At 41.6% G+C, this 288,358-nt stretch overlaps 5 protein-coding genes and 2 long non-coding RNA genes across 40 annotated transcripts in view; 3 read left to right on the top strand and 4 right to left on the bottom strand.

Moving 5' to 3' along the window:
* The window catches only part of LOC310836256 (uncharacterized protein), a 39,460-nt gene extending 33,690 nt beyond the window's left edge, over positions 1–5,770 (bottom strand). For 8 of the 15 annotated variants that reach the window (XR_014559962.1, XR_014559963.1, XR_014559964.1 and 5 more), the window contains exons 1-2: positions 1,172–1,776; positions 407–577 (exon numbers count right to left, since the gene is read on the bottom strand). Coding sequence is in view for 7 of the 15 variants with exons in the window: in XM_083721253.1 (XP_083577379.1) it covers positions 407–577; positions 1,172–1,262 (262 nt within the window). In the remaining 8 variants the exon portion in view is untranslated. Of the gene's footprint in view, positions 578–1,171; positions 1,777–5,376 lie in introns of those variants that run through there. The other 7 variants (XR_014559959.1, XM_083721252.1, XR_014559957.1 and 4 more) reach the window with 5 other exon arrangements.
* Positions 5,771–5,847: 77 nt separating this feature from the next.
* On the top strand, positions 5,848–18,169 carry ZBTB43 (zinc finger and BTB domain containing 43). 4 transcript variants are annotated; one of them, XR_014559952.1, is made up of 3 exons: positions 5,848–6,013; positions 11,310–16,810; positions 16,998–18,169. XR_014559952.1 is itself a non-coding variant. In XM_083721213.1 (2 exons), exon 2 carries the CDS (start codon positions 11,322–11,324, stop codon positions 12,711–12,713), a length of 1,392 nt encoding a protein of 463 aa, XP_083577339.1. In that variant the 5' UTR covers positions 5,859–6,013; positions 11,310–11,321; the 3' UTR covers positions 12,714–18,169. The 4 variants fall into 4 exon arrangements, 2 of the variants coding, with proteins under 2 accessions (XP_083577339.1, XP_083577338.1); XR_014559953.1 differs by lacking the exon at positions 5,848–6,013 and adding an exon at positions 6,195–6,904; XM_083721213.1 differs by having other exon boundaries at positions 5,859–6,013; positions 11,310–18,169.
* Positions 18,170–23,145: 4,976 nt separating this feature from the next.
* Positions 23,146–43,648, top strand: ZBTB34 (zinc finger and BTB domain containing 34). Of its 2 annotated transcripts, XM_083721207.1 has the most exons (3): positions 23,156–23,431; positions 23,911–24,096; positions 33,968–43,648. In XM_083721207.1, exons 2-3 carry the CDS (start codon positions 24,041–24,043, stop codon positions 35,466–35,468), a joined length of 1,557 nt encoding a protein of 518 aa, XP_083577333.1. In that variant the 5' UTR covers positions 23,156–23,431; positions 23,911–24,040; the 3' UTR covers positions 35,469–43,648. The 2 variants fall into 2 exon arrangements, with proteins under 2 accessions (XP_083577334.1, XP_083577333.1); XM_083721208.1 differs by lacking the exon at positions 23,911–24,096 and having other exon boundaries at positions 23,146–23,431.
* Positions 43,649–58,867: 15,219 nt separating this feature from the next.
* Positions 58,868–288,132, top strand: RALGPS1 (Ral GEF with PH domain and SH3 binding motif 1). 14 transcript variants are annotated; one of them, XM_083721190.1, is made up of 21 exons: positions 58,868–59,386; positions 98,237–98,322; positions 106,107–106,230; positions 110,774–110,881; positions 112,235–112,285; positions 129,040–129,123; positions 132,587–132,676; positions 135,697–135,789; positions 157,841–157,967; positions 222,016–222,153; positions 224,225–224,318; positions 242,613–242,680; positions 265,225–265,351; positions 266,217–266,368; positions 267,832–267,883; positions 273,995–274,075; positions 277,635–277,740; positions 279,648–279,740; positions 280,301–280,406; positions 282,106–282,197; positions 283,840–288,132. In XM_083721190.1, exons 3-21 carry the CDS (start codon positions 106,174–106,176, stop codon positions 283,867–283,869), a joined length of 1,749 nt encoding a protein of 582 aa, XP_083577316.1. In that variant the 5' UTR covers positions 58,868–59,386; positions 98,237–98,322; positions 106,107–106,173; the 3' UTR covers positions 283,870–288,132. The 14 variants fall into 14 exon arrangements, with proteins under 14 accessions (XP_083577316.1, XP_083577309.1, XP_083577313.1 ...); XM_083721191.1 differs by having other exon boundaries at positions 58,942–59,386; positions 106,110–106,230; XM_083721182.1 differs by having other exon boundaries at positions 58,943–59,522.
* LOC310836271 lies at positions 83,303–90,179 on the bottom strand. The gene is made up of 2 exons (XR_014559983.1): positions 90,017–90,179; positions 83,303–85,781 (listed from the first exon to the last, which is right to left on the bottom strand). It is a non-coding gene; the product is annotated as an uncharacterized lncRNA (long non-coding RNA).
* On the bottom strand, positions 166,138–195,410 carry ANGPTL2 (angiopoietin like 2). Of its 2 annotated transcripts, XR_014559951.1 has the most exons (6): positions 194,838–195,410; positions 183,424–184,268; positions 170,476–170,669; positions 168,841–169,111; positions 167,034–167,808; positions 166,138–166,990 (listed from the first exon to the last, which is right to left on the bottom strand). XR_014559951.1 is itself a non-coding variant. In XM_083721210.1 (5 exons), the coding sequence occupies exons 2-5, from the start codon at positions 184,220–184,222 to the stop codon at positions 167,609–167,611; spliced, it is 1,464 nt and encodes a 487-aa protein (XP_083577336.1). In that variant the 5' UTR covers positions 184,223–184,268; positions 194,838–195,410; the 3' UTR covers positions 166,138–167,608. The 2 variants fall into 2 exon arrangements, 1 of the variants encoding a protein (XP_083577336.1); XM_083721210.1 differs by having other exon boundaries at positions 166,138–167,808.
* LOC310836269 lies at positions 215,354–227,216 on the bottom strand. Of its 2 annotated transcripts, none has more exons than XR_014559980.1 (4): positions 226,708–227,216; positions 224,819–225,020; positions 222,841–223,096; positions 215,354–215,483 (listed from the first exon to the last, which is right to left on the bottom strand). It is a non-coding gene; the product is annotated as an uncharacterized lncRNA (long non-coding RNA). The 2 variants fall into 2 exon arrangements; XR_014559981.1 differs by lacking the exon at positions 226,708–227,216 and adding an exon at positions 226,336–226,384.
* Positions 288,133–288,358: the final 226 nt, after the last annotated feature.

Genomic DNA, 288,358 nt, shown 5'->3' with positions numbered 1-288,358 from the left:
GCCCTTTTCAGGGTTCACTGTATTCCTAATAAGCATACCCAATTGTCTCAATTTGAATTACTATATGGACGTCCACCCCCGTTTGAGCTTCTCCTGTGTACTCAACTCTTGGGGGACACTACGACCCAAGACCAAATTTAATCTCTCTTATGTGTCTTCTCATCTCTTAACAGGTGGTCCCTCCAGCGGATGGCGTGCAGCATGACTGAGCCAATCCACCCCTTTAAGCCCGGTGACTCTGTATGGATAAAAGAGCGGAACGCAACGGCCATAGATCCTAAATGGCAAGGCCCTTACGTAGTCCTGGTTGTTTCCCCAATTGCAATTAAGGTAGCCGGGTTGACCCCCTGGATCCATCACACGCGAGTAAAACGAGCCCATGGAGAGTGGACTTGCGAACTCTTACCCAATTCTCTGAAGCTCAGATTCCGGAGAGGTCCTGATCCTGATCCCAATGGGAGTTGATCAGGACACAGCCCATCGCCAGCCCAGAGGCCTGCTACCATCACACCGGAAGCTGATAGTTCTACGCATGCCTGAAGATCTGGATGGGAGGTTCCGAAGATATACAACCTACCTGTGTAGATAAGTTACCAGATAACGTTCTGAGCAAATTAGTCACAGTAGTCTCAAGCCGTAACGTGCGTGAGAAAGGGCACTTGACTGAGCCGGTGGCCATTGTGTCCCCCGTAGTTACTGAAGAACGACCATTTGGCCAGCCAGAGTGTTATGGGATTGGGTGTTACATGTGTGGTTGTATGCACTTGGGCAAATCGTTCGGTTCTAGGATAAGCCCATTTGCTCTGATTGGGGTGCAGATTGCAATGTATTGTGCTGCACCATTTGCTTTGCATATGTGAACCAAATAAACTCTGCTTAAAACCTGAATTGGCGTTTGCCTCCCTGTCTCCAGTCCATGCTCCAGAATATCCAAGTCACTTGCGGTCCAACACACTGAATCCAATGTTTACTTCCAGATACATGGCTATAGAAATTGCAACTCTTAAGACTGCTGCTTGTCGTCTCTGGCTTAAAACATAACTAGAGAGAGATCAAATCTTAACCCTGCTGACTTTAAATCTGCTACTGCAATGGGCAGCCTGTGGAAACTGCACTGAGTTCATTTTTAAAATAAAATGTGGCGTAAATGTACTGGTCCTGGGGGGGTTACCGTGAGGCGTGGTCAAAGTCCGGTCCTGGGCGGAGGGTCTGGAGCCTGTCCACCAAGGGGGAAGCGGGGTCCAAATCAAGACGCCGGGCATGGTTGGGAACTCCGGAGAAACAGGTCTGGGTGCTGGCAGAATCAGGTCTCCAACGTCGTTGCTTCCGCAACCTGGGACTGGGCTGACAGGCCTTTATCTCCTCTGAGGCCAGGGGCGGTCCCGGTCCACAGTTGACCCGCCTCTCCTGGCCTTAAGGCATGCACTCCTCCTGAGAGAACCCAGTTCCCTCCGCCTCTCTGCCCTGAGCCTCTGCAGCTCAGGAGAGGCTGGAGGGTTACTGGACCCAGGGGCAGCTTCACCTTCCCCTGACAGGGCTGGGAGAGGCGCACCTGCAGGCAATGGGTCCTCAATCACCTCCAGAGCCAGAGTGGATGCATCTGGTGTCTGCTCCTGAGGATCCGGCACAGGTGCAGGCCCTTCAGATTCAAGCCCCTGCCCCAGCTCAGCCAGCCCTGGAGGCAGGGACTCCTGTGCAGGCTGGTACTCCTCAGATCCAGCTTCTGAATCAGATTCCCAGACCATCACAGTAAATAAACTAAAAATGTTTCACTTTTTTAACCTTTTTATCTGTCCTAGTTCACGTATTTTAGGATGAAGGGAGGAAGAAGAACAGACAACGAGTGGCTGGAATGCGATCAGAGTGAAGAGAAATTCCAGCTGTTGAAAGTAAGGATCACTGGAACTCATAAGCATGTGTAAAGTGCCTTCCATTCAGCACTTATTATTATTATTTTTAATTGAATTTATATACCGCCCTATACTTGGAGGTCTCAGGGTGGTTCACAAAACAAGAGCAACATAAAACACCTCCTCCTAACAACTAAGGGAAACTGTAAAGGGATGCTATCTGCAATATACAAAATACTGCTCCAAAATCCCACAACCCACCTAGATGCAATCAAAAAACATTGGGAGAATGACATAGGCTATGAGATTAATCCCACTCAATGGACCAGAGTGTGGTCTAAACCCCGCTTTAAATCCATATCAGTGAAAAGAAAATCCCTCTGAAAATCACCTACAGGTGGTACCTAACATCAAGAAAACTAGCACTAATATGCCCAGGAACCCCACCAAAATGCTGGAGAGGGTGCACCTCCACAGGCACATACCTCCACATGTGGTGGGAATGCCCCAAAATCCAACTATTCTGGACAACAGCCATACGAGAAATATGTAAAATAACTAAGCAAGTATTAGACATCACCCCAGAATTGGCCCTACTAAACATCTTCAAAGACAACAATACCCATTTATACCACAAAGAACTCATAACCCACCTACTTTCAGCAACCAGAAACACCATAACCAGACACTGAAGAGACCTGTCAGGAGTAAGCATGGACCAATAGTACCAAATAGTATGGGAAACAGCCCTACTAGAAAAATTAACCAATAAACTGAAACTGACACGGAGACAAACAGAAGACGCCTTTACCCCGGCATGGCTCCCCTTTATCACATACACAGCCCAACAAGACAATGACAATAATCCACCAACAGCATACAAATCAATATGGCTAACCTGATCCAAAACACCCACCCGCCCAACTCACACACAAAAACAAAGATCACCACAGCCAGTCACAAACAAACAACCACACCCTAGGCCAACCCCAACCTCTCTCACCACCAAAGGAACACAAGTGAACAGCACAAGCAACGCTGACACCAAACCCTACATACATTAAGCAAAATAGAAACATCGCCACCCGATCCCGATCCCACCCATCTTCCCCCCTCCACCGCTTTTCTTCCTAATGTCTCATCAAATGAAACTAATTTGTAAAAATGTTACATGGAAAAAATACGAGAGACATTACACATACTTCTGTAAAACAAGAAAATCTTTAATAATAAAAAAATAAACATTTTCCAATCTTGAAAAAAAAGAAAAAGAAAAACAACCCAATAACAATCTCCCCCCCCCCCAAAAAAAAAGAACCACATATTAAAAGGGCGTAGGATGTCAATCAGATCAACCAAAGACCTGGTTAAAAAGGGACACTTTTGCCTGGCACCTAAAGGTGTGTAATGAAGCAGCCAGATGAACTTCCCTGGGAGAGCATTCCACAGATGGGGAGCCACTGCAGAGAAGGCCTGTTCTCGTGTTGCCACCCTCCGGACCTCACAAGGAAGAGGCGCACAAAGAAGGGCCTCAGAATATAATCTTGGTATCACTGGCGGAGGAACGGAGGGAGCGCAGCGCCCCCAGCACCATCGGAGAGGGCGGTAACATCAGCATGCCATGCCCCCAGGACGCATGCCACGCCCCCCACGGGTGACATACCACTCCCCCAGGACACATGCCATGCCCCCCGGGACACACGCCAGCCACGCCCTTGCCTGCTCTCCGCTGGAGCATTCAGCTTCGCCACTACTTGGTATCTGAGTAGGTTCATATAGAAAGCAGCAGTCCTTAAGGTATTACCAGTGCTTTTTTTCTTTAAAAATGTTTAGGAGTACTCTAATTTTCTTACTGATATTGAAATACTGCCCCTCAGTGAGGCCAAACTTAGATTCACAAAATGTTTAGGTATGCGTAACCCTGCATCCCCCCAGAAAAAAGTCCTGGGTATTGCGGTATTATTATTATGATTTCTTTAAAGGTCCAAAGCAGCACTATGAATTGGGCCTGGAAACTAAATTTTTTTTAATGTATTTTTTATTAAAGATTTCTTGGTTTACAAAATTATGTGCAATGTCTCTTTTTTCAAGTTACATTTTCTACAATCAGTTTCATTTGCTGAGACATTAGTGTTACAATAGGAAGAAAAGGGGGGAAGAGGTGGAGGGGGCCATGGTAGGTGGGGGTGGGGTCGGGTGGCGATATTTCTATTTTACTTAATGTATGTGTGGGGTTTTGTGTCAGCGTCGCTTGTGCAAAGTTCTCTTTGCTATTCGCTTGTCTTCTTTTGGTGGTGTGAGATTCAGGTTGGCCTAGGGTGTGGTTGTTTGCTTGTGATTGGCTATGGTGAATTTTGTTTTCGTGTGTGAGTGGGGTGGGTGGGTGTTTTTGGATCAGGTTAACCATATTGATCTGTATGCTATTGGTAGATTCTTGTCGTTGTCTTGTTGGGCTGTGTATGTGATAAAGGGGAGCCATACCGGGGTGAAGGCGTCTTCTTCTATTTGCCCATGTCACTTTCAGTTTAGGCCCGGAAACTAATTGCATTGCAGCTGGACCAGGAACGGTGTTTTATGCTCAAACCATCTTGCCCCAGTGAGCAACCTGCCCTCTGAATTCTGCACTAGCTGGTTTCAGAACTGTCTTCAAAGGCAGTCCTACATATAATCTAACCTAGATGGGACGCGGGTGGCGCTGTGGTCTAAGCCACTGAGCCTTGGGCTTACTGATCAGAAGGTCAACGGTTCGAATCCCTGCGACAGGGTGAGCTCTCCTTGCTCGGTCCCTGCTCCTGCCAACCTAGCAGTTCAAAAGCACGTCCAAGTGCAAGTAGATAAATAGGTACCGCTCCGGTGGGAAGGTAAACCGCATTTCCGTACGCTGCTCTGGTTCGCCAGAAGCGGCTTAGTCATGCTGGCCACATGACCCGGAAGTTGTCTGTGAACAAATACCGGCTCCCTTGGCCTATAGAGGACGATGAGCGTGCAACCCGAGTCGTCTGCAACTGGACCTAACGGTCAGGGGTACCTTTACCTTAACCTTTAATCTAACCTAGAGGTTACCAGAGCATAGACCACAGTAGTTAGGGGCGTAGCTGGGCCACCAGTCAAAGCTGATGGAAGGCACTCCTGAGCCTCAAATGACAGGAAAGATTCCAGGAGGACCCCCAAACTAAACTTCAGAGGAAGTGTAACCCCATCAAGAGCAGGATACCTTGATGGGCAGGCCTATCTGGTCTACATATGAAGTCCATAGCTATCAACTTTCAGATTTGAAAATAAGGGACCAGCAGCCTCACCTGTCCCGGGGACAGTCTACGGGATATCTAACAATCCGGGATAGCAGCGGGAAACGGTGCTGAAATAAGGGAATTTCCCGCCAAAAAAAGGGAAGGTTGACAGCTATGATGTAGTCTTCTTGAGAAGCTGAGACAAAGGGCCGGAATACAGCTCTTTCTAACTTTTATTTCATGCGATTTATTTGTGTGCGCGGGGGGAGGGGGCAGAAATTAAACTGGCAAGTTACTTAACTTTTATTTTTTCGCTTTCCATTTAGACAACGTCGGACCGCCTTGCAAAATATCGGACCTGACGAAATCGCATCGCTGATAGGGAACTTGCGCGGTCCTCCTCATCCCGCCCCGCCTCATTGCCAGAAGCTGCTGGACTACAACTCCCGTCACCCCCCACCGCTGCCCATACTGGCTGGGGCAATGGGAGTTGTAGTCCAGCAACACCTGCAAGGCTGCAGCTACACCCCTTCGCCCCCCCCGCCCCCCCCGAAGTTTGACTGAGCTCCTTGGAGGAAAGGCGGGATAAACATGCCGAATGACTTAAGGAGCCACATAGCCCCTTTCTTGCTTTCCCTTGGAATGGCCCGACTCTGTGGTCGAACACTCTCTACCTCCTCCCACCTCTATGGTTACCGGCGGGGCGGGGGGGGGAGATAACCCTTTTCCGCCACGTGACCTGGAAGCGGATGTACGATAGAGGAAGAGAAAGAAAGCAGGCACTCACGCTTCCGGGTCTGGTTTGCTTGCTGCTGGAGGAGAGGATGCGGAGCTGCGAGAGCAGCGAGAGCAGGAGAAGCGCGGATATCTCGTCCACCATGTGAAAGAGGAGCGCCCGACGCCCCACTCCGAGGCTCCTTCCCCCCTGGTCAGGTGAGGGGTTCTCCTGTCCATCAGGCTAGTGTTTATTTTTGTGGGGGTGAGGATTCCTGAGAAGTGTAGGTAACGATGCTGTGGAAATAACACTAATTTTGGGGGGGAGTGCGGGGGGGAAGAGATGTCATGAGCATCTCTTTTTTTAATGGAGCCCTCTTGTTCAGAGGTAGTCTACCTCTGAAAAGCAATGTTGCTCTGGTGGGGTGCGAAGCAGTGGTGCAGAGTTTTCTCCTTGATGTCATTTTTATTAGTATTATCATTTCTGTGGTGCGTGCGTGTGTTTAGTCTGGCTAACGACAAAGGGGTGTATCTATTAGCCCCCAGAGTTTAATGGATGCTCCCTGCCCAGAAGCAGTCTATCTCGAATGCCACAGTTCAGCAGCAGAACATGTGCCTGTGCATGTGGTAGAGCTCAGGTTCAGTATTTGTTTTGCCTAGGTAAGGTGATGGTAAGAACCTCCTGCCTGCCTGAGAACCTTGGACAGCTGCTTCCACATCAGAATAGACAATACTTTAGCTTACACAGAAGACTAAGAATTTGACTTGTATCATGTTACGCATTTAGGAGGTGGGGCAACAGGGAAGAGTGTTCACCATCATGTCCTCCTTCATTTCCTTCATTTGCAAGAGGTGTGTAATAATTATTTTTAGTGTTCATGCACTTTGAATCAAGAGACTCATCCTTGAGACAGCAAAACTAGCTTCTGCAGAGGAGCTGCTTAAACAGTGTTGCATGCTATCTGATAAATTAACCTTTATCATGTAGCAATGAACTTTTTATCATGTGGTATGCAAGGCTGCTTAAGCAGTTCCCAGCTAAGTTATTCTGAGTAATCATGTATGCATGAGATATCTCAGTTAAAAGGTGGACCTTAATGACCCTCTAAGGTAGGTCAGTATTATCTCCATATTGCAAACAGGGGTTTGACTGAACTTGGGAGAACAGTGAAATATTTATAGCTGTCTGGCTTTTGGTAAGATTTGAACTGGAAAGCTTCAAGTTCACAGCTCAGTCTCTTACTCACTCTGCTGCTTTGTGTCAGCAGCAGATGGGAAGTTGTAGTTGAAAACATCTGAAGGAAACAAGGTTGGCAAAGGCTGCTTTATATTAATTGGGGAGGTGATGAGAACTACATTTCCCTTCCCGGAGGAGGAGGAGAGCAAAGATGTGGATCCATGGTCCCATTTGATGTGTACGTTTGGGATGCAAGTGCTGGGTTGTTTGGATTGCTAGTTTTTTATCCCCTTGCCTTCCTTACTCTTACATACACATCATGTCTTCCTGGAATTCATCCCTTTTACTTTTCAAGAAATCATACAGTTTCAATTTGTTTGCCCAGATTTCTCAACTAGTCTGTAGCATTGTTATGTGGCCTGCAATTCTTTCCAATGAAATGTTTCCAGTAAAACTCCTTTTTTTTTGCTGAAAGTATCATTTTACTAGTTCTTTTAAAAAATCACAGATCTCTCCCATAAGAAAAGCCCTGCCAGATCCCAAAAGGTCAAGCTAATTCACTGTTCTTCAACCATGGGTCCCCAGATGAGGTTGGACTACAACTCCCATCATCCCCAGCTATTTTAGCCAATGGGAATTGTAGGATGATGGGAGTTGTTGTCCAACATATGGGGACCCGAAGCTGAAAAGCATTGGCTGTAATCCACCATCTTGCTTCCTGCAGTGGCCAGCCAGATACTTTCTGGAAGCCCTTAACCAGAGCATAAGATCAACAGCTCTACCCCAGCCTCTGTTCTTTAGAGACATACTGGCTTTGAATACGGAGTTGCTAAATAGTCATCCAGGCTTAGAGGGATTGATAGACATCTGCTTTCCCATGCTTTCGGCTAATCCCTTTTTAAAGCCATTACATGTGGTGACCAACAGCATGTCTTGTGACAGTGGGAAGAGTTCTGCTGTTAGTTGTCTTTTAATTTTACCAAAGCAAAACTCTAGAATTTGAGTTATTTATCTTGTTTTACTGTGCTGCCTTTTCTCTTGGCACTTTTATTTAATTTATTTATTTTTATTTATTTTTGCTTTAGAAAAGTCGTAAGCACTTTCTCACGATTTAGCAAGTTGCTGTTGCTATGGCAACAGGTGTTTTCTCAACAGAGCCAAGTTCCTTTCTACCTCAGAAATGCTCTTAATGCATTCAGAGCTGCTTAGAGTTTGTCTGCCTGTGAAATTAGAGTAGTCATTACTTGCTCTACCTCTGTTCCTTAAATCCCCTGTTTCTTATACATGTCTGCAATCTGAGACCTAGGTGTAGCATCACCATAAACGATGCCTTCTGTTGTGTGGCTGATGCTTATAGCAGTGAGTAATTTTAAAAATAGACCACATGGAAAAGAAATAGAGGAATGAAGCCTGATTACTTCTGATTACTAGTGGTTTTACTATTTATACCTGGGTTACCTGTTCGTGCTGTCTTCGAATTATGTTGGATAATGTTAGGAAAGTTTTTAATGTTTGAAGTTTTATTCTGTTTAATACTCTGTTGGGAGCTGCCCAGAGTGGCTGGGGAAACCCAGCCAGATGGGTGGACTATAAATAATAATTAATAATAATGTTGTTATTATTATTATTATTATTATTATTATTATCAAGCACCAACAATGTTATAAAATAAATAAAAAAAGAATAGTTTTGTAGTTTCTCTTTTTTATTTATACTATATCTGTATACTATTTTATCTTGTATTAATAACGGATTGTTAGTTTAACTTCATAATAAAGTTCCATTTTGTGATATAAGCCAATGTGATATTGACAGATAAAGCAGGGACAGGGAGCTGAAGCCAAACCCAGCTTCCAAAGGCTTCTCTGCACAGGTCCTGAACCTAAGCCCTGTTTCCTTTTATATAATTTATTGCTTCAGTGGGACAAATCTATTTCAGAACTCATTGGCTTGGATTCTTTTTTCCTTGCAAGTTTTTGTACTTGATTCTGATTTAACACTTGGCAGATTTCTCTTGAGCTTGATAGACCTCAATTTAAAACTTATGCACCCAAAATCAAAAAGGTGCTAAACTGATATACCGTTGTTGTTGTTGTTGTTGTTTTCCTTTTTTTAGTGCTTACTCCTAAGATGTGAATTTTAGGTGCCATGACAAGTAATTGTCTTGCAGCATCATGCTGCCAGCACCTGCCTTTTCTGTTTAGAAAATCCTAGAGGAAGTGCTGGCTGGCTGGAAACCTGAACAGGAACACTCATGGGAAGGGGCAGAAGATACTCTTAAGCATTTCGTTGCAATGCCCATTTGTTACTTAACACTGATTTACAAAAACTACTAGGCTTATAAAACATGAACAGCATATTCATGTTCTCATAGAAACAGAGCTGGAAGGGATCTCAGAGGTCATCCAGTGCAACCCTCCTTCTTATGTGGAAAATCCCATTACACATCACTAATTAAAAAAAAAAGGCTACCATGCAGTCCGTTAGAAGATGGAGGCAGATCCCAGGCAGTCTGTTAGATTGCCAAGTAGCTTATAAAGTCAGGACATTTTTACTAACATTTAGTCAAAGTCCCCTTCCTTGTTATTTGAACCTGTTGGGTCCCTATCCTCTAGAGCAACAGCAAACAAACCTGCTCTGTCAACTGTGTCTGGAGACACTTGCAGTGACATATCAGGTGTCAAATGGGAGAAGCTGCTCCAACTGCTCTTTGCTTCAGACAGCTACAGGGCTAGGGGACAAAGGTGTCCCTCACTCCTTCTCTTGCTAACAAGAACAAATAAGATAAGCTGTTTATAGTGTCATTCTTGGAAATGTGACAATAATTGACCAGTCGGTTGACTAGCAGGCTTTACCCTAATCCAACAATAGTGAGCAGGGTGCCTCTCCATTTTTTCTGGGCTATAGCACCCGACAGTGACAGGCAGCAAGGCCTATTGAAAGGAAAGATGGGCGCAGTAGTCTGTAACATTTGAAAGGCAATACACTGGGTACCCCTGTATTACTCTTGTCCTGTGTGCCACTCTGACAGCACAGGGCCACTGCAGGGCTTAGATCTTAGATTCTCAAAATCAGAGAAGATCTTTACTTGTTCTAAGATGTTAAACCAACCTTTAATCCTTATCTTAATTAGCCTCAGCTACTTGTATTCTGTGCAGATCCCATGCATTATACTGACTTTCTTAAAGTAAAGGTTGGAGGGTTTAATATGGATGGAAACAAGAATTGATATCTGCTTTTTTCTGCTATATATACTTAGAATGTTTCTAGTACCAGATTGTACAGCACCTGTAATTTGAGAGAGATGCAGATCAGGGCTGAGAAAACCCCAGCTCCCTACTTCCCCTTGGAGTGCCAATAAAATGTGATGTAGACATTTAGAAATAGTGGCTTTTCTTCCCTTGTCCTAACTCCAAGCTGTCACCCGAGATCAGCCTTTCAAAGCCCAGTGCCCTCAAGATATTTTGGACTACAACTTCTGTCACCTCTGACCTTTGGCTATGCCTAGCTATTGGAAGCAGATTGTAGTTCAAAACATCTGGAGGGGCAGTAGGTTGGCAAAGTCTGCCCTAGACCCTTCTGAACATTTGTGTTGCTATTGCTACCACTAAAGCTTCCATTTTATAGTCCTTTCATGGGTGCATTCTTGCGAGAATCTTTGGTGCATATTTATTTATTTATTTGGGTTTCTAGCCTGCCCCATCCCAAAGTACTCAGAGCTCATAATATTTAAGTGGATCTACCCTCTCCTAATGTTTGACTGCTAAAAGACAGTTGGAATGAAAATATTTTATGTGTACAAAAGCTTGCAGTACAGTGGTACTTCTGGTTATGAACTTAATTCGTTCCGGAGGTCCGTTCTTAAATTGAAACCATTCTTATCCTGAGGCGCACTTTCGCTAATGGCGCCTCCCACTGCACAACTTCCGCTCGCATCCTGGGGCAAAGTTTGCAACCGGGAGCAACTACTACTTCCAGTTTAGCAGAGCTTGTAACCAAAAGCATGCGTAACCAGAAGCGTTCGTAAACCAGAGGTCCCACTGTACTGAAAAGTGGAGATGGAGAAAGTCTGCTTCAAGTTTGCAAGTAGCTGCAAACTTGCAAATAGCCATTCATCTGTGGCACGTCGCAATTGGATCCAAATTTTGAAAACTCATAGAGAAAGTTGGTTCTTTCAGGTTTTCAGAATGGCGGAAATGGACATGAAAGGCTTGTAAAAAAGTGTGTGTGCACGCGCGCACGCACATACGCACGTGCTAATACATTTGGGGGGATTTATTTATTTGCAAAGTTGGGTCCACTTTCATAGTCTTGAAAACCAATGTTCATCTTTTGCAGCACACTGATGAAATGGAGCCTGGAACAAATTCTTTCAGAGTGGAGTTCCCTGACTTCTGTAGCACCGTTTTGCAGAAGCTGAACCAGCAACGCCAGCAAGGGCAGCTCTGTGATGTTTCTATTGTTGTTCAGGGACATTTGTTCCGAGCCCACAAAGCTGTCTTGGCAGCCAGCTCTCCTTACTTCTGCGACCAAGTGCTCTTGAAAAACAGTCGACGGATTGTTCTGCCTGACGTCATGAACCCCAGAGTGTTTGAGAACATCCTTCTGTCAACTTACACTGGGCGCCTGGTGATGCCTGCGCCAGAGATTGTCAGCTACCTCACAGCGGCAAGTTTTCTTCAGATGTGGCACGTGGTAGACAAATGCACTGAGGTGCTGGAAGGAAACCCTTCCGTTCTTTGTCAAAAGTTGAATCGTGCCAGTGACCACCAGTCCCCCAGCAGCAGTAACTACAATGGCCTGGTGGAGAGCTTTGAGATAGGGTCTGTGGGGCAGGCAGACTTCCACAAGGTGCAGGATGGTGAAAATGAAGAGGAAAGCTCGAAAGATGAACTGTTGTCTCAACTCACAGAACATGAGTATCTCCCCAGCAATTCTTCAACGGAACATGACCGTCTGAGCACAGGGATGACAAGCCAGGATGGAGAGGAAGGAGCAAGCGACAGTGCTGAGTATCAATACGCCAGGCCCCTTTACAGCAAACCGAGCATCATGTCTCACAAGCGGTGGATCCATGTGAAGACAGAGAGGTTTGTGCAGGACTGCGAAGGGGTGGAGGTGCATGGCCCTTACGATGAGCAGCAGGTGTCTGAATCCATGAATCCCATTCAGGTGAGCCACTCTGTCCCGACGTCTGGCCCCGAAGACCTTCGCGTCAATGAAAAAAAGATGGAGACAGAGTTTGGTGAGCAAGCCAATGAAAGCAATTACGATGAGCAAGTGGACTTCTACGGCTCTTCCATGGAAGAGTTTTCTGGGGAAAGGGCCGATGGGACACTCAGCCTTCAGAGGCAGGACGCTGGGGTTGCTGCAGGTTATGGAGATAGCATGGACGTTCCCTCGGGGATCAAGGAAGAAAATGCCCTGTCTGGGTTCTCCACAGCCGACAAACTTTACCCCTGCCAGTGTGGCAAAAGCTTTACCCACAAAAGCCAGAGGGACCGCCACATGGGCATGCACCTCGGCCTGCGGCCTTACGGTTGTGGCGTGTGTGGTAAGAAGTTCAAAATGAAGCACCACCTTGTTGGCCACATGAAAATTCACACGGGCATCAAGCCTTATGAGTGCAACATTTGCGGGAAAAGGTTCATGTGGAGGGACAGTTTTCATCGGCATGTAACATCTTGTACAAAGACATACCAAGCCTGTAAGGTGGAGCAGAACACTACTGAGATGAATTGAAAACAGGTGCCAGGCAGTGGGGTGGGGAGAGTGTATAGGAAGGGAAAAGGCAGAGAGAACCAGATTACCTAACTGCATCATAGAGTAACACAGAATGTATATGTTGCACAGAGTGTGCCATGTACTACGCTGCTGAGATTCTGGATGGTTGTTTTTTTTTATATAAAAAAAAATCCTATAGCACAAGTGGGATCACCTGTGGAGGCAAGCAGGGAATTCTGCCCAGGCTACAAGTAAGGAGGCAAGTTTGAGTGGCGGTACTTTAGTGTAATTATAATTATTGCTATTTATTATTCTTTGTGTTTTGGTAGCACTTGAGGAGAGGGGTTCCCTCTCATCTCATTAGTGTTCTCTGCTCTCAGTGAGTCTGCATATAATAGATAGCTGCACATCCTGAGCGCCTGGGTTGGATGACTGTAGTCCCATGTTCAGAAGTCCTTGTGATTTTGTTCAGCCAAATAGATATATGAGCAGTTACCTTTTTTGAACCAAAGGGGCAATTATAGATACTTTAACACAAGTTGCTAGACAACTTTCAGGGGCCGACAGCTTTAACAAGCGGCTGCTTTTTTAATAAGTCAAGCTTTGAGTTCCATTGACTGGCTCTGTTTATCTTGGCAGAGTGATTCTGCGTCATGCTTATTTTTTAATTCTTTTGTAAAGCAGTTGGCTATTTTGTGATGGACACTTTATATAGAGACAGATTAAACTATAACCTCATCTCTCTCCAACTCCTCAACCCCTCTCCCTCTTGTGCCTCATATAGCTAGCCAGTCTGCACTTTTGGCTGCCACAATAGTGAGTATCATGTTTGCTCCCCAGTTGGAGATTAAAATGCTCTTTTTCTGGCACTTGAGATTCCAGGCAGACATCTGTCCAGTTTTCATTTTTTTTCTGTTTTGGGGTATTTGCTTTGGGAAGTGTTGGTTAGGTACCAGGACTTCAGAGAACAAACTCCAATGTACTGAATTCTGTGTCACGGTTTGCAATGAACACTTTTGGTACTGATCTCCTCACTTAACTCAGGTGGGGAGCCATGAGGGACTGAGACTGGGGAAACAGCTCTAAAGGAACTTACTGTGCATCACTCTCTAAGGAAGCTGCTTGATGATTAAGAATCAAAGAATGGCTACTGCTGGATGCTCCCCAATGGTGCTGTGCAGACATCTCCAAACCTGGAAGCAGCTTGTGGATTTCTGAACATGATTCTTATCCTCTGTGAAGGAAGAATTTTTAAACACTGGATACCTTTTTTTGTAACCACAAGTAGTTTTAATTTTTTTAAACTAGAACTGCTGTTATATTCCTTCCTTCTCACTCCTTTTGTCACCCCAACTACAGGGTGAATGCACAAGATGGAAGAAACTTGGAACGGTCAAAGCATTTGTGCTGCTGTTTGATAGTAATTGGTGTGCAGAAATCCCCCATATTTGCTGTGGACAGAGGTTGTCATATATGTTGATTGGCAAATGAGGTGTTTCCTTAACAGAATACTCTGACGGTGCCAAGGAGGCTTGCTAGTGCCAAGGCATGTCATTCCGCCCCCACACACACCCCCCAAACTTCAGCCTGAATAGAAAAAGAGGTGGGGAGATTGGTGGACCTTGTGCATATTCACATAGGCAAACATTTCTGGGGTTATTACCCTCTTCCCTTAACTACAGAGTTTAAACAAATTTTTCATGTGATAAGCTGGGCCTGGAATATGAGTGTCTGGCACAAATATGGGTTTGGTTGTTTGGTAAGGTTGTAGTGCTGCAACTTCTCCTTTGGTGGAACTATTTAATGGCTTTTACTTACAAAAAAACATGTTAAAAGCTTTTCTAAATCAACACAAGATCAATTTTTTATATAACTTCCCCCCTCAGTCATCGGCAATCCATTTATGATATTGTTGTTGTTGGCACATGCAACAAGAAATAATCTGCTGTTTTCCCTGCTTAGATGAGCTCAGCAGCACACCAGGGTGGAAATGGCTGTCACTAACTTGAACCCTACCAAACAAGTTAGCCCAACAGGGATCTTCTTGCTAACACTGTAACCTGCTAAATGTATAGAAGCACTTTGTATTTAAAAACAAAACAAAAACCATTTATAATTTTTTTTTAGAACTTCCAAGATAGATATATATATATTCCCTCTGGTTTGTTTTCTTATTCATGTTGTCCGTTCAATTTTTTCCTTGTCTTCAATCTTGAAATTTTATATTGATAAGAAGCTTTTGGTTTATATGAGCACAGGGTCTGGGGTTTGTGTAAGAAGAACTGATCCTAAGGGTCTGCTTTTAGTTTTGTCTTCTTTTTTTAAAAAAAAAAATCCTTATTGCCTTAGAATCTCCAGGAAGCCATTTTATTTGCAGGTGTGAGGAAACTTGGACTGCCCAGTTGCTGCTGAACTACAGTTCCCATCATCCCTGACCATTGGCCATGGTTGCTGGCTGATTGGAGTTGTAGCTCAAATATTCCCTGCTCCTGTTCTTTGGGCTCTGTTAGGGAAAAGAGGGCCTGTACTTCTTATGGCTCCCCACAGCATTTCTCAGCTTTCCTTGCGCTGTGACCTCACTCAAACGTTTCCTCTGTGCTGCCAATCTAGCCATAGCAAATGGAAGGAAGGCTCAACCTGCCCCATTCTGACTGCCAACATTTTCTACCTGCCCTGCTATTGTGCTCTTAACTGCTTCTTGATGTGACACATTTAAGCAGGCAAAGCTTTTCCTGCAATGGAGAACTGGGAGTGGGGGAACCTCACCTGTTTAAATGTTGCATGTTAATCAGCTACAAGAGTCACTGGAGCAGAGGTCTGACAACCCTACTCCAAACCAGAGTTCCTTCAGGCCTGCCACAAAAGCTGTTTTGCTTAATCCACTGGGGAGTTCTTCTGTACAGGCACCATAGATGGGAAGCAAATGGTTCTCCTTTTGCTTCATAAGGACTTGTGCATATAGACTTCTTGGCTGGATTATCTCCCTCTATTAGCTTGATGCCTTCTCTGGACAGGACATACAGAGGTCAATTGAGTTTAGGAACAGTTTTTGAATAACCTATGACTACAGAGCTTTGAAATGTAGGTAAGATGGTAAGGGGTTTCCTACTGGAGTGTAAGATATAAAAGAACCTTTCACTGTCCCAGTTCTCATGTCATGGTAACCCAATGGCACCTGCTTCGCTTCTCCCCTTGGCTTAGTGGTATGTCAACCTGTCTAGATTTGCTCCAACCAAGACTGTGATTGGTAAACCAACAACAAACCTTAGTTTCACTTTGTGGTTTGTTTTGGAGCAAAACAAATCACATTCCGCTGTTCAGTCATATTGTTAAGCCCAGAGATTGTGGTTTCTTGCTCTTGACTTGTGCTAATGGAGGAGGAGTAAATCAGGAGCTATAGGTTAATTATGGTTCACCATGATGTGTGAATACTGCCATTTTCACTTTCAGTGTTAAATACATGGGGGGGGGGGGATATTCTCTCCAGGAACTTGGACTGCAATCCTGGGCCAGTTCAGAAAATGGGCGTGATGGTGTTAAGTTCCTGGTGGCGGCAGTTCCAAACTGACTGGCTTACACATAGTTGACTGGTCATTATTCTTTGGCCCTTTCTATTGGGTTGTATGGGAAATTCCACCACAAGTAGCTACTGGGAAAGGTTAGGCCCAAAGCTTGGAATTTGTACCCCTCCCAACAGTTCTGTTCATGGGCCCATAATTTTGTGCATAAGAGAGATGAAAGAGCAATATAATTTACCACCATGCTATGCTAAGTTCCCTTTATTAATAAGGGGAATGCTAACTAATGATGCCTTGCCAACAAATCTGTAAAAAATTTATGCTACTACCATCCTTGTCATATTTGGGGTGCTTTATGTGACTTACATTCAAAAATGAAACACGACTTTGAAATTGTATAGAATGCTTTGGTATCAGGGACATGCTTCACTTTTAGAGTAACCTTCCTCAACCTGGTGCTCTCAAAATGTATTGGACTAAAACTCTAGTCAGCGCCAGACAACATGGAAGCGCACCAGGGTAAGGATGGGAAATGGGGAGAAAAAGCCCTTGGATACATTTGAAGTAAAGCCCCATCTGCACTATAGATTTAAAACAGCATCATACCACTTTAAACAGTTATGGCTTCCTCCAAAGAATCCTGGGAACTGTAGTTGATTGCAGGTCTGAGAGTTATTAGAAGACCCCTTATTCCCTTCATAAAACTACATTTCCTGGAATTCTATGGGAAGAGGTATTGATTGTTAACCTAGAATTCTTTAGGGGAAGCCAGGACTGTTTAAAGTGGTATGATACTGGTTTTGCTTTATAGTGCAGATGGGAGTTGAGTCTTGAAAAGGGCAACTAGGATAGTATATCACTTTATTTCATTATAGCTTTTGGTGGTCCGAAAGCACACAGTGCAAGTAGATAAATAGGTACCACTCCGGCTGGAAGGCAAACGGCGTTTCCCTGCACTGCTCTGGTTTCGCCAGAAGCGGCTTAGTCATGCTGGCCACATGACCTGGAAAAACTGTCTGTGGACAAACGTCGACTCCCTCGACCGAGATGAGCGCCGCAACCCCAGAGTCCTCTGCGACTGAACTTAACTGTCAGGGGTCTCTTTACCTTTACTATATTCATGCTGATTTGTGAAGCTAAAACTGCTGGGTTTGGGAACTCTGTTTTTCCTGATCCTTAAAGGATTTTAAGAGGTATTAACCACAGACCCTGAGTGCTTAACGGGTGATTTGTCAACACTTTGCTAACACAGCATGCTTCACAAGTTGAAAAGAGTGTAGATTTACTGTAAAGACTGCTTCTGGCATTCCCCACCCCTTCAAAGTGGCAAATCTTATGTGTTGAATGTTTTAGGGCAGATGCTATTTCTAAATATAAGAGTCTATTTTAAAAAAAATATTTGTTTTTATCTGGTAGTGGAATGTTCATACATTCTGTAAGCGTACACATTTTAATTCAAATATTTCTATTTAATTTGGATAGTTAAAATCATTAGGACTAGCAGCTGGAGTCCTGAAGGCAAAGAGCTGAAAAATGAATTGCATATTAATATTTCTTTTTAAAGCAAGGTCATTGTCATACTTCTTTGCTTGAAAGCTGCTCCCTGCATCAGCCACTGCTGCTTTTCATCAACTTTCCCTTCTGGGCTCCACTATATTTCTTAAATAAATGTAACTGTTCATATGCGAGTGAGGTGAACCTTTCTTGTTCCTCTAAAAAAATTCCCCCTCAAAAGCATTGTCACTTGTAATATTACAGTTCATATCCTGTTGATCTTCTGTGAGTTGTTACACCTATATTGCAAAGGATGGATAATTTGATATCTCTTTTAATATTGCTGTCCTAATAATGTACAGCATGGTTTTATGTGACATTACTGTTTCATTGTTTTCTTCTTATAGAAGAGTCTGTTGGTCTTTTGTATAACATGTTTTAATAAATGTTCTCTGTCTTTTCCCCCCCTGGATTTTTACATTTATTTATCAAAAATGTCATAGCACTTGATAATACACATTATAGGTCTTGAAAACTTTATTGTGGCTTAATGGTCTTGCTGCAGGATGGAAGTCTGTGAAAGCTTATGCTAGACTTGTAAATACGCCAACAAATGTTACTATCCTGCCACCACCTCCCTCCAGAAAAATACCAACCCTGATTTCCATGTTGGATGAAACTAAGAACTGCATTGCAAAATTAGGAGAAGTGCGAATTTGAAAGGTGACCTGCATTTTCGATTGCTTGTTTCAAAAAAATGCAAGTTAGGTAGGTCTGTCTTTAAGGGAATTAAATTTCACCCTGATTTCTGCTCTTAGATTACTAAAATTTTCTTTTCAAGCTGCACTGGCTCCCGGTGAAGTACAGGGTCAGATTTAAGGTGCTGCTTTTGACCTTTAAAGCCCTTCACGGCCTAGGACCCTTGTACCTACGGGACCGCCTCTCCTGGTATGCCCCACGGAGAGCCTCAAGGTCCATAAATAACAACACCCTAGTGGTCCCAGGCCCTAAAGAAGTTAGATTGGCTTCAACCAGAGCCAGGGCCTTTTCAACTCTGGCTCCGGCCTGGTGGAACGCTCTGCCTCATGAGACCAGGGCCCTGCACGATCTGATTTCTTTCCGCAGGGCCTGTAAGACAGAGTTGTTCCGCCTGGCCTTTGGCTTGGAGCCAATTTGATTCCCTCCCCCTCTCTCTCTTTTTTCCCCCTTTCTTTTCCTTCTCCTGCGATGAGGTTACATTTTAATATTTTAATGTTCCATTATTTTAATGTATTTTATTTTTGTTTTTAAGTTGTAACCATTCATCTTGTTTTTATTATTGCTTGTAAGCCGCTCTGAGCCCGGCCTTGGCTGGGGAGGGCGGGGTATAAATAAAAAATTATTATTATTATTATTATAATAAAAAAAAATAAGTTGACCAGTTGGACTGGCAGAGGAAGAATGGATCACTTGGTCCCCTCTCCATCAAACTCCGTTGTATTTCCATGCCAATCATGGAAGAGGGGACTTTACTTCCTCTGGCTAACACAGGAACCAAATGGGCTGGCAGAGGAGGAATGGGCCAATGCACCCTTCATTCACCAGCCTGGATACTCGCCTACATGGAATTCCTCTTCACCTATGGCTATCAAGTGAGCTCTTAAGTAAAAAACCTGTCTCAAAGTGGAAAGAAAGTTACAACTTGTAAGATGCTTTGTGTGTTTGTTATAACAAGCTAACATGACTACCACTCTGAAACACCTTTGATTAGAAGTGACTTTAAAATGGAAATTGAAGCCTGGGCTTGTGCTAAATTCTGTATCAGAATGGGTGCTTTGTTGTATTTTTGTGTTACGTACAGAGCCTGGTGAGAAAAGCAGGAAAAGCGAAGCAATAGATGAGCTTTTGTCTGCTTACGCACTATGCATTTAAAGCACAAACCTACATAAAAACACACACCTGGGAAGTGTAGTTTGAGGCTGCTGAAAATTGTAGATCTTTGAGGGGTAAACTAGTTTCCAGGATTCTTGGGGAGGGTGCTGTTATGACATTTGCTTACGTTCAGCATTGCGCTATGGTGAATTTTCCATCAGTGCAAGGTTTCTCCTTGTGCAATTGAATGTTACCTCCGTTTTTGCCCCCTGCATGCCCACTAAATCTGCTCTGGGGGTTCACCAAACACACTGGAACAATTTGGGAGATGGTGCAGGGCACAAGGTGGCAAAAGTGTTGGGAGAAAGGTGGCAGATAACTGGTTTCTGATATGCACAAAAATAATGTGATACCATTGTTGTGAACAACATGAAGACTAGCCTCAAGGAAAGATGTCCAGTTCCACTCATCAATGTTCAAATGAATACAGGGAAAAATACAAGGATAAGTAACTTAACACTGTAGTCACAACAAACGGAATTTAATTTCCCCATTTTGTCAGGGTATTCATATTTGGAAGTTTCTTTCCAAAACATTAAAAAGATATATCCAGTCTCAACAAATTTGCCCTCTACAGCTGTCATAACTGACATTCCGTGCTCTGGACCAAGAAGAATGTTTGCTTTCCAAACAAAGTGGGTGAACTTCAACTTAAATCAGGTCACTTTGCTAAATCCACAGTAAATTCAATATTCATGCATAAGAACCTTGCTCTACACAGTTTTGAAATAGTGAACATGTTGATTCAGTGCCCTTTCCAAGTTTCTTCACAGAGGGGATATTGTGTGCTGTATATATATATGATCTGTTGTGCATGAATAGTTCAAGTCTAGCATGTAGAAAACCTGTAGGAAAAGCTAGAATAGGGATTCAATACACATTTAAACATTTAAAACAAAAGAAACCCCCTCTCTTAGTACCATGTCAACGTTTTGACCTAGCTGTTGATATAACCAAATCCTGAAGTAAAATTGAGATTAGGCTGTTCATGGTAGGATTAATTGTACTATAATCATGTGGCATTATATTGCTTGCTGAATATGGCCATAAATATTTTTCAAATCACAGAAGCATCCTATAAGGTCTATTGAGATGAGGTCTTAGTTAACATCACCTAACCTTTTGGTTTGCCTTTCTGGCCTTTGCTGATTTGCTCAGCTGGTGTGATGTGTTTAGAAACATTACTTTTCTTCTTACTGAAAATATCTACATGATTAATTCGAAGCTGTGTGAAATCTTTGCTTTACGCTTCATAATCAGGCTTGCTAGTGATGTACCTGAGACACTTTGGAAATTCTACCACGTTGAACAGTTGTGAAAGTTATTTATACTGTATAGTTCACATTTCCTAAAGGAGAGGAATTTCTGGAGCATAACACAACTTTTTTACCCTACATGCCAGTTTTAATAGGAAAGCAGAATTACTTTATTACCTTATTCCAACAAATACTAAAAAGCTCACACCATAGAAACCCACAGTGTAAACACCCACATAAATACTGATTTTTAAGTACACACCAAGCCAGAATGAATTGTGATCTTACTAACCTCCATGTCCCTGGAGATACCAGTCACTGAGAGTTCATGATTATAAGAATCTAATGCTCAGCTTTAATCAGTTTATAAACTTTGGACCCCCAAAATGGAAATCATTTAAATTAGCTTATTTTTGCAGAACAGGAAGACAAATACAGATTAGAAATGTTAAATCTGCAACACATGCTTGTTGTGGAAAACCCCAAGAAGTGTGATTTTTAAAAAACTTTGTACAGGAGGCTAGGTTCTGCACACCCTCCTTCTTCCAGACAAGCAGTATTCACTATCAGTTAAATGACATATTCCAGCCAGGCAAAAATATTTGGAATGCAAAGCAGAGCTAGTTACAGATAGGTAGCCGTGTTGGTCTGCCATAGTCAAAACAAAAAAAATTCCTTCCAGTAGCACCTTAAAGACCAACTAAGTTAGTTCTTGGTATGAGCTTTCGTGTGCATGCACACTTCTTCAGATACCTGAAAGCTCATACCAAGAACTAACTTAGTTGGTCTTTAAGGTGCTACTGGAAGGAATTTTTTTTTTTGTTAAAGCAGAGCTAGTGAGGGATATGACCTGGAGAGAGAGGATGAGGACTGTGACATTTCAAACCAGTGTCCACATTTTTCAGGTTTTCCCCTGTGTGCAGACTAACACCTTGTGATTATTCTCTTATATATGCACCCCCTACTGGGTCAATAGGCTACATGGCAGTATAAGCTCACACAGTGCTCTCCTATGATCATGTCCCACCCACAAGGTTGGTAGTGGCTCCACACATTAGTAATATATTTACAGGAGGGCCATCTCAACCACCAAGGCTTGTTTACTACATTAAAAAATACTTAAAACACATTCTGATTTAATCATTTTGATTTGAGTTTGTGGGGAGCTACTTTCAGTTTTCTTCATTTTTATAGTTCCATCTTTTTATATAATAGCAATGTGTGTGAACGAAGCCCTGTTTTATTGAGTGCAACATTATCGAAGGAAAAAGCACAGCATCTTAAATGCCACTTTATGATCATTTCAAACTTTACACATTATAACAAAGCAAAAGTCCATTTTCACTGATCCTCCTCCTGAGGGAAGCTTGAAGATAAGGGGGGGAGCACAGTGAAGTAAGGATCAATTTCGCCACAAAAACTTCAGGAGTGTAGAAATTCTGCATTACAAGGCAAATATTAATAATGTCATCCACTACTCTCAAGAAAGGCTGTTATTCCACCAAATAGAATACTCCCATACTCAATGTCAAGTTATTAAAAAAATAGAAGGTTGATGCTTTATTCAGTAGTTAACATTGAGAAAAAGCATTTCACATTATGTTTATATCTTCAACTGATGCAGCCAAGATCCTTCAGGTTATCTAAAAACGCTCATTGGAAAATGCAGATTGGTTTAAGTGCCAATGAGTTGCAGTCTGCAAATTTGGTTGGAGGCCTTCGCAAATGTTTGGTGACAATTGCAAACGACAGCCAGGCAAATAGGAATGATACAGTAGCCCACCGCTCTTGTACAGGTATAAAGTAACATTTGTAAATAAGGGATTAAAAAGATAATAGCCAAAAGGGTACGGACAGCAGGCGTGTTTTTAAGCAGCGCGTTCAGGTAGTTTATTCTCTCAGTTTTTCCAAGTCCAACACAGGTGCCAACTTGGACAAAGAGCTCCATTTAGAAGCCTTGTTAATAATATAGGGTTGTGTCCAATGTTAATCTTACTCGGAGTAGACCAATTGAAAATAATTAATTAAATGAAATAAAATAACATAACATAATGGAGATAAAGCTTTTTGTCCCCCTCAGTCCTGTTCGGCGCCCTTCCCCCCCCCCCCCAAAGGAAATAAAAAGACAGGGCAGGAACCTCTCCAGGTACAGCGGGTGTCAGAACAGCCAGCGGGGGGCGCGGAAAGATGAGAGCGCATGCGTGCCCTTCTATCGCCCCCCCCCCCCCAGCCCGTTGTTGTGAGGCGCCGGAGAAAAAGCGGTTGCCGAGAAGCGGGCGTGGCCGTCGGGAGGGTGGGCGTGGCTGCGCAGGTCCGCCCCCGGCCCCACATGCCTCCTTGTCTGCCTCCCAACCGCTCCTCCCATTGCCTGTGGCGCTCCGGTAGCGGAAGTGCCTCTCCTTGAGAGTGGAGGATTCGCTTCCGGGCGCTGCTGGCCGAGGGAACTGAGGGGGGAGCAGCGTCGGCGGCGTCGGCCGGGGGGAAGGTGGCACTCGGGCCAGGACCGAGCTCCCTCCGGCGGACCCGCCATGTGAGGAGACTCCCGACGCCCCCTCAGGTGAGAAATGCGGGGGAGGGGAGGAGTGCTGGGGTTTACGGTTCTTCCAGCTCCCATATTGGGCACGCCGAAGGCATCAAAGGACGGTGTTCGCAGCAGCAGCACCCCTCCGCCCCCGTTAGGGTGTGGGGCTGCGAAGGTGTAAGACTCCTGTATAGCTGCTTCCCTATTGGATGCAAAACGATGTGGGGATTAATGGATTATTTATTTATTTATTTATTTTTATACCGCTCTTCACCTGAGGATCACAGGGTGGTTTAAAATATAAAAAGAAAAATGCATAACAAATTAACAATCAAAAACAATGACGGCCCTTTTGTAGGGGGTCGATTGAATCCAGGTTAGTTCTTTTGGGCGTGGGGCTTTGTTCGTTACTCTTGCAAACATATCCTGCTTTTCTTCTTTGTGTCTTAGCCTTAAACTGCGTAAAATTGGAAATCTCTTGTAATTTGATGCACACACATTTCTTTTCTGCACAGGCAACGTGCTTGGGTTTTCTCCCTCCCAAGTACAACAACAACCCCGTGAAGCAGACTAACTTGAGTGTGGTGTGTGTGTGACCGACCCCAAGGTACCCAGTAATCTTCATAACTGACTGCTAGTTTATTCATGGGTGTACTTGACATCAGATCTGACACTGAACCCCAGCACCACATTGACCATGGGTAGGCAAACTAAGGCCCAGGGTCTGGATGCGACCCAATCGCCTTCTCAATCTGGCCCCCAGACGGTCCGGGAATCAGCATGTTTTTACATGAGTAGAATGTGTCCTTTTATTTAAAATGCATCTGTGGGTTCTTTGTGGGGCCTGCCTGGTGTTTTTACATGAGTAGAACGTGTGCGTTTATTTAAAAATGCATCTCTGGGTTATTTGTGGGGCATAGGAATTCGTTCATAGTTTTTTCCAAAATATAGTCTGGCCCCCAACAAGGTCTGAGGGACAGTGGACCAGTCCCCTGCTGAAAAAGTTTGCTGACCCCTGACATTGACTCTGCAGGTTGGGCACTGGTTGTCTGTTGAGTATTTTGAGTTTCCTTCAAGAAGAAGCAACAGTGTTCTATAAGTGATAGATGAAACGGTAGATGTAGGGAGTCTTTGGCACTCTGGTTGCTGTGGAACTACAACTCCTCCCAGCCCTAGCTAGGATTGCTAGTGGCCATGGGATGCTGGGAGTTGTAGTTCTAGAGGGCCAAAGGTTCGCCACACCTGATTTATGAAGTACCATCAATGTTCATATGGATCCTTATATAAAAGTGTAGTTCCCTCTCCCAAGAGGCTTACAATCGAAATCTTGACAGGACGGGAAGGCAGTTGAGTGGTGCCAAGGTAGCAAGGGACATATGTGAGCTGATACAGTTATGCATTAATATATTTTGTTCCAGTTTAGTCTGGGGAATTGTGATTTAGTTGAAAGATTCATGGAAGAGTGGGCTTTGGGAAGGAGTCTGAAGAAATAGGGGAAGGTGGCATCATATAGGTGATCTGGATAGTGCTTGCCTGTCTGCAGTCTTTGCCACCTGGCCTGGAGGCTGTTGATGCTCCACATTATTCCAAATTATTTATAACTTGAGTGGTAGTGACTGACCCAAGGTGAGCTTCATGGCCAAGAGGGGATTTGAACCCTTGTTTCTCAGGTACAATACTGACAACTGCACTACACTTGTATCATGGCTCCTCAGTAGCACAGGAAAGGTGCATGTGACTCCCCTCCTTAGATGTGCTCCAGTGCAGGTGATGGAAATCCCAGGCAGGTGTCAGTCCCTCCCAGGTTACCTAATTGGTTTCACCTCCCACTTTTTCTACAGATTCTTCCTCAATACCAGTTTCTCTGAGCGTTTTTCAACTGAATCAGACAGCGGGTGGAAAGTGGCACACAAATCATTGGGGGGGAAAGTTCCTTCTCCCCACACCCATTTGAGTATCTATGACCTGGTATTTGAAAACAATTAGTGCTGAATCTTTACTAATTAAAATCTGCCTCAGAATGTGAATACCATCATTTGATGGAGAGGAATAGATTCTGTATGCCCTATAATTCTGTTATGTTTGAGTAGAGGTGAAGTATAGTAATGATTATCTCATCAACAAGTTCTGTGGGCATCATTCTCTAGATGTTGCACTGGGTTAATAACTTTAAAAGTGACCATATTAACTCCTCTCTATCCCTAGAACATAGTCAACATTCCAAATTAGCTGTGCCTTTGTGTATAAGTACCTGTGCCTAAGGTGTGGTTCGTTGTTCTTGAGTTTCCAAGCCTGTGGGTGAAGTGTACATTTGCAACTACTAAACTCAACTCTTCTGTTAGTAGAGCTTCCTCCCCAATAAGACTGGAGGTGGGGCAGGGGTGGGGTTTTTTTTGCAAACGCATGGTAAATGTAAATCCCTGGACAGGCCCAGCCCAAGAAATGAGCAAGTGAGTTTGAAAGGCAGCTGGCAGCAGTGCAATTGTGCTCTCGTTGTCACTGACCTCACATGTGCCTACCAATATCTCTCTTGTGCTAAATCCACACCTGCATCATGTTCTACCTTTCTGCAAAAACATTTAGCTTTTCATTTTGTGTACTTGGTACAATTTTGGGAAGTGGGAGTGGGGGATGTTGGGTTAAAAACCAAAACCCTGTTATAAATAACACATATTTGTATTTACTTCTGTTGGTTATTTTCACAAAGTGTCCCAAGATTGCATTCCTTGTTTTATCGTAAGCTAGCATATATGGTTTATAGCAGTGGTGTCCAGATTTGATGATGTGGAGGGTCGTGAGGCCTGACCAAGGTTTGAAGTTGTTGAGCTTTTTGGGATGGAAGATTTACCCCAGGAAATGAACTGCCACGTGAGCAATGGACTTCGGACAGCCTCTCACTGTACTTTCTTATGCAGCATACATTGGACATGTCTGGTTTATAGTGTTACTTTTAACTATATATTTATAGTCCATTAGTTCATAAATTATATATAAAAATTATATATTTAACTAGCCAACCTGCACAAACCTATTGGTGATATGTGGCATACTGATAACATGTAAAAATATGGGATGAGGACATTTTTTCAATTTTCCAATGCATCACTGTTTGTGGTTCTCTGGAGGTGAATCTTCCTTGCAAGGCATGACAAAGCAAGTGACTGTTTGTGAGTTTGATTTATCATCTCTATGTGCTGACCTCATTGGGCCTCTCCGGTTTATAGACTTTTTTTTTTAGAAGTCGTGTTTATTGATTTGTAAAATGTGAACATAGTTAAATAAAACGAGAGTCCGTACGTTCAAGGCTGCTTTATCTTCTCTGTATATTTATTTGCTCTTATTGCTCACTGCAAGACCAAAATGCACAGCTCGGAGGCCCCCTTCTGCTCCAAAACCACACGACTTTTTGTGGAGGTATGATAAACATACCTGTCCAATGTATGCTGCGTAAGAAAGTACAGTGAGAGGCTGCCTTTTTCTAAATCCAATGGTTCATGTAGAAGAAACTAGACCAACACAGGATAAACAGGAGGCAAGTAGAAAAGGTGCCATCAAAGCACCTTAAACAACAATTTCACATGCAATGGCATAGTTGAGAAGCAGAGCAGGCACTTTCCCTTAACCACAGAGCTGGTCATCTTTCTGAGTGAGGTTCTCAGTACATGTGACTGCACAGAGGAATAACTATAGAGAGAGACTGATTTATCAATGACCCCTTTTTGAGATGGATGGTTTTTTGCCTGTGTGTGTGCCCGGCTTTTTGCGTGGCTTACAAGGATGGCTATCTGCATAGTGGAGAGGAAGGACTTGTGCCACTCTTCCACCATGCAGTTCAGAAGCTGTTGCTTGCAAAAAAATGCAAACCTCTAATATGTATGTTCTTGGGAGATAAAGACTGCTCCTACTTTAAAGTTAGAAACATTTAGCTTTGCACTTGGGTTTCTATAAATGCTTTGTATTTAGAAGATTCCAGAATCAATCTCTGCCTTCACAGGTAGTCTGGGTAGCAGTGCTGGGGAAAGCTTCTGCCTGAATCTTGGAGGAGTTACTCTATCTGTAGTAAATAGTATGGATTAACGGTTAGTGGTTTTTTTCTGCATAAGGTAGCACTATATAGTCAACCAGTCCAGGAACAAGAAATCAAAATATAGTTTTCATACTTCCTTCTTTACCCAAAGAAACTGGCTCTTTCTGCTTGTAATTAGGCAGCCCTCATCTTAGGTCAGTCTTGCCCAACCTTGTAGCTTCTAGACATTTTGGACTAAAGCTTCCATCAGCCCCAGCCACAAGGTCAGTGGTTAGGAGTGATGGAAGTTTTAGTCGAGCAGCATATGGAGGGGGCACCAGGTTGTGGAAGTTTGCTTTAAGTATGATTAATTATGATAAATCTAAAGTTTTAGTTTTTACTCAGAGATGATGCAAACATTGCTGGCAATGGACAACCAATCGAACAGGTTAAATTTTACAAATATCTGAGAATAGCATTTCAAGCTACCAGCTCTTGGAAAACACAAGTGTTGTATGCGACTGTAGATACACAACAGAGCTATAATTCACTCATCTCTTTCTTTTATGTCAAGGTAGGCCAGCATGCCCCCTTATCAATTCAAGTGCTCAGTTTTAAGATATTATCACAAATGCTGTATGGAGTGAAATTGCTGTGGATAAATTTATGTTTAATTGGTTCTGTTTAAGAAAATATTGGAAAGCTATTTGTACAATTTTTCTACATTAGCCTTATTCCCCAGTGTCATTTTCTGTCAAAGATGTTTGTTGGTACTTTTTTAAAAATAATAGGTTAAGTTGTGGCCCCTAGAAGGTAGGACAGGGTGATATATCAATATAGCATCCAAAACCAGTTTAATGATATTGGTTGCATAATTTTTGACCTGGCAATATATCGCAAATTGTGACATGTGTGCGCTAAGCAAAAATCACAATACGGAAAAAACTGGAGTGAGACAATGCATCTACATAGCTCCATCCTTATTTCAGACATTGTGATATATCAGTATATTGTGATGTTTAACTGGTGATATATTGCAGTGTTGAAAATCAGATATCGCCCAGCCCTAGAAGGTAGGGTATGGACCATCAAATTATCTCTTTCTTGATGGGATCCTTGCAAAAAAAGGGGGGGGGGTAAACCGGGTGTGCATCAGTCCAGTTGAGCGAGTTTTGCTCCCAGGCAAGGTGGAGCTCATGAGTTCTGGCAAAATTGATCTGGGATGAGATCCTAAGTATGCACTCATGTGCTGTGTATCTTAAGATAATTTGGTGGATGGCCTTGGATATGCTGTGTCTCAAGTACTTGCTGTTCATCATACAAAGAGTATACATGCAACTCTGACATTTAGTACAGAATTGTGATCACTTTGATGGGTAGGTTTCTAGTTCTCTTGATGGTGAGGATTTGTGCAGAAACTGGCTTTGAGTTGGTCATAATTAAGTATAACAGAGTGTGGGGCAGACAGATCTGATGTTCAGGGCACAGTTCATGGAGAACTTCTGTGGCAAAAGCATTACTGAAATGAAAGGGAGCTGTACAACAGCACACCGCACTACTTGATTTATTTTAATACTGTACATATTTATGGTACTTTGTAAATGTGTCAAGGTCCATGTAATAGAGTTCTTGTTCCTTGCATGGATATATACCTGTCCCATATAGCTGTCACTTCTGTAAATTAACTCATCAAGAAAAGAACAGATTCCCACCCCCCACAAAAAGGTTGCATATTGATTTTATTCATACAGAATGAGCAAACAGGCATAACTTATTCTAACCGCACAATTTGCATTTTCAAGGCCCAAATCAGGATTTGGTTCTTTTATAGCCATTTCAGCATAACAGTTCAGCAATTTTGCTATTACAGGAAATGCAAATATATATTTAATTCATCTGTTGTGAAACTATTGTTATACCTTTGGGATCATGTACAGTGGATACGAACCTCTGGATATGAACTTACTTCGTTCTGGGAGTCCGTTCTTACCCCCGAAACATTTGCATCCAGAGGCGTGCTGTTCTGCGCAGGTGCTGGTGGTGGAAAACTTTCCTTTACTTCCGGGTTTGCCACATGTGTCGCCCAAAACATTCCCAAAGGGGGCGGTTCTCTGAGTGTTGTGGAATATATATGATTAGTTTTTGTGTGCAGTGTAGACCATATACAGAACTGTGCTTTTTAATATATATAAAAAAGAAGTAAATAATAATGTTTTCTCTGTTTGGAAAAAAAACTAAATCACAAGAAGGAAGGAATTGTATTGGGGAAAGGAGAATTGTGCTGCTTTGTTCTTTCCCGAGAAGGCCTCATTTGGGTGGAAATAATTGAATTTTTGATTGAACAATTGAATAAATAATTGAATTTTCCCATTTAATAAAAACTGAATATTGAAATCTACTTCTTAACAGTAAAGTTGGCTTGACTATATTTTCTGTGCAGCTCAGATACTGAACTGTGGAGGGAAAGACTTCTGAAGTTTGGTCAAATTGAAAAGATGGCAGCATTTTACTTCATCTGTCCTCTATTTGCCATTTTCTGTAGATTTTAAATTATTTCAAAATAAAAAAGGCTTTTGTGTCTTCCGATATCTGAGAACAGATGAAGTAGGAAACATTAATGTGATTAATTTGGTAGATATCTCTAATGCTTAATACTGTATACTTCTGATTTTTTTTTTTTTGTATTGAAACTTGACTGTTAATACAGCAACTTATATTAGATAATTCCTTTTATATCTCCTTTATTTTAAAAGACAGTTTATTTATCTCATTGTTATATTTCTCTACTACCTCTCATGCAAGGTGATCACAGTAGCATATGTGGCCTTCCTATATAAGCTCCTATCGAGGTACCAGCCTAACCCAAAAATGGAATTATATCAGGTGCTTGCAGATAATATTCTGTGCTGGCTGTAATATACCAACAACTAATGACCAGCAAAGCCAAATGCAGTCCACCAGCTAAATATAACATCCCATCATAATCTCCATAAAACACGTGTTTTTGCATGCTTGAGATAGCCATAATATAGAGACTATCCAGCATCTGCCAAACAATAATATGGACCTGGTGGGCTATGCCTGGTTGTGTAAGTTGCAAGTCAGTGCCCTCTGCTTTTGGTAAAGGTGTTGTCATCACTCACTCCAGTACCAAACTCTGATGATCCCATGCCTATTGGTTTGGAAGCAAAATGGAGCCTGAAATACCGTATTTTTCGCTTTATAGGACGCACTGTTTCCCCTTCAAAAATGAAGGGGAAATGTGTGTGCATCCTATGCAGCGAAGACGCCATAGACCCGCGACCCTCTCCCGGCTGGAGAGGTGACGCGCGGCTATGGCAGGAGCCTCTATAGCCGCGCGTCACCTCTCCAGCCAGGAGAGCGCGGGGGGGGGGCTAAAGAAGCACCCCGCGACCATCTCCGCGGCTATGGCAGGAGCCTCTATAGCTGTGCGTCACCTCTCCAGCCAGGAGAGCGCGGGGGGGGCTAAAGAAGCACCCCGCGACCATCTCCCGGCTGCAGAGGTGACGCGCGACTATGGCAGGAGCCTCTATAGCCGCGAGTCACCTCTCCCGGCTGGAGAGGTGACGCGCGGCAATGGCAGGAGCCTCTATAGTCGTGTGTCACCTCAGGCAGGGAGAGCGCGGGGGGCTAAAGAAGCACCCCGCGACCCTCTCCCGGCTGGAGAGGTGACGCGCGGCTATGGCAGCAACCTCTCCGCTGCGCCTTTCCGCTGCTCCCTGACCTGCTCTTTGGGGCTGGTGGTGGGCTTTCCCCCACCAGCCCCAAAGAGCAGGTCGAAAGAAACCGGAAGCCTGGAGAGGGTTCGTTGCGCACCGACCCCTCTCGCTCTCCAGGCTTCCAAGGTAGCCGCCTGAACCCACCTTAAACGGCACCTTGTTTTAGAGCGGGAAAACAAGAGGGAAAATTCTCCCCCTCTCTGCGCAGCACCTCCTGCCGCTTCGCTGAAGGGGCGCTGGGCAGAGAGGGGGAGATTTTTTTCCCCTTGTTCTCCCCCCTCTAAAACAAGGTGCGTCCTATTGTCTGGTGCGTCCTATGGTGCGAAAAATACGGTATTTTCACCTAGGAGGAAAGGCTGTAGCTTTGGGGACTTTTTAGTTTAGAAAAAAATATGAGTAAGAGGTGAAATGATAGAAGTTTATAAAACTATTAATGGTACAGAAAAAGTGGATAGAAAAGTTTTTTCTCCCTCATAACACTAGAACTTGTGGACAAGCAGTGAAGCTGAATGTTAGAAGATTCAAGACAGATAAAAGAAAGCAATTCATGTAGCTCCTAGGTAAACTGGAACTTGCTCCCATAGGAGGCAGTGATGACCACCAGCATGGATAGCTTTAAAAGAGAATTGGACACGTTCATGGAGGAAAGGGTTATCAATGGCTACTCTGCCTCCACAATTGGAGGCAGAAATGCTTCTGAATATCAGATGCTGGAAACCACAGGAAGGGAGAACACTCTTGTGTTTGCGTCCTGCTTGCAGGTTTCCCACAGGCGTCTAGTCCCATGAGAACAGGAAGCTGGACTACATGGGCCATTGGTCTGATGCAGCAGGCTCTTCTTATGTTCTTATTGAGTCATAAATAAAAAGAGAGGTGTATTTAAAAAGAGAAGGGGGTGCAAGGGCTTATGTTCAATGACTTACAGACCTGTGGAATATTGGGAAGGAGAGAACACAAGAGCTAAGAGCATGCATAGACAAACTAAGATCCAAGGGCCAGATCCAGCCAATCACCTTCTAAATCCGGCCCGTGGACAGTCCGGGAATCAGTGTGTTTTTACATGAGTAGAACGTGTAATTTTATTTAAGATGCATCTCTGAGTTATTTGTGGGGCCTGCCTGGTGTTTTTACATGAGTAGAATGTGTGCTTTTATTTAAAATGCATCTCTGGGTTATTTGTGGGGCCTGCCTGGTGTTTTTACATGAGTAGAATGTGTGCTTTTATTTAAAATGCATCTCTGGGTTATTTGTGGGGCATAGGGATTCGTTCATTCCCCCACCCCCAACAAAATATAGTCCGGCCCCCCACAAGGTCTGAGGGACAGTTTGAAAAAGTTTGCTGACCCCTGGCTAAGGGGGTATGACTGGCCTGCTTGAATTGCTAACAATGTATAGTGTACTAGAAGATCATTTATGGTTAGGGATGTGTGCTGTGAGGTTAAAAAACATCTATTTGTTCTTTGAGGTGGTTTCCAGAACACCACTTCTTTTCCATTTGTTATACAGCAATAAGGTGCTTGGGATCAAGGCTGGCAGCCAGCACAGTGTGTAGAAAAAGTTTCAGGGTGGTAGGAAATAAAGGTTTCCTCTCCCTACCCCTCCCACATGAGACCTGAACAGTTTTACATGGCTCCACACATGTTCCTACAAAGCATTAGGCAAATGACCATTTAACAGTTCAATAAATTAACTAGAAAATCTTTACCATAACCATAAGGAAAAGAATGTTTTTATGGCTGCTAACGTGCATTAACGAGGGACACGGGTGGCACTGTGCGTTAAACCACAGAGCCTAAGACTTGCCGATCAGAAGGTCGGCGGTTCGAATCCCCATGAATGGGTGAGCTCCCGTTGCTTGGCCCCTGCACCTGCCCACCTAGCAGTTCGAAAGCACGTCAAAGTGCAGGTAGATAAATATGTACTGCTCCAGCGGGAAGGTAAACGGCGTTTCCGTGCGCTACTCTGGTTCGCCAGAAGCGGCTTAGTCATGCTGGCCACATGACCCGGAAGCTGTACGCCGGCTCCCTCGGCCAATAAAGCGAGATGAGCGCCACAACTCCAGAGTCGGTCACGACTGGACCTAATGGTCAGGGCTCTCTTTACCTTTACCTTTAATGTGCATTAATAGCTTGCAATAAAGCAAATAACTTTAGTTTGGCAAAGTTATTGTTTTTCTTTCACCTAGCAGGTTTTGAAAGGAAAACACTTGAGATAGGCTATCTCTAAACCACAAAAGGAAGGAACCTCAGTGTATTGCAAGATCATCTGTAACCCTTGGCATCTGTAATGTTGCATGACATACACGTTTGCTTCAGCAGTACTTGGGATCAACAGTGCTGCTTAAAGCATTTGTTCAGATTGTGTTTCCTTTCCTTTCCTTGCCTGTCCAGCTCTGCACTCAGTGTACTCTTTCAAGGCTTGATTCCCAATCAACTAGGAGGTGAGAGTCCTTAAGATTTCTGATACGAACAAGTGTTAGTAGCTTTGGGTCACTGAAACTGCTAATTGCAAAATTATGTAGAGAAAACGTTCACTAGCAAACTACCTACTCGCAAACTTGTCAGTTTAGTACTACTACATGTAACACTACACAAGTCACATCCCACGTTACTTTGAATTTAACATTTCAGATGTATGTAAAAAGGAAAGTCTTATTGCTGCATGTAAAAACTATTGTTTGCTACTGCTTGTATTTTCAGTCTCAACAATGTATAGATTGTATGCAGTGTAAGTTACTGTGCATGTCAATGGACTGCTTTCAATCTTCAAAGCACCAGGCATTTTTAAGTACTGATTTATAAGTACTTCTTTTTGTGGCTTTTGCAGGTTACACCATACACCAGAAGACATGGACAGCAGCAGTTTAATCCAGTTTGACGTTCCGGAGTACAGCAGCACCGTACTGAGCCAATTGAATGAGCTCCGCCTGCAGGGAAAACTTTGTGATATCATTGTGCATATTCAGGGTCAGCCGTTTAGAGCTCACAAAGCTGTCCTAGCTGCCAGTTCTCCATATTTCCGTGACCATTCTGCATTAAGTACCATGAGCGGCCTCTCAATATCAGTTATTAAAAATCCCAGTGTCTTTGAACAGTTGCTTTCTTTTTGTTACACTGGAAGGATGTCTTTGCAACTGAAGGATGTTGTTAGCTTTCTAACTGCAGCTAGTTTTCTGCAGATGCAGTGTGTCATTGATAAGTGCACACAGATACTTGAAAGTATCCATTCAAAGATCAGTGTCGGTGAAGTTGACTCTGTCACTGTTGGTGCTGAAGATGCTCCAGAAAACCACAACGGTGTTAAAGATGACAGTTATTTTGCCAATCCAGTGGAAATCTCTCCTCCCTATTGTTCTCAGGTGCGGCAGTCTACTTCAGGCAGTGATTTAAGAATGGAAACAACTTCCAACAAATCTTTCCGTAACCGTCTACAAGAAGAAGGGCACTCAGACCGTGGTAGTAGCGGGAGCATTTCAGAATATGAGATTCAGATTGAAGGTGATAATGACCAAGGGGACTTGGTAGTCAGAGAGAGCCAGGCTGCTGAGGTGAAAGTTAAAATGGAAAAATCTGACCGGCCAAGTTGCTCAGATAGCTCTTCTCTTGGTGATGATGGATACCACACTGAAATGGTGGACGGCGAGCAAGTAGTGGCTGTTAACATTGGCTCCTACAGTTCTGTATTGCACAATGCCTACTCTCTATATTCCCATGGCTCATCCCAATCTGCTAATGCACCTGACACCTTTGGAAGCCTAAGAAACTCAAGCTCTTCAAGATCCATGCTAGGTTCTCTTAGAGGCCGCGGCCGTCAAAAACGGATCTCTACTAGCTACTTGCATAGTGATGTTTCAGCACAAGGAGCTGATGGAGAATCTGCAGCGAATCACCCAGGTTATGAAAACAGTCCACGGGAAAGGAATTCAAGAGGTCACTGGTATGCATACAGTGAAAGATTAATCTGTATATACTGTGGGAAGTCTTTCAACCAGAAAGGGAGTCTTGATAGGCACATGAGGCTGCACATGGGAATTACCCCCTTTGTGTGCAAATATTGTGGGAAGAAGTACACGCGCAAGGACCAACTCGAATACCATATCCGTGGCCACACAGATGACAAACCTTTCCGCTGTGAAGTCTGTGGAAAATGTTTCCCTTTCCAGGGAACTTTAAACCAGCACCTGCGAAAGAATCATCCTGGTGTAGCAGAAGTAAGAAGCAGAGTTGAGTCTCCAGAAAGAACAGAAGCCTATATCGAACAGAGAGATGATGATGCTTCAGCCTCTGAAACGCTGGATTATAGCATGGATATACAGACATCTGATTAAAATTTACTGCGTCCCTCAGTGCAACTCAAACAAAGCACATTGATCAACGCATTTCCTTCTCGTTTCTTTGATAAGTTTTGTAACAGGTATAACAGCATTGTCATTTTCCTGATTTTGCAAGTCTTCTGGTCCCTGTTCCTGGACAGAAGGCTACTGACTTTTTTCTTTTCTTTTCTTTTCTTTTTTTTTTTTGGAAGGAAGTAGGGTTAGCTTTACTCCTAAAAATGTTTATAAAGAGCATAATATTTTGCAAACAATACATGAAGAAGGAGGGAGGCTGGGGCTTCAACAGTGAAAGATAATAAAAACAAGCAGATTCGGCCGAATAGTATAGCCTCTCCTTTTGTGCTTTGTGCAGCCTAATCCTATGTAGGTATACTTGGATGCAAGCCCTACTGAATTCAGTAGGACTTGCTTCCAGTAGTGTGCTAGGATGGCAGCCTTAACAAACATGTTATGTAGGAGCATAAGGTATACCTCCCAGAGTCCCATCTATGTGTCATACTAAATTGTGGGTTTGGGTGGGTGTTTATTTGTTGTTGTTTGAATAACTATTTTGATAGCTTTGAATTTTATATAATATATATTATTATATATAAGCATATATACGATGTTCACTTTTTCTCTTTTGGTTGGGGTGAATGTAGAAGTATCTTAAATGGAAAGGAAAAAAACCTCTCTATAAAAGGCTTTCAACTTTTAATCTTCTCTTTAGGGTTTTTTCCTGCTTTTTCATGAAGCTTTGCTTTTTCCCCCCCATGTTCATATATTGTGTCCAAAAGTGAGCAATGCTTTGAAATAACTTTGCTCAATAGCATGCATAAACCAAATGCCATAATTGTATTAACTTTACAGTGGGGATTGTTTGGGTTTTTTGTCTAGAATATAAACTAGACAACCTGTGGTGCTGCCCCTTTTTTATATAGAAATGTGTTGTTATACTAGCCAACCCAAAAGTAGCATTGTGGTTTTAAATGTTTTTGCTATCCTCAGAATCTACCTTCATTTCGTACTGTAGAAAGCATACCAGGTAAATCAGTCTTACTTTAATCACTCTGATTATATATAGTTGGTTTAAAGAAGGCTAAGCAGGATGTTGCAGTCATTTCTGCAATATTTCTGTACAGTGTTCTAGTGAATCACTTCCACAGAGCTGTTTTCAGGTGCGCCATAACTTCCGATTTACCATTTTCAAGTGAAATTAAAGCACTTGTATTTTTACTTTTTGTAACAATGCCATGCGGGATTTATGAGCAATATATCTTATTGTGTTAGAGAAGTTCTTTTGGCTTCTCCATAATTTCAACAGCTGCTCAGTATTTTATTTTTCATAAAGAGCCAATGACAAACACATTTACACATCCTTTTAGAAATTATTATTTTTTTCTCCTTCAGACGTTCAGTATCTTTCTAAAGTGGTGCTAACTTTTTTCTATTACATCCATAATAGATATAAAAAAATGTGAAACCTTACTATAGTGGAATCACAGATTTTTCCAGTTATTTATCTGCCTGAAAACACCTCACAAAAGTGTGAGCTGGCAAATAATTGCTGTATGAAAACTCTTATCAAGTAAATAGAATACAGATGTTTGTGAATAATATTTTTAGTACGTATATACTTGGATATATTTATGCTTGGCAGAATGAGAAACTTCTTGGTAGATATATTCATCAGGATAGAAAGCTGTTAGTGACAGAAGCTGCATGACGAGACCCCTCCCCCCCCCGCCCTCCACCTACCTGTCTCCTCTCCTGGTTCTGCTTCAGTTTCTGCCTTATATTCCCTAAGCTAATGCTGCTATAGCTTTAAGGTTTCCTGGCAGAGCAGTACAGAGGCATTAAAATTATGCTGGAACAAGCCTGGGCAGTGAGGCACAGTGAGATGCTTACTTGGCTGGTAGCCATCAAAAAGGATCCTTCTGCAGGTACTGTATATGGAATTATAGGAACCCGTTTTCTCTTTATTAGAGTTTTAAATCTTCACCCACTTGTAGGAGCATTCTGTTCCCTCTTAAAACAAATTGGATGTTTGCTTCTTTCCCCACTGAGTGAAATAGGGAGCGCTGCACAAAAATGTGTTGACACCTCTCCCAGATAGGATATTCAGAATGTGTGGATTTCTTGCTGCCTTCAAGATTTTGTGTGTTTGTAATTTAATGTGTTGACTTCTGAATCTGAGCCTCTGTTCTTAAGTCTTGTATGATTCCCTAAATTTCTCACAACTGTGAATTTTAATCATATAAAAGTGTATGGGTTTTCTTAATAGGAGGTCATAATCCTTCAAAATTCTCATTCTTCAGGAGCTACTTCTATTTTTCACTTATATTCTGTGATTTAAAACACTGAGAAAATAGTTGTGGTTATACTATGGGTGGCTGATAGATACAGTGTTTGGAGCTTTTGAAGATCTGTACAAAGTGTTCCATAAAAAATACTTTAGCTGGAGAGCAAGTGATTTATACAATTTGTAACCAGCACCCCATATCAGCTTTCATTTTCCAAATCACTTAAGAATAATAAAGCTTGGATGCTTGCAGTGGTTTTGAGGGCTTACAGCTTTGTTTGAGATTTTAAAAGAATAGACTTCTGTAGTATTTTTAGAATGGACTTTTCTTTACTGTTTATCAAAGCCAGTAATAAGGATTAATGTTAACAGTAAATCAGGTTTGTTCTCTAGACGCAGTTTTAGTTAGACAAAATGATCATCCTTTTCCTACTATAGCTGCCTAAGAGATTCTTTCCCAGGGAAACACTAACTTCCCTCCTTTTCCCTTTCTACTATTAGTATAAACAAGGGCTGGAGCCCCAGAAAAGCCAATTTCAGTGCACATTCCATATGTGCACACAGGCCTTTCCTGCTTTCTGACTTCCCACTACAGCCCCCACCCCACCCCCATCCACTTCTGAGGATCAGGAGGCTAGAGCGGTGTAAAATGAAATGGGAGGGATACAGCTGGGCAGGTAGAATGGAATTGGTGACAGACCCATCCCAAGCATGCAGAGAAATGCTTTTCACAGGCCTCTGGATTTCCAGCCTGCTTCAGGGAGGGTACATGTCTGTCCATTCATTCTTATAACACATTAAGATACAAATCAGTTTTATTCTACCTTTTGATATGCTTGCTTTTGAGACCATCAAAGAAAAGTCTGGACATGCAGAGTTAAAAATGTAACCCTTTACAGTGATGCTGTGGTGCCTTTTAAGCCACTTGGGTTTACGCCATAGTAGTATTAGTCAAGAAAAGAGGGGAAAGGCAGTTAACTTTGTATTTCCCTCACTTTTGTCTCTGTGTCAATCTTAAAAGTTGTTTTAAATATAGTTTTTGAATCTGTAAACATGGTTGAACTGGTTTGAGTTTACCAAAGAGTGACTTAACATAATTTTGGATATTTTTGATTGTACAGCTTTCAGGTTCAAATGTTGTGGTGGAACTGTTAAAAACCTAGGAGTTATCAATCTCCTGACTTTCAAGAGATTTTTGAGTTCCATATACTCATTCATGTTGATGGCCAAATTCACATAATGCTAAATAATGGTTTAGTGCTGTGCGCATGAGCCGCAGCAAGTCCAAACAAAGCCTTGGGCACCTATACTTCTCCCTCTGATTTCCATGCAGCTGAAAAGACTTATGCAGCATTTAGCTTCACTTTCACAGAATCACTGGTGGTGATTTAAAATAAGCTCTGGTCAGTTTCTAAAGAAGGCAACTTCAAACCATAGAAAGTAGGGACTGCACTGCCCATTTTGCACAAAGCTCTAAGCCACTGTTCAGTGTAGCATAGGAACAAGGCCGGTATGTTTTTCCTCTTTCTGCTGCCTATCGGGGTTCAAAATTATCAAGCCATAATATAGTACTGTAAAGATCAAGAGCTTCACTGGACATGTAGGCAGCTCTAGAGATCTAATCTGGAGTAGTTAACTTGCGTATCTTCCATTTGTTTCCCTGAATTTGAAATGTGCCTACAGGCCAGTTCACAGAAGACACAAGCCACCTTGAACACCCATTTGGTGAAAAGGTGGGATATAAATCTAGCACACAAATACAGTGGTACCTCGGGTTAAGAACTTAATTCATTCCGGAGGTCCATTCTTAACCTGAAACTGTTCTTAACCTGACACACCACTTTAGCTAATGGGGCCTTCTGCTGCCACCGCGCCACCGCCACACAATTTCTGTTCTCATCCTGAAGCAAAGTTCTTAACCCGAGGTACTATTTCTGGGTTAGCAGAGTCTGTAACCTGAAGCGTCTGTAGCCCGAGGTACCACTGTAAATGGTGTTCTCATACACTCTGTAGGTGCATTTGTGTAAACAATGCAATATTCATACAAGGCAATTATAGGAAGTGCAGAACTGCAGACATGTGCAGTTTTCTATTTTAGTGGTAGTCCCATGTCCCATTTTCACCCCACCCCACTTGCAGCATCTATCCTAAGTGGATGCATCATCACATTATGCATTCCCCTCCACATCATCAATGGGTGAAGATACAGCACAACATTACACACTGTGTGTACACATTTCTGAAGGAATTTGACATAGGAATACTGTTTTAGCATTCTACCCACACTCGGCAGTACCTCCGGAGATTGTAGCAGCTGGCAAAATGCTGTTTGATTGGAGGAGTTGCTGGCTTCCTGTAGCCTCCCAGTTCCCTGTCTCAGTTGTCTACATTAATGCACAGTGTCTGTAAAATGGCTGGGGGTTGCCTGTGTGTAGGGCAGAAAGTTTTGTGTTGAAGCAGCTTTTGTCTTCCTTGGATTTTGCCCTAGATGTGCTGCAACACACAAAAGACTAGCAGACAAAGCTTCAAGTCAGGCAGCAGCATCTAAATCGTGCCTTGTCACATTATGGTTCCATGGTAATGGGGTGCCATCTTTTTATCCTTTGAAATTCATATCTTATGTCCACCAGGATGAAAGGCATGCAGTGAATTATTTTAGGTGAATTCTGAAAATACTGTGCGGTACTGATTGCTGTACAGTTTTGATTAGTGTGCAGCTGTTAGTGTATTTCATTTAAAATGAACACAAAAGCCAAGAAAACCAGTAAGATTAAATATTGGCTTGAAAATATGTGAAATCATGCAGGCTGGTTCATAATTGAGTCTCTCAAACTACCTTTTTAGCTACATAGACAATGTGAAGAATAATAAAAACAGTGACAGTGTCATTTTTTTCTCCTCTAGATGTTTTAACCTATTTACAAACTGTGAAAAACAGAAATAAATTTTATACTTTTTGCTAATATTTGTGGTTTTAAGCAGCTGTTATTTTTTTCTTAACTGGTTTATCTTCCGTATAATTTCTATTGAAGTTGTAAATAAGACTCAGAAAATAGCTTTGTAAATACGTGAGATTTTTTTTTTTTAAGCAACGCAGCGCCTCACAGTTGGTTCTGTATTCAAGTGTGAATGCTTTTAATGGCAGAAAGGATACTGTCTTTCACTGTTGGCAGAATTTACTGTTTAAGTTGAAATCAGGGATGCTCATCTTAAGGGGAGACATGTGGAATTTCAGTAGCCTCTAGCCAGCCCTTTATGCTTTGCAGCATAATAAGTTACCAGATTTGTCCATGTCTTGCTTATTTAGAGTTGTTGCAGACCTGACCTCTTTTTAGCCACAGTTCAGAGGTCAGGAGCAAAATCTCACCACACCACACCACCTTGATCCTGGCCAAGAGCAATGTTTGAATTGATGTTAATTATGAATAAGACTATAACCAGGTTTCCATCTGGTTCTTAACCTGGCTAGTTCAGCATGGTTAAAGCTAGTCAAGGCTCTTAATCATAGTTAAGTGGGAGGGGATAATGTGCACTCCTCTCAAGAGCAAAATCCAGCAGTCCACACATACACACAATTTCTTTTAACCATGGATAAATGTTCTTTTTACATATGCATCACCCCACAATGGCACAGACACCATGCATGTAGGAAAGAGCCAATTACCTACATGCAGGGTTGAGATTAAAGTGCACATAAACCACCTCTGGGATTGAGCACTCCTAGCCTAAATTGGATTATTTACAAGTCTCTTTTAAGGTTCCCAGAATAACTAAATATATTCTGAAAGTCTTTCATTTATTTCTGGTCAGAATTAAGTTGTTTTGATGTAACTGTTATGGGTTAACATAAGATTAGCACGAATTTTTAAACAAGGGCTGGGAGAAGAGGGTGTGACAGAGCTTTATCTTGACTGAAATCTATCTTATTTGAAATGTATGTTTTTAGTTTACTGTGACTTCTGTTTTATTTTTGTCATCTGAAAGGGTTTCATGTTGAAGCCACTGAAAAGGGACTCAAATATGCAACACCTAATCTATTTTCTAAGGGAATTTTACCCTTGAATGGTGCTTTTAGACTGGTCAGGGTTATTTATTAAATTTTTATATATTTTAAAGTATTTGGGAATTGTGTAAATCCTTTATATATATAATATATAGTATATATATATATATGAATGAGTCTATTTAGTTCCATGAATTGTAAGCAACAGTAATACTCAGCAACTGAACCCAAAGTTCAGTGAAGTCATTCAGAATGTTCAGAGTTTGGCAGTCATGCATCTCTTTTTTCAGTTAAATACCCTTAAAGGACTTAAAACTATACATCCTGTTGCGCTCTCAGACATCCTTAAAATGGTGCATTAAATCAGTTATGCAAGCTTACATAATAAATGCTAAATGGAAATTGGGTCTGAGAGAGTTGTTCTGTGTCCCTACTTGGAGATATGGAGCAAAGTGTCAGTAACATGGCTGTGGTTATAACCTTTATAAATATCTGCTTTTAAGACACAGGACACAGCTGTCCTACTGTCAGCATGCTGCAGTGGTTTTCAAAATTTTCAAAGGTTTACTCAGAGTAGATCCATTGGAATGAATGGGCCCCAGTTAACCCAAATGACTAACATTGAATACAACCCTGTGCTCTGGAGAACCCTTGCATTCCCTAGAAGTTTGGGGCTCTTCCGTGGGAAAATGCTTGCCATTCCTAATACTGCAGCCAGCAGGGGAGTACTGCTTGCACGCTACGCTGAAGTTTCAGTTCATGCAGGACATAAGGCCCAACATGCAGCTTGGAGAGCACTTAGATTGAACATGAGAATACATCCCAGAAGAGCTTTGCAGCCACCAAGCATGGTCCCCCCCTTCGCCACCTTTACCCTAGAAGCCTCAGGTACACACAACAGAAGCAGGTACAAAACAGTGGCTCAGTGGGGTGGACAGATATTTAACATAAAGGTGTAGGGTGCCTCTGAACAAATACTAAGCCAGTGGTGAGGAACTGCTAGCCAGTGGGTCTAATTCAGCCCACAAGGCCAATTATCCACCTGATGTCATAAGCTAAGAAATTTAATTTTGGTACCAGAACTAAGCTCCAGTGCTTGCAAATCAAAATCCACTCCTGCTTCCTTCCCCTCACCAGATTTGTTTCAGTAGCTGTGAGAGCTCTTTGGTGCTGTCAAAGAGCTAGGAATAAGAAACCCTTGCTGGTCTACTGCAAGCCACCCAGTAGGTTCTGATCTGCCTTCCATTGTTCCAGAACATGCCTCAGAATCCAGCAGTCCCCTAACAGATCAGTCCAATGCAGGAAATAATCCCTGAAGAGTCAAAAGAGTGAAAACCACTGGGCATACTGGGAGATTAGTCTTTGGACTTTGCTGAAGGCCTGTTTACACATCTTTCAATTTAGAGGAGAAACTCATGGCTGATTTGCATCATCTAACTACACTTGTTTTATCAGAAAATTGTACTATTAAGTAAACATCTACCATTTATAGATTGATTTTGTTTTTCCTCATAAATATTTGAACACTTTGAATGACTAACCTCAATGTCAATACCTTGCAATATTAAACCGGTAACCTCACAAACTCCACACTTCATCACCATATGAAGTAAATGAAGCTAGCTAAAGCGGATGCTGTTAAAAGCAACTAACTTGCCATTAAGGATTATTTTATAGCATGAAATATTTTAGAATATTTATTCAAATGATTATTTTAATCTTGTACTCGGTTTTTTGTTTTGTTTCTAGATTTTGTGACATGAATATTTCAGTGCTGCTTTGTTTTGTTCTGATGGATTTCTTGTTTCTTGCTTGTAAATTGCCTTTTTTATGGTATAAATAAAGTCAATGGGAATTGCTGTTTATAAATTAAAATGCTTCTGAAGCACACATTCTGTCTTTGAATTGTTTTTTTTAAAAAAAAAATTGGAAGACTATCAATGGGGTTTTATCTTCTCCTTGTGACTGGCTAAAATCATTATGAATCCAGACCAAATTTGGGTTTTCCTTGCCCAAATGATGTCACTACTGTCCAAAACTGCCTCCTTTTGTCCATATTTCCCTTGTAAAACAAACTTCATAACTCTATGAGGTAGGTCAGCATTAGAATTTTACAGATAATACTAATTACAGGTGCTTAATTACTCACGTATCAGCACGTATTAGTGCTATACTTGGAACTTTTCCATTCCGTAATATTGTGCCGTTTTTGTTCCAACACAGGTGGAGACTTGCCAGAACTTGTTAAAATGTGAAAAAAGACCTGATCTGTTTTGGGTTCTTTCTAGTGTAGCCTAGCAGTGTGCAGTATGAGGTTTAAGTGCACTAAATCACAGTCTTTGATTTTTCAGGAGACTAACCCCTACGTACATTTGTATCAATAAAGTCTTAATCACCCTGCCCCCCTTAAAGCCTGTGTATGTGGTGTTCCTTTGGGAAACCCCAGCTAGGGCAAACCCTTTACAAATCTCTCCAACATTGCCATTTTTGTGTAATGATCCTGTGTGTACCTTCACCTACTATGCTAGGGGAGGAGAACCTGTGGCCCTCCATATGCTGTTGAGCTTCAGCTCTCATCAGCACATATTAGTGTTACACTTGGAACTTTACATTCCCAAATATTATGTTCTTTCTTTGTATAAATACAAACAAAATAAATCCTTACACTCTTCTCCACAGACTGGCTTCTGAGAGGGGGACAAGCAACTTGCCTGGCCTGGGCCTCCAGGGCTTGTTGCTCATCATCTATTTTTTTTCTTGTTTAGGCAAAGTAATGGATGCTTCCCCCTCACACTCTAGGCAGCATTGGATTGTCCTCCATAGTGGCAGTAGCAGTATAATGAGAACTGCCACCCCAGAGGCTTTAATTTTCAGCCCTTACGGTGGTGGCATTGGCTAAGGAGGATTCCTAAAGATAGTCAACGTACAGGATGCCCATTATCACCTTTGTTTCTGAATTTCTGTTTAAAAACCCTAGCCTGTATTATTAAACATGATGAGATTCATAAAGCAGTCCATTACTCAGCTGAATATAAATTAGTTTTATTTTCAAAAGATATTACTCTTACTTATGAAACCTCATACTAATATTCCAACACTGATGCAAACAATAAATACTTTTGGTCAAATTTCTGGATAGTCTATTAATTTGACAAAGTCAGAATTGGTCCCTATAATAGGGTTGCCATATTCTAAAAGGCAAAAAAAGAGGACACATTTGCCACCTTCTAGGTCAGTATTGTCTACACTGACTGGCTGCAGCTGTCCAGGGTTTCAGACAGGAGCCCTTTTCCCACCCCACCTGGAGATGGGGGCCTGCATTCAGAGCAGATACTGTGTCACTGAGCTATGGCCCTAAAACAGAAGATGGGATGCGCAGGGAGAGGTTTAAAGAGATTGACAGACCCTGGATGAGGCTTTCACAGGCAGAGGCTGGGCAGTGTAGGGTAGAGGGTGGAACACTGTATTTGGAGGGAGGGGGGAAAGGGACGCAGCCGGTGGTGGAGGGGGATGGGGGAAGACCTCGGTGGGAGGAGGGAAAGCAGAGAATGGAAGAGGGATGCCTCCAGAAGGAGAGAGGGAAGGGAAGGAAGAGAGAGGAGTGCTGGGGGCTCCTACCAGACAGGAGGCAGAAGGCAAAGGACTGAAAAAGCTACGCAATGGCGAGAGGGGGCAGGGGGAATGAAACAGCAGAGAAAAGGAGAGGGGGGAGCGAACAGAAATCGCCAGGGGAAAAACGTCAGGAAGCGCAGCAGAGATGTGGGTAAATCAGTAACTCCCAGTTAGAGGAAAGGAGGGTCTCCCTGAGCCAAAGACAGCCTTATTTTATGGAGGGCGCCCCCAAAAGGGGAGAGAAGGGTGGTTGTGCGGGGTGGGGAGGGATCGTTGGCTGGAAAAAGAAAGCATGAGAGGAGGGATGCTGAGGAGGCGCGCTGGGGAAAGGAGCAGGGGGAGCCAGAGAGAGAGAGAGAGAGAGAGAGAGAGAGAGAGAGAGGCTGCTATTGATTTTGTCCTGGGGTGCCGAGAGGTGGCTGCCTAACTCTCGGTCCTCCTCCCTCCTGATCTTTGCCTCCTTTCCCACACGAGGATTCACAATCTTCCCAGCACTAGCGCGTGCGCGCGCGCACCCCAACGGGTTTTGCAAATAACCACACGCTGCTGCAGCTGTCTTCTCCCCTACATGCTGGAGCGTCTGCTCTCCGAGACTCCCTACTTACCTGGCCACACAGTGCCTTCCCCCTTTTGCCAGCAGCCCCCTTACTCCCACCCCATCCCCACCCGACCAGACCAGACCTAACGACAGCGCCTCTCTAACCTCCATGGCAACCACCACCAGCCCCGTCGCGCGGGCTGTCACTCAAATCCATGGCGGAGCAAAGCTGGGAGGGAGCGAACTACCGGCTGCAGCACCTCCAAACCCGGTCCGCATCTTCACGTTCTCCCGCCCAAGCGGTTGAAACTGGCGCGAGAAAAGAGACCCAAGTGCTCCCCACAGTCGAGCAGCCAATCAGAAGTCGCGGTGACGATATTCGCCCTCCTTATTCCGCTTTCAGGGTCGAAGGGAAAGAGCAATGAGAATAGCAGAGCAGCACAGAGACTGCGGCGCCTTGCCGCTGGGTTCTAGCGCCCCGCCGCCGCCACCTACAAGGCTTGACCCAGCAAAAAACCTGGACATTTTGGGAAAGTATAAAAACCCGCCCCGCCCCCCGAAAAAAATGTGGAACAATTTGCTGGGTGTGTCCGGGGAAAAACCGGACATAGGGCAAGCCTACAAGTAGCGGTGGGAAGCAGACACTCTAGTATCTTTCCATGGATCGATGCTTACTGGATCTAAAGACAACAGAATAGTTTTCTTCACCGAAAGAGAAGAATGGTGCAGCCCACAGAGTCTCCGAAATCAGTGCCCTTTAGTGGTAAAGCATCTCTGTATCTTCCATAGCGACATAGTGATTCACCGATTGGATCCCAATTTCCTTGCCAATGTGCTGTCAAAGTTCTATCTTCAACAAGAAGTAATCTTGTCCACCTTCTGCCCAAAGACGTCACACAATGGTCGCTGGTCTCTGAAGCTTTTGAGTTTGGGGGGAACTCCCTAATCCTAGAAAATAGAAAATGGTGGGATTTTGATTATTTTGGATATGAATGAAATTACATGCCTGCAGAACTGGGTCAGACGAGCTGGTCATGTTAGCATGATAAAAGGTGTGGATGGAGCATCCAAGAGGAATCTTGGGCCTGAGTGAAGAGAGATTGCCAAGGTGATGGTGTATAAGAGAGAGGTCACAGGAAAAGGATATCTTTAGTATGCTGGGAAGAGAAGGGGAGATCCATCCTTCAGCATTCTCGCTGGGAGAGCTTTAGTGCTGCACTGCTGTGGGGTAATGCCCCTCTTGAAATTACTATGCGGTAAGATTTCGACTCCCTCCAGCAGACTGCAGGTGTAAATATATGAATAAATCATATTTCTTAAAGCTATGACAGTCTCCACCACATCTTCAATTCTCAAAAGGAGAACAAACTCTGGTTGAGCACCTGGATCTCCCTGCAAACTTGCTACCGATTGGCAGAGTGTGGGGGTGGTGCCCAACTTTCGTAACAGTATATATTGCCTGTATAAAGGACGTACAACAAACTTCTCTTTGTCTCATTTTATCCCTCCTCCATGAGGCAGAGGGTAACACCAACTACTCTTTCCAGAAGCTTAAGGGTGTGTCCTATGAGGCATAGAAACTGCCTCTTCCCAAACATCTGACTGCCCATTCCATGAGAGCAGCCACAATTTAAGCTGCTTTTTCTACAAATGCCTCCTTAGAAATATCCAGAGTAGTGACCGGGCCATCCCCCAGCACATTCAATAGGCACTATAAGATGAATCCCTTATAGAAAGCTTTCCGACAATAAAAACTTGCAGCTGGGACCCACACTAGTTGGGTAAACTTTTGTACGTCCAAACCCAGTGATGCTACACTGCAGAAACACCAACTTGCACCAAGGATTGGGGGTGTGGGTGTAATGTCACGTGTGTGTTACAACGCGCAACGTTGTGTTGCGATATCAGGAAGAGCCAGGGGCAAAGCTGAATGCAGCGCCAGCGCAGCTTCAATGACCAATAGCTCCAATTCTCTGGCGCTCAGCCTCCTCTTGCAGCTGCAATCATGAGGGGAGGCGTCCCCCCAAAGAAAATATTGGGGAGGACCAAATGAGTTTGGCCTCTAGGTAGCGGCACCCCTGCTACACTGTCAAACGAAGTTGTAGCATTGCACCTTCCTGAAGGTAGGTTAATTTGTCCAGTTTAGCATCACTGGCGCCACACCCTTAACAGGCTGTCCAACAGGTCGATCACGATCTACTGGTAGATCTCCGCGAGGTTTGGGTAGATCGCGGTTGATCTCTGGCTCCCTTTCCTTAGCGTTGATAAAACTGACTCCTGCCACGCCCCCTCACCCCGCCCTCCATTGTTGTATGAGCTCCGGAAGGGAAGACGGAGCTTTCTCTGTGCTGCTGTTTTGATCCATAGCGATCTTTTTGTGAGTGACTTTACCCCTTCGTCCCTTGCCTTTAACCCCCCCCCCACGGAACTTCTCCTCCCTCCCAAAAAGCATTTTTAACCCCTAAAAACGGGGCTTTTCTCCTCCCTAAAAAAAAGCTCAAAAGCTTTGAGCTGACCCCCCCAAAAAGGCGGGTAGATCACTGCCAGTTTTTAATTCTGAAAGTAGATTGCAGTTTCTTGAGAGTTGGCCACCCCACAACACCTCTTCCCACCTCTGTTTGCATGGTTGGCTTTGAGTTAAAGGATTGTTGTCAGAAATATGTTAATACTATTTTGAGTTTCAGTTCTGGACTGTTTATGCTCAGTGAGTATGCAAAACTGTAGAAGGGCCAACCTATTCCTTGTAAAAACTACTCCTGCCTTCATTCACCAGAGGCGCAGGTAAGCCCAACCCAGTGATGCTACCCTTCAGTTCAATGGTACTTTTTCTCTTTACCATGCATGCATAACTTCATCAACGTCTGTCTACTTAAAAGTGTTAAACCCAAAATTTGTCCAGGGCTAGGTAACCTCAAATGTGGCCTTCCTATAGCTGTGTTGCTCAGTGAGGGTGGGTATGATGTGTTGAAAGATATTCCTGTAACAAATGGGTGGATGCTTGGCTCCAGTGAAAAAAATGTATTTCAACAAGCCTCAAACCAAATATAGCAGCAACAAACTAATGCAGCTGTGGTTCAGGAACACTTAATACATGTATTTGAACATGAAAACCAAGCTCAGTGCCCATCCCGTTCCCTTGAAATACTGCACCTGAACAGACCCAAGATGGTTCATCAATTGAACTGTGTTTTTTCCTAACCACTAGAGGGTGCAGAAAGACCTTTCTAAGGAATTATTTCATTTTAGTCCAGTGACATTGAAGTGTACACCAGGAACCTGTAATCTGTACTTTAGTGAGATTGTGACAGATTTATAGAGATGCTGAACGCCATTTTGAAAATGGGAATAGGCCACAGTCAGAAGCTGAGAAAATCAAAGTAAGGTTAAACTTAAAAAACAACAACCCCTAATGCAGTTTGTTTCACTTTATAACTCAGTTATATGCCAGAGGGTAAAGGTAAAGGACCCCGGGATGGTTAAGTCCAGTCAAAGATGACTATGGGGTGCAGTGCTCATCTTGCTTTCAGGTCAAGGGAGCTGCCATTTTTCCACAGACAGATTTCAAGGTCATGTGGCCAGCATGACTAAATCGCTTATGGCACAACAGGACACCATAATGGAAACCAGAGAACATGGAAACACAGTTTACCTTCCCGCCACAGCAGTACCTATTTATCTACTTTCACTGGTATGCTTTCAAATTGCTAGGTTGACAGAAACTGGGACAGAGCAATGGGAGCTCATCCAGTGGCATGGATTCAAACTGCCAGCCTTCTCATCGGCAAGCCCATGAGGCTCAGTTGGTTTAGACTCAGAATAGGCTTGCTGAGGTAAGATTTTAGGAGGCACCTGGAACAGTAGTGCCTCCTAAATACAGTGATATTTATCTCTAAACATGGCCATACATTTAACAGTACTGGAAGAGTGGCTTCTTAATTCTTTCCCTGTACAGTGGTACCTCGGATTAAGTACTTAATTCGTTCCGGAGGTCCTTTCTTAACCTGAAACTGTTCTTAACCTGAAGCACCACTTTAGCTAATGGGGCCTCCCGCTGCTGCTGCACCGCCAGAGCACGATTTCTGTTCTCATCCTGAAGCAAAGTTCTTAACCTGAGGTACTATTTCTGGGTTAGCGGAGTCTGTAACCTGAAGTGTCTGTAACCTGAAGCGCATGTAACCCGAGGTACCACTGTAATTAGTTTCTCCTTCCAAAGCTGCTTTCCCACCCTTGAACAATGAGTTGGGGTGAATTAGCACTTTGCACAGCCTTGCTCTTGGGTTAATTTTATCCCAGAAAAATATGCAGAGTTGAATCATATGTAAAAACTGATCCATGCCACATCTGACCCTTTCTGTGAAATAGCCCTTTAAAGCCTATCTCAAAATCAGTAGCTTACTATCTCTCCTTTTAGCCACAGCTACCCCCTGCAATAAAAGGGACACGGGAGGTGCTGTGGGTTAAACCACAGAGCCTAGGGCTTGCCGATCAGAAGGTCGGTGGTTCAAATCCCCGCGATGGGGTGAGCTCCCATTGCTCAGTCCCTGCTTCCCACCTAGCAGTTCAAAAGCACAAAGTGCAAGTAGATAAATAGGTACCGCTCCGGCGGGAAGGTAAACAGCATTTCTGTGCACTGCTCTGGTGCACAGAAGCGGCTTAGTCATGCTGGCCACATGACCTGGAAGCTGTTCGCTGGCTCCCTCAGCCAATAATGCGAGATGAGCGCCTCAACCCCAGAGTCGTCCGCGACTATTCCTAATGGTCAGGGGTCCCTTTACCCCCTGCAATAACTGGTGAACTGAGCTTTATCACCTTTTAAGCCATTTCCTGTTCTTTAGCAAACACACATCAACTCTAGGCACCATTTTTCTGTGCTAAGCAGTTTTGAAAGAAATGTGATTACTCTCATAACACTGTTCTCATAACATAATAAAGAGCCTTTAAACTGGTTGCTAAAATGGGAGAGGTACTAACTGAGTTTTCTGAGGCAAGGATGTGTTCAGATTCAGGTCCAGCTCTGTCAGCATTTGAGGTGTTTAGTTTATAAATGACCCAGAATTTTGGTGTGCCTATTTTAGGTTAGGACAACTTGATTAACAGCTAATTTATTGAGATGACAATTTTGAAGAAGGGATGATTTGGTGGTAGGCCCAGCTTCTTCCATCCTTCCTACCCAGGGGATTGCTGGAACCTCATTCCAGACTTCTAAGTACTCTTGCCAGTGGGTTATTAGTTCTGGGGTCCAACTACAACTTGGTCAAATTTGTGTCTTACAGTTGCTGATGCCTAATGTAGAACTAATGTTTGACCCTCCCATGTTAAAAGAACATTTATTTATTTTTGCAAACCGATACCTGGGCTGGACCTGTGTCAATCTCCTGTGTTCTGGCGGTTTATTGCAAGACTATAAATCAGGTGGTCTTCTTATCTCCCTTCCCCTTTGGCCAGACTTGCCCTGCAGGGGTGTCCAAACTTTTTTCAAAGAGGGCCAGATTTGATGACGTGAACATGCATGAGGGCTGACCAAAGTTGTGAGCTTTTTTTTTTAAGGATTGAAGTTATTAAGCTTTTTAAAGGATTTAACCCCAAAGTTGTTGAGCTTTTTCGAGGCTTGAAGTTGCTGAACTTTTGGGGGGATTTTACCCCAGGACATATACTGCCCCGGGGGACAGATAAAATCAACTGGCGGGCTGGATTAGGCTGCCAAAATGGACTTTGGACATTCCTGCCTTAAGGCAAAGGTGGGGGATCTAAAGTCCTTCAGATGATGTTGACCATTGGGCTGTGCTGGCTGGGACTGATAGGACTTGAAGTCCAACAACATCTGGAGAACCACAGGTTTCCTATCCCTGCTGTTTGAAAAAGCTAGCAACAACACAATCAGTTGACCTGTCCTTCTTTTTATTATAAATTGGGAGGTTTTTGAAGTTTTCTTTAAGTTTTGGCCCCCCTTGTTTCTGACGTGACCCTGCCCCCCGCTTCTGAATTGAAGTGGGCCCTGACCATGAAGTTTCAGGCGGCTGTTTTACAAATAGATTACCATTAATTGATGCAGTTTCTGACTTTCTCATGCTTTCAAACTCTTCTCTGAAGAACCTGGAGTTCCGCAAGGTCAATAATAGCAGCCAAAGTTCTTTGAAAGATCTCTTGCTCAGTGCTACTGATCTTCCCCTCCAAGACAACAGAACTATTGGATGTTTTCTTGGACACTCTCTCCATTCCTGTGGGGCAACTGTGAAGCCTAAGAGGCCTTGCTAGTGAAGTGTGCACCCTAGAATATGCCCCAGGATCCATAGTAATATGCAGGGTTTCTGCAGTAAACAAATTAATGTGGAAAGCATTCTCTGAAGGTAATAGATTTGTTTAAAACATTGTTCTGACATGGAGACAGAAAACAGAAGAATATAGTTGCTGTTGATTGGTGGTTGATTCCCAGTGTCCTTGGTATAGGCTTTCAGAAAGTGAAAGAGTGTGCTGTAACAAGGTGGAAGCCTCTGGAAGCAACACAACAGCTTCCAAAGACAAAACAACCAATTATTTAACCAGAAATTAATAGTATGTTGGTGAGTATGATCCCATGACAAGCTGAAGAATGCCATCAATGCTCAGGTACGTGGTAAAGCCCCAGGAAAGAAAGTAATCCCAATAGAAGTTCTGAAAGCCAGCTTCAGTTCTTCCCACATGATATACCTCTACTGTGTGACTCCAAAATCATGAGCCTTTAAAAGAACAAAGGTGACCACCAAGACTGCAACAACTACTGTGAGATCTCCTCGCTGAGTACTGTGGGGAAAGCTTTCACTCTTGATGTTCTCAGTACATTACAGGCAGTTGCTGACAGGGTCTACCTCAAGTCACAATGCTGCTTTAGAGCTCAGAGGTCAACAGTAGACATGATTTTCTCACTGCGCAAGCTGCAGGAGAAATGCCAAGAGCAGAGATGCCTCTTGTACATTGCCTTCATAGACCTGACGAAGGCCTTTGACCTCGTCAGCCAAAAAGGACTATATACTGAACAAGACAGAGTGCTAGGATCCTATCCAAGATAGGATGCCACAGGATGATTGTATCCTTCCATGACAACATGTGTGGCACTGTCCAATATGATGGCTCATCCTCAGATGCCTTGCTACAGATAGCAGTGTGAAACAGAGCTGTATTCTCACCAACAGTCTTTGGCATATTCTTCTCTCTGTTGCTCTCACATGCCTTCAGCTCAACCGAAGGTGGTGTGCACATCCGTACAAGGAGCGACAAGTGTCTGTCTTTGCACCAAGACAAAAGTGTGGTGAATCCTTATCCAAGAGATGTTGTTAGCCTTGATAGCACAATTTAAGGAACCTCTACAGAGACTCATCAGCTGTTTTGCCCAAGCCTGCAGGGAGTTCAGCCTTACCATCAGCCTAACAAAGATCAACATATTGGATCAGGATGTCACCAGTACTCCATGCATCAGCATTAGTGACCACATGCTCAGAGTGGTAGACAATTTTGTCTACCTGGAGTCCACCATAACCAGCAATTTCTCAATTGATGGTAAGCTGGACAAGTGTATTGGCAGGGCAGCTACGGCAATGACTTACTTCTCCAAAATGGTATGGGAGAATGGAATGCTAACAACCAATACCATCATCATAAACTTTATTGCACTAGCCAAAGGCCATTGCATCATTCACAAAGGGAACAAAAAGAAAAGCAACAATAACCATAAAAACCATAAAAACATCAGGCACTGCAAATACAATAAACCACGGTCACGTCTCCTAGAAATTATTTGTTGCATACAATAGAATAGCAGGGGGTTCTCAGGTAGAATGTGCCAGCTTAAATGTCCAAATCACCTTTGCAATTGACCACTATTTTATCTAGTTCTTTTCTCCTGATCTTCTTAGCTGCCAACGCATATAGTGCTACTTTATAAGTTACGAAGTCATCAGCATCACTCAGCAGCCATTTCACCCTTTGCACCCTGTTCGAGTGTGTTCCGTTCGTAAGCAGGGGGTTTTATAAATCAGTCTCTTGGTTCTATATATAGTGGACATTGCAATAAATAGTGGTATAGGTCCTCCTTGCAAGGTTGCCCACACAGACAAAGCCTCTCCTTGTACTGTTCTTTGACATACCGACCATCCACCACCGCTGAGGGCATCAATTGGAATCGTAATTCTGTAAAGGCGATTCTTAGTACGGCAAGTGGGAGCTTTGTCAGATAACTAGCTCGGATGTGCTCCGTTTTGATAAGTCGGAACCATGGTGAGCTTTTGGTAGAGGCAATCATGGTTAAATCCCTTTCAGCATTGGACCTGAAGAGACAATCTCTTAAGTGCCTCTTATCCATCATCATGATCACCTGAAGATCTTGTAATTGATATTGGGTCAAGAGGGGTTGGATGACATCCTTCCAACAATTGGTCTGTTCCCGTTCTGTGTGGGACATAGCGGGGAATCTCTCCTCCAAAGAGAGATTGGAGTCTTTTCACATAGTTTAGACACACATAGTCAGTTCTAGCCTGTATTGTTGTCACGTCCGCTTCCACGCAGAGAAGAGCAGCTGGGGTCCCACTGGGGAGCAAGAGCACTTTCCTGAGGAATTTGTTCTGCAATAAAATGTACCACAAAACTTATCACTTATACAATCTTTTTAGACTTCCATCAGCACCTCTGATGATCCACCGTGTTAACCACTTCTTATGCATTTCTTAACTTTATATTGCCTTTACATCTCTTAACAAATCATCCTTCCCCTTCTCCATTTTTGCAATACTTCCAATAATACTCGTAACAAAACTTCTTGCAAACCTACAAACGTCATCTGATCTTCAAAAATACTTTTCAAGTAGTCCGTAAATTTACTCAAGTCTTCCATGAATTTATGGTCCCGCCGGTTTCGAATCCTTCCTGTTAGTTTATCTGGTTCTGTATAGTCCATTAACTTGTTCTGCACTATTTCTAAGGCTTTGTTAGCATTTGGATCCATGCCTCATATTGCTACTCCGTGGAGCATCTGGGTAATACCAAGATGAAGGTCTACCAGGCTTGTGTGTTGAGCACACTGCTTTATGGAAGTGAATTGTGGGCAACTTACAACCGCCAGAAGCTATGCCTCAATGCCTTCCACAGGCGCTACGTCAGGAGGATTTGGGGTATCATATGGCAGGACAGAATTCCAGACAAAGATGTGCTCTCTCAAGCTCGCATTTCAAGATTGTTTGCACTCCTGTCTCAGTGACATCTACACTAGCTTGGTCACGTCCACAGAATGGAAGATGGCAAGATTCCCATGGAATATCTACAGGAAGCTGGCTTCTGGTACCAGGCCAATTGGCAGACCAATTCTGCATTACAAAGATATCTGCAAATGTGTCCTGAAGGCTGGCAACATCAGCCTTGCCATGTGGGAATCTCTTACAGACAACTGCAGTGCCTGGAGACAGGCAGTCAAGTCATGTATCCCTAGCAGTGACCAGAAGAAAAATAACCGCTGGGAGGAGTGCAGAGAAAAGAAATGACATTGTGCCTCTGTTATTTTATCCTGATTAAATATTTGGGCAATTTGATGATATTGTAACCATGTGGTGTAGTATTGGTTCACCTCCTCATACGATCTTAATTTTAATTGACCCTGTTCCTCTTTTAGAAGTTGCTGATATGTGGCAAGTCTACCTGCCGTGTTTACTTCTAATGGTGATACCCACTATGGGGTTTTCGGTTCTAACAGCCTATGATGTCTCACCCAGACCTTGTACAGAGATTTCCTATTTATATGTCTTAGAAATTCTTTATGTACCGCCACTTTATTGTAAATTAGATAAGCACACCAGCCATATCTATTATTCCAGCCCTCTAAGTCTAGAATGTCCTTAATCCAGCTAAAGAATGCTAAAGAATGCGGCGTCATAATATATTCTCAGGTCTGGAAGCCCAACCCCCCTTCCCCCGCTCCTTGTCTGTTAGTAACCTTGTCAGATAAATTTTGTCAAATCCGATTTCCATTTTTAAAACATTCTTCTTTACCCATTATGGGGTTATTGTTTTTTTAAAGGTTTTTAAAGCTTTGTTTGGACTGGTAGCCTTTCCAGCTTTTGAGACACTGGAGATACTGGAACAATCGGATACATTTTTTGAACTTGAAAAACCAGCAACTGGTTTAGATATCTGTTGTTAGCAAATAAGTTTGACACCCAGATTCTAAGAAATGACTGAGATAAAGAATTGGACCTTTCATTATTACCTAGACAGTATTGAAAGCCTCTATAGCATCTAGATCAAGGGAAGTAATAGTGCCACTGTATTCTGCTCTGGTCAGACCTCACCTGGAGTACTGTGTCCAGTTCTGGGCACCACAGTTCAAGAAGGACACTGACAAACTGGAACGTGTCCAGAGGAGGGCAACCAAAATGGTCAAAGGCCTGGAAACGATGCCTTATGAGGAACGGCTAAGGGAGCTGGGCATGTTTAGCCTGGAGAAGAGGAGGTTAAGGGGTGATATGATAGCTGTCGAATGGACTTCTGTAACTGTAATTTATATCTATCTAATAATGTATGGAAATGTAACTAATTATGTTTACCATATTACACTATATCTTTTTTTCTTATTGTATTTTTTGCACTTTTTCTTTCACCCTCTTTTTTCTTTCATCACTTACTTTATCTTTTGTAACTGAAATTATTTCAATAAAATATTAATAAAAAGTTCAGGCTGCATTATTAAAGTTCATTGGGCAAGAAACCTGCTTCCTGCATAAATTAGACTTTTTCCGTAAGTGATGTGTATAGGCATTATAAAATATGGGATAACAGTTGTTTGACACAGTGTAGTATATAACCTGTATATCATCAGATTGTTCAGTAAGTAGTTGATATTGTCTAATCTCCCCGCACACAATTCAGGGTGAATCTCCATAAACAGGTTACCTGGAAGCAATATTAGACAGAAATCCTAAAGAACATTTTCTCTGAAAGAAACCTAGGGACTGTACCCTTTACAGAGCTACAACTACCAGCAGCCTCAACACACTACAGTTTCCATCATTTTTCTTTGGGGGAGGGCACAGGGAGAATATGTTTTAAATGTATGGTGTGTACACAGCCCAAGACTGAAAGTGGAGCCCTGATGTGGAAAGGTGTGTTGGCTGGGACTACTTGAGTGACTACATACAGCAGTATGGATCACAGGTGTGTAAAAGGAACTGGGGCGCAATCTGGAATAATTGCAACTGTAGATCTTCTACTTCAAATTATAAAGACTCTGGTCTGCGGGCTAATCCTTGGTTCCCATCAAGCCCATGTACTGGACTGTATAGCCTAACACAGTGGTGGTGAACCTATGGCACGTGTGCCAGAGGGGGCACTCAGAGCCCTCTCTGTGGGCACGCGTGCCATCACCCCAGCACAGAGCCGGCAGAAGGCGAGGGCAGCAGATCAGCTCAAATTGGGCAGCTGAGTAGCCTTCCTCCTCCTCCAATGGCACCAGTGGAGACACCAGGCAGGACATGCGCCATGCGGGAGCCGGCAGGGGAGGATGGCATCGCTGGCGAGCCTCAAGAAACCACTTTGTTCCAGTGCTGGGTAGCCAGGCAGGGCCACCTCCGCCTCTACCCCATCCTCGGCACCCCTTACCCGGCACCGAGGCTCCGGGTCCCACTGGCCTTGCTGCACCATGATCGCCTCCCACTTGCTGGCGTACTTCTTCACTGAGCTCAACCACAGCCAAGGGCAGCGGGTGAAGGCGTGCCTGGGGCGTAGGGGCAGGTTGGGGTTGGGCAAGAGAGCAGGGTTAGCACATGGGGCAGCCCCCGAGGCCATTTCAGGAAATGGCGGCGCGATGGGGGGGGCACCACTCTGCACATGCTCAGAAGGCCACACCGAGAACGCTTGCTTGCCACACCGAGAACCTGCTTGCTTGCTCGGGCTGGAGCTTAAAAGCAGGGAATTCCCATTTGCACGGTGGACGCAGAAATCTTGTGAAAATGAAATCCTTAAAGTGTGGAACTCTCTGCCAAATAATTTTAAGTCAATGAAGCACTTGGGATTGCTTTCCTCACTTTGTTTGGATCATATGCTCGTGAGCAGTTGAAAGCTCTGTTGTTGTGTTTTTCTTTAAAGACTAAAGATGTTAATGTATGAGTTGTTTTTTTCTAAACTAAAACCTCAGTATTCAGGTTAAATTGCCGGGTTGGCACTTTGCAATAAATAAGTGGGTTTTGGGTTGCAGTTTGGGCACTTGGTCTCTAAAAGGTTCACCATCACTGGCCTAACACAACAAGAAGTTGTGTTATTGGGAAGGGCTGCGGCTCAGTGATGGAGGACATGCTTTGCATGCAAAAGGTCCCAGCCTCAATCCCTGGGGAACCATTGCCAGACAGTGTTAACAATACAGTACTGAGCTTATATGGAGCAATTGTTTGACTTGATATAAGGCAGGTTCCTAACTCAGGATCCCGGTCATTATATTGGGGGAAGATCCATATCTCAGTGGTAAAGCACCTGCTTTGCACAGAGAAGTTCCTAGGTTCAGATTCTTGGCATCTCCAGGTATGGCTAGTAAAAGACTCCTGGTTATTCGTTTATGTTTTGTTATGTATTTTGTCTTATTTAGTATTCTTTTTTATGGGAACCACCTTGTGATCTTCGGACGAACAGCGGTATACAAATTCAACAGCAACAAACTGGAGAGCAGCTGACAGTGAAAACAAACACTGCTAGATGAGACTAATGGTCCATTTGTGATCTACATCAGGACCTGCTGCCCCTGTGGATCCAGTTGCCTCACCTTTCCTCATTGAGGGGGGAAGCTTGCCTGTTCATCAGGGCACCCGCCAAGCTTCCTCCCTGCCCCCCTTTCGCACTCAGTTTCCTGGCTTTTCGACTCCTTCTCTCAGCAGGGCCAACTGCCACCTGTCAACGGACACACCGACCTCGCGCGCTCGCCCCGCCCCTTAAAAAATACAAAAAAACCTCTCAAGGAGGCTGCGGCTCCTACGCATTCGGTTCTCATTTGCATTTCCCCACCCGCCGCGAATGCGACTGGCGGCGGCGCGGCAGCGGCCCGAGCTAGGATTGGCGGTTAGGCTTGCCAATCCTCCCGGAGTAAACACCGCCCTCCCGAGTTGGCATCCCTCTGAGCGCCCTCCGGCTTTCTTGTCTCCCTCGCAGAAGCCTACCCCCCCCGCCCCCATTCCCTTCTCCGGCTCTCGTCACCCCGCCTTCCCTCCCTCCCTCCCTCCCTCGCCCGGCCGCGTTTGGCCTTGTCGGCGTCAGCGGCAGCTGTCGCTGCGGCGTAGGAAGAGAAGCGGTCTGGCGGCGGCTGTGGTGGGGACTCTCCAAAGCCAGTCGGCTCGGCCCGTTCGCTCTTCCTCCCTGTCTTCGTCAAGGGGGCCCCTGGTGGCCTCGAGGAGAAACCACGGGCGTTCTGGGCCGGTGGGGGCGGCGGCAGGTGGGGGCCACTGCTGCTGCCGCCGCGAGCCCCGCCCCTCCAGCAGGTAAGGCGCACAGACGAGCACCCCCGCTTCACCTCTTTGCCCACTAGACACGTCGCTGTTTCAGGACTGAAAGCGCCAAAAAACCCCTCCAAGCTCTTATAAGCCGGCACGCCCCCCTCCCACCGCATCTTGACAGGTGAGGATAATTTTACACGCACCCCCATTTCACTCCACCAAAGGTGTGGGGGCCTCTTTCTAGCTCCCTCTTTCTCCGCCGACCCCCCCCCCCCAGCCGCCGCCGCCCCGCCCTCATTACAGCCAAGAGAAAGATTTAAAGCTCCTTTTTCTAGTCTAGTGGACACATTTACATTTCTCAAATGGCACCTACTTCCCGTTTAAGGTGGTGGTGGGGGGTGGCGGTGGCGGATGCAAATAGTTTATTGCTCATATAGGCCAAGTCCATACATGCAGAACAGGTGCATACGCTCAGCGCATTTCACGCTCTGTATGTTATAGGAATAAGCTTGTGCACCTGTTTGAAATTGGGTTTATATAGGCCAGGGTATACTTGCAGACAGATGTATACTACATAAATACTATGCATTTATAGTATTATATAAAATCTTGTAGTATTTTGCACATGCCTCAAGGAAGCTAGCCATGTTACATATTTTTACGTCGTAAAGCAATGTGTGGGGGGGGGGGGGGTTGTTGGCTGTCTTGAGGGTTATGTGAAAGGCAAGTTAATATGATTTTTAAAATTTATATACATGTACTTTTTGTATAGAAACGTTATTAGTTCTGAGGGTGAGATTATATACAATCTTGCGCCTTTTGTATAAATGTCACACAATAGCAAAAATTGCATGCATAGAAAATTCTTTATTTTATATCCTTGTAAAAATGTATTAAAATTAATAGTATCTGCATGTGTGTGGTATGTACACACACATATACTATTACAGTTGTATGTGTTTACATGTGTGGAATTGCTGTACAGGAGTTGTTTGGAAAGGAAAGGGAAATTATAACAGTGACTCTTCCATTGACCTATATTCCCTCTCATGAGAATTATAAGTGCAGCCCTGCTACATCAGAGTGCAGCATCCTGCCTCATGTAGTACCTGTTGGTTGCCTCCAGAAGGCCAGCAAGTTGGATTTCAAGGCAGCAGCCCTTGCCCTTTGACTTTCCCTACTAGTGCCCCCTTGCAGCATCTTTATCTCATGGAATACTGCCCCTGACCATGGAGGTTCCATCAAGCCCAACATGTGGTGATTGGCTTTGACTTCTGCCTTCCTCCATCAATCTGTATAATTTCCCTTTTAATACCATGTTGATAATGATAATATAAACCTTTAGTGTGTTCAGGTTCATCAGATGTTTTCTCAAAGTGCATGGTAGGGTGAGGCAGTACACATACAGGCATCCCCCCACTTGCGCATGATCGACTTGCACGTGACCATATATACGTGCAGCACCAAGAAAAGTTTTAATAGTTTGATTCATACTGAAAATGGAGAGAGCGAGCTGGAGAGTCCTTGTGGCTCATGAGGAGACCCTCCCTGGAGCCCAAGGAGGATGTCCAGAGAGGGCAGAAAAGAGACTGGAGGTGCAACAGTGCTTTGTTTAGGCTGCTTAGCCTCCCTCCTAACAGCTGATGCATGTGGTAGTGCAACAGCAGATGCTTTTCCGCATGTCCTCTAGTCTCCTGCTGACCCCAGAGCTTCAATTCCAGTTGTGGATATTTTTGGTACAGGGTTGTTAGGTTGGTTTTTTTTGTTTTTGTTTTTTTTGGAGTGTAGTATTTTGGAGAGAGAGTGGCTTCATAGTACTGCCTTATGCTACTGTTTTTTAAATCCACTGTTTGCTTCCATTTGTCAACTCTTTAAAGATTGTCTAAGGCAAAAAAAACCCACTCTGTTTCCTATTTAGTAATAAATAACTGACACTTAGCCAGTGCCTTGACATTTGTCATGGTTCTCCGTGTGCCACATGACCCAGAAAGCTGTCTGTGGACAAACACCGGCTCTCTCGGCCTGAAAAGCAAGACAAGCGTTGCACCCCATAGTCATCTTTGACTGGACTTAACCGTCCAGGGGTCCTTTACCATACCTTACCTTACCTAATAGCACCTGAGATGATTAGCTCAAAGCAAGGCTAACTCTGAAATGCTCATTAAGTTGTCATGGCAGTGCCCCCTACTACTTGTGCCATCCTTATATCTTATATGTCTTCCCAATGACAGGGGGGAAACAGACTTTTATCTCACATATAGAGCCCATTACCATCCACCTAACAGAATCATATAAATTCTCCTTTTAGGCTGAGGATTCTCACTAGTTATTTTACTGGAGCCATGGTAATAAATTGTGTTTTATGTCAAGTGGGCATCCAGTATCTCTAGAATATATTATTTGAGGTTGTTGCAACCTCTGTCATATACAGCCTACTGTTCTGATGCATCCCTTTCAGAGGTGCAGGGGCTCAGTTCTGCCTGCTAGCTGTGTGATTTGAATGTTTGTTCTCTGTAGCTACTCAGCATCATAAGGTAAAGGTAAAGGGGACCCCTGACCATTAGGTCCAGTCGTGACCAACTCTGGGGTTGCGGCGCTCATCTCGCTTTACTGGCCAAGGGAGCCGGCATACAGCTTCCGGGTCATGTGGCCAGCATGACTAAACTGCTTCTGGCGAACCAGAGCAGCGCACGGAAACACCGTTTACCCTCCTGCCGGAGCGGTACCTATTCATCTACTTGCACTTTGATGTGCTTTCGAACTGCTAGGTTGGCAGGAGCAGGGACCGAGCAACGGGAGCTCACCCTGTCGTGGGGATTCGAACCGCCGACCTTCTGATCGGCAAGTCCTAGGCTCTGTGGTTTAACCCACAGCATCATAGAGAAAAGCAAATTGTCATATATTTAATGTAATCACAAACCAGTGTGTGCCTTATCCCATGTGCTGACATGTGAGGGCTTCTTGCTTGCCTTTGTCATTGCCATGTTTCTTTACCCAATATTGCCACCCACCCCACACCAGTACACCTGTCTCTAGCCCCCTCTGTTACATTTTCATTGGTCTATAGAACATGTATATAATTTTGCTGAAGGTAGACTGGCAGAGGAACAATGACTGTGTTTGCTATTGATAAATGTTAATGTGTAACTGGAGCAATTTCATTCTTGAAATAAGTACTTTGGGACAAACTGGAGTGACAGTGATGGCTATTTTGCAGCTTTTTGAGCACAAATGTGTTTGTGGAATATGTATGTAAATAAATTAACAGTGACCATTGTGGCTGCAAGCATAAACATAAACTTGTTAGGGCATTCTTCCATTCTTCTATATGGTCATCTGACATATAAATTGGAAATATCTCCTATGAGGTTATTGAAATGGAAATCTTTAAGATTGTCAAAATGATAAATATAAATGTAACTTTGTGCTATAAATATAACTTTGTTGTGTTATTGTTTCTTCTTGCAATAAGTATTACTTTCCATTGCTTCTGATGTGGTATGACATGGTATGTTCAAGAAAATTGAGAGCAGCAAGTTCAGAAAGCAGAGATGTACAGAGCTTGTGTACTAATTAGTAGTATCCACAGCCTTCCTTACTCTTAACTTCCTTACTCTTAACTTCCTTACTCTGTGGCAGTAACATTGTTGATCTTTAACCTTTGTTTGTTTTATTCCGATTCTCATTAGAATGACCAACAACATTTTGGGTTGTCTCGGACCAGATCCAGCCATTCTTGTAGGAATTTTATTTTCTAGATCCATTTCAGTTGGGGTTATGCCCGGTTTTTGGCATGGAAACTCCTTTATTCACCCTGTATGATGAGCTCTGTTGGGAGAGAGTGTGGGGAGGATGTGTCCCTGTTAATTCTTCTCGACCTCTCAGCAGCTTTGGATACCATCAACCATGCTATCCTTCTGGAGTGGCTCTCTGAGTTAGGGGTGGGTGGCACTGCCTTGCAGTTGTTTCAGTCCTACTTGGATGGTTGTTCCTAAAGGGTGTTACTTGGTTTTTCAATCCTGTGGAGCCTTCACTGTGGGTGCCACTCCTCATCTAGGCAGTCTCTGACAGTGGGGTTCCACAGGGCAATTGATTCTATCCTCTGTGCTGTTCAATATCGGCATGATACCACTGAGTGGGGTTATCCCAAGTTATGGAGTACATTGTCAGCACTATGATAATGGCAAACAGTTATATTTCTTTACATTTGCAGGTGGGGCAGTGGGTGTGCTGGACAATTTCCTTGCCTCAATAATGGATGAGATGAGAACCAACAAACTGAAACTCAGTTCAGATAAGACTGAGGCACTGTTAGTGGGTGGTTGCCTAGACCCGAAGGGTGGGAGGTTGCCTGCTCTTGATGAGGTTTGTTGTTTAGTCATTTAGTCGTGTCCGACTCTTCATGACCCCATGGACCAGAGCACGCCAGGCACTTCTGTCTTCCACTGCCTCCTGCAGTTTAGTCAAACTCATGCTGGTAGCTTCGAGAACACTGTCCAACCATCTCGTCCTCTGTCGTCCCCTTCTCCTTGTGCCCTCCATCTTTCCCAACATCAGGGTCATTTCCAGGGAGTCTTCTCTTCTCATGAGGTGGCCAAAGTATTGGAGTCTCAGCTTCAGGATCTGTCCTTCCAGTGAGCACTCAGGGCTGATTTCCTTAAGAATGGATAGGTTTGATCTTCTTGCAGTCCACTTGATGAGGTTACTCCCTGTAAAGCAGTGGTGGCCAAACTTGGCCCTCCAGCTGTTTTTGGACTACAATTTCCATCATCCCTGGCCACTGGTCCTGTTAGCTAGGGATGATGGGAGTTGTAGTCTAAAAACAGCTGGAGGGCCAAGTTTGGCCACCACTGCTCTAAAGGAATGGGTATGCAACTTCGGGGTATTTTGGAATCTTTGCTGTCATTTGAGGCTCAGGAGTGACTTCCATCAGCTTTGACTGGTAGCCCAGCTATGCCCCTATCTGGACAGAGACAGCCTAACTACTGTGGTCTATGCTCTGGTAACCTCTAGGTGAAATTAAAGGATAAGATAAAGGTACCTGTGACTGTTAGGTCCAGTTGCAGATGACTCTGGGATTGCATGCTCATCTCGCTCTGTAGGCTGAGGGAGCCGGTGTTTGTCCACAGACAGCTTCTGGGCCATGTGGCCAGCATGACTAAGCCGCTTCTGGCGAACCAGAACAGCACATGGAAATGCCGTTTACCTTACTGCCAGAGCAGTACCTATTTATCTACTTGCACTTTGACGTGCTTTTGAACTGCTAGGTGGGAAGCAGGGACTGAGCAACAGGAGCTCACCCCGTCGCGGGGATTCACACCGCCGACCTTCTGATCAGCAAGCCCTAGGCTCAGTGGTTTAGACCACAGCGCCACTTGCGTCCCATCTAGGTTAGATTACTGCAGCACATTATATGTAGGACTACCTCTGAAGACAGTTCTGAAACTTCAGCTAGTGCAGAATTCAGAAGCCAGGTTGCTCACCAGGGAAAGACGGTTTGAGCATATTACACTGATCCTCATCCGACTGCACTGGCTACCAGTTAGTTTCTGGTCCCAATTCAAAGTGCTGGTTTTGACCTATAAAGCCTTAAACTGGTCAGGACGACAATACCTCAAGGGCCACCTCTCTCCATATGAACCTATCTGGATCCTGAGATAATCTTCTGAGGCCCTTCTTTGTGTGCTTCGTCCTCCTTTGTGTGCCCGGAGGCTGGCAACACGAAAATGGGATTTTTTCTCTTTCTTTTGCAGTGGATCCCCATTTGTGGAACGCTCTCCCTAGGGAGGTTTGGCTGGTGCATTCCTTATACACCCTTTGGTGCCAGATGAAAACGTTCTTCTTTAACCAGGCTGATTGACATAAAATTATGAGGGTGGGGGAGGGTGGTGACATGCTGTGGGGATGCTTTTAACCAGCTGGATTGGATACTGAGATCTGGGGTACAGATTTATATCAGCAAACTAAGTGTAATGCTTGGTCTGCTTTGAGTGCATTTATAAGTGGACATAAAGGTGGCATCTAGCTCTTCAGTGCTGTAAAGATCCAAGCTTTTTATTGGTGCTGATGTAATTAGCATTAAGTGTAAAAAGAAGCACAAAGCTTCAAGTAATATTTATCTCACATATTGAAATGCTTGTATGTGAAGATTAATACTCTAGATGCTATTGATTCATGATTAGCATATGTACTTTGTGCCAAACCTAAATCTCCATTGTTTGGTGTGAAAATAGTTCATTTATCTTTAGTTTGTAAATAAAAATAGTTATATTTTAAAATGTTAAAAGTGCCTCACATAAATTTATAGTAATCTTTACAACAACTGCAATAGATAGGTCATTAGGATACTAATATATTTTCTGCAGTTGTAAACATCCAGTACAGTATGCCTTTTTCTAAGTAGCTTATATGTAGGTTTAATTAAGCAGGTTTCACTTTTCCTCTAGTTAATTTCACTTTCTGCTTCCTGGTTTAATAAATGTTGGAAATGTTAAAAAGTAGCTTGCTAAGTTAAATGCGTTATGATTTTGATAAAGGAGCACTTTATACATTCGAAACTGTGAAATAAAATTACTAGAAATATCATAACTAGAGCTGGAAATACCATAACTAGACAGTGGAAGCACCTATCAGGAGTGAACATAGACCAAAACATAGGGGAAACTGCCCTACTAGAAAAGTTAACCAACAAATTCAACTAGCATGGGGACAATCTTTGGAGGATGCCTTCACCCCAGTGTGGTTCCCCTTTATTACAGTAACCTATCCCCTCCAACAGCATACAGTGGTACCTCTGGATGCGAACGGGATCCGTTCCGGAGCCCCATTCGCATACTGAAGCAAACGTAAGACGCGACTGCATATCTGCGTGGGTCGCGTTTCGCCGCTTCCGCGCATGTGTGTGACATTATTTTGAGTGTCTGTGCACGCGTGAGTGGCAAAACCCGGAAGTAACGCACTCTGTTACTTCCGTGGAGCGCAACCTGAAAATATTTAAGCTGAAGCGTATTCATCCGGAGGTATGACTGTGCAGATCAATATGGGTAACTTGACCCAACAACCTAGCCTGCCTTCCTCACATAAAGAAGCCACACCACAATCAACTAAACACAACCAACCAAGCTCAGGAACCCGTAACCTTTCACAATATCAATAAAAATGAATAAATACACAACTAAAGGACCTACCCATGTGATGCTGACATAACCCCCCCCCACACACACTAAGAATAGGCATTAGAACAAAAGAACAATATCCCCATCTCTCTCCCCCTCCCCTTCCCTGCAACTGTAAGAGTATGACAAAAATGTATTTCACCAAATGTAAACAATCGGCTATGAATTGAAAGTGGAGACAACGGATACACAGTTCCCTCCTTATCTGCTTGCTTTGTAACACAAAAAACTAATAAAAACTAATTAAAAAACAACACTGGATTGTTGAAATATTTTAGGGCAATTAACTGGGAAATTCTTCAGTGCAAACTCCATTGTGAGTGGCATTGTATTCGTGAATCCCCTTGTGTGTTACCAGTGATTGTGCCATTGCCAGCTTTATATGCCACATTCATTCACGTGCTTCTGAAGAAGAAATTATAACCAGTGCTTATTTCTAGGGGGACATGGGTACACATACCCCTAAACATTTTCTGAGTCTACGTTTGGCCTCATTGAGGGGCAGTATTTCAATGATTAGGAAAATGAGAGTACCCCTAAACATTTTTTTAAAGGAAAAAAAGCACTGATTATAACCATACTTGGACAAATGTCTTTGGTGCATCTAGAACTGGTAATAATGACAAGACTAAAGTACAATACTAATGATATGACTCAAAACTTCATTTTGTTGGTAATCTTTCTTGTTCAAAAACAGTATATAATGATAAAATGAAACAAAAGCCCAAATGATCAGTATTGTAGAAAGTTATGGTTTTACCTAGTGTGTAACTTTCTGCATGGTTGCGGGTGGTGCTGTGGGTTAAACCACAGAGCCTAGGACTTGCCGATCAGAAGGTTGGCGGTTCGAATCCCCGTGACGGGGTGAGCTCCTGTTGCTCGGTCCCTGCTCCTGCCCACCTGGCAGTTCGAAAGCACGTCAAAGTGCAAGTAGATAAATAGGTACCGCTCTGGCGGAAAGGTAAAAGTCATTTCAGTGCGCTGCTCTGGTTCGCCAGAAGCGGCTTAGTCATGCTGGCCACATGACCCGGAAGCTGTACGCCGACTCCCTCAGCCAATAAAGCCAGATGAGAGCCTCAACCCCAGAGTCGGTCACGACTGGACCTAATGGTTCCTTTAATAATAATAATAATAATAATAATAATAATAATAATAATAATAATTTTTATTTATATCCCGCCCTCCCCAGCCGAAGCCGGGCTCAGGGCGGCTAACAACTATCAAATAATCAAACAATCAAATAATCACACATTCTGAAAATATTTCATTATAAAAATTAATTAAAATCAAATTGATGGCAACCGATTAAGCAAAATTCTGTGCAGGTTGCCAGAGGAGGGAGTCAGGCTGCGCCCTGACCAAAGGCCTGGTGGAACAACTCTGTCTTGCAGGCCCTGCGGAAAGATGTCAGGTCTCGCAGGGCCCTAGTCTCTTGTGACAGAGCGTTCCACCAGATTGGAGCCGCAGCCGAGAAGGCCCTGGCTCTAGTTGAGGCCAGCCTTTACCTTTACCATTAACTTTCTGCACACTATCACTCAGTTCTGGACAACTGAGTACTTGAACTTTAAAAGCCCATTGAAAATGTGTGCTTGAACTTTTATGATTAATATAAATAGGTGGAGGATGGTGCTAGATTCTCTGCAGAGCTGTTGACCTGCCCCTGCTTTCTCTCATTTGTTGCAGTCTGAATGAAATAGATTTTATGCCCTGTCTTTCAACAGGTTTGATGCTTTTGTTAATTACAATAACAAATTAATCAGTAGGTGTTTTGTTGAATAAATAAATTATCTTCACAGTTTTTAAATTCATTGTTAGTTTCGAAAAGGTGATCATATTTGGAGAGCCTGAAATTATACCCAGGTATCAGTAGTAGATGCTCTGCTGTGTTTCTAGGTTTGTCCCTTGCTAAGAAATATCACCATGGTGAAATTTAAAAAGATGAGCTGTCACCAGTACTGTGGCATTCTTGGTTTTTTGGAACATTTGACAATAGTCAAATAATATATTTGATTGTTCAGCTGACTTCTCTGTGGTTTCAATGCCATTGATCATGTTACTCTTGTGGATAGGTTCTGGGATGGGGATTAGAGTACTGCATTGCAGCTCTTTTAATTTAATCCATGTGTGGTAGTGAGATTTCTGAAACAGTGCCTGTACACAATAATCAACTGGGGTGAGGAACAATAAATAGAGACTCAGTCCATGTAAGATAGATGTACTGTCGGCAGATGGTTCGTCTGCCTTCTTAAGTAATATTCAATATGCTTTGGATGTAGTTGTACTGTCCCTAAAGGAACTGGTTTGTATTTTGTGGGTGATCTTAGATCAAGCACTATTACCTGAGGCCCAAATGGACATTATGGCTGAGTATCTTTTGTCTACCCACTGTGACCACTGTCTGGTTGGAAATTGCCTTGCAGTAATGCATTATGCATTAGGCTACCTTTGAGGAAAGCTCCAGAAACTTCAAAATAAGTCAAAATAGGGCAACTATGTTTTTAATAGGTAAATATGGTTTTTTCATGCCACTGTTTCATCATTTTCACTGCCTTCCAGTCTGCTTCTAGGTACAATTCTAAGTTATGGTGGTTGGTTTTTTTATTGTCATGTTTCATACAGAATGGCTATTGATATAAGCATATACAAAATGCAATAAGAAAAGTGTGTGTAACAAATAATAAATAGAAAAAATAAAGAGGGGAGGGGAAAACCAGGAAACAACTGAGAGTGCAATGCCATATACAACTATTACATATAAGAAGAAAAAGGTCAGTCCATATTGTTCCAAATAAAGCCTTTCCACATAATTATTGAGTTAACATAGGAGAAAAAAAAACCTACACCATATTGAATAAAAGTGGTCTATTTTTGAAGAACCAGTACAGGCCCTCCATTTGTGTGTCAAATTTTCTGACAGTGCAATGTCCCATACTTTCCCTACTCTCCTCTCGTGAAGGAGGTGAATTGGATTTCCAGTGGGAAGCCACTGACATTCTGGCTGTGGCAAGAAGCATAAACACAAGAGATTTATGCATGATGGGTGTGTTGGTACCATGCTCCAAATATAGGAACACCAGGCTAGGTCTATGGACAGTACCTGATCGGTGATGGTGGAAATATGTAAAAAAAATCCAGAGAATCTCTGAGTCCACAGAATTTCTGAACTATATAGCAACCCAACCACATTATGGATTGATGGAGTCGGGTCCAATGCCATCTTAACACTGTTTTAAGTGTGGCTTCCTGTATTCTATAGAAATCATTTGAAGTGGGAGTTTAGACTACAGTGCTTCCTATACTTGTTGCTCTAACCCAGGCAGTTCCAAAGTCCGTCTTGGCGGCCTAATCCTGCCTGCCGGTCGGTTTAATCCGGCCCCTGTGGCAGTTAATTTCCTGGGGTAAAATCCGAAAAAAAACCTCAACAACTCCAATCCTAAAAAAAGGTATTTTGGCCCCCACGACCCTTCACTTCATCAAATCTGGCCCTCTTTGAAAAAAGTTTTCACACCACTGCTCTAGCCAAAGACCCAGATCACTCTCCCATAATGACCGTAGCCCCTGAGAAGAGCATGATTCTGTGTTAAGTATAATGCAACATATATAGGAAGCCATGCCTTTGTTACTTGAGGTTTCTTTGAGACAAAGTGATTACTGGTACCTTTTCCTTTGCGCAGCAAGAATGGAGCAAAGGAGGAGACCTGTGTTAGTTGGAGCTAGTTGGGCAGGGTATCTTTTAGTTTTCCCTTTAATGAAGTTGCTGAAATAGGACGGCCATTTAGGCATAATATCTTTGATGCTACAGTTGCAATCGAAATTATTCAACCCCCATTGCAAATCAGGTTTATTATCAAAATTTACAGACTTTCAGCTGTTTTCAGTGAGCAAATCAAACAAAAGCAATTGAAAAAGATCAACACAACGGATGCTTCAAGAGATTTCCCCAAATCTGGCTGAAATTGCAATTTATACTGGCTTTTCCAGTCTCACTATTATTCAGCCCCTCCATGGCAAGCATATTTAGTGCTTAGTAGAGCAGCCTTTTGCTGTTATGACCTGCTGCAAACAAGATGCATAGCCAGAAAGTAGCTTCCAGCAGTGTTCCTGAGGAATCTTAGCCCATTTCTCATGAGCAATAGCCTCCAGTTCAGTAATATTCTTGGGTTTGCGTGCTGCAACCACCTTCATCAAATCCCTCCAAAGATTTTCTATGATGTTTAAGTCAGAACCTCCCAGGACTTCTTCTGCAATCAAGGCTTGGTGGAATTTGAGGTGTGCTTGGGATCATAGAATCATAGAATCATAGAATAGAATCATAGAATCATAGAGTTGGAAGAGACCACAAGGGCCATCAAATCCAACCCCCTGCCAAGCAGGAAACACCACCAGAGCACTCCTGACATATGGTTGTCAAGCCTCTGCTTAAAGACCTCCAAAGAAGGAGACTCCACCACACTCCTTGGCAGCAAATTCCACTGTCGAACAGCTCTTACTGTCAGGAAGTTCTTCCTAATGTTTAGGTGGAATCTTCTTTCTTGTAGTTTGGATCCATTGCTCCGTGTCCGCTTCTCTGGAGCAGCAGAAAACAACCTTTCTCCCTCCTCTATGTGACATCCTTTTATATATTTGAACATGGCTATCATATCACCCCTTAACCTCCTCTTCTCCTGGCTAAACATGCCCAGCTCCCTTAGCCGTTCCTCATGAGGCATCGTTTCCAGGCCTTTGACCATTTTGGTTGCCCTCCTCTGGACACGTTCCAGTTTGTCAGTGTCCTTCTTGAACTGTGGTGCCCAGAACTGGACACAGTACTCCAGGTGAGGTCTGACCAGAGCAGAATACAGTGGCACTATTACTTCCCTTGATCTAGATGCTATACTCCTATTGATGCAGCCTAGAATTGCATTGGCTTTTTTAGCTGCCGCGTCACACTGTTGGCTCATGTCAAGTTTGTGGTCAACCAAGACTCCTAGATCCTTTTCACATGTACTGCTCTCAAGCCAGGTGTCACCCATCTTGTATTTGTGCCTCTCATTTTTTTTTGCCCAAGTGCAATACTTTACATTTCTCCCTGTTAAAATTCATCTTGTTTGTTTTGGCCCAGTTCTCTAATCTGTCAAGGTCATTTTGAAGTGTGATCCTGTCCTCTGGGGTGTTAGCCACCCCTCCCAGTTTGGTGTCATCTGCAAATTTGATCAGGATGCCCTTGAGTCCATCATCCAAGTCGTTGATAAAGATGTTGAATAAGACCGGGCCCAAGACAGAACCCTGTGGCACCCCACTAGTCACTCTTCTCCAGGATGAAGAGGAACCATTGATGTGCACCCTTTGGGTCCGGTCAGTCAGCCAGTTACAAATCCACTGAGTGGTAGCATAGTCAAGACCGCATTTTACCAGCTTCTTTACAAGAATATCATGGGGCACCTTGTCAAATGCCTTGCTGAAATCAAGGTAGGCTACATCCACTGCATTCCCTTCATCTACCAGGCTTGTAATTCTGTCAAAAAACGAGATCAGGTTAGTCTGACATGACTTATTTTTCAGAAATCCATGCTGACTATTGGTGATCATAGCATTCGTTTCTAGGTGCTCACAGACTGTTTGCTTAATGATCTGCTCCAGAATCTTCCCTGGTATTGATGTCAGACTGACTGGGCGGTAATTATTTGGGTCCTCTCTTTTCCCCTTTTTGAAAATAGGGACAACATTTGCCCTCCTCCAGTCCGCCGGGACTTCTCCTGTTCTCCAGGAATTCTCAAAGATGACTGCCAGTGGTTCTTCTGAGATCACATCTGCCAGTTCTTTTAATACTCTTGGATGCAGTTCATCTGGCCCTGGAGACTTGAATACATCTAGACAACAGGATCATTGTCCTGTTGGAAGTTCCAGTGGTGCCCAAGCTTCAGCTTCCTCACAGACGGCATTATGTTTCCTCCTAGGATTTCCTGATACTTCAATGAATCCATCCTGCCTTCCACACACTGCAAGTTCCCAGTGCCAGTGGATTCAAAGCAGCCCTAGAGCATCACTGAGCCACCAACATGCTTCACTGTAGGCAGCGTGTTCTTTTCAACCTATGCTTCATTCTTCTTCCTCCAGACATAGCGCTGACCATTGGGGCTGAAAAGTTCCAATTTTTTTTCATCACTTCACAGAATCCTAGAATCTTAGAGTTAGAAGGTACCCAAGGGTCATCTAGGCCAACCCCCTGCAATGCAGGAATCTCAGCTAAAGTATCCATGACCGATGACCATCCAACCGCTGTTTAAAAACCTCCAAAGAACCAGAGTGCACTACCTCTCGTGGGAGTCTGTTCCACTGCTGAACAGAATCCCAAAACTTCTGTGGCTTGCTTATATGATTTTGAGCATATTGGAGCTGACTTTTATTGTGCGTTTGGGTCAGTAGTGGTGTACATCTTGGAGTTCTGGCATGGAAACCTTCTGTGTTTGGTACATGCCTTACTGTGCTCAGTGAAACCTCAGTGCCAGCTGCCAACAAATCTTACTGCAGCTCTTTTATAGTAACTCGAGAATTTTTCCCAGCCCGCCTTCTCAGAAATCTGGTTGCCACCACAGATAGCTTCCTTTTTCTGTCCCATCCAGGTAGTGTAACCACCCTTGCTTTAACTTTGACACTCAGCAAACTTTTACACGCACCTCATAGAGGTGCCATATGTCCTCTTTTTCTGTGACATGACCTCTTTTTCATAGGTATGTAAAATAAGAGTTGTCATAGCGATCCATAGTTAAAAGTAAAAGTTGGCAAATGTGTCCTCTTTTTTGCTCTTCAAAATATGGCAATCGCACATTAAATGAGTTGTATTTAAGTCCTCAATAGTTGTGTAGTAGGTCATTAAACATAAATGTTTTAGTTTTGTAGCATTCAAAGCAGACAACAGTGTGTCTTGGTACTTGTCTCTTGGTTTCTTATTCTCTATGTGCCTGTTCAATGTCAGGGAGAGCAAGGCAGGGGTCTGTCTTCAAACTGTCAAACCAACTTAAAATAAAAGCAATCATACCTCCCCCCTCCTCTTTTTTTGGAATCCCACATAGTTAATCCCCCCCCCCTTTATCTCTATCCAATTGAGCTGCAAACTTTAAATCTAAATCTTCAATTGCAATTTTATGTGCTTGCAGCTTTTTTGGGGTGCTTAATCTGGTTAAGATTACCGTAGGTAACATTGCAATCTTGTTTTCAAGTGAATGCAAAGCAGCTGCCCAGGCTAAAGCCTGTCTTTATGAATAAACACTTCTGAGTCTTTTTCACAGCTCTGAGTAATTGGTAGCTTCCTGCTATTCAAGCTTTAATTTACTTTTCAGGCCACACAAGCCCTGCAGCATTACCTTTCAGGAGGTGTACTTAGAAAGGTGAGGAATAGTGATTTTGCAGTCCTTCAGAGTGATTTCATTCCCAAGAGTGCTGAAGACTTGAAATCAACCCATCATTTGACTCTGCAGCAAGCCATGCCCCAAGTGATAGTTTAAAGCCCTAAATGACTTGGGGCTAGGTTACTTGAAGAATTGATATATTCTCCCAGACCTTGAGATCTTCACCACAGGCCCTTTCCCAAGTTTCTCTACCCTGTAAAATGGGATGAATAGCCACTGGGGCAGGGGTGGATGTTTGTGGAGGCACCCTGTTTATCAAATGTCTTTCTCCGAGAAGTTTGTCTGACATCTACATTTTGAATCTGTACAGGTAGGTACATTCATTGTTTCTAATGGATTTACCATTGTTACTGGCAACAGGAAATACATGTACCTAGTAATACATGTACCTAGTATTGAGATTCACCAAAGAGGGAATATTTTGTTTTGCTGTCCGTTATTCAGTGTTCAAAGGCACACAAGTAAGTTAGTACAAGGAGGTTGTTAACTATATTTATCTACACTACTATAAAAGCTCCAGTGGTGCTGTTCATGAAAGCAGTAACTTTTTCAGTTTCTCACTTTTGATAATAATTAGCATATAGGGATCCTCTTTGTTGCCTTTGCTGTCTTCAGATGGAAACCTCAGTGGTTGTGATGGTGGGCACAGTAAGGTCATTCCAGTTCCGTCCCACCCCACTTCACCAGGAGTCACAAGTCTGCATCTTGTCCACACTCAGGACACATGAACATCAGCTTGGATAAGGAGGTTGCCTGCTCACTAATACAATTCACACAATTAAGGGAGTTTCACATAAAATTTAATACATGCATAAGAGAAAAGGAGCTGGGCTCTCTAAAGAGAATTTTCTTTAAAGAGAATAAGATCCTTCCAACTTCTCCATCTCTTTTTACCAGTATTAGAAATTCCCCAGGTGCCAGGTGTGTTTTGCGACTGGTGTAGATCCAACTGCAACCACATGGGGATTTCTGGGTGCTTGGTTGGTGACTGACATCTGACTGGCTGTTCCAACTTTCTTAAACAGGTACACAGAGGAACATATTTATTGCATTTATATCCCACCTTTTTCTCCAAGGAGCACATAGTTTACTCCCCTCCTCAATTAATCCCCACAAAGACCCTGTGAGGTAGGTTAAGAGGCTGTAATTGGCCCAAGTAAGCTTCATGATTTAGTGGGGATTTGAACCTTCATCTCCCAGGTCCTAGTCTGACACTCTAACCACTATACCACACTGGCTTCCTAGAGTACTTCTGCTATGGGGCAGCTATATAAATTAAGTAGGTAAATAAGTATGGAGAAAGCAAATGTCTCTTTGAGAAGGCTCTGAAATATTTTCCTTGAAGCTTGAATTTGTTTTAATTTGGATTGTTTTATTTGCTGTTTTAATGTATTGTAAGCCACTTAGAGATTGTTTTTCTTTAAAATATAAAGTGGTAGAAATGAAATGAATAATGATGATGATTATAGGAATAATAAATCCTACCACTTAAAAAAAAAGGCACCTAGACATTCTGTTCATTCATATCTCAATTTCTAACACTGCCTATTACCACTGATGCCTCACTATTTGCTGTGCCTCTGTTACCACTTGTGCACACATGAGTTTCTGTTGGGGTGTGTGTGTGTGTGTGTGTGCATGTGAAGGAACACCAGTTAACCAATAGGCATTGACAATGTAATGAACATGGGGATGACTGATGGAATAAAGAGTCTAGGTAAAACAAAAGACATCCTTTTTGAGGCATGTAGGCGAGCAATTAATTGCCCAAGGCAATTTTTTTTATTCATTTATTTCCATCCAACCATTCTAGATTGGCAAACCTTACAATACAAACTTCTCAAGTTGACTTACAATATCCCATAAATCAACTAATATTTAATAATAATAATAAGCAGAAATACTGCAGCAATTAAAAGCCTTAGTTAACCTATCAAAAGTTATTAAAAGTCTGAGAAGCCAAAACAGTTTGTACTTGATGCCTAAAAGCTGTTTGATTCAGCATCAGGTAAGCAGATAAGACAAGGGAGTTCTGCAGATGTAATTGGTTCATGCCCTGTTCTTCATTAACCAATTACATCATCCCACTAGGTTTGTATGAGGAAATACAGTATAGTACTTGAGCAAGCTGTAATGCTCTGGGGTAGATGTTGTATGATTTATAATTGTAATTTTATTGGTTTAATTGTATTTTTTCACATCGTGTTTTCTTCTATTACAATGCACATTCCATAATATTTAAATTACAATACAATAAAATACCATGTAAGAAATAAAAAGCAACTAAAATACAATTAAGAATCAATATGAATCAATATGAATATTTAACGTGGGTCATCTGAATGAGTGTTCATGATCCACAGTTTAGGAACTTGCTCCTTATAATTTGCATTTGTATATCTGTTTGCCTGATGACATTGCAAGATTTTAGTTGTCACTTTATTAGAACTGAAATATGCATTTCAAATTCTCAGGGTCCAGCATAAAAAAATATAAGTATATTGATGATCTGATGCCTGGAATCTTTACATCACTGATAACATTAGCCTACCATACAGCTGGACATGGGTGGCACTGTGAGTTAAACCACAGAGCCTAGGACTTGCTAATCAGAAGGTCAGTGGTTTGAATCCCCACGACAGGGTAAGCTCCTGTTGCTGGGTCCCTTCTCCTGCCAACCTAGCAGTTCGAAAGCACGTCAAAGTGCAAGTAGATAAAAAGGTACCGCTCTGACGGGAAGGTAAACGGTGTTCTGTGTGCTGCTCTGGTTTGCCAGAAGCGGCTTAGTCATGCTGGCCACATGACCTGGAAGCTGTACGCTGGCTCCCTCGGCCAATAAAGCGAGATGAGCGCCGCAACCCCAGAGTCGGCCATGACTGGACCTAATGGTCAGGGCTCCCTTTACCATACAGCTAGATGTACTGGTAATATTCATACAGCATATTTTGTCTCAAATAAAGCACAAATAAAACAAATAAAATACAGTCACATCTTACACAGGGGTTTGGTTCCACATATGCACAAAAATCACACGTACTCAAACCCTTGGAGCCATGCTGTAGCTAGTGGGGGGAGAGTACTCCTATAGCTGCACACCAAGCTCTTTTTAAAAGCTCTTTTTGTGGCTGGTATCCCAAGCATGATAAAAGGCTTTAAACTCTGCCTTGCTTGTGGCCAGTTAGGCACGCTGGCTCTGGAAGGCCAGGGATACTTGTGTGAGATCTCACATGAGTGCTAATGGCCCCACAAGATCTCATGAGAGCCTTGTAGGTGCTGAGAGCCGTGCCCTCAAGCAAGGTGGAGAACTTAAAAGCTCTTTCCATGCTGGGCAACCACAAGTCAACCAGGTAAAAAAATAAGATTTTAAGCTCTCCAGCCTGCTTGGATTTAACTTGTGCAATTTCAACAAGCCTGCCTTCAACGGCATATGGTTGAAATCAGTCAAATTAAATGCACATAAGATGTGATCATACCGTATAACAATGTTAATCATTTTTGTAACTTTACAGAGATTTTTAAATGTTGGCACGATCAACATTTAGGCAATAGTTCTTAACAGTATGCAATTATTCACCCTATCAGAAGTCATGTGAGGCTACCACCCTTGCTGAAGCTAAGCAGGTCTGGGTCTGGTGACTTCCAGGGAAATGCTGTATTTTTCCATCTATAGGATGCCCCCATGTATAAGCCACCTCCTATTTTTGGGGACTCAGATTTAAGAAAATGGGGCGAGATTACCCAATGTATAAGATGCCCCCTAATTTTTGACATTATTTTTTAGGGGGGAAACCTAGTCTTATACACAGAAAAATATGGTGCATGTAGGCTGACTAAAGAAAGATGAGGTGTAAATGAAATAAAGCAAATAAACAAGTTTAAGGAATGCAACATTCAGTTTCAGCACTTATTCAAAATAATGACACTAGCAGCAGAAACCATATGCTCTAATTCAGCTAATTAGGCAAGCTATTTATTCAGTACATTAAACATTTGGATGCCTTTAAAATTCTGTTTTGATAAGCTTTAAGAAAGTTAACATTAAGGTGTGCCTTACATTTCTAAAAAAACAAAAACAAAAACACCAAACAGTAATGAGTTGTTATTGGCATTCTTAGCAGTATTACTCACCTTCATTGTAAACATTGTGAACCATTTTCTTCAAGCTAATTCCAACAGAACTCCTCTCTTGCACAGTTCTTGGCTCTCATAATAGGGATTATGCTAGTCTGTTCATTTAATATAATGCAATATGTGTTAATTGCGACGCAGGTGGCGCTGTGGGTTAAAGCCTCAGCGCCTAGGACTTGCCGATCGAAAGGTCGGCGGTTCGAATCCCTGCGGTGGGGTGCGCTCCCGCTGCTCGGTCCCAGCGCCTGCCAACCTAGCAGTTCGAAAGCACCTCCGGGTGCAAGTAGATAAATAGGGACCGCTTACCAGCGGGAAGGTAAACGGCGTTTCCGTGTGCGGCTCTGGCTCGCCAGAGCAGCGATGTCACGCTGGCCACGTGACCCTGAAGTGTCTCCGGACAGCGCTGGCCCCTGGCTTCTTGAGTGAGATGGGCGCACAACCCCAGAGTCTGTCAAGACTGGCCCGTACGGGCAGGGGTACCTTTACCTTTACCTTTAATATGTGTTAATCATTTCTAAAAATGAGTTGCTTTTTTCTAAACTAAAAAGCCTGTAAAGTAAGGTTACCAGACATCCCTGTTTCCCAGGGACAGTTCCCAGATTTACAAATCAGTCCCCTGACAAAATCCTATCATTCCTATTGAAGTTGAAAAGTGCCCCCAGGATTCATTGAAAAAAATCTGGTAACCTTAGGGAAGGTGCTTCAAATTATTGACCATGTTGCCTGCTGTTTTCTGTACCATTTTTGGATATGGGCCATTCTGAATTGTACACAAAATTCCAAATACAACTAACTTTTCTGTAGATTTAGAAAGTTATGATATTGACTGTCTTAATTTTCAATCCCTTTCTTAATCATCCCTAGCATGGCATTTACTCCTATCACTGCCAGTGCATTCTGAGTTGATGTTTTCATTAAGTTATCCACTGTGATCTCTTTCCAGATAACTCATATGCTTCATAGAATTACTTCAGCAATGCTCTGTGATTTAGGCAAGAATTCTCCCCATATTCTGTATTTGAAAAGCATACTGCGATCATAGTGGTTTAGCTAAAGCCACCTAGTGAGTTTATGGCTGATGAGATTTGAATTAGGGACTTCTTGACTCACCCTGCTAGCTACTCTATATTATACCAGCTGATCATATAATAACCTTTACAGTGCTGCTGCTTAAACATTTCCTCTTGTCTATTGCTGTGGACTTTGTCAAATGGTTGGGATTATAGCATGGGAATCCACTGTGAAATGTGCAGTGATTTACATTTTGCTACTCCTAAGAGCCCCTTCATGGATCACTGCCTTGCCGTGGCGAAGGGGCTTGAATAACTCAGAGAAGCTATGAACTATGCCGAGCAGGGCACCCAAGATGAACAGGTCATAGTGGAGAGTTTTGACCAAACATGATCCACCTGGAGGAGGAACCGGCAAGCCACTCCAGTATCCCTGCCAAGAAAACTCCATGGACAAAGACAACAGGCATATAAAAGTTATGACGCTGGAAGATGAGCCCCTCAGGTCGGAAGGTGTCCAACATGCTACTGGGGAAGAGCGGAGGACAAGTACAAGTAGATCCAGAGCTGATGAAGCGGCTGGGCCAAAGCCGAAAGGACGCTCAGTTGCGGATATGCATGGAAGCGAAAGGAAAATCCAATGCTGTAAGGAAAAATATTGCATAGGAACCTGGAATGTAAGAACCATGAACCTGGGTAAGTTGGATGTGGTCAAAAATGAGATGGCAAGAATAAATATTGACATCCTGGGCATCAGTGAACTAAAATGGACGGGAATGGGCGAATTCAGTTTGGATGACTATAATATCTACTACTGTGGGCAAGAAACCCGTAAAAGAAATGGAGTGGCCCTCATAGTCAACAAAAGAGTGGCAAAAGCTGTACTGGGATGCAATCTCAAAAATGATAGAATGATCTCGATACGAATCCAAGGCAGACCTTTTAACATCACATTAATCCAAGTTTATGCACCAACTACTGGTGCTGAAGAAACTGAAATTGACCAATTCTATGAAGACTTACAAGACCTTATAGAAGTGACACCAAAGAAGGATGTTCTTCTCATTATAGGGGATTGCAATGCTAAAGTAGGGAATCAAGAGATAAAAGGAACAACTGGCAAGTTTGGCCTTGGAGATCAGAACGAAGCAGGGCAAAGGCTAATCAGTTCTGTCAAGAGAACAAGCTGGTCATCACAAACACGCTTTTCCAACAACACAAGAGACGACTCTACACATGGACATCACCAGATGGGCAGCATCGAAATCAGATTGATTATATTCTCTGCAGCCAAAGATGGAGAAGCTCAATACAGTCAGCAAAAACAAGACCTGGAGCCGACTGTGGCTCAGATCATCAGCTTCTTATAGCAAAATTCAAGCTTAAACTGAAGAAAGTAGGAAAAACCACTGGGCCGGTAAGATACAATCTAAACCAAATCCCTTATGAATACACAGTGGAAGTGAGGATATAACAGATATTCTAAATGAACAGGAGAGGGGGCTTGATCAAAGGTGATTTGGTACTGATAGTACAACCACAACTATTTCAACAGAAAACACTGTGGATTAAGAGGCAATTGAACATTCTTGTGCAAGTTATGCAGGTTCAGTATGCATCAGAATAAGTAACAGTTTTTGGAACCAGAATAAATATCAACATGCTCTAAAGCAGTCTTCCCCAACCTTATGCCCCTCAGATGTTTTGGAGTATTACTATGGGAAAGCTGGCTGGAGCTTATAACCTAAAACAGCTGAAGGGCCCCACTGTGGGGGAAGCCTGGCCTAAGGCATCTTTTTTAGCATTCCCTGCCTAAGGAGCTATTCAACAGTTTGGCTCCACCTGCTGTACTGTGTGAACCTTACCAGAACTGTATTCTGAAATTTAAAATCTTCTGATGTGAGTTTCCAGCTTCGCTTCTTTTTCCTTGTGTAACAAATACGTTGTGTGCCAACAGTAAAGCTGTAGGAAGAACTATGATTCCTTCAGACCAAGTAGTCCATGAACCACAGGTCTAAAAACTGGGCGGTCATTACCACCTGGAATACTTAAATAGGCTACCTTTTTAAAAAAAAAAAGAAAAAGAAAAAGCCCACAACCATAGTTGATTATTAGCCATGGTAATATTGGTAACTAGTAGTTTTCATTAAGGAAGCTCCGTAACAGCTAATGATTTTACTAGGGTCAAAGGCTATCAAAAATAGTACCCAATCTTTAAATGAGGTCATTGATACTTTGTTGATGGATTATAGTATCAACACCATTTAAAGACTAGCATCTTTGGAGAGATGAGCGCTGACAGATGAAGGGTGGAAAGTATTGTTTTAGATCAGGATTTCACCACAATGGTTGATAAGTGTCAGTAGGCCAAACATGGAAAATTTGGGTGGATAATATACAGATGAACTTTGGCTTTTGAACAATGTTAACCATAATGAAAACCCAAAAGACAATGGGTGGTATTTGGTGCTAGTTCTACAGATAGTAAACTAATTGAAGATAGTGGACCTGACCAAGTTAGGTTCATCAATTTTAGCGGGGCTACCCTGAGTAGGAGTAGCACTGGCTTCAACCAGGTTTTGCATAGTCCTGAATATTTTTCAGTGATGCTTCCCAAAATAATTTCAACACATTACTGGATCTTCTCTGGTCAAATTGAGTTCTTATGGGTTCTAACTGGGCAAAAAGTATTAAACTTCTATCTATGGACTCTTCTGTTCCCTTCCAAAACAAACATTATTTTTTAAAAAACCCAAACTTATCTGAGTATGTTATATACTCAGGGCTTTTTTTCCAGCCAGAACTCACCAGAACTCAGTTCTGGCCCCATCTCAGATGGGTGCCATTTCCAGTATAGGAGAACAAGAGAGGGGTTCATTGTGGGTTCTATCACCTCTAGAAAAATAGCACTGGATGTACTTAATAGGACAGGGTAAGGTGCAGCACTTTAGTAAATTTCATTTTAACAAGTAATTCTACATTCTCCTGATTCACAGAGCAGCAAATTGTCTGTAGCTCTAGAAATAAAGCAAAAAATTCTCTTGCGTTTTACAGAGCCTCTTGTCACTGGCACTGCATTTTTCTCCCACCTCTTTCACAGTTGAGAATATAGTGCCACCATAATGCGCATACTAATATCCATATTTTGAGAATGCAAAGAAAAACCATACAGAAAAGTCCCTGTTTGGTTTATTTGTTCTGGTGATATATCATAGAAAATTATGCCTCCAGGAAATTTCCCTTAAAATTATTGGACCCCCACGTCTTGCAAAAATAAATACTTGAAGCTCACCATCTCTGTGGAGAATGAGGTTCCAATTTTCATGTTTGGTGGGAGTGTACCATGGTCCATGCCTTTTGGGGAAAAGTTTTTTATTTGACCTCCAAAATGACTAAACAGTCTATCCCTTCTAATTCAGCACTTGCCTTATTATCACTAGATACGACCCTAAATTCTACCCTTAAATCTAAAGAATTACCGTATTTTTCGCTCCATAGGGCGCACCGGACCATAGGGCGCACCTAGTTTTTAGGGGGGGAATAAAGAAAGAAAAATTATTTTCCCCCCCCGCCGCGGGGCTGGGGTGGGGGAAGCCCGAGCTGCATTCACTCCATTAGGACGCACACACATTTCCCCTTCATTTTTGGAGGGGGAAAAGTGCGTCCTATAGAGTGAAAAATACGGTAATTTTCTTCCAGTTCACAGCAGCTAGGCTAGTTATTCCCCAATGATGGAAGGAAACTTAGAGGCTTGGGTTAATAACATCTGGAGTATTGCTCTATCAGAATCCTCCCATACCATCAGCGACTAATCAAAGTAATCTCCAAAAAAGATACCTTTGACACAATTTGGTCTCCCCTTTTCTCTTTTATTGAAGAACAGCAGAATCTTTTAATGTCATCATCATTGCAGAGGTGTCTGTGGAGGGGATATATTGATTGAAAAGGGGGGGAGGGAGAAAACACTAGATGGAATACCATGTTTAATTAATCCTTGTTAATAGCTGTCAGTTGGCAAGCAGCCACATCATCTATCCATCTTAAGTGTAAAGGTTTTAGAAATTGTGCTAGAAACATGTTAAGTATTATATTTCAAAAATTGGTGGATTGTAAAGTGATTCAGCATAGGCAAGAATATTGTTTAGATCTCCTGGTAGTTTTACATGAACGCTTAGCATGAAACTGTTTTTTAAACATTGGTTTCTAGTAGCAAAACTTCACGTTTAATCATTGAATTGGTTAGAGATGACAGATGGAAAATTGTACTTTAAAATGTTTTATTAGTATTAAACAATGCACATATTATCAGATAGAGTAACCTGATAGACCCTGAATATTTGTTGTTCATTGAAGTTGCATTGTACATGGCTTGTTTTCGAGGAAAACAAGCCAACAGGTGTCTGAAAGCTAGTGCAAGCAGTCTGAAAGCTTGTAAAATGATAGATAAAGGCGGACTGCATTCTTCTGAAATCACAGCCAATTATAATAGTCATATAATTCCATTACAATAGCATCTTAAAATGTTCTCTAACTGCACTATAGTGATAAACTGTCACAGTCGTATGCTTTACAGCCATTTTTATTCCTGAGTTAAGATGCCATTGAAATAACCTCATCTTATTTTCTTTCATCATTTCTTCAGAATTCAGCAACAAAAATAGTAGAGAGTAAAATGCTGACATGACTATGAACACTGAAAGTTTAATTCAAATTTGGTTGGGATCCTTGAAAAATTATCCTCCAAACATATGAGTAAAAGCATGGGGAAATGCCTCATGATACACTAGTCTCTAAAGTAAAAACAGGGCCAACTCATGCAGCTCTTCTGGATTTTAATAGTAGTAGCAGTATGGTTGAAGTACAGTAGTACAGTTGTACCTCAGAAGTCAAACTCCTTGCAAGTCGAACATTTTGGCTCCTGAACGCCACAAACCCGGACGTTAGTGCTCCAGTTTGCAAACGTTATTTGGAACCTGAACGTCTGGTGCGGGTTCCGCAGCTTCCGATTGGCTACAGAATCTTCCTGCAGCTAATTGGAAGCCACGCCTTGGTTTCCAAACATTTTGGAAGTCAAATGTACTTCCAGAACAGATTCCGTTCAACTTCGGAGGTACGACTGTATACTACTACCACCAAAGTAGTGAATGAAATGCTGAATCACAACTGAGGGCATGTTAAAGAGAGAATGTGTCATATGATTCTTTTCTTAAGAGGCAGATAAAATGGATTTTTGTTTGACAGGTAAACAAAACCATTTTGCACATCATGGTGTGAATGAGAGAGATTCAAGGATATGCATGACTTTCCTGCACATGTATCCAGCAGCTGTAATATAGGCTTCAAGCTATGACTCCTCTTTATATATAAGGGTTGTGCAGTGAAAGATCAAACTTGCATTAACAGTTCTAATAAAAATGTTGCGATGAATTTTGCTTTAAAATAAATAAGTCTCATTTAAATGCTTGTGCATAGTGTAAGTGCAGGAGCTCTTTCAAGTGGCAATGTATTCACTGCAAAAAAATATTTTAAGCTACTGTATTTGCTCATAGCTAGATTCTAGTTTGCTGAAGACAGATTTTTTTCTGCAGAAAATGTGTTTTTTGTCTAAAACTGTTAAATGAAAAGATTAGGGTTGGTTGATTGAGGGATTTATTTAATTGAACCAAGATGTAGCCTTTGCAGTTTTGAAAATAGGAAACTAATCCTAAGCAGTTCATTTTAGTGGGGCTCTCTAGAATGTATTTCCTCCAGCAGCTGTTAACAGTGCTATTCATAGATCACGGTTGGCATTAATCAGTTGTACTGCTGCCATTGCCATAAATCTGTATTTCCAAGCTGCATAAGATTTTGTTACACACTGCACTGGATTTAAATTTAAAGGGGCAAAAAATGTATTGATCTGGTAATCATATCCTTAAACCATTTATTAGAAAATAGTTCACAAATTTGAAGGACTTGGTCTCATGGTGGGTTTTTTTGTTACATGAGCAGTTCCTGTTCACTTTGAAGTGCTTGATGTTCAAATTCCAGGTAATTTGCTAATTTTTTCATTTCTTCAAAGCCTTTGCAAATATTTAAAATATCCATATCTAACAATATAGTTGCAGACTCCTTCAGAGAGCTTTCATCCCTTTGAATTATAATTGTGTACTGGTCACACAGTTTATATGTTATTTGATTAATAACATGATTGCTTGCATAATGCTGGATACCAGCCTTCTGCAGAAAGTCTTCCATGGTCAGGTTTGCTTCCTCGTCAAATTTCAAATCTATGTTAAGAAAGTCTGCCAGATGTGTAATTATCTCTCTCTCCCCCACTAGTTCAGTATATGCAGAACTTGCTGCTGCACATGTATATGTACTATCTGTTTCAATCAAATCAAGTTGTTGGTCATTTTGATTGTTAGGCTCAAATTGTGTTTGCTTCTTTTCTTCATAGACAGTAGGTTTAGCACTCTGAATGTTTTCTGGTTTGTTCTGGTTTGCAACATTATCTCTATCCATCTGTTCCTGAGATTCTAGTATAAGATGCCACTGTTGATTTCTTTGACTAAGCCATAATTGAGCCATTGCTAGGTCATCTGAAGTAGTATCGTAATAATGTTCTCTGTGAGTGACTAGCTCCAAACATTTGGCACCAACCGCCAGCAGTTTAGCTTTACTATCTTCTGTTACCCAATACTTCTGTTGAAGTTGGACTTTTGGGACTGAGGAGAATTCTTGTGTTGCTTCCATGTTCCTGTTGAGGAAAAGGTGTACATTAAGGCAAAAACTTGATTTATACAAATTCTGATTACTATATAAAACAGCCAATAAAAGGGCTGGGAGGAGAATCATTTTAATTCATAGAATCATAGAATTGTAGAGTTGGAAGGGACCCTGAGGGTCATCTAGTCCAACCCTCTGGTATTCATTCTTTATTCATTGGATTTATATCCTATTTTTCAGCTAGAGTCCTCAAAGCAGCTAACAACTTTTGCAAAACACACCAAGAAGCACATGCTCAAAAGCACAACACAACCAGCCTGACTGTTCTTCTGAACAGGGCAGCTACTCTTAAGTTGGCCCTATAAGTGGGTGGGGATTCAGTTCACTTTTAAAGGTGTATCTATCAAATTTGCACCTTTTGAAACAATACGAGAACTGAAATACAGCTGTCCTTTGAAATTCACACTTATCCAAATTTTGCAATACAATTCTTCATAAGAATGTAAGAAGAGTTTGCTGGATCACACCAGTGGCCCTTCTAGTCCAGCATTCCGTTTCTGCAGTGAAAACCAGATGTTTATGTGAAGACTAAAAGCAGGACCTGAGCACAATAGCACTCTTCCCACTTGTGATTCCCAACAACTAGTATTCAGAAACATACTGTCTCTTGGACAACTATATTTTCAAAATGCAAAAAATGTGCCTAAAAATTAATATATGAGTGAAAATAAAAACGTATGTATGGGGAAATTGCTTGCAAAGGGGTGTGTTCATTAGTTAAAATTGCATATAAAATGTGTGTGTTATATTCTGAAAAACATGGAAATTTAATTTAAAAAATGCAGATTGTGGTAAAACGTGGACAACTGAATTTAAAATAAGGAAATTAAAATACCAAGAAAGCTTTGGATTTTCATTAGTTGTTTGGATGATGTCTAAGATATATAGCATTTATTTGAATGATAGGAATAATAAATATTGTGATAGGGAGATGGTAAATTTAAATAAAGATATATTCCAGAGAAGGTGGGGGGTGTATTGTAGTAATTTTATCAGGTTTTTACATTTGCTTTATTTTTGGTGGTGGTTATCTAACAAGTGGCAGTATAAAAGTGAAATTATGCTTAGAAATGTAATTTCTTTCCTCTTAAAATTAATTTTAAGTGCACAACAGAAGGCTAGAATAAAAAATACAGTTCAGTTACTTCTATGAGCTTAGTGGGGATATGTATCCTCAACAGCAACCCCCTTTGTCACAAGCAGAAACCCAGATAATTTGAAAAGTAGTGTGTGATATGGAATATGGTCTGCTGTTTAAAGGGAAATAAGTTCAGACATTTCACTGCAAACCCTTGCATATGCCTAAAGTAGGTACTGGACTCCAAATATATATGATCATGTTATAACATGGACAATCAATGTCTAGTGTTCCCTTTTCTTTTTTTAAAATGTATTTTTCACTGAAGCTTTAAAAAAATACACAAAAAAGAATACAAAAATATTATGAGGCCCTAGTATATGCACAGCTCTTTGTTGTCAATTCCCCTACCTCACATCAAACACATGAATAAACAAACATGACTATGCTGTCTTGTTTAGTTTTATCAAACTTTACCTAGGGAAATGGGGGAGCATCCTAATTTTTTCCCCATCTGATATATTCAGGTATGGAAGAAAATATATAGTCGCACAGTCTCCTAAGAATTTGGTGTCAACAGAGCTGTGAAGGATTTTATGTAATATGTGAATGAGTTGTTATCTAAAAATAGCTGCTGATTCCAGAAGCATGTCTGGCATCCTATCCTGAACATGATGATTTTACCCTGAAATATTATGGTTTTATCAAGAAGGCTAAAACTTTGTGATAGTTGTCAGGCATGCCTCCAGCTGTTTTGGGACTGTTTTGGGAGTTGTAGTCCTAAAACATCTGGAGGGCCAAGTTTGGTCATGTCTCGTTTAGGCGAACTGTGATCCCTAACACTGGATACTAAAGGGGGTTCAGAAAGCCCACACATACATTTAAAGAGTGTGTGAGAGAGATGCAGGACCACATGAGCAAGCCTCACACACTTGCCACTGATGTACTTGGGATCACACAATATTTCCATGAGAAGGGACTCTTGTGTATGAAAATGCATATGTAGAGTTTCTCCATGTGAGGAGGGAATTTTGACCCAATTCAGATCCCCTTTTGTGTGGAGAATCTTTTCACATGTACAGTGGTACCTCGGGTTACAAATGCTTCGGGTTACAAACACTTTGGGTTACAAACTCCGCTAACCCAGAAGTAGTACCTCAGATTGAGAACTTTGCCCCAGGATCAGAATGGAAATCGTGTGGCAGCAGTGCAGCAGCAGTGGGAGGCTCCATTAGTGAAAGCGTGCCTCAGGTTAAGAATGGTTTCGGGTTAAGAACGGACCTCTGAAACGAATTAAGTTTGTAACCCGAGGTACCACTGTACCTTGGTTTGTGCAAAGAACTATATGGCTAGTACATGAGTGCCTCACAATCTCTTCCCAACCTATATGTTGAGATGCTTAGACAAAGAATAGAGAAAGGCAGCCCAGAATTTGTCAATATGTTCCTTGGCAAACTCTGGAATATTGTTACAGCAGAGCTGTAAAATCATTGGGGATTTAAATGTCTGAATGCTCAACCTTTCAGTTGTATGAACCTGCAATCATAGTTCATAGAATCATCTGAATGCAGCTAGGGTAACCTACATCGTTTAAAAAAATATGCTAAGTGACTCAAGTAAAAGAATTTTGTTGTTTAGTCATTTATTCGTGTCCAACTATTCGTGACCCCATGGACCAGAGCATGCCAGGCACTCCTGTCTTCCACTGCCTCCTGCAGTTTGGTCAAACTCATGTTGGTAGCTTCAAGAACACTGTCTAACCATCTCGTCCTCTGTCGTCCCCTTCTCCTTGTATCCTCAGTCCTTCCCAGCATCAGGGTCTTTTCCAGGGCGTCTTCTCTACTCATGTTGTGGCCAAAGAATTGGAGCCTCACCTTCAGGATCTGTCCTTCCAGCGAGCACTCCGGGCTGATTTCCTTCAGAATGGATAGGTTTGATCTTCTTGCAGTCCATGGGACTCTCAAGAGTCTCCTCCAGCACCATAATTCAAAAGCATCAATTCTTTGGCGATCAGCCTTCTTTATGGTCCAGCTCTCACTTCCATACATCACTACTGGGAAAACCATAGCTTTAACTATACAGACCTTTGTTGGTAAGGTGTGTCTCTGCTTTTTAAGATGCTGTCTACCAGGGGTCAGCAACCTGCGGCTCCGGAGCCGCATGTGGCTCTTTTACACCTTTGCCACGGCTCCGGGGTGGATACTGGTGAGGGGAGGAGGCGCATTGTGCGCCCCAACACTCCCCACTGTGGCAGGCGCTGTACTGGCTGTGACGTCGCATGGGGGCGGTGCGTGCGTTAGTCACGCACCGTCCCGACATCACCTTCCTGCCCGCCCACTACATTGTAAGGGGCATGTACGCTGGTCACTGCATTGAAAGGGGTCATGTACGCTGGTCACTGTTTTGAAGGGGAGTGAAGAACACACCCACAAAAAAAGGTAACTTGTTAATTTAACGTTTATTTCTATGAGGAGGAGTAATTCTGAGGGGTCAAACAAAGAAATAATAAAAAAGTAACAAAAAAGTTATTTTTATAATGACGAGTTTTGCGGCTCCCAGTTTTTTTTCCTTCGGAAACGGGTCCAAGTGGCTCTTTTTGTCTTAAAGGTTGCAGACCCCTGCTGTCTACATTTGTGACTGCTGCCACCATCTGCAGTGATCATGGAACCCAAGAAAGTAAAATTCTTTGTTGTTTTAGTTTTCATGGTGGTGTCCAGCAATGTTTGCCTAGAACAACTATTAATAAATATGGCAACATTTAGATAAACTGCTTCAAAACTTTTCCAAATCTTCTCTCCTTTAAAGGTGAAGATAGGCAATTTTTCACACACCCTGTACAGAAGTTTCCATTTGTTTTATGAACTTTATTTTCTTAACTGAACAGCTCAGTTTAGCATATATAGTGTTTCTTAGTACTTATTTGCAACTGTTCTTAAGTAGTTCCATACACATATCAAAAGCCTACAATACACCAGCCACCTCCTTTTTTATGCTGCTTTATCACTACTTTTGACTAATAGGTGTTAATTATGTGGTTCCCTCCATTTTTAGCAAATCACATTATACAATTGGAAGAGAAACCAGAGTATCAATATTTACTTTCATTTGAAATGTTTGAAGTGGCCTACCTTGTCATCTGTCTCAAAATGAAAGGGCATGGAAGAAGGTTAGGAGAGTTCCCCCGCCGCACCACTGTTTAGTTCAATTTTTTTGAGTTGTAAACCCAAGTTTTCTTGCCAACAATCCGCTTCCTTCAAAGCAGCATGCATGGATCACCCCCACCCCTGGTTTATTTTTAGTTACTAGTTGAGGCTACCATAGAAACAGTGCATGTGGCAACAGTTTATAGTTACTGTTTATAGATTGACACAGAGGTGCTTTGAAGAACCAGCCCAGTACATTTGGCTGAAATCAATGTTACCGGTAGATAGCTAACTGGGTAGATACTCATAATTTCTTAACATAATGTATGCTAAGCTAGTGGAGAAGGGAAAGGCCTTTTTAAAGAAATATTTTTGTTAGGGTTAGAACTCCAGCTGTTAGTGAAATCAAATCTTGTTAATTGCCTTTTACTGACTGCATTCAAGTATTCCTGATGTAAAAGCCAGATTTCATTAATGGCATCCTGGTGTCATTTGATTGCAAGGGCAAGAGTGGTCTTTTTTTGTGCAGCCCTCACAGAACTAATTTAGGCTTGCCAAAGCATTTGGACATGTTCCATGGCATTTCCCCTCCCTTCGCTTTGAACTACCCACCATGGCTGATTCAATATGGCCAAAGGGGGTTTTCTGAGTAGCTCCAGAGCAGTGATGTGGACTTTCTAGAAAATATTCATATGCAAATCGGGGTAATTTGCAGTTTCAAAACTAAATGCTCTAGAGAAGGAGTGGGAAACCTTTTTTTTTTTTTTACCCCTGGCAGGCTAGATCAAAAAGTGCTCACCCCTCTGAGCCACTTTTGACAGGTTGGTGAATCCACCCACTTGATATTAGGTGAATCTGAGCCTGCCAGAAGTCAGGAGAACTTGTATTTGGCATCTATTGATTATTAGTAATAAGTTTATGAAACTGTTTTTTTCCTGGTGGAAAAACAAAGCACCAGAAAATTTCCTTCTCTGTATCACTGGTTTAGTAGATGATTAACACTTCTTTGCATAAAGGAATGATGTCTACTGGCTACTGCCCTTAAAGTGCTATGTTTGAAGAGTTATTTTCAGACCCTGACCACTTACACCTGGGACTAGAGTGTCCTTTACAGAGGACAGTCTTATATTTGAATGGCTGTCCAGTTCAAGCTTCTTTTAAATATAACCATTAGGAGGGAGAGAGCAGGGGTTTTTGAAGTTGCCCGGCAAATGTTAGCACCTGGACAGTAGCATAAGCAGGGATATGGGTCACCTGGTAATAGTCTTGCTCACTATGTTGAGATACAGTGTATTTCTCTTTATGTTGCAGTAATTACCGTATTTTTCGCTCTATAACACGCACCTGACCATAACACGCACATTGTTTTTAGAGGAGGAAAACAAGGGAAAAAACATTCTGAATGAAACAGTGGATGTATCATTTTTGGGCTTCATGCTGTGACCACAGACATGTGATCTGATGGTGAATTTGGGGTGACCCAATGCCAAAATCCTGAGAATTCCTGTGGATCCATGCTTTGTAACCACGTTTTTGCACAATTGCAGCCCCAGGCAACAGTGGGTGCGTGATTTTTTTGGTGCAGGCTGTAGCCATGGACATGCTATGTGATCTGATGGTGAATTTGGGGTGACCCAATGCCAAAATCCTGAGAATTCCTGTGGATCCATGCTTTGTAACCACGTTTTTGCACAATTGCAGCCCCAGGCAACAGTGGGTGCGTGATTTTTTTGGTGCAGGCTGTAGCCATGGACATGCTATGTGATCTGATGGTGAATTTGGGGTGACCCAATGCAAAGATCCTGAGGATCCATGTGGATCTATGCTTTGTAACCACATTTTAAGTGGGGAGCGAAGGAAAAACAAAGAAGGGACATTAGAGGGGTGTGCAGAGAAGCAGCTGGCTAAGAATGCAGGAGAGGGATTTAACGGGTTGGAGAAAAGAAAGGCAAAAGCTTTCCCCCACCCAAGCCAGCCAGCCATCGCGCTCTCTCTCTCTCTCTCTCTCTCTCTCCCTCCCTCCCTCCCTCCCCCCTCTCTCTCTCCCTCCCCCTCTCTCCCTCCCCCTCTCTCTCTCCCCCCCTCTCTCCCTCCCCCTCCCCCCTCTCTCCCTTCCCCCCTCTCTCTCCCTCTCCCCCAGCAGCACCGGAGCTTGCCTGGAGGGGAGGGGCTTTCCCTGCTCTTTGTTCCGTTTCAGCAAACACAGCAACGAAACAGAGGAGGGTGGGCAGTAAGACCCTGAGGCAGAATGCAGGAAAGCAGCCGCTTCCTCTTTTCAGGTTTCCCTTCTCCGTGAAGCTCCGTGATTTGATTTTTGCCTGGCGATTTGATTTTTGCCTGATTTTTCGGCTCCAGGGACCACACATTCGCTCTATAACACGCACAGACATTTCCCCTTCCTTTTTAGGAGAAAAAATCTGCGTGTTATAGAAGGAAAAATACGGTAGTTCTAAATTTGCATCTGTGCATATAAATTAGCACATGCAAATATTTTGCATATGTGTCCCCATTTGTTTTTGTGATGCATTTACAGTGGTACCTCGGGTTACCTACACTTCAGGTTACATACGCTTCAGCTTACATATGCTTCAGGTTACAGTCTCCGCTAACCCAGAAATAGTACCTCGGGTTAAGAACTTTGCCTCAGGATGACAACAGAAATCATGCAGCGGCGGCGCAGCGGCAGCAAGAGGCCCCATTAGCTAAAGTGGTGCTTCAGGTTAAGCACAGTTTAAGAACAGACCTCCAGAACGAATTTTCTTTTTTTTGGCAGTGTATAAGTGGCTGCCCAGTTAGGACTTCCAAACTGTGGTTTGGCCATGGTCTCTGAAGACAAACTGATTCTGGCAGCTCATTTTAGGGCACATTTTCTTATATCATATGCAGGCGCAGTTTGGAACCAGAAATATGTATATAGAGCAGTGGTTGTCAACCTGGTCCCTACTGCCCACTAGTGGGTGTTTCAGGATTCTAGGTGGGCGGCAGGGGGTTCTACGGCACAAGCTGAATCCTTCTTTCATTGAGCACTGGTGGGCGGAAAGGAAATTTTACCATCAAGATAGATGCATTAGTGGGTGGTAGGTATAAAAAGCTTGACTACCCTTATATAGAGAAATATAGTGTACAATCAGCAATATATTAGCTCGGGACTTATAGGTGAATGAGAATTGGCAATTACTCACAGGAAGGTACATAACCAGTTAACCCAGTAGGCCAATCCATGTTGAATAAATCTTCATTTCCACAGTTATCACAACATGGCTTTTAGGAACTTAGGTGAAGGGAATAAAGTGGGTGATTATTATTTTTAATCCAGCTGTCCATATACAGATGAAATATCCAAATGAACTGGATGTCAGAAGCATTTTTGATAGGATCATGTACCAATTGCAGTATACATAGTTTGGTTTTCACTGCTGTGTAAGCCAGCTAATTGTGACCATTTATTTGCATATTGCCAAGTCAATGGTAATTTTATTTCTACCCTGATTATTGAAAGTGATATGAAGCTTTCTTACTGCATTCTCATCTTGAAGCATGCTAATTATATTGAGTGGTGACACCTATTGTATTGAAATTTGTAAAGAAAATTCAGGAGAGGTCACGCATATCACCCCTTCTACTGCTGATTACATCTTATTCTTTATGTTACCTTATTGTAGCTGGCAATAAGGAGATGGAGAACAGTCTCACAGTAAAATGACCAAACTTCCATAGCCAACTCAGATCAAATCATAAGTTGAAAAAAACTGCAGTGTGGGGGGAAATGGTCTGTTATCTAAGATCTTACAGGTAAATCAGAAAGAGTACAATATTATAGTTAGAGGATACCACAATGAAGGTGAAAAACATGCATTTCCCCAACTAATTCAGATGACATTAAAAAAAAATGCCTCCTGGCCCTCTAAAAAAGGAACTGATTATAACATGAGGTAGACCAAATCCAGGGGAAAGTGGTCTGTACCATCCACTCAGCTCCGACAGATCAGTTTGCTTGTGTGCAGTATGTATGTCCTGCAGACCGAAACCTCAAAAGATCCAGAGATCTTGCAAGATTCTGGCCTTTTATTTGCTCTCATAAAAGGAGAGAGGCTGCTTGGGCAGTAGCCACTGTTCTACTCAGAGGAGACCCATTGAAATTGAGAGACATTACGAACTTAGATACATTCATTTCAATAAGTCTACTCTAAGTGGATCTTTTGAGGATATGGCCTCTTGTCACTGTGAGAGTCATATGCAGTCACATCACTGCTGAGGAAAAAGCAGGGAAGTACCATGAGATGTTTCCTCCTGTTGTGCAAACCTCCCCACTGTACACAAACACCACTGCAAGCTGGGTGAGGGGACAATTTGGCTATGTTGTGTTGAGGCTGGAAGCAGGGATAGATGCTAATGTTATGGAGGCTATGTCTAACCTAAGAGCTAGTAGCACTTCCTTGTTCCCTCCTAGCCTTACATAGTAATTGTACCCAGGAAAAGCAGCAATCAATTAAAAATAATATAATACACACACACACACACACACACACACACACAAGTCAGTGCTGCTGTAGATGTGCACCTGGCTTTATCCCAGTTGCCAGTGTGCAATTATTTGTTGTTGTTGTTTAGTCGTCTTAGTTGTGTTTGACTCTCCGTGACCCCATGAACCAGGGCATGCTTTGGAAACTCACTTTCTTCTCAAAGCTGCTCCTTTTTTTATGTCCGTGGAGTTTTCATGGCAAAATACTGGAGTGGTTTGCCAATTCCCTCTCCAGGTGGATCACATTTAGTCTAAACTCTCGGCTATGACCTGTCTGTCTTGGGTGGCCCTCCACAGCATAGCTCATTGCTTCCTGGAGTTATTCAAGCCCCTTCGCCAAGACAAGGCAGTGATCCATGAAGGGGTGCAATCATTTACTGTAGGCCTTTTAGAGAACTTTGTTACAAATGTTACAAACATAGTTAAGATTAATAAATTATGGTAGCCATAGAGATGTGCCTGAACACCAGGCATTCCCTTCTCCATTGGCATAGCTGGGGGGGGGGGCAGAGAGAGGCAGCTGCCCCCATCAATAAAAAGCAATAAAAATACATAGCTAACTGAGGTTCTGCCCTCCCCCCCCAACAAAAGGCCTGCCCCCCCTAACAAAAATCCTGGCTACACCCATGCTCCTCTCCATAGGGTTGTACCATTTATCTTTGGACAGAACCCTGCCATTCTTAAGGGACCCAAAAAGGAGTTACCTCCTGGGATCCCCTCTTGCCATTCAGCTCTTCTCCCTCTGTGCTGCTATTGCCACCTTTCTAGTCTCATAGTGATGATCTTTTCCTCCTTCTGTCCCTGGCTGAGGAGTTGAAGGGTAGCAAGCAGGAAGGGTGGGTGGTGAGGGCAAGGCTACTTGCCAGTCCTCATTGCAAAGCTCTTTGTCAGCCAAGTTTCTCTGAGTTTCCAGCTGCCCACCATAATAAATTAAAACATTTGTGTCCCCAAGGAGAAAGCTGCAGCAAGGTCAAACAATCTCTCACCACCATTGGAGTTAAGGGATCAATGAGACTGCCGCAGGGGTGAGGGAGTAGGCAAAATTCCCTTGCGTACCCCACCCCCCACCCCATAATAGTGGACACCTGGAGTTTCATCTGTCAACATAGTCTTTTGTTTCCACGGGCATTTGAAAGCCATCTGGGCTATTAGTACTCCTGATTGAATCGGGTAGTCTCATCCTAGTAGTAACACTAACTTTGGAGACCCCCCCCCCCAGTTAATACAGTATTAAGTTTTATCTGCGGTTAATCAGATAAAGGAAGGCAAGGTTAAGAAATGGGGGTAAGGACTGCAAAAACTTTTCAGTGGTTCAGTTTTACAGTTTCATTTCCTTTTAGTTAAGTGAGAAATGCAGGCCAGTTATGTTTTGTGTACATATGTGTAAAACATACGGTGTGCATAAAAGCTTCTGAGTATGAGGGGAAAACTTGAACACTTCAAGTACAGTTTTCAAATTCCTAGGTACCAAAATCATATATTTAGGGAGCTTGGACAATGGGTGACTGAGGTTCTTCCAGTCTGAAAATACAGTTTTAAAATAGATCATAAAAGTATGTGTAGGAAAGCAGTTGCAGGTGATCAAAATCTCATCTGCTGCAGATGATTTGTAGCATCTGAAGGATCAAATGTTTACAGTTTGCAATATTGTTGGAAGAATGGTTTAAAAGTTGCATGTTGAGTATATTGTAAGAATAGGCATAACATATCTATTTGTACTCCAGTGGGTTAGTTCAGAAAGCCTTCGTCTGTGACTTCCTCCTTTTAGTTGCAAGTTGAAAAGGCAGCAAATTGTGTTATGTCCTGGATGATGAAATTTGATTATCTAGTTCACATTGTAAAAACAAAGCACAAGTTTGTACAGCAGCCATTATCTATTCACATGATTTTAAAATGTTCCTTGAAAATTAATTTTTCTTCATCCCATGTAAATTATTTTTTCAGGAAGTGGGTTGTCTGGTGGGGGGATTCACTCTGGTTAATAAGTAACCATATGGTGCATTTGGTAATGAGAAGGCACCTCGCTATACCAGTGTTTCCAAATTGGTGGTCGGGATCCACATAACCCACCTAGGGGTCCATGACACATACCTGTCAACTGCCTGGGACATCCCATCTTTGGGCATTATGCTCTCATGAGCGTGACCTGGAAGACACACACCCCAGTTTTGCACTAGGAGATGTGGGAGGGTATGGTGACAGCATTCACACAGAGATATAAATATTTTCAAAAGTAGAGGATCCATGGCTTGGCTTTTGAAAAATAGGGAGTCCCCAGTACTTGGCTAATTGGGAGCCACTGCTCTTTATGTTATATACCCAGTCATTTATTTTTATTATTTTATTATTTATTAAATTTATATACCACCCTTCATCCAAAGAAGGATGTTTTGTTAGAACAAAAACAAAACAATCACCACCACCACCCCAGAAACACATTTCAGAGGCAGTAGAATATTAATCATCCAAAGGCCTGGTTGGAAAGGAAATATTTGAAATATTTGTTATAAATGACAATCATAACTAAAAAAGTATAAAAAGATGAATAATGAAGGGACCAGACCAACCTACCTGGGGAGCATTCTGCATATGGGGAGCCACTGCATAAAAAGGCTTATTCTGGTGTTGCCACCCTCCGGATCTCCCGTGGAGGAGGCACACGAAGAAGGGCCTCCAATAATGATTGCAGAGTCCAGGTTGGTTCATATGGGGAGAGGTGGTTGTTGACATATTGAGGCTTTAAGAATCAAAGCCAGCACTTTGAACTGGGCCTGGAAGTTAATTGGCAGTCAGTGCAGTCAGACCAGGATTGGTGTCATATGCTCAAACCATCATGCCTCTTTGATGGTTTCTGCACAAATCATCTTCAAAAGCAGCCCCACATATAATGTGTTGCAGTAATCCAACCTAGAAGTTACCAGAGCATAGACAACAGAAGTTTGGCTATCCCTATCCAGATAGGGGCGCAGCTGGGTCACCAGCCAAAGCGGATGGAAGGCAATCTGCATCATCAAGACCACCTGAGCCTCAAGCAACAGCAAAGTATTCAGGAGTACTCCTAAGCTACATACCCCATCCTTCAGAGGAAGTGTAACAGCATCAAGAGCAAACAATCTCCCACCCATCTGGTCTAGGGAGCCACTTACTAACAGTGCCTCAGTCTTATTTGGATTAAGCTTCAGTTTCTTGGCTTTCATCCAGTCCATTACCAAGGCAAGACAACGGTCTAGCACATCCACTGCCTCATCTGCAGATGTAAAGGAGAAGTAGAGCTGTGTGTCATCAGCATATTACTGACAATGTACTCCATAACTTGGGATGACCCACTCAGCAGTTTCATGTAGATATTAAATAGCACAGGGGATAAAATTGAGCCCGGAGGAACTCACATATTGAAGGCAGCATCAAATAAAAAGGTTTTATTCTGAACTGTTTGATTTAATTATATTACATACTTGCCGAACGGGATACATAAAAGTCATAAGTTGGTTGACTGTTGAGGAACAAATAGGAAGGTTTTGTCTTGTTCAAGAAAACCCTATGGTCTAAGCCTAGTCTATTTATATATCCATTTTCCACAGATACATTTCTGCCCAAAGTTGTTTTCATAAAATAAAGCATAAATATAAAATAGTATTATTGCCATTATATATAATATTTTTATTATTATTTTCCCTTTCCAGAAATGTCCATTCTGAAAGATGTGCTGCAAGACTTCATTTGTGTTTGACTATTGGTACTTAAAACTGGGAAGGAAAATACATAATGGGTAAGTTAATCTGCTTTCATTTTATCACTGAATAGGAAACTGATTTGTAGAAGAGTGGCAGCATAGTACAGAGGCATTTTTAGAATGTCATATTGAACTAAAGCTATTGAGGCTTGAAATATGTTTGCAGGATGAGAATCTGAATAATGTATGAGATTTAAACATAGCAAACATAGGGAAATGCATGTTTTTTATGTTCTGTTAGTTTCTAACAAAAGGCTTTTCAAACTTGGTACATTGGAAGTATCAAATGAGGGACTTTCAGAATCTATTGGAAGCCAATTTGCTACCTTATATGAATTGCTTCCCACGAAACATCCTGAACTGATGTAACAATAAAAGCATTTAAAAACCATTTCAAGTCCACTACAAATAAAGACTGGGGTAAAAATTTCTTCTAAAAAGGCTTGTTGGGAAAGGGTGGTGTTCAGTTGACACTGAAAAGACAATAGAGACAGAACCTGTCTAATAGTAATGGGAGGGAGTTCCAAAGGGTAGGTGCTGTCACACTAAAAGCCCAGTTCCTATATAGTCCAGAACATATCTCCTCATGAGAGAAATGGTCTCATGGGGCTCTAGTGACAGAATGGATCCAGCAGCCCCCTTAGACTATGAAAGGGGAGCATGGCCTTGTACAAAGCAAGCAATTGGCCAGTTATCTGGGCTTGGGAACAGCTCACCTATAGTACTTCAGTCTTACTAGAACTCAGACTCAGTTGTTTGGCCCTCATCCCGTGCACCACCAATTTTATACAAGAAAAGGAAAGCAGTACAAATGTTGACTTTGTTCCCCAGATATCCTTCTTATATATCAATGGACTGCTGTCATAGGGAAAAGGTTTCCTGATGTTTCCCCCAATCACAAACTTGAAGCCAACAGAGAATTACTAAAATTGATTGTGCAGGCATTGAAATTGGAGACCAGTGCTAGGCACTCCTATATTTTTGTTGAACCATGAATGGATGCTGTTACTATTGGTCTCGGAACTCATTCATTGCAGTGTGGATTAAGCTACCACTGGTTTTCCAAATTCTGAGTTCTAGCATTTCTATTTTTTATTCACTAGATGGCACTGCTGAACAAGATAAGATTTTAGGATTCTGTTTTTGTAGTACATGGCAAGTCTAGTTTTTTTTTTAATGTGACAAATGTATGAAGAACCATTTGTTTGTCAGGGCCATCAAATTTAAATGTAAACTATAATTGTTTTGATTTGAAAATTATTTTTGAAAGCTTTAGGGTTTCTGATACTGCTTTGTATAAAGAGCTATGAAATTTTCAATAACATATAAATGTGTAGAAAAATGAGTAGCCTTCTGTTGAAAAATATGTTTGTCATTAGGCACTACATTGGAAATATATTAGACCATATATGAAAATACATTTTCATAAACATGAGACCTTATATTCTTATTGGTCAACAACTAATTATATCTCAACAACAATATACTGTACCATATTTACTTGATTGTATTTCACACCTTTTTTGGCCAAATTACATCATGGAAATTACGGTGCACATTAGATTTGATGGCACATTTACATTTGCCATCAAATACTTTTTTGGTTTAAGGTCTTGAAAATTGGGGTGCACATTAAATTTGATAGCACATTATATTCAAGTAAATACAGTATAACCTGGGACATGGGTAGTGCTGTGGTCTAAACCACTGAGCCTTGGGCTTGCCAGTCAGAAGGTTGGTGGTTCGAATCCCCACAACAGGGTGAGCTCCCATTGCTCGGTCCCAGCTCCTGCCAACCTAGCAGTTTGAAAGCACGTCAAGTGCAAGTACAGTGGTACCTCGGGTTACATATGCTTCAGGTTACATACGCTTCAGGTTACAGAATCCGCTAACCCAGAAATATTACCTTGGGTTAAGAACTTTGATTCTGGATGAGAACAGAAATTGTGCTCCGGCGGTGCAGCAGCAGGAGGAGGCCCCATTAGCTAAAGTGGTGCTTCAGGTTAAGAACAGTTTCAGGTTAAGAATGGACCTCTGGAACAAATTAAGTACTTAACCCGAGGTACCACTGTAGATAAATAGGTACCGCTCCAGTGGGAAGGTAAACAGCATTTCCATGCACTGCTCTGGTTCGCCAGAAGCGGCTTAGTCATGCTGGCCACATGACCCAGAAGCTGTCTGCGGACAAACGCTGGCTCCCTCAGCCTATAGAGGGGGTGAGTGCTGCAACTCCAGAGTCATTTGCAACTGGACTTAACTGTCAGGGATCCTTAACCTTTACAGTATAACCTACAGTATTTTTTTCATTTATCTAATTGAGAATAAATTGAGAATCAAAACAATGCTATCTATCTAAGAGTGTCTCTTAGTACGATATGTACATTTTCATGGATTCTTTCTCCAATATATAACAAATCATAGAACCAAAAAATTCTAGAGTTGAAACCCTGAGGATCATCTAGTCCAACCCCCTGCAATGCAGGAATATGCAGCTGTCCCATAAAGCGATCAAATCTGCAACCTTTGCGTTATCAACTCCGTGCTCTAACCAACTGAGCTATTGAGGCATAAATTCAAAGTTTCAACAAACAAGTTACTGCAGGCATTTTCAGCATTTTTGAATCTGTGGTTCCCTTGAGTCCACTGCTCCCTTTACATTCTTTTTGCGACTCCCCTGTGTGATACAGAGGAATCCCCACTTAAGTGGGAGTTCCTTTCTGGGCCACTGCACATGTCACCAGGACACCTTCCTTCCTTGTTTTTGAAGGTTGCTGAAGAGCTCCGTCTTGCTAAGTTCTAACCCCTGACTGGTTTACTGGAGAACAATGACACTGCCAATCATAACCATCAATTTCAATGGGCCTACACTGAGTGAGATTAACACTTGCTACAACCCAATATAAATTGGTTTTATCCTACTTAGGGAAGACCCATTGGAGGCCAGTGATCCTTGAGTCAACCACACCCATCAATTTCAGTAGATCTCCTCTTGGATACTATTATTATTATTATTATTATTATTATTATTATTATTATTATTACTATTACAGTTTATTTCCCATCTATTACCTACCTATTTCAATGGGTTTCCTCTCAAGCAGGACTCAACACTGCCTGCAACCCAATGAGGATGGGCTTCACCCAACAAAGTTCTGCTCAAGAGTAGAACCCACTGGGTTCAATGGGTCACAATTGCCTCACTATCTTCCAGTGGGTCTCCTGCCAAGTAGGACTTACACTGGCCACAGCCCAGGCAAGAAGAAGTTGCCTTGTCAGGTTCAACTATTGCCTCACACTCACCATACTGGCCCATCTGCTTCCCTCCTCTCTTCTCCCTCCTCTCCCTCTTGCAGGATCCCCTCATGTCCCCCCTCAGAAGCTGGGATCATAGAGATGGGCTAGAGAAGTGCACACTTGGGCAGCACTCTTTTGAAAGTGACTGGCATCACATAGCACAGTCATATATGGAAAAGTAAAGACACTCATCTCATTTGTCTGTTTGAGCAAGGAGTTTCCAGCTTTATGGAAGCCATTTTTTTCATCAGAGGAGGGAAGGAAGGAATGAGGGATGGTGCCCATTGCTGCTTATGGTGCCCCTGATAATCATTAAAGGACTCAGTTACACTCGTCAATTATATCATTATAACTGCATTATAAACGTGTGACACCAGATGACGCTGTAGAGCAGTGATCCATTGCCAATGGGATTTTGCATTGAGAGCTTTTATAGCATTTTTTTCCTATAATTTTTTTTTAATCGGTATAGATCCAGCCCAAGTCAGCCCAGGGTGCCATGGCACCCTGGTTGAAAACCTGGGAGTTACTCAGTTGTCTTCTTTCCCTTACTCTATATTAACTATACAGGTCAGATCCTACATACTTAAGATACAGTCTAATATAAGTGTGAGTGATTTTTCCAACTGGAATTCATGGTTGAATATGTTGCATTTAATAAATGAGTTATTTCAGTATCCTCAACTATGGAAAGCCCGTAAGTAGGACCTGAGTGCAACACCACTTCTCCTCAGTTGTGATTCCCAGCAATAGGTATCAGAGGCATACTGCCCCAGACAGTGGAGGTGTGGGTCAAAGCCATTGTAATTAGTAGCCATTGCTAGCTTTATCCTCCATGAATTTGTCTAAATCTCTTTTAAAGTCCTTCAGGTTGTAACCATCACTACATCAAAGCAAATTCCACAACTATGCCCCATATCAGGCATAGGCAAACTCCGGCCCTCCAGATGTTTGGGACTACAATTCCCATAATCCCTGACCACTGGTCCTGTTAGCTAGGGATGATGGGAAATTAGTCCCAAACATCTGGAGGGCCGGAGTTTGTGTATGCCTTCCCTATATGAAGACTGACTCTTTAGCTTTATCGTATTAAAAAAGAGGAAGAAAAAGCACTCTGTTGCTACTTTCTCCTTACCATGCATCTTTCTATCATAACAACACCTTTGCTACTTTTTTTGTGCCAGAGAAACCAACTCTGACAGAAAGGGGTTATTTCAGCAGTTTGGCTCAAAAAAAGATCTGCTAATTACATAGTGTCTGCTAAGTCCCATTTAAAATGGCACATTTTAGGCATTTGTATTGTATGCATTTTAGAACAGGCATACACATTTTTGGAGCAAATCTCCTGTTTATTTTGTATGAAGCTCCTCAAGTTGAACTCTTTCTTTGAAACAACTGCTTCGTATTGGGGGAAGTTATATTGGTTCTTTTAGAACTGGTGCTCTCATTAAGTTTTCCATGATGCTTCCTTGTATCATTTAATTGGTTTACTTGTATCATTGAAAGCCAGAACTCAAGCTGGATTTGATACAAGGTCACATATGGAATTTTCTTTTGCTTTCCTGAGAACATTATTTGAGCCTACACTCACCAAAAATGCAGTCAGGAGGTGGACAGAAGAGAGGAAAGGGAATATTTAGTGTTTCTGATATGAAAACCATATTTTTAAGTTCTTCTACCTCATTGGCTCATTTTCAGCAGCCATTTCATATATAGGGATATGTAATAATAATGATAATATAACAAAGGCTATCGTGTCCTTGCCCACTTCTGAAAAGTTATTGCCAGTGCTTTTTTTCTAAAAGAAATTTAAAGCTACTCTCATTTTCCTACTCATACTGAAATACTGCCCCTCAATGAAGCGAAACTTAGACTCACAAAATGTTTAGGGATATGTGCACCCCTGCATCCCCCCGGGAAAAAAAAAACACTGGTGTCAGAGCTGCCCTAGGTCCCAGCTCACAAAGGACCAACGCCAGTTTCTTGTTATATACAAAAGTCTTTATTGAAGTTCAGTTTCGATTTCAAAGCTGCGGCGCGCAGCTCTACGTCTTGAACTCTAGACCGCTGAAGCTCCGTCTGAATCTCCTCCCCCCAGACACCAGTTTAAGACTCTAGCCCTGCTCCACCTCTTCCTCTGCTCTTTCCTCCTCTGGGTCCGCCTGTCCGCTGGAGTCTTGCCCTTTCTGGACTCTTCTGACGCTGAGTCCCCTGAGTCTTCCCCCTGCCTCCGGCGGGCTTTAGGACCTGGTTCCCAATCCGGGTTTTCTGCTGTCCCGCGCGCCTGTACATTCGAACTTGGCGCCCGCGCCCAGCCGGCAACCTTCCTCCTGACCGTTACACTGCTCCTGTCACTGCTTCCCCCTTCGGGGGGGCTAGCTGGGCCTGACCTCCCCTCCGTTCCCTCACTCTCCAACAGAGGCGTGGTCAGCCCTGACTCATCTTCTCTTCCTGCTGGAGGAGACGCTGGCCCTGATGCATGGGACTCTCCCCCCCCCCACTGCGCTCTGGTGGGGGAGCTGGCCCTGATCTCCCGCTGCTGCTTTGGGAGTCCCCGCTGGCCCCTTGCTTCTGGTGCGTCCCCCCTGGGACCCCCCTTGCCCTGGCCATCGGCGCCCCCTTCTGGGAATCTTCTGATTCGCTGGAGAAGCTCATGGAATCTCTCGGGCCACTGTCATACTCCCCTACGCTGCCCTCCGATTCTTCCCCTTCGCTCTCCATTTCCTCTCTCCCCTGTGCCTCTGCTCCTGAGCCCCTGACAACTGGTTATTGCACCCTAATACATCTCTGTATCCGCTCTTAGCTTTTCTTGCTTGGCCACATTCAGCCATCCGAAGGCTGTCTGCTGCCTCAGATCTTCTTCCCCCTTACTGTCCTTTATGTCTGGAACTGCCTCCCAGATCACCTACATGATGTCATTACTCTCCAACACCCACATTTCCCATGAAGCCTGTGGGACAGTTATCTAGCTCCATACCCTACTGTAACTAAGCCTAAGAATGCATTGTGTTCTGCCTTGCCCTTGTCTATCCCTTTTAAGATGCCCAAGTTCTGTAGTCCTTCATCTTGTCTCTCCTCCTGTACCTAGGCTGATGAAAGATTGCTGCCTGCCAGTGAGGTTGGACAACTTCAACAGTAGTGGACACTCTGACTCCCCGTCTCCTAACTTCCCACAAGTGTTAAGCCCTTCACTTTCCTGAAGTACTTGCCCATCCTGCATCCTGTGATTGGGCCTAACAACCTGTCACTCAAATGCACATGAGCCCCATAGACCAGATATATCAATGGGGTTCCTTTGTTCCTTTTCCTGCAACCAGCTCCAGACAGAAGTTCCCAGCCAAGAGACTTGGAATTTAGTTGGCAGTCCCCCTTCTCCTGAGTGGGCTATATGATCATAGGAAGCTACCTTTATGTCTCTGAAGACCATCAACTCTGTTTCAAAAGCTAACAGCTAGTGGGCATCATATTAACACTATGAATACACCCTGCTAAAAATTAGTAATATTTATGGTACAAGTGATTAAAAAATTACATCTAGTCTGTATATATATATTGAAGGGATGGAGGTAGGGGAAACGACTGGACTAATCAGAGATTGTTTTTCTTGGGTTTTCCTTTCCCCACTTTTTTCCTTTTGGAGGTCAAATTCCATGTCCAGGAACATACAGTGGTACCTCTGGTTGCATAAGGGGTCCATTTCGGAGGTCCGGTCGGATCCTGAGGTTTCCGCAACCTGAGGACCACTTCTGCGCATCTGTGCACAGTAAAACTCGGTCAAATACGTCCTAACAAATGATTTATAGGGAATACATTTTGTTCTGTAAGTGGGACTGTTAATCAATTTGGTTTTCTTCAGGAGCAAGATGTAATCACATCATCCTTGTATTTGTTTTGCCTTTCCAGAATATTGTATGATGGTAAGTGTTGCTTGTGAGTTCACACAACTTTGAGTTCATATATTTAATTGAGAACTAAGTGTACATTTCTTATGTATGCAATTGTGATTTATTTATTTTTAATTCCCCTTTCCTTCCCCAAAGGCAGAGTATGTTCTGATATCAACCAATATCAAAAATACAGAGGATGATACCTCATTCTCATACTTGGGGTGGAGCCATTTAAATCAGTGGACCTAAGTCCATTAATTTCAATGGATCTATTCTGAATAACATTGGATATTACCCAGAGTTAATGAAAATACCACAATACCAGTTTTAACCCAAACTTCCCAAAGAAAAAGGTAATATACTGCTTCCAGGAAATGTTTGGGCATTCAGCATCTACCAAGAGGAGTGTTTACTAGTTGACCAAGCCTCCCTCAATGTCCTTTAATACAAACATGAAGGCTGAAGAGCTTGCTCAGCCAGTATTAAGGGTTGAATTGGAACATAAAGAAGCAGGTGTCCTCTCACTTGATATATGGTACACTTTGCAAATAATCTTTGTGTCCCCTCAATAATGATCTTGTGCTCCTCACTGGTAGCCTCTTTTAAATCAGTTTCTCATAAAATGTATTTTTCTTGCAGCAGTTCTCCATCCTCTTGTGTCACCAGTGGTGGCTGAGCTGAAATTTCCTGCATCCTAAAGAAGAGTATGTATAAAAGGAATGGCCTCATGGCCAACGTGACAGTGACCTCCGCCACACCAGAGGTACGCATTTGGTATTCTGTTACCATTTGTATGTTTTAATTTAATTGTTGTTTATTTTGGCATCTCTCTAAGACTTTCTGCCATTAATTTGTCTTGCCTAGTATCATACTTGTATGTATTTTACAGATTATGTAAATTGAACAGCTGCAGCCAACATGGCTAATGGGCAGGGGTGATTGGACCTGTAGGTTAAGGAGAGGCCAAATGGGGAACAAACTAAGATCTCAACTCAGGGATGGGGAAGACATTTGATTCAGTTCTCTTTTAAAGACAAACCTACCTAATTTGCCTTTCTGAACAATATATAAACTGAAACACAGCCACTCTTCAAAGTCCACACTTCTCTGAAATTTGCAGTGCCGTTCTTCAGTGAAGCAATTTGTACAAAAATGTGTATACTTGGGTAACGTATGCATTAAAATGCTTATATTAGCAAAATTATTACTTATTAAATTTATGTACTGTCCTTCATCCAAAGATCACAGTGTGATTTACAACATAAAAACACAAAATACATAACATGATAACAAAAACAATTAAACAAAAACAACAACAGCAACCCTATTCACTCATTCCTACCAGCCCCTCATCCCTCATGAAAGCACCCAGTTTATCCTCTTACTGGAGGCTTAATCAGAAAGTGGCCCCACGCCTTGTTGGTTCCCAAAAGGGAAGATCCCATTTAGATGTCACCTGCTGTTACAACAGATCCCCAAATACTCTTGCCCCTGGAATCAGCTACTTCTGTAGCCTAGTGATGCTGTTCTCCAAGGGCAAGGCTTCAGGGTACACAGTGCAGATGATTGGTCTTAGCACCCAACTTGCACTCTGTTTCCTGATCCAACAATATCTAATAAGCTCTGATGTCTAGGAGCTCTGATACATGTGTGACATGTGGCACTTTTCCACCTGGTTCATTTTAATGGACACAGCAGGTCCACACCTGTTCTCCATTTTGAATGTGAATCTGCTTTGTTTATTGAATGGGAAAAGGCAATCTGCATGCATATAGTGTGGAAATGCCTTCTGTATCCATGTTAATGTTTTTCCATGTGATCCCATACTTGGAAGGGATTCCATACACAGAAGGAAGGGGAAAGTGGTAAATGAGTATGTGAAATGTCTGTAGAACTGACCTCTGTAGCAGCTATGACCTCCTTCCCCCTGATATTCTAAAGTGCTGTAAATCAGAAAGACCCAGTTTTGGGGATATTGCAGAGGTAAATTTAACTCTATTGTGCACTCGACTCCATAGAGTATGTCTTTTTGCATGTTTTTCATGAGATCTCCAAGCCTTGGAAGGCTGGAAATAATAATACAATATTATGAAAAAATGCATTTTGTTGAGTTCTGTTTACTTCAGCTTTCTGTGGAAAAGCTGTACAGAGTTACTGGAATTTACAGTGGATTTAAACCAGCAACTTACATGAAAAAATAGACAACAGAACTATGCCGTTCATTTCAATAATTTAGTATTATCATGCTGAAAAATAGTCACTGAGTTGAAAACATTGGAAATGGATGAGAAATGAAGACTGGCATCTTGTGGTTAGGATTTATACCATGTCACAAAATTGTAAGAACCTAACTCCTAGCTGGGTTTTATACTTTTTGAGTGGAAGGTGAGAATGCATCTTCTATAAACATTACATTGAGAAGTTACAGTAAATCTGTAATGTCCATTAGAAACTCTTGAAATTTGAAAAGGTTCCTTTGTGATTAAGGGTCTAAGTTCATATTTGACAGATCTAAGATATAATTCTGATTTTGCCACAGTCTTCCTGCATGGTTTTGAATAGCATACTGGTGAACAGTTATATTTCTGGGAATCTGAAGGGAAACCTCAGACTAAATAGAGTGTTTTCTGTTTAATGTAACAGAGAATGATCTGTGTGAATTCCCGTATTTATTAAAAACAGTAGCCTCCTTCCATTTTATTTAGTTTTCACAACTTACTATGTCTTCATAAGCATGTTTACTCAGAAGTAGGTTCTGAGTTCAATGGGACTTACAGCTTAGTATATTTGCTTAGGATTTTCTAAAATGTGTCCAGTAACCAAAATACTTTGGTCATATACCCCAATATCTAGTTCTGTCCATACTTAGATTATGTCACTAATATTTGCAGATATAGGTGTATGCCCAATTAGTCACTTCCTCTTCTTGCTGCCACCACTGCCTGCCTGCCCATGTACTGCCACAACATTTGGGGATTTCTAGTTTTGAAAAAACAAAAGTCAGGGGGAACATGATGGGGGATAGAAGATTTTGCATGGTGTGAAGAAAGTGAAGACGAAGACATTTTCTCTCCCTTTGTCATAATACTAGAACCTGGGGCCATCCAATGAAGCTGGATTCTTGAAGATCCAGGACAGATAAAAGAATGTTCTTCTTTACAAAGTGAAATTATGTGATTCACTCCCCCAAGATATAATGGTGGTCCCGCACTTGGATGGCTTTAAAGACGATTAGACAAAGTCATTGAGTATATGGCTATCAGTGACTATCAGTCATGTTCTACCTCCACTCAGAAATTCATTTTCTGTGAAGAGTGCTATTGCACCCAAGTCCTGTTTGTGGCCTCCCCTTACGCATCTAATTGGCTATTGTAAGAATAGGATGCTGGATCCAGAAACAGTCACGTATTAGCAGCTATGACCTCCTTCCCCCTGAGATTCTAAAGTGCTGATCAAGAAGAACTCTTGTGTTATTCTCCTCATGGTTAATGGCAGGCTGCTTAGCCCAACCCTTTAACTCTTTAAGTCAGCGGTTCCCAAACTTTTAGAGTTGCACAGCACTTTTCAGAATATAAATTTGCCATGGAACACTTTCGTTGTCCTTATGCCAAAGGCACATATGTGCATTTTTGGCTGATTTTACATTTATTTTACTTCAAATTTCTTCGCAGAGCACCAAGTGCTTTGTGGCACTGTCTGGGAACCGCTGCTTTACGTTTCTGGGGGACAGTAAGCGACTAGGTGTGGGGGACTCCCTGGTCCTGAATGGGGTGGTAACTGTGCCCCTCAAGGACCAGGTCCGTAGCCTGGGGGTCATTTTGGACTCACAGCTGTCCAGGGAGGTGCAGTTTAATTCTGTGTCCAGGGCAGCTGTTTACCAACTGAGACTTTACCTGCCTGCACACTGTCTCACCAGAGTGGTATATGCTCTGCTTTGACTACTGAAATGCACTGTACATGGGGCTACCACTGAAGGTGAATTTGAGACTACAACTAATCCAGAATGTGGCTGCTAGACTGGTGACTGGGAGCAGCTGCTGGGGCCATATAATACTGATCCTAAAGGATCAACATTGGTTTCCAGTACATTCCGAGCACAATTCAAAGTGTTGGTGCTGATGTTTAAAGAACCTAAATGGCTTCAACCCTGTATACCTGAAGGAGTGTCCCCCCCCCCCATCATTCAGTCTGGACACTGAGGTCCACCTCCAAGAGTCTTCTGGTAGTTCCCTCACTGTGAGAAGTGAAGTTACAGGAAACCAAGCAGAGGGCCTTCTTGGTAGTGGCACCCACCTTATAGAACACCCTCCCATCAGATGTCAAACAGATATACAACTGCACAACATTCCGAAGACATCTGAAAGTAGATGTATTGGGAAGTTTTAATGTTTGACAATTAGCTGTGTTTTTATTTTGTTAGAAGCTGCCAGAGTGGCTGGGGCAAAACTGTCAGATGGGCAGGGTGCAAATACCATTATTGTTGTTGTTGTTGTTGTTGTTATTAATTTCCTAGAGAGTTCTAAAAGTAGCCCAGCCTCTTCATGACTGTATTCACTTTTTTCTAGCCTTAAAGAGAAATTGGTAGGAAGTACTACTGGGATATCTCTGCCACTTTCCTAGTTTCACAAAGCAAGGAAATGCAGCTTCAATAGTGTTTCAGTGGTACCTTGGTTCTCGAACGGCTTAGTTGTCAAACAAATTGGCTTCCAATTGCTGCAAACCCAGAAGTAAGTGTTCCAGTTTGCAAACATTTTTTGGAAGCCAAATGTCCGATGCGGCTTCTGCTTGAGTGCAGGAAGCTCCTGCAGCCAATCAGAAGCCACGCCTTGGTTTTCAAACCGTTTTAGGAGTCAAATGGACTCCCAGAACAGATTAAGTTTGAGAACCAAGGTATCACTGTATTTTGTTCTTAGCTTGGAAAGGAATACAGTGATTAATTAGAGCAGGCAAATGTTGTTACTTTTTGGTTCACCAATTCAAAGCTTTTGAAACGTCTAAGAATAGAGGCTTTACAAGATCCATTGCTGGGGAAAACATTACTGATATATATACCAAACTTTATATTGAAAGCTCTTTCTAATCTTATAGCTGCACATCTCTTCTCTTGCATTAGCCAATATGAGCACCAACTTGAATAGCTTTTGTTTAATAAGCAGAGGGGAGAATTGGATAGAAACCCAAGTTAGTAAAAAGTAAACTGGCATAAGGCTCAGCTTTGCTTTTTTCTTTGTGAACGCAATCATTAATTAGCTGACTGGAAAATTTCTGGTTTCATGTAAATCTATTCCTCCCATCCCTTTCCATAGGGCAGCAGCAGTTCTGACTCTCTAGAAGGACGGAGTTCAGATTATGCCCATAAAAGCTATGATGCAGTTGTGTTTGACGTATTGAAAGTAACTCCAGAGGAGTTTGCAGTAAGTAAAATGACTGATTTAACATTTGTACTAAAAGTATTGACATGATCATAAGATCATTCAAATTTCTGAAGTAAATTAGTGTTCATCAAGCTATCTCGGGGGTTTACTTGATTTACATATAAAGTTTTTAATTCTTATACCCAACTGCAGTATAACTAACACTTTTTTCAGTGAAGCTTCTCCTAAGCTGTAGCCACAGCACCATGTTCACTTTTATAGAAAACTTTTTTTTTTAATGTGAATGCAGAAGTGGAAACATAGTGCTCAGGTATTTGGGGCTGCTGGAGAGGCTTCGGCAGCACATCCACCCACCATTGACTACATTTTCTCCCTTCCCCCAGGCATTGGAGCAGTTTGGGTAAAGAGGACCTTTCCTGCCTTATTTTTTAAATTCAGGTGTTTGTTTGTTTGGGGTGTGTGTGTGTGTGTGTGTGTGTGTGTGTTTATTTTTTAAAAAAGGACTTTTCTGCAAGCCTTTTTTCCAGTTGGAACTTACCAGAACTCAGTTTCAACACCTCTCAGGTGGGCACCATTGCCATTCTAAAAGAACTAGGGAGGTGTTCATGGTGATTTCTGGCACTTCTTTTTCTAGAAAATAGAACTGCTTCTCTGCCTGATAACGACAGACACTTGGGATTTAAGCAGAGATAATGTGACCAGGAGGGATTCTGCTTCGCTCTTCTGATTCTGCCAAAACTGAAAAGGCAGAGGCCAAAGCAGTCAGATACTTTGCCTTTATTTCAGTTAAATGAGGTTTACTATTAGAAAAATGCACAAGAAGAGAAAGGGAACCATAGCCTAGGAATTACAGATGGAAAAACTGAAATTAAATTGAGGAAGCAACATACAAATCCTTTCCCTTCTGTGACTCTGCACTTAAGGATGTATCCTACTATGTTTTACTGGTTCTACTCTAAATATGACTAACATTGGATAGAAAGCTAAATGTCTACATTGCAGAATCTGTGAATAGTTTCCAATATTTGTCTTACACAGAGTAGAGCCATTGAAAGTGATGGACACAACCAACTTAGGTATATTAATTTCAATGGGTCTATTGAGTAAGGAGCAAAATTTAGCTGGATGTCACACAACCCTTGTTGCCTTGTTTGGTCAAGAATGTGGGGAAAGGAGCGCTTAAAAAGGGTCAGAAGTGAGCTATTGAATCACAAATTACTTTAACAGTGCATTTCATCACAGCAGTGTGAAGATTTTTGTACAATATCAGCTTTTCTGATCCGGGGCCTGAGTGTTGTCAGAATTTTCTGTCTTGGGCAAAAGTATCTTGGACTAGCACAGAATCAAGTATTTGTAAATTTGTAATTGTTCTTTCTCTAACTTTTGTTACAGAGTCAGATTACATTGATGGATATGCCTGTGTTTAAAGCTATTCAGCCAGAGGTATGTGCTCTGATATTAACTTTTAATAAATGTTGGAAGTCAACAATGGCCATTTGGATAACTTTATATGTATTTCAAGGGGAAATAACTGTTATTAATGTAAGACCCAAACTGTACCTAGCACTGCACAGTGAAGTACCTATATAAAGACTGTAAGTGCAAAGTGACCATTTAACCTGCATCAGGAAATGCAAATAATGTTTCTGAGAAGTTGGGTCCCCTTTGAGATTTTTCATGTGTTTTTTGCGCTGAAAGTCCCCCCACTCCTACTATAAATGTTGTCAATCAATCAATCAATCAATCAATCATATACACCTCCCCCAAGGGCAAAGACAGGAGCTGCAAGAGAAGCCCAATCATTTAAAATTCCCAACAGGATGAGAACTCAGCCTCTCTCCCTACTATCTCTTTCCATAGAAGAAAACATGACAGGCAGAGGAAGCAGGATGGGGCCCAGCATATTTTTTTCTCTGGCATGTTGGTGAATATGAACAAGCAGCAGTATGTAAGTGGAAGCCATAGCAGATTTCAGTGACACTCTTGTGCCACTCAGTCATTTGCTCAGTTTTGTACCAGTGTGTTTACTGCTGCTGCTGAGGAACAACAACAACAACAATTTATTATTTATACCCCACCCATCTTGCTGGGTTTCCTCAGCCACTCTGGGCGGCTTCCAACCAAATTTTAAAATACAATAGTGTGTCAAACATTAAAAGTGTTCCTAAACAGGGCTGCCTTCTGATGTCTTCTAAAAGTCTGGTAGTTGTTTTTCTCTTTGACATCTGGTGGGAGGGCGTTCCACAAGGTGGGTGCCACTACTGAGAAGGCCCTCTGCCTGGTTCTTTGTAACTTGGTTTCTCGCAGCGAGTGAACCACCAGAAGGCCTTCGGCACTGGACCTCAGTGTCCGGGCGGAACAACGAAAATAAAACCAAGGAAAGGAGCACTATTAAAATATTAAAAAAGCAAATGTAAATGAACAGGGTTCATTGGAAGTCCTTTTTGAAATATTGTATAACTATATCAGTTTTTCTCCATTTATTTCTTTTTAAAAAATCTATGGTCCAATGAAGACAATTATCACCCACCCACCTGACAATGCCCACTGGAACCCAAACAATGTGATCATGCAATGTCAATTCCTGAAACATTCTTCTGGCTCCATTTAGAAAGCGTGCAGCAGAAGCTGCATGTCTTAGCCACTCAAGGAAGCTTTTACATTTAATGATGTTTTTGTTGTTGCTGTTGAAAAAAGAAATAAATAAAAAGGCCATTGGTCACCTTTTATTATTGTAAACTAACTAGTACCTCCATCACCCAAACGCCCCACGCTCCCTTCACTTCCTACAAAACCTGCCAAATGTTCTGCTGTAGAAGTGTTCAGATCAGCCCTAGTCAGCTTGATTGTGGTCAGCTTAAAGACAGACAGGGCACTGGCAGGTCTTATTCAGGTTCGTATGTTGATGTTGACTGACAGCAGTAGATGGAAATGTGGTTCGAGACAAACTCTTTAAAATTGCTTGAATTTTCTATTTTAGAAGTTAGAATAGGCCTTCTAGGAAGCAGTGTAGACGCTGAGTTAAAGCTTGGCAGAAGGCTAGGAAAACTTAGAAGTCTTGCAAGTGTTGTAATACATAGCTGTCTTGTTCCCTGATGACTATAAGAAGTGACTAATTTTATCAGGAGATGTCTGGTGAATGCAGTCAGAGCTCTGACATATATAATTGCTTCCATCTGTACTTACGCATACAGCATGTGTTCTAAGACCAATTAGATCTCAGCTGCTGATATTGCTAACAGTGGCTTTTCCAGCTGTCTCTTTTAATTCTATGTAGTCAAATTAAAATTTGTTATATTCTGGCATGTGTTATTCTTTGATCTTAGTTTTGATGCGGCATCTTACTGATAGAATGATAACATAATTCTATGGGCTAGATATATTTGTGTCCTAATAATGGTTTTAACAGGCTACTACATTTATATATAAAGGAAGGCTATTTCCTAAGTGCTTCTGTCTATTTAGATTTGGAAATGTTCTCCCCAGAGAGGCTTCACAGGCACCTACAATGTATTTCTATCAGCATCAGGTGAAAAGCTTTGTATTCTACCAGGCTTTAGGTCTTCTGAGAATTTCTGCAATTCTGAAGCCGTGAGAAAGTTGATATTTGTTTTAACACTGCTGCTGTTCGGTTTTATGCTGGGTTTGTATTTGTATTTTTTTGATAGTTCATTTTTACATGTTTATGTCCATCCACAGACTGCTGGTAATGGGAGTGGGAGCGGAGCTCAGAAGTATCATAAATTAATGATATGTACAATATTTCATGGCCCTAGGAAATTTTATTTCTAAAGAAGTTTGTGGCCATTTTCTTACTGATTCTGCATCTTGGACTCCTCAAAGATCCCACTGTATTCTTCCTGCAGCAGGAGCTCCTGGAAGAAATTACGCATGGCATGAATAGATAAAAGTTTTTCCACTCTCTCATCACACTAGAACTTGTGGACATCCAGTGAAGCTGCATGTTATAAGATTCAGGACACGTTAAAGAAGTACTTCTTTACACAGCACATAGTGTTATGTAGCCCATAACTATGGCACTTGCATGTCTTTAAATGATTAGACAAATTCATGGAGGGGAGGGCTATCTGGGGCTACTAGCTGTGCTCTATCTCCACAGTTGGAGGCAGCAATGCTTCTGAATACCAGTTGCTAGAAACAACAGGAAGGGAGAGTGCACTCATGCTCCAGTCCTGCTTGCAGGTTTCCCACAGACATCTGGTTGGCGGCTGTGATAACATGATGCTGGACTTGGTGGGCCATTGACCTGATCCAGCAAGCTCTTATGTTCTTTGCGGGAAGTTATGTGCTTTAAATGTATTGTGTGTATGCAGCCTGAGATACAAAATACTTAAGTGGAGAAGGGCATGAACTTTGATTCTGAGAGCTTGCAACTCAAAACCAGCAACATATTTTCCACCCAAAGACTTGTTATAACAAATTGCAAAGGCAGCCTATTATTTGGCTTTAGAAAAAGGAATAGTAATGTTGTCATTCGTTGGTCGAGAGCCACCTACTGCTTTTCCTCACTGTGTTTATGCCATGAAGTTTAAGGGTAACTAAAAAATCATCAGTCCTCAACGTGGTGCTTGACCTTTTCTGATGTCAGTTTTTATCCAGTCCTGAATGTAAGGCATTCCAGAGCACAGAGAGAGGTGTTGGATGTTCTACGAACATTAACAAGTGCCGTATGTTTGCAGATATTAAGTCATTTTTCCTTTAAAAATAAAGAATATTTCAAAATAAGAAAGTGATCTAGGGCAGATTGTCAAAGTTGCAGTCCCTTGGGCTGTCTACAGCACACTATGTATTGCAGCCCATCAACTGCTTAATAAAGCCCCTGAATTTTAGCAGTCTATTAGCATATATGATCACGTCACAATTTATTCTGAAGAGGACTGATACACTACAACCTTGACAGTACTTGTATTAGGTTGCTCTGATCAGCTTAAATAGTAAACAGTTTTTGTTCATCTTGTTCATCCGTAAAGATCCCTAATTCCTGTCTGTTACTGTTTTCTCCCCATATCATTTTAGTATCGTCTTCTGGTTTTCTTCATTTGGGCAGATGCAGCCTAACTCGTAAGAAGCAAGAACTCAGGAAGTGGTTTTTGCAGCTCAGTGTTGATTTTGGGGCTACATAAATATTTATACTAATCATTCTTTTTTTGAGTAACTGGAGTGACTTATGAGATAATTTTCATATCCTTAAGTAACAAGGGAAGCCTTGTAAGTCATCATTTGAACATTGTTCACACAGCTGTTATCTTCCCAAAATTTGTAAGATGTGTCACACCCACCCACCAACCAAATTATTTTATGCATTTAGTAGTAGACTGTGGAAGCTACCATAAATAGCAGGATTTATTGCACTTGCATGATAATATGATTGATTACAGCTTTACAATAGACCTTAGGGGCTAGCTGCCTGCTACCCAATGCCCACTCCCCTGTCAGGATTCTTTCTCCCACCCCCCAAATATCTAATGAGATTAAAAATACCCAGTATAGTTGTGTTAGTGGTACAAGGATGTGTTGGTAGGCAGATAGGGGCAATTTACTGCAACTGCTAGTATATGATAAGTATTGCTTAACCTAGGTGAGTAAGCCAGTGGTAGGCTGTATATGATTGTATTTATTTGTGATAGCTAAGATGTGGAATGTTCACAGAATCATGTTTACTCGTAAAGGAGGTTCTTATGATAAGCTAATTTTTTTACTGATTTTAATTGCAAGTAACAAAACATACAAGGAAAACAGAGCCTAATAGTTTTACAGAGAATAAAGAAATAATAGTGACTGATGTAGTTTTGGACATTCCAAGAAAGGCAATCAGATGAAAGTGTCTCTTCATAAGGTTCCATGAGTTGATGGAGGGTGAAAATCAAGTTCAATTGTCTTAACAAAGTCAGTTAAAGGATACCAGATTGCATAGGTGTGAGTCTTTCCACCCTTCAGATTGATTTTCTTTTTGTGAAATGGTTAATTTGTTCATAAGCATAATATTGTTTGCAGAATCCAGGCTTCAAAAAGATTTGCATGTAAAGTTTACTAAATTTGCACTCACTAATTTAGCTGCAATTAATAAATGGAGGATGAGGTCTTTACTGGTAATGTTCTTAATCGGAAGAGTAAAATAAGATAGGAGTACTAATTTTTGGTCTGGTTGTAGCGATTGTCCAATCAATTTATTAACTGTTTGAAAACCTTTTCCCCCAAAACCACCACATGTGTACTAGAGAGACAGGTAAATTGCATTCCCACCAGCAGAAATTGGACGTGTTGTGGTTAATTCTGTGTAGTCTAGCTGGGCACAAGGACATGTGATGTGCTATCTATAAAGCATTTTCTTGAGTACTAACTGAGATGGATCCAAATGGTAGTTTAGGGCAGATTTGTTCCCAAAGGGTTTCCTCTAATTCTGCTCCAGAATCTTTTCCCCATTTTAATCTTAATGAAATGAGAGGAAAGGTAGCTATTGTGTGAGATTTCCCTTTCCCAGTGGGTTGGTTGAGTTGAGAAGTTGCTCAAAAACTATTTCAGCTGGATAATGCTTGTGCCCTTGCATTTGGCTGATTTAGAAAATATATAACCAGGTCCTGGTGTATCTCTAACCAGCCACATGGTATATGTCCCAATGTAAAATTTATTTCTGGAACTGTAAGGGGCTTTTGGTTAGCATAGAAGTCTTTGAGATTATATAAACCCACTTTTTCCCAAGCAAATGAGCCTGATTTGGCTGCTGTACAAAAGGAAGGCTGTTGAGTTATTGAGATTAAAGGAGAATCAACATGCAAAAGTTTCAGTCTCCTTTCTTTCCATATGGTCAAATCTGATTTTAGAAGGGGATTAATAATGTTCTCTATTGTATTGTCCATAAACTATTTCATCTGAAAAGGTGAGATGTTCTCCTTTTATCAAAATGATCATTAAGTACAAGGTTTACTTGTACTTAATGGTTTACCACCTATCACCACTTCACGGTGTTTAAATGAGTGTAGTAATGTAAAGGTTTAATCCTGAAATTGTTATTGCATCTTCTTTGCTTAATTGGCAAACCCAGGCCATTTACTTTCCAAGTTATTGCCATTAAGTGTGGCAATGTAATGTTAATTTAAAGCTATGCAGCTTATCCCAGGCAATGGATTTGTTAGGCAGCATAGTAATTTCAGTGTTGTTATCATATTCCATCAGCAAAAAATAAAGATGCTCTGAATTCCAAACTCACCCCTCACTAATTTCCCCAACCTTCCCAACAGAATAATCCCTACACCTACACTTGAGAGTGAAATAGTCCATCTATTCCTTCATAAGCCAAATGCTAATGAAATGAAATGAAAATGGGAGACATAAACATTAGCCCTCCTCCCCTCTACCCCCAGAAGCAGAAAACATTTTGCATGATTATATTGCAAACAAAAATAAGAGACCAATAGCCTAATTCTTGCCTGTTTTGTTATAGAGCCCATAGCTCTTGGTCCACCATAGTTGGTAGTTTCAGTGGGATCTCAGGGAGAGAAGAAGCCACCTGTGTGTTGTTTTTGCTTCTATTGTTTTTTTCTGAAGGCCTTTTTTGTCTTTGTTGCCAATCTCATTTGAGTTCTGTTTCTTCCTCTCCAGTGCCTACTTCTCTCAGTTATTTGTCTTCATTTGGTTACTGTCCTAGTTGATTTAATAATTTTCTAGCTTTGAGTTGTGTGGAGGCTTTAGCAACTGCTTCATAAGTTATTAGGAGTTTGAGTGAGTAACCCGATCGGTACATTATGCCTGCTTCACAGAATGCTGTGATATAAATTTTAAGTTCACATCTGCATTGCAACATTCTTGTGCAGAGATTCTGGTAGATGTTTATCATTGAATTTTCTATTATGATTTTTCCAGTGTTCTGAACTTTTGAAATAAGTCTTTAAATTATGAAGGCTCTAAAGCAAACAATAATGTCTCTCAGGGGCTCACCATTTTTTTGTTTGTGATGGAGTGTTCAGTGTATCCTCCTAATATGACCTGCTTGTATAATGGCATCATGAAGTATTTCTTTTATTCAGGACGTAACAACCTTATGTAGGTTGGTGTCTCCAAAAATTTTCAGAGCCCCTTGAAGGCATAGATTCTGGCAGCGATCCCAATCCTGTGCATTCTTGAGCTACAGCTTGATGTCAGATTGAAGGTTTTTTAATATTCTAAATCTTGATTCTGTTGTTTGTGCTGGGTTCCATTGCTTCATTAGCTGTTGCAGAAGCATCTGAAACTGGAGGTTTTTAAAAATATCTTCTCTCAGCAGTTTCAGTGCTTACCCCAGTACAGTGGTCCCTCAGGTTACAGACGCTTCAGGTTACAGATGCTTCAGGTTACAGACTCCACTAACCTGGAAGTAGTACCTCGGGTTAAGAACTTTGCTTCAGGATGAGAACAGAAATCACGTGGCGGCGCAGCAGCAGCGGAAGGCCCCATTGGCGAAAGTGGTGCTTCAGTTTAAGAACAGTTTCAGGTTAAGAATGGACCTCCAGAACGAATTAAGTATTTAACCCGAGGTACCACTGTACTCAGTTCTGTTTTAATTAGGTCAACTAAATTGCCATGCCAAATGGAACTTCTGGTCTCTCTGAGTTGTTTTTCACTACCTTGAGCCCTGGTGGCCATTTTGGAAATGTCTGTGGCCTGGGCTTGTGAGTCTCTGATGATCTGAGATGGAGGTGACAACTAGTTGTCCAGAGTACTACTTTGTGACAATCTAATATTGCAGCTCAGTGCCTGCTTGTGGCTGTTAGGAGTTTGAGCAAGACTTTGTTTTGGAGCAAGCTAGGCCAGCAACAGATCAAAATGTCATCTTGCCTTGGTGACGTCTCGACCCCCAAAATATAATTTCATTTTCAACACCTGATGCCTGGAGTGATTCTGGATGGAACATTTTACAGGAAAATTTTGAACTCCCTACAAATTGGGTTATGTAATGGGACAGCTGGTTTTCACATATAGAATTTGTGGTGCTGGCTGACACTCCCCCCCCCAAAAAAATCTCTGTCTCTCTTTTTAAAAAGTATATAACTCATAAATGTGTTGGTACATTTACAAAATAGTTTGAGCATTTTTCCTTCTGAATAGAAAAAGGACAGCATTGATAGATTGACCTTTTTAAAATATATGGCAAGACACTGCAGAAACAAATGCTTCTGTAAATCCAGCTTCTGAAATTAACTTTTCAATAAGAAAAACACCCCAAGTTTCATTTCTGGGTAGACTTTAAAACACCTGTGATTTTCACATCCTAAAAGAAATAGTAACCAAAATGTTAGGTTAGCTGGAACAAATGTAAGAGTTTATTTGCGAATAGACTGACTTGAAACTAAACATGTAATGCAATCCTATGCGTGTTTATTCAGAAGGAAGAGTCGCTGTTCATTAGGACTTCAAGTGTGTTTAGGATTGCAGCCACTATGAAAATTTGTTTATTCCAGTTATTTATTAGTTGCTTTTCAGATCCAAGCCTTCACAAAGCAACACACAGAGAGAAATAAGAAGCGAAAGAAAGAACCTTTGGCAGAGTATAAAGCGCTGGTGTGAATATAGACAAATAAATGATTGAAATGTGAAATTAGATCATCAAAATTCTCTCAAGGAAAGGCAATACTAAAAAGATCAGTTGTTATTCAAGAAGGCCTTAACATTTGTTTGTTTGGCTCCCCCCCTTTTTTTAGCATAAGAGAGTTTCACAACTGCAGCAACTGTACCAATTTCACTGGTGAGCACACAAACAGGACTTCATATATGGATCCTGAATCACAGGCAGGGTCATGTAGGTATAGCTGCTCCATAAGGTAAACTAGTTCTAAACTGCCAGCACTTTGAATTGGGCCCAGAAATGCCCTGGGAGCTAGCGCAGCTGGTGCAAAAGTAGTGCCACACCCCACCAAACCTGAGCAGCCCCCATGTTAAAGTGCACTGCATTGGTTTAGTTTCAAGATAATTAAAGCATGAGTACAAAGAACGGTTTCTGATGTTCCAGATAGGCCTGCAGCTGGCATAGCAGCCTGAGCTGATACAATGCATTTGCAAACTGTGTGTTTGGTCCTTCAGCAGAAATCCAATCCCACCAAGGTCCAGATTAATCCTGACCAGATTGACAGGTCTACCAAGCCTCTATACTTGACATCCATAGGTGAAAAAGGAAGGTAGAGTTGTGTGCCACCAGCAACATAGACTTGTTAAATTAATATGACATTCTGAAGTAAAAAAAAATTCGAAATAGAAGTTTAGATGGTTTTCTCTTCCCTGATGCTTAATGCATATATTTTGTCAATAGTTGCCCCCAAAGCGCCTCATAAGGCCAGAACAGACATAATGAGGCTAATCAAAGAGGAGACAATAGATGTACATTTCCCTGTTTATCTGTTTGTTTTGTAACACAAAAAAACTTTAATAAAAAACTTATTTAAAAACCTGTGATTAAGAGACCAGCAGAAAGCCCTGAAATCTTATACTTTGCCCTTAATATGAATTTCCCTTCATGTCTTACTGCAGTTAATGGACACATCAGTACTGACATTAACAATGGTGAAAGTTAACATGGTTTAAAGCTGGTTAAATTGAGAACCTAATTTAGCCTTTACCCCAGTTAATATTTTTGCTGGCATGTCATTTAATGTCAGGACATAATTAATTCACTCTAGGAAGGCAGCAATCCCAAGAACCAAATTTAATTACAGCCATGCTGTGGTGCCTGCTAGTGACATGAAACAAGTATTTCACTGAACTGGAGTACAAAGCAAAGAGGAAAAACAGACACATTTCTAGTCTGAGAGCAAATAGAACCCACCATTGTCCAGTCATGTCCTCAAATGTATTACTGTACACATTTGTGTGTTTGTGTTCAATGCCATTTATTTATTTATTTAGTAAGTAAGTATGCCACATTTAGTGTAGAGCAGGATAAGTGTCAAAATACTGTTGAGTGCAGAAATGTTTTTATGCCCACAACAATTGACTCTCTTAAGTATAAAGTTGTTCTATTGCAATCATCAGGGCTATCTTACTCATAGGCGCTAGGGATGCAGGACACTAGGGTGCCGGGCTCTCAGGGGCGCCAGGCCGAGAGTACGGGGCCCGATAATTGAGTCCGGGGAAGAGCCTGCCTGTCGTTCAAAGTGCCACGGTGGGCTCAGCAGCTCCGCACCACAAGTTTGGGGACAACTGAGCCAGCAAAATGCTGAGGCAGCCGCCCGGCTCCGTCCTCCTGCGCACCTGGGACTGGACAACCTGGGGGGGGGGCGCCAGGTAGATCTTTGCACCCTGGCGCCGTATATGCTTAAGACAGCCCTGGTGATCATTGACCAGTATCAGGATAAAATTACCAATTACAAAGTTTGAACAAAGTAAAATTAAAATAAATAAAATTACATATAATAAAAAAGCAGCTCTAGTTGGTCATTTATGCAACAAAAGAGAACCCCTCTGATCTAGGGATGACCATCCATCAATATACTACTCCTGAGTGCTTGTCATTATATGTCACACTTTAATTGCTGCTCTACAGAATTTGGCCACCTTATATGTTATGACAGAATTATTATCTAAGATCAGCAGAGTAGCAAGAAACTGTTCAGAACTCCCAATATATTTCTGGAGTATAGGCAAAATAAGGTCGGAGCATAGATCTCTGTAAAACAAACATTAGAGAAGCACATATTCTCCAGTTTCAATTTGGACAGAGTCACAGGGACAGCATCTATACAGATACGGGATTTTTCTATAGTGACATTTAAGAACAGCAGAGGAGAGAGCATGGCATAGGGTGAATGGCCTATGATATTTAGGCAGATCCAGATTGCTTAGATACTCTATAGGCATTGAGAGATATCTGCTGTAATCACTGTCAATAAATAGGGGGACCTATCCAGATCTCTTTGGCATTCTGTGTCTGTGATACATTGTTTGATAGCTGATTTAGCTTGCTCAAAGCCCATTCTGAGCAATTGCTCAAGGGAAAAGCCCAGAGCTAGAATTTTGGTCATAAAAGCCTGATACCATGCAGATTGGAAGTCATCCTTCAAGGGGATGCAAGCCCAGTAGGAAAAAATGATAATCTTAGCCATACTTTGGCCTCCATGCTCAAGAGACCTGCCTCCAGCCTAAAGATGGCATTGGTGACACATTTAGGGACCTGAAAGATTGAGCTTAGAAATTTATATTGGATGCACTCTAATGATGAATTGACTCTTTATTCTCTGGTCATAATAACAGCTTGGATATACAGTGGTACCTTGGTTCTCAAACTTAATTTGTTCTGGGAGTCTGTTTGACTCCCGAAACCATTCAAAACCCAAGGCGTGCGTGGCTTCTGATTGGCTGCAGGAGCTTCCTGTACTCAAGCGGAAACTGCATCGGATGTTCGGCTTCCAAAAAATGTTCACAAACCAGAACACTTACTTCCGGGATTGCGGCGTTCAGGAACCGATTTGTTTGGCAACTAAGCCGTTTGGGAACCAAGGTACCACTGTATGATATGCCCTGTCAAGGATCTTGATAATCAATTGGGGTTGTCTAGTCCCTCTTTTCCCCCTGCATACACTCCACATTTCCCCCAAATCTGCTCCAGAAGCTTGAGGTACAGGCAGCCATGCTCCTCAGTGGAACAGTTTACAGAATGCCCCAACTCTGGCTCATGCGAGCTAGAGGCAGAGTGGGGGCTCCATTAAACTTTCCCTACCCCACCCCAGCTGAGTGAGCCCTGGTGCCTTTTGTGTGAGCGGGAGAGGCACTGGGCTTCACTCAGCTGGGGTGCGGGAGCCTTCCCACACACCCTGCTGAGCAGGGCAAACAGGCTGCATCAAGACCCTTCCCTGCAAGGCACTGGAGTGAAAGCGCTTCAGGTCCCTCCTTCGTGAAAGCTGCAGAAGTTTCACCCTGGCACCTCACGGGGTTGGGGCCAATGCAGCTTGTTGTTGCAACATTACTGTGTATCGCCAGATTGCAGCCTTTGGCTGGTGATACATTGTGATGTTGAAAACCTGACGTCGCTCAGCCCTAATCATGATTTTGTTGGATAGACCCTGTTTAAAAAATGTTTTAGAAAACATTTGATCTTGCTTGTATTTGTGTGTGTGGAATGTGTATCACATTTAGAAGCAGTGGGCAAAATTTTTGCTGAAAAGCATAAAATGTATTGGAAGGTTAGAAGTTAATGGTAAAAACACATAATGAGGAAGTTCTCTTCTTGTACAACACAATGCTGATGGCATGTAGACAAATACTATCGGGCGGGAGTGTGTGTTGTTTAAGATCTTTTTCTGGTAAAATCTGCTGGTAAATAATCAAAATGTAAACTTTCAAATGCATTTTCCAGGCACAAATGTGTTTATTTTCCTGGCCTGTACTTATTGGAGTGATAATTATTTCTGCTGATATTTACAGGCCTGTTTTTACTATTTTTGTAGCCCGCCCCTTCAATCTCATTCCAGTTCTGCTATCATGCTTAGCAGATTTGTGCCACGTGAACAAATGCTTTCCAGGCTCTTTGACCACCAGACATCTGTTTATCAGATGGGGGAGACACGAGTCTTGACAGGTGTGAACTGGCACCATTATTCACAGCAAATACAAGTTGGAAACTTGTGTTGAGAAGCGTGGGTGGAGATGAAGTGATTTTCCCGCTGTTCTCAGCACATATGGGCTTTTGGATTCCTACAGGACATTCTATCACATGCCTATAGAATTCTTTGGAGGCAGACTTCTAACGCTTTGGCTGGCTCCCTGTCTTGGGCTGCATAACCTCCACAGTACAGAGCTGATGTTGGAGAAACTTGCATAACAGAGTTGTTTGAAGCTCTGTGGTTGCTAATAGTGGTTTAGGGTAGATAATCTGGTTAACTCATTTCCAGGATGCTATATACACAGTAGGTTAATTCTGAATGCAAAAGCTATATAGATTTGTAGTAACCTGAGCTAGTAATTGTGGAGGCAAGCTGTAGAATGTATTTGGAACATCAAGGGATAATGTGAAATTATCATTTTTCCCTTGGCAAAAATAATGTTTCTTTTTCCCTTTTGGATTATATTTGTGCGTGTGCATAGCTCTGAAGTATGCATATATATCCAATTTAAAGTAAAAGCATTCAAATACATTGAAATGTTTTGTTTGTGCTACATAAGACCCACTGTCTCCAGAGCTCTATGTTAACAGGACTAGGAAAATGCATCAGCCACTCAAGCACTATACAAAGCCAACCTTTTGGATGATCCTGACTAGCTCTCCTAATCTGAGAAATGAACGTAACAGGAATGGTCTGGGTACTATGGTATTACCTGTTTTCAACTTTCTCAGCTGGTAGCAGAATAGTTGAGGTTCCAGAAAAGGATTTGTGGGAGATAGCTATAGATTAGGGTGGCCAAAGTGTGGCTCATGAATTCCATGGGGCTTTTAGGCATTTAAAAGAAATTCCTAGTGTATGCATAACTGCACATATGCTTTGGGCAATTGCCCTTTCCTCATCTGAAGCATCCATTGATGACTGAGGAACCAGAGCCGATGTTAGCCCACATCCCAAAATGAGTTTGTAGTGTTTGGGCAATAAGATGACAATATAGTGGTCATTATAGTATGTTGACAGCATTTAAACACATTTTTATGGTCCTACTGTATTATATTCCCATCCACACTGAAAATTCAGTGATATTTTGTAGGAAACTTAAAATGATAGATGCAAAAATCATTGTCCTATATTTCTCAGTATCCTTTTACCGTGCGAGAATCTGGCAGAATCATAAAGGAGGACTGTTACCTTGAGGTAGTGATGGGTAGAAGCATTTCCAGGCCACTGAGGTTGAATAAAGACATTCATTGCACTGACATTACTGTAATAAAACCTCCAAGTCAAATAAAGTTTACGTGGCATTTCAGAGGATTTTCTTTTCCGTTAAGAATATATATAGAAGGTGCTTTTGAAATATTATTGCAGAAGCGCTAACATTTGCTGATGCTCTCTAATTATACAAAAATTGGTTTTTATTGTGGTACCAGTCACAGTGCTATCTTCTCCTTTGCAGTGAGTACTGTGATGTGCGATAGAATGAACTCAGACAGACAATGATCTGGATTAAAAATGGTCTCAACTTTATTGATTACAGGTGTAGGTGGAATTTTGGCTCAGGTATTGGGTGTATATCCATTTCAGCCTCCTACCAGAGGGTTGAAACTAGCCATCTGCCATGTGCATTTTGCAACTGGCTTTCAACCACTTGCGATCAAGTGAAGGTGCCTGGGCGCCAGGATGGTGCCTGAAATCTCCACCATCTGGGGATCATTGGATCTGGACTGTTTTCACACCCTAATACCCCAATCCTGTAGCACTCTATCAGTTATATTTTATCTGTACAATCAGAATGGATTTCTGGAACCAAAATGCTTTTATTGTGCAGCCTGAACAGGAGCAGTCACCATGAAGAAAAAGAGGTCAGAATAGGCCAATATATATGTGAACTGTCCTTGGATCAAGTGACTTTTCTTCTTTAAGTTCTCAAAGTTCTTCACCAAGCTCAAGATTATCATCTTAACTGGCTAAATGTTTAGCTGATGATCAATCATAGTCAGTGCATCATTTGAAAAAACAGCAACTAGACATTTTGTTTTGGCGACTGCAACCCTGGTTTAAGGAGCCATTTGGCACCTAGCTTATATATCAGGGTTGTGCCCAGGAATATGGCCTCCCCCAATATGCCGATTTACCAAGGTAGCGATCCTAAGGCTGCCACTGGTATCTCCATGGCCTGTCTGCGCCACACTTGGGTTCTGGACAGAGACTTCCACCAAAACTCCTCTAACAGAGTACCCTGATTCAGCGGCAGAGTGTATGCTGCCACCACCCAGCACAGGGGCAGGGTGTGCACTCATGCCAACCTGGCAGCCCTGTGTGACTGGGGTCAGACTCTCCAGTCGCAGCCTCGGAAAGTGGTGTGGTGGGGATGCACTCAGAGTAGAGGGGCACCGCCTCCACTGCCGCCTCTCCTCTCTGCCACTTCGGCTGGCAGCATTGGGCCATTGAATGGCGGAAGGCCTGGCCTGGGCATGGCTTTCCTCCCTGTGGCTCTGGCCTCAATGAAGAAGCCTGTCATGTGGGAACCTCGTTATGTGCCCAGGACCATGACCCCCCCAGGCCCCCATGCTACACCACTGCTCTGATTAAGGACAGGGTGATGCACCACTTCACCCAAATGTGTGAACACAAGAAACATTGATGTTGCAAAAGTGCTAACATGTGCTGATGCTCTCTAGTTATACAGAAATGGGATTTCATTAAAATACCTTCCATTAAACAAGCAGCTGTAATAAGTTTATCCAGTGAAAATTAATTATGGTGGGCTTTACATATACTGTCCTTTTTTAATTGGGCATCCTTTTAATCCATCCAATTCGCAGCAAATCTCATTAGACGCATAGAATGTTTTGCCTTTGTTGCACATTACCCCCATGGAGCTGACAATTAAGTCAGACATAGCCTTATAATGTCCATAGTGATACTGAAAAATAGTTAAGATGTAGGAAAGCCACAGAGGTGTTTTACTATAATATACAAAGCACAAAATTCAGGATTATTTCATCAGAATAGGGAGCCAAATTATTTCCTTAGAAAATACAATTTCAGTTTCGTTTAGTGACAAGGTGTCACTTGGTCAGAAGATGTGTTTCTTAAATAAAATGGTACATTGTAAAACAGGATTTGCATTGCAATCAAGGTTTCTAATAATTTTAGAAAAATAGGGATGGGTCTATATAAAGAATGGGAAAATCACTTTTAATTTTTAATATGCTTAGAAAAACCAACACATTTCTCACAGAAGATTAGCTGTCATCCTAAAGAGGGTATCACAGTTGTGTTGTGTTCTTTCCCTTGGCCTGGAGAGTGGGACATGGTCAGAGGCACCAACTTGGGCCCCAGATTGTGGGTGCCCAGTGGCGTGCCTGCAAGGTGACACCATGCCATCACATCCCACTGGTGCACACTGCTCAACCTGTGCTGGCTCTCCAGAATCATGGCAGTGACTTGGTCAGGGCCTCCATCTCTGCTGTGGGGCTTCTGTTGGGGGCCACTGTGGCTGCTTATGTACTTCTGGAAGTGTGGCCCTGCTTCCAGGCTGGGTCTGTGTCCATGACAGGCCTTGGTAGAGCACCCAGAGTGGAAATTTGTGAGTGCCAAGGCACCTACGCCCCCTCCCCCGTTGGCACCTACGGACATGGCTGAGACTTTTCTTCTCTGTTCATTTCCATCCTAAATTTCAGCAAAGAAGAGATCAAGGTGTGCCTATGTGCCTGCCCACCTTGAAATATGCAAAAACATAAGAATAGACTGCTGGTGCAGACCAGTGGCCCATCTAGTTCAGCATCCTATTCTCACAGTGACCCACAGTTACTGTGGAAAACCAGCAACAAAACATTAGCACAAGAGCACTCTCCCCTTCCGTGATTCTCAGTGACTGTTATTCAGAAGCATTGCTACCTCCAACTGGAGGTAGAGCATATTCATTGATAGCCCTTTCCTCCCTGAATTTGTCTAATTCTCTTTTAAAGTCATCCAACTTGGTGACCAACGTTGCCTCCTAGGGGAGTGAGTTCCATTGCCTATGTGCTACAGGAAGGTGTACTTACTTTTATCTGTCCTAAATCTTCCAACATTCGGCTTCATTGGATGTCAGTGAGATACGGTTTCTTCCTTTGCTAAAGTCTCACTATGGAGCAAAGTCTCTGGTCTCATCCGTGACATTTAAAAAAAATGCCTTGGTATTCCTCATTCTTTGTATTCTGTCTGCGCTATTACATCTCACTTTAGCATTGGACTCAGGCGTTAACTTTTAGGGCCTAGGGTATGGCCTGAATGCACATAAGACCACCACACTGCTGAAACTATAAGCAGGTCTGAATCCTGCTAGTGCCTGGATGGGTGCCTGCATGCTGCCTTAGTTTCCAAGGCAGAAGAAAGGCAGGATTTAAAAATAAGATAATGAATTATAGGGGACATACCTGTTGTGAGTACAAGGAAAATCAAAGGATCCAGTGACTAGATTTTAGTAGAAGCTATAATAGTTTTCCAATTCTGTCCATTTGGAATTTTAAAATCCTGTTTCTTCGCTGGTGTGTTTTCTTTATGGAAAGTTTTATTTAATGCTGTGAAAGGTTTTTTTTAAAGATGGTATTATGTTATATTTTCTAGGAACTAGCAAGTTGCGGATGGAATAAGAAAGAAAAACACATCCTTGCCCCCAATGTTGTTGCCTTTACAAGGAGGTTTAATCAGGTAAAGATTCCAGTTAGTTAATACATAATAATCGTCTCTAAGCTTAATGCAGGTTGGATTTGTAACTGTACTGTACAGTTAGATACTTGCTATATCTGGATTTTTAACAACTGTCTTTGATGGATTAGCTAATTATGAAGTAATCAAACCTTCATCTTGTTTCCTTTCTTGTTAATAGTTAGAAACTTACAGCTGCCTGGGATTTCAGGAAGTTACCCTTTCTAGATGGAGTTGCACTTCTTCTAAAGGAACAGGGAGGTGGAATAGGAGTATTCCTTGATCCATGAGTGAAGGCTCAGGTGGCCATGGTGGCTAGGACTGCTTTCTTCCAGTGTTAGCTGGTGTCCCAGCTCTAGCTGCTCTTGACAGGGAAAGCTTAGCAACAGTCGTCCATGCATTGCTAACCTTGAGATTGGATTATAGGGCTGTCCTACTATTATTGTGTGGAAGCCCGTCTTGCAGCCAGGATTGCCTTCTAGTAACACATAACACCAGTGCTGAAGGAACTGCACTTGTTGTCAATATGGTCCCAGCCCAAATTTAAGGCTTGGCTTTTGGTGTACAGAGTTTTCAACAGTTTGGGACCAGGGTATCTGAGGGATTGCCTTACCGTACAACTGCCTGTTCACAATGGTCATCTACAGAGGCTTTCCTTGTGGTGCTGAATGTTCCAGAGGTTTCTTCCATAACAACTCATACCAGGTCCTTCAGCACAGCAGCACCTGCCCTATGGAACACAGTGCCCATTGAAGATTAGACAGTCACCAGGCTATACACATTTCATCAGATACAAAAAGCTTTTATGTTGACAAGATTTTCCAGAAATATTAGTTTACTTGTGGGCAGCATTTTATCATTATTTATTTTTACAATTTTTTTTCTGTTTTCACTTGTTTTGTTTTTATTGTTGCATGCTGCTATGGGAAAGGTGAAAAACCTGAAGCTTGTCTGCTAGTCTTGGCCTGCTGGGCCATTTTGATCAAACAGCACCCACCTATCCTACACCTGATGTCATAAGGGAGGGTCTTGTCCAAAGCCCACTTAGCAGCTTCCAAAGTGTCTTGGTCCAGGCACACATGCACTCTGTTATGCCCAGTTCTAAGCAGGATGGCCCTCTCTTTGCACACACCCCGTCCCATTTCAGTTGATGCGAACAGAGGGCAACTCTGCTTGGTCCAATTGCATGAGAGAGCTTCCTGCCTGGAGGTATCTTGTGCACCTGAACCCAGTGCTTAGCAGGATTCGACCCCTCACCAGCAGATGCAACAGAAGGAAATCCTGCTTAGTCTGGGTATTCCTCCTGGCTTTGTTTCATCAGCTGTTTCATTGTAGATGGGTTTGCAAGAAAGCTGCTAAAAGGGGAGGGAGCTTACTTTTAGCAGCAATACTTTTGATATGTGCTAGTGCCCCCTCCCCTAGTTTAAGTGATTTACTAGTCAAGTTGCATCTGCTTCCTCACTCAGAGGTCTAAGTGAAATCTATACATGCATAAGCCCCACTGAGTTCAACTAAACTTAATTCTACTTTCCTGGGAGTAAGCCTCAGTAAATTCAGTAGGGCTTGCTTGTGAGTAGACATGCATTTGCTGGTACTGTTTACCAAAAAATACCCTCCCCATAATTCTCACATAGTACCCAACCTCTCATTTCAGCATAAGGTGGCCAGCTAATTCTTCTCCCCTCCACCCCCCCCACAGAAAGCCCCCACAAAAGCCCTCATCCCACCAAGCTCTCTCTTTTTATCAAAGGGAGGGAGAGAGGGCAAGCAAGCAAAGAGATAGCCTCCAATAAATAAATAAATCCATCCATCTTAATATGGAGGAAAGCTATTTAGGGGAAACCAACAACATAAACACCACCAGAAAACAAAAACAAAAACTCATCTCCCTCTTTTTCTCACTGGTGGGGAGGGAATGGGAGGAAAGTAAGAAGTGCTTTCCAGTTCTTTTTTACATTCTTTCTTTACTTTGCTGCACCATCTTTGATTGTCTAGCTGTGGGAGGTTCCTCCTGGATTGTTAGCAGGCTTTGCATAATTAACTGAGCTCTAAGTGGAAAGAAAGGGATGCGGGTGGTGCTGTGGGTTAAACCACAGAGCCTAGGGCTTGCCAATCAGAAGGTCGGCGGTTTGAATCCCCACGAAGGGTGAGCTCCCGTTGCTTGGTCCCTGCTCCTGCCAACCTAGCAGTTTGAAAGCACGTCAAAGTGCAAGTAGATAAATAGGTACCACTCTGGTGGGAAGGTAAACGGCATTTCTTTGCGCTGCTCTGGTTCGCCAGAAGCGGCTTAGTCATGCTGGCCATATGACCCGGAAGCTGTATGCCAGCTCCCTCGGCCAATAAAGCGAGATGAGCACTGCAACCCCAGAGTCGTTCACGAATGGACCTATTGGTCAGGGGTCCCTTTACCTAAGTGGAAAGATACTGTGAAGATGAAAGTGTTTGCTGGTTAGTGTGAAGGCTTATTGTCATTTCCTATTGGTTAGGAGGGAGGAGGGAGAGAGCAAAGAAAGCTGAAGACACCTTGCCTGCTAATTACCTGCAAAGTGTCTGTAAAGTATCGGTTCAGCTAAGCTAACCCTAGGAAGCTGTTAAGTCTCCACCTTTTGTTCACTGGTATATTGCCTTGTTGAAACACATATCATGATGTTATTTCAATACTTGCATTCAACGATATGGCGATTTATAGCACAGCCCTATCATATATATATATATAGATGTTAACTGGAGTAGAAAATAAATGATTTTATCAGTAAAGAGCAGGCATAGGCAAACTCTGGCCCTCCAGATGTTTGGGACTACAATTTCCATCATCCCTGACCACTGGTCCTGTTAGCTAGGGATGATGGGAATTGTAGTCCCAAACATCTGGAGGGCCGGAGTTTGCCTATGCCTGGTAAAGAGCAATAAAGTTACTAGGCTCAATAGAATACCAAGAAAACTTACATCATCCTTCTGTAATCCAAAACTGAACTCAGTTCAGGAAAGAAGCGCATTCAGACAACTGTGCTTGGGTCACAGTAATGTTCATACCTTACTGTGCAATCACTATGATGAATTCAGGTGGTTATTAATAACTCAATAGGCATGACTTCTTAGAGCGGTTCCACAGGGTTGTATATGATAGAGAATTACAGTGCCTTATTCTAAATAGCAATACCTTTTCATATCAACAAAGGTTCTGGTACTTATGTAGCTTGTATGAAATATCTTGCACTGGGGTTAGTTAGCTGCAACTGCCTCCTGTGGATGTTTCAACATATTCTTTCTCTAAAACAGAGAATGTCTATCTCTCTGTCCTTTTGACATAGGAATATGCTTATTTGTAGACATAGTGGTTTGCACTATTACATGCTTTGCACATCTGAGCCGGTTGTTTAAGATTCTTAAGTGGTACCAAATTTGTTTTAATTCAATGGAGCCTGCTTTTTTCATTAAATTAAAGTCAATATTTTTATTTTTATAGGTCAGTTTCTGGGTCGTACGAGAAATTTTAACAGCACAGACATTAAAAATAAGGGCAGAAATATTGAGCCATTTTGTGAAAATAGCAAAGGTAAGCTTTTTGCTTTTAAATAAAAGTCTCTCTAAATATTTTTGCCACTTCATAGCCATCTTCTGTTTCTCTTGTACTGTTGAAAAAGAAAATGTGTTCTGTAGAAACCAGGGGCAATTTAGCCAGCAGAAAAATTGTTGTTAGTTACAGTGGTACCTCTGGTTACGTACTTAATTCGTTCCGGAGGTCCATTCTTAACCTGAAACTGTTCTTAACCTGAAGCACCACTTTAGCTAATGGGGCCTCTTGCTGCTGTTGTGCCGCCACCACGCAATTTCTTTTCTCATCTTGAAGCAAAGTTCTTAACCCGAGGTACTATTTCTGGGTTAGCAGAGTCTGTAATCTGAAGCGTATGTAACCAGAAGCGTATGTAATCCGAGGTACCGCTGTATTACATCTATCCATATTACATCTATCCGTATCCGTATATATGAACAGATAATACCTACTGTGTTGGCTAATTCTAATATGAATTCAGTCAATTAATTGTTCTCATCCACAGAGCTTTAGGCTAAGTGACATTTTACCAAACACAAAATCCCAGGGTAAATTTACTCAGTACCTTAATAGAAGTGCTTATGAACATTTCAAGTTCTTGAAAATATTGAGTATACTACTTATTTTGTATTGAGGTATCTTGGAATTACATACAAGGTAAAAGAAAATTCAAAATCTAGCTTTTTGACCAGTAAATTGCAGTTGAGAAACGTGTGATAGAGACTCATGTGATTCTGCCCACACATTAGCTGTTCAGTTTTTAGGAGTAATTTGTGTTTACAGTAGAACACTTTATTAAATTAAAGAGGCACTTTAAGAAAGTGGCAAGGAAAAAAACCTAATTAATATAAGTAAACAAGAGTTTGGATGAGAGTCTGCTGCATAACTAGCACCATGAAAAGCAGTATATCACTGCAAGCTGAGCCAACACTCTGTAGCCATATGTCAAATCCGACTGTTTCCTCATATTTTACTTACCTCCTCTCCCCCTCCTGTTTCATTATTGGCTTTGTAATCATTCTAATCATCTCAATTTCACTCTTGTCTTTGGAGACATATTTCAAACCAGCACCTGCCTTCTAGCTTAGACTTAGACTCATCACATGTTCCTCCCACCTGTGGAGGCTGTTAATCAAGTAATGTATGTAACATATCAAGTAACATTTCCAGATAAGGAAACAGCCTCAGAATCAAGATCCAGATAAAAACAAATCCAGATATGCTTTGGAACAGGGAACAGTCCCTTTTGAGCAGTTTTCTTTGCCTATACAATGAACAACTGAGGATTGCAAAGACAGTGTAGAAATTTCCTATACTCCCCTGCAGGAGGTAAACTGAATGGCATATTTGGCTAAGCCAGTGATATTCATCAACTTCCACTTTAAAAAGGCAAAATCCATTTGAGAAGACAACGAACAAATCAGTCAATCCTAGCGCTTATGCATGCTACCTCGGTATCTAGACAACAAAATCTAGCACTTTCCCCTTCGTGTCCTGCCCAAGTAATGATTATCCTTTTATATTTTTGTAAATGACCTGAAATGTTTTGAGGAATGCCCCAATTCCTAGCAAAAGTAAGGTCCTAGCCAAAGTAAAATCAGAATTCTGTCTTACTTCCTAGACTAACATTTAATGTTAGTTTTAATTAACCCACATTAGCATGGGGAATGGCAACTTCATCTTTTTTTAAAGACCTTCTTGCACTCTTGTAACTTGTAACAGATTGATTGGTCTGTGTCACAAGGACCAGTGCCTTGCATGCCCACCTTTCCCCAAGTCCAAGCTGGGGAAGACTGAAATCACCTGGGAGATTTGCCAGCTATAGGATAATTGATAATTTTTGTTCCCATTTATTTTATTCTCTGAAAATATAAGTTTGAATTAATATCATTTAAAAAGACTTAGAAATGTGTTATTTTGAATTCCAGGTGCTCTGATTTTATTATCAGTTGCACTAATATCCCTCTGATGTTTATCAGTTGTGCTAATATTCCTACCAATATGCTTAAATACTATTGTATATGCTACTTGGATAGTGATATTTTAATTTGTTAGGGGTGTGCTAAATCTCTGAAGAGAAATTGATCAGATCCAAATGCTAGCAGGCTAAAAGTAAACTCTGAATACCCATTTGGAGTGATGGCAAGAAAATATTATCATTTGTATGACTTCTCTTTTTGTTTTTAAAAACATTTTTAAATGAGTGATAACCCTAAGAATGCAAAACTAAGAAGTTGGTAAAACGTCTCTGCTTCACCCCCAGGCTCCTTATATTTATGAAGTAAGATTCCCCACCACAGCCCAACCATGTAAGGAGGCTCTCAGATCTATGGGAATATGATAAACTTTAGTAACAGTGGAGGGGAAGGCCCTTCTGTGTTAGAGAATGTTTGTCGTAAGCCAGTCCAGAAGTAACTTCGATCTATTGAGTTAAGACCCCCCCCCCATCCATGCCTCACCAGCTAAATCAGAGTATTTGCTCATCTGTTTTCACACACCCAAATCAAAACCCCTTTTAAGTGAATAGGGCAAAGACTTCCACGAAGGAGACCAGACATTTTGTAAAGCAACAAACAAATGCAAGAGCCATTCCATATATAGTGAATATCGCTTATTATTCAGTTTTGTTTATCTAACACATTGCCTACTTTGAAGGGAGGAGGCGAACCTATTGGCTTCAGGTTTATATTTCTGAATTGTACAGTAAGTTATTATTCTCTGTATAGCAAAAAAGTTCCTTATGAGTGTTGTGCGTGCTGGATTTTGTAATTTGCTTATTACTTACTTGCATTATAAGCATTAAAAGTGAACACTAAGTAATAGCGCAATCTGTTTCCTTTGCATCTGGTCTTTACATTTTCTAGTTTCATGTCACAATGCATTCAATTCTTTTGTATGTTCTATATTTTACAATATTAAGAGTGAGGTCTTGGAACACATTTTATTTTGTTGAATGAGCTAGGACATTCCAACCCCATATGGAAAACTGATGGGTTTTTGGCCTGTTTTTCCTCCCTCCTCAGAAACTTCTAGAACTGAACAACCTTCATTCCCTCATGTCTGTGGTATCAGCTCTGCAAAGTGCACCTATTTTCAGACTGACGAAAACCTGGGCAGTAAGTTGTTGTGGACTTTATTTTGTATACTCCCCTCTCTCAATCTCTGAGATACTGTATGCATAAAATAGACTACATGTTAAATTCAAAAAATTATGGTACTGTTCTGTAATGCAGACCATTTGAATGGCCTAAAAAACAACTCATTAAAGCTCAGCTTCCTGTTTTATTTCTGCACTAGTATGTTTGCTATGCATTATTTCATGGATCTTGGAAGGGAGAAGGGGTGAAGTTTTAATAACCATGACTGGAAGTTGGTCAGCCCCCAGAGAGTGATAGAAGCTGATGCATTATTAAAAGATTCGGGAAATTTTCCAGAAACCATGTCTGGTGCTCTTTTCAAGACCCTAGCCTTGCAAAATGGACAGGGCCATCAACACAATCACTTATAAATACCCTGGACTTCCATGTGGCAGCCAGGTGGCTCCTTGATTTTCTCAGGAGCTCCAGTCAACGAAGTGGGCCATCCCAATGGCTAGAGCAGATGTGGCTCAAGTATTGATGTGGATTTGTCTCAATATAGGCAGTAGAGGCAGCTTCTTAGCTCCCATTGTGTATTCGGTAAACCACCCAGCAGAGCTGTTTCAAATTGTTGTAGGATTTGGGCAGGACCTTTGCACTGGTGATGATAACTACACGCACTCTTGATCCCTGCTCATTATGGTTGATAACACTGTGTGAGGGAGTTGGTGCTGCTCTCCCTCCAGATTAGGCCCTCCATGGACCCTGAGATTTTAGAAAACTATTACCCAGTCTCCAGGGTGTTCAAGAAAGCAGTTGCCAATTTGCTAGTCAGCTGCAGATATGTTTGGGAGAAGCAAATTACAAGTTATCAAGATACCTGTAGGTGGGCCTTGACCCATTTCAGTCTGGTTTAACACCCAGGTTTAGCACCAGAACAGCCTTGGTTACCCCGATTGATGGGGTGGAATCAACCCTGTTGCTTTTCGTTGATTTCTTGGCAGCTTTTGACAGATTCACTATAGTATCCTTCTGGAACAACAGGATTGGGAGTTGGGGGCACTGTATTAGAGAGGTTCTGCTACCTACAAGGTCACTACCAGAAAGTAATACTAGGGGACTATTGACATAGGCTCCCATGACAGGAGCCTGTTCTGTCTCCTGTGCTATTCAACATCTATGTGAAACATTTGGGAGTTACCATTTGGGTATTTGGAGCATGGTGCTGCTCTGTTTTCCCTTTCCTTCTGAATGAGAGGCTAGAAACTGATGGCCTGAGTGGGGTCAATAAACTGAGATGAATCCTAATGAGATGAAAGTGCTGTGGGTGAGTGGTTTTCATTGCAGGATTTAGGTGGGTTTCCTGCTCTTCAGTGGCGTAGCGTGGGTTGTCACCCAGGGCAAGGCAAGTAATTTGCACCCCCTAACCCGTGGATTTGCGCACCCTAACCCTAACCCCCAGATGTTGCGCCCGGTGCGGCCGCCCCCCCTGCACCCCCCACGCTACGCCACTGCTGCCCTTGGAGCATTTTCATTCCCACTGGGGGATGTTCTTGGATTTTCATAGTCTGGGGATGTTTCTGGATTTCTGTCACCAGAGTCTGAGGTGGCCTCTGTAATCAGGATTGTGTATGCCCTCCTTATGCTGTTTCACCAGCTACAGCTGTTGCTAGACTGGGATAGACTGTCACCAGTAGTCTATGCTATAGTGACTTGTTTGTCAGAACTACTGCAACATATTTTGTGTTGGACTGCCTTGAAGATGGTCTGGAAATGCAGAATGTGACTGCCAGGATGATAAGCCTAATGAGACTAGGTGTCACCAATTTTGAAAGTGTAGCATGCTGCCAAGTGTGAGATTCTGGGCCCAATTAAGAGTGTTTGTACTAGTAAGCCCTAAAGTAGTTTATTATCCGTAAACAATACTTAAAAGTTTACCTCTCACAATATCAACCATCCCAGATCTTACAGTTGTCAGGAGATGCTATGATGGTGGTGCCACTGGTAGGTGTTGCCCAGCTGGAGCTGGCCTGAAACAGAGCCTCTTCAATAGTGATTCCTCACTTATGGAATGCCATCTCTCATTAGCTGTGTTTCCCTCCCTCATTATTAACATTTAGATGTTGTTTTAAATCTTCCTTTTCACCCAGGCATTTGTTGGCTGAAATAGATTGTTCCTGCCAAACTTGAGATTGTTTATCTTTGAGAATATAGATTGGTTTTTTTAAAAACAAAATAAAATAAATTGTATTGTTTTTGTTGTTTACCATCCCAGGCAGCTTTGGGAGGAAGGCCAGAATAAATACATACAGTTTATGACCATTTTGCATGAGGGTTTCATTCCTGGCCACTGTGCACAGCAGCGGAGCATGTATAAGCACCCCCCGTTCTGCTCTGCCCCCCTTCCACCCTTCTAGTGACCTGTTTAGCAACATTTTCAGGTCAATTCCAGGTTTGGCACCTTGCACGCATGCACAATTGTGCATTGTTCAGATGCACATTAGTTGGTCATTGCCTGTAATAAGTACCGTAAATAAGAGAAGCCAGTACAGTAGTTGTTCTAACTGTATATTGGAATGAGACCATGTGACTTTCTTCCTCTTCAAGATCTCACTTTTGCATTGTACTCAGTCCTGCCAGAGGTGTTCAGTTACAAACCTCAGCAAAAACTGGAGCAATTTCAGTTATTCCAAGATTTATTAGAGGGGTTTATTAAAGTGGTTTAGATGCTGTAGCTATCATTTGTGCTATAGTAATAAGATAGATTGTATTTTGTCTATTTAAGGCAATTACTGTATGACATTTTAAGAGACCAAATCAGTGCTATTCTCTTTTTCACTGATCTTCTTCCTGTAGGTTTTGCATTGTTTGAATGAATGTCTGTTCAATTTCACCCATATTTCCCACTAAACATTATTCATGGGCTCTTAGCCTTGCGGGGAGGGAAATTAGGTAGGATTGTATTTAGTTACAAAATCTTTCTACATCTTTCCTATGCTAGGCTAATTTAAAGGGGTAAAATATGTCTGTTATGTATATTTTTTAAGTATTGTGAGCTATTCATCATCATATTCATCTACAGCAGTGATGTCCAAACTGTTTTGGGACTACAACTCCCATCATCCTTAGCTAACAGGACCAGCGGTCAGGGATGATGGGAATTGTAGTTCCAAACAGCTGGAGGGCCAAGTTTGGCCATCACGTTATCTACAGTGTCAGAATGGATGAGTTGATGGGAAATGCTTTTGTAAGTACCGGGACTTTGTCTGTAAAAGGCCCACTGACCTTCTTCCTGGCATTAAGATTCAGAAACAAAAGTTGCTTTGGCAAAAATTCAAAATACGGTAACTAAAACAGTTCTAAAATGGTTCAAACAGTGAGAAGCATGAAATAGAAAACACCATTCCCATTTCTTGCAATTGTTTAAGATTTTACTGGTTGCAATTTAGGTACGTTTTCTCAGCAGCAAATCCTTTATGAGTTGAGGTGATGTGATGTTGTGGGAGTGCAAATAGGTGGGAGAGAGGCTTTTATAAGCAATGGCTGGGCTCCAAAAACAGCAGACCCACCACTTCAAAAATATGGGGGGGGGGGGACAAGTTAAAGAATCCATTGAACATACAATATTAATCTTGTAGTGCCTTGGATCCTGACTGATATCTTCCCATATCTCCTTTTTTAAAGTGGACATTCAACCTATGGGCTTTTTCTTTCCTTTCCTTTCCTTTTTTGAATCTTGTTTTAGTAAATTATGACACTGGTTATTGTCAAGATAATGATGAGACATAAGGGAGGATCCAGTCATGTCTGTTTGTCAGTCCCAAGATGTTGAAACTTTATAAGCAACTTTAATTATAATCAAAAAGCTTCAAAGAGGTAGTAAAGAAGATAGGTCCCTGGACCAGTGAACAAATCAGCCGCAACCTATTACTTGATGATATGTTGCCAGTGTGGCTTTTGGGTTCTGAACAGACCTCCCAGTATTGGAAGATATCTAGTAGCTTTTACATATTATCTTCCTTATGATTGTTTACATTTTGTACCGATTGTCTAAAATAAAACTAGGAACAATAGTCCCCTTAGAATCTAGAAATCCAACTTTTGTGCACATAGAGATGCCTCCCCCCCCCCCACTTATGTTTTAGGAAATGAGTCGATTTCCATTGGAAAACTCATGTTTTTATTATCCACCACAAAAATAATATTTGCCTTTATATGTCTAATGTTTGATTTAGCCCAATTTCACAGTTTAATGATCAGTGTTGTTTTGTGGATTCTGTATGTGCGTATGGATCTATATTCACAAAGCAGGAAATGGCACTTGGGTTGCTATGTATGTATCTGTAGTTTTTTTTGGATTCTAAGCTATTTGCACTGGATATCCTACTAACAATTTTCCTGTTTATATAGTAGTCAGTCTTCTGTCAAATATATTTGGATACATTTCTTCTTTGTATTAAAGGCAGAGTTGGAGGTGGCTGTAACAGTTCCAAGTGATTACCAAAATGAATAGAGCCAATGACCTTTTGGATGAAAACACTGTTAGTTTTGGACTGAAGTGCAAGATTCAGAAGCCTGTGGTGGTGCTGGGGAGAATCTGCTTGAATGAGTGTTTTAAAACGTGTAGCCTGAAAAGAACAACTGTACTTTCAAACAAAGCAAACCTATTTCTAAAAGGATTGTCATTGTGGGACAAAGTTGTGAACTGATGCCCTCTGCTTTGTATGTGATGAATAATATATTACAACCTGAATCATTCTACATCAGAAACAAAATATAGCACCAATGGGACCCTTGGAAAAGCGTTGTTTCACATTTTTGCTTTTTAAAACCAGCTTTTAAGGATCACTTTAAAATATTTACTGTACAATGCTGTTTTAAATCAACTGCAATTTAAGACCAGTTGAATTTACTTGGAGGCAAATATGTATAGCATTTGAGGTTAAAGTTATTGTTGATGAATTGTTTACAATTTTTTCTATTCCTCCAGTTTAGTTGCATCCATAATTTGAGAGTAATTTGGGAAATCTAAATTTTCTTCTTACCCCAAGAAATGCTGTTTAAATAAATGCATTATCCACTCTAGTATGGTCATACTCTTGATTGATAAGCTTCCTCTATTTGTAGAAGAATTGAAGGCATCATTTCAGAGAATCAATAAATGCTTGTATTGGGTAGGTGTACGCTGCTCTGCTCCAAAATTATGTGATAATAAGTCTCTATTCTGCTGGTTCTAGAGGACTCTGTTGTGGGCACTGGTCATGTGCAAATATCCTCTAATCATGTGATAAGCTTTAGGCAATTCAGCATACAATGGTACCTCGGTTTATGAACTTAATCCGTTCCTGAAGTCTGTCCTTAAACCGAAACCGTTTTTAAACCAAGGCACGCTTTCCCTAATGAGGCCTCCCGCCGCTGGTGCCCTTCCACTGTTCGGCTTCTGTTCTTAGACCGAGGTAAAGTTCACACTACTTCCGGTTTTGCAGAATTCATAAGCCGAATAGTTCGTAAGCAGGGCTGTTCTTAAACCAAGGTACCATTGTACTGGCTTGCTCTGTCAGAAAGAGATGTAAGAGCTTAGAAAGGGAAAAGAATGTTACATGTAAATTATCACTTTTTTAAGGGATGCAGCCCAACCTGGAGACTTTTCTTGATGGAGCTTCTGTGCACATGAGCATTTTATATATGTGGCCACTTCCATGTGTACACTGAACACTGAAATAATTAGAGCTGCTGCATGACGTGAGCAAATCCTGTAAGGGTGTAGAATGGAGTGTTAACTGTTGCAACAGACCAATTTATAAATTGTTACGTTACATCCTTAATGTAGATATCTCAATGTTGCAGGTAGGCACATTCATTGAGAGTTTGTGGTTCAGTGCAGTAGTTTGATATTAAGAAAAGCATATGGTGCTTTACAAACCTTTCTTTAATTATAGTTTCACAATATTTAACTGACCAAGGGATGAGTGGATCTTCCTGTTCTTTAAACTCACAAAAAGTCTAAATACATCCTTGTTCCGCTTTGCTATTAGCCAGAAAAGAGGTGTGTTAAGAGAGAATTGGGAGCAATTCTGATTTCACTAATGTTTTATACACATTTTATGTCTCTAAGTATTTTCTCAGAACAGGAAAAAATATACTAGATATATACTAGAGGAAGGTTTCAGTTCATAGCAGTCAACACATTGATATTATGGCATTAAGTTTTACGGTTCTGAGAATTATTTTCAAAAAAGAATATAAAGTAAGCAGGGAAAGCTTTTCTTGAAACTAATTCAATAGCAGTTTGCACATATTAGTGCTTGTAAGATGCTTCATTGAGGGATTTCCTCAAAAAAGGTATAAATTGTAAAATAAAAAATGAAATAAAAATGGCAATTTGTAGACATTGGGGGCAGTGTGGGAGTCGATGATTCAGATTTCCCCATACTTTCCTTTAGCAGTTCTGGGTAGTTGTACAACTAGAGCGCACACAGAATAGTGCAGAGAAGCAGAAATGGCAACTCCATCATGAACTTTCCTGATTTTTGAAGAGGCGCTCTCTTGTCATTTTTATTGTGTTGCTGGTGTGTTGGAAACAGTGGTAGTCAGAAAACAGTAGTGGTCAGCTTTCACATGAGGCTAATGTTAATGCAGAGATTAAAAAGAAAACTTAGGTCTTTTTGCAGCTAGTTGCTAATGAGAGAGTAGAGCTTTGTGTAGTTTATGCTGCTGAGTCAACAAAGTTTTGGCACCACGCTTAATTGGGTGAGTGGCATCTGGCAGTTTTAAGAAGTTGGGAATCAACTTCTGGTATAGATGGGCCCTTTGTACAGGCACTTTAAGATGACTGTTCTCTTCCGTTTGGACAGATTCGTTCATACTGAGGTTTAGCAGCTGTCCAGTCTTTGTCATCTCAAGTAACCCCTTGTGACAATATATATGATTCCTATCAATCATAAAGGCAAATACCCTAGTCATTCAGATCTGCCATTGCAGAATTTTCTTCAGTCTACAGTGGCAATATTTACAGCTGATGTTACAGTGAAATCAAGTGTTGCTCAATATTTCAGCAAGCAAAGTAAATACATTCCTTAAATGAATAATTTCAGTACAAATCTATGTTGTTTAACATTTTTTAAAGGAATGAAGGAACCAGAAGGGAAGGCAATATACTACTCTTGATGATGTTGCCCAAGAAGGGAATGTTTGAGAGTGGGCATCAGTAGACTGGGACCAGGGATTTGTCTGTTCAGGAGGGGTTGTGCCACTACTTTCGTAGTGGAGGGTGTTACTCTGTCTGTAGTGAATCACTTCCTGGACCCATGCTGTCTCTCCCTGCTAGATATTACCAGCTGTGAAAGGGTCAAGGAAGCATCTTCTTTACATTCTCAGGCTACAGTAACTGAGACTAATTCTATAATCTCTGACCAGATGGTGCTCTGTTGGCCTGCAATAGACCTGCAGTAGCTGTGGCACCAAGTTTGGAAGGACTAGGAGGAATTTTGACCTCAAAATGCTTCGCAATTCTGTCACAGAAGACGGCTGCATAGTTGCTTGTTTCTGAAACTGAGCTGGATTAAACCAGCTGCTTCATGGCATGAAGCAGCTCTTCTGGGCACTTCACCAAGGACTCAGTGGATGCCTTTGCTGTCGCCACCCCATGCTAGGTGCAATTATGCACTCTTAACTATGTTCGATCAATTTGTAGCAAAACCTATGCTACCTACACTCTAACCATGGTTGGCCTGCTTCACTGTCTGGAGCTCTTCAGGAAGCTAAGGTACCTTCCCAATTCCCCAAAATCAGTGGTAGCACATTTGAATAATTGTGTTGCTTGGTGTCTCCATCTTGCCATTCTACAGCAAGACTAGGACCTCAACAGGTGTGTGAGCCATATTGCCAGGAATGTCATCCATGCCATTACCCTGGGCTTATGCACCTTATTTGAGGGATGAGGCCAGGACTTCAGAACGAGAGAGGGAATTGTCCTCTGAGCTAGTGTGGGGAAAGAAAACTGGAAGCATTTCTGCAAGAAGAACTCATGGTACTACTACCTCTCCATTATCCTCTTCTGACATGGAACTGCAATCTTCACTCTCCTTTGGGGCCCACTACAGGTAAAGCAGGGGACGCGGGTGACGCTGTGGTCTAAACCACAGAGCCTAGGGCTTGCCGATCAGAAGGTCGGCAGTTCAAATCCCCGTGATGGGCTGAGCTCCCATTGCTCAGTCCCTGCTCCTGCCAACCTAGCAGTTTGAAAGTACGTCAAAGTGCAAATAGATAAATAGGTACCGCTCTGGCAGGAAGGTAAACGGCGTTTCCGTGCACTGCTCTGGTCGCCACATGACCCGGAAGCTGTATGCCGGCTTCCTCAGCCAATAAAGCAAGATGAGCACTGCAACCCCAGAGTTGTCCACGACTGGACTTAATGTTCAGGGGTCCCTTTACAGGTAAAGCAATTCTCCTCCCTGCTGGGGTATCATTCACAGCTATCTGAACATTACCATGGAGTGATCCTTCCATGAATACCCCTCCAACCATTGGATCACTCCCAATCCATTCTGTAGCAAATACTAGGTTACTTTGCTTCCTCTTCTCCTGTAGCTGACTTATAACTGATAAAGAAGAAATAACTATTTATGTGTGCTTGAGAATTAGGAGACACTGGAAATGTAGCTACTCTTACGAGAAGAGAAATTCTAAAGTGTAGTTCATGAAGTGACAGATGGTGTTTGGTCAAGTCAAACACCACTAATCAAATACCATAGATACCATAGATGTTCACATTTAAATAAGTAAATCAAGGCTGTACACTTCTCAGAAATGCTCCAGATTTCTATGAAAGGGGACTGATACATTTTGTTAAGAGATGGCCAGTACAGTAGCTTGTTCATTAGGCATAGGAAACACATGAATAGTCTTTAGTGTGATGTCTGTATGGAAAGGAAGGCAAACCAGATTAACAGGAGGAAATTTATGTATGTATATTAAAGAGTTCAGCTTACTGCATTATATCCTTACAATAATCATGAGATAGCTTCTGGTCTAAGGTGGTTGAATGAACTTCATAGGCAGGAATGGATTTGAATGCAGCTTCCCCAGTCCATATCCACTGCACCAGGAGAAATTAACACTGAGAAAAGATGGGTGATTATCATTTTGTTGCTGAATCATGTAGAGGGGAAGGTATAACCAGTGGCGTAGCGTGGGGTTGTCAGCACCCGGGGCAAGGCAAGTAATTTGCGCCCCCTAACCCATGGATTTGCGCCCCCTAACCCTGACCCCCAGATGTTGCGCCCGGTGCGGCCGGCCCTCCTGCACCCCCCACGCTACGCCACTGGGTATAACTGATGTTTCATGCTTGGATTAGATCTACTCATGGACTGGTTTTGCTGCAGCTCCAAAAGTACAAATCAAATTGCAGAGTCTACAGCCACAAAGAATTAACTGATATTATCGGAATTACATTTAGATTCATAGCAAGCTGAGCTCTAAGCCCGGTGGTGTTAGTCACTGTCTGAACCTCCATTATTTAAAATGAAAATCTTACGTTTCTGACTTACATGGTAGATATAGATAAATGAGCTACAGGCTGCAAAATTGTCTGTTTGTTAAGGATCGCGAGCTAGAGCGCTAGTACTAATGTAAGAAACATATGTGTCCAGCTATAGCGCTGAGAGCTGCTCCTTGGTTAAAGCCATTATATGGTACTGGTATGCTGCTCAGATTTCTGCATTATGGGGCAGATGTATCTGTGGGTGGGGTGGGGGTGGAGCAAGGAGGTGAGCAATCTTGTAGCACAGAATCTTGAAAGTTTCCTGCCCTAAAAGTCAGGATATGAAAATAACTGCACTAAATCCTAAGGGTAGAAAGGCAAGAGACAGAGATGGACTGCCTCATAGGATGGTTGTTTGTTTATTTGTTTTGCTAGCTCTGAAACATAGCTCTTACTGTGCCCTTTTGACAATAAAGTTTAGCACGTGGGAAAGAAACCAGAACAGGAATATATCATAGTTCTCCCACATCCCATCATGCTCACCTTGTGCCTTGGACCCCAGGAGCTTGGGGGAAAATGATGAAGCTGCCTATAATTATTTGATATTGCACCACAAGATCCTGTGAAAGTAATCTGCATGGTTTGATTTTCTTGCTGTCACTATAAGTGATGCCCTTACAAGTGACGCCCTGTTTTATATTGTCAAATATCTTGATATAGTTTCCTACTGGCTATCCACTAAGCAGGAGAAATTTTTGCAGAACCTCGCCAGTCATGGCATGTGCAGCTTCCACATCTCCAATCCTCCAAATATCTGGATAGTGTGGGGCACCAGGCAGTGCTGCCTTCTAGTTGATAGGTAAAGGAGACCCAGGACTCTTAAGTTGCTCTTCTAAGAAACACGCTTGACTGGGAGGTCACTCCTGATACTGCTCACATGCCTAAGCACGTGAACTATATAGAAAACTGGGCTTAAGAACCAACATTTCTGAATTATTCAAGCCATGAATTTGACAAAGTGTTGGGAGGAAAAGCCAAACCAGTTTGATAGCAGTTTTTGGAAGGAGTTTACAGCACGGCAATGGCTTGTCCCAGTTAACAGTTGATCATCGGAAACATTCCATTCTTATGACATGTTATTTTTTTGAGAGGATATATGCATCCAACTTTAATAAGATGGAGCCCTTTTCTTTAACATCTGGAGTCCAGTGAATAATGGTATTAATTATAAAGAATAAAGAGTTAATAGCAAATTCTGCACAACAGAGGTTTTAACTTTTTCCATAGAGTTTGTTTATTGTATTTTGGCACGTAGAAGTGAATACTTGTGGAAAATGTGCATAGTGACATAAGCAGTAAATTAGAATATTACACTGCTCGGATTTTAGGTACTAGAAATCTGCCATCAAACCTTGGCAGTCATTTCAAATCTTTCAGAGTTTAGTTCCTCCTCCCTGATCCCCTTGCTATCTTAGTTCTTTTGCCTCCACTGCTGCATTCCCTCTATCAGTCCAGGTTTTTGTTGCAGATGCTTTGTCCTTGAACAGTTAGAAAGCTTATGGGCATTTTTCTTGAGTTATCCCCTCTACTATAAAGTTACATCTAGAAACGCAGTGAACTTGATAAAATATATTAAACACTCACCAACTCAATACAAATTGAGCATTTATTAGCTAACATGGATGAACCCTTACCAGAAGGGCTTCATCTGTCTTTGTGGCTGTGTGCATCCAGTAGAAATATATATTTAAAATAAAGGTTTTGTAATGTCTTTAAACATGAATGTATACCTTTATCAGTGGGCAAAACATACAGTTTCATTATGGCTTGCATTCTGAACCAATGTGCTTAAACATTCCATGACATCAAAGCAGTTCAGCCAACAAAGTCGTGGAGGGATTAGGCTATCAATGCCTAGTAGTGATAATGGCTGTATTATATCCCATATCATAGTCAATATGCTTATGAATACCAGTTGCTAGAAATCACACATGGGAGGGTGCTAGCGTGCATTTTGCTGATAGCCTTTCTTTAGGCATGTGGTTGGTTACTGTGAGAACAGAATGCTGGACTGGATAGGCTTCCTGGTTTGATAATAATAGTTTATTATTTATACCATGCCCATCTGGCTGGGTTTCCCCAGCTACTCTGGGCTGCTTCCAACAAAGTATTAAAATACAATAGTCTTGTAAACATTAAAAGCTTCCCTAAACAGGGCTGCCTTCAGATGTCTTCTAAAAGCAGAGCTTTTCTTACGCTGTGTCCAGTGTTTAGCTGCATACATATAGTAGTCAAGACTAACATGCAGTGGTACCACGGGTTAAGTACTTAATTCGTTCTGGAGGTCTGTTCTTAACCTGAAACTGTTTTTAACCTGAAGCACCACTTTAGCTAATGGGGCCTCCCGCTGCCACCGCGCCCCCAGAGCACGATTTCTGTTCTCATCCTGAAGCAAAGTTCTTAACCTGAAGCACTATTTCTGGGTTAGCGGAGTCTATAACCTGAAGCGTATGTAACCTGAAGTGTATGTAACCTGAGGTACCAATGTATGTAGTAATTTCACAGTAATGAATGCAATGCCTCTGGATGGCAGTTTCTGGAGAACAGCAGGAAATAACTATTATCCTTGTGGTCCTGCTTGGTCTGGTCCAGCAGGGTTTGATCTGGTCCAGCAGGGGTGCTCTTATACTGTTTTGTCTGTCCCAAATCTCTCTGGTAGTGAAAGAAGAAAAACTCTCTATCCACATAGTTCACATGACAACCTGGTTTAATAATGGACAGTTACTTGAGACAGAAGAGTTGTCATGTCCCTGATTTAGTTACCAGATTAAGACCACATCCGTACATTTCTGTTTCCCCTACACAAAGTTGATTTACGTAAAGCAGGCATGTCCAAAGTCTGTTTTAGGGGCCTAATCCAGTCTGCTGGTTGGTTTAATCCAGCCCCTGTGGCAGCAAAATCCCCCCAAAAGAAAAAAGCTCAAAAATTCCTATTCTTAAAAAAAGCTCAACAACTTTGGGGTAAAATCATAAAAAAGGTCAACCACTTTGGTCAGCCCTCATGCATGTTCACTTCAAATCTGGTCCTCTTTAAAAAAAAGTTTGGGCACCCCTGGTAAAGTATGCAAGGGTGATAGTGGTTTATTGTCTGAAGGAGGACATAATCCTTAAAGATCCAGGGTAAAGTAAGAAATATGTACCAGGAGTCAATCTACATGATAAAAGAGAGAAGAAGCAAAAAACAGCACAGCAGCTAAATTTTAGAGGGACCTCCCTGGGGGATTTCTTTGCCATAAGCTGATTCCCTCTTGCATTTTGGCACAAATTGTAACGTTTTATCACGTGTTAAGCTTTGTCTTTATCCTTCCATAATTTCCTGTGTCTTCTAGTTTATAGCAACCTGTGGTAAGACATACATACACATATGCTGATTACTACCACTTGTAAGCGAGTCTGCCAAAACCACAGGCTTCCCTCCTTTTCTCACATCGTGTATTTGAAGATGTACAAAATAGTCCAAAAACATGTCAACCTGTGGTTTTTAGGAGGACTTTCCAGTGTACCACTATTATCCCCATTGCAGTACACATAAATTATCAGCTGAAAATATTTGCCACTGAGATTTTTTTGATTCTACAGAACAGAAAACTTCAGTGTGGCCAGAAGAGAAAATACGTTCTCTTGTGTCCTCCTTAGACACTATCTCCTAATATAAACCTTAAATAGTGGCAAAAAGATTTAATGAGTTTCAACTGCTGCAGCCAGCCAATTAGTAAGAATAGATTACTCTAGGAGAGCTGCTTTTCCGCACTAGGAATCTTCAGACATATGGGAAGTACACTTCCATTTATGTTTAACTAGGCACCTTTTGTTTGGCTTATTTCCTTCACCAACTTAGCAAGGCTACCTTCCTCCTTCTAAGACATTTTGGCTCTAGATATGTATTTCCCCATCACATAAGGACCTCACTGCTGGTAAAGCCATACATTTTTTTTTGGGGTGGGAGGAGTGACACAGTAATATAGTTTTACCAGCCTGCATGTCTTGGCAGTTCTACAAAGTAGGTGCCAAAGGAATTCTGTGGCAAAATGCTCATGCATATGCTCACAGGATGTGTATGTTACAACATGCATTGGTTTTAACTTTTATGGCTTCACTCAAAAGAACCTGGGAATTTTAGTGAAGTATTGATAATTATTTGTTATGAAATACCAACTGCCTTTCCTATCCCCCTCTTGCAGTACCACAGTTCCCAGAATTCTCTGTAAAGAGGTGATAACTGCTTTAACTTAGTAGTGTAGATTTGCCATCAGTGCGACTGCCTGGAAAATGAGAAAGCTTTGACATTTCTTCTGTGATTTATGTCAAGTGCCCTTCATATGTATGTGGTTGCTAGCCACATCTATAGCATTCATTCAAGTTCTCTTGGGATGCAGGTTTTAGAGGGAAGAAACACTTACATACTGTCTTATTGCTGTAAGATCAAATATTCTGTATTTTGTCTTATTAAGTATACGTATAAGGTGAAGAAGAGTATTTTGCATTTTTGTGGCGAATCTTTGGGCTGTATCCGATGTTAGTCCTACTCAGAGTAGACCCATGAAAATTGATGGCTATGACTTAGGCACATTAATTTTAATGGGTCTGCTCTGAGTAGGACATTGGATACACCCATTTGTGTTCAATGTAAAAAAAACTAGGGAAATGACTTGCAGTATCCCAAGTGTCTGTGTGCTATGAAATGACAAAACCTTGCTTGCTTTGAGAATACCATTCTTCAGTTTATTTTTAAAGCACTATTATTCTCTTGATTAGATTCTAACAATTTTTAAAATATCAAGTAAGTTCTTGTTCAACTGTCAGCTTAATTCCAGCAACTTCAGCATGTTGCTAATGGAAGTTTGGCAGAAATATTTAAACACAAGCAGGCATTGATTTATTCCCAACTTTGTTATATCTAAGCTTGTTATTCTACTGTCCATTTATGTGCATGCTTAACTGGGAGCACATGGAATATTTCACATGCTTTTAGTACATGTGTAGCCAACTTCAGAACTGAAAACAAAATAGTTTAAATAGTTTGGGATGCTTCACACATAATGAAAAGCTTAGATTAGCCAGGTTTGTAATGCACTAGGTCACTAGCAGCTGTATTCAAGGCATGTACATTTCTTAATTTCTGAAATATATATGTCTATATGTCAAAGTAATGCATGAAATACACCCAGTTAAATTTGTCATTGCAAAATTTCTATAACCAAGAGGGCAACCTATATCTTGCAGGCTGCATAAAGTGCTATACCAGTCCCAGTTCCCTCTGCCTGTTTCTCATCTAGTGTTCTAACTAAATCATGGGTGCTTAATTTGAACCCCAGGGACACACCTGCCATTTCCAACTTCACACCCCCAACATACTGCATTTATGGAGCAAATTGAGTCTTTCAACCTTTTGTGCACTGATGTCTTACTATGTTAATGCTGTGATGTTGTGTGCATTACAGGAAATTGCCTGTTTTGTTGCAGTGGAATATGCTTGCTGTATTGCATTGGAAAGATGTCATTTAGAGTGTGGGTGTAGAATTGGGTGGACTGCCCAGAAGATATATTGAGCTAAAAGGCTTTTTGTAGCCCACTGATGCTTGGGTCTGGGGGTCTGTCTAAGGAAAGCAGAGTAGCTAGGTCTGGTGTGAGAAGTGGTACTGTGGTATTGGATTCTGTCAGGGAACTGCCATCGGAGGGACAGGTGGTGGACAGGCTCCAGGAGAATAGGAGAGAATCTGCAGCAGAGGAAGGAACCAGCAGGGGGAGTGCAGGAGTCACAGCGGAGGGGAGGCTCTGGGATACTTCTAGTGAGAATAGCGAAGAGGTAACAAGACCCCCATTAGGAACTCCCACCCTTCGCCGGAAACTGTCACGCAGAGAGTCACGAAGGCGCATGTCCGTCAAACAGCTTTTATGTTGGCGTAAATTCCGTAGACGCCCACTGTCAGATTCTACCAGCGACTGACGGAGTCATGCTTTGGGGGCTCCGTTAGTGCCTCGGTTTGGATGACCAGCCAAACCCCAGAGGGATCAAGCTTTTACGCACAAGCAGCTCACTATCCCATCACAGCAATCTGACAGTCTTTGAAAGCAGCTTGTGCAAGCAGAGGGCATCATGAGCGAACCAGCCGGAACCGGAGGAGCTGGAGCAGGTCCAAGCCTGGAAGAAAGGTACAGGGCGTTGGAGGTCCAGCTGGCGCTGCAAACGGCGAGGCTCGAGGAGAGGAGGGCTCAAGATGCGGATAAAGGGAAAACCACCCCACTTGCCAGACGGGTGCCTGGATTGGTGCAGAAATTTGGGGGGGATCCCAGGAACTATCAAGCCTTTAGGACAGAGATGCAATATGCTCTCAATCTACTGTTTGATGACTTCCCCGATGAGAACTCTAGAGTGGCGTACGTGATTGGCCATCTAGAGGGAGGGGCGAAGGACTGGGTTCGGCCCTTGATGGCAGCCAATAATGAAATCTTAAAGGACACTATGAAGTTTTTTCGCACCATGGACTTGATGTTTTCCAGCGAGATCGAGCAGGGGGTGGTGCGCAGACAGTTAATGGCGTGTAAACAGGGGAGCCGATCTGTACGTGAGTACTGGACTGAGTTCACCATGCTGATTCATAGACTAGGGTGGGACCTTGCTAGTGAACCTATTCAAATGCTGTTTGAAGAAGGTCTCTCTCCGGCAGTGAAAGATGAACTTTCCCGGGCGCCTAGGGCGGAGTCTATGGATCAGCTGACTAAATCAGCGCTGTCCATAGGAGCACGCCAGGAGGCTAGAGCTATGGAAAAGCGGGAAGGAAAGGGGGAACGTTGGAAGGACTTCCGCATTCCAGAGATTCCGGAGCAGCCTTTCCCGCCAGCAGAGCCGATGGAACTTGGAACAGCGCGCGCGCGCGCAGTTTCAAACACCAGTGAAGGGCGGAAGAAGGAGGGAAAGAGCGGCAAGAGATGCTATCTCTGCCAACAGCCAGGTCACTTTGCCAGAGTCTGTCCGCAAAGGAAGGAATGGCAAGGGATGGCGGGAACTGTTGGGGGGAAGGAGGAAGAAGAAATCACGGAGCAAGTAAAAGCCAACGCCTGGTTGCCAACATCAGGGCACAGCAGCCAGGCCAGGGAGTAGTGAATGTGCCCACGCCGGAACCTCCAAGACCAGCGCTTGTGATAGAGGTGTTGCTGGAACTGGCAAACGGACACCCACTGAAGATAAAAGCGCTATTGGATTCAGGTAGCTCATGTAATTTCATGAGTAAGGAGTTTGCAGCTGAACACCAGATACAGACTATCCCATTAAGTAAGCCTTTGCAGGTTACCACGATTGATGGGAGGGAGCTGTTGGGAGGAGAAGTGAACCAACAAACTGTACCAATGATAATGAGGGTGGCAAGACACACAGAACTGATAGCGTTTAACGTAGCCACCTTGGGAGGAGCTCCTATTATCTTGGGAATGAGCTGGCTGGCACTACACGATCCGCTAGTAGGCTGGCATCAGAGAGTGGTTTCCTTTGGATCAGCACATTGCCTAGAACACTGCAAGGAGGGAGAGGCTCAGGCAGGGGCCAGGGCCACTCTAGCAGGGATGGAAGTGATAGACAAGGGGAGGGTGCCACCACAATACGCTGACTTGATTGACGTATTCAGCGAAAAAGAAGCAGATAAACTGCCCCCGCACAGACCCTTTGACTGTCAAATTAACTTACTCCCAGGAGCACAATTGCCAGTGGGCAAGCTGTATGCAATGTCAGACAGTGAGATGCAGGAGTTAAGGGAGTTCATTGACAAGAACCTCAAGCGAGGTTTCATCAGAGAGTCACGAGCGGTGGGGGGCAGCCCAGTGTTCTTTGTGGACAAAAAAAACACGGGCAGGCCCAGGCTTGTATGTGATTTCAGGGCCCTAAATGCAGTGTCAGAACCAGTGACTTTCCCTATGCCTAGAATTGATGACATTCTAACACGGGTGAGAAAAGGGAAATTTTTTACCAAGCTGGACCTTAGGGGGGCATATAACTTGATACGTGTGAGAAAGGGGGATGAGTGGAAGACCACTATGTTCACCCCCTTGGGGGCTTTTGAGTACCGGGTTATGCCTTTCGGATTACAAGCGGGCTCCGCCTGCTTTCAATCATTCATGAATCACGTCCTGGGGCCACTGCTCTACAAGAACTGCGTAGCGTTCTTAGATGACGTCCTGGTGTACTCAGAGAATGAGGAGCAGCATGTGCGAGATGTAAGAGAGGTACTGAGCAAGCTGCGAGAAAACCGGCTGTGGGTGAAACTGGAGAAGTGTCAGTTTCATACCAGGGAGGTGGAATTCCTGGGGTACCGGTTGTCTGACAAGGGATTGGCCATGGATCCCAGCAAGGTTCAAGCGGTACTGGAATGGAAAACACCAAAGACCAAGAAGGACGTGCAAAGGTTCCTGGGCTTCGGAAACTTCTATAGGAAGTTCATCAAAAACTTTGCCCATTTAACAGCGCCCATCACGGATTGTCTTAGTAGCAAAAAGAAATTTGTTTGGACGGAAGAAGCGCAGCGGGCGTTCGAACGTTTAAAGCAGGCGTTTGCGTCGGAAGAGCAACTTTTGCACGTGGATCTACAACAACCAATGAGAGTGGAGACTGACGCGTCAGACCGAGCGGTGGGGGCCGTTCTTCTCCAGCCGGGAAAAGATACGTCTGAATGGAGACCGTGTGCATTCTTCTCGCGGAAGTTGAACAAATCCGAGAGGAACTACACAGTATACGACCGAGAACTGCTCGCCATTCATGAAGCATTCCGGAAATGGCGGCACTTGCTGATTGGGGCGCAGCACAAGGTTCAAGTCCGAACTGACCACAAAAATCTGGAATACTGGAGAACAGCCCGAGTGCTGAACCAGAGACAAGTGCGATGGGCCCAGGAGTTCTCCAAATTCCACTTTGAGATTCGTTACGTGCCCGGCTCCGAGAACGTGAGGGCGGACGCTCTTTCCAGGAAACCTGAGTACTTAGAGGGGGAGGGAGCGCCTGAGGCAAGGCATGTAATCCCTGAAGACCGCTGGGTGTGTGGGGCGGCATTGGTGGGGCAGAGGGAACTGATAGAGGGTACTGAGAACGATGAATACGCCCAAGAGAAACTCAGAGAGCTCAGGAGGACAGAGGAGAACACAGGGGGGTTTGAAGAAAAGAACGGGGCATTGTATTACAAAGGGGCACTGTACATACCCGATGGGGAACTGAGGGGCAGAGTACTCAAGCAGTTGCATGACAGCCCCACAGCGGGACATTTTGGACAGCACAAAACCATGTGGTTGGTTACCAGGGAGTTTTGGTGGCCCAAGGTGAGGGAGGACGTACGGGAATATGTCAGGGGTTGCGACAGGTGCCAGCGAGCGAAAGGAGAGAGGGTGGCGCCAGCGGGGCTATTACAACCCTTACCCACGCCAGAAAGGCCATGGGAGGCAGTATCCATAGATTTTATGACGGACCTGCCAAAATCCAAAGGCAAAACAGCTGTCATGGTGGTGGTAGATCTATTAACCAAGATGTGTCATTTTATAGCTTGTTCACATGCGGTCACAGCAGAGGAAACCGCCAAGTTGTTTGTAGAACATATTTTTAGGTTGCATGGCGCCCCCTTGAGGGTTTTGAGCGACAGAGGGAAACAATTTACTTCCAGGTTCTGGAGGAAACTTATGAGCTTACTGCACGTAGAACTCAATTTCTCAACTGCCCGGCACCCAGAAACAAATGGGCAAGCGGAAAGGGCAAACGGGATTTTACAACAATACCTGAGGTGTTATGTAAAAGACAGAGAAAATGATTGGGTGGATAAGTTACCTCTAGCAGAATTTGCCTACAACAACGCGGAGAACGTGTCCACAGGGATGAGTCCCTTTCTGGCAAATTATGGGTGTCACCCCCGGGCATTCCCAGGAGAGGGAGGGGAGAGGTGGAGCGTGCCGGCGGCGGAATATTTTTTTGAAGAGATGGAAGCGATCCACCGTCAGCTTCAACTTAACTTAGAGAAAGCCAAGGAAGAATATAAGAAGCAAGCAGACAGAAATAGGAGGGAAGGTGAAACTATAAGGGTGGGAGACCGGGTGTGGTTATCCACCCAAGGACTACCGTTCAAGGGCGGGAGTAAGAAATTGAGACCCAAAAGATTGGGACCCTTTGAGGTCATACAGCAGGTCAACCCAGTAGCATTCAAACTCAGGCTGCCCAGTCACATGAAATTACACCCAGTATTTCACAGGTCATTACTGTCGCCGTACCGAGAGGGACGTGAGTGGGGGGAGCGTGAGAGAGAGGCCACCCAAACGCCCGTGATAGAAGAGAGAGAGCGCGACATGAACGTGGCAGGAATCATTGATTCCAGGTGGAAGGGGAATCAGGTGGAATATCTGGTAGAATGGGAGGGGGAAGTAGAGTCGGAAAACACTTGGGTACCAGCAGAGGTAGTCAATGACGAGGTCTTAATAGAAACATTTCATCAGCGTTTCCCAAGAAAACCGCAACCCGTGGCACGATTTAGAAGGGAACACTTTGGGACCACCGATGAGGAAGGAGAGTTTGAAGGGTTCCCAGAGTCAGGGGTGGGTGAGGAAGCCGACTCCGACGAAGAAGAGGAAGACGGGGAGAGAGACGGTACGCCGTGGCTAGAAGTGTTTGAATCCTCGGATGACGAGGAGAGTTCCTTCAGGGGCTTTCCGCCCTCACCGCCAGTGGGAGAGGAGGCAGGAGGGGGTGAAGGGGGCCCTGGGGGGGAGGTGGATGTCAGGGAACTGCCATCGGAGGGACAGGTGGTGGACAGGCTCCAGGAGAATAGGAGAGAATCTGCAGCAGAGGAAGGAACCAGCAGGGGGAGTGCAGGAGTCACAGCGGAGGGGAGGCTCTGGGATACTTCTAGTGAGAATAGCGAAGAGGTAACAAGACCCCCATTAGGAACTCCCACCCTTCGCCGGAAACTGTCACGCAGAGAGTCACGAAGGCGCATGTCCGTCAAACAGCTTTTATGTTGGCGTAAATTCCGTAGACGCCCACTGTCAGATTCTACCAGCGACTGACGGAGTCATGCTTTGGGGGCTCCGTTAGTGCCTCGGTTTGGATGACCAGCCAAACCCCAGAGGGATCAAGCTTTTACGCACAAGCAGCTCACTATCCCATCACAGATTCAAATCCTGGTTTCTTCAGGGTTTCTTTATTTTTATTTTTAAACAGATAACAAGTGATGAGAAACACCACTGTCAGTGAAAGGAGAGAATAAAAGGTTAGATGAACAAACAGTCTGGCTTGATATAGGGCAGCTTTCTAACCTGGGTGGGAAGTGCATGAATGTATCAGACACTGGGATAAGTTGCAGTTGTGAATCAGGATGTTTCTGAGATTAGACAGCATTGAGTTGCTGATCCAGGCAGAACAGAAGTAGCAGCAGAGAGCAAGGCAATGTAGGACTTAGAGCTCATCCAGACTTCCTCTTGGCCCCCATTTCCCCCCAGGAAAACTCTATCTTTACCACTGAATTGGAACAAATGTCAGTTGGGTTTTCAGTGGGTTGATGTTTGCACCAATTCAGTGCTAAAGAGTGGGTTTTCCTGGGGAAAGTGGGGGGGGGGGGCAAACAGAGAACCACTTGGACCCATGCCTAGAAAGCATGGGACAAGTGGAAAACTGCTTAGACCCAGGAGCATAGTGTGGGGAATGCCAGGGGGCCTGGCCCCAGGAGCAGGTTTTTGAAAGGGTGTGAGGGAGCACCTCAAGGCACTTCCATGGCAAGCTCCTTCACTTTCCAAGCTGCTCCTGAGCCAAGCCTTCAGGGTTGGGGCAATGGCAGTGCCTCCTTCATTTTGTGGCTGTCAAAGGGACGCCCCTGCGTGCCCTGACGCCCCTTTCCCCCATCCTGGGCTGACCAAGAGGAGGTGGCCCCCAGGTGAGAGGTTCTGGCAGCCTCCTCCTCTAGCTTTGAGCCTTTCTCCCTCTACTTGCCTCACTCACCGCCGACTCAAACAACCGCAGCTCGGTCAACAGTGAGAGCTTGGATGGGTGCAGCCACCCTCCATGCAGCCACCCTCCATGCCCCAGGCACTGAGAACCCGCACCATGTGGCTGCTTGGGCCCATGCTTCCTAGGCACTGAGCAAGCATGCTTCCTAGGCACTGAGCAAGCAGAAGTGTGGATGAGCCCAGAGTATGACTGAAATAGATGAAGGGAAGGTGAATTGGAATAGAGCAGAGCAGATGCAATGGTGTAAGCAGAAACAAGTTGCTTTGTTGTCTTGTTCCAAAAACTGTGACAGGGAGTACTTGTAGGATATATGTAGTATGAAACACACAGGATTGAATGAAACACTGCCTTTTCCTTTTAAAGTATTGTGAAAAGAGAATATACTTCACAGTGTTTGCTATATCCATTTTCAGGTACAGGGTTATGGCTGATTCTGTGGACCGTTTAAAATTTGTTGCAACCCCTTAACCTCCTTAGCAAAACAGTATTCAGCCTAAAGAAAGTTACTGCTTTCCTGTGTTCTAACTAATTAAATTTTCATTTTGCAGAATGTTAATAGTTTTACTTGACCTTTCTTTTTTTAGCTTTTGAATCGCAAAGACAAGGCCACCTTTGAGAAGCTAGACTACTTAACGTCTAAGGAAGATAATTATAAGAGGATGCGGGAATATATCAGATGTTTAAAGATGGTCCCCTGTATTCCTTATCTAGGTAAGTCTAATTGTTATCTATCAAATATAGTCTTCAATTAGATGCCTTTTCTGTTTCTGACTAACAAGTAAGCCCAGGCATGTCAGATCCAAACCACAGGTTAAACCAGTGTGGTTCAGTTAACCAGTGTTGTGAAGAAGTTTTACAAGTGGTAATGTGGCCATTACTTCTGCTATGCGATGAGGAAAAAGTCACTGTGGTCTGAGCTGTAGGGAATGTGAAAGAGGCACTACAGAATGGGCCCATTATCCTAGCACAGAGGTTCTCTCATGATGTTGCTACATTGGTGCCTTGAAAACATATCCAAGGCCACTGGCTGATGGAAAATTCCTGCTTGGCGTAAATATGGTGAGTTTTATGCTCATCTGTCAAGTTTTCTTCAGAATAAAAATGTTTGGGGTGCAACTGTCTATGATTGTTCTTGATTCTACAGAAGAATAGAGGGGGGTACTTAAATGGTAAACATATTCTTATGTAAAGGAACTTGAATTAGGCAAAATATATTCTTCCTTTGTGATCACTTTCTTAGAAATGTATATCTTAATGCACTTCTCAGAGTTGTTATCTTTTAGTAGTATCCTCAGATTAAGGTAGTTCTACAGCAAGGGTTGGTTATCTGTGGGCCTAATCCTGCCCACCAAAGCCTGTTAGAGTGCTCTATAAACAGGAAGCGCATTTGGAACTGCCCCAATATTTCCATTACCAGTCTCTGGAAACAGCACATCAGAGTTCTCCTTCCTTTTTCTTGGGCCCTTCTATTCTCATTGGCACCAGAATAGAAGAGATGCTGGCATTGTCAAATTGGGCTGGGCTCCTTTCAGTTGTGATATATTGACCCAGAAATACCTTCCTCGGGGAGGCTTGTTTGGTGCCAAGCTTCATATGCTTTTAGTTGTTTTATAACTAACCAGGTATTTTATTTAAGCCTTCTGCTTTTTAAATTTTCTGTTTCAATTACTGCTGCTTTGTTGTTCTTACTATGTTTTTCTACTGATTTATCATTTTCTTTTGTTTTAAATTGTTTGGAAGCTACTTTGAGAGCTCTTCAGACGAAAGCAGAAAAAAAAGATACATGTATACTAATACAGCATCCAAATTATAGAATTACCTGGAAACAAACCTTATGAATGTCTTAATGTTGCGGAAGAATATATTTATTCAGGAGTGTTAGACTCCTGCATAGGATGCCACAAAGATTACAAATGAATGCCACAATAAAAAAGAAAAATACTGGCAGGGTGGGAGGCAGATACTGGTGTAATGGATCAAAAGTAGTAACGGTTGTTGCAGATATTTCCTTGCAAAGCTCTACCTCACTGTTTAAAGAAGCTCAGTGTAAAAACAACATAGACTCCCATGTTTGCATAGACCTCATCAAATACTACTATTTGAATGTAGGGAAAAGATCCTTTGCTTTTGCTGTTCTGTGCATGCTTTGGCTTCAACCCCATTATATATATTATATACATGCATAGATATGTTTCTGTGTTTAGGACTTTTCTCTCTGCATTTTTAAAAACCCCAAATACTTTGATAATCCTCACTTTTGTAGTTATGTCTCCTAATGGTGAGTTAAGGTTGGTTTTTTTGTTAGGAGGGCATTCCTTTCATCAGTGCAATTTGTCATGTTGCAAGGGATTATTGGAGTGCAGTGACAAGTGTGGATCAAATATGTGAGAGGGAAGATGCTCCCCCTCTTTCCCTCTTCCTTTTATCTCAGAAAATAGTTGACTGTACATGGGCAGGAGATTGCTAGGAAGCATGTGCCCATACTGCTTATTAGTCAGTTTTGCATATTTCTTTTCAGAGTCTCCTTCTCTACTGATGATACCAAGGGACTATTATGCTTAATTTGTAACCTCAAAGTTTTTAAATTTCATATGAGTCAGTCTTCATGGTAAAGGGATATGTTAAGCGTCAAAAGGAATTATGAGCAAAGTCTATAAAGAATGGCGGTTATCCTATACTACCCACTCCTTTATAAGGACATTGGAAGGATAGCGGGAAAGAGGGCTGTGCTCCTTGACAAGAAGCATTTCTCTTTCCACTGTTACTTGGTTCAGAAGACCTGCCAATGCCCTGTTCCTTTAACCATATTCTGCTGTGCTTTTCCTACCCCTATATCTTGGCTATACGTAATGCTACATATCATATTTCCAGTTTACGTTTGCGTTCTTGCTTAAGTACCCAGTTACCCTTTTGCTTATAATTCCTAGTCTCCATGGTTTTCCCTGCTGTGGTTTTTCCTTTTTTGCTTTGCTAGTATTACATACTAGTTTCTGATTTTTAAAAAAAATAATAATATCCAGGATCTAGTGATCTCATTCTTATCCTTATGGGTATTTGCCATAGTACCAATAAAGCAAATAGTGCATTTTGTTTTGTTTCTCTGCTTCAGTGAACTCAATTAACAGTCATAACCTCAAGAAATAAGGATGTGTGTGGTATGAAGAAAACTAAGCATATTTCACAACCCTTAAAATGTGGTTTTTAATGCTGTGTAACAACCTTGCTTTTTGCATCGTCTCATTCAACATTTGAAAACACACATCTTATAAAGGCCTGCCAAGAGAGTGAAGTGCAACTGGGTAGTTGCTGCAGCTGGGGTGGCATGCAATGGAAAAATAACAGGGCTGGAATTAATGAAGTAGTATTAACATCAAAGGAACTGTGCATATTTCTAGGGTATTCTCTGTCTGTAATTTTTATAGCTGGAAGGAGAAAGGAAGGGAGGGGAAACACTAGATTCATATTCAGGGTTATGAGGTTCATTTTTAGTTGAACGCAGCACAATTTTGTGGTTTGAGGAAACAGCAGCTTTTGAGAACTTTCTTATAAAGATTCCAGAACCTTTTCCAAGACCCATAAGTTTTCATTCTTTTGGCCAGCCACCTCAATTATATATTGCCAGTGGATACTATCTTGCTTGCCCTTATCATAGGTCATTTCTAGGTTATTTTACTGTATACAGTTAAGATAGATGAGAGATGAATGTAAGAGTTGGCTCATACTTACCATCAGAATACATGGATAACCTTGACTTCATACATATGTACAGCATATGAATTTTAGATACTGGGATTATAAAATGTGGCAAAAGGTAATTCTGCCAGTTAAAATTCCTGTTTGGTTAATATTTTGTTGCTGCCCCTCATATGCAAGAGTTTTGCGTATTTTCCTTCTGTTGTTACTAAGGAAGGTAGTGGGCTTTTGTAATTGATTTCATTGCAAACCATACTAAATTCAAATTTTAAAAACTGGCTTTTTTAACTTTTAGAAAACATATGTATATGCATATAAATATATATATTGCATACATTACCCATATGTTCAACTCCACTTTTTATTCTAAAAACAGGAATCTTTTGACTGAGCAAAAAATAAAATTTTGGCAGTGTTTTCCTGCAAATATAGAAAGCTTCCAAGGGGTTCGCCCAGATTCAAACTTAAAAGGCTCTTCTTTCATATTGGCATATGTTACTTGTAGATATACATTGCTCTATCTGCCTGAATGAAGGAGACAGAGCTTCTTTTGTTTCTGTTGTTTGGGATCCTCTGAATGTAAAAGGTGATATGTTATTGTACACTGCTGTATCTTTGGCAAAGCCTCTTAACCCATATCCTTCCCAGGCAACAGTGATGTGAAATAATTGTAGTTATTCATAATTGTGCTTCTGATCACACACTTCAGGATACCTCTTATTTCTTTTTGAGGGAAGGAGTGAGGGAGTGTTTGGCAAAGCTTTTGGGGTGTCCCTCAGCATCCTTTTTTTTCTTGGGAAGAATTCTTGGGCTTACCAAGCTTTTCCCATAAAACCTGCCCATTCTAATTATTCCACGTTTGTGCATTACATCACATCACATCACATCATTACTGATTCTTCTTTTGGCAGGGCAGAACCCCTTCAGCATGAACCTCTGCTACTCTTACCTGATCTGCTCCTCATGGTGAATGACCCCATAACTTTCTGTGTATGAGCCGTAAAGACCTTGTTTATGGTACATTTGTAGTCTGCACAGATGCGGACCGAGCCTTTGGGCTTGGCGGGTGTGGCGATTGGGGTTTCACGGGGGGCATTAGGCACCGGCTCGAGCACTCCTTGCTCCATGAGCCGGTCTAATTCCTCGTCAATGCGGGGTTTAAGGGCGAACGGGACCTGGCAGGCCTTGAACCTGATGAGTCGTACGGCGGGGTCTAGTTGTAGGCCAATGGGGGGGCAGTATATCATCCCAATGCCCCGTCGAAAACCTCCAGAAACTCTTTGCAGATGGCGTCCATGTCCATGTGGGAGCTGGTGCGGTTCACCCCAGTGATGGCTAGCCCCAGTGGCCCAAACCACGCCAACCCCAGTAAGCTAACGTAGGGTCCCTTGACCACAATCAAGTCTAATTGCCGCTTCCACCCTCGATATTGTACATTGAAGGTTCCCACCCCCATTGTGGGGAGGGTACTTTGTGTTTTTGGAAGTCCTGGAGGGTTAATGGGGCTGGCCTAAGGTTGGGGCCGCCGCTGGGACACAATTTCCTTAATGTCTGTGCCAAGATTATGGACAGGGTTGAGCCTGTATCAAGCTCCATGAGGCATGGGACTTCCTCTATCTGTACCTCAATGTATTTTTTTTCTGCATTAGAATGAGGCAACTGGTATACCTGACAGTCTGTCATCTCCGTTGAGTTGCCTTGGTGTTTTGGACTATAGGGCCCAGGACTCTTGAGTCAGCCATCTGATGCAAGGCGTCGAGCAGGGCGGGTGCAGCACACCCAGGCAATGTGTCCCACTTTTCTGCATTGTCGGCATTCTGCGTTGTAGAAATGGCAAGTCCTCCGCTGTTGGCTCTCCTCACAGCTTGCACAGTTCCCCTCTTCCGGACAAGGCTGTCGTGGTGGGAGTGCAGTTTGTGTGCACTGCTGCACTCGGTGCACGTCCTCCCGGTTTGATTCTGAGTTGTTGGTGAGGTTCTTATGGTGGACCCTTGGTTGGGACAACACATTTGACTGGAATCCTTGCACTGACTCAGCGGCTTCAGTTGCTAGAGCCTCCTCTAGGGCGACCTGGAACTTCAGGTCCTTCTTAGCATAGAGGCGCCACTGCAGCTTCTAATTCCTCAGGCTGCTCACGAGGCGGTCGTGGAGCATGTTCTCCAGCTCTGTGAAGTTACAGAGCTGGGCAGCCTGGTGGAGGGAGGTCACATACCTGGTTATGGTTTCTCCGGGGGCCTGCCACTTTGCGTAGAAGGCATTGCGACATGCTCCCACCAAGGGCTGTGGCAAGAAGTGCCCCTTCAGCCGTTCCATTATCATGTTGTAGGGAATGGTAGAGATATTTGTGGGAGTGAGGAGGGCTTGGCCAATCTCAAACGTTTCTTCTCTACAGACGCTGAAGAAGGTCGCCATCTTCTTGGCTGCATCAGTGACGTCCTTTGCCTCCAGGAGGAACTGGAAGCAGGTGGCATATCCTTCCCAGTCTCCTGAGGCTGGGCCGAACAGCATGAAGCTATTGTCTGTTGCCATTCTGGGTCCTTGGGTCCCAGAGCTGTAGCCTGGATGCGCGGTGCGATTGTGTGTGCAGTGCGCGGCAGACAGCTCAGCAGGATCTCACCTTCGTCGCTGGTGAAATATGCTTGGAGTCCTGCAGTGATTTCATGCTCTTTATTGCAGCTTGTAAAACAGCAATTGAATTTCCCCACAAACCTCAGGCTTTTATATACATTATTTACACAATGAGTCCTGTCTGATTGGCTGATTCTGCTTCCCTCCTGGAGCCTGATTGGTCTGCTCCTGCAGGCTAATCAGTTGTTGCATTCTACGATCCTACCAGCCTAATAGGCTGATTAACTTCCTCCTGGAGCCTGATTGCCTTTTCCTGCAAGCCAATCAATTGTTGCATTCTAGGATCCTACCTGCCTATTGTTCTAGTATCCAAGCTTAGTACATAAAAATCTGTAATGTCGTACTGATATCTGCAACACATCTGGTCCCCATCCTTTTCACCAATAATATAATGGAGCTGCAACCCCCTCTTGCAGACAGCTTCTTCTTTTATTTTATTTTACAGCATCTCACACCCATCTTTGAATATATGCCACTTCAAGTTCTTTCCAGCATTCTCTGTTGTTTGTTTGCTGCATTCACATCATAAGCCCTACTGTTAGTTCTAGGTCATCCACCCACCACATAGGTGATTGTCTCTTTAGTCTTTTAAAATTGTAGGGGCTCGACACTAGCACTGCTTTATTCCACCGACCCGAGTTGTCTCTTGCCAGAAGCCCTGCGTATGTACATTTCAACTTTGCGACCTTTCCTTCTAACGTTTATTCTCTGTCATATCCAATTATTAGTTTCCCTGTCTTTTAATTGCTCATTCCATTGCATGTTGTGCTGTTCTTAAGCTGTTCATGTTTCTTTGTGTCATGGTTCAGCTTACACATTTGTAATCAATTAAATAAAGACAGCCCCTTACAACCCAAATTGCACTTGGAGCAGAGGTGAAAAACGGGACTTTGGCTAATATAAGGGAAGGGGCAAGTCAAGATTATATGGTTTTAAAAGGGGGGACAAAAAGAAAGGGGATTTCAGATAGCTGCCTGTTGGCTCAAGCCTCTTTCCACAAGACAGGATTCTGTAGCAGTTGCTTTGATTCTTTCAGCAACTTGGACAGATGGTTCTTTGTCTTGAGTAGTAGATAACAAGCATATAACAGGGGACTCAGAGATGTTAGCAGGAGGTGAACTTGATTCAAACCGCAGAAGGACAATATGCCCCAAACTAATGGGCAATTAGAGCTTGTTGTCCAACACCCTCCAATAAAATCAGTGGTAAAATATTCCATTAAATACACGCGCCCTACAAGGTATTGCCTCTAATTGTGATTTTCCCAGAATGCTTTGTTGCCTATAGTTTCACATGTGCCTATGGGTTTAATCTTCAGAAGAATTTTAGTGCTTCTGCTGTGTTCAAACTGATTATATAATACTATACAATTAATTCTCTGCTATGCACATATATTGAGCCTATACCTGTAGTATGTTTTGCAGTGTATATTCTATGTATGGATAAAAATTGGTGTAGATGAGTCTGAATCCCTTTGTGTTTGCATATTTTTGCTTGGGTGTGCTTATTCCCACAAGCACTGCAGATATTGGGGAGATGAAAAAGATCATGAGCAGCATGAAGAACACTAGAAAGAATTGGTATTTGTAGGTATCTTGTTTTGTTTTGGTACTTCTACCAAAATAATGCCAAGGTATGTCTTTTCTCCCTTTCATATCTTCTTCTGCTCATCCTTGTGCTATACTCAGTTCCTGATGGACAGACACAAACTTAACTCTAGCACTTTCGATATAACTTTATACTGTAAACTTTGCTGTGAACCTTGGATGAATGGAGTTATATAAATTTAATTAATTGATTAATAACTCTATCGTGTTCTTGATTGTTGTAATGCTCCCCAGGTTCCTACAAGGCCCATGCCCCTTGAAAGTCATCAGGTCAGATTCTACCAAAATGTTTGCTTCTTTGCAGCATCGTGAATATAGAATTTTATTCTTTGATGGCTTTCTTGCTTCTGCTCTTTAAGTCTCTCTACTGCTATCAGTTGTTTGATATTTTCTACTCGTTGTTCAGATCAATTGACTCCCGTGTGCCATTCTCTTCATTAGCTTTCTGTTTCTTCACTTGTTTTTCACCCTTTCAAATTTCTCCATGGCCATCTTCATCTATATCAGTAACATTTCCTGTTTCTAAATGCTACTCCTCAGAATACACAGAGATACCAGTGCTAAACCTATTATTACCATCCCTCTTTTTTACCTTTGTCCCTTCCACTTTGCAACTCCCAGTTGTTGTTGTTTGTATACTGCCCTTCATCCAAAGATGAAAGGGTACTTCATAGCATAAAAGTGCAAAATGAGAACACAAAATACATAACAAAAGCAAAACAAAAAACAACCAACAGCCTTCCTCCCACAAACACATTATTATTATTATTATTATTATTATTATTATTATTATTATTTACAGTTATGGGAACGTCAGATCATCTGCCATTCAACTCTTGTTCTCTGTTTGTTATATTCAGATCCTTCAAGAAACCACATTTGATCAGCCTGTTTCTAAGGTGTTTCGTAAATAAATAATGATAATATAAGAATGAAATCTAAGTACATCAAAATAGCATTTGTTGCTTTTATTACACATTTGCATCATTACAAGGATAATCAGATAATATATTAAAATCCCTACTTTGATTTATATACAAGACATGCTACATCACACTCCAAACGTTTGACACACATTGTATGTTACGAAAGAAATAATGAGGTAATAAGAGTTTTTAAATGTATGATTTTCACTGTTCCTATAACGCAGCCTTATTCAACTGGTGCCAGTCAGATGTTCTGAGTCTAGCTCTCAGCTCCAGCTAGCATGGCCAATGGTTAAGAGTGATGGGAACTGTGGTCTAAAACATCTGGAGGGCACCAGGTTTGGGAAGGATGTTATAATGCAACATGTGATAAAATAATCTATTCTGGAAACTTACCTCAGCAGAATACTTGAATTCAAGTTTCTGCCATGGACTTTATTTATAAATATAATTGCATAATCACCTTTCAATATGTATACTTGGCAATAATAGTGAAATATGGCAAATACAGTTTTAAGTTTCACATATTCTCTCTCAAAGGTCACAATCTCATGTCCAAGGGCATTTAAATAAGTTCTATATCTATATCCATCATTTGCCTGCAAAATTGGATAGTTCTTTTTGTTGTTGCAATGACTACAGAGCAGGTAATGACTCTAAGGGTACAAAATAACTTGAAACCAATAAGCTATCATTTAGGTGCAAAGGTATTAGTGTTGGTTACAAAAGTATACAGTGAACATGTAACATCTAAGATGCTTCTAAAATGACCAGATGTTTAACCGAAAAATGCTGAAACTGTTTTGTTTATGAGAAATATAGCTGTGTGGTCAGTTATGGATAATGCCTAGTGCATTAATAGTGAATATAACAACCTGGACTGTTTGTCAGATCTGTTTGTCCTGTACAAAATGATTCAGGACTGTTTGTCCTGTACAAAATGATTCATTGTTAAGTTCTAAGAGTGCTTTGAGACCCAAGAAAAATAGGGGATTCTATTAGTGCTGGGCACAGTGTGGACACTTCAAAGCAGACACTACGCTCTCTCAATATCTAAAGAAGTTTAAATTAGGAACTTTCTAATATACCTGTACTGGCTACATAGTTTCAAAGGATATTATTTCCTGTGTCAAATGAATTTATTATTTTTTAAAGTCTTGCTGTACAGTTTTTTAATATGTCCAGTATTTGAGAATATATAAAACATACAAAAATATTCAGATGATGTGGCAGTATTTTTAGCATCTCAGCTTATCTACAGTCCATTTTACCTGATAACTCTTTAAAAAAAACTGTTAAGAAAAAAGAAAAAAATCATTTTGTGGTGACATTCTTGAAATCTTGTTATTTTGGTTCTGGAACGATTCTTGGAAAATACAATATACAAGTCCTCTGATTAATAGCGGTCAATGTACAATATATTACATTCTTTGCTGGTGCAAAGATGTGTTCTGGATAGCACACAAAACTGTTATATAAAAGGCTTGAGAAGTTCCTTTTAGTGGAATGTGTTGGGATTAGGTCTGATCATCATGATAACCTTCTTCAGTGAGTATGAGCCTCCACGGAACTCAGCCCAATAGACACCATCTTGATATCGACTTCGGTAGTGTCCTCCTCTGTACCAAACACCATTGAGATTCGAGTGTGCACATGCATTGTACCACCATCCCCCTTTCTGGTAATGAGCACAGTTACCTGTAATAGAAAGGAGAATATCACTCTATGAATAAATGGATGAGTTAAACTTGGTGCTTTTCCATTTGCAAGGTTCTTGATGCTTCTGTCTCTCGTCAGAACAAAACCTCAGGACATGCAGAGAACTTGGCAGAGGAGGCAAGATTGGTGGCAACTACAGATATGGTTCACTACAAAGCCAAGTCAAAAACTGGGGCTCCTTGGTGTGTGGCTTGTATTTCCTGGTTGGGCTTTTCTGCCCTTGGCAGTTTTAAGTGCATCAGCTCCACCAGTTGCTTGTTGGTATGTTGCAACCTGATTGGCTACTGGAACTGCTTAGCAAGCTTCTAGGAAGCCTAAATTAGGAGTGGACAGAAGGTAAATCTTGATCTGCTTGTAGATCTCTGGGTAATTGACAAAGCTTTCTTACTCCCAGTTGTTTAACAATAGAGAAGTGAAATGACTCCCCCACCCCAGTTATACTGCTGAAATGAAGAAAGCTTGGGACAACCAAGCTTTGGGATTCTTGTGTGGAAGGACTGTGAGTCCCACCCAGTTTCAGTGACGCAGAACAAATTCCTGGGCTCACAGTTCTTTAATTCTAAGTGTATGTCTTTTCTCACTAGGATTTGCTTGGTGGGCCCCAGGGTTTCCAATAAAAACAAAATAGATCCTGCAAAGCCCATCTGCCCATCTCTGGCTTGAGCCTCTTAGGCATTATAATATCTGGATAGGTCTCCAGGCTGTTACATCTCCTGCCATGCCTGCTCTACCCGCAGTTCCTTTTGGCTGTTTTGTCTCACCCACTTTCCTGCCTATTTTGCTACTTCTAGAAATATAGAAGCATGTCAGATGGACTGCTTGCAGAATGCCTGGGAACTCCAGACAAGGATTTGGTTACGAACTTATATCTGTAGTTGTACATTTGGTATGTTCCTGACATCCAGAATAATATATTTTTTCAATTTATTTAATATATAAAAATAAAATGTTTTCATATACATTTTTATGTGCCTTCACATAGAGTTCATAGCTTATTTTAATTTTTTGTACCTGTGTATACATCATGGTCTCTGTCCAGTGTAGTGAATTGCTTCCCATTGTGCCATGTGAAAGAGTCTCCAGCATTGCCATTGTATCGCCCCAGTCGCAACTTGTAGTATTCACTTTCTGGCTCAAGTCGGAAACTGGCATATTCAGCAAACACTTTCCGGCCTGACCAGTCTTCCATGGTTATTAACAATTTGTAGTTGCCTTGATTTGTCAGCCAATAAATATTTTCTAAGCCCAACCAGTACTCTCCATCAATATTACCGAATCCTTGCTGTAGAAGAAAGAAAATAAAAAAGAAAATATGAATTAGCACTTGGCATTGATCTTTTGTAACACTCATACGGTGTACTTAGCTGCAGTGAGATTGTGATGTTTCTGGGCTGACAATCTGAAAATCACCATCTGGCTCTGAACTGTGGGTCATTTTCCAAACTAAGTAGATCGCTGGCTTCCTGTGGATGCGTGCCTACCTCTTTGAATTCATGCCCTGCTGCTTCTTTCTATGTCAGTTAAAAAATAGTCAAGGAAGATTCCTCCCTCTTTTGGTCCTTGAAAATCTAAGCACACTTCACACTTCATCTTTATATCATGGGAGTCTTATTTCCGATGGCTTATTCCCAGGTTGCCTGGTGGTGTGTATATCTTGGAACCCAATGTGTAGGGCCAATACTGTTGTTCTTTTCCTCCCAAATATTGTCCTGCCAAGAAAGGGGGATAAAGTTTGGGAGGCAAGGAACCATGTTATTTGCACCAAAGACAGGGCTCCAAGATGCTCACTCACACACTGACATTGATTATTCTCTACTGGAGTGACATCAGAAAAAGTCTCAGGGAACCAGCCATTAGAATAATGTGTGAATTGCACCTCTGAGCTTATCCTTATATTAAACTATGTGTTTGAGCCCTCAAGGGTCTTGGGCCTCAAGCCAAGTTCTGCAATGGATGGCTTGTCCTTGCACTTTTTCTGGAAAGCTATTCTCAGGCACAAATGACATTTTTGCTGCTCCCTGCAGTCCAACCCAAATAGAATTATAGGATTGGAACTTCTTATCTTTCCTTTTCCATATAAATTAGCCTTTCCATAAATACTTAGTGCACATGCAAAAAGTAGTAAACAGCTTACTACTACAGATCTTTCATGGTGTTGATTGTGTGCCTTTAAGTTATGCTACCAGACTTCTTCACCTTCATTTCAACTCCATTCCTCACTTTGACTTTAATCAACCCATCTGCAGTCCCTATCTGCAGACCTTCTCTTTTGACTTAAATACTGCCAGTACTTAAAATTGTGTGCTTTCTTGTTTCCTTGTACATTCTAATCCTTTTTAAAACCCAAATCTTTCTTTCTGATGGTTGTCCCCACCTTATTATTTATTGATAATACTCCAGATACCAAATTCCTAGGAGAATATTGTTGAAGTCCAGCTGAAACTATATGATTAAGAGGCCCAGGGAGAAATGGTCCGTGTTTTGCTGCCTTTGACAGCGACATTTTAAATAGTTCAGGTACTCCTCCTTCTGTCATGGATGTAATCAAGTGCCCTAACTACTTCAGGTAAATTATTGTTGGAAAGACTGAAACATGGATTCAAATAATGTTTCTTAGAATAAAAACTCACAGTTTTTTGTCCTAACCTTGTAAGTCTCCCAGTTCCTGAAAAAGTTGACAGATCCATCCAAACGTCTCTGAATGACTGTCCAGCCACCAGGATCTTGCCGTTGATCACACCAGACCTGCATCAATCGGTTTGTATTTTCAGGTTTCACAAGATATATGGAACTGGTGTCATGACCATCTTCTAAAGCTTGCAGGCAGTCTCTCCAAGGACCTTGTTGAAAAAAGAAACAAGTCCATAACAAACACAGTTGCACATATTTCCAATTTGTTTTCACTTCCAGATTAGAATAGAATTTTTCTTTCTTTATGCTTTTTCATACACAGTCATACACAGAGGTAATTAGTTCATCAGACTGAGCATCCATATTTCTACGCACTGTGGACTGAAAAACAATTGTTCTAGAAAACTGTACTTCATAAAATAATTAAAGTTCCATTGAAAATTAGTTTAGGTTACATAGGTGTGGAAGAAGATTCAGTATCCTATAGTGAGCTAGATTGGAGCAATATGGCATTCTGTTGCTGAGAGTCCTTCATTTGTTTATATGTTGACAGTCTATAATGTGCTTTTCAGACTATTAAGTATGCCTGTCTGTGCAACCACAGAATAGAATGCATGACATATTGAGTAAAATCATGCTAGTCTTTTGATCTGTCAGCTTTGGATATATTTAATTAGCCTTGGTTGCTGTGGTCCTCTAAAGCATTTTGTTCATTAAAATGCTGTAGTCAGCAATTGACTGATTATAAAATGTGAAACAGCACAATCCATTCTGCATGGGAGGATGGGGAAGTTCTTGTTACTGAAAGCAGTTGTATCAATATGAGATGTTGCCTCTTCATTGCTAAACAGCTTCTTGGATGGGGAGAATTGGCTCTGAGAACAGGGGTTGTGTGGTCTGTACCGAAAAGTTGAATCCCACTCAATCCTGAATATCCTTTCCATAGTAAAGTTTCTCTCTCGTTGTAGTCCTTTCTGCAGGAATTGGCAAGCATCTTCACCACCAGAAGGATAAATTTTCAGGGACTCAACAGATTGTCGTCTTATGTTGACTTAAGCAACATCATTTCACATCATCTGTGTGCATAGAGCTATAATCTGTATGAGCCTTCTCCTGCTGAGAGGTACTCCCTGGCAGAATTAGGGAAGTGCACACCAACAATCTATTTAGAAGTTTGGGTTGGGATGCAGGAGGTATTTTTCAAACTTCGATATTTTTCTGCGAATGTTTGGTTCTATTATCTGTAGAGATATTTTCTCAACCTCCTTACCCTCACCACCCCAACCCATTTAGGTTACCAAGATGCCTAAACACAGACAACCCAGTTTAGAAGTATGAAGATAAATTAGATGCTCTGCTATTTATTGGCCATCCCAAGTGAGGCTTTTTTAAAAAAGTCTAGTTTGCCTGTTTGGCATCCTGTTTGTGTGTTTGCTTGTTTCTCTTCTGAACTTTGAGCAGGAATTGTTCGGACACAATTTTACTTTTTATGTTCAAACTCCAGCTCCTGTTTTCAAGAGGGCTGGGATAGGTGCAAAATGCACTGTAATGCAACACGTCTCCTAAGTGCTCATCTGGGAAGCCTTTATTCTATTTAAGTCCACTTTGCATGTTGCAAGCTTCCTACTTTGGGACATCTGTTCAAGAAACTACTTGCCTACCAGACTGAACAGATGGCAGTTGGAACTTGATTAAAATAGTTTTTGTTTTGTTTTTATATCTAGTTAATATATATTTATTTAAAATGAGAAGCATGAAAACTTCTTATTGTTATGAATTGCTTACTGTTCTTAGGGCAATAATTGAGGCATTAAGATGCAATAGCACCAACCAACAGATAAACAGTGCATATGTCTTCCACACACACTCACACACCCGCTCTTGAAACCTCCACAGAGACTGTTAAAGTTGTCTTTGGCTTCCTATGCTGTGAAAGGATTTTACAGCTGAACTGCTTGCCAGAAATAACATTGGCATGGGAATTGATAATGGTGTCAGCTATGTTGCAAGAGAGTCATAGACTTTTGTATTTTCAGAAGAGAAACTAGATTTAACCTTGGGCATTTTGCGCAGGATCTGATGACTTTTATTTAGCATCCTGAGAATCTAAACAGGTTTTATGTGCAGAGATATAGGCACCCAAGCTGTTTTCAGACTAATCCCACAGCACAAGGCAAGTCGGAACCCACACCTGTGATATGACAATGGCAAATCTTCGCTGCAGTGCAAACTATACTGTAGTCTATTGCCTATCAAGGCCCTGCAGTGAGAGAGAGGCCGAAAGGCCCAGCATATCGGAAATTTAAACTTGGTGTTGTGCCAAGGGCCACAATTGGTCAGTTGGTCCCGTGCCCCAGGGAACAACCACTAATTCCTGCCGCCATTGGCCAATTTGGTGGCAGGAGGACGATCCGGCCTGCAATAGGGCAGTTCACGAGGAGGCTCGGGGCCCTCCCGCAAAACCAACCGCCTGAGAAAGGGCGAACAAACTTTCCAAACTACTGCATACCTCTGTTGGGAATCTGTTCACCACTTTTGCACTACTTGAATTTGCTGGTGTTCTAGTGGACCTTGATTTTGGAAGAGTCTCACTTAAGTTAATCTGCACTGGTGCAATATGCAGTAAGGGATGCAGGTGGTGCTGTGGTCTAAACCACTGAGCCTCTTGCCCTTGCCAACAGAAGGTCGACAGTTCAAATCTGCAAGATGGGGTGAGCTTCCGTTGCTCTGTCCCAGCTTCTGCCAACCTAGCAGTTCGAAAGCATACCAGCGTGAGTAGATAAATAGGTACCGCTGTGGCAGGAAGGTAAGTGGCGTTTCCGTGCGCTCTGGCACTCGTCATGGTCCTCTGTGCACCAGTAGCGGTTTAGTCATGCTGACCACATGACCCAGAAAGCTATCTGGACAAACGCTGACTCCTTCGCCCTGAAAAGTGAGATGAATGCTGCACCCCATAGTCACCTTTGACTGGACTTAACTGTCCAGGGGGTCCTTCACCTTTATATTAGTATCCACTATAATGTGCTTATAGTAAAGTAATACAGTGGTGCCCCGCAAGATGAACGCCTCGCAAGATGAAAAACCCGCTAGACGAAAGGGTTTTCCGTTTTGGAGGCGCTTCGCAAAACGAATTCCCCTATGGGGTTGCTTCGCAAGACGAAAAAAATCTTGCATCCCCCCGCGGTTTTTTCCCGCTTTTTCCGCCCTTTTCTTAAGCCGCTAAGTCGCTTATCGGCTGTTCCGCTGATAAGCCGCTTAACAGCTGATCGCTGGAAGCCGCTTGACAGCTGTAGCGCTAATCCGCTAAGCTGTCAATGGGCTTGCTTCGCAAGACGAAAAAAACACTATACGAAGAGCCTCACGGAATGGATTAATTTCGTCTTGCGAGGCACCACTGTACTGTGAATCTGGTATTTCAAGGCACCTAGAGATATATTTCTTCTCAGCTGTAGGACAGCTGTGTTCAGCAGAATAATGAAGAAGTCATTTTATTTTATTTAAAAAAAAACTTATCTCCATGTTTGGGATAAATGTTTAAATATGTGCAACGGTATGCAGAAAATGATCCATGTAGGCTTTTATCAGAGATATTATAATGATATATTTATTGGCAGCAAAAAATAGATGTCTCTATGGGTGGTTATTAAGATTCCTTCTTATATCCATATGCCAGTCGAAATTTATAGAATCATAGAATCTTAGAGTTGGATGGTACCCCAGGGGTCATCTAGTCCAATCCCCTGCAATGTAGGAATGTCAGCTAAAGCATCCATGACAGATGGCCACCCAACCTCTGCTTAAAAACCTCCAAGGAAGGAGACACCTAAACCTCCTGAGGGAGAATGTTCCACTGTCAAACTGCTCTTGCAGTCAGAAAGTTTTTCCTGGTGTTTAGTTGTAATCTTCTTTCTTGTAATTTGAAGCCATTGGCTTGAGTCCTACCCTCCAGAACAGGAGATAACAAGCTTATTACATCTTCCATGTGATTCCTTGCTTGTTCTTTTTAAAAAGCCACTTGAACCAGCTTTGAGTTACTACATTTTTATAATTTGAAGCTTTAGCAAGTATTTATCTCTATCATCATCACCCCCAAATCCTACGGATGTTGTGTTCTTAGAGTCCAAATGAACAGGAAAAATACAGATCCCCCCCTTGTTTGTTGTTGAAATTAGAATCAGTATTTTACCAGGCTTTCATCAATGGCGAAACAGTACAGTGGATGCTCGGGTTGCGAACATGATCCATGCAGGATGCATGTTCGCAACCCCCAGCGGCACGTCTGCGCACGCGCAGGTTGCAATTTGGTCTTCTGCACATGCGCGACCGCCGAAACCCAGAAGTAACCCGTTCTGGTACTTCCAGGTTTGGGCAGTCCGCAACCCGAAAAAACGCAACCTGAAGCGTCTGTAATTCGAGCTATGACTGTATAAATGCTGCTGTGCCAAGAGGGGGGGTGTGGCATTCAGGGGGCATGCTGTAGGCAATCATGGATTTGCGGGGTCTGAAGCCTTTTGTTCTTCAGACATGGCTGCCAAATTGGCCCCAAAGCATGTCAACCCTTTGACTGGCATTGCCATTCCTCTCCCATTGAAGTCAGTGTGAGGAAACATAAAAAATTCTACCCCTCTACCTTGATGCTGTGGGTAAATCCTCAGCGCCTAGGACTTGCCGATCGCATGGTCGGCGGTTCGAATCCCTGCAGCGGGGTGAGCTCCCGTTGTTCGGTCCCAGCTCCTGCCCACCTAGCAGTTCGAAAGCACCCTTAAGTACAAGTAGATAAATAGGTACCGCTTTATAGCAGGAAGGTAAACGGCATTTCCGTGTGGTGCCAGTTCCCTGGAGCAGCGTCGTCACGCTGGCCACGTGACCCGGAAGTGTCTGTGGACAGCGCTGGCTCCCGGCCTCTAGAGTGAGATGAGTGCACAACCCTAGTGTCTGTCAAGACTGGACCGTACGGGCAGGGGTACCTTTACCTTTACCTTGATGTTTAGCAGTTGCGCTGCCTTGGAATCCCTACTCCACAATTGCTCTATTTTGTTTATTAAATCAAATTTAAAACAAAAAGACAACAGGCGCTAATAGTCACAAGAAGCAACACCGTACCCAAATACCATATTTTTTCTCAAAACATGGGAAAGAAAGACAACAGAGGACAAATAGAATTAAACATGACACCCTAGGTAGAGCCATCCTTTCTTGAGGAAAACTTAAATTGCAGTTGAACAACTACTGGATGCCCTGCATGTTGTTCTATGCAAACTGAGGCTGTGCCCCACAACACTCGCTTGTGGCAATGCATTTTAGGGGAAGTTCTTAGCATAAAGTACTTTTTAGGACGCTTCTTATCAGAATGCTGTGATTCAAAGAAAGGTTCATCAGGCATGGATAGTTTACTTTGTCATATGTAACAGAAATGCTTTTTATGATTAATGTAATAATATGGTCTTCTTAACGAAAATATAATAGTGCCCCCACCATAACTCTTTGAGATGTACACCCCTGGTCTACAGCTACATTAATGGAGTGTTCGATGAACAATATTGCTCAATATGTATTACTGTACAGGAAAAACAGTGGACCTTGTTACTGTAGTTTTTCTTGCAAAGTTACTTGAATGGAAATAACGGATGGAAATGCTACAGAGGGTGCTACAAATATCACATTCTGACTGAGTTTGCAGTTGTCATGTCTTGGAGAATATTGTCATTTTCTAGTGGTGTTCTTCAAAACTCGTAGAAGGCAGAGTGTATTGGTAGCACCCCTTTGATAGTGTTTGCATAGAATAAAAGAAAGGGCCACACTAGTTTTATTTCTAAGATGTAAATGAAAATAAAATATTTTGAATTTCAGCTACAAATCTAAGATGGGGAATAAATTCAACACAAGAGGGTTGCACACCGCAGTTAAAACATAGTAATGTAAGACAGCATACTCTGTAACATACTGGAACCCTTGGCTGTTGTAGGCATATCACCTCTCCCCCCCCCCCTTTCCTCCATAGCTTATTTAGAGTTAAGGAGTTTGTTGCAGCTGTACCTCTTGTCACGCAGCATTTTTTTAAAAAAAACACACCAGTGTGTCTATTTTGTAGCAGTCTAATGCACTGTATGTGCATTGGGAAGCTGTGCCTAATGCCTATAGAGAGCTGCCAGAGAGAACAGGGTTTAAGCTTATTTTTACAGGAGAATGTATTTCTGTTGAGTTTCATCCTGCAATGCTCAGCATCTTTACAAAAAAATGAATATTTGTATTCATTGGATGAAATTTCCAGACTATCTATTAAAGCAGGCGGTGGACATCATAGTTGCACTTGAATTTTTTTCCAGGCACATTTTGCAATAGATAAGTTCCTTTTTTAGAAATGCTATAATCTTGATTCATTCTTCCTATTCCCCTTTCCCATTGCTGATGTTTAAAAAAATAACTTATTTAAAAATGGTGGGGAAGATAAATTAATCAGAGCTTTGCAAAATTGTTAGTTAAATGATACTATAGAAGGCCTTTAGGAGCTCTGCAGTTTATGATACATTTCCAGCATCTCCCTTGGAGCCAAGGACGTTTTCCATGACTGAATAAAGGAAAATACAGTTTGGTAGGTACTGCATTCAGATCCAAGTTCTTTAGAGTGGGAAGTAGGTATCCCTAAGGAGGTTCTAGGAAGCTGGAAGAGCAAATTATTCTTGGTCCCCTGGCAGTATGAACAGTAGAAAGAATCTGTAGTAATAAGGTAATTGTTTAATCTCTCTGCAGGTGTGCAACTCTAGCTCCTGCAGGAATAACACAGTTAGAAATTTCCTGGGTAGGTGGGTTGCATCCAACTGTATCCAAACCTAAGCCAAGGACACTATCCTTAAATTTTAGGGAGGGTTAGGTGATTTTCTTAACATTTAGAAGCTTCATTTTGTTAAGAATTGTGAAGTTTGCCTTGGAATGAAGTTTTTTTTTTAAAGGTTTGCAACAAAAAAATCACATTTTATTTCCCTATTCTAGAAAATGTATTTCACACATTTTAGAAAATATATTTCACACAGGGTTACTTGGGCAATAAACAAAAAGAATTGAAAAACTGTAGTCCTTATGTAATAGGACTCAGAATTAAAAGTGGTATCTTGCAATTAATGGTGCGTTCCTGTCAGGGATGCAAACAATTGGGAGGAAAAAATGTATTAATGCTATATTTTTGAAATCTTGCGCAAGCAGTAGCAGACATCCTCTTGCAGTGCAACTATTATATTCTATGGGTTGCATCAAAGGATGAGAAACATGGTGAGCTAAAAACACAGGCTGAAGCATATGCACACTAGCAGGTCACCAAAATGTATTGTAAGGATCTCATACAAAGTTTTCCAGAGGAGTTTGTGCAAATGCAACAATTTATTTGGCTCTAGGCTTGTTTTTCTCACCCAACATTCTTTACTAGCTCAAAATGGCCCTTCCATATGCAGAAAATGCTTTCTGCCAATGGAAGTGTGGCATTGGATTGAAGGTACAAATCTAGTGTTTGGTGCTGTGAATTCCTCCTATTTCTGAATAAGAAATGGTTTCTGTTCAACTGCTACCTTCTTGGATCATGGAGAAGAAAAAGTGGGGGAAAGCTCCTACCAACCATAGAAACACAGAAATGTGTTTTTATATAAATAGTATTTAAATTTAGGTATTATTTGTGCCATGGCTAAGAAATATGCAATGTGTTATACCTGGCCACAATAATGGAATCTATTTAGATCTTGACATTAAATGATTGCAGAAGGGCCATGTGAATTCACCATCAGTAGTCCAGAATGCTGTAGTTTTAGTTATTGACTGCATTCTTCCAGGACCTAGAGCACTTTTGTCTGGAGTAGGTGCTCTAAAAAACCTCTATTTCTATTCCTTGCCATGAAAACCAGTACTTTGCAGCATTAATAAATGATGCAAATGAATGTAATTATAAACATTACCTTGTAATTATTTATTTACTACATGGCTGTTTTCAGTTTTGCCAGAACAGGAATCTTGCAAGGCATTAAAGCTATGGAAATCTTACTCAGCCTAATTTCTACAGGCTACCCACTTTCAAGCATACTTTGCTAGGAAACTAGCAAGGAACTACGTGCTTGCTTTTTAAAAGAAACTGGAAGTTGTTTATCTCAGGAAACTGAATTCTGCGACTTCTCTGTGTTCCCATAGAATTGCAGCATACTCAAGACTGGAGTCAACTTAACCCAGTATTGCTTGCCTAAGCCAGCACAAGCGGACTTTACTCCCTCTCCTCCCCCCATGCTTCCCCCAAATATGCTCTGGAGAGTTGGGAGAACCCCAGAACAGCACATAGGAAGAGATCTAGCAAGCCATCTAGCAAGCAGAAATGCTTGTGTTGATGGAACAATTGTATTAGTGTATAGAATTCCACCCTCACAGTTGTGCATATTAGACATAGTTTAAGGGCCCTTTTTAAATATAGTAACAGCTTTGTTCATAGCTCTATTCAAATGTTTTGTTGTAGAATGAGACCATTTGGCAAGTAGTTTGACAAAAACATATTACTTTAATCCTATCCACAGAAAATAATTTATGCAGTCCAAAAAGCGAGTCTAATAAATTATGGCACTACGAAAGCTACTCCTTTATTCTTAGTGACGTTCATGAGAATGTTTTTCTCCAGTACTACTGTCTGAGGCTTATGTGCAGCTTCTTTCCAGTTTTTGTTGTGGAACACTCTTTCCTGGCGCTTGAAAAATTGTATCCGCCACGTTTTATTTTCTCCTGGGATTTGTAAAGAAGTTTAAAACTCACTGTGACACTAGCAATGAAATTTTGCCCGAATTGTGTTTCTGTTGAATTTATGATTTATCACATATGTCATAAGTTGACAAAATATCTTTCTGTATATATCTTTAAAATATGATGCCATATTTCTCCCTCCCTCCCTCCCTCCCTCTCTCTCTCTCTCTCTCTCTCTCTCTCTCACACACACACACACACACAAACCACATTTGGCCCAGTTATGGAATTAAATGTTGAACATGTAGTGCTGTTGTTCTTTGTCATAGTAATGATTATGTATGGATTTGCTTCACTAAATTTGGAAGGGTATTTCAGTATTAACAAAACGTGTTTACAAGTAAGATTTTATATCTTGCCTTCAGTGATGGGATACATATAGATGTTCCCAGGTGGTTTCCCATCCAGGCACTTATCAGATTCAGACCTCATCAGACTATGTTCTGGAAACTTTGATATAAATTTCTCATTTCTGTTTCCTAAAACCAAGGTTATGATCTGAAAATACACATCATACTAAACTCTGTCAGAAGCCCCCTTTTTAAGCAACTACTAAGTTACTGGATTTGAATACTATGCTAAGCTATAGTTTAGCACTACAGAATGAGTCTGAACAAGATAGGGCTTACATACCCACCTCTTTTCTTCTGACATGGCCATGAGATTGGAAGGTTTTGCTTCCATTTTCAACTTCCAATAGTTATGTACTTCCATCCAAATTAGAAACTGTGCCAATATTTACTATGGTTCAGGGAAACAAGCTAGCATAATTAACTGTGTTTTGACATTGGCTTGTTCTTCAACCAGGGTGGCCAACATTTGGCCCTCCAGATGTTGTTGGACTCTATCTCCCATCAGCTCCAGCCAGCACTGCCAATGACCAGGGATGATCAGATTTGTAGTCTGATAACAACTAGAGGGTCAAAGGTTAGTAACCCTCACACAAAATCATAGTTAACACAAATTATTGTTTGTTTGGGCACAGCCATAACATGCAGCTATGCTTAGTTGGAAAGGGAAGCAACAGGTTGTATCTCTTTTTGGCTCTACTAGAAGAGAACAGATTAATGGAGAAGAATTCAAGTCTACAGACACATGTGAGTATCACTAAATCATAGTTTAATGAATCTGACAATATGCCATGGTGGCAATGGGGAAAAGCTTAGGGCAAGTTAGTGCCCTAACTAGTCCTAACAAAGCCCTAGTGTTGGCTTTGTTTCTACATGCTTCTACATTCAGTCTTGATTGGCCTTCAGTATGAATATGCTCTCATCTGCTAAAAACCTATCTGGTGTCATACCAATGACAGTCTGATGAAACTGGAATTCAGCACAGCTTGATTCTTTTCTTTTGTTCCCATGTGCTAACATTCATGTGAATAGTCTCTTTACACACATTCTAAGAAGTAATCCTCATTAAGCACGCTGAAGCATACTTTCAAGTCAATATGCATAGACTAGACAATAGGATGTTCCTATCTAGTCCAAATATCTTAAAATCCCTCATGCCGAGCAGAGCTACTGCTTCAGCTGGATGGAGGAAGTAACATGAACTAATGGAACCACATCACTTCTCAGCAGAGATTTGTGCAAGTAAATGCCTATGCCTCTCATGCAATTTCAAAACACTATGTAGTCCCATCTATGCATATATCATTTCTTTGATGTGACTATAGCTTTGCGTGTCTTTTTAAACATTTGTTTATGAGATCTTGCTGCCTAATTTTATTCTCCCCCTCATGCTTCCACTTAGGTTCCTTTTATGGGCCATGATAAAACCAAACTATTGTCTCTTGTTTAATAGTGCTTTCAGTACTGTGTATATGGCAAATGATTCTCTGATGAAATTTTGCACTCCTCTTCTGAGTAACACAATACCCAAAGGTGCAGTCATCCAGAAACCTGTGGCTGAACAATGTGATGCTTAAGTGCATTTATTTATTTTTTGCTTTTTTTCCTGCTTGTAGCATGACTTTTAACAATGGGCTCAAGTATCAGTAACAGGGAATTTTTCTTCTTGCTACTGGTATTAGAAACAGTGTTTTACCTGTTTTTTATTTTGATTCTTTAATTGCTGCCAGGTTGCTGTATTTGATGTCATGTTTTAGCCTGGAGCAAAGGTTTCTGGCCAAGTTATAATCCATTTGAAATCAAGGAGTTCATAATGGAAAAACTGATAATAACAATAATAACATTGCTATTTGGAGTGAGGTCACCTTTTACCACTAACCATTCCCTTAGTAAAAACAATACTAGCAGAAAACACAACCATGTGTATTTAAACATGCCTGCTTACAGCCTGGTTTCTTTGGGCCAAAAGAGTCATGAATAGTCTTTTTGGTTGTTTTACTCAGTTTTTAAGTAACCTCAGAAATGGTAGATGCATTAAAAAAATAAAAGTTATGACTCTTTTTTAATAAACCTTTTTATTTGGTTATTTTATGCTGTACATTAAAGGACCCTGGAATGTTTATGAGGCTTAAAAAACTCTCCAAATCATCATAACCCAATATTTCACAAATGAGTTGATTATTTTTTCCTGCCCTTGCTATATCCTCCCACCTGTCAGACTGCTTTATTTGGCAGTGTGTGTGTGTGTGTGTGTGTGTGTGTGTGTGTACACAAGGGGCGGGGAACATGAGGCCCTCCAGGTATTGTTTAACTCTCAACTTTCACCACTCTCAGCCAGCATGGCCAACATCTGGGATTGGTGAGAGTTGTAGTCCAGCAACATCTGGAGAGCCACAGGCTTCCCACCCCCAGTCTGTATAAACACATACTCTTACAAGATAAAAAAGGTAAACTTATACAACACTGGATTGGATCCATGGTAATCTAGTTGAATTTAAATAAATGGGACTTAATTTTCAAATCATGAGTAACTTGTTCCAGTTTGGATTGGATCCTTCTGCATTAACTTGAAGAAATAACTAACTTACCATTGCACATAAAAATTATGGAGCATAGGGCCCTTGGCAGACCCATGATGACAAGGAGATGCAACCTTGTACTCAGAATCGCTATAGCAGGGATGGGGACAATTTTTGAACCCAAGGGCTGCATTTCCTCGTATGCAGCTATCCATGGGCTACGTACCAGTTGTGAGTAGGCTCAGAGCCAACAAGTGGGTTACCCATACACACCCTACATCTCTCCAGCCTGGCAAGAACTACACATTATCAGAGCAAAGCAAGCTGCAATCCCTGGTTTGGACATAACCACTAAGCTGTGGATAATGGTTTATTACCCTTAAACCTTAGTGGGAGGAAAACAACACAGAAAGCCACATTATTGGTAAATTATTATTGTTTACCATAACATGTGAACTGGGCCAAGACAGGTGCCTACAATTTTAATATTTCATCCTTTGCATAAAAGTGTTTTTCTTTTGCCAAGTGTTTTTAAATAATTAATTTGATTCCGTGTTGGTCATTTGTTCTGTATCATATTATTTTGTGTAAAGATTTTATTGTACACCACTATTATATTTTCTATGAGTTAATGGTTTATAAAGGCTCAAATGAATGAGTGAATGAATGAATTGAATGAATGAAATATCAAAATTTTCTGCATTGTATAATGTAGGTCAGGCAACATGCAAAGCATATTTAGAAAATAAGCTAATCCCATCTTTATCACAAAGTATTGACATGTCAAATCCTGTTATTTTAAAGCAAGAATGCAAAATGTATAAAGCAGTTTCATAGCACTATCATTTGCTCACTTCATGCCTTTGATACTGACCTCAGTGATCCCATGCCTATGCAGCAAACTGAGGCTACTGAAATGTTAATGATGTCAGTTGGATGTGACAGGGAACAAGGTGGAGTTGGATGAAATTGGCCTGACCCCCTCAAGCTTCTGGTATTCTGGAGGGAGGATTAAGGGCAGTCCAGAATGCTCCATGCTTTTAAGAAATCAGTCTGATCTGAAGATAGTGAGCAAAAAACTACACCTCTAGCTCCAGGGCTTAGTTGTCTTGCACTGTTGCACTATGGGGTTTTTTCAAAAAGCTCAACCCTGCCCTGCCTGATAATTCTCATAGGTCCCCATCTTGTTATTGCAGCTGGGTGTTTATCTCACTCTTTTAAGCTCTGAGGTGTCATCATTACAACTTATCCACAGTAATGAGATTGAGACTTTGTTTTATAAAGCTGTTTAGGCATTAGTGATATTTAGGTATATTGAGTACTCCACTTACCTGATGGTTTGTCAGTGGAAGTTGGGATACTGGTAACTGAAGACATGGTTGGGAGAGTCGGTGGTAGAATCTTTAAATTCTGGTCACTCTGGATCTCATTGGTGGATATTTGGTTAGTGATACGATTGTAAGTGGGAGGCTGGTAGACTCGATTTGGTGGCTGTGGAGGTTGTGGGATTGGTTTAATGGAGGGTGTTCTTTGGCAGTACTCTTCTAGCTGTGCAATTATTATAGACTGGTTATTAGCAATGGATACCAAATGTTGGTACTTGTGTTCCAGGTCTTTGTATTTATTTGCAAGCTGCAACATGTCAGCAGTCTGATTCAGTATCTTATTTTCCAGTTGGGAAAGTTCTAAAGCATTGTCCCGTTTTCGGATGATCTCATGCAGCAGCTGCATGTACAACTGGGTGACCCGCGAGTTCATGTTGCGGCTCTCTTTTCGTAAAAGCTTCACCTCATTAACAATTCCTCCATCTACCTCCACCAGCTGCTGGAGGGTTTCTATTTGCCTCTTTTGCTTTAACAGCTCATTGTTCAGTAGCTCTAGTTCTTGCTTATTTACCCTGTTTTCAAGTACTTCGGGTTCCTTTGAATTAACACAAATGGCACCCGTCACTTTCTGCTGAGGTACAATGAAGGTATAAGTGCACTTGTCTTGTGTGTCACTGGAGCGCTTATACCTGTTTGTGTAAATGAATTCTTGCTCCTCTCCCTCATCGCTGCCTTCGAAATCTTGGGTCTTGCTGGCACGCACTCCCACAATAGCCATTAGCAATAAGCAAACTGCTGCCTTCATGGTCCCTTTATTTTTGAATTGGCTTGTATGAAAAGCGCTTTGTGATCTGTTTTAAATATGAAGTACATACACAATATTAAATACCCAGTAATAAATCACAGCAAACAAAAAAGCAGTACTGTTCTACTAGGCAGCAAATGTGTTTTAAAAATGGTAACTGATCCTTAGAAATACCTCTTTATTTAAAAGTATGAAACTGTTGTTCAAAATCAAGTTAGCAGTTAGGCAAATTTAACCAGAAGGTGGTCTTTGGATGAAGCAATTTTCCAAGTTGCTCTTCATCATTCTCCCAAAGTTGATAAACAGAGGCAAAACTGAGATGGCTCACTATTCCTGGCTGTATTTTTGTTGGCCTTTGCTAATCTTGATTTCTAGGTGTGTTGCCTTGAGAAGATGTTTTGCATGTAATGACAGTATCTGGAAAGTCAGCACAGATTTGGCTTTTTCACATACCATCACAACTGCCTGAAAACAGCCAATGGTCAGTAATACAAGTTGTGTGTTACTGTCCTGGCAATCTTAAGCAAGAAAAAAACACACCCCCCAAAAAGTTGTTCTATTGGCCTTCTAAAAAGAGAATGGACAAGGTTGTCATAAGCCTCATTATCTGTAGTGACTCCTTTGTGAGGGGGAAATAAATAAATATGTATATACAGACAGCATGTTAGTAGATTACAGATTATTTAGAAGTAAATAGTAACACCCTGGGCTTTGTTCAGATGATTGCTTACATCTCTCCATCTCTCCCTCCCTTGCTCTCTCTGATATGTAGCTTGCTGGGGTCAGCAAACTTTTTCAGCAGGGGGCTGGTCCACTGTCCCTCAGACCTTGGGGGGGGGCTGGACTATTTTTTAAAAATAATAATGAATGAATTCCTATGCCCCACAAATAATCCAGAGATGCATTTTAAATAAAATGACACATTCTGCTCATGTAAAAACACGCTGATTCCTGGACCGTCCGCAGGCGGGTTTAGAAGGCGATTGGGCCGGATCCAGCCCCCGGGCCTTAGTTTGCCTACCCATGCAGACTAAATGGCTGTTTACAACAGTTAGAAGCAGAGATAGAAAGAACGCCCTGCACAACTCTGTTTGTTGTTGGTGGGAATAGCAGGCTGAGATGAGTGGAAGAAGTGGTAGGTGAGAGCTCACTGGTTGTTGTTTTACTAATAAATTGGGATAGATTAGCTTCATACATTGCCCACTTGTCCTATCAAAGACTGAATAAACCCAGGAGGGCCAGGAAAAGTTGGAAAAAAGTTGCTCCAGTGCTTGGGCTTCTTCAGGGAGAGCCCTCAGTCTGATTTGAAATAAGAGGAGGCATTTTGAAGATGTGTCCATATTCTGCTCTTCTTCAGGAAAGATAGTCATTAGACTGAGTGAGGCAGCCACCTCACATGATTGATTTTGGATGTTATTAAATGGCAACAAATATTTAAATGCTGCGTTTTTATTGCCAGGTAGAGGCATCTGTGGGGTTTTCTGCCTCAAGTGCCAAAATAACTTGACCAGCCTTGTTTACTATAAATCTTAATTAGGTTGGGTGGAGGAGTACAATCCAGTGCTCTGCCTCAAGAAGAAGAATATATTGCGACAGATGTAGTGCCTGGTGCCTTCAGTTACCGAATGCTCAGTTTTACTCATTGCTTCATTTTCATTTACTATGGCTTACAGCAAATGAGTAAGTGTGCTGGTGGCCAGTGATAAAATGGTGGTGGCTTTGTTCCTCCCATGGACCTCCTGCTGCCATTCTACAACAAGCTACACAACAAGTTTGTTTAGTGTTAGCTGTAAAAATGGGCCCATGGTTTGTCTTGCTCAAAGCAAACCATGAGCTGTGTAACCATGGTGTAGCTCCCGAGCTAGGTTCAATTCTAATGTCCTGCAAAGTTCAGTCCTAAGGAAAGTCTTTAAAATAGTGAGCATTTAATAAAAATGATTTGAGGGGGAAATTATAGTGAGCATTGGTTCTATTTTCTCTTGATGTGTATTGCAGAGTCCTTTGGCTGGAATATCTAGTAGTAGCACCCCAAAATGTTTCTGGGTTCCCAAGAAAACCTCTCAGATTGATTATACAATTAAATGTCTATTCAGACCTTTCGGAAAGCCTACAGCAAGGTAACAGCAGTTTTTAAAAAGGAAATACAATAAAACAGAATACTCAAAATATCTACTTCATAGATGTGAAGATTTTGTAATGCCTAACTAATTCCCAAATCAAAAGCCAATCCAAATGAGACAGCACTTTAGTAAGTACTTGAGCTCAGACTATGACGACATCAAGAAAGGATTTCTAGTGTTAACATAATGCATGATAGTACTGTATGACAAAATTCTTTTGTGAAAGGAAAAAGGAACTGTTATAAACTCTGCGTAGTCTTTAAAGCAATGCCAGTCAAATTCTTGAAGAAATTTGAAGCATAAATTAAAACTCCCTCAGACAGCTTTAACTTGCATTTGCACAGTGGGTCACACTTGGTGACCCTGGCAGGCTTCCAGACCTCATACTTTACACAGTTGAACTATTCTTGAAAATGTCTTCAGCATAGTTAAAAAGCAGGCTCGGGGGTGGGAGTGAGGACTTGCTTCAATGTATAGCTTTCAGGTCTCTCTTTTCCCTCTTTCTCCTTGCAAACCCTTATTCATCATGACTAGAATCTCAGTTTTTCTGTTGAAATTCCTTCATGTTGTATTTTTACAGTGTTTCTCCATTTTAAGAGTAGGCTAGCATAAAGGCCATAATGCCTTAATGTTCTACTTTTGCTATCACAAAAGCTCCTCCAACAACAACAACAAAAGTTCACAGATAAAGATCATTTGCATGAAGATAAGTCATAATATTAGCAATGATTGTACTGAGATGCACTATAGCAGCAGCTGTTGCTATTTCTACCACTGGTAATTTATGTAGCATTTTATATGACAGTGTTTATGTCCCTTTGCTGTGCCAGCTTTGCTGATGTTAGTGCCATGAGCCCTTTGGCTCTGACATGATATGGCGTGGAGGAGGAAGAAGGAGCAAATGGGGGACTGGAAGACTGGCATCCAGGAATGAAGAAGAGATGTCCTCCTCTTGTGACTCTAGATGTGAGAGAGGAAGAAGCAGAGCTGCCAGCCCTCTCCTCTGCTCCTCCTGAAGAGTTTCTCATCAGTGAGGAGGGGAGGACTTTGGCCAGCAAGAAGGAGGATCTGAACAGAAGGAGGTGGCAGCCAAGCTACAGGCAGAGGTGCAGGACAGATTCTTGTCGCCAAGAACTAGATGTTGCCTTTGAACGTGAGATCAGATGCACCCAGCCAAACAGCACACTTTGTGCGTGTTGCAGAACTATAGGACAAACGAGTCTTCTGAGTGAGCTCACCCTGCCTCATCTTTAAAAGCTTTGTGGGGGGGCATGTCAACTGTTGGGACATATTCATAGGTTTTGTTCTATTGTGAACCTTGCTTATGAACTTTGGAATCTTGACTTCTGGCCTTTGTGCTTGCTGCTGAGCCTGTACTGCTATTAGCCTGAATAAAGATTTCTTCTTTGTTTACAAGTAAGAGTTGTTATCACTGTACTTTGGGACAGGAGCCTGACAGTAAGAATGTTGTTGCTATTTGTATTTAAAGATGGGAAACTGAAGCTGAAAGTGACTTGTCCAAGACCACATAGTGAGTTTATAGCTGAGGTGGAACTTTAGCCAGATCAGATTTCAGCTCCATAACCACTCAACCCTACTGGCTCTCTTTAACAGTTCTACCTTTCACCTTTCCTTCACACATTTTTTTAAAAGCACATTTCATGCTCTGAATCCAAAAGAAAAAAACCCATGCCTTTGAACTTGGTTTACTGGTTTGGAGAAGTTCTTTTGCTGTTGTGTTTTAGTGTGGAATTTTGAGTATGCTGAAATCAGTGCCTGAGCTTCCATTAACACAAGTAGGGCTGGGATTTCTTCTAACCATCTGGTCTTGGCTATTCAAATGGTTGGCAAAGGGGTAAGAAGAGTGAGGCAGTAATGGACCTTACTGTGTTTACTCTTAAAGCGTTTGTTCAACTAATTGTGTCTCGAGGGGCACAACTGAAAATGTTCTTATCTAATAAGTAGAGGGGAAACAAGCTTCCAAAGAAAATATATTACTTTTCTCCCCTGTTCCTGACAAGGAAAAACAAAACTAGATATTTTCCTTGGCACTTCAAGTTACAAGTGAGAAAACCAAGACTCACTGTGGGAATTATCATGTTGCACTGTAAGGCTTTTTTTACATATACTTTCAGCTTTTAAGTTATAGCATGTTTTGCTACTTTTGTTAAAGTTGCAAATAAAATTTCTTCAAGTTCTATCAAATTATCATTGTGATGCTAGATAAAATTTTCCTTCCTATGCCAGGACCTCATTTATATTATATTTGTAGCTCAGTGCAAGTTAAGGGTCCACCAGCCAGGAGAGGAGAGTACTTTATTTCTAAATACTAGAGAGAATAAAAAACAGAGCTTTTTTCAGCCAGAACTCAACAGAACTCATTTCCAGCACCTCTCAGGTGGGCGCCATTGCCTTTACAAGAGAACCAAGGAAGCATTCATGCTGAGTTCTGGCACCTTTTTCTAAAAAAATAGCGCTGATAAGAACTATATGATAACATTTAGCAAGAGCTCAGATCAATTGGACCCCAGACATTTTGCCATCCCAAGGGGCTATATTATACGATTTGAGGACAATGTCCTAGAATCTTTAATGGTGTCACAAAGCTTGCACTGACATACCCCTCAAAAATATTATTCATCCCCAGTAATTTTGTGTGTTGATTATACAATTAAGACTAAAATGAGATAATACGATGTTGGAATAGTATGTTATTTCTGAAACAAAGGCACCTCCTAGGAACCTCCCCCCACCCATTGAAAAGCACTCTGCCTTTTATGCAATTTTTTTGATACCCTTTTTGTTTTAGATATTTTTTCATGGGGAGATCAGAGAGAAAGTACCACCTTGGCTTACAAATCTGTCTGTGCATGTGTATTATAGATAGATAATGCACACCACATGTACAGCAGCCTGCACTTACTCCCATCCCTTTGTATTTGGCTTTCAGGTGGTAGCTCCGTTGGGAACCTTTTCGAAGACCAGAACTGATGCAGTTTCAACATAATTTTTTATTTCAGTTGCCTAGCATCCTTGTAATAATGATGCTGTCACATAGCCAATCACATTTGGCTAGGCAATACTACTTCAGAGGCCAAACAAAGCTAATTGGGATTGAGAGCAATGTTTCTGTTCCCTCTGAATTAGCTTCAGTTACCCTTAGTTAACATTGTCACATAGCCAAATCTGATTGGATACATGACAGTGTCACACTTGGATCAAAAAAAGTTTCACCAACAAATAGACACAAAAGGGGTAAGGTTAGGCATTCTTTCAGGAAACTTATTTCACCTGAAAACCCACTTTCCACACTGAAAATATTGTTTGGATAATATGTGGCTCAGTCCTAATATCCTGTTATTTATCCTGTGTCTATTTATATAGTCACAAAGTCGTAGCCTGCAAGTGGTGGCTTGGTATTTCATGAGACATTTCATGAGAGCTCTTACCTTTGTTATCTTCACAACTGTAGAGTTTTCAAAATAGGAAAAAAGAATTGGGGGTAATCTTATTTATGCAGTTTTAGGGACTACAAATTACTATGAATTATATGTTTGAGGGAGAACATTTTGTAATTTAAACAAAGATTCTTCTATGAGTCTTTGCAGAATTCTTTTTAAGTGACAGAGCTGATGTTTGGAAAGCTAAAGTCAACACTGCAAGAGACTAATCTACTTCAGATCCCATAGTAAAAGAAACAGGTTAAACTTTGTCTTTACTAGCATATGTATTTACTAGCGTTATATTAAAATTTCTTACTAAAACAAATGGAAATCCCCACAGCCATAAAATATCATAAAGGTATTTTCTGTGCCCAAACATTAAATCTATTTATCTTAAAGATATTTTGTTTGTTTCTTTGTTTTGCTATGCTAAAAGGCAAAGAGCTGTACAATAGGAATTTATCAGTGCAGAGTATGCAGGTGGCACAATGCAGTGTTTTATGGGAAATTATACTGCGCTTTGGAGAGAAGCTAAAAAAACAAGCCCCTAAGCATTCTGGTCCATTAAATGTGAACTCAGCTAGGTTTTTTTGGGGGTGTGTGTTTGTTTTGTAGGCGGGGAAAGGAGGATTGGGCAAGACACCTTCAATATGTTCTCCTCTCTCAATAAGTGTACCCCCTCACTATTATTGTTGCCTGCTGGTGCTTCTCATCTGCTTCATCAGTGCCATCCCATAATTGCTTGCTAGACAAAGCCAATAAGAAAGCAGACAGTGACAGCTACTGCTCATAGCAGTTGTATTGCTTGCTGAGCCAGAGCAAGAGGCAGGTGCAGAAGCAGGTTGCAGTAACAAAGAGATGGAACAGGTCTAGGTGATTCTAATCAGTAGACCCTATGCTGGGGTGTGGGTATTCACCAGGTGCCCACCAATGCCAGCCTTGATTCTGCACCACTTCTCTCGGGCAGCCACTGCTAATTTGCCTGCTTGCTGTCTCCCAAGCTAGCACACACCTGTTGTCTTTAACTCACTGTTTCTCTGCAACTTAACTATAGTTTTCAGAAACCTAGTAAGCAGGACTGCCATAGTATGTTTCTGTGTGGAAGATATTTGTGTGTCATAGGCACTTATTGGAATGTGTGGATTATATCATCGCTGGGTTTCTTGCTCCATCTTTCCTGTTTACCTACACTATCTTGAAATACCACTGAAATTTCAGCAGTTTTACTTCTGCTCTTTGGAGGTTGTTGATCTACTTTGTATTTTGCTGACACTCTGGCTTGACTAACAACTCAGCTATACCCCAGCACCAAGGCAGGCTTTTATGTCTTAGAGGCGTATTTCAGCGTATAGCTACTATTATTGCTGTACTAAGAGAGGGGTGCAATGTCTCTGGAAGGCCCCAAGCTGTACTGAATCAGAGTCCATTGCTGGTTTAGATGCAGCCACTTTGAGGTTCCATTTCCCATGGTGCACATTGAAAACATACAGAAAATATCTAACAAGAGTTCAGAATGCATACCTTTAATGCCTGAACAATTAATACTCAGGTAAGAAGATAATTCTACAAAGTTTTAGAAAGTTTATCAAAATTAAATCAGCCTTAGTAAGTCAGGAAAACATATATTTCACAGATATAACAAGCCCAAAGCAAAGATAATCAATCTGCCCAGCAACTCCCACTTCACTCCTAACATCAACAAAAGCAGATCATGGTTAAATAAATGTGATCGCAATCACATTTAAGGATAGATGGAAACCTAAGTTAATACCCAAGTGAGTATGAAAGTTCATGGTCTTTCCCCTTTCAATATATATATGTCATAAATTGGTTGGGCAACTGGGTACCAGTTTTTGGAGGGTTTTTCTCCATAATAGTTCACAGGCTGAGTAGTGTATCAAAATGTTTTGGCCCAATTTTCATAAGCAGCAAACCTTCATACCCAAATGAATGAGAATTCATGAAAGACCTAGTGTTTAGCCATGTGGTATTTTTCCCTGAAAAAATAAACCTGAGACTCTGACCATTTATGAACATACCAGATTGCAGTAGGCAGTTTATTAGGGTATTATTCCCTTTTTCTGGGAATAATGCAGAATGCAAAGCTGTAATGGGTGTTTTCTGTGCAAATGTCCTTTAAAAAAAATCACACAGTGACAGCAGTCAGTTAAATTATGCCGGACACCCAACCGCTAGGTGCTAGTTCATTTGTAGTTATATAAAGTTGCTACTTATTTTATAATACATTCTGTCATAGCTAGAATGTAGAAAAAACTGGTTTGATATCTAATCTTAATTTTGTAGAAGTTGTAATTGTGACAAAAGTATTCTAATTATAGATACTCTAACTAGTTTCCCATCTTATTGTAGATACTGTAAGTTGTCAGACTATTTCACATTCTCCTTCTTTCCCATTTCCCCTAAGCAACATTGGCCTTGGCATTTTGTTATAGTGAGAGTTCCTAGATGTTGGGTTAGGGGCCACCACCAGAAGACCACTGAAGTATTTTGTTTGTGTCGGTAGACTTTGATCAGCTAGCAATATGAATGGTGCAAATTCAGGGAGCTTTCTGAATGTTTGCTATCCTGGTGAAAGTTTGGAACCATAGATGACTCAGTAATAGATGCTTATGTAAAATATTTGGAGCCTGTGAGCTATAAAGCAGTTTGCACCCAAACTATAGAGTGCTTTGCTTCTAAACAAAGGGCTACAGGGGAAAGTCTTTAAATCATCCACTTTGGCATAGAGCTCTGCTTCTTAATGATAGAAATGTGCTAGCAGGTGCACATAGCTGGTAGAGAGGAAAGGTCACTCTGTACATGATCACAAGAGCTCTTTTCTTTACAGTTGCTTCATATATAGCTGAAGTTTAAATTGGATTATTCTTCTAATAATAATATAGAAGATAATCACTCATATCATATTCATCAAAGAGAGGGACTTAAGACAGTATTAACATATTATAAATCCCTAGACATTTGAGTAATTGTATTCCACATTGCTATATTGGACTAGTTCCTTGTACTTTCAGTCTTATTAGTATGAAAAATAGCATTGCTGCTTTCTTGGAAGAAAAAAAAAGAAAGGAAAAAAGGCACCTGGTTTGCTCTCCATTGATGACTTGGATTTCATTAGTAAGTTTCTCCATCCACAATGGCAATTTGCCAAAAAATACTGTACCAGAGATATATGAATAGAGTTGTATTGTTCTACCACAGTTTTGTTATCACAAATCTGACAGCAAGTAACATGAATCTAATAAAATTCTTAAATACAATGCTACCCCAGGCTCAAACAGTGTAAATAGCTGACTAAGTTTTTTTTAGCAACTGTTTGCCTAGTTGTGGTGTTGACCTCCTTAAGTACCTCATCCCAGAATCTTACTATATGCAGACACTCCCAGCACAGATGAATATAAGTACCCTGTCGATAAGTGCTGAGTATTGTTTTGTTCTGCTGGAGCTCAAATTAAATATTTAAGGAATGAAAAATCATGTGAGGTACTTTTAATGACTTTTTAAAATCATTTTCTCTCCCATCCTGACACAGCCTTTGTTGTCACCCTAATTCCATGTAGACTGGGTTCTTGTAAAAAAATTCAACAGGGGTTAATCTCCCAGGTACTCATGCATTTCACAGTCCAGTGTGCATAAAAGCAGAAGGGCTCAAGAGCCAAATAAGATTTTTGCAAGACAAAGTTCTAGATGGAACTTGCTGTAGAGTATGTGGAAACACTCCTCTTAAGACAGGAGAAAAATAATTATATGAGGCCACTTCATTGTGTTGGATATTGTAAGGAGTAGACAGATAGATATTTTTTAATGTTAACTATAACAAGCATATCGTACTCCTCAAATGTGAAACATGGTCTGGCAGTTAATTATCCAAAATAATTAACCCCCAAACAGACACACACACTTTGTTACTGAACCCCTGTGTGGCAGAAGCAGTCCTGTTTTTCTGTGCAATTTAAACTATGCAGGTAAATGCAGCCCCCTTCATTTGGTTGAAAGCTCCTCCAGCTCATTTCCCACTTGCTGAGGAGTCGTATAGATGCCCCAAAAGACAGGGATCATTGATTAATTCTGCAAGGGTATTGTTTTGAAATGGTACCGAATGCCTTCAGAAACTTTAAAGGATTACCTATCCCAAACTTTGTATGCTTCCTCTTTGGGATCGCTGACAAAAGATGGCAGGCCCTATAACTGCCCCTGCAACCTTTGTTTCTGAGATAAGCAGGAAGTTATCAGCATTTTGTTAGAAATGTTAGAAAGCTAAACCCAAATGTTACATTTGTTCTTACTCCCCTTTAACAGTGGCCTCACTTTATTTTCTTTTAAGCCTATCCATGCTGAAAGATGTGTTAACATTTTCTGCTTTCTGTTTCATGTGTTAAGAACTTTGCAAAATAAGAGCTTTCCAACACTGTTTGATCATATCTTGCTTGCTTCAGATTTCCCACTTGGCATCTATTGCAAAAGCTGTTGCAAGGACTATTCCCAGCTCTACTTAGCTTGGACTTTTTAAAAAATGAGTTTTCACTTAAACATGCAAACACTGTGATATTCTAGGAGCTGCTACTTAGAGGAACTTTCTGTATCTTTGATCAGTGCGTCAAAGGAAAGTAAAGACCAGCTTCCTGGGTTGTAATACAATAGTCCTTTCAAATAAGTGACACAAAGTGTAGAGGATTTTGCTGTGTTATATTTAGGAAGGAAAAATTATTTTGCACATAAACAATCAATATTGTGATGGACTGGTTGTTGCTGATTTTACTTTAAGAAATGCTTAGAACTTTGGCACATCAACTAAATTAACAAACATTCATTTTGATATTTTTTTAAAAGTCTATGCATATCTAGTAACATTTCAATGTTTAGATGAATTCATTTTAATAAGAAAACCACATTTTAAGATTTCTAACTCAAATTTATCAGCCTTATCAAAAATCTGGCATTGTTCTTCTAAATCAAGAGCACTTTTGAAATGACTTTGCAGCTAGCACTGAAAATATAAATATATGTTAAATGTGACACATCTCAAATTCTTACCCTGTTTCCTTCTGGTTTCTCTCTTCAATCTTGAGACTTGCTTTAAAGATAACAATAAAAGATTCACTGACTAGATCATCCAGAGAAATAGTGACATCACTGATTGCAGCAAAATAAATGCATTCATTCGCGATGAGGGTTATCTAGTTTCTGTTGCATGAAAAGCTTCATGCATTTGGTACTGTGCTTGGACGGATAACATAAGAAGACTATTGCAGTCCTGTTACTTCCTTATTGTTTAAATTCTTGTTCCTTTAACTTGCTTGCTGAATCAAAGCCGTCGGTCCCCATGCTATGGACACTCAGGGACAATAGGCTGCAGCACCGACTTGCTTTTCAGGAGCTCTGCCTCTTTGCATTTCAGTTTTGAAGCTTTCAATCCATCATTTCAAGCGAAGCTAAAACAGCCCTATTTGAACTTCAGCTTCTTTGTGGTGGATTTACATGCTGGAGGAGGGGGGGGGGGAGATAATCAAGCATGCGGTAAGCAGACAAGTTCTGGTTGGATAAGCTCCGCTTCCCCCTCCCACAAGGGCAAGGGATCCACCAGCAAGAGACACATTCAGGGCCTCCCCTTAACCACAAACAGTAGAGGGCTGGCTGAAGCCAAACTTTTACCCGGTGATGTCACAGCTCTCCACAGCTTGGAGAAATCTAAATGTGCAGGAGACTGCCTCCCTGGACTTTGTCAGAGAGCAATGCTGAAAAGCTACAGACGGCTTTAGATATGAATGCTTCATACAGCTTTAGCCGCTTCTGTTCAAGGCAGGGTGTAGTTCTCTGGAATTATGTAATAGATTTTTAACTAACCCCCCACCTAAAAAATAAAAGTGGGTGGTGTGTGTGTCTGTGTGTCTGTGTGTCTGTGTGTGTGTGTGATCTGAATAACTGTGACTCATTCTTTATAATTGAGTGTAGAACTTGCATTATAATACCTAGAAATGAGATTAATGGCTAAGCATTCACTATTTTCATTGTAATTGGGCTGGATGTCTGTGCTTTCTCCCTCATCCCACCCCCATGCATTCATTCTCTCTCTCTCTCTCTCTCTCACACACACACACACACTTTTCAACTCTCTGTTTTTCCCTGCATACCCACATGCCCTTCATTTTCCTGGAAGTGCAACATAATTATCCTTCAAATTTGCCCAGAGGGCTGTTTTTAACTACTCCTGCCCCTAGGGGAAGCAGTAGTCTCAAAACTTGAGAGAACCTGCTTATTGGTCCAGACCCAGGGGATGAGATTTACCTGTTACAACTATGTACAAGTTGCTACACAATTTCTGTAGAAAGAATTATTGCATTGCTTGCATGATAGACTATATGTGTTTTAGGTTCTTATCCCATCCTAAGTGAGTGGTGCCCAGTGCGACCCACCCCCAGCTGCGCTGTTTCACATGACCCAGAAAGCTGTCTGTGGATAAACACTGGCTCCTCTGCCTGAAGTGAGATGAGTGCTACACCCCATAGTTGTCTTTTGTTGGACTTAACTGTTCAGGGGTCCTTTACTTATTCATTGTGCCCCTATGTGAAGTCAGCTGGCTTTTAATGTACTTCAGATTGCATGTTAGTGGCTGCCTGCTTTGTCATGCAAATTCTGGGACCAATTTCAAACTGTTAACTGATTTCCACACCTCGCACACTGACATTAACCTTAGGCATGGAACTATGTTAGCAATGCTTCTAAGTGCACATTTGTCATACTGAAAAAATGTACAGTTCTGGAAAATGTTTCCCTTATCTGTCTGTCTTTGAAAGGCACTTGGTTGAGAATAAGCGGGAAAGAGTTACTGAAGAAAGTACCAAGCTTTTTGAATCCTTAGGTTCGTAGTTCATACCTACTTTCCTGGATGATCAGTGTTGATCTGTAGCAGCAATACTTTGATTTGTATTGCAGTGATTACAGTGAAAATTTGTGGGCTGTGGACTTCCAGTTTGCCGCAGATCGCATGCAACAACCTCTCTGGATGATTGTCCCTTTGCCCACCTGGCCCTCTTTTCAAACTCAACTTTAATGTCTTTCATACTTACACTTACTAGACACCTTATTTTAAAAAAAAAGTGTAGACATCATACAATACATTCTAAACATGACAATTATACAATAAAAATCAACAACAGGATAAAAGTGAGGTTAAGACTATCAATGGCTAATGACCACAATAGCTATGTTCTGCTTCCACTGTCAGAGGCAGCATACCTCTGAATACCAGTTGCTAAAATTTGCAAGTGGGAAGAGTTGCTGTTGCACACAGCTCCTATTTGTGGGCTCCTCATAAACATTGGGCTTGACCCCCGTGAGTATGGAATACCAGACTAGATGGGCTGATGGGATTGTCCAGCAGGGCTCTGGATAAAACCCTGCACAAAGCTTCCAATTAGAAAGCAGAGATACGGAGATGGTTTGAGATGTTTTTCTTTTCTGTATATTTCCTTTCTGGGGAAACTCTTCTAGATCTCTCTGAGAATGGAAACCATATCTTTGGCATGAATATGTATGCTTCAGTCATATTTAAATTACAGAATAATCTTAGATGCCATGACAATCTTTGATCAGTTGGTAATTGTTGTTATAGTTAAAATTCTTGACCCATGTGTTTAATTGGCATGAGTTCTCACTATAGGTATATTAAGCAGCAGGCTGGCTGGTGGTGACTAGAGGGCTTGAGAGGTGTTATTTCCCCATTCTTAAACTCCATAGCTCTTAAGCGCCTCTCGGCTTGTGAACAAGGAGAATCTCAAAGTGTACCTATGAAAAACTCCTGGCTCTATTCTGGTCAGGCATTTCAATGTGGGAAAACAGTTCAAGGTAAGGGAACTGTACATTTTTCCAAAAAGGAAAGGATATTGGTGACCTTTCCAATGTTTATGATACTATCTGAGGAAATTTCATATTAGTAGAACTTGGCTGTACCCCAGTAGTTGCTTGCTACCGATGGTAAGTGATTTTGCAGGGTTCATTTGATTGATCACTATTCATCTTTGAGAAATTACAATTCACTGACAATTTGTGAAATTGCAAAACCTGCCACCCCATAAATCTCATGCGTTTGGGTTCATTTTGTTTGTATCTGAAGTCTAGGCTACAAAGCACAAATAATCCTGATGGAGCCAATACGTGGGCCTGTGGAGATTATATGTAGCCTTTCCAGATGAAATCTGTTAAGCCCCAGCATTGACTGCTTTTTAAAAGAAGATCCGGAAACCTGTGGCTTTCAGTTGTTTTTGGACTCCAGTTCCCTTCGGCCCCAGCCAGCCTGGTCATTGATACTGGTAGCAAAGAAGTGGGTGATTGAAGCTGTAGACTGGCAACAATTGGAGGGTCATAGGTTCCTTATACCTGTGGTTTCATGAATTGTTTGTTGCTTTTGCAGCTTGTTGAAATTTTTGGCTTCTCATTCAAATTATTATTATTCTCTCTCTCTCTCTCTCTTTGTGTGTGTGTGTATATATAATACAGTCATACCTCGGGTTGAATATGCTTTGAGTTGAGCATGTTCAAGTTGCGCTTCGTGGCAACCCGGAAGTAACGGAGCGCGTTACTTCCGGATTTCGCCGTTTGCGCATGCTCAGACGCTCAAAATGACGTCATGCGCAGAAGCAGCGAAAAGCAAAGTGTGCATGCGCAGACGTGCCATCGCTAGTTACATTTGCTTCTAGATGCGAATGGGGCTCCAGAATGAATCCAGTTCGTATCTAGAGGTACCACTGTAATCATCATTCCCTCTGAAACAGATGTAGTGGTCTTAGGCCACGGTGCATAATGCAGCCCTCTGGGCTTCTCTTTCTGGCCTTCAGGACTATCCCCAGACGAGACTGTTCACTGGTCCTGCTCTGACAGAACAGCAGCCCTCAGGTGCTGTTGCCTGGATAGAATGTGTCTTTGAATTGTGGTGATGGGACTTGCCTGGGTGGAGCGGGGTATGTGGAGATGCTTGTTTATAGAAAGCTCTGAATTCTTTGTGGCTGTAATGTAGCCTATTATACAAAGTTGCATCCATTACTCTGCCCACTGAGTCATGCCCACCACTATCATGCAGCTCTGGAAGGTTTCCCAGCCCTGCTGCAAAAAATACAGGGTGATTCATAATGAAGCATACAGTTTAAACACACTATAAAAAAAGAAGAATGTAATATATATTATGTTACCTGTAGAGGAATGTTTAAAGGTTTTTTTTAGAAACAGTCACAGATGTTCTATGTGTGCACCCTTTGTCATATGGCACACATCGAACCAGTAATCCACTTCTACCCAAACGCAACTCACCCTACATGTTGATTTTCCTGGGCTTCATTGAATGGCGGTGCAAAAACTATTGACGACTTCTTCTGATGTACACGGTCGTCCAGGACTTCTGTTTGCACAAACAGCCCGTAGTTTCAGTTTTTTTATGACAATCGTGGATACATTTTCTGCTTGGAGGTTTTTTCCCCAAATTGCGATCTAAACTGCACAACAGTTACAGATTCCGTTTTGCTCAATTCAAGAACACAAAACGCCTTCTCCATTGCAGACGCAGCCATTTTGCCTGACCTGTCACATGACACGTGCACTATCACCTGCGTCATTTCCCTCAGTAGCAGAACACAAACTTTATGAGTACATCTGCCTCACGGTTCACAGTTGTGGTCCATGTCATTGCCTTTTAGTGTCTTACAGCATCTGGAAACTGTATACTTCATTTTGAATCATTCTGTACTTACCGTGTTTCTCTAGTGTTCACAAATTACATTTGTAGTTCAGTAAAGAAGTTTTAAAAAATTAAAGCCATTTGTTAGAAGGAAACTACTGGTTTGTAATATATGAATGCAGTGAACTCATGGCTAGCTACCTTATGGCAGGAGTAGCCAACCTGGTGCTACAGTTGTCATCCCACTGGCCATTCTGGCTGATTCTAATGAAAGTCAGGGTCCACAACATCCAGAAGGCACCTTGTTGAGCTGGCCAGTTTCTGTCGATAACTACAAACTGAATCTTTGTGTGAAAGCCTTGCCTTATTTGTGCAGGACCTTGAATGTCAACTGTTTGGATGCCAGTCAGACCATTGAAATGCCAGGTTAACCTTTCCTGCCCATGCTGTGACCCCTTGTTAATTGAAGCTGTTCAGTGATGGTTTTGTTGAATTAAACATCTATCCCAAATTAATCCAGTATTGTTTAAAGACAAAACAACAGCCCGGACTGCTCCTTTAAAGTGGCCCCAACAACCATAAGTAACCAATATGTCATTGTTAAAGTCTGACAAAATCAATATTAACAAATGGTTGACCGCAGAGTGTCAGTGTTCAGGGCAAACTTCATTAATATAAGAGCAGCCTGGAAGGTTCCCGCTGGCTTTTACTAGCAGGACCAAATTCTTGGGACAGCTATATAATAGATGTAGCATATCTCATAAATGGAAAACTAAACGCCAATAAAAATAACAACTATGCTTTCATGCAGCCTTTAATTCCCTTTCTCAAACCATTGTTTTCAGCACTTCCTGTTGATGAACAAGAACCATTATTGCTTAAACTCCAAAAGGTTCAAAGCTTAATTTACTTGCCTCTGGGCTTAGGGAACAAGTGATTCATCAAACATGTGATTTATCTGAGACTGGAATTGTCTATAGGGTAGAATTTCTCAAGAGGATAAGCATGATTGAGATTGTGTTCTCTTCACAGCATCCTGATACAAATTTCCATTCAGAAAAGGAACACAAATTTGTAAACCATTTGTAAGAAGATGCTGTGCTATATGCGTAACATTATCACATGTTATAGATCACAGGAATCTATGTTACAATATTTTGCTTGGTCTGTTCCTTTCAATTTCCTTATTGTTCAAGTTGCTGCTTCGAAGGAGAATTCTAAGCACAAAAGAAATTTTGCAATACTGTTCTGTTTACTGCACTTCAAAAGTAATGAATCTGCAGTTATTACTAGCTGAAGTTAAGGTTTTATGTCTCCTTTAATAACGATAGTTGGCTAGTAGAACAAACTAGATGCTTCTCATGGAGAAAAAACAAAGAGGAATTGGGTTTTTATTTTTACAGCAGCTGACAAATTAGCAGCTGACAAATGTGACTTTGCATTTTCCTGTTTATATGAGATGTGCAGATTACACTATGATATAGTTCACCCAAACAAATGAAAGAAGCCAATGTTTAATTACAATGACTTGGACCCCAAATATCTGCAAGAGTGCATTCTCTCCTTTCACAGTCAGCAGAAAAGACTCTTCTTATAGTGCCATCTCCTTTGGAACGGAGAGGTGATGGCTTGCACGAGAGCCTCCTCCGTAATGACCCCAAACCTAGAATTCACTCCCATTCACCTGTGTCAGGGGCCAACTTTTTTTAACCTTAGGCAGTCACCAAGGATGCACCTATTCTTCCTGGCCTTTGTCTTTTGGATTTAACTTCATATCCCTCTATATACTGAAAGCTGTCAGCTTCCAAACGGAAGAGTGATAGGAGCACCACATCATCAGCAGACAGCAGACAATATATCTTTTTATTCTTAATTGTTGGGGCAGGAGATTATACCTGTGTTAAGCATGGCATCATGCAATTTATATAAAAGTTAAAGGGGGGGCAGTATGCAGCCTTCTTTCACATCTTTTGATGTTTTGAATGCCTCCAACAGGCATCCCCTTACACCCACTCTAACTCTGGTTTCAGTGCCGCGATATAGTTCACGGAATAATAATAATATATTCTGTATTGTATACAGGTGGTACCTAACCCCAAGCAAGATATGTACAAAAATGGATCCAGAATGTGAGGGGGATGCCAAGAGACAGAGGGGACTTTCATGCACATGTAGTGGTTATGTAAGCAGGCCAAATGAATTTGGGAAATTATATATGTAGAACTAAAATAGAGGTTTAGGTGTACATTTCCCCCCAAAAGAGGCCTTCTTACTAGGTATAATAAACAGTGACATCTCCAAGAAGATACTCTGTCTCTTGCTACACGTGACTACAGCAGCTAGATTAGTGTATGCGCAGAAACCAAGTGATTAGTGTATGCATCAGAAACCAAGCTCATGAATTAACATGTGAACAATTGTTTAGCAGGGGAAGCCCAAATATTGTGGAATGCATTTGTCTTAACCAGAAAACTTATTTTAAGTAGAGACCCTATCATTTAACTCAATTGTTTTAATGTTTGCTTTATACTCAGAGTTCACTACCATTCAGTTCATTGAAGGGCTGATCCACACATTCGTTTGTCCCACGTTTTCTAGTATTTTGTGTCAATCTATTATCACCTTTCTGAGAGGTTGGGGTGGGGGGTTGTCGTGCTGCTTTCCCTGGGGAAACCCACAATTTACTGCTGAATTGGAACAAATGTCAATCCATGGAAAGCCAAAAGAAAAATTTGTCCCTCTTCTGAACTAAAATAGTTTCTGAAGGGAATTTTGCATGCTTTCCCAAGAACTGTGTTGGAGGTGGCCTGCTCCTACCTCATTTCCTCCCCCCACCCCACTACCCCTGCAGGATAATTTTTCCAGTTGTCTCTCCGGCATTGAGCTGTATACTTCTGGTTTTCTCTGTATGCTTAATTTTTATATTCATTTTTCTTTCCTCTGTTCAGCACTCATATAAAAATTGTGACCAAACTGTTTATGTGCTACCAAAAAAAGAGAAATATGTGTGTGTAAAACGTGTGCGTGTTCCCGCTCAGTTGGTTGTGATGGCTGCAATAGTAGCTTTATTTTCTGTCTTTAATAATACATATTGAAAGGGTCCTGGTTCCTTTTGTATATGTCAAATGATTGTCCGATTATCCAGTGTTCTGATTCTCTGGTTTTCTTATCCTTTGACTCTCTGCCACAGATGGTTAGAGCTGAAGGTGGAGGCAACATTAAAAGTGGATTATGGAATATAGGAATAATTAATGGGGAAATAGCGGGTTTCAGTGACTTTCCCCAAGTAAAATATGAGGCAAAAATCACCAGTTTTCAGGGCTGGTTCAGATGCAGGTCAGCAATCAAGACACAGAGAAAAGCAGAAAAGTTAGCTCTTTATTCAAGAAAACATACAGCACAGAAAGGCTTCTGGACAGGACTGGCCCCTACAACACAATTTCTAGGACTGAAGGTCTTCACCATCTACTTCCCTCTGTCTCCTCCTCAGCCAGACATTTCCCAAGCAGCCTTAAATTACGCTGGTGAGGAATCTGTGCTCTTTCTTCTGCTACAAGCATAGCCCTCCATGTCCTTGGAGACAAGTGGGGAGGGGAGCTTAGTACAGTAGAAGCTTGAAGCTCCTGTGATGCTGCTGCAGCTTCTGTCCCCTCCTCCTCTGCTTCATCTGCTGAGTCTGAACTGCTTTCTGTGCCTGGCTCTTCTTGCTCATAAAAGCCTGTTGTCTCTTCAGCCTCCAACCATTCCTCCCTGCCCCTTTGCCCTCTGACCAGTCTTCAGTGTCCTGCCACCACTCCCAGGGCTCTGAGTCTTCCTCCTCTGAGGTTTCCCTAGGTGTTTCCCCAACTGGTGCCTCTCACCTCCTCTTCATCCATCCAGTCCATGATACCAGTGGGAACATCCAGCCCTGGACCAAATTGAAAACAGGGCAAAGAGGTATGGACTTACAGGAAAGTGTGGCTGGGCCCAAATGTTTGTGGAAGTACATCACTAAACCATCAACTGAAATATACATTATCCCAAACTGTATAAATATTTACAAAATCCTTACCTACACATATCAATGAATCTTTCTGGTTAAGAATGTTACTTGTCATACCTTCAGAAGTTTTTGATTTTTCACAGCAACACAGCTGCTGTGAAATCTGCATTCTGTAGTATTTTGATATTGCTGTGTTAAAAGGCTTTTATATAATCCTTTTGATTTCCGTGACATTTTCTTGGTAAAATCTGTGTGTTTTAACATGTCAAACATTAGTCATTATTTGAAGCAAAACACTTGCTTCAGGGAACTGAATTTTAAACCATAATATATGCCTGTTCCTCTTGTCTGCTTCAGGTCTACTTTATGCTATATATTTTCAAATGGAATGTTATATGTTGGACAATTTGGAAATAGCACTTAAATGAGATATTGTAAACTTTTTTCTGATTGCTATCTTAACATGTGAATAGACTTCTTGGAGCAGTTATAACTTGCAGAATAATCATCTGGATCCTAAAACAAGTCATGCAAACAAATATCATTTCTTTTTTGATAGAGTTACAAGCCTGGTAGATCAAGAGAATGCTGTGGACATAGTGTATCTTGATTTCAGTAAGACTTTTGACAAAAGTCCCCTATGATATTCTTGCAGAGAAGCTGGTAAAATGTGGGCTGGATGAGGTAACTGTTAGGTGAATTTGTAACTGGTTGACTGAACAAACTCAAAGAGTGTTCACTAATGGTTCCTCATCATCCTGGAAAAAAGTGACAGGTGGGGTGAAAATATAGCAATGTGTGGTGTGTGTGTGTGTGTGTGTGTGTGTGTAAAACAATAAATTTGATTGAGCTAAAGTTTAGTAAAAGTGGGAAGAATTTTGACATCTGCCTAATTTCGGATGTAAAACTAGCCCCTTTCCAGCCCTGTGATGAATGCAGGGAGTGTTTAGTGACACACCTACACACTGCAGCCACCATGCTAAAGTGTCATGACACACAGTTTGGAAAGCTCTGGTCTAACTGATTGCCTTCTTTCCTTGAAAGACATGTGTTGGCCAGGAGGAATGAAGTGAATGAAAAGTTGTCAAGTTTTAAATTATTCCTATAGAGTAGTTTTTCACTCGAATTTCACTGACTGTAAGTGGTTGGGAGAGAAAACCATAAAGGAATGATTATTTATTTTGAAGTTAATGAAAGGAACTCCAATGGAAGCTGCAAAGTTAACTTTCTAAAAATAGATAATTCTCTTATCTCTCCCTTATATGGTTTCTCTAATGACTACTTGCTTGACCTTCCAAAAGCATCTTCTGATCTCATATCCAAAAGATCTCAACAGCTGAAGTAATTCTATGTATTTATTTAAAATCATGAGCTTAAATGTAAAGACCTCATCTCATAAAACATTTACTTTTAGCCCTGTAATTTTCCATCCTTGCATTGGATTTCTAATTCAGTAGTGGCCCGAGGCTGCAAAAAGTAAATCTCACTGGGAAAGAGCTGAATGAAGAGTCAGGGCCACAAATACGCCTTTTTAAAAGCTGAATTGATATTGCTTTAATTGTCGTGGCACCTCCACAGAACGCTTTAACTGTTTAGCTGTATTCTAACTGTAGCTCCCTTAGAACTATATAACTCCTATGGCTTTCTATAGGAATGCCGTGACAGGTGAGCTAATCTTAAATTCATAGGGTAGATGAAACAGATACTCTGAATTTGCTCCAGAAAGTGATGGTTTTTTTTATTTTCAAAAAGATGAAATTAAACTCCTTTGTAGAAGATATCCATCTGTAAGGTTCCTTCATAAGCCTTTAAACTTGGGACAAGTTAAAGTATTGCTGCAATGCAGCTGCCTCATAAAGCATATTTAGTATATTTAGTATATTTACGCAATGCTAGGACCTGGCCTTGTGTCCTGCAACCAATATATCAGAGAGCAGTTGAAATATGTGCATCTTTGTTGGTTGTCCCAGGTAAGTGTTCAGCAAATCCCCTGGAAGTCAACAGATTGCCCAGTGATCAACAATTATTAGTTGCAAAGCGGCATATGTCTTGTTGTCTTCTCAGAACATGTCATAAAATATAATACAAACAATGCAGACAATAACTTGCAGCAAAAGCTTTAATTTTAAGTAGATCTCCTTTTGTTTAAAATACTTAATGAACAGGAGATATAATTTTATGCTAAACAATATGCTCTGGATTCTTATAAGCATTTAAAATTATTTTAAATATTATACTTTAAAAAAAATCCTGTAGGTTTTTGGAATTGGTCATCTTATTACATATTCACATGTGTAGTGCTTCTCTTGACCAGTACTGTCTTCTAGCCAGATGGCCCTAGATTAAAGCAAGGAATCTGGTCACAATTTCTTCTTTACACTTTCCTCTGACTGATCCCATTCATTTGACCACTGGGGTGGCATTTTGTATTAGATGTAACAATTTTATTGGCTTGGCAAAAATCCACCCTCAGTTTACCATTAACATACCACAAGCCCTACCAAGACTAACCAGTCTGTTGATTCATCTCAGCAGAAAAGTTTTCCTGCCCCTTCATTCACGGAAAGCTTCATCCAAATTTCTGCAAACCAAAAAACCCACAGACTTTCTGGCTTCCCCTTCTGACTCTGAGCTAACCTTTTGAAAATGGTGCCTCTGGTTTTGCAGTCTGCTGACGCAGTGCTTTGGGGGTTTTACCAGTCAATGGTAAATTGATAAGTTGCTCTTTCTTGGTGTTCTGTGTTTGATTTAGTACACTGCAACATTGCAAAATGATGTGGAAAGGGTTGTAATGAATAAAGTCTATTAGAGCCAAAGCATTTTTTGTCCTTTCTGTTTTTTTCTATCAACGCACTGTAATTACTTCTCTCTTGGAAAAGGGGGGTGGGTGGGTATTATCACGCTGTGCCCTAGTGCTTAAGTGTGCCAATTACAGTGTGCCTGTTACAAGAGTCAAAGAAGCGCATTGCTAGTAGCAGTGCTGCTTTCAGACAGTAACAAAAGGTAGTTTTGTATAGTTTTGTTACCACTATGTTAGAGCCGTCCTGGCAGTTTTGTGTTATAAAGAGTACCTCCAGACTGTCAGTATTTTGTAGGAGGGATTCAGACACATAAAGTTGGATTGGCACTATCGCACCTTTATATGCTTGGAGGCCATCCAGCTTATATTGCACAAATTAAATGACAAACCTCTCATACTTGCTTACTGGGCTCTGAGAAGGCCTCACGAGATCTTGCAAAGGCCTGAAGAGCCACACAGACCACACCTTTGAGGAGACTCCCTATAACCACTGATCAGATGGTCATTGGTTACAAGGAGACCCTTTCCTAAACTTCTCTGCAGAAAAAGCAGCTTGTCTTCAAAGTGTTTCCTCCAGTGCATTAAATAAAACAACTTCCTCTTGAAAGAAAATGCATAATATTTAAATTGGAACAATTTTTTCCTTTCAACAGAAAACAGTTTTCATTTCTTCTTTTATTTCTACAGTGGTACCTCAGGTTAAGAACTTAATTCGTTCCGGAGGGCCGTTCTTAACCTGAAACTGTTCTTAACCTGAAGCACCACTTTAGCTAATGGGGCCTCCTGCTGCCACTGCGCCACCCGAGCATGATTTCTGTTCTCATCCTGAAGCAAAGTTCTTAACCTGAGGTACTATTTCTGGGTTAGCGGAGTCTGTAACCTGAAGTGTATGTAACCTGAGGTACCACTGTATTTGCATTCAAAGCAATGGAGGAAAAACTCCACCTTTGGTCTCATGTTGCTCCTTATGCCACCCATAAGCCTTTGTCATGCCACTTCTTCCCTCCTCTTCAAATGGTTCTTCAAATCCCAACTTTTCTCTGAAGCTGCAAGCTCTTAGTCCCTATCCTGAAATGAAGCCTAAAGTGTTCTTTCCCTTCCTATCCTTGCTTCCCTTTCCTCCCTTCCCTACGTTAAACGTAAGATTGGAAGTTGCTTTTAATACTCTACAAAGTGTCATGTACATTGATGCCACTACAGAAATAATAGTATTAGGATATTTAGCTCTATGTAAATAAGAACATTAGAATATGTGGATCATCTGTTTCAGAAGACAATGTTGTGCCATTGAATCTGAATCTTCCATGTTTCTATAGTTGCTTCTGTTAGCTAACCGGAGAGTGGTATACCTCTGAGGATGTTCCAGGGCATTGTGTCATTATATAGCCACCTTTACACACATGTGATTAAGAGGAATGGCATGTGATTCTGGCTTCTTTCATTTTACAAAATAAGACCTGAAAGTACAGGGAACATTTATAAAGGGACTTAGTTACATAAATTACATTACAACAGTGATTTGAGTCATGTATGTACTTGTTTAAAACTACTACTTCTGCTGTCCTTTTTCTGATGTTTGTTTTTTTGTTTATGGTTGTTATGGTAATATTATGAATTCTTTTTTAATTGATATCCCTGGGACTTGGTTTCATGACCTAGGGGACAAACAGTTACTATGGGAGATGGCTGAATGAGGCAGTCATTAGCAGAGGACACTATGGGGGGCATTACTGGAGCTTGGAGGCAGGCAAATAAATGCAACACCACCCTGATGATGTTCAGGAGTTTGTATCAGATACACCTCAAATAATTACTGCTGCTTAATGCAAAGGTGGGGGGAAATATACGATCATGTTTTTAAGTGTTCTTACTCATCCTTCATCATAAAAGTCCCGGGGTGGGTTACAATAAAACAAAACAAAACACTAAAAACAGCTAAAATCAGAAGAATGCCCCCTCCATATAGATATCACAAGAGTTAAAGCGCAGGATAAAAAAGTTCATATTCAATTTAGGGGCTTCCACAGAGAATGCCCTCTCTCATGTCACTACCCACCCCAATTTCCAAGGATGGTGGAACTAGCAAGAGAGGCCCCTCTCCCGAACTCAACCCAAGAGGGTTTGTAGGGGAGGAGACAGTCATTCAGGTATTTGTGGCCTTGATTGCTTAGGGCTTTAAATGCTAATATTAATGTGAGCATCTTGAATTTGCCTGGAAGTGAACCGGCAACCTGCGCAGCTGTTTTAAAACAGGGATTATATGAATTCCAAATGGAATCTTGGCCAGTACTGGCCTCTGTATTTTGGACCAGTTGAAGTTTCTGAGTCATCCTCAGGGGCAGCCCCATGTAAAGCACACTGCAATAATCCAGCCTGGAAGTTACCAGCAAAGTGGCCAAGTCATCTCTGTCCAAAAGTGACTGTAGCTGGCAACAGATAATGTCACCATGGACAGCAATTTATTGTAATGCAGAATTTGGAAAAAAAAGAACTACTGGACAACGTGCCGTTTTGGATATTGCAATCAAAAATATATTAAAAGTTAGTAAATCAAATGTGATATGAGTGAAGCCAGATGTCATTTCTTTAGTAATTTCAGATAAAGCAGTTATTAAACCATTCACTGGCACAACACAGATCCCTAACAGAGTATACTATGTTTGAAAACTTATTGTCAGGTGACCAAACATGAGGAGTATTATGTATGATATATAACATTATCTCTAATTTGGAAATAGTAAAAAAGCCAAAACTCCCCAAAATGGGAGACAGACCTATTGAGGCTTAAAGATTATATGTGGAGTCAAATTTTTGACAACTTCATAAGTCAGTAGTTTCCTTGGTAGCTATCATCTGTCCCAAATAATAACTGATCCTGCATATGTGGGAGTCATATTAGATTCTGCCTGTTGTCACTGTCTGCAATTGCAGAACAATAGGGAAATACTGAGAAGGCACTGTTGTTAAGGTTGGTCCATTACCTTCTGAGTGTGTCAGTCGATCAAGTCCAGGTCTCCGTGTTCAACAGAGGCCAATCAGATGTCTGCAGGAAGATCACAAACAGGATGTAATAGAAGCACTTATCCCCGATTACTTTGCCTCAACTTGTGAACATGGAGGTACTTTGTTTCGGTGTCATGTCTAACAGCCATTAAGAGACTTATTATCCATTAATTTGTCTAACCTGCTTTTACTGTGCTGCACTATGCATGTTTACTCAGAAGTCCCATTGTGTCCAGTGGAGCTTACTCTAGGCAACTGCATATAGGATTATGTAAAAGGAATGCTGAATTCCACATGTCAGTATTGTGCTGCTTGAAAAAATACTCTTTTGTCACTGTGTTTCAGCTCTGTATCACCACTTTCAGGTTAACAGGAGTACAGTACTTTTGTTCTAAATTCAGAACTTAAAGCAAAGAGGCAGTTCTGTGTGGCATAAGACCCTCCTGATGATTACTCTTTGCTCATGATGGTAAGCACAAAATTGGGGGGTGTCATCACATTGTGGCATTGTGTGTTCAAGCTAACATTCTTGAACGCTGTTATCCTGTAATAAAGGTATTGAAGGGTGAATCTTGTGGAAACAGGACTATGCTGCTTCCCTCCTTTCCTTCAAAAAAGAAGCTCACATATCTGCAGCTGCTATTTGAGCATTTTCAAGCCAGCTGGTCTGCTTCTCAACTCTATTAATCAATGGGCATGTTTCCAGTGACATGGCGTGATGCGATCTGGATCCTCAACAGGATACTTTTCCTGATCTCTACAGCATACAGATCATTGACTGTTCTGTGATGAGGGATGTAGGGCATCGCCAGAGTCAGTGAATTTCTTTTCTTTCTCAGGCATCTCAAACTTATTTAAGTATGAGGAGGAAAAACAGCAAGTAAGTGTCCTGGTGTACCCTTCCTGCTGAGAGCTGCATTTCCCACAAATTCCCTTGTTATTCAATTTAGCAGCCACAGACTCCCTTCTGCCAAGTTACCTCCTCCTCATGTATGCTATACCTATCTGTTGATTAATTGAATTGCAGGGTCTCAGAACATGGTGCTTCCTTCCCCCAGGTGATTATTTGCCTGAGTTCATGATACACTAATGAATGCTGCTATACTGCCCACATATCCTAAGAGTCTGGCTTAAATAACAATGGAAAAGTGTTTGTGTAGATGGAAAATATTTTTTGCCTATGGAAGCAGCTGCCCATGAGCTCACTCTCTGGAAAGCATCCTGATAGCTTCTCATCTTATGGAGCCTCCCCCCACCCCTGTCCTCTTCTCCGCACAGTAGCACGTTTAGGAGCCAGGAGTTTAGAAAACTAACCATTGGAGTGCTTTCTTTGGCATCCTTGGATCTGCCTGTTGCAAAAGAGACATTTCAGGCAATCCTGTCCTTTCTAGGGAATGCACGACTGTTAGGAAATGTACTTTATTTCAGGACATTCTCTTTCCACAAAATAAGTATCCTTAGCTCCATAAATCCCCTTGGAACAGGAATTCTAGCTGGAAGAATTGAAAGAAAGATAGCCTTCTTGTACAAAGACCATCAGTTCTCCATAAAGCACTTAATGTACTCCATAAAGTATGTTAATCAGAGTAGACTCGCTGAAAGTAATGGACCTAAATTAGTCATGTTCATTAAGTTCAGTGTGTCTACTCTGAATAAGACTAACAGTGGACTCAGCCCTAAGTCTGTAAATAAAATGTGGTATTTCTTCATTTAAGTGGCTTTAATACAGTTTAAAGATTATGGGGTAGAAACCTGATTTAAATGTGTACTCCATTGCTGTGGAAGGCAGAGAAAGATGCTCCAAGCATAGGAGCCAACTCCTAGGGGCTGAGGTCCCTTTGCTCCCCCCTAAAATATTTGAGGGGGCTGCCCCTCCTCAAGTTGATAAGCATTGCCATTCAAATGGTGTGCAAGCGCTGTGTCTTGTGATTGATTATGCAGGACAAGACTTTCCTGGGCCACCCCAATTTTTGGTTCAAGCTGGCACCCTTGGCTACAAGTAAGACAATATGGCGTTCATAATAAAAAGTTGGTTGTTGAGGGTACAAATTCAAGAACAGCCATATCAACCCCATAACAGTCATGTGATAGAAGTTGTGCTGCAAGCACAACTTGAACACCCAGTAAACCTCATGAGCAGGCAGGGATTTGAGCCTGGGTTTCCCACATCAGAACTAGCACACAGTAAAGGCACCCCAGCTTTTAAACTTATTGGTAGCAGTAAATATATTATTTGTAATATCCTTATCAGGAGATGTTGCATGGCATACTTTGAATCTAGAATGGGGCAGTGGTTCCTTTGCCCATTAGCTCTTCATTATTGCACTAGATATCTGATGGGAAGAAACAGGGCCTGCACCACTTGTAACTTGTTGAATGCAAGCTACCACCTATGTGTTGTGGTCTTAAAGGTGCTTCACAAACACACCTGCTTCTACAGTCTCAAGCAGATGAAGGAAACAAGAAAGTTATGCTTGGGATAGATATTTTTATTATTGCAAGTTTTTTAAGCAGTTTTTAACATTATGTTTTAATGTTGTAGCCTGCCCTGGGTCCTTAGGGTAAAGGGTGTGTAATAATAATAATAATAATAATAATAATAATAATAATAATAATAATAATAATTATTATTATTATTATTATTATTATCATCATCATTAATTGGATAACTATAGAATAACACTATTCTTCACCCTATTCTTTTTACATATGAATGGGGGTAATATGTACCTCTTTGTTACATATGAATGGGGGATAATATGTACCTCTTTGTTAATTTTTTCTTGGGACAGACATATGTTAATTTTACAGTTACTTCACTTGCTGTGTATCTAGCTGAGTTTTTATATTAATGTATTTTCATTCTGTAAAGTTTTATACTCCCCCCATTGTTTAACCTACAGTATAACACTTCTAGATTTTGCTGCTATACCACCACATACACTTTTATCTAACCAGAAGAAAAAGCAGAAACTGAATATCAGAAATGAGAAGGAAACACTAGAGAAAACATTTGCTAATTTTTTGGAAAGTACAAACTATTTCCATACTTTTGGGCAACAGTTTGGGAATAAGATATTTTTCTCTATCCACAGTCACTTGCTGTTGTATCCCCTTGGTTCATTACTGACTTTTATTTGTAAAGAAATGATTGTCCCAGCTAGGAATTCAGTTAAATTTTACTCTGGGTCAGCAAGGCAACAATTACAAAAAAATATGACCAGTTAGTGCATGGTTTCACAAGTCTTTTGTTTTTTCCAACCACACATAATTTAAAGCTTTTGGAAATTGAGCTTACCATCTCAGACTTCTTTAGGTAGGTGTTCCCAGGTCTGCATGCCAACGAGAAAGACTACCCACACAAGATGTTGCCACTATAACATTTCCTGCTGGCTATATTTCCTTTCACACCAGAGTTACAGGTGTGGGGGGGTGGGTGTTTTTACTTCCATGACAGCTTTAGTGCAGCTCTAGAAACCATATGAAGCATCTGCCTACTTAGTTCAGCTGCAGTCTCACCCTCATGGGAGTATTTAAGGTGCTCTGAAATACTTAATACATTCTTTTTCTACCCAGTGTTCCAAAGTTACCAATTTTAGCCTGCCTGTTCTGGTCACACTTAATTGTAGTGAATGTTCAAAAACTTCCACCACATCCAATTCCACCACCATCATTCTGTTCTCTTTTTCCTCATTTCCATATCCTTTTGTCAAGTTTCAGTGTCCCCAAATATTTCCCCCCCCAAAAGGAACCATGAATGGTGTAGAACTCATAAATGTATTGTAATATGTAGCTTAGCTGTTATTTGTCAGGAATAAAACAGAGCAAATGAAATAATTTTTATTCTTAAAGACGGACATAATTGCTTCATATCTCAGAATTGTTTTAACTATCCATTTATTGCAGTTGTTGTACTAACAGAACAAAAATGTAGTGAAAGGGAACACACAATGGTTTCTTATGAAGTCATGCAGTATTGGGGCACATTTGGTGACGATAGTGGTTCTAAAGAGCACGTTGTCCTGAAGAGAATCTAAGTAGTGATGTTGCCTTTGAAAGCAAACAGTGAGTTATTTCCAATATGTAAAAGCATCAACTAACAGGCAAGCTTCTATGCAGGTTGCACAGGCATTATGAAAGTGGTGAAATTGTTGAGCAAACCTGTAACAGCTCAGGCAGGAATGGGAACCAGCAACATAGGAATATATTTTTTATTACCTATTGAGAAAAGTTTCAAAAGAAGGATAAAGAGCAGCTTATTGTATTGGGCTCCAGCACCTCCAGCTACAAGAAATCATTGGCTTTGAGAGCTGCTGTGTATTCTTTTGCCCCCCCCCCCACATATTAAGGAAGTTCTGCAAGCTGGTACAAGTTACATGGTCTTCCATCATTTATCTGAATTGGGCTACATATTAAGGGGTTGTCTGAAAATGGTAAAATACATCAAATTTGTGGGAACAAGTGCCAAATTGCCAGATAAAAAAACCAGTTCCTGGATTCTGAAGGATTTTTTTTTAAAGTTTCCCTGAAGAATCAGCATTGAAATGTTGAAAGAAGTGGTATATCCACAAATATAAAATCAGTGAAATCAAGTTCATTTGACAAATTGCAGAAAATGCAGTTCTTCATGCCAGAAGGGAAAATGCAACAGGCACATGCAGTTCTCATCCATGACTTGGCACTTGGTGACATGAAGTGGTCTTTTTAATGTCAGAGTTACTGTTTGCCTCCAACCAGGGAAAGCAGCAATTTCAGTATTCCCATGCTCTGTCTTGCAGCTTTTGATCACTTAAACTATAACAGTCAGTGGCGTAGCGTGGGGGGTGCAAGGGGTGCCGGCCGCACCGGGCGCAACATCTGGGGGGGGCGCACTCGCCGCCTCCGGAGTTGCCGAAGAGCCTCGGGCGCAGAGTTTAACTCTGAGCTGCCTGTGATGTGGAGGGCACGACTGTTCCGCGGGGGGCGTGGTGTGGATCTGTACCGTTTGCCGCTTTGATCTGGCGCCTTTTGCGGAGAGCACAAGACGGGCACGTCGCTTTGCGGGAGCCGGGAAGAGGAACCTGGTTCAGTCCCGCGGGGCTCGCTTCTCTTGCGAGCCCCCCCAGCCGCCTCCCGCTGCCCACCCTGCGCTTCTCCGCCCCCGCCCCTTCTCCTCTCTGTCAGCAGCCGTCTGTGTCTGATTTGAGAGGAGAACGGAGGCGAGGCGAGGCGGCTGCAGCCAGCGACCCCCTCCGCCTCCCACCCCGGGGCTACCAGAAGCCCTCCTCGGCTTCAGCTGGGGACAGAGAGCGCGCCTGCTCTTCCCTGCGGGCCGCTGCCCCATTGGAAGGGCGGCGGAGGAGCTGCAAGCCGGGGTGCGCGCCATGAGCCTCAGCCTTGGGGTTCAGGGGCCAGTGGTGGAAGCAGGGCCAGTGGTGGAAGTGCGGCGCTTTCCCCGGGTTGCTGGGCGCGGGGAGCCCTCGGGGCGCAGGAAGAGGCAGCGCTCCTGGCTGCAGGTCTGAGGCCCGGCTGCTGCCCGCCTCTCGCGGCAGGAGGGAGTTGCGCTGCCGCCGCCGCCCGCAAGGAGCCAGCCACTCGCTGCCTGCGAGGCTCCTCTCTGGTCGGCCTGCCAGCTGGGCTCATCCTCCTTGCCAGCGCAGGCAGCGGGCTCTGCTCCCGGGGGACCTCCTGGGGGAGCGCAGCAAAGGGGCGCCCTTCTCAGCCTCCCCAGCAAAGGGGCACAAGCAAAGGGCACGTCCCGGCGCCGTGGTCGTGCCCTTTGCTCCACTGCAAGCCACGCTGCCGCTCGCCTTCGCCTTTCACAACAGCCCCGCAGGGTAACCCAGGCTGCGAGGTCAACCCAGCGAGAACTCTCCGAGGCTTCTCTCGGGCCCCAGACCAGCCCTCCAGCGCCGCCACGGCCGGTCTCTTGAGTCCGTTGCCAGGCCACGGAGGGCCAGCAGCCAAGCCTGACAAGCGCAGAATATAGAGGCTTGTGGGGGGGGCGCCACGGCGTGGGGCGCAAATTACTTGCCTTGCCCCGGGTTAGGGGGCGCAAATTACTTCCCTTGCCCCGGGTGCTGACAACCCACGCTACGCCGCTGATAACAGTGCAAAATATCATGCTTAAATTAATCCACGTCACACACTAGGTTGAGTTAAGAAAATGAATGTCCATTCAGTTGGAAGGACAGTTAAGAGTTCACAGAAATTGCAAAAAGGTCACTGTTTCCTCAGGTGTGCTGCATGCTGGGAGGAGAAGAAAAAACAAATTAAGAATGGCTTTCAGAAATAATTTTCTCAGCAGAAAACACCTTTTCAGCCAAAAATGAAATAGCTGCTAGAGAGTATCTTGAACCCCGCTATCCAAAAGGACTAGACTAAGCATGTTTAAACAACCTGTATGATTTGTTACATGGACCTGTGGATTTGTGTTTTAAAACATGCTTCCATCCTAGATGAAAAGATGTGGCTGCTCCCTGACTCACCATTTGCTTTTCTTGGGATTATTCTAGTATTAGTATGTAGACAGAGTATCACTTCACACTGTGTCAGTAGGGTTACTGTGACACCTAGAATGCAAGCATCAACTCTTCTTCAATAAAGGTGCCCAGTTAGATGTGCCTTCCATCATTCTATATCATGGGTAGGCAAACCAAGGCCTGGGGGCCTGATGCGGCCCAATCGCCTTCTCAATCTGGCCTGCGGATGGTCCGGGAATCAGCATATTTTTACATGAGTAGAATGTGTGCTTTTCTTTAAAATGCATCTCTGGGTTATTTGTGGGGCATAGGAATTAGTTCTTTCTTTCTTTTTCAAAATATAGTCCGGCCCCCCACAACGTCTGAGGGACAGTGTACCAGCCCCCCCCCCCCCGCTGAAAATGTTTGCTTACCTATATGGTTCTATATGGTTGAAGAGGACAGATATTCTGGTGTGTTGGGGGACAAGAGAAAAGAGCCAGGAAAAGCCTATTTATGCAGGAGGACCTTCCCAGGGGAAAAAGAAGTGCTCCAGAATCCAGACTGATAGGATTCTAACTCACATTGGATTTTTACAATGATCAAATACACATGTTGAACACAGAAAAACAAACCCATCTGAATTATTTGGTTGTGTTAATTTACCCTAAAGTTGCAATTCTAAGCATGCTTGTGGGGAGAATGTTGAATGTGACTCACATGAAAGAAGGGAATATATTTCCAAGAAGTATTTTGAGTAAATTGTATGTTATATATTTTTCAAATATTTAACAACTCTGTTGAGCCGCTTGACTTTCCTTCGGTTCCTATTATTTCTTGTGAAATTAAATCATTTAGGATTGTAGGTCGCATTCCCAAAACTTTGCTGAGAAAAATTCATCTGCAGGAATGAATTTCAATTTCCCAGATGGGAAAATGATTTTTAAAAAATATTTGAAAATTCAAAATATTGGGTTATATTTGGTTCAATTATAAGCAGATTACATTGACATAAACTATTCACCCCCAAAATGTGGTGTGCTTTTATTTTCTACATGTGTTATTGCATTAAGTTATAATAATATGTTAATTATTATCAATGATCCTTTCAAAGCTTCCCTATATTGTCCAGGCCTGGAGGTTTTTTGCTTGAGATGTGCCCTATTCAGTATTTTGTGATGGCTTGCCGCTGCTCTGAGGGGGACGGAATTTACATTTGACTCTCACAGCTGCTGTTCCTGTTATTTTAGTCTTTGGAATTTATCATGATAGTTTGATGTTTTAAAACCCCACAAGTGTAGCTTTAGGAGCAAGCACAATTCATTTCTGAAATCTTGGTGTGTTCTTTTCCAAGGCAGGGCAAGAAAACACAAAAAAGTATTTAATCATAACTGCATTCTCTCTCAAAAAACAAAAAGATGAAGCCATCTTCTGTGAGTGGATTTCCCAATTTTCTGATATTTTCTCCTTTCCTGTCAGTACCACATGGACATAGCCAAGGAGAGCAGGGGGGCAGTTGTCATCCCCGCCGACGCCTGACCCCTGCAATGGGATTTTGGGGGTAATTTTACCTTAACAACTTTCTGTGTCCCCCCGCCAAAAAAATCCTGGTTACGCCCATGAACCAACCCCTTTCAGTAGGGTTCCCTACTATTCAGGAACAGACATAGTCATATCAGTAAGTGCAGAGATTAAAAGCTTAAGAAAAAGGAATTTGTTACAAACTTTTAAAAAGCAGCCAGGAGATGGAATTCTGAAGACCAGGTTCCATAGCTGAGAAAGCTCAAGAGTTAGCATCTCAAAACAAGCAGTGATTACCATCCACAAAACAAGGTTTTGTGAAGCTGCCTAAGGTTTCCTAGTATGAATACCATGGGGTTGGACTTCTCAGCAGCTGTAGTGTCATTCCATCCATTGAGAGTTTGGGTTTTCTAAACGTTTCATTTGACAACAGCTGCCTCTGTGTGCATACTGCCCACTTGCAAATGCTGCTCATTCACATATACAGTTGTCAGTGTATTATGTTCCATAAGGAGCAATTGAGCTTGAAAGCACAAGGGAGTTATATAGAAATGTTTTAACTTGAGCTAGCAGGAAACTATAATAATTATGAAGCTATGTAGTAAAAAAAATCAGTTCCATTTCAGAGAATGGCACAATCTCAACAAACTGCATGGAGAAAACAACATGAAGATGTTATATTACCCAAGACCTTATAACAATGTTTTACAACATGGTTTTGCAGTACAAATGTCAAAGTCTGTAACTATTTAATAAATAATACCACACTCCCAAATTAAAAGTGTTTTAAGCTGTGAGGCTCTCAATAAAATAGGCAAAATAACATATTGTAGGGCAGCAATGAGAAAACTTTTCCAGCCTATGGGCTGCATTTCACTCTGGGCAACCTTCCAGGGGCCACATGCCAGTCACAAGTGGTTCAGAAGTAAATGATGTTGGAGCAACTAGTGTACATTTTACCTTTGTACAGTAGTCTAGTGTCTACATACCATCACAGATCTCTCTCTATCCCTCAGCCAGGGAAGGAAGAGGCATTATCAGTATTCAAAGATACATTCCAGGCAGGCGGAAACATGCATGGAAGATACAAAACAGGGACAGTAAGTGACCTGAGGGGGAGTCCTGGGGACCAGATAGAGATGCTTGGAGGGCCACATTCAGCTCTGGACTTGAGGTTTCCCACCCCTGATGTAATGGAATTGTTAGAACTTTGCGGCAAAGCTTGAAATGTGGAAATAACAAGCTTCAGTTTTAGATTATATTACATGGTTTCCTGCATGCCACTTTCCACTCGTAGAGGTTTTTCTTTGGACAAACACAAAGAGGAGGTGTGGGGAAAGGAGAGGAAACTACACGGAACATTTTCCTGGACAATTTGGGAAGGATTGGGCTTGGTGCTGCTTTTATAAGGCAGAAGCCACCAAGAGTCCTTGCCCCACTAGTTTCCTGTGTTTCTGCAAAGGCACTTTTCAGAATAATATTAGCTGCCTATGGTAATGGAAAACCAATAAATGAGTCAGGCTGGCCTAGGGCATCTAGTAGGTAACTTGAACATCCTTTCTTTCTAATACTTTCGCTCATTAAGGTTTTATTAGAATTCATCTTTTAATTTATTTTTGAAGATACCCTATTATGTTGAAACAGATTTTCCCGTACTGCTATGCCTGTGAACCATTGTAAAGGTAGCAAGTCCATGTGACAGCAAAAGAAACAAATCAAATTTCATTGGGTTCCCACTCCAAACCATGAATGCAACTCCCCCATCTTCACAGTCCTCTAGCATCCTCCCCCAGCTGTGAGCCCTCCAGACATCTTGAACTACGCACACTTCAGTCTCAGCCACCGCAGCCAATGGTCATGGATGACAGGATCTGTAGTCCAAAAACCAGCATGAGGGAGGCTCCCTTATGTACCAAGCAGTATGGTTGACATTCAGAAAGGTAGGCATAGCCAGGGATTTGCATAGATAGAAGTGGAATTCTTTTCTCTTTTCTTTGAATTGCGTGCACACACACACACAATAATATCAGGAACTAATTTTGAAATATCTTTTAGATTGAAGGTGATTTGGCAGAGGATCCTGCCAAGTTCAGAGTTCCCCTGAACAAACAAAATTAGTGGCATGGCTTTTGAATTCTATTTTGTATCACCAAGAACCAGTGAACACTAGTACAGTTTCACCAGAAACTCACAAATTAAGGTTTTATTCCTCTTCTAACAGAACTCCTTAGATGTTGTGTGCATCACTAAGCTTGGGGAGGGGGGTGAAGTTAAAAATGATGGCTCTGGCAAACACAAAGCATTTATTGTTTGTTCTCCTTTATAGAATATGTGCTACTCTAGAAACATCACTCAATAGTTTCTTGTTCATCTTAAATACACCATTTGCTTTGAACCATACAGAAAACATAGGTGTAACATAACTATATTCTTCTCTTGATCATCATCCTGTTCACTTATTTCGTGCATGCAGACATCTCAACAATCCCCAAATATCTAAAGTGTCAAGATGAGTGGGTGGCCATAACCCACTAGCAGAGCAACTATAAGGTCCCTATCATTTCCACTTAAAAGGATCTTTGTCTCAGAGCATGGAGAGCCACTGCCATTCAAAGTAGATGGCACCAGACTAGTGAGTCCCAGTGGTCTGACTTGCTATAAGGTAGCTTCATATGAATTCCTTAGCATTCACACAAAGGCAAAATTAATTTATGCTGCACTCTCCCCCCCCCCCGAGAGAGAGCAGCAACTTCAGTGATGATCTCTTAAGACCATGCTTTTTAATAGCTGTACCTTTATTCCCTCAGTGACAGTGGTCACTAGCAAGATTCACCAAGGCTCACTTTTTCCCTGACTAGGGTTATGGGGTTGGATTGTTCTCAGCAGCTATAATTTTACCAAATAGCCAAATATAATGTTTCTTGGTATATGTTGCTATCAGCAATAGAAATACTGGAAACACTCCATTCACAAAAATGTTCAAAATCAGTTTAGTTAAAAATAGTAAAACACAATTTAAAATGCAGTCAATAATTATACATAATTCATGCAGTATCAAAGACTATGGGGGGAAATATTATGGGCAGGATTCATCTAACACGCCTCACCAATGGAAGACTTGCACTAGGACTGCTTGTGCAGTGGGGCTTTCCTGCTCTGTTTCCTCTGCATCCTCCCTTTGCCCCCAAATTGGCTCAGGGCAGGTTAGGAGAATAGCCTGCAGGGGGAGGAGAGGGGAGCTGCAATGCATGCACAGATGGAACGTTCAAAAGTGCACAAAAGTTGAAAAACACCCAATAAGTTGTATCTAATGCTAGCCCTGATCAGAGTAGACCCATTGAAATTAATGGGCATGGCTAACCTTAGACCCTTTAAACTCAATGGGTCTATTCAGAGTAGGACTTAGTTGGATCTAACTTAATGACTATTTTGACCCGAATTACCCAACCGAGATGCAATCCTAATTTGTATTCCTATATTCAGCTTCCTGGAAGACTCCCTAAGTACAAGTCAACCATGCTTTCTTCCCGCCTGTCCTTATTATGTTTCATTTATCCTTTGCAAGTTATCACAGGTAGGCATAATTCTCTGTCATCTGTTTAAAGTGATGGTGACTCTTGGATATATCTTGCAAAAATAATAACATGCTTGTCGTTCATTTTTGAGCAGGAACCCACAAATGACTAACACTTTCCCCATTAAATTGTGGCTTCTCCTGTTGAGTCACAAACTTAATAAATGTCTCTTCTAGCCCAGAACAGAAAACATGCAACCTCAGCATGATCACTTGCTGTATTTTACACCAAGCAAGATCTGCAAACAATAAGATTGCTCTGAAATGATGCCAAGAATCAAATTGTGATGACAGGACTGAAAAACATTTTGGTTGTGAAAAGGGAAGCAGAATTCAATGTGGATTTGCTTTTGGGGAGTGGTGATAGGACATTGTTTAGGTGAAGTATGCAATTCCCATCATCACTATTAATTCACTTTTTAAAATGAAGGTTTGAAATTGAATTAAGTTGAGAAATGATATTACAAGAGGAATGCGAGAGTAGATAAGCTTGTTTTCCCTTACAGTTCTTTATTCTCTCAGTTCCCTCTGGGCCAGTCAAGACATAATTCAGACCACCTCTTGACCACAGTGAAGTTATTGGCACCTGGCTGTGAGCTGTTCTATCCCTCTTCTTTCCCCTCTATAAATTCTCCTCAACTTTCTTTGTCAACATTAGCCAAGATGCGTGGTTACATATATCCTGGCATAGGCCATAGTTTATGTTAGCAGGGTTTGTCGTGAGCATGGTTAATATTAGCAATGCACAGCTCCAAACTACTGAAAAGCTTAGCCTGGTTAGCATTCATCAACATTAGTCTTGGTACAGATGTGCAAGCTTGATGCCAGTCCTAATTCCATGGTTAAATTCCTTGCATTTTGTATGCACTTTGTACTACAAACATAGCATCTACGATACTTCTCTTTTCTTGTTAAATACCAGTCCTTGGATCAAATAACACTCAAGAAAATATACTGGTGCAGTGTGGTAGAAAATTTGGCCAATACGTAGTAGCATGCAATCCTGAACATGCTGAGATTTCAATGACTGAATAAGGGAAGAGGGTTCTCTGTGCCAAGTAGGATGAAAACTCTGTGGGCCTTTTCTTTATTCAGCTCTCATTTGTTTTTTAGTAAGATTAGTCAAGTGGATAGCCAGGGGTTCCTTGATTTTTTGTTTATTGCAACCAAGTTTCCCTGTATCTTTATAAAGCACCTGATTTAACCTACCTTCCTTTAATTTCAGGGATTTATTTGTTGGATTTAATCTACATTGATTCGGCATATCCTGCTTCAGGCAGCATCATGGAGAATGAACAAAGATCCAATCAAATGAACAATATCCTCCGAATAATTGCTGATTTGCAAGTCTCCTGTAGCTATGGTTGGTAATTTTCCTCTTCACCAATATTTCTTTAATATAGTAAATTAGCACCAGATGTCTGCCTCATACAAAGAGGGGCCTTAAGGGATAATGTAGATCAGGAAGCTTTGTGCTACTGAACCACTTAGCTTCTGCCAAATTAGGAAATTAGATAAAGTGATTGTTGTTCTGGCCCAGCTTAAGTTTGCAGACATGAATATATACACCCCATCTTTACCTTTTTATTACAGTCAAACTTTACATAAATTGCATTACATTTTTGTTATGGCCAAATTCCACTTGAGCGGTTCAGTGCTTCCTATGAGCTTGTGGCCTACTCTGATTTATAGAAAATCTTTGCCTTTTTCTGTCAGAATTAGTGGCATGGCTTTTGAATTCTCATAATAAATAATGTCATGTAGACTTGTTCTATAGCTGCAGTTTCCCTTGCAACCTGTCCTCTGTCTTTTCTAGCTGTGCCTCTTTGTGTTATAAACTCCCTCCATTTCCCTTATGAATATTATTTATATTCTATTATTTACAGTATTTATATACCATTTATTTCATCCATTCACGAGAGATCTAGAGGGGAGACTGAAAAAATGTGATTTTCTACCAATTGTCATTTTATACTACATATTTCCATAAAAGCTATTGTGTTCATACCTAATGAGAGAAGATTTGATCTCAATACAGTACTTACGGTACATTCTCTGCCCAATGAAATCAGATTTTTCTGAGGCTCCAGAGGGCATTAGACTTCTTTGAGGTGGCACCTCTAATGGAACTTGTAGGTAGGGCCAATCTCGAATGCATCTCCAGTGGGAGGAGCCACTCAGATCTCCCAATGTAAGGAGCTGAACTGTTGAATCTTGTTACTGCAACTAGGAGCCCAGCCATAGGTAGTTTAGGATATGTCATGATCCACTAGATCCTGACTGGCTCAGGGCAGGAGTAGTGGTTGCTGTCAGATGAGGAAGAAGAGGAGAGTGTGAAGGATGCATCAGCAGGGAGCAGCCAAGAGGGAGGGTGGAGTCTCTTCCCCTTTGTGTTTAAAAGCCAGGAAATGCAAGGCAGTTCCCAACAATGGGTCAACCAGCCAGGAGGGGAGACTGAACAACTACAGGCTTGTCCAACTTCCAAGAGACTGCAGTCTATTCCCACAATTAAAAAAAACTGGCGGTGATCTACCCACTGGATTGACCAAAGTTGTTCAAATTTTTTTTTTGAAGGGGGTGGGAGGGGTCCCACGATCTACTGTGATCTACCACAGGCATCCCGCAATCTACCAGTAGATCACGATCTACCTGTTGGCTGTCCCTGAACTAGATGAACTGCCCTGAGACCTTCGGGTATAGAGCCGTATATAAATTCAATAAATAATAGAGGGGCTGACCTCTGTCCTGTTGCCAAGAACTTGGTGCCACCTCTGCGATTGGTAACAGATCCATGCCCCTTGGAGGAATGCGCGCCTCCAAGAACACCATTCTCATAGGGAGAAAGAGTCTCATGAGCAAGCATGCCATATTTCGCCTTTAAAAACTAGCAGGAGGGATATGAAAGTTTGTCGAGATATCTTCACAGCTTCCATCAAGTTTTGGGTCCATGATGCTGTTCTCGAACTCTTGATCCATCCCTTTTGTGACAGAGATGGAGGAAGTTTCAGTCTCTCCCACATTGCAGATGATTGCCATGCTACTTTTTGATTCCTACAGGCTTCCCTCTCCACAGGACAGGCAGAGAACATAAGGAGTGCAGTGTGGAGAATCAGACTGCAGTGAACTTGGCAGGGAAGGGTTTGGCATCAAGTATAGAGTATATCTCTAGTCAGAAGAGGGTTGAGTTATGTGCCACCTTGCACTCATCTTTCATTTTAAAGATGTCTAATGCTCTCTGGAAATTTTTGAGATGAGAAATTCATGGTGAGGAAATTTCCGTTTCACTGGCCTATCTATCTGTCCTTGGTGGGAAAGCTTGGTGTTATATTTCAGCATAGACAGTGCAAAGAAATAAAAGTTTGAAGCATGTGATTGAAACTGCTTTTGTTCTTGACAGTTATGGGATTTATATGTGCTTTTTTTAAAAAATGCAGATCACCTTATAACGTTACCCCATGTGCAAAAATACTTAAAGTCTGTCCGGTACATTGAAGAGCTTCAAAAGTTTGTGGAAGACGACAACTACAAGTACGTAGCATCCTTTCCTTTGGCCCAGTTGAATTCATGGAAAAGATGGCCTAGCCTCAGACTTGAATAAAAGGGTTTTTTAAAAGGTGCTCCTGGCAGGGATATACTTAGATTTTTGTTTTTGTTGTTTTAAAAAATGATATTTAAACAGTAATGATATTGTCAGGGGTTTGAGTGAAACCCCAGATGGAACTTGTCTATAAGATCTAACCTCATTTCCAAAATGAGACCGTTTTGTGAAAACTTAAAATAAAAACCAGATAGGCCTACTTGTTGCATTACAGCCCCATGCACTTAAATTGAAGAATTCATGAATGAGGCCCACAGACTAAATTCAGAAGACCACTTCTGAATTCTGTGCAATTATATCTTCTTAAAAATTTAAGTAGAGTAGATGGTTCATCATATGGTGGATGTGCTCCTTCAGGAAAAGGCAGGATAAAATTGTAATCATCTTCTAATATTCATAGTGCAAAGCAGAATAAAAATATAAGAATTGCCTTGTGACTGTTGCCTGATAGTTGGAGATGTGTGACAACAAACTTCACAAAGGTAGCAGTACTTCCATAATCCAGAAGGAAGGGATGACACTGTCTGCAGTCACATGTTGGGATAAGCCAAGTTTTCTGACATATCATGGTTTATATTGAACAAGTAGCATACTAGGGCATGCTGCCTAATCAGGTGTGCTTTGCTCCTCTCCTAGAGAAAATAAGAGAAACAAATCAGGAAACAACAAATAAATGTAACTTCCTATAATGTCTAAATACACGATCCCAGGATTACTAGCCAGCCTAAACTATGGTTTACTGTTAGTTTATGAACCTGATTTGTTAGGAAGCAACAAACTAGGATCCCAGAGTCGGGTATCGCAGGAAGCCAAGCTTAATTGCAGTTCCCTTGTTTGTGGAAGTGATTAGGCCATGTGCTCCAGCAAATATTAGACATAATCTCACAAATTGTAGGGCACACCTTAGGGTTTCATCCTTTATTAGTGCTTCTTCATGTAGCTTCATCACCAATAGCCCCAAAGTCAGAAAATTAATTTCTTAATTTCTACTAAAAAAATGTTTGGATTGAACACTGGAAACATATTGAGATCCCATGATATTGTGTGAATGGAAAAATTAATGGATTCCATCAAGAAAGAGCAGTATACTGCAGTTAAGCTGGCACAGCAGACAAATCTCTTGGTTGACACCTCTGCTAAATTTTGTTATTGTAATTTTTCAGTGTTGGTGTGGGGAGGGTGGCTCTGTAAATCCTCCTTATCACAAGTGCTGCTGCTGCTTATAGTAGGTTTTTACTTTCTGATGTGACTCATAAACTATTCTGACATACATACCAATGAGCCAGATGAGTGCCCATTTCATCCCACAATCTCACCTCCTACCATATGCACCAGGCAGTCTGTTTGTTTGTTTTTAAGCAGTACACAAGCTTGTTTTAAAAGCGGTGCACATTTAATTTTTAAAACTGAAAAATTATCTATGGATCACAGGAGAGTGGTATGTCGGTGGCATCACAGGTACTAACCAATATGTACATTCTAAAGCCAGCATTTACCCATCCAATCATGAGCCACTCTGAAAACTTGTAGAACTGGTGTTTTCAGAGCTCAGTCTTAGAGATAAAAATGCATTTGCCACTCCTGTGTCTTCCACCTCTCTTCTTCTGGAATCCACACCAGGACTGCACAAAATACCATGGAGTAGATTTCTGCTGGGGGAAACATGCTGCAAAATCTCTCCCCATTTCATCATGTTGGACAGCAGCTAGAAAAATCAAATCAGTTCTGGCCTTTTTGCTGCTGCAAACCTTGTTTATCTTATCAACAGGTTTATTTTTTGGATCAGATTGAACACAGGCATAGGAGTAATGATGTTTTTGTATCAGAATTCTGTTTAATGTATCATGCTGTCTTCCAGATGAAAAAGCTTTGTCTGCAAAATGTTTTCAATGCAGCTTATCACTTCTATTTTTAAAAAAAGATGGGGTGAAATTTTGTACAGCTTACTTGTGGCAGGATGTACATGTATGAATGTGTGTATAAGCTCTTCTTGCCTCTAGGTTCCTAGAGAAAGGAGTTTGTGTTTTAAAAATATAGTCTGTAAACATTTACATGTTGAAATCAGTTTGAGTTTAACAGGCATTCATGACTAAATGGTACACAGTGTTAAGAATGAGAAGACTCTGGAATCCTCAGTGGGCTAATAAACTCCCTACAATACATTAATAACAGCCATTAGCAAATATAGAATTAATCTGCAAGCAAGAATAATGTGCTACAACACTGGAAATTGTACACACACTGAGCTCACAGACACACACACTCTTATGTATTTACTATCATCGTATTAAAGAGATACATTTTTTCTCTCCTCTTTACCTCCTCTTTAATATTTTCTTAGTTTAACTATTCCGTCTTATGCATTGTATCCAACACGTAGGCTGTAGGCTGCATTACCATTTAATCTGGCTTTAATGCACTCCCTCCGCTGGTATTTGAATCTACGTAAACATGACATTAACCAGAATCTATATCTAGCTTGTCGTTTCTTGAGAAATACTGCTGTTTGATATGTTTTCCCTCAAACCAGTTTCCATCTGATTTGTTAATATAAGCCACACTTACTTCACAATTAAGCTGAGTTGTGTACATATGAGACTGCCATTACACATGTTTAGATGATAGTGCATGGACAGATGATGGCTTCACAAATAGGAGTTGGGAAGGTTGCAGGAATGGGGAAACAAAGCAAGTACGGTAATGCACAACAGATAAAGATATTCCTGCTCCATCTCTGGTTTGTACAACAATGTGCCAATGCAACTTAAAATGCATTGGGGAAAACAGCCTCACTCCATTTTAAGCCGCTAATATGTACCTAGGCACAGTTTCCCAAAGATTTGTTTTGTTTGCATTTCTTGGTTTTATAAATACTTTAAATGCATAAATGATAAATAAAAGGTTTATACCTTAATAATAATAATTTATTATTTGTACCCCGCCCATCTGGCTGAGTTTCCCCAGCCACTCTGGGCGGCTTCCATAGAAACCAAATATACACTAAAATATCACACATTAAAAACTTCCCTGAACAGGGCTGCCTTAAGATGTCTTCTGAATGTCAGGTAGTTGTTTTGACATCTGGTGGGAGGGTGTTCCACAGGGCGGGCGCCACTACCGAGAAGGCCCTCTGCCTGGTTCCCTGTAGCTTTGCTTCTCACAATGAGGGAACCGCCAGAAGGCCCTCGGCGTTGGACCTTAACATTATAAATAAAACAAGCTTTAAAAAAAACAGCCTCAAAAAGTATGATTACTTGAACACACACTTCTGGTAATACCTTCCATTCAATCTCCATTCAAATAAATGGGAGCTCTGTTTGCAAGAATATGTGCTCGTTCCAGCTCCCAGACATATTAGTGGGGTCTACATGAGAGAGATTTTTTGTTACCTTTCTGTTTTCCTGTGGTGTTTGTTTGAAGGCATAGGGAGCATTCCCTGTAACACTAGTGAAAAGTAAGTAATTGCAATCGTGTGTGTGTGTGTGTGTGTGTGTGTGTGTGTATGCCTGTGTTGTGGTTCATAGATGGGATGCCAGAAATTTAACCACATTGCCTAATTTAGTTCTTGGACAGCGATTCACATTCATGCGATGAGGTTAAGATTATATATACAGTAGGTTTCCATTAGCTTGAATATTATGTGTGGGACAGAACAAAACAAAGGGTTCCTCTAAATATTTAGGGGCATGACATAATACTTGGAAGTGGAACAAAACATGAGTAATTTAAAAATGTTTTTTTCTTAAAACAGCTTCTAATCTCCACAGAGGCCTTTCTAGCAACAGTGAGCAGTATTTACATACATTTTGGTACAGGCCAACCTTTGCTCTTCCATTTGATCTGAATGTCCATTTTCTAAGTAGCTGTGCTGGTTTTAGCTACAAATGTATTACACCTTAGAAAGACTGAGTAGCAGGAATCAAAATAAAGAGGAAAGCGTGGGGGGGGGGACAATCAGAGTTTGACAAACTTCTCAGAATGAGGCTGAACCATCTAGACATTTCTTTGGAAGAATACAGACCCTATATGACCATGTTTGTTGGCTCAGAAATGCAGGTTTTTCTCTGCAGGTGGTCTTGGAATGGCATCCAGACTGTGTCCTGTGCTGGGTTTCTTTTCTGTCTCTGTACTGATTCTGAAGGTATGAATTTCTTTAAATATTCATCAGAATCTCTTCCTCTTGGATAACTCAATCCACATACTATTTGAATTTCTCCTCATTTCTGGTGCTGTGCCAAAAGGATGCATAAGCCCTGTAGAGATAGCAAGCACGCTCAGGCCTTATAAGGGGAAAAAGGCCTCTCGACATTCTGCCTTTTCATGCCTTTTTTATTGAAACAGGAGCATTCGTTAGACTCAGGAGGGGCTACTTCTTATCCTTGGCAGAATGTAAGATTCATCCTTGTATAATATTACTCCGTTACAGGAAATATACTGGAAACTTCCTCCAAGCCTGTCTCTTCTGGCTGAAAGAGAAAAAGAAAGAAATGCTTTCTTTGTGTTCCGTTTAGTGGGCCTTTCTATTTCACACATCTCTTTTGTAGAAGAAAATTGTATTGACCAGCCAAGTTGCATAAATATATTAATACTTTTTTAAAAGCATTTTCACCTATATGTGGAAGGTTCTGGAGCATAGACAAAGCCAAGGTGCTCATGGGCTCCTTTCTTCCAACTGCCTGGGGGGTCTATTTCCACAGCTACTTTGTAGTTATATAATGTGGGATGAAGGCAACCCTTTGCAGGGCTGAACATTTGTGCAAATGGGGCTTTGGTTTCCCCTTGTGTTATACGTACATTGCACAGGCCTATTTTAGGCATATTTCTGAGATGATTTTAAAGGAAAGGTCTGTGGTTTATCATTATTTTTAGGGTCTGTTCTCTGTCTAGTCTCCCCTGCTATACCAAGCACCCCACTCAGATGCTAAATGTAGCTCAAACACCCTGCCCGGAAAGCTTCAGTTTCTCTATTTCCACCTTGACTATCCACTGAACAGCTGCAGAACAAATTAGCAAGCTAGTGCCTGTGTAAGCAATACAGCTCTTGAAATTGTGTTGACCTTGGAACATTCATTTCTTTCCATTTCTTCAGTCCTCAGCCTCCCAATTGGATTCCTCTTTTCTTTAGGTTTCAAATGCAACCAAGCCTCTCTGCCTCTAATTGACAACTTCAAGTTGGCAAGGCCCAGGGAACCATCTCCTTCATGACTGGTTTCCCAGCAATGTGAATTTATTTCAGCTTCCCACAGAGCACATTTGAGCTTATCTAAGCGACAGATCCTAGCATCTTGTAGGAGCTGTAGCAAACAGCATCTCTGCTCTTTGCCATCAATAGTTTTTGTCCGATGTGGAGAAAATAGCTTTTGAGAAGGTAAAGCATCTGCTTGGATGCAGAAGGTACCAGGTTCAATTTCCAACATCTCCAGCTGTGACTGGGAGAGACTCCCTGTTTGAAACCCTAGGAAGCCACTGTCTATCAGTGTAGACCAAGGGTAGTCAACCTTTTTATACCTACTGCCCACTAATGGTGAAATTTTCCTTACCGCCCACCAGTGCTCGATGGAAGGAGGATTCAGCTTGTGCCATAGAACCCCCTACCGCCCACCTAGAATCCTGAAACGCCCACTAGTGGGCAGTAGGGACCAGGTTGACAACCCCTGGTGTAGGCAATGTTGAGCTAGATGGGCCAGTGGTCTGACTCCACATAATGCAGTTCCTCTGTCCTTTTTTGCTTTTGGTCCTGTAGACACCGAAAGTGGGACAGCAAAGGCAACACTCCTATCTCTTGGAGAGGCTAGACTGTAGTCAGTCTCCTAGCCCAGGTTTACCGTGTAGTTGTGGGACACAGCAAGCACCTCCTCTCTTGGGGAATAGTGCTCCTATGGTTCATCTGTACAAAGGGCTCTCTTCCACAGACTTCAAATCCAGAGGCCTGGGAAGAAATTGTGGGAGAAGTCAAAATTATGTAGCAAAGGAATGCTTTTCACTAACAGAATTCCTCAGGTGATTCAGCGTGACCATCTCACATTCATTCATTCAATTTATTATAGTCAATAGGCTGGAAATAAAATAAAAACATAAAGCATACCAGAATCTAATAGCAAAACAGATTCAGAACTGTGACATAATAACAATTATATAGAACTATTATAATCTCTGCTTAGTCTTAGTCCAGATTCAGGTGCTGTGTTGTTCGTATGTTTTCACAGCTACTGACAAAACTTTAGCCACTATCAATGATATCCTTGGGATTTTATCTTCCATCAGATATTTAAAATAAAGTTGTGCTGATTTTCCTGGTAATTTGGTGAGCAAAGGGTTGAAAAACAAAATGATTTGCTCTAAAAATTCTGCTTCCTGATTATTACATGGGCATAACCTTGAGTAAAGAGGGGTGCAAGTGTATCTGTCTCGAAGCAATTGAGATGAGAAAACATGAAATCTGGGCAGAGTAGAAGCTCTGTAGGACATAACTACAACAGATTTGTGAAGTAAATAATCAATGAAGCAGCTATGATTTAATTAATTGTATACCACCATGATTGTGGTGTTGAATAGTGGCAATTTACAAACAAACAAACTAATTGTGCCTGGGAAGCACCAGCCAGCCTCTATTTCCAGCCATTATTGTTGTATAAAGAGCAAACTTTGTAAACAACTGAACTGTTCCCCTTCAAATAGCAAATTTACACTTAGCTATATTTAGAGTTCCATTAGTCACAGAAGTCTAGGAAGCCACTTTTAGCACTTACACTCAAAAGACATGTGAAACTATTACCCTTTAGTTTGTTTAATTGGTCACAGATGCAGGATGGCTAAGAATTAGCTACTGCATAAGACAAGAAGAGTAATTAGAACCTTTCACTCTTCCACCTTCTCAACAATTTACTTCTTCCTACTTTGCTTGCCTCTGAGTTTGTATAGTTGTTTCAGAATAGCCATAGGAGCAAAGGACTTGATTGTTTAGTTAATGGCTATGGTTTGCTCTTCTCAGAGTAGATCCATTGAAATTAAAGGGCATGACTAACATGAATACATTACTTTTGATGAGTCTACTCTGAATAGGACTAGCCTTGGATCCAGCACTTTCTCTTTTTTTCTTCTCTTCTCTACTTCATTGCTAAAGGGACGTGGGTGGTGCTGTGGGTTAAACCACAGAGCCTAGGACTTGCCGATCAGAAGGTCGACGGTTCGAATCCCTGCAGCGGGGTGAGCTCCTGTTGCTCGGTCCCAGCTCCTGCCCACCTAGCAGTATGAAAGCACGTCAAAGTGCAAGTAGATAAATAGGTACCGCTCCATCAGGAAGGTAAACGGCGTTTCCGTGCACTGCTCTGGTTCGCCAGAAGCGGCTTAGTCATGCTGGCCACATGACCCAGAAGCTGTACCCCGTCTCCCTCGGCCAATAAAGCGAGATGAGCGCCGCAACCCCAGAGTCGGCCACGACTGGACCTAATGATCAGGGGTCCCTTTACCTTTACCTACTTAATTGCAGAAAGTAGAGAACTGAAGTCTTCTGCAGGGTTTCATACAGATCAGAGGGGAAGACAGAGTAGAAATAGGATAATGAACTACCCTTGTCTCTACCTTACCATAAAGACTAGAGAGACTGTTGGTTAGAAGGTACTTCTGCTCTAAAAGCATTAGCCTGTTAAAAAATTCTGAGGTTAATTTCCTGCCAACAAACACTCTACATCAAGACACAAAGAAGGGAAGGGATGTTCAAATTCTTTCTTTACATTAAATTTTATATCATTAAGCTTTTGAAACAAGGCCTTCTTGGTTGTTCCATAGCCTGCAGAGATCGGTCTTGTGACAACCAGGAGGAATGCCTTTTCTATTGTGGCATGCAGCCTGTGGATTGATTGCTCCTCAGAGATAAATTAAGTACCTACTGCTTTTTTGTTTTTGGTACCTGCTAAAAAGTTATTTATTCTTCCAGGGCTTTGCTGACCATTTGTACCAGCATGTTTAGTTCATCCTAACTTAGTTGCTATTGTGTTCATTGTTTTTGTTGTATTTTTAATGTTTTATTATGAACCTGGTTGATTTATTTTTTATGGTAGGTGATATGAAAGTATTTTAAATAAATAAATATCAAGGGGGAAAGAGCAACCTAAAAAGAAAGTTGATACCACGGGGTGGGGAATCTTCTTATATGCAAGTACAGCAGCTAGAGTAGTGATTGCTGCTAAGTGGAAGTCACAAACTCTACCCTTAAGGGAGGAATGGATTTGTAAACTAAATGAATATTTAACTCTGGCAAAACTAACAGCTATTATAAGAAAGCAATCGAATCAAAATTTTAAAAAGAGTGGGAATGTTTTGATGAATATATGGTAAAATACTACTCAAAAAAGATATGCTAATATGCCTAGATTAAAATGTAAAGTATCTGAGGGAAGATGAATTTGTAAGGAAAGATAATAAGAATATACAAAAGATTGGAGAAGATTGTAAAATGCAAAGATAAATGTAATCTCAGAATGTAGAGGAAATTGAGTGGGGGCGGAGGGAAGCTGGGGGAGGGACGAAAGAATATTAGGTTTGATTGATGGATATATGGGAGGATGGGGAGGATGTGGTGATGGCTTTGGTTTATTTGTATTGTGATGTAATATGGAAAAAACAATTAAATATTGTATTGGAGAAAAAAGAAAAAAAAGAAAAGAAAGTTGTTGTTGTTGTTGTTGTTGTTGTTGTTGTTGTTGTTGTTGTTGTTGTAAACGTTAGCTGACATACTGCTCGCAACTGATTCATTTCTTTACTTAATCAAATAGGCTTCATGTTTACCACTACCTTTTCTTACATTCTTTTAAGTTGAGAGTCACTTGAGAAATGAGCAATTCCCTTCAAAATTTCATAAAAATGTTGCATGGTGTGCTGTGGTCCCAGATGCAGTTAAAGTGTCTTCAGGTCTCTTTGAATCAGTGTAATTGATATTAGAGCAGGCTTCCTCAGCCTTGGCCCTCCAGATGTTTTGAGACTACAATTCCCATCATCTGTGACCACTGGTCCTGCTAGCTAGGGATCATGGGAGGGCCGAGGTTGAGGAAGCCTGCATTAGAGCTACTGAGTATGGTCAGAGGTTTTGGTATGAATTTCAGTCTGGTGAAATTGTCAAAATAATTTCCTGTAAGGTTTGCACCATTTACATTAGGCTTCGGAGAACAGCTTTTGCAGCTTGCCGAAATTAACGTGTTTTGCTAAAGATAGAGTCTTCCCCTATTTTGTGATACAGTTTCATATTATCAGTTTTGGTTTAAACAGGTGCTTGCATTGTAGGTGGATAGAGCTATGCAATAAATATGGTGCCTTCTTTGTTTTGAATTGTCAGTAGTAATTTAATGAGATGCTCAGTGTATTTTCTTTGCATTTCTAAATTCATAAACTGTGAATAAAAATAAAGAGTGTTAAGGGGAAATGAATCAGTGAACATGATGTTGAACCTACAAACAGATTTTTATAAAACTCCCCCTTACTCCCCCCCCTTGCTTGCCTGGAATGATTAGAGATACATCTCAGCCAAATGCTTAACAAATTGTAAGTGGTTGAACTTTAAGCACAATTGATAGACGTATTCTGTGCCAGAGGGTAGCGTGCCATGCTTCCTCACCAGGGCACCCGTCTGGGAACTGAATTCTGCTTCCTCAGATCTGAAAGTTCAAGTAAGAGTAATGCCAAATCAAACATCAAATGGTTTCTCCAAAGTTTGTTTCTTGCTTTTTTCCCTTTTCCTTTTTCCTTTTAACAAAACCACCTGCGGAGGTACTAACTGAACTATGTTCTCCATTTAAGTTCCATAGGGTGGAGTGGAGTTGCCAATATTTAGGGACACCAGGCAGATATCCAGGCTAGTAATGAGTGGCAAAACCCACCGCCGCCCTTAGGAAACAAGATATACATGTTTGGGATAATAATAATTTACCGTATTTTCCCCTCTATAACACGCAGATTTTTTTCTCCTAAAAAGGAAGGGGAAATGTCTGTGCGTGTTATAGAGCGAATGTGTGGTCCCTGGAGCCGAAAAATCATGCAAAAATCAAATCGCGGCACTGCACGGAGAAGCGAAACCTGAAAAGAGGAAGTGGCTGCTTTCCTGCATTCTGCCTCAGGGTCTTACTACCCACCCGTCTCTGTTTCGTTGCTGTGTTTGCGGAAACGGAACAAAGAGCAGGGAAAGCCCCTCCCCTCCAGGCAAGCAGAGGGGAATTCCTCTCTGTGCTGCTGGGGGAGAGGGAGAGAGAGGGGGGAAGGGAGACAGAGAGGGGGGAGGGGGAGGGAGAGAGAGGGGGGAGGGAGAGAGAGAGGGGGAGGGAGAGAGAGAGAGATGGCTGGCTGGCTGGGGTGGGGTAAAACTTTTGCCTTTCTTTCCTCCCTCCCGTTAAATCCCTCTCCTGCATTCTTAGCCAGCTGCTTCTCTGCACACCCCTCTCATGTCCCTTCTTTGTTTTTCCTTCGCTCCCCACTTAAAATGTGGTTACAAAGCATAGATCCACAGGCATGTCCATGGCTAGAGCCTACCCCCCCCCCAAAATCACGCACCCACTGTTGCCTGGGGCTGCAATGGTGCAAAAATGTGGTTACAAAGCATGGATCCACAGGGATTCTCAGGATCTTTGCATTGGGTCACCCCAAATTCACCATCAGATCACATAGCATGTCCATGGCTACAGCCTGCACCAAAAAAATCATGCACCCACTGTTGCCTGGGGCTGCAATGGTGCAAAAACGTGGTTACAAAGCATGGATCCACAGGGATTCTCAGGATCTTTGCATTGGGTCACCCCAAATTCACCATCAGATCACATAGCATGTCCATGGCTACAGCCTGCACCAAAAAAATCACGCACCCGCTGTTGCCTGGGGCTGCAATGGTGCAAAAATGTGGTTACAAAGCATGGATCCACAGGAATTCTCAGGATTTTTGCATTGGGTCACCCCAAATTAACCATCAGATCACATGTCTGTGGCCACAGCATGAAGCCCAAAAATGATACATCCACTGTTTCATTCAGAATGTTTTTTCCCTTGTTTTCCTCCTCTAAAAACGATGTGCGTGTTATGGTCAGGTGCGTGTTATAGAGTGAAAAATACGGTATTGGTCCATAAAATCTCTTGAATAATCAGGTCATGGACCAAGACTCTGAGAATAATTTTGTAGGCTTCAAACCAGAATGAAATACCGATGGAACATATTTTCAGGTTTTGGACCAGGATATGATTACAGTAGGTTACAAACTCAGTTGTTGACATTTAAAAAAGGAAGCAATAAGCATCATCACAGTTTAATAACACTATCCAACTTGTCAAAAGCACTTAATGGGTATGGAGAAGAACCATTGAAGAGGGTGGCATGGGTTTTGGTTTAGGAAGAGTCCCAGGGGACTGGTAGAGAGGTTTGGAGGACTGCATTTGTCCCCTGGGCCTCAGGTTCCTTATCCCTGCTACAGTCTTTTGATTCAACCAATAGGCATGTGTAGCAGATGTCAGAGAGCAGGGCTGTAGGATACTGTGTTAAGTAATGGAAAGAAAGAGGAGAGACTGGCTGGACAAAATGACTGATGGAGTGTGAGGGAAGAAAAGGAGGAAATGGGAAGGAAGGAGGCAAAATGAATGGACTGAGGGAGAGAAAAAGAAGCAATTTCCAGAGAAGGGTTAGATATCAGTAGTAAACAACCACAACTGATGAGTCCAAATTCCACCTCCACCACTTTGTGACTGGCTGTGCCCCTACACCATCATTTTGTGAATGGTGGGTGGGCCACAGTAATTCTGAACTAACTTTGGATACATTGCTAAACCATATTTTGAACTCATGCCAAGATCCAGCTAACATACATTCAAACAATCTGGAGTTTCTTTCACTGTCTCCTCCTTTCTCTCTCTTTAGAATAATTGATTGATTTCATAGTAAAATAGCATTGAGCTACTCCAACAAAATCTGTGGAGTATCACATGTATCAGTCTCATGTAAGAAAAAAAATGAGTGAGAATACTGTCAAATAATTGAATACAGTGGTACCTCTGGATGCGAACAGGATCCGTTCCGGAGCCCCGTTCACATCCTGAAGTGAACGCAACCTGTGTCTGCGCGGTCACAATTCGCCGCTTCTGCACATGCGCATGACATCATTTTGAGCGTCTGCACGTGCATGAGCGGCAAAACCCGGAAGTAACACGGTCTGTTACTTCCAGGTTGCTGCAGAGCACAACCCGAAAACACTCAACCCAAAGCTACTTCAACCCGAGGTATGATTGTAATTAAATACATCACTAGGGATTCAACTATCTGTGGCATAGGCTCTCTCTTGTAAGTATGAGTGACCAGAGGTCTTACATTAATGTCACTTTGGATGCAGTGCTAAACCATAGTTTAAACTGGTGTTGAAGAAGCCAAGATTCAGCTGACAGACATTCATTCAAACTGCAGTTTGTCTCACCAAGTTCTGGTTTGCTGTCTCACCACCTCCTCTGTGACTATCCAATACCCACCATGAATCCTTTTGCATTGTTGGAGGACTGACAAGGCGTGACAATGCCACCAGTTCTTTTAATGTTGGCTAACTGCAAAAACAGGATGGAAAATGCTGATACTCTCCACCTCTGCTTGACACGCCCTTGAGCAAAAAGCCCAAACATATCTGAAGCTTCTATCCCTTCCTTCTTTCACTCCCAAGCCGTGCAAGGAAAAATAACAGTGATGCTGCAGCAGCAGATAGGGGAAGTAGAATCAGCAAGTAACTTCAGAAACAACAGCAGCAGCAGCAGCAGCAACAACATTAAATTAATTAAAGTTTTCTTCAGGAAATGCTTCTCCTGCTCTGCACTCCAAACTACTTTTGACACGAAAACTGAAATGAGCACAAATGCAGGGCAGCCTTATACTACACTGTTGCCATGACTTTCACTTTGGCCAATATGCAAGTAATTGTGTGAAGTGAATCCAAGATGAAGGAAAAAATGCCTCATGTGTAAGTTTTTTAAATCTTAGATTACACCCTGAAACTGCACAATTGTCCAAGATCAGCCAAGAATCTGTTCCAACAGGAGGCCTGAAATAAACTCATAAAACCTTTTCATAAAGAAAACAGTCATCCAGACTGGATAAATAAACATCTGGAATAGTATGGAAAAGGCCAGCCTCCAAAGCTATATGAGGTTAAAAGAGGATCTGCACAATAATGAATTGACAATCACTAGAACACTTGTATAGCCACCATAGTGGATGAAGGTCTATTTCCAGGGACAGGATGCTATGAAAGCTGTTGGATTATTTATGCGTGTTTTGGGCAATTCCCCAAAGATGAGCATTTAATTACATCAAGTTTAAAAACTTAACATTGTGGGGGGAAACCTCCCCTCTAAAAATTCCTTTAACCACATCAGAGGCGGTGTGTTGTGGGCTGTATTTATTGTAACTTCCTCAGCATTGCTTGCTTTTTACAAGAAGCATGTCGTCATTTTTCAGATGCTGAAATCCAACAAATGGGAATTTAAAAATATGTCTTTTGAGCTTTTCCTTCCATGAAAATGAGGGATTCATTTACAATAATAACTTTATAAATAACAAATATATACATTTTAAAGCCTAAGATAAGAGTTAGTGCAAGACTATCCACTGCATTTGTGTCTTTAATCTGAATGTCTTAACTTTTTATAAAACTGAAACTTGGGTAATAGATTTGCTCTGTGCTCAAGTACTTATTGTGGGACCAGTTCTTCACAAACTTCTCATGCATAAACCATTGGTTTGAATGAGAGCCACACAAGAACTCTCTTTTACATCTTTCATTTTAATGGGTCTTGAGCAGGACAACCTCCTAAGATTGTGTCATATATTTTTCACATTGAATTTTTAACCAATGGCAGATTTTGGTGGCCCTAATTTCCCAAACACCCTGCTTTTCTTGATGCTAGATGCATCCTTCCCACCCACTGAGAATGTTCACCAGGGGTCGGCAAACTAAGGCCTGCGGGCCGGATCAGGCCCACCGGGGTTGTAAATCCGGCCTGCGCCGTGAAGATGGAACCCGCCGTGAAGCCAAGACTCCCGGTGATGCAGCTCTGCCACTCAATCACCACGCCTTGTTTACCTCAGTGTGGCGCGGGATCGTCTCTGCCAATCAAACACTGCGCCTGGTTTACCTCAGCGGTGTTTGATTGGCAGAGACGTCCCCGCACCGCGCTTAGGTAAAGCAGGTGCGATGTCTGATTGGCAGAGCCACTGCCACTCAGCCTCTTCCTCCCATCGCAAGGAGGCAAGACAGCGCCCACTGCCTGCTCTGGCTCCTCCGCAGCTCTAGAAGTCCGCTTTTCCTTCCCCGCCTGCTTCCACCTGCACCGCCAGGAGATGCCACATCTTGGTGCGTAGATGCACCCTGCCCTGTCGCTGGATGCACGAACACTAAGAGCCCTAAAGACGCACTTACTTGCAAGTAAGCCACAATTGTTTCAAGGCCGTTTGTTCAGCGCCTGAAGTACTGCTGAGAATGAAATATGCTACGGATCGTGCCCCTGGGAAGATAAGCACAATGGTTGGCCCCCCTCGCCTCTTCTTCCAGCTCCCTCCCTCCCCCCCCCGTGCTGCTTCTCCTGCCTGCCACAAGGTCTGAGGGACAGTGGACCTGCCCACAGTTAAAAAATTTGCCAACCCCTGATGTTCATGAATTGTAGACCCAGCTGGCCTGAAATGGAATTGTACATGAAATGGTTTGTTTGTATGGCTCCTAAAGTTTTCTTGTTGCTGGACAAACATTTAAAAGCAGCACAGCCCTTCCTACATGCTTGCAGTCTAATACATGGACTACATTTAAGGCATTTACTGTTATTGAAGTGACCTAAGTGGAACAGCCATTGAAAGTTCTGGGAAAGAGACTTGAGTTGAGTTGCTGCTGAGCTTGCAGCCAATTAAAAAAGTTCTTTCTTGGAGATAGGAAGCAAATGAGACACTTCTAGTACCAAGGCTACACTAGGGAATTTTAACCGTTGTGAATGATGTTCTTGTTCTTGATGGGGTCACATTCCCTCTGAAGGAACAGATTTGCAGCCTGGGTATGCTCTTGGATCACCCAAGAAGAACTTCCTGACAGTAAGAGCTGTTCGACAGTGGAATTTGCTGCCAAGGAGTGTGGTGGAGTCTCCTTCTTTGGAGGTCTTTAAGCAGAGGCTTGACAACCATATGTCAGGAGTGCTCTGATGGTCTTTCCTGCTTGGCAGGGGGTTGGACTCGATGGCCCTTGTGGTCTCTTCCAACTCTATGATTCTATGATTATACCCTTGTCACTGGTGGCGCAGGCTGCCTCCACAGCATAGAGCAGCTTCTACTTGCTTAGTTTGTGCACCAGGTGTTGTCCGTACTTTGGCAATTTTTAGAAGGCTTGGTTGGACTCCCTATAAACAAACAAGGGTCATAATAACACCATTGGTATTGTACTTAGTGTTTTAAAACCACTGTTCCTGGTGACAGGTACCTAAGCATCTTATTTTGACACCTGGGAAATTTATAAAAAAATTTGCAGTTTGCAGGGGTATCTTACAAACGCCTAGAAAACGTCTTAGAAAATGGAACATTTCCAGCATTGTTATAACTCCTGTTCTGGAGTATGACAATAACTGTAACTGCACACTTCAACATTTAGCAGAGCAGGTTTTATGTTTTAGAATCACATTTATCTAGTACTTAAACAAAATGTGTGTGTGTGTGTTACCATTCAATATAGCCCTCTGGGTATTTCTCTACTTAGTATAACTAGTAAATCATGCCTGCAAAAAGAAAAAAGAAAGACAGCACAAAAAGAACCCAGTTGCAATGCTATACATACTTGCCCTGAAAGTAAATGCCATTAAATACAGTGGGACTTACAGTGGAAGTGAACATGCAGATGTCTGTGTTGTAAGAGTGATATTCATTAATTCCCCCTTATGCTCTCACAATAATAGCAATGCAAGGTAGTATGAGATAGCCACAGCTTCTTTCTTATGCTCTAAAGAAATGAAGGAATGAAAGGGGTACATGCCATTAATCAAGAAAGAAAGAGTAAATTAAATTACTAAAATAGTCCAAAAACAGAATCAAATGAAAATAGTTGTTGTTGTTGTTGTTATTACCTTGAGGCAATTTACACTTAAGATAATTTAAAACAGTTAAAAACAAAGAAGCTGTCAATGTTTGAATAAAGAATTGGTTGTAGTTGCTGTTTCAAAAGTGTATAATCCTCTTCTTTGTGTGTAAAACTCTGCAAAGCTCTTCTCTTTGCATAAATTAGGTTATTGGTGAGTCCTAGATTAGTCATGCTTAACAAAATGCTGTGGGGGGAAAGGGGGAAATCAAAATTTCATTCAGCTGCAGTAACAATGCCCTTGAACTTTGTGCTACAGACAAAAAACAACATCTTCAGGGAACTTCCTCTTAAAGGTAGCAGGAGGTTAATCTGTATTCCAGAGACAATCTATCTGTTGGCACCTTGGGCATTCTCTCTCTCTCTCTCTCTCTCTCTCTCTCTCTCTCTCTCTTTGTGGGGGGGCGGGGTGTCCACACCATTGTGGAAGTGGAACAGGTTGCATGTTTGTCTGGCCTTACAGAGTGAATGTTTGTTTCTCTCAAATAAAGTGATCCACTCTTGTCAACATATGAATATAGCTCACCAAGACTTGGGGTGGTCTTAGCCAGTGATATCCTATTGCTTTGCAGTGTTTGTGAGTTATACATGAAGACTGTGACAACTGAGAATTAATAGAATATGTTCAAGGGTCTGCTGAGAGAATATGTAGCTATTAAAGTTATTTAATGCTATTTGTAAGGAAAAGTGCATTTTCATGGATGTCTTCCCTGCAGACATGTGTGCATACCTCCTACTTTGGGGGTGGGCAGTGTTTTGATAATGTTGCACTCGACGCCAGAACTCTGGAACATGAGCTGGCTTATTACAATGCATTCTTTGTCTTTTGTGTTTCCCTTCTCTTTCCCTTCTCATCTTTCTCTGCCTGCACAGGACCCCACCTCTTGCTTCCCCATGGTTAAAATAACTTTCATATGAGAGTGGCAGTTTACAGCTCCATACCCTTCAACATTTCTCCGATGAAAATAGGGACATTCCATTCCATAATGATAGTTTTACTATTTATACCCCACACATCTTACTGGGCTGCCCCAGCCACTCTGGGCAGCTTCCAACATATATAAAAACCATAATAAAACATTAAACATTTAAAAAAACTTTCTTATACCGGATTACCTTCAGATGGCTCGGGGGTCAGATAACTCTATACCCTCTAACATTTCTCCAATGAAAATCAAGACATTCTAAGGAAAAGTGGGACATTCCAGGATCAAATCAGAAACCAAGGCAGCTTCTCTAAATCAGGGACATGCCTGGAAAATAGGGACACTTGGAAGGGTCTGCAGCTCACTTCTGGAGGACTATAAACCAGGCTCTTAATCAAGTGTGTAGAGATTTGTATCAGGAATGCACACATCAGAGGCTATCTAACTACAAACCTCAAGTTTCTTGTTTGTCAAACCACATATCACCTTCAGTCCCTCCAGAACAAGATCTATTTTCATATATACATGTGCAGTTTTCCCTGATGCACAGTGATGCTTTTTTTTTTTCATGTTTACTTCAGTTAGTAGCCCACATTTTCCCAAGAGCAATGACAAATAAATATAGAAGACAAGGTCCTGTTCTGGAAGGAGGAATGGTAGGAAGAAAGAAGGGCAACTGGGAAAAAACAACCAATTTGCTGCTGCCCAGCAAGCCAGAGGATCAGTGGACAAAGGAGTGGAAATATGGCCTCCTGGCAATTCTCATTACAGCAGTTGCCACTCCCTTCACATCTCTTTTGCCTCTTTGTTTGAAATTTTGCTGTCAGGAATCACTTTTGGGGGGGTGGAGGCAGACTGGTTCCAATCACTAGTTACCAATCCTTACGCATTACAGTATAAGCAAACAAAAAGGGCTGTTTTTCATTCATGTTTTATCTAGTGTTAATGGCTGCTTAAACATCTTCTCAGTAAAGATCTGTGTTTACCAAGTGTAAAAAATTCTGTTGGGCTTCACACTGCAAGGATTTAATACTTTAGTATGCACCCGTCATATCCAAAGAATGTAAGAGATGTCCAGGCTAAGCTAGATTTCCTGCTTTCAACCGATAACATAAAAAACGTTTATCCTTTTCCTTTTGTTAAGCTATTTAATTCCTGACATGTCACCATTTCTCTTTTCTAGATTATCCTTAAGAATTGAGCCAGGAAACAGCTCTCCGCGACTGGTATCTTCAAAGGAAGATCTTGCAGGTATGATTAAATTTATTGGGAATGTTAAGAATCTTACAACATAGCATTACTTAACTCTACAATTTCACAGTCTTTTTGCTATTGGTCAGGGCTGCACACCATTTTCTATCCAAAGACCACCCTGGTGATTCCTTTTTCATAGGCGCCCTGATGTTTATGTGGTTGTGACACACACTTGGGCCTGTTTGTTTTCCTTTGACAGATGTCCTCAGATGCTGAAAAACTGTTTCTAATGTATAGTGAAGGGTCAGATTCCACAGTGTTTATGGAGATGAGGTGAAATTACTGGAGTGTTTCGTAGCATTCAGAGCTACTGTACTGGGACTATGGTTTTCAGAAAGACTTACTGCAAAAGTTTTATCTTAGATCAATAATGGTTGAGAAGACTGGTTATTGCATAAGACATAAAATCCATTGATCAATAGTCTGATCCCAGTTTGAGAAGTGTGCTTTCTCTGTCACAATCAATATTCAAAATTTAGTGATCAGTGGCATTCACGTGTGAATGCTTGACAATGCCTGATAAATTTTGTGAATGCCTGAGCCTGAAAATAGATTTCTGTTTCTTCAGTTCTTGGATATTAACAAGTAAATGCTGACAATGATATTAACCTGAGAATTACTTATGAATTCCTTATAGTGATGATGCTTCCTACTGGAAGGAACAAGCAGGGTCTACTGAAAGCTTTCTTCTCCTCTCTAGGAGGAGGAAGAGTCACCCTTCTCACCTGACCAGTTCTGGTGATGGTTGGGGCCGTGGATGGATGGTTAACCAGCACAGATTTGAGCTTTCAGAACATTGACATTTATCAGGGATTGTCAACATACAGTGATTGTTCATATTCACTATTGTACTTCCATAATTTTGAATATTTACCAGCCAACAAACTTGGGTAGTTGTAGTAGTTTTTGCATTTTGAATGTTCACTGCAGAATGTATTAAAAAATGACAAAGCTGTCTTCATTCATTTTACAAATAATAATTAGGATTATAATATATCTGAAACTTAAACACATATCTTAGCAATTCAGCTGTCATTAAGAATAGACTTGCATGCAAAAAAACAAAGCAAAACTCCATTTGTGAATAGGAAAGTAGGTTGGAAAATGATTGGGAAACTGGATAGGTCATTTTGTGTGTTGCGTTGGAAGAGACTTAGTATTATTATTATTTATTCATTTATACACTGCTTATATGCCAAAATGGCTTCTAGATGGTTTTCAACTATAAAACCAATTAGAAAAAACATACATAGTTAAAATATACAATAACAATTCCATTAGGATATTAAAACACCCATAATTAAAATGCACCCTAAAACAACCATTTAAAAAGCATGATAATTAAAACAGTTGAACAGTTAAGACAGTAAGATCAGAAGTTGAGTTCATGGAACACTTTCCTAAACAGGTTTTTCTTCAAGAGCTGGCAGAATGACAATAATGATTGGTCTCTCGTATTTCTGTAGGGAGAGCATTCTACCATACTGTTGCCACCAGTTCAGAAACTATAATGGCTATAGCAATGTCCATCAGTGGAGTTACATGCAATAAGCTGGAGTGCCTTGAGCAGAATAGCTCAAGAGAACACATAAAAGTGAATTGAGACCAAACCAACTCCATGCCGCTAAACACCATTGTGTAGCAGATACACAATGCAGATAAATGTTTGTATATAGAATATATACAATAGAGGGAAGAACAGAAGCTGCCACCAAAATATATAGCAAATACGAAACAATAGGCAGATGTGTTGGAATCTCTATAATATAAACTTTGCAATTTTATATTAAGGTGGCTTTAAAAAAAACACCCACTCCTACATAGGTTTCTATGCTTGCCTTCTGCAATGGGTGTTTAGTACTAGTTTCATCTTTCGGCTTGTTGTCATAGCAGCAGCAGTGTGTGTCTTCAAGGTGCCTGGGGCAGGCGGGCACATCAGGGGGATATGGAGGGCCATGTGAGGAGGATGCAGCGGGGCAGGCATACACCCTTAAAAACAGTCTGATTGGGCTGATTGGAAGGGCACAATTCTGTTGTGTCCTCCTGACGCCCTGCCAGCCCCACACTGCTTTGTGAGGCTGAGATGAGGGTCAGACTTGCAAAGCGGTGCAGGGCTGGCAAGGGCGACATGAGGAGTAAAATGCACCCTCAAAAAACCTGTGCCTGTGGCGATGGCCCCCCTCACCCTATCTATGCTACACCCCTGTGTCATCCCTATCTATGCTACACCCCTGTGTCATAGAATACATATATTGTATTTTTCTGCCTATAAGACGCCCCCTATTTTGGGGGACTCAGATTTAAGAAAATGGGGGGAGATGGCCCAGAGTATGACGCCCCCTAATTTTTGACATTATTTTTAAGGGGGGGGGGACCTAGTCTTATTCACAGAAAAATACAGTAGTTCAGCTTGAGTAGTTTTGAAGAAGTAGAACAAACTTCTGAACCACACAGCGAGTAGCTAGAAGCATAGGTTGTCAGAACATGTAAAAGTTTTTCATATATATATATGGTAAATTGGTAAGAGTTTTAATCCAGTTTCTCTCTCTCTCTCTCTTCTATCTCTTTCTCACATGCACACAAACATGCCCGATAAAATGGAACTGTTTCTAAAATCTGTGGGCTTGGCCAGAACAGTTTGGCACAGGGGCAAGATTAGCTAGCCAAGCCCACCTCACCAGCCCCCATGGAGACTGCCAGAGACCAGTTCTTCTGGGTGGCATTGATTCAGAGCCTCTTTGTTAAGTTTATTTCCACTGTGCATCCCACTGGTTTGAACAGGAGATGATTTTAAAACCCCAAACTGCTGTTGTATAAAGGAGCATAGCCATGGGGTAGAAGTGAATGCTCTGTAACTACCATAGTTTGATGTGCTTGAGGTTGATTATATACATTTACCTTTTTATCAGCCCCTACCAACTAATCAGAAAGCAAGGCAATCTCCCATGACATGCCTCCTTCAGGGTTTATAACTATTTAAATTCTTCTTTCTTTGAGAGCTGTCTAAGTGGTTTTTGCATGAAAAATCAGCGTTGTTAAATTGGTTTAGCGTGCCATGCTGATGTGTTCATACTGTTGTATCTTTCTCAGTAGACTTAATACTGGCAATGAGTTTAGCTAACTTTCACTTATGCTGAGGCATTGTGTATAGGACACACCTCTTACACCTGATATGTTAGGGCATGCTCTTCTTAAGTATTTTGCTCCAGCAATTAAGCTGATAGTATCCCATCCTATCAATATTTCCATAGTTTGTTTGAATTATACAGTATCTGTCTTCTGGGTCTATGCAGCTGAACAAACGTACACTTCCATAGGGCATGCAATAGATAAATGCAATTGGCAGACTTGAAATAAAATTACTTCCAGTACGTGGCATAGAAAATGCAATGGAAGATACCACTAGATTCTTTGAATACAGTCATACATTGGGTTACAACGCTTCAGGTTGCATTTTTTTTGGGTTACGGACTCGCCGAAACCCAGAAGTACCGGAACAGGTTACTTCCGGGTTCCGGAGGTTGCACATGTGCAGAAGCGCTAAATTGTGCTTTGCGCATGCACAGAAGCGCCGAATTGCAACCCGTGCGTGTGCAGAAATGCCGCTGCGGGTTGTGAATGTGCATCCCGCACGGATCACGTTCGCAACCCGAGCGTCCACTGTACATTCCTCAGGATAATTCTGCAATATTCCCACCACAGTACATCAAAGGGAGATACAGGAAAAAACATCTTATGAGTAAGGCTTCACAGATTACATCTCTGTGTAAACCAGAGAGCTGTAATCTACTTCAGAATGACTGGTCACTTTTCACAAGAATGTTCCCTGTCTCAAATGACAGTAAATCCTGCATTTTCAAGAACCATTTATATGTGTGTGAGTGTTATATAGTGGCTATGAGTCATCGAGTCTTAGCCACGAACTCATCTGATAGGCAAAGTACAGCCTCTCAGCCTCATTCCCATCCCCTCTTGTCCACAGTTTTGGAAATGCTGACCTACCTGATAAGATTGCTGTAAGGATTACTAGCAACATTTGTGAAGTGCTAGGCACAGTCAAAAAATTCCTCAAAAATCCGCATTATGATTTGAGGCCAAAATCTTGCAGTTTTGGGGGTAGATAGTGATGCTATCAAAGAAAGTTACCAAACTACCTTAATATGTGGCACCAATAGTTACCTCCCACTGCTGACATCTAGATTAAATAGTGTGATTTCTAGGCAGTGACACAGGTCCTATCAATTTAAAAATCAAATACCGACTAGTTATTCTGCAACTTTACGGCTAGCTTCAGGGTCTTGGTTTGTACAAAGTCCTCTTCCTAAACTACAGCTTTGAAGATTGCCCATCCTATGGAAGTGAAGCATTGCAAAGATAATTCTATAGATACAATTGCCTTTTATTCATTGTTTGCTCTCTAAAAATATCATGACTTTTTTTACTGAAATTGCTTAATTCCATTCATGACAGAGTTCACAATATATACATATTGACTTTCCCCCCTCTGAAACAGGTATCTGTGAGATTTTCCTGACATCTAGAATTCTAGAATCTAGAATTCATAATGAGCAGAAGGTTGAAATAATAGATTTCTGAATTGTTGCTGACTTCATTTTCAGTGTTTGCTCATGAGCTTCCATTTGCATTCTTAAGTATGTGTAAGTGATACCCAGCTCCCTGTAATTGCCAGTTGACTGAAGTGTCCAAATTAACTGTGCTGTATCCTGTTTCTGTGATATGCATGGACTGGACAAGAGGAATGTGGTATGCACAACGTTCCTAATTCCCTAATTCAGAAGTTCGTTTTGGAACACGAGAGGTAGTATAAATATGTCTTCAAACCAGACTAAACAAATCAGGACATGCAAACTGATATACCAGCTATTATCCTGAAGGCAGTTTCTGTTCTAAAGTGTCATTGATGTGCCAGCTTTGTGTTTTGCCATATTGACAGAAATAAGTATAACTGCTTTGGAAGTACCCATGTAAGATATGGAGAAGGATTTCACTTGATGTTCAGAGGGGCTTTTGTATAAGTTTGTCTTGTATCTCAGTGGGAACTATTTGAACATATTCCTTTGTAAGAAGAAATCATTGAATTTACAAAATGTGTCTGCTTCTGATTGCCACATTTTCCTTTGCCTTTTTTGTACAATCCAGTGCTGCTTTTAGATCATCATAATGTTACAAAAGTTGGGTGCCTCCCCCTCTTTCTGCTGAGCAATAGCAAGAGTCCATGGGGTTCCAGGCACTCCCCTGGGGTCTGTGTTCCTTTGGAGAACTGAGACACCGTCGTAGCTTTAAGAAATATAGTATATTCACTTATTTACACCTGCATGGAGGGAGTCCGGATCTCACAGCATGGTCATTTCATGAGAGGCTTGTCCCCCCACAGCAGTGCAGCCAGCCTTCAGCCAGCCTGCCAAAGATGGATTCTTCCTCCTTCTCAGAACACCCTATTAAAAACTCTCTTTTCCTCTAAACCCAGTTACACTGGCAACCTTCTAAACCCCCAGTCTCTGTTCACACCTCAGAGCAAGGGGGGAGGATAGTTCTCTTGCATTGCCAATGGATCTCACTGACCCTGTATCATCTCTTAATGGGCCTAGCTTGGCCAGGTAATTTTGCATAGGCTAGCTCAGGAATTCCTCTGCAGATTGTAACTCTCCCTTCACATCCCAAATAATAAAAATCCTACCATTTATTAATTTCTGGGGTTCAGGAGGGTCCCTCCAAAATCTATAACACCATCACCCCTTCAGCAAAAGGGACTGCTTTCCACAGCTATGCAAGAAATAAAAGAAAAGTTACTAACAGTATTAAGAACACAACATCAAAGTAGATCATAGAAACACGACACATTTAAAAACACAATAACAGCTTCTCTTCAAGCAATCTCCAGCTTCCCTGGAATCCTCCAGGCTTTCTCTTTCCTCTTGGGGTACACTCTGGTCACTGTTCTGCATCCAAATGCAGCTTACCCAATCGCCCACACTTGGCAGCGAAGATGATGGGTTTCCCCGATATATTTAAGCCAGGATACCAGTTGTCTCACCCAAAGGCCCTTCTTTATCGCTATCATCATTACTCATCAGAACAATTTGTAGGGTTGCCATATGTCCTCTCTTTCCTGGACACATCCTCTTTTTCAATATTAAAATGATCCCAGCTTTGCAAAGCTGCACAGGGCTCTGATCAGATCCTCCCACCCCCAGCTTGGGCAAGGTGGTGCGAGGACACCATGTACCCTTCAATCCCAGCCCCTCAAGGGTGAAGTTAGGATTGAAGGGCACATGACATCCTTCATGGCGCATGGCCACCCTCCCTGAGCTGCTTTGTAAGGCTGGGATCTGATCAATTCTGTGTCACATTCACTTTTGCCTCTGACCCCACCCATCACTGGCATGCAGCCCATGGAAATTTGCCTAGAAGGGGATATGGCCATTGGGATGAAGAAAGTTCCCCACCCCGATAGAGATATTCGAGACAAATAAGAAAAGTTCAGTGGAGCCAAAGACCTGAAATACATGGAGTGGCAGTAGGTCTGCATCATGGAAATACATGGCCCCAATGAATTCAAGAGAGCAAAAAAGTGGTCCATTCACAATTGTTGTCGCTGATTATCAAAACTTACTAGCTATGTTGATTCAACACTGGTAAAAGAAACACAAAGTGCCAATTAAGTCCCAAACTGAATTAAATTCACTGATTGAATAGTTCAGCTATTTCATGCTGGAACCTTTTTTGAACTCTTGCTGTTGAAAAGTGGTGGCTTCTAGATTAACAGTAGAGTGTTATGGGAGACAGAAATGTTTTCCCACTGGTGTCAGAATGTTGCCACTTCTTATGCCAACCTTTACATTTTTCCTCTTGCATGGCCTGTTTGTCCCATGTAGACAGCAGAAGGGCAGTGTTGTCAAGGGATGGTTTATATCAAGTTGGAAGATGTGCAGATGAGTGAGCCACTGATGCTGTGGTTGCTGGTTTTGAGTTCTGTAGCTGAGTAGATTATGTGAGCATAGTTGGCAGTTGCTTGTTGCAGGGTCTATATCGCAGGTTTAACTATCTGCAAGGTGATTAATCATCTAGCAATTTTAGATTAGAGTGTTCTTCCTTGCTGAATCTTACAGCCTGCAGAGACTTCTTTTGGTTAAAAAAAAAAAAAGTGCCAGAATAAAGATACATAAACCTGCTTGTAGTTTGCCCCTCCCGCTACTGGTTCCCTGGAATTTGTGGATATTCGGTAAGTTATGACACTCAGTTAATATGTTAGTGCATAGCCAATGGCTAGGAATGATGGGAGTTATAGACCAATAACATCTGGAGGACTGTAAATGTTAATATTATAGTAGTTTGCCGAGAAAGCTTATATATATATATATATATATATGCTTTCGTAGATTTTCACGGGTACAGGAATGCAGGTTTTGGTGTCCTCGGGTGTCTTCCCGTGTAAAAGTAACTTACACGGGAAGACACCCGAGGACACCAAAACCTGCAGGTTTTGGTGTCCTCGGGTGTCTTCCCGTGTAAAAGTTGGGGTGTCTAGGCGACGTTTCGACGAGGTCTCACTCGTCATCTTCAGGCTGGTGCTTTCGGCTTCTTGTTACTGGAACAGAGCGGGATCTCAATGTTTGAGTTCCTATAAATACTGTAGAGGGGGTGTGGTGTCTAGCCTCCAATGTTCTGGGCAGAGAGGAAGTTCCCAGGCTAGTGTGCCTTTTCTTCTTTTGTTCCTTAATTACTTGAGAGATACCTTGAGTGATTTCTTGAGTGATATCCTGAGTACCACTTAGGTGGGTCATTAGGTGTGGATTAGTTGCTAAAGTCTTTGTGTCTTGACCTCTTGAACTTTGTGAAGAGTTTTCCTGAGAAGATGGCTGTATTGCACTTAGTTGTGCTTTGGCTTGGCTTCGTGTATAGGGGCGAGCTGTGGTTTTGTGGCTTGTGTCAGCCAGATCTGTGTAGGGATTGCAGGGGGGTGCAGCATCCGGAGGTGCCACCATGGATTGGCTACTGGATGGTGTCAGTAATTCATCTGTGGAGAGGGTCTGGGTTTGGGTCTGGTGTGGTTGATTCGTGTTGGCGTTCTGTGTGCCTCTGGATCTGGTGTCAGTTTTTGTGGGGAGGGCTAATTTCCAGATGTCTGGCAAGCGGGATGTGTCGTCACGCTTGTTCATGTTGTGAGGGTGTTTCTCTATCTCGATGGCTTCCATGATTATTCTCTTGTGGTGATGTTCCGTGTTAAAGAGCAATTTGGAATCTGCAAAATTAATTTCGTGTCCTGTTTCTTTCATGTGTTGGAAAAGAGAGGAAGTTTTTTCTTCTTTTTTGACGGCATTCTTGTGTTCTGCGATACGTGCATTTATTCGTCTGTTTGTTTGTCCAATGTACGTGGCTGGGCAGACTTTGCAGGGTATTTCATAGATCCCTTGGTTTTCCAACTGGATTTTATCCTTGGGGTTTCTGAGGATATTGGCTATTTTTTGGTTGGTGCAAAAGGCTGTTTTGATATTGTGTTTATGGAGGATTTTGCTAATTTTATCTGTAGTGCCCTTGATATAAGGAAGGAGGGCCATGCCATTGTTTTCTTCTGTGTCTTGGTTTTTGGGGGGTGTTTCCTTTTGGATTAGCTTCGTAATCCTGTTTTGCTGGTATCCATTGGCAATTAACACATTTGAGAGATTCTGTAACTCAGTTGTCAAGTGGTCTTTGTCAGCCAGGCGTTTGGTTCTGGAGATGAGAGTCTTGGCTACGGAGTTTATTTGTGCAGGGTGGTGGTGTGATTGTGCATGTAAGTAGCGGTTGGTGTGTGTTTTTTTCTGGTAGATAGTGTGTCCTAGGGAGCCATCAGGTTTTTTGTAGATTAGGACGTCAAGGAAGGGAAGTTGGTTGTTGGCTTCTATTTCCATAGTGAATTGTATTTTGGGGTGTAAGTTGTTGAGATGTGTGAGGAAGCTATCCAGTTTTTCCTTCCCGTGTGGCCAAATTACAAAGGTGTCGTCAACATATCTGAGCCAAAGTTTGGGTTTGTGTTCTGACTTGTCTAAAGCATTGGTTTCAAAGTGTTCCATGTACAGGTTTGCGATGACCGGTGAGAGGGGTGATCCCATAGGTGCTCCTTCTATCTGTTTGTATCTTTGTCCATTGTGGATGAAGTACGTGTTGGTTAGGCAGTGGTTGGTCAGGTCCAAGATGTATTCGGGGGGATTGTATTTGTTTTGAATAGCTGTCAAGGCTTCATTAATGGGCACTTGTGTGAAGAGAGATACAACATCGAAGCTCACAAGTAGGTCATTAGGATGTAGGTTTTGCTTCTTTATTGTTTCTATGAACTGGAAGGAGTTTGGTACGTGTGAAGAGATGGATTCTGCATAGGGCTGAAGTTGCTTGGCGAGAAATTTAGCGAGATCACTATGGAAATAGAAGCCAACAACCAACTTCCCTTCCTTGACGTCCTAATCTACAAAAAACCTGATGGCTCCCTAGGACACACTATCTACCAGAAAAAAACACACACCAACCGCTACTTACATGCACAATCACACCACCACCCTGCACAAATAAACTCCGTAGCCAAGACTCTCATCTCCAGAACCAAACGCCTGGCTGACAAAGACCACTTGACAACTGAGTTACAGAATCTCTCAAATGTGTTAATTGCCAATGGATACCAGCAAAACAGGATTACGAAGCTAATCCAAAAGGAAACACCCCCCAAAAACCAAGACACAGAAGAAAACAATGGCATGGCCCTCCTTCCTTATATCAAGGGCACTACAGATAAAATTAGCAAAATCCTCCATAAACACAATATCAAAACAGCCTTTTGCACCAACCAAAAAATAGCCAATATCCTCAGAAACCCCAAGGATAAAATCCAGTTGGAAAACCAAGGGATCTATGAAATACCCTGCAAAGTCTGCCCAGCCACGTACATTGGACAAACAAACAGACGAATAAATGCACGTATCGCAGAACACAAGAATGCCGTCAAAAAAGAAGAAAAAACTTCCTCTCTTTTCCAACACATGAAAGAAACAGGACACGAAATTAATTTTGCAGATTCCAAATTGCTCTTTAACACGGAACATCACCACAAGAGAATAATCATGGAAGCCATCGAGATAGAGAAACACCCTCACAACATGAACAAGCGTGACGACACATCCCGCTTGCCAGACATCTGGAAATTAGCCCTCCCCACAAAAACTGACACCAGATCCAGAGGCACACAGAACGCCAACACCAATCAACCACACCAGACCCAAACCCAGACCCTCTCCACAGATGAATTACTGACACCATCCAGTAGCCAATCCATGGTGGCACCTCCGGATGCTGCACCCCCCTGCAATCCCCACACAGATCTGGCTGACACAAGCCACAAAACCACAGCTCGCCCCTATACACGAAGCCAAGCCAAAGCACAACTAAGTGCAATACAGCCATCTTCTCAGGAAAACTCTTCACAAAGTTCAAGAGGTCAAGACACAAAGACTTTAGCAACTAATCCACACCTAATGACCCACCTAAGTGGTACTCAGGATATCACTCAAGAAATCACTCAAGGTATCTCTCAAGTAATTAAGGAACAAAAGAAGAAAAGGCACACTAGCCTGGGAACTTCCTCTCTGCCCAGAACATTGGAGGCTAGACACCACACCCCCTCTACAGTATTTATAGGAACTCAAACATTGAGATCCCGCTCTGTTCCAGTAACAAGAAGCCGAAAGCACCAGCCTGAAGATGACGAGTGAGACCTCGTCGAAACGTCGCCTAGACACCCCAACTTTTACACGGGAAGACACCCGAGGACACCAAAACCTGCATTCCTGTACCCGTGAAAATCTACGAAAGCAAATATATATATATATATATATATATATATTCCAAGGTGGAAGTCACTTTACCATTCTTCATTTAAGCTTGCAGGTTTTCTTCTCTGTAGCTAATAGCAGCTCCAGGGGGTGTGATCTGAACCAGACTGCAGCGGCAGTTATCTCCCACCCCTCAGACCACAGACTAAGGGTTCTGCAATTGTTTTTACATAAAGAAAATTAATGTCAGAAGCACCAAAATTATTGCTCCAGTATCACATGTAGTTTGGCCCACATTGGCCCTGTTTATTTATTTTTAAAATAGTCCTCAAGTGTATTATAGGAATGATGAAAGATAGTTCAAATTTAAAAAATAAAGTTTTAGAAAGAAATGTTGAGCTGGATGCAAAACAGGATCCTTTGGCATTGTTGTATCCAGGAAAGATTATCATCCATCTCTTTGAGATCAAAATCCTTTGGAACAGGATGAGTGTTTATTTTGTCACATAAGTGAATGATACTGAATAATTCCTGAAGAACAGATTCTTTGCAAACTGTGAGCTTTATCACTTTGTCACCATAAGCTTTCAGTAGCATCTGTTGTGGTTGGGCTTGATCAGGCCCACATCTCTCCCATATAAGCTTTTTGTGGCGGGGGGGGGGGGAGGTAGGTTTGTTTAGTTGCCCACAGTGGCCTTTGGAAATACTCCTGTAGCTCCATTCTTCCATTAGGTTTTCCATCTGAGGCTGGCTCTAGCATGCAGTTTTGACAAGCTCACCACTGCCTTTTGGTCCTTGCCCAGCTGGAAAGCTCTAATCTGCTGCCAATAATACAATAAATGCCATCGGTTTTTCATATGTTTGTGTGTTAGTGCCCACTAAACAAGAAGCACTTATAGGACTATAAAAGTGTTGTTAAACAGATCAAGAAATGAACATTTCTGAAGCTTAAATGCATTCCTGAGCCAACTTGTTTAAGCAGAGTTGCTTGTGTGGTGTGATACTGAGGACAACTAAATAAACACAAAAAATTCAGCTGTTGCCCCAGCAACAAAAACGTTCAGTGTGGTCAATACATTGTATAGTTGGAACTGGAGCAGACATTTTTTGTTAAGGTGTTCCAAGATATTTCTACTAGAAATCCCTATTTTTAGTGGCTCATAACTTTCCCTTAGTTCATGCTGGAATATCCTGGACCATGGAGCTTATCTCAATCACTACTAAAAATGAAGAGAGGGGGATTTCTTTATTGTCTCCAATGTCTCCATTCTTTGGATTCTAGATTTGCAACGTGGTAGGGTCAGCGTGTCCCTTTTACATCAGCCGTACTGGCTTTTGCAGCATGTGTGAAATTCTGCCCAGGGTCAGCCAAGTTACAGTCCTCTGAAAGACAGGGGTTAGTACGTGTTCAGCAGAGAGGGTTATTCAGTAAAGTTCCATTCCACTAAGACTGTTTTCAGCTTAGAGGAGACACAATTATTCTTTCCCTCTGCCCCTCAGCCCTGGCAGTGGTTCCTTCAGTCCACTAGGGGCTACCTGATTATGAAAACTGTTTTCTGTAATCTTACTCATACTGCAGAAGACAAAGAGCTTTCACAGAAATAATAAAAAGACTGGGTTTCTGGTACTAAATAAAAAGCAGTGTGTGCCAGTCAGGACTGCATAGGGGCATATAGACTCATTAGCCTGGAAAAAAAGGAAGCTACCAAAGGAAAGAGACATGGGAAAGTTGAAGGTTGAAAAGGAAGATCATTATCACTATCATTATCATTTATTCCCATCAGATGTCAAGGAGATAAATAATTACAACCTTCAGAAGACATCTGAAGGCAACCTTGTATAGGGAAGTTTTTAATGTCTGGTGTTTTATTTTGTTTTTATGTGCTTTGGAAGCTGCTCAGAGTGGTTGGTTCAACCCAGCCAGATGGACAGGGTATAAATAACGATGTTTTTTGCTTTAAAAAATATAGTAAAAAATTGGGGGTTGTCTTATACATGGATGGTGAATGCACATGGGTTTGAGCTCTGGCACAGGTGGTCTGGGCTTGGGTTCAAACTCTGATGCAGGTGACCTAGGTGGCCCAGGCTAAGCCTCTTGAAATATGGCAATCCAAACTTTGGGCCACCTCCCACCAGAATTATTCTGTTTGATGTTTAAAATACTGACTTCTTAATTTTGTGTTAAAATAAAATAGGGGTTGTCTTATACATGGGAGCATCTTATACACACAAAAATACAGTAATAACATTATTATTATCATTATTAATAAAATGTCTGTGCTGAGGTCACACATGGGGTGTTCTGTAGTGTTAATGAACTGAGTTATCATAATCCATTCAGGTGAACAGGAGCTTCTTTGATTCCTTTTCTTTTGTGAAGTTTGTATGTTGGCCATCTGATGACTGCATAATTAAGGGTTCATTCCTACCCATCTTTAGCAAATGCCTGCTCCTACTTCACTGAAGATCATTTCACTGAAATGTGGTTTTCTTGCAAAGTGTCCTGTGACAACATGAAACTCAGTCAATACAGCTTTATTCTCCGACAATTTTGGCTTTGACATGTCAGAGCAAACCAGCTGTCTGCTTGTTTGCCAACCAACTTTCCAGAAATCAGACCAAGTGATGGACAAGAGACAGAAGTACTTTTCACAAGAGTAGTTTTATATTGATGGCTGGTTTTCTGTTTCTGCTGCCACCATTCATGCTAAATTCTGAATGCTACCCATAGAGTAAAACTAGCCCATTAGTACCATTTATATGTAGTAAAAAGCTTTCAAATTCAGGGTTGTACAAAGTACCTACGTTTCTAGAAGTTGTAGAATTCTAATGGGGACATTTTAAGTTCTTTAGTGGTGCCACAGAATCATGAGGACTGGGAGACAATATCTATTTGGACAGCATTTAAAATATTTCAACTGTTCACATTTTCCAATCAAGTGTCTTATGATGAAAAAAGCCATCTGTGTTCCTGTAACGTAGACGAAAAGATGTCCAACATGAGCACCATAGCCAGCAGACGGATTGTTTTGGAACATGTGCTTCAATAATTTTTCCCAGAGAATGTTTTAACGTAATACAGAGCAGAAATTGTGTATGTTCCCAGCATCTGATAGCTCTTAAATGTAGAAAAGTGTTAAAGAATTGTCCTCATTCCTAAAACCTCACCATTAAGTTTCTAGCAGCTTTCCGTGTTCCTCAGTAATGCATTTTGGTCTGATGCAAACCTGCTTTGCATTTTTGCTGTATGCATTTCAATACGATCAGTGTCATTTTAAGAAACCAAACATATTAGTGGATACAGTACATATAAGACTCACTTCTCACAAGTTATTTTCTTACACAGAAATAATGTCAGTGATGAAGTTAAAATTGATTTACTAACTACTGTATATTTTTAGAAATAAGTATTAATTTAGGTGCAAAACCATGACTCTGGAAGCCAGCATCACAATCCATGTCCTTGTGGTTAGAATTAAAACCCAACGCATGCTAAACAAAAGACAGTGTACACTCTCCACACACCCCTCCCTTTGTAGAGATTATCTCACCATAGGTAAAGCATTATCTGTGAAGCATTCCATAGTCTGGACTGTTGTGTGTTAGGTCTTTGCACTGTTTGACCCTTGAACTTCCAATACAGTCTCTGGGAAGAATCATGGAGGATAGAAGAAAATGGCCAATCATTACATACACTGTAGTGTTTATTTGAGAGGTGAAGGACTAGGTCAAGCAGGTCATGTTCTTTTCAAGGCAGTAGGCAGTGCTCCAGCCATAAATAGATCCTTTTGTTTCTTCAATTTCTTCATGCTAAACTCCGTGAAACCACATCACTGTTGAGGCCCCATAATACTTCCCGACAAGAGCATTCTCGTTTCCATTACCCCACTGTGAATGCAGAAGAGCAACTCCCTTAAGTCAGAGGAATTACATTACCGTAATGAGGTGGAAATTGGCCCAGTCATGCTCAATATGTCTGACCCTGGAATGAGCTTGCAATGAGCACACTTTGTTAGATCTGGAGTACATGCAAAATAAGAGTTAAAAAGAAGAAAAATGAAAAGAGAGAATAAGCAAAGATGTTTGTGCATTTATATTCCTTTGGCCAGTCAGGCTACTACACTGGTGACGTAATCCAGATGGAACTTCCTTCATTTTGGATTCAAAGGAAAACATCGTTTTCCACGTAAACAATTAGTCTGACATTTAGTTATGCAGTTTGTGTTAGATGTAACCTTGGATACTAGTAAATAGCTTTGTTGTGGATGTTTTAGTAGCAAGTCATTTACTGCAAGCCAGAAGTGCCTAATTGTCATGCCTGTTCTTAATTTTGGTCTTATGGCTTTGATAGCTTATTTTCTGGTAGTCATTAAAGAGACAGGAATGAAACATCCAGCAGAACCCTTCCTCCTATCTCTGGTGCTGACAGTGGTACAACTTCAGTACTTTCCTAATCTTAACAGATGCCCATTTGATTTATTTCTCTGTGTTTGGGGGTTTGGAATATTGTTTTTATCTGCTCACAAATTTATTGACAAATTTCATTTGTCTGCTTTAAGCCCAGGTGAAGAAAGCTTCATGCTGCAACTGAAGGCAGTGCCACCACCAGCAATAGTCACGTATTAGCATTACTGAAGACTTAAAATCGTTCACCAGACATAAAAACTCAGAACCCTCTTTTGTACCCCACCCTTGGTGGCAAACTTAGTTCCTCCTGGTATTCTAACTACCCTCCCCTTGGTGACTGAACCTATATCTTCTCTAAGCCAAGGGCTGTCAACATGGCAATGACAGGCACCAGTTTGCCTGCCCAAAAAGGTCTCAGTAAATATCCCTTCAAAAATCCATGAAGCATGAGAGACTGTTTCATTTTCTTGCTCTAATTCTGATTGTACTGGTCCAGCCACTCCTAATTTGAACATGACCCCTTAAATATGCCCAGATTTGATTGGACTGGAACCCTCCCTCCCTTCTGTTCTGAATAGAGGAGAGGTGGAAATTGCTTTTCTTTGTGAGCAAGTATGGCAGTGGTGGATATAGGTGCTTTCTCCAAGTCTGTGCCTGTGGAGTAATTGCAGCAACAGTGAGACCATGCCCCCCCCACCCCCGCTTATGTACCCTCATCTGATGGGGTGTGTGCAACCTGAGGCAGCTCCTACATAAAAGGTATCACTGCTGTTCCCTCTTCAAACCCCTCCTGGTACTAGGAACCAGTGGGGTGGGGAATGGCAAGGAGTCTGCTGGCCCATCCCTTGCCTGAACAATCTCTTCCTCCTCTCCCGACACATCCTGTGTGCTTCCCTCTGTCTCAGATCACTCTGACCCTTCTTCCTCCACTCGGCCTGGCTTCTACCTTATGGGCGGTACCAAACCCCATAAATCACTGGATCCCTCTCCTGGTGCCAAAGCTAATAAACTCCCATGGCCCCCTGCCTCCACACCGCCACATAGTGCGTAGTAAAACCATGGGATTCACTTTGAGAGGTAATGATGGCTACCAACTTGGATGGTGTTGAAAGCCAGTTAGACATATCCACGGAAGATAAAGCTATCAAGGGCTACTAGCTACAATGAGTATTTTCTGCCTCCATTGTTGAAGGCAATCTGCCTTTGAATACCAGTTACAGGGAATCTCATGTGGGAGAATGCTGTTGTGTTTGAGTCTCGCTTGATGGTCAAAAATTCTTAAAATTTGCATTTGTACATGCAATTAATGAACATTAATGTGAATTTTGTATATTAATTGGAGATTGTAAGACACACTGATACAACTGCTAAGCTATTACACCTCTTGTTACATCATGCTAGAGCTCAATTGTAGCCAAAATGAAATTGCTTTTAAATATAAATGAAGGTACCATTTTTCTTTTAAATGTATGTGACATGGGGGATGCTATTGTGATACTTGTCGAGCTGTTTGCCACATAAATGTCCACTTGTTTGAGCAGTAAGACACTTTCCAGTGTCTGGTAGAAGAACATAACAGATGAAGTTTGGGCAACATATTTAAGAGAATATATTTAAAGCTGGTCAAGGCTAAACTGAGGCACAATAACAGGCTATTTCATTTTGTCATTTTTTCCCTGGACAAAGTAAATTTTCCTATGGGAGCAAAACCATGAAGGACATTGACATTAGGAAGGAAATGCATTCTGTAAACTAACAATGATTTATCTCTTTGGGGAATTTATAATGAAATAGCTTAATCTTTATTTAATGATGTCATCCACTTTTTAAAGCCTTAGGCCTTTGTATTTATTTGAAAGTAAAGATTTGAGAAGAATCACACTTCAGATTTCAGCATGTATAGATGTATAGGAGCACTTCGCATATCACAAAGGGACTTCTGTACAGGTACAGGGTGTCTCCATTCTTCAGGAATTACCTGCGCTACATATCTCTAAAAATAAAACATATAACGTTATATACAATAGAGATAAGTGCTGAACAAATGTAACAGAACTAGTAGCCCTCAGAAACCACAGTGGATAGGTGGCCAACTTAATGCTGCTATATATTAAGAAAGTAGTGATATGGAAGGAAGAAATGTTTCTAAGTTACTGAGCCTGGTTTGGTGTTTGCTATCATTTGTAACTGATTTATTACCCAGTGTGCCTTCTTTCATATGCTGTACCATATGATTCTTTAAAGAGGGCAGAATGGAACTCAAATGTTTATTTCTTACATTTATACCCCTCATTTCTGCAATCATGGAATCCAAGGTAACATACCTATGGCCCCCAGGAGCTCTCCATTCAGGCACTGACTAAACCCAGACTGGCTTAGCATCAGCAAAGGTGGTAGCTTCCTTTGCCTTCAGAGCATACACCAGGACTTTTAGAATGAAATAGCAGTCCTAGGGGACAATTTCCAAATCGAAAATTGGGGTGGGCGGAGAAGCACCATAGTCCTGATCCAGATTACGAGCCCTATGCCTGCTTTTATAAATAAAGAAATGTGACCATTTCTAAGCTTCCTAATTAAAAATGCATTCAATGTAATTTGTCCCTCAAGCAGAAATGACTGTCTGTGGCAGTTAAAATGTATCTTCCTGGCTCCCTGTTGTTTTCATTGGTCATCTCTTTGCATCTTCTTTCACAGAGCTGCCTAGTTAGAGTCAAAACAGGGATTTGATCTGATTTTTTAAAAAACACCAAACATGTTCCTTTTATTTGTCTCTCTTTGGTGCCTGCAACACAGCAGATGTAACTTGCAGGCTTTCCACATATTGTACATTTTAATAGACTTTAGTGGGCATTTAGCAAAACACTGAAACAAGGAAAACTATGATTTTGCAATAGCCAGAGCTAAAGGCTTAACCCTTTTTACAACATGCTTATATTTTTCTTCTGTTTGACAGATTTCTTCTCTGATTTTCTTAAGCGTCTGTTTTGTGCCTGGTTCTTAACCAGGCCCAGAGTTATGGTTACATTAGCAATTAAGTAGGTAAGTATCTGGCCAAATTTCACATAGGCTGTGTAGACCTTTACCCAACTTAGCATCAATAACACTTTTATGCACCAAACCCAAAAGTTTTTTTAAAAACTTAAAATGTCTTCTGCTTGTTACTCAGTTCAAACTATGAGATTTGTGGCTCCCCATTCAGTCATTTCATCAGCTTGAGATCTATCAGCTCCTGTTTTGTTTTATTAGGGCAAAATTAGTGAACTAAACGTTTACACTCTTGAGGCTTAATGTGCTAATAAAGGATTGCATAAGTTACCATTTGTTTATAGCACTTGAATGATTATTCATGGAAAAATTATGCAAAGGAAAAAACAGTGAGATCCTTGGGGATATTAAAGCTACGTGGTCAACTTTTCCAAATGTTCCTGCCACAGCTTTCTAAACAGCACTCGTCAGCTTCTGCTGGGCTTTTCTCAAGTTCCCCAAACAGTTTGTAATAATGTTTTAATACCTTCTGTATGTTATTTCAGTGTATATGTCAGTGTCATCTTGACAATAATGTGAAGAAATAATGAAAACCAAGCATGTGTGTTCCTGTGCCAAGTGATTGGAAAATCATGCTAGACATCATTTGTTTCATTGGGAGGTATATGAACATGAATAGTATGCACAAGAAGTGGGTAGGGTGGGGAACTAATAAACAGGAGGGGTATTTGTTAGCAGTTGACATCATTTAGTGGGAACAAGCAGCCAAAATTACTTGCTCTCACGTGTATTTAAAAGCTGGAACTTCTGTCAATAAGACCAGTAACTCTGAAAAGGAACTACAGAGATTAGTGTGAATACAGAGATTACACAATGTAGCAAATAAATTTTATTTCTCAACTGAGTGGTCTGCTGCAGTGGTTGAGCAACAGATTTCGGTAAACCCAGAACAGGGTTAACTTCTCAAAAGATCTTAAAAAAACAAAGCAGCATTTTGATTTATAAGAAAAAGAACAACCAAAGTGTTTCAAATGGATTATGAGTAAAGCAACAAATCATATCACCTAATCCCTTATACAATAGAAAGGGTTTGACTGTGCAACTAGTTGTTTACTTTGGGTCAGCACTGAGTTTCCACTGGTTTAATCACCAGCTGATCTATGTTGAAAACTTAAGGGCCTTGATTCAGGTGCCACAGGAAGCTCATTGTTTTAACTGCATTGTTTTGAATAATGCAGTTGTAGGCTGAGCTTGTCTGTGTTCAGCTGCCTCCTCCATCTCTTTGCCTACTGCCATCAAATCAAGTCATAGGGTTGACTTCCATTGATTTCTGCACAAAAACAGGATGCTGCACTGGCTTTGCATGCAGAGGTAATGAGCAGATGTTAGTTAACCAGTTACTGGCCTCAGGATACTGTAGTGGAACTGATATTGCTTTCAGTGATGTATTATTGTCAATTATGGGTAGCAGCGGCACTCTGTTGCCTTTGGGGCTTGGCTTTCTGTGAATATTTGTTTGTTTGTTTTGCTTTTATTCTGTGTATTCTGAATTGTATAGCATCAATACCACTCGAATGTTTAACATATTTTATACTTTCCTCTGTGGCAGTGGAATAAAAATACCAAAAAAATGGACCTGATCGCTGCCTTCATTTGTAGAAAATTAGCAATGTAACTGTTTATGGGTATGCATTGCATGCTGGGACTCACTGGTAACATAGATTCAGATCACAATAGCACCTGAAGGTCTCCTTCAATCTTTCACTTTTGTTTATGCACATGGGATGTAAACAATACTTTCAGACACCTGGTCATCAATCTTATGTAAGAGATAGGGATCATGTTGAAGTGTGTTCTCAGATTTTGGTTGAGGAAATGCTCTCCTTTATTAAAGTGTGACTAGTAAAATCCTGGTGAAACCAAGTGCTACATTTAGAAAATGTACCACAAAGTTGTCCCAGAACTCATCTTTTGATAAATTCTCCTCACTCTACTCACTAGCCCCATATCTCCCACCATGACAGGCTTCAGAATGGATTCATAATCTCTTAACTGACAGTCTGCTACAATGGTATCAACAAGACAGAAGTAGAATGTCTAAGGGCTTATATTGTAGGACTGAACCAATGGAACTTTGAGAAGCAGCAGTTAGTACACAAAATTCTACACACACACACACACGACAGTGTTTCTCATGCAACAACTTCTAGTGTGTGGTTCTGGTTACACCCCTGGACAAGAAATGAGCAGAGCTGCATTTTTGGAAAATGTTTTTGACCTTTTAATATAAGGCCTTCTCAGAAACTGCATAATGCCAAAGTGACTCACCCTTCTAGAGTGCTGAGTGCTTCAAACCCTTATTGATCCACCAGGGCAGACATGCAAGAAGCTGCTTCAGTCACGTGTATGTGTGTGTGAGTGAAAGACAGAGAACAAGAACACATAAAATACACTTTCTTTTTCTGCAGTGACTGTAGCATAGAAATGTCCAAGAGGTTTCATTCCATCTCCACTTTAGATCCTTACACTAGTTTTGTATCCTCCTTTCCAAAACAGGCCTTTCATTCTTCTGCTTATATTTTGTGTCAAATATAAGGCCTGGAGATGTGGTTTGCTTAGTTTGCTTTCACCAATGGCACAGCTAAAATCTAGGACTTTGAGAAATAAAAAGAAAATAAAAGTAAGTTTCCACGAGAAATCTATGCCATCTATATTTCTGTAACTCCAGGCTGAAGACTGGGCATAGAATATAAGTATGGTATAGTACCCTACTTTCACTAGGTGGCATCCAACATCTGTCAGTACATTCTTTATTCTGTGGGAAAGAGTTGCTGCTCTTTTGTTCACTGTAGTCAATGCCATGAATCCCAGAGTTCAAACTTTTTTTTAAGGAAACATGATTGCCCAACTTCCCTGCTTCATGCATGGCTTACCTGCCATTAGCATATCTGAACCAAGTTTTCACCAGATGCAGAGTAATGTTAGTTTTAGATTAAGGTTCACATATATTTACTCTGATGCACTTCATCACTGCTGAAATTGAAACCCACCAATGTGATTTTGGGCCACTTAAAACATTCAAAAATTCCTACTCAGATAGCACTTTCATATAGCAAGAGCATCAAACCCATATTTATATTTGTCACATGTTGATTCCATACATGCCTGTTCCACATGTACAGGCTTTGGTCAGCCAGAGTGAATCCCATCTTCTCAGTGTATATAAACCTAGTTGTATAGATGCAAGTGATCATTGCACTATGTCCAGGTTTCACCCTTTTTCATATATGTACTGTTTTCACTGTAGGATATGCAGAAGACTTGAAGCAGTCCTTACCCCTCTCCTCTCAGCTGCCTAAATCCTAAAGCCCCTATAGAAACCAGTCATTTCGTGGAGCTTTTTAGCAGTCTGAAATGTCAATAATACGTAGGAGCTGAACTCTCTTTCCATTCCTTGGACATTATTGCTTTAGGACCTGTTGTCTCAGCTGAGACAATCTTGTTTCCATCTGGTAGCAATTTTTCAGCCACCTATAGCTAATTCTGTTTCTCCTCTCTCTCTCTCTCTCTCTCTCTCTCTCTCTCTCTCTCTCTCTCTCTCTCTCTTTCTCTCACTCACTCATTCTCTCTCTCACACACACAGAGAGAATTATCTTCAGCCAACTTGAGGAAACCACTTTAAAACTTGATAACTCTGTTCCATCTCTGTTGCTTTGCGTGTGTGCTAGCTAAAAATGTGTAGCTTGTTGGCACAAAGACCTTCTCAAAGTTCCAGAGCTGACATCTGTCTGGCTGTGATTTACATGGAACATCCTTGCGTTTCCCATAGATACTCATGCTACAAGTCAATACTAACAAACTGTTTACAGACGGGTAGGGTTACAAACCAAACTCAAAGCATATGTTTTTGTTAGAAATTGAAGATTACGCCCGACGTATTGTTCTGGCTCTGTATGTTATGCTTTTGACAAGTCTCATTAAAGTAATAGAAAAGCCAGTATTTTTTGTGTGGGACTTGGTCTCAAAACTATTCTTGCACATAATTTTGATGACAAATTGCTATTTTTGTTTAATTGGATAGATTCTTAATAGGAATGGATGGTGTAATTCCAGGAGGCCAGAAGCAGTGTTTGGGGAAGCACCTGCCATTTGAGGTCAATGACAATAGTCTTTAAGCAGGTGCCACTTTCCTTCCTTCCCCCCCCCCCCCCCACATAATTTCCACCTGTCTCTACAGGGTCATTCAGCTCTTCCAAAAGCAAATAACATGACACCTAGCAATGTCTTTCCTCAGCATCAGTTTAGCATTAATTGGTGTCTATTTTGTAGGTCCGTCAGAGGTGTCAGCAGCTATGAGGTTCAGCAGGAGACCAACTTGTCCTGATGCCTCGGTGGCAGCCAGCCTGCCAACTCCTCCTGTACCACGACACAGGAAGAGTCACAGCCTGGGAAACAAGTGGGTGTTCCAATCTGCATCATCTTTCTCAGCTCTTACAGTTTACTCAGACATCATTAAGGTTTAATTCAGCAATTGAAAACTCACTGAGAGCAGAAATATTCTTCCCAGTGGTGGTCCCACTCCCCTTTTCTAATCTCACAGGAGTGACACTCATTACTAGTAAAACATCTACCTCAGAACCTCCTTGTCTTATCTTGCAAGTGCTGGACTTTCTGCCTTTTTAGACAAATTCTAGTGCCATTCTTACCCCCAAACTCTGTGGGAGTTGGTATATCACCAGATATACCATTTTTTTTGTTTAGTTCCCAATTTACAGGCCAAATAAATTGTGCCTCTGCCTCACCTAGGCTTTCTGAAATAAGTTTTACCGATAGATTTGGGAAGTTTCAACACAGTGGGAAGCATCAGCTTTTCAGATAAGATTTCCAGCATTCAACTTATTCTACCACTGTTAGGAATCTTTGAATTAATACTTATTACTTGCCCAGCATCATCTCATTGAATTTGCTTGGATAGGAATTCAGGACTATTGAATCTCATGGCCTGCAACACTGTAACCAAGCAACTTTTGTAGAAACATCAGAGGAAGAACTTGAAAACTCCCAGATCCCCATCCTATGTTAAGGCAATAACCACTTAATTATACAGGCTGCTTGACCTCACTTCTTAAATAGATTATCAGGCAGCCAATGAGGAGCATATTAAAGGTCCCATTAGCTACCTTCCACTTAGGACTTGCAGACATTTATGATCATCATACAGTGAGATGATGTCCATGTGGAAAAAAAGCAGGGAATAAATGGATGTTATCAGATTACATAAGAACATTTTGCTTTTTCCCTCCCCTTTTCCAATTTTCCAGTATGATGTGTCAGTTCAGTGTAGTTGAAAGTAAAAGCGCAACGTTCCCAACAGAGAAACCACGCCACCTGCTGGATGACAGTGTGCTAGAGTCCCACAGTCCTGTCAGAAACAACACATTAAACTCTGTTTTCACCAATGGTATTTCCATAGGTAAGTATTCAATGGTTTGGATACAAAAGTCTCACTGATTCTCTGCCTGCTTTGAAGCTCAGAGAGGCTCCTAGAAATGCAGAATCAGGAGAAAATAAATTGATTTCAGGACTAACAATAATTGGTCATTTGGATAGAAACATTTTAAAAGTATGTTGATTATTGTTAGCCGCCCTGAGCCCGGCTTCGGCTGGGGAGGGCGGGATATAAATAAAATTTATTTATTTATTTATTTATTTATTTATTTATTTATTATTTAAGTAGTGAAGATCTGCTTTTTGCTTGCCTAGAAACCTCACATGACTCACCTCTCTCGTTTGTCTCTGTCTTCCTATCAAGAAGTAACTTGCTAGATTGTGGCAGCTGTGTCATAGAGAGTACTCAGTTCTTTTTCAGTATTGTTCTTTTTCTGTGAGTTGTGGCAGCACTTCTGTAAAATAGAGAAATGCTACTGAAGCCAGGAGAGCACAAGCTACTTGTAGGAATGGTCTCGGTAGGAAGTGGAAAGGTGTTTCACAAAGCTTAGCATAAAGCTTAACTTTGGCTGCAGATAAAATACATTATCAGCTGTTAGGAAAGAAACAGCTATTTTGAGGGGTGTTTAATGGCCAGCACCTTTCAGTGTGGATTTTAGTGGAGTAAAAACTCTTCTGATTTAGACACTGAGGGAAACTCGTCTGATTTAGAGGCTGGTTCCCAGGGCATGAATTTCCGTTTGCAAGAACCTACTTTGTTGGATGCATGATGCACTGTGCTTATCACTTAATAACCTGAATGTGAGAAAGTGCCATTGTCATCTATTGCCTGATCAGCCATCACAGTTCATTGTCATGTTGTGAAGTTCCTTTGCAGTGGAAACCAACCTGGGATTTGGGAATCTTCTGTTGCTGTGGTGGCTGCTGCTTTACTGAGCACCTGAACAAAAGAAAATCCAAACAATCCAAGTTTGGAAAAGCAAATGAATTGGTTACACTGGTAACTTTAAGTTGCCTTTGAGTAAATGTAATGGGAAATTGCTGGTTTAAAAAGCTCTGATTGAGTAATAAGAGGACGAGGAGAAGTAAGGCATCAGGCTGATTTGTCATGGCACCGTCACCTGCTTCATGTTACTTGTCCTGTGTCTTGATTAAAGGGAAATCAGTCATATATTTGGTGTCTGTGCTTTCTCTTTGGCTGGTATGATTATGTTTAATCACTGATGTAGCAGTGTTAATCAGAAGGTACTATACAACATGCAGCTGTGTGAAGATAATAAAAACTGAAGGACAATTTTTAAATATTTTATACCTAGAAAACTGCAGTGCTACATTGGTCAGGGTAACATTTCCCCCAGGAGCAATTTCTTACCTACATCACTTTCACTCTGGCCTCATAAGTCTGGCTTCTGTGGTGTATTCTGGAAGTTTCCTAAGGCAAGTGGACTTTTTCTTGTTAACAGATCCCTATGTCCTTTTGTTTTGTAGGAAGCAGTGAAAGCTCAGAATTTAGTGAGGAACCTTCTTCAGGACTTGAAAGGTGAGTGTCCTCTTTGCCAATAAATAACCTTCAATCAGTGGTATAAGGTGTTAGTTGCACTGCAGTTTATATGTATTGAAACCATGTTTCAGTTTACTTCAAGGAATTAATCAGGTCCTGCAGGGTAATTGTGGGGGGAAATATTGCCATAAATGCAGCCATTCTGAGGTTGTGTGGAAGCTCTATCACTCCAAATATTCACTCTGTGTATGCCCTATATTTTGTGCTTCCTACACTACATTTAGCTCTTATTATTCCATCAAGCTATAAAATAAACATTTTTCAAACCTACCTTAATAAGAAAACATGACATCTAACCTGTCAATATTGGGCTTTTGTCATAAACCAGAGTCCACATACCCTATCTGCTTACAACACCTTCTTAGAAAGCCACAAATACAGCCGCATTTTCATTAAGCAAATCATGTTCAACTATGTTGAATAGCTAATTCCTCATAAGAAATTAAGCCAAATACATCTGCCTTTGTCTAGCACATGATATCAGAGGTGAAATCTGGTCCAGTTCAGACTTGATAGGCCTTAGTTCAAATGGACTGAGTGGCCTTGAGAAGTCCCACAATTTTATTTACTAAGCTACAAAATTTTCCAACAAAAGAGCTTTGAGATAAATAAGAGCAAAATTGTTGAGTCCTTTCCACACTGGAAAAAGATGTAGTAAAATGATGTGTTAGAAATTATTCAGGAAAATATCTCTCTCATAATGATCCTTCTTTTGCTGATTTGATCCTTCCAAACAACATTTGGAAGGTCACCAGTAAAGTGTACAGATTCTGGTACCTCATCTTGCCAGTCACCCTTAGGAATGGGCCTCCCTCCCGCCTGCACACAGTGGCAGGAGCACACCTCCATCAATACTTTCACTGACACCTGCTGGGGAAAATATGTTTTTATGCCTTTTCTGGGGTGATGCTTATTTCTTATGCCTACAATCACCAGGCATTATATCAAAAGAGGATGCAAGAAATATTTCATGGAGCACAATGATCGTAGTTTCTCACTCTCAGAATAGTACAAGGAGGGTATGGCCACCATCTTGTTTCATATTTACTGGGTGCACGGTACTTCTGTTTATTATACTGTACATGATATCACATCCTATTTCAAGAAATAAAATTCAGGTTTTCTTTTTCTTGCTGAATGTGTCCTTATTTAAAGTGCAGTAAATTGGCAAAGGTAGGGAGAGTTGCACTTAGATAAAGCAAATATTATATTTTTGAGTTTAGAGCCTTTTGTGTGAGTAACGAAGTCAGGATAGAAAATGTCATTTATAATCTTAAGAGGGTTGGTCTTCCATTGAAACTGTTTGCCCGAGTTCTGTGTGTTGATAGTTGTAAACTAGGAATAGAAGAAATTGATACAAGGGACACAGTGTCCAAGAACACATTACAAAATTAAGTTATGCAGCTTCTACACAGCCAGATTCATTATTCCAACTGATGAAATAAAAAATAATAATACATTGTTATTTTTTATTTTTTAGGAAATCTCAAATTTTGGCCATGCCATTATTCAGAAATTTAGCAAAAAAGGGCAGGAGAACTGAAATGTTCACCTCTGAGAAATGCCTTGATTGTAACTGAAATACATCGTTTGTGCTAGGGATATTCTCCCCTCAAACAGAATCTCCCACACTGTAAGGAGTCAGGTACAGCTTGCTGATTGACTCCTTCTGCTGAAGGGCTCCCAACCACCCAGAGCAGTCCTGCTTAGCAACACAGAAGCTAGATTTTGTTTGAACTCGACAGTCTGATGAACATTTAAGCATGCTACCCGCTCCCCCACAAAAAATCTCTCCCCAACTGATATATCCTAGTTAGAGCCTATTACAGGTAACACAGGGTAGTTTTTTGTGGTGTGCCTTCAGGCTTGTCCCTCCCCTCCAATGCCTTTTTCCCAAGACCAGGGCAGGAAAGGAGCTCATAGATTGCTTCAATTTGATGCTTGGAGCTGGAGGCATATGTTTTGGTATCAAAACCGGGGAGCAAAGGACGTTCCAGCCTCAGGTCTAGGCAGGTGTACGGGTTTCGAGCAGAGCTACTAGAGCTCCTTGTCTGGTTCCTTTTCCTTTAGCCTAGCTACCTTGCAGTGAAATGGTGGGAGATGCAGCTGTTCCCCCCACCCCCCAGCCAGCATCAGGTAACATGCAGTCAAGGAGAGCCCCCTGAAGGTGTGAGTTATTTTAGATGCCCAGAGGGTGGATTCTTCAGACTGGAGTAATCAGAACTGTTTCTTCAGGCTCTGTCCTGCCTTTCTCTGATTTAAGAGGGGATAAGGCACATACCCAATTTCTGTTACAAAGATGCTATCCAGCAAGGCATTTAAAAGGCAGTGTCATGTTTCAACCTTGCCCAGACCACAAATCCTAGGTGCCCTCAGGCAATGAACAAGGGTAGTAAATGCCTTAAGAACTAATTGGATTGCACCGCATCCTCCCATATCTTGCTTTATTGCGGTCTACACACCCAAAATACACAGTACAACAATAGTAAATATCAACAGTTATTAAGGTGTAAAATTGGCCTTGCTAGCCAACATAGGAGTTTTAGCCTATACATAATGGTTTCTGATTTTTACTGCCTCCGAGAGGAATTTTGCTACAGCCAGTGTAGTAGTATCAAACTTATCCTCAAGGAGAATCTTGACATGAAATGAGTCAGCAATTCCCGGTTGTTCTGTTAGTATTAGATTGATTAGATGCTTTCCAACCCATTTATATAGACTACAATGCAATAAAATGTGTTCCATACATTCAACTCCCTGGGAACATGGGCACAGCCTGTCTTAGTATGGGAAACCAGCCAATCTTCCCCTTAGCACTTCAGAACAGAAAACGTTTAATCTGGCTTTGGAAAACAGATGCCGATAGTTAGATACAGTCAAATTCTTAAGGTAGGGAGATGACAAAAGAACCCTGAAGGTATTGGATTCCTGACACAGATGGACCACAGGGCACATGTGAGCAACATGCAAATTTGTGAACCATTCCATATTTTTTGTGCTTGCTTGGGCAGCACATAAACTAAAATTGGAGCAATACAGAGAAGATTAGCATAGTCCCTGCTCTTCATACTCAGAGTAGACCCATTGAAATTAACATGCATGACTAACTTAGGTTCATTACTTCCAGTGAGTCTACTCTAAGTAGAACTGAGTTTACTATAAGCTTTTGATTGTCTTTGCTAAAAGAGACAAAAAAGGCTACCACTATGGAAATTTTCACAAAGAAGTTGAGGACTTCTCCCTGGGACTGAGAGTCCAATTACAGAATATTGTGGAGTGGTCTTGTCTTCATTCCATCCTCCCTTCCTTTCAAGAAGAAAGCACTTGCCAGATTTGATTGTTTCCCATTCTAGGCAGGGTGAGGAAGTCACTGGACAGGTGGTTGTTAGGGAATAGGCTGTTAGACAATAGGGGTGAGTTTGGCCACATAACCTGGCTGAAGATCACTACACACACAGTTCTGTCAGATTGGGGAGCACACATGGGGCTCAGGGCAACTGGAGTAGTCTGAAAGCCAACACAGCATCAAGTTCCTGGAGCTTCATACTGTCTCTTTTGGCCTTCTAGAAAAACCTATGGGTCACCATGTGTTTATTCAATTAGTTCAGCAAACACATATAACAGTGGGATGCAAGGGGGGATGTTACTCAGCCACACACTCTCCATAAGGAGACCTTCACTGTAATTGTTTGGGCCATATATAACCTGGTATGGAATGACTGAGCAGGACCATCATCCAGGAGTCCAAACACTCAAATATTCAAAATGGTGACACAGCCCTTTGGGAGACCCACAGACAGACAGGTCAGAAGCTTTGTATCACAATGCCAGTATGTGGAATCAGAATACATAGACTGGCCAGCTGTGTGCCTTTTCCTTCTCTCACCCTGATTCCTATGCTCCTCAGAAAGATGAAAGAAAAGTGGTATTTATACCAATTGAACTCCACTGGTCGAAAAGGCCTTGGTTCTCAAAGCTAGTCAAAATGTCCATGAAACAACATTGGAACATCATGTCCCAGAGACCATTTTTTCAACAGCAATTGCATATATTCTAGCTGGCAGCATAGATGTTAAGCAAAAGTGGCTAAATTGTTTTTGCTACTCTGATAACTCTTTTGGCATCTAAGCATTTGTTCAAAGTTACAAGTCTTCCTGGAGAGATTTATAGCCTGCTGTAATCATAAATCCAGTCCATTCTATAATTTTTACAGAACAGACTAGAAATATCTCAGCACCAGCACTTTGAAAAGACAGTTAGCAGTTCTCAACAGTATCTCTGGTATAAAGGATAACCTTTGCAGCCATCCACACATAAAACACTTTCTTAAAGGGGTAGTGCTGATGAATCCGTCTGCAGACAACCTGTTTCTGAACTAGAACCTCAGGTGGGTTCTGTCAGCTCTGCTGAAGCCACCTATCAGAAATTATGAACATGGTTCTCTCAGAACTTTATTTTTAACCAATACCTCACCACATTGGTTTTAGAGCTAAGGGTGCTATTAAAAAAAAAAAATCCTACATTTGGGCTTATTGTATCTTGGCAAACTGTGTTGAGAGAAACCCATCCTTTCTGCCCAAAGTCAACTTACTGTTCCATATGTTCCATATTCTGCCTTCCTGTCTGAATTTTGCACAAGAAAACCTGAAAACAGGTTGGATGTGTTTAGGACCCTGGGCATGTTTCTGAGCAAGACCTTGGTTTTTAGAAAGTCTGAAGGTCTTCATTGAATTGGCATCTCCCTCCCTGGGAAAGCACCCTTCCTCAGGTGATTACAGTTCGTTCTCTAAGGGGGCAGTTATCATGGCTGCTGCCTGGGGTAGATTTTATCTGGAAGAAATTTACAGGGCAATCACATAGGCTGTCCAATATTGTAAAATCAATTCTTTTTCCTTAGCAGTTGTGGCATTTGGGTGGATAATTCTTCAGAGGGTTCTGAGGTCTTTAAATTATTTTCTTTTATTGGAGTCCCACCTTAAGGGTTTGTGCTGTTACATGCTTAAAGGATGAAGAATGCCCCCTGACTCTACCAGAAAAAACAAGGATTCACATTTTTGGCATCATGTGTATGCATATTAGCAGAATAACTGGAATGCCTTGTGCAATGGTACCATTAGAGCTTGTTGTGCCACACTAACTTAGGTGTACAACTGTTTGAAGACTATGGAAGCCAGTTAGTTGCTCATGATAGCATACTTTTCACATTCAAACATTAAAGGATCTTGTTTAGTTCCTGAAAAGTCACATGCCCCATTCACCTAATCAAACATGCATAATTTCATTAAGTACGATTCAGCTAAGCAGCCAAAAATTTTGCCATCACAACTGAGTTGGAGGAATGACTGGATGGGGAGGCTTGGGGCTAACCTTCAGGGCCCTTAGACTAAGTCGGTCTTCCCAAATAGATTGCTTCATCTTTTCTTCAAACGTATTTTTTTGCTGGGCCAAAGCATTGCATTAAATAACACTTTTATCCATGACCCCAGTAGTAATGTTTTCAAAGAGATGTCAGGGCTTCAGCCTCTGATCCCTGAAACCTTGAATTTTTTTGGAGCTAGCTAATGTTATTCATTAATGCTGAAAATGTATCCTTCTTTGTGTGGTTAGAAGTATACTCTTCATTACTTCATATGCTCTGCAATCAGTTCCTGGCTGGTTCTGATCATCTAGAGCTGTTCTTACAGTGGTGCCTTAATGTTTTTATTTCTAAAGATTCTTCTGCTTTGCACTGTGATATGATTGGACAAATCCTACTTTCCTAAAATTTCTCTTATTCCCATTCAGAAGATCAATAAACATTACAAAAGTCAGTGAGATGGAAGCAGCATCACAAAGATCGGTTCTGAATTCCTTTTTAGACACTTGATTCTTGCCCCCATATTCTTTTGCTCAGCATTACTTGCTTTGTTCCTATGTGTTAAAATGAGCATTATTTAATGGGCATTCAGCCCTTCACTAAATACACCTCTCCAATTACTGAGAGCATTAAATACATGTGTGTCCCATGTTTCCTTGTATGCTTTGTTTTGTTGGATGTTACCACAGTACCTGCACTATAAGAAAAGAACTTACATGTAAATTTATAAACAGGGGTCGGTTGTACGCCACGCTGGGGCCCAACTGGCGGGTACCAATTCGGAATTCTCCCAGAAGTCGGAGCTGTGTCTACAGGTACAATTAGGTGGTTGGTTGGTGTGTCTCTCCCTGGACTGTGGTGTTAATTCTATTTTCAGTCTGTTTTCCTCTTGCTAATTAGGAGAGCTTATTTTCAACAGCTTTTTCATTGTTTCCTTCCATCTGTGCAAAGACTTTCCTTCCATTCTCATAAGAGTTGCCAGGAGTAAGAAGATTGTTCATTCATATGCTTTCACCTTCATAAGCTTCACCATATTTATATACCACACTGCATATAAATATACTTTGTTCCTCTTCCTTATCATACTGAGAAATGCAGGGTAATTAACGGCACCACCACAAAGTTAAACACTTTTAAAGCCTCATTGATTTCAATGGAAGCATATTAAGCATATGTTTAACCTGGGGCCCAGTGAATATTCTAGGAGCATTTTGATGCTGCAGAACAGCTGAAGCAAAGCCATAATAAATTGCTAAGAACCTTGGTTGGGAACTCACGGAGAGCCCCACCTAAGAGTGTGTGTGAATATATGTATATTAAAGCACTGCACCTTATCTGTCCCATTGAAATGAACAGAACTTGGCTTTCATAGGATCATACCATAATTTAAAGGGAGGTTCTCATTTTTAAAAGCAGTTGCTGGTTTAAATAATACACATACACGTGGTGAAGCTCTATTTTCTTATGCTTAACTTTCGTTATCTTATTATGTAATGAATTACACTGGGTTTCAAGTTAATGCTTCCTTTTCCAGTCTCATCACAACTCAGTTTGCTGTTAATGACTTCCTAAAAAACTATGCATTTCCTTCAATAAACAGAGGGGGTCTAAAATCCAAGCGCCTCAGTACCCTCTTACACAAAAGCATAGCAGAACAACTTAACTCTTTTAGAGTAATTAAACAACTTGATACCTGTGGTTCCACCTGTAAAGGTAAAGGGTAAAGGGACCCCTGACCGTTAGGTGCAGTTGCGGACGACTCTTGGGTTGCGGCGCTCATTTTGCTTTACTGGCCAGGGGAGCCGGCGTACAGCTTCCGGGTAATGTGGCCAGCATGACTAAACCGCTTTTGGCAAACAAGAGCAGCGCTCGGAAACGCCGTTTACCTTCCTGCCGGAGCGGTACCTATTTATCTACTTGCACTTGATGTGCTTTTGAACTGCTAGGTTGGCAGGAGCAGGGACCGAGCAATGGGAGCTCACCTCGTCACGGGGATTCGAACCACTGGCCTTCTGATCGGCAAGCCCTAGGCTCTGTGGTTTGGACCACAATGCCACCTGCGTCCCATAGTTCCACCTGTAGAACTCCTCAAATCGAACTGATATCTGTGGGAAGCAAAGAAATGTGACTTGGAAAGAAATAGTACACTGACGCAAATTATCTTGCAGTCATTCTAGCAAGTTTGTTTAACGTTACCCAGAAGAAAATATTAATTTTTTATAGTGCACCTTCTCATGGCTTCTTCTATTCTTCCTTATACTGTCTTCTATTCCTCTTCATAATTATTGATTTTTTTCGCTAGGCTTGCTTTCTGGTGCAGCCTCTGGGGGGAAATCTAGCAAAGGTGATATGAGCAGATATGCAAGCCTACTAAATAATCTCTTTCAAGCATTTTCCATTTCAATCCTTATTTTGTCTGCTTTCATTTCATTATATATTTGTAACTTTCTGATAAATATCTCCAAAAAATCCTATTTGTATACACTCTGCATTTGCTACGATACTCAGTGAATATCTATGGTAAGATAGATTTCTAAGAGATATTGCAGGTATGCTTATTTACACATAAAAGTGTGGTGTTTCTCTCTCTTGACACTCAGAATTATACTCCAAACATCTTGTGAAGTGGGCTCTGGCCCATAAGTGTTTCAGCCATAATCAGTTTACAAGACTCTTTGTTAATTTGCAGCAAAGGCTCCAGACTATGGCAAGTCATAACAGCTCACCCTCTGTTACACCATTAACAGATAAACTTACCTTGTAAAAATGGCAGGTGTCAGTTTGCTGTACAAAACCAGTTTCCTTCCAAAACAATTCACTCAGTCTGCTGTGTTATATATGCTCAACTTCGAAGTATAATTGCAGAAGACTCCTTGTTTTATAGAGAAAGAGAGAAATAGAAGAAAAAGGACAAGTATTCAGATAATGGCCTTGAACCAATGCACGCAGAAACAAATAGTTATGTGGACTATCTATACAAATATGTTAATAATTAATAGGCTACAGTTCAAACAACTGCCAGTCCCAGATTCAGCACTCACAGTTTAATTCACAAGCTTGTGGAATTTGGCACATGTCCTTTGTGCAGTTAACACATGCTCATCTCCAGGTGGTTCACACAGAGCTGTGAATTGCATAGCCAGTTGCATATAGGCTTAGCAGATGAGGTCAAAGAGAACCCAAGTTAGCTTGTTCTATATGTATTTATTGTCATGTCTTTCCCATGACTGAAATAGCTACTCTAATGTTTGCTTAGAACTAAGTGAAAGCAAACATATTTCTGCTTGAATTTGTCCCTTTGTGTTTGACATCCTTATATATATTTGAGACTATGAAGTGTTCTGGGCAATGAATGTTTATTAAGTAGGAAATTCCTCCTGGGCAAGCTTCTAACTCAATCAATATTTCCTGCTGTTAAATCTTCCAGAATCTAACTTAAGTATTTAGTAATTGATGTGATGGCTGCTAGCACTCATTTAATAACGTAGTAGGGTTTATGGTTCACTTGGCATTGTATATTGGCATCCATAAACCATTTAGTTGGCATTCAGTAGCATGACAGCTTTATTTATTCATTCATTCATTCATTCATTCATTCATTATTAGGAAAATATACATAAATGGTTTAATAAAATAAAAATCTATTAAGAAGTGTGCATAAAATTTATTTATTTATATTCATAATAGTCACAATGACTTAATTGGATGGCAGAAGACAAAGAATGATGGGCTCAACACTGGCCACGTATCTCTAATCCTTCACCAGCTCACAATATGATGGGGGACATACTTTACCATATGTTGGTCTCTTTCCTGGTTGACACTGTCTCCACCAGTCTCTTTAAGGATTCCTTCTGTGTTGTGAAAAAGAAACATGTTTCCTGTCCACAGTTATCATAATCTGGTTAATGTGTTTCCATTGTTTTTTATGTTAGAAGGTCAGATTATTTGTATGGTTCATATTGTAACATGATCTGAAAAAGTTCTACCAATTTTTTTATTATTATTTTAAAAAATCTATATATTAATACAAAATAGTCTTCCTGGGCTCATGTAGCCAAAACTTTCCTTTAAAAAAAGCTGTTTTGAAGGGCAGAAACAACCATTTCATTGTCTGCATAGGCTACTTCCTGGTTTATGCCAAGAAGTTATTTCTAATGTCCTTGTTTATGCACTTCAGAGGAAAACTTACATTAAATTTCTTTTTTAAAACATGTTTACTGTAATACTAGTCATGAACTACAAAGTCTGCAGCCAATGTTTAGGACAATATTGATGGCACAAGCCAAGGCCTGTGTAAATTTTTGAACAATTTAATCACTGGATTATTTGATTTTGTTTGCTCCCACCAAGATTTGACGTTTGTTATTTCAGTCCAACAGGTGCCTGCAGCTGCGCATCAGGGAGTTCCGTGGGGGTTGTTACCATGGAAGGGCCTTTAAGAAGAAAGACATTACTAAAAGAAGGCAGGAAGCCTACAGTAAGGGGTTCTCCTCCCCCCCCCCTTTGCTTATGCTTTTAAACCCCTCATTACAATTTGAATAATATTTTATGGTTGCTAAAGAAAGCAGTAGAGTGTCAAAAACAGCATGGCAGCTAACTCTGGCTGAACAAAAAGAGCCATGGGCTATGTCTCATGTTGTTGTTAATAATATTTATTTATTTCCTGCCTATTTCCCAGAACTCAGACTTAAGGCACCTTACAAAAATTGAAATGAGCACAACTAAACCACAGAAAGCTAAAAACACATAAAAGTAATTACCTTCAAGGTAATTAAACAATGATGGAATTAAAACAATGTTAAGAGCAAATTACTTAAACACTACTATTTTCCTAAAAAGCAGTCAGTTCCTGAAAGCCTGCCTGAATAAAATAATCTTCACCTGCCAAGGAAAAGGTTCAACAAGGAGGAGGCCAGTCTAGCCTCACTAGGATAAACACACTTGAACCAAGCAGACTGCAGGAGAGGACACATGGTCAGGGAGATGCAATCATGGAACCCCCACAGCAACTCTGCCTCCTCAAAGCCCAAGACTTAGATGCTGTTCTGCAGCGAATCCTGGTTGACAGAGATGAGAGAAAATAACCTCCCCCGTTTCATCCCACCAGTTTTCTTTAACACAAGATGGGTTGGCATGCTTGTCTTGTTGTTTTACCATTTACTGGCCTGGCACTGACCAACAACATTTTCAACCTAAGATGGCTGTCTCCATGGCTATACATGCTATTTGAACTAGTGGACAGTACAGGGACAACCTATTGCAGTACCCTCTTTCATAATAACCCTCTGTATCTCCCTCTCCTTTCTATGGTTCTGATGTTCTTCTTGCAAGTATGTCATGACCAAACCTACAACGGTTGCACGTAGTGCCAATAGAGGTGCCTGATTTCCATCGGGACAGGCAGGATGGAAAGCAGGGAGGCCCAATAGTAGGAACCAGCACTAAGGACAGATCCATGTAACTCTACAGTAGTTTTGTCCTCCTTCCTGCTGACTTCTACAAGCATGAGACTCAGATGGAAGCTGACAGCCAGAAGACACTACCTGGACTAGTTGCAAGACAGATAGGTGGTGGCTGGCTGGGGCAGACTAGGGTTGGTGGCATATGATCAAATGTGTTGCAGGTTGGGCTAAATATGGGTTCCAGATCTGGCTGCTGTTTTAAGAGACGCTCCTGGAAACACCCAAAGAAAAGAATCTGCCACCACGCATCCTACACCATATAGAACTTTTGTTTAAATTTCAAAACCAGGTTATATTCCACACCCTGGAACCCTTCTCTCCATAAGCTTTTCTTTTAGAAAAAAGGTGCCAGTAATGTGTACCCTTATGTACCCCCAGAAAAAAGCACTGAGTATATATGAAATGGCATTGGTTTGGGGGGAATGGAAGGGTTTTAGGCCAAGGATTCTTTCTTATATAGCAACTATTTCCTATTGGCAGTAATTTTCACTGCCTTCAAGAGGGTGGGGGGGGGGAGGAGAAAGGCAGACATGTACAAGAAAGAGTACAAAACGAAGAGTACATATCTGCTATTTTTCGCATTCTGTAGGAGAGGAGTCAGGCCTTTAGGCTTTGCCCCACATACCGCTACATTTCCTCATGGCCTTTTGTGAAAATGCCATTGCTTGATCCTAAAGGTTTGAAGTGCATTTATTATCATTCTGACTGGAGCTGATATTACTGAGCTGTAATGCATCCATCCCCACCAGCAGGGGACAGCACATAAACTTGTTTTTCAAAGTGAACGCATAATAGCTGGGTTTTCTTCACGGCAAATGCAGCCTCATAGTTGATAGCATGTCTGAAGCATCTCACCTTCTTTCATGTTAGTTCTGGAAATTTATGTATGCTTTTGAAAGTTTTTTTAATTTCCTCCTTTCAGCTTTCCTCCTGGACTAGATATTGGGTAACCCTTTCAGGATCTACTCTGATCTACTTTGGAGCCAAGTCATTAAGAGGCACTGAAAGAAAGCATGTAAGCAAATAATTTGCCTTATTTTGTAGACCAAGTGCACATCCTATCTGCAATTGTTTCAGAGAATCAATTGGCTGCAGTATTCACAAAAACACAAAGCAGCCAGGGTAGCAGAATAAAGGCAACTCCCAACTTGCATGCTATTGCGTACATGCCTGGTGCCAGGAAGCTAGAAATGGAACCTGGAAGTGGGAGTACCCTGGAGAATCCTTGTGGCTCACAAGAAGACCCTCCCCAGACAGTGGGGCAGCAGGTCTTTGTAGAGGCTGCTCAGCCTCCCCACCTAACAGCTGATGTGGGGAAGCTTTCCCGCTCAAAAAAGCCCCACTGTGCCTCTGGCTTGGGAGGAGATTCTCCCCAGAGGACATCCTCTTTGGGTTCTGAGGAGGGCCTCCTCACAAGCCACAAAAGGACTCCCCGCTTATGTAAGGGTGCTCCCCACTTACACACATTTCAGTTATGCATAAGGGGCCCGGAATGCAACCTTTGCGTAAGTGGAGTCGCCTATACTTCACAATTCAGCTCATTGATATTCTTCCTTGACTTTTTCTCTCTTTTAGTATAAATCTACTCCGGGGAAAAAGGTTTCTATTGTGGGCTGGATGGTAGCACTGCCTGATGACCCTGAACACCCTGATATTTTTCAGCTAAATAACCCAGATAAAGGTGGGTGTTTTATTTTTAATTGGACTTTCTTCAGAACAGTAAGTGTGCTAAGTAACAGTAAGCTTTCCTATCAGTAGCATGCAGTGAAATTTTTCAGAGGGGAACAGTTAAGGTCAAAGGCACTAGCTTGTGTGGGGTGTCAATGTCATGCATGTGACGTTGCACACGTGAGCATCATGCCTCCCTCCCTAAGCCAGGTAGAAACTTCCCAGGCTTTGTGAAGGAGGCGCCAGGGGAACTTTTAGGGGACTAGCCTAGTCCCCTTAATCCAATGACCGCACACCATCATTTACTATGCTTTTGTTAAAACAACCAAAAACCCTGTAGCCCTGTAGCAAAAGCCCTGTACTAGAGTCTACTTCATCATATAATATAAAGCTTTATCCTTGGCTGATGGGTATATACCCACATGGGAGCATTCAGAAAAAATGCTGTTTATAATTCAATTTACATTCAAAACTGTAAAATGCAAAGGAAACGATCAGGATCTGTTAAAATGGGCATAGGGAACATCAGGTCTGAGGATTGAATGCAATCTTCCAGCCCTCTCTTATCTAAGCTGTTCCCCTTTGCAGGCCACACCCCTCTCACCAAGCCACACCCTTCACTACTTCTCCTCTACAGCTTCCTTAAGTGCTTTTGCCTCATTTAAATGTGTCTGATAATGTTTGCTGGGATGAAGGATTGAAATGTGGGTGTTTGGGTGTGAAGCCCTGGCTTTTGTGTGGCTGGAATGTCTGTACATAGTAATAGTCACATCCATTGCTTTGCCCACTTTTGCAGACCCTCCAAGTGTCTCCATTTTCCAGGGACAGTACCAGATTTACATAAGCCATCCTAGTTTCTGATTTGACCCTGGAACATCCTGCTTTTCCTTAGGAATCCCTATTTTCATAAGAGAAATGTTGGAGGGGTTTAGAGTTATCCGACCCCTGAGACATCTGAAGGCAGCCCTGTATAGGGAAGGTTTTTGTTTAATGTTTTCTTATGTTTTTATATATGTTGAAAGCTGCCCAGAGCAGCTGGGGCAACACAGCCAGATGGGTGGGGTATAAATCTTAAAATTATTACTATGAAGTCCCTATTTTTATCAGAGAAATGTTGGAGGGTATGCTTTTGCCCTGCCCATACTAACATGTGACCCCACAGAAGGTTCCCCAAAAGGGAACACAGCCCTCATGTTGAAAAAGTTTCCTCACCCCTCCATTAAACACTCCTCAGCAACAAAAAGGTGCTGGGTTTCCACCCGCAACACAAGTTTCAGATTCTTTCATAATTGCCCAAGTAAAGTACCACCACTATTTCATTGCCTGTCCAGCTAGCCTGCTATGAAAACTGGCAAGGCAGGAGTCAATAAGCTGCTTCTGCTTCAGCATGCTAAACAGTATATCCCCAGCTCTTATAAATCAACAAGGTAAATACTGAATACATTCTTAAACTATCAGCTTTACTCAGTAGAAACAAAGACAGTGAGGCTGGTTAAGATATTTAGACTGGTTGGTGTTCTGATCAATTCGTACTCACTCTTTTGAGTACTCTGACATTTCAGACTAAGGTTCTTCAGTGGTCACCCAAACTGGTCATTACCAAGATCTTCTCTTACCAGATAAAGTGTTGGCTTTTTTAAACCTTTCAGCATCTTGTTCTGTTTCTTCCAAAGCTCAAGGGCTCCTTCTTACCTTATATTTTTAACTTGTAGGCAATGTTTACAAGTTTCAGACTGGTTCAAGGTTTCATGCAATACTGTGGCACAAACATTTGGATGACGCATGCAGAAGCAACAGGCCTCAGGTAAGGTTTTTCTTCTGTTTCTGTTTGAAGCTAAAATAGTAGCCATGTGGAAACTTTTTGAATAGGGGTTATAACCACAACAAAAGCCCTAGGCAAATTAGGAGTGCTTACACCACCTGCATCTGAGCTCTCAAAGTTTCCCCAAAATTGCATTGTTTGCGAATGGTTGTAAAATATTATTGCATGGATTGTAACCCATATTAGTTTTATTTCAAGTGTGTCCATTAAAATTAATGGGCAAGGCTAACTTAGATTCATTAATTTCAGTGGGTCTACTCTGAGTAGAACATAGTTGGAGACAACTATTATTTATATATTTAAAGTAGTGTAGTTCAACACACAGGTCATAAGGCCTTTTTTTGGCACCCCTCAGCAACAATGTCAACATCTTATCACCAAACTCAGCTACAGCACCCTTGGGCCTGCTACCTACAGACTGCCTTTTTCAGGGGAAGAGGAAGAAGCAGCCGGCTTGACAGTGGTCTTGGCTATTTGTATTCATCCACGAGGGTTGTGGGGGAAGCTGCTCTTTTCTGCAAGACTGCATACTAAAAAAGTTGCTTTATACTGTAGACTTTTGAATCTGCCCTGAGCAGAGCAGGTAGCAAGTGATGGCTGGTGGGTAAGACAACACATAATCACTGTCCCATGTCTTTGTGCAGTTTCTTATGTCTTGTGGTGGAGGGATGTTAATTTGCCACACCATGCTTTGATCCCACCTGTCTCTTTGCGCCTTGCCCCTCCCTTTTAAACACCCCCTTCCCGGCAAGAGGCACTCTGCCTGGTGCTCCCCAGGGTGTTCCACCTAATAATGTGTCACGTGCATACCACACTTTTGCTTCCTTGACTCTGGCAGCTGAATGTCATTTTAGAGCAGGGGGCAAGGGGAAGGAGATGTTACTGCACCAAAGCACCTTACACATAAGGAGCACTGAGAGGACCTGAGCCCGGCCCAGCTACTCGCTAGCTATGCAATACTAACTATATTGCAAACATTTTAATTTATGATATGGAAATTTAATTCAGTGTGCAGCGCATGCTTTCTCTGTTAAAGTACTCTTACTCTTGGTCTGAGAAGATTTTTACCCTGCTCTTCAGCCAAAAAGACTTCCCGAGCCAGGGCTTTTTTTCAGCCGGAACTCACCAGAACTCACTTCTGGCACCTCTCAGGTGAGCGCCATTGCCATTATAAGAGAACAAGGGAGGCATTCATGGTGAGTTCTGGCACCTCTTTTTCTAGAAAAATATCACTGTCCAGAACCATTTTCAGATATCAAAAATAAAGAAGTCCCCACGCTCAGGCTTACAATTTACACCACAGAAAAGGGATTGGGGTGAGGAGGGGAGAAAGCAAACTCGGCCACTCTGGTTAATGATTTCAGAACATGCAGCAAATCACTCAGACCACGCATCAAGCTGTTAATCATACATTCCTGGTTGATGAAACTATTGCTGGTGTACGCAACTTCCTCTGGTTTTCTTATGTTTAAATAAATAAATAGCTTTTATAGATGTAGAACCAATTTATAACTTCCTTTTTTTCTTTTTGCATGAGCACTTCCACTGCCTTGGGATGCTGACGTCTTCTATCCATGATAGGCTGACCATTCATTATACTGACCAGTTTACTTTTCTCTGCCAGGTACCTGCAAACCTTATGTCATTTGAATAACGTGCTCCAGTATGTGATGTGACTTCAAGTGCCAAACTGCAGGATGGGAAAATCATTCCCACAGGAAAATGGAGGAAGGGGACTCTAGAGTGAGCCAGCTGTCTGTAACAGTGACTTCAGCACTTTTCTTATATAACTTGAAAGTAATTATGACACAGCTTCTAAAAGCAGAAAGTGAATGTTGTCCTTAGGACAGGATCTAACTCAATGCACTGATGAGAGAGGTGATTTAGACTGATTGAAGATACAACCTGCTTAGTGCAGGATCCTTGACTTTAGCTTTGTGGTCACAGACTACCGTGGATTTCTGTTCTGCCACAAACTGTGCATCACATCTTCTGCGGATTTTTTTTTTAACTGCTCTTTTTATTGTTGATCTGCTTTATGTGACTGAAGAACATTTAGCCCATGTTGGGTTTTCAATTATTTCTAATGCACAAAATGATGACAGTGTTAACTTTGCTGCAAAGTGTCAATTAGAATAGGACATTGTGGAACAACGTTTTTATAACCTTAAGTGCACTGAGTTGCTTGGCAATGTGGCTGCCTCAGATTTTGTATCAAACATAGGGACAAACCAATGTTCATACCTGAGCTATTTGAGAAATGTGTATTTTGGCACAAGATAAACCACCTTCAATTTAGTGTTTGTTTCTTGTAATTGGTTGTGCTGCTTTGTTTTAATTAACTACAGGTGCCCAGGCAAATGAAGGGTCTCTTGCTGCTGAAAAATCAGTTGGTGTTAACGCTCCTCCTGGGTTCTTTCACTCCAAAAAGAAATATTTGCCTTAAATTATTTGTTTTTCTTTTTACTGTGGGTGCTATTCATCAAAAATGTCTAGCTGTGTGTCACCTGCCCCCAGGTCTTCTGGGGCACAGGGCATCTGCTCGATCAGTTAAGTTGCAAGAGCATTCCTGCCTTGGGACGAGGGGTTACACCCTCTCCCTTTCTCTGGGGGTTGGGGGTGGTTGCCAGTATATCCTTCCTGAGCCCACCTTTTTTGATACTTCACATACCTTTCTTTCACAGAAAATCAGTGTTAAGGCTGTATTCAGCAAGGAAAGAATACATTGATTATCTCCCTTTCCCTCATTTCCTAACATATGAATAGCAGTCAATAAGCACTCAGCCACTGAACATCTGCAAGACTACAACTGAGTGGTACAGCTTTTAATAAACTTGGGAAGCCATTTCGGATTAACAGAACTCTGCATCTGAAGAAAGCTCTGGCAAGGGCATGCTGTCTATTGATCTAATTGGATATTGTTAATCTTTGAATATTTTTATTTTAAATAATTTCCTTTAATGTTCAGTGTCTGTTGAGTGTATTGTTTTTAAATGTTATGTTGTATGCTTGTTTCATAGATCTAAGACTGAAATCCAGTATGAAACTGGCTGTCAAAGAGAACCTAGTTACTGAATCTAGTAAGGGACAATAGGCAATTTTACAGCAAGATGTATCCCCAAACACCCATTTTACAGTTGGGAGCTGCACAGCTGGCTTTCTTGCCAATCCAAAAGCTAAATTCATGAGAGTGAGGTAGCTGTAATAGGATATCTATAGGTCTATCAACAAACTCTTATCATTGGCCAATGAATGGAATTCTCTTTTCAGACATCACCATCTCATAATGTGATGGGATACAATTTTGAAGGGTTCTCTTGTACAGAGAGATGGAGTTTACATGTTTGGATTGTTTTTTCAAGAAGAACGTTTCTCTGGATTTGCCATCAAAAGCAAAGGTGTATGATTTTGTAACTTATCTGCGTATATGTGCTGATAATATCCCACCTACTTGCAGGATGCAGAAAGAGACACATCTTGCCAGCTGAATGATGGTTATTAAAAGTCTGATCTCCAAACCTCCTACTTAATGCTGAAAAGCCAACACCATCCTTTTATACTAAATAATTAGCCTCATCCAGGCGTGTACTCAAGTTTTAAATGTCCGTATTTAAGCCAGAAACTCGTTACAAAACCATGGATAACATTATCATCACTTCTACAGTTGTATTAAATCAAAGGATCTTTCCGTTGACAGCCCAGCCTGAATTTTATCCTTTGTAACTTCCAAGGATGCCAAAAATGCAAGGAGCACCCACCTGATGCAGGGAAACTAATAAATGGTTAAAAGGACTAGGCCTTCTCATGCTGCCAAAGACCAAATGCTATAGAAAGGGAATTATGACATGCATAATTTAGTGACTCCATTGTCAACGAATGGCTTAAGGAAAAACAGTGGTGTTTGGGTTGCCTACCAATCAAATAATCGGATGGAGAAGAACAATCTGTATGGTAAATTTTACCTCAGTCCTTTAGGGGTTAAAATATGCGTTGGTTAGAATACAAACTGTAGCTCTTTCGTCAAAACATATTTGAAGCAAAATAAATTTGAACTGCTCAGAATAAGTTCCAAGACCTAGTTATATAATGATTCATCAGTAATCCAGGTGCCCACAGTTAGTCAGAAGAGCAACATTTAAACCTAAATAATAAATGCTTACACTTACTGGCTTGTTCATAAGTCAGTGTGAACCACAAACTGAAATTACAGTGGCTACATCCAAAAACCATACACTATTGAAGGCAAAGGGAGTTTATTAGATGCCTCTGAGTGGACAGAAACAGCTGTCAAACATGAAGGCAGGAAAATAAGGTAAATTATGAGGAAATAAGTCCCATTGAATCTAGTGGGCCTTCTAAGTAAGAATGTGTGGTATTTGGCTGCAAAATCCTTTCAGAACAAACACTTACAGAAAGCAGATCTGTATTTTGCTTTATATTTTACTTACTGGATAAACAAGGGAAAATATTTTGGCTTGTGAAGAATCCCCACATCACAAGAAAAATGCCTCCCAAAACTCATCAGCCTCCACCCTTTTACATCAAGCACCTCAATCCAAAGGAATTTGGATCAGAAATCAGCACAGTCCTTGATAATGACATTGCATTAATGAAAATAACACTTGTCATGGTGACACCCATGAGAGGGGAAATCTCCTTTTGTAATGAATGAAACTTGCATGCATCTGTAGAGGGGGGAAATCTCTTGGAATTAAGCTACTTGAAAGTCCCTCTGCAAATCTGCATTTGGAATGTTTTGTTTTGTTTTTGTTTTTAAGAAAAGAAAGCAAGAACCAGTGATTCAAATGGCTGGCCATGATTTTGATTTGTTGTATATGGACATGGAAAGTTGTACAATAATGAGTTGTGTGATAATGGTGATATGATGCAGTATTCAGCAATATAAGCATCTTTGCTGCAGTGTTTTGAGAAGATGAAATAAACGAGTGTTAGTACAGTATATGGAAATTGTTATTAGCATAATCCACATTTAAATGGTTCTCGTCCTATAAAAGCATGAAGCTCTACTTAGCTACTGATTTTTGTGTGTGTGCACCTTTTACTGTGAATTCAAGTGATGCATATTGGTACTATTTAAAATACCACCTCCCTCAAAGCATATCACAAAAACTGTGCCCTGGCATGTGTGTGTGTGTAAAAATATACACAAACTCACACTCAGCTCTTGTGCTTGAAAACAGTTCAAATAATTTCAATGGTGGCAACAGATCCACATGTGCAAAGGCAAATTGGCTTTGTCCTTTGAAATGAATAGTGGTGCTGGTGCAGGTGAGATAACCCCATACTGCACATCAGTATTCCTATGCCCAGAACAGACTACTGGATCAGGTCCTAGTGAACAGTGATAATTGTACAAAGCTAGTCTTTTTGTTCAGCTATTCTGCAAAAGGGTCCCTATCAAATTATTTTCAGGATGACTGTTAATGATTTGTTTAGCTGTATTGAGCAATATTATTTATTATTAATTTATTAGCGTGTATGTAATTTAAAAGTAAACTTAGTGCCAAAATGCATGTTTTTCCAATTAGCACTCAGTCAAGGTATAGACAATAGTATTCAATTTTTGACCCATTTGTCACATTGTGATGTAAACCAATTTCTATATTTCAATTTGTTTCTTGTGAGAACTGTTGCACTATTTTATTTTATTTTTACTTTTAGCTGTATTCCAGCAGCCCACTGCATGCCATTTGTGTAAGGCCTCTTTCTAAAAAATCTTGTGAATTGTCTCTCATAATAACCACTGAACTTTTAACTCTTGTGTGGGAGTCTTTTAGGTTTTTGGCACAGTACGGTATTTTGTTACCTCAGTCTTCTATCAGGTTGCTGTATTTTTCAGCTTGTTACATTGATGATAATTGTTTCACTAATTAAAAACTTTAATGTAAAAATAAAATATAGTTTTCTTTCTTTAGCATATATTTTACAAATATGGTTTATAACTGCTTTTTGACCCAAAGGCCCCCAAAGCTATGAACATATTAATACAAAAGAAAAATGCAATTAATATAAAATAGCAGATCACGATTACACTGGTTGTGCATTCGTCAAACAGCATCCATGCTGTCACTTAACATGCAGCTCCCCAGCATTCCACCTTTTGCTTGGGAGCCAGGTTAACT

Source organism: Podarcis gaigeae, assembly GCF_964106915.1.
Source record: "Podarcis gaigeae genome assembly, chromosome: Z".
NCBI lineage: Eukaryota > Metazoa > Chordata > Lepidosauria > Squamata > Lacertidae > Podarcis > Podarcis gaigeae.
The sequence above is the reverse complement of the archived record's forward strand: the minus strand, read 5'-3'. Positions and strand labels throughout refer to the sequence as shown.

Bases quoted from the DNA above. Each gene is read 5' to 3' on its own strand.
- RALGPS1 (XM_083721190.1), top strand. From the start codon at position 106,174: ATGTATAAAAGGAATGGCCTCATGGCCAACGTGACAGTGACCTCCGCC. The intron at 106,231-110,773 runs GTACGCATTTGG...CCCTTTCCATAG, and splicing joins TGACCTCCGCCACACCAGAG to GGCAGCAGCAGTTCTGACTC. The intron at 279,741-280,300 runs GTAAGCAAATAA...TCTCTCTTTTAG, and splicing joins GAGGCACTGAAAGAAAGCAT to TATAAATCTACTCCGGGGAA.
- ZBTB43 (XM_083721213.1), top strand. From the start codon at position 11,322: ATGGAGCCTGGAACAAATTCTTTCAGAGTGGAGTTCCCTGACTTCTGT.
- ANGPTL2 (XM_083721210.1), bottom strand. From the start codon at position 184,222: ATGAAGGCAGCAGTTTGCTTATTGCTAATGGCTATTGTGGGAGTGCGT. The intron at 169,112-170,475 runs GTTAGGACAAAA...TTTCTTCTACAG, and splicing joins GGAACTGGGAGACTTACAAG to CAAGGATTCGGTAATATTGA. The intron at 167,809-168,840 runs GTACAAAAAATT...TTTCTATTACAG, and splicing joins AGACCATGATGTATACACAG to GTAACTGTGCTCATTACCAG.
- ZBTB34 (XM_083721207.1), top strand. From the start codon at position 24,041: ATGGGTGTACTTGACATCAGATCTGACACTGAACCCCAGCACCACATT. The intron at 24,097-33,967 runs GTAGGCAAACTA...TGGCTTTTGCAG, and splicing joins CAGCACCACATTGACCATGG to GTTACACCATACACCAGAAG.